This window comes from Pogoniulus pusillus, chromosome 3, assembly GCF_015220805.1.
Source record: "Pogoniulus pusillus isolate bPogPus1 chromosome 3, bPogPus1.pri, whole genome shotgun sequence".
Lineage (NCBI taxonomy): Eukaryota > Metazoa > Chordata > Aves > Piciformes > Lybiidae > Pogoniulus > Pogoniulus pusillus.
In genome coordinates this window covers 19,168,584-19,414,734 of record NC_087266.1, presented here as the reverse complement: position 1 = coordinate 19,414,734, position 246,151 = coordinate 19,168,584, and the positions used below count along the sequence as shown (strand labels likewise).

Here is a 246,151-nt window from a genome sequence, read left to right as displayed (position 1 = left end):
ACATTTTCTCTCATTTTCCTTTTGCCCTCAGTATAGTTAAAGAAACCCTTACTGTTGACTTTGACATCCCTAGCCAGGTTCAGTTCCCATGAGACCTTGACTTTTCTCATCGCTTCATACTCTGATGGCATTCTTGTCCGCTCCCCAGGTGGTCAGTCCCTTCTTCCCTTACTGCAAACTTCTTCCACTTGCCTTGTTGTTTTATTTTCAAGAAGCTCCCTGCTCAGCCATGCAGGTTTCCTGCTTCTCTTGTCTGATTTCTTTCTTCTTTCATGGTGAGATTGGAGCACTGGTCCTCTGAGGAGAGGCTGGGGAACTGGCCTCATCGAGCCTGGAGGAGACATAGCTTCAAGAGGATACCTTCTGGCAACCCCCCACTGCCTGTAGGGAGGTCATCAAGGAGACAGAGACAGACTCTATAAATTGGAGCTGGGTGAGATGGTAGAAGCTCTGGGCATGAATGGAAATGCAGGACCTTAAGCCTGGGTGTAAGAAGAGAGTTTTTCCCACAGGAGGACAGTCAGGCAGAGGCACAGTTTTCCTTCAGCAGAAGGCTGGAGCAGAGATGACGTTTGCACCCTCCCAGCCTGCATTAGCCTTGAGTCCAAATTTTGTTTGATTTTGGTCTACTTTGTTCTAGTGGGAGGTGTCCCAGCCTATGGTGGGGGGGAGTTGGAACTTGATGATCTTTGAGGTCCTTTCCTACCTAAAACATTCTATGAATTGTTGCTAAGGCTTAAGGCAACTCCAGAGAATGACTGGTTCGAATTGTCATGTACGTCAAGAAGGGTTTTTAACATAAGTCATAAATGAAACTTAGGTTAGTGTCAGTGAAAATAAATCAGGAGTAAATCATGCAGTACATAAACCATGTATTTTCCTGGGCACATTAACATAGCATCATTAAATCATCACAACTTTTCACATTTAAAGAATGCCAAAAATCCCACGTTATTGGTACCCAGGGACCGCCTCTCCTGGCGATGGCTAAATGCTGCATTCACCTTGCTGAGCATCTGTTTTGCTTAGGGCTGCTGGCAGAAGCAGGGCTTGCCAGATGGAAAGAGCTCTCTTACCTCTCCCTCTCTCTTCACTTTTTTACTTTACTTCTCCCTCTTGGTTCTTGGCTTCTCATATTAGTCCATCACTAACTTATTCCAGGGTATTTATCTGTCAATTTGGACAGAACTGCTAATAGGTTTGTTAATTGGACAGTGAAGAATCCCTTTTAGGGACCAACTTGTCAAGAACTGAACTGCTTATAAGATACAAATCCCAATTCTATTGGATTAATTGGTTTAATTATTTTCTCCAAATTTGCCTTAGTCCTTTTATCCCGTTACTTTTTTTTTTCTCAAATGCAGTAGCCTTTTTGTGATAGATTGCACCTGGTATCTTTCAGAATTAGCACCACCAGTTGCAGAACTAACACAGAACTACCAGGAGAGCCAATGGCATCCTGGCCTGCATCAGGAACAGTGTGGCCAGTAGGACAAGGGAGGTTATTCTTCCCCTGTACTCAGCACTGGTCAGGCCACACCTTGAGTACTGTGTCCAGTTCTGGGCTCCTCAATTCAAGAGAGATGTTGAGGTGCTGGAATGTGTCCAGAGAAGGGCAACAAGGCTGGTGAAAGGCCTGGAACACAAATCCTATGAGGAGAGGCTGAGGGAGCTGGGGCTGTTTAGCCTGGAGAAGAGGAGGCTCAGAGGGGACCTCGTTGCTGTCTACAACTACCTGAAGGGAGGCTGTAGACAGGTGGGGGTTGGCCTCTTCTCCCAGACAACCAGCAATAGAAAAAGGGGACACAGTCTCAAGTTGTGCTGGGGAAAGTATAGGCTGGATGTTAGGAGGAAGTTCTTCCCAGAGAGAGTGATTGGCATTGGAATGGGCTGCCCAGGGAGGTGGTGGAGTCACCATCCCTGGAGGTGTTCAAGAAAAGCCTGGCTGAGGCACTTAGTGCCATGGTCTAGTTGACTGGATAGGGCTGGGTGCTAGGTTGGCCTGGATGATCTTGGAGGTCTCTTCCAACCTGGTTGATTCTATGATTCCATGATGTGATCTAGTGTTTGTTTTGACTTGACAGAAGCAGCAACAGTTGTTTCAATATTCAAGCAACTTTTTTTTTTTTTTTTTGTAAACTGTGAGATATTTTGAAAGAATTTGTCATGGTTTCTTCTTTATACCATTGCATATCTCAGAATCCTGTGTTATTTTTAATCAAGTTACACATCTAGGATTTTCTCAGTCTCTGTTGTATTGTGCTTTTCTCTGTTTTACCATTTCGGTGTTTATTGTTTTCCTATTATGTGTAATTTACTAGTAGTTCTTTCTATTTATTGGAAGTGGAGTCTGATGCATTCATACCAAAGCCTTTGATTTAGTGCTATTGGAAATCAAACCATCTATTATGTTTAAGATAGGGAAGAAAGGGCAGATGCAGGGAAATTCCTGCTTCACTGACCAAAGTCTAGTATTATAGAGTCATAGAATACTATGTTGTAAGGGACCTCAGGGATCATCTAACCCGATCTTTATTGCTCAAAGATGCTCAAAGCATCTCTATTTTCTAAATCTGAGTGTAATGGAAGTAGCCTGCAGCTTGCAAAGCAGCTGTGAATTTACTTTTCTGCTCCATAGTTACTCTTCTGCTCAGCCATAATAATATTTTGGGAGGTAAAATGTATTTTCTGAATGCCATGTCATCTAGTTGATATTAAGAAATAATGTTATCCTTTCTATAGCCTCTTGTAGGCAAAAGAGGAACTGCACTTCATTAGAGAGGCAGGATAGTGCTTGTGGTGCTTGCTGTAAAAACAAAACAATCCTTTTGAGGCAAAATGAAGTCATTGTCAGTTTCTCAGAAGAAAAGTGAGGTATGCTGTCAGTGCCTGTGTAGTTACATGTTGGGACTTCCTTGCTATGGAGTCACAAAAAGATCTTTGAGAGCATGTGTGATGGTTTGGGTGTTCCCCGCCTCCCCCCCCACTTTAGAAATACCCAGACTAGACTCAGCCAGCTCTGGGAATATGAATGAAGCTATTTATTTACAGCTAGCACAATATACAAGCAGATATTTACAGTATATACAGTTATAGACAGAAATTCACAAGGTAAAAGGTAATATAGAAACACAACTCCCCTGCCAGAAACCTGAGTCCCCAGGAGGGGCTCTCAACCACCCCTGCACCTTCCCCCTGCCCCTCTCAACCATACCCCAGTCCCAAGGAAGAATGGAGGTTCGGCCAAGAGGTTAAGAAGCAAAGGTGGATTAGCCCAAACGGAAGGTGAGGTTAGGGAGATGCAGCTCAGTCAGCAGCCCACGGCAGAGTGAGTGAAAATGGCCAGAGTGTGATCTGATGTTTTCCTTTCTTCTTCCCAAACTCCTTAGCGAGGCTTCTGAGGGAAGCAGACATCACCACTGTTTTCCTTTCACAGCCTGTAAGCTAGTTCTTCTCACCAAAACATTCTACCCTGCTTCAAACTAGCACAGCATGTAACTGTGATAGCCCCACAGAGATGGGGGTATGGAGGATGGGAGTCAGCCATGAGAAGAGGAGCCCAGCAGACGTGAGCCTCCTAATTAAGTGTGTCAGTAGGAAAACCAAACGGTCGTTTGCTTTCAGCAGCCTACCAGGCCCGAAGGGAATGTTCCACGAATTAACTTGGATCTGGTTAAACAAGCGTCAATGCAAAGGTTTGCTGCAGCCGCCTGCCCTTCCGCGGCCGCTGCCCGCGCAGCACTCAGGCTGGCAGCGCAGCCCTCCTCTGGCCCGTGCCTTCGCCTCCGCCTCCGTGAGCGCACAGCCGCGGCTGCCTGCTATTGCAAACCAGTCGCAGGGAGTGGAAAGACAAACGCTGAGCCCAGGGGAAGGGTCACATTTAACTTGGTAAGACTTTGTATCAAGCCAACAGCCAAGGATTTTTTCTGCGTTCAGTTCTGGGCCCCCCAGTTTAGGAAGGACACTGAGATGCTTGAGCGTGTCCAGAGAAGGGCGACGAGGCTGGTGAGAGGCCTTGAGCATAGCCCTACGAGGAGAGGCTTAGGGAGCTGGGGTTGTTTAGCCTGGAGAAGAGGAGGCTCAGGGGTGACCTTATTGCTGTCTACAACTACCTGAAGGGTGGTTGTGGCCAGGAGGAGGTTGCTCTCTTCTCTCAGGTGGCCAGCTCCAGAACGAGAGGACACAGCCTCAGGCTGCGCCAGGGGAAATTTCGGCTCGAGGTGAGGAGAAAGTTCTTCCCTGAGAGAGTCATTGGGCACTGGAATGGGCTGCCTGGGGAGGTGGTGGAGTCGTCGTCCCTGGGGCAGTTCAAGGCAGAGTTGGATGTGGCACTTGGTGCCATGGTCTAGCCTTGGGCACTGTGGTAAAGGGTTGGACTTGATGATCTGTGAGGTCTCTTCCAACCTTGGTGATACTGTGATACTGTGATACTGTGTGAATTCCTCCCTTCAGCGCGTCAGAGTTAAGTGGAGGTGCATCTCAGAGAGAGTTATCCATTGACTGGCATCTCTTCTAGTTCATATTTCAGGTAGAACCACCTCCTCCCTTCTGAGTTTTTCCTTTTATTGTATAACTTTGGTTTGGAAGAGTCATTTGACCATCAGATATAAGCTAATATTTGTATATGAGTAATGATAAATACTGATATTTATAATAAGGAGTAGCAGAGGTGCAGGAGCTTGTGTGGTATGGTCATTTGAATACGTAATATTTACTCATACCAAAGCAATATTCAACTTGAAAGATTTAGCTTCATGTCTTAATACTCATGAAGGCTTAAATCTTACTTAACCAGCAGCAAATCATAGAATCATAGAATCATAGAATCAACCAGGTTGGAAGAGACCTCCAAGATCATCCAGTCCAACCTAGCACCCAGCCCTAACCAATCAACTAGACCATGGCACTAAGTGCCTCATCCAGTCTTTTCTTGAAGACCCCCAGGGACGGTGCCTCCACCACCTCCCTGGGCAGCCCATTCCAATGCCAATCACTCTCTCTGTGAAGAACTTCCTCCTAATATCCAGCCTATACCTACCCTGGCACAACTTCAGACTGTGTCCCCTTGTTCTATTGCTGATTACCTGGGAGAAGAGGTAATAATTGATTCCTCACTGTTGTGTCATAGAATCATAGAATCAACCAGGTTGGAAGAGACCTCCAAGATCATCCAGACCAACCTAGCACCCAGCCCTATCCAGTCAACTAGACCATGGCACCAAGTGCCTCATCCAGGCTTTTCTTGAACACCTCCAGGGACGGTGCCTCCACCACCTCCCTGGGCAGCCCATTCCAATGCCAATCACTCTCTCTGGCAAGAACTTCCTCCTAATATCCAGCCTATACCTACCCTGGCACAACTTCAGACTATGTCCTCTTGTTCTCTTGCTGATTACCTGGGAGAAGAGGCCACCCCCCACCTGGCTACAATGCCCCTTCAAGTAGTTGTAGACAGCAATGAGTTCACCCCTGAGCCTCCTCTTCTCCAGGCTAAACAGGCCCAGCTCCCTCAGCCTCTCCTCATAGGGTTTGTGTTCCAGGCCCCTCACCAGCTGTCCATATGAAACTATCCACTGGGAAGAGTGAGTGCCCACAAGCTCTGCTGCTATGTGTAATGCTGCAAGGTACAGAGCCATGGCTACACAGAACTCTCACTTCTTTTATAAAGGGGAGGTCAGAAAAGAAATTAACACTTTAAATATCAAATGCTGCCATGTCAATAGTTTGATAGGAATTGGGGAAATGAGATGCCAGAGTGGCCTTTTGAGGCAAAAGAGGGCAACTTTTCATGTTTGACACTCAGAATTTGCTATGAAGGTCCATATTGTGCATGCTAGTATGTGGTTGTGAAAAGCTCTGAGGATATTTCCAACTGCATCCAGCTGCAAGTGAAGTCATGAACAAATGCTGTGGACAGACTAGTAGGCTTTTCTGCATAGCTCATCAAAAATTGGTCCAATGGCCGTGAGGAAAAGTCTACACCACTCCTATGGGACCAGGGTAAATTTCAAGGAGAACTGTTGGTACGGGCGCTGCTTTCACAGAGTCAGTGGACTTCCTAAGCACAAAACCCACTTTGTTTTCCTAGTTTGCTACAAAAGAGCATGATTATTTTATTAACATACATTCAAAGAAGTGCTGCACAAGGGTGCACATCCTTGATGATCTGTGAGGTCTCTTCCAACCCTGATGATACTGTGATACTGTGATCCCTCAGCATTTTCATATATCCATAGATTCACAGAATATTAACTTGGAAGTGACCTCAAGGATCATCTAGTCCAAACTTTCTGGGTAAGAATGAAGTTTAAATAAGACAGCCCAGACTCTGCCAGCTGGGCTTTGAAACTGTCTAATGTAAAGGAATCCACTGCCTCCCCTGAGAGTTTATACCAATGTCTAATAGTTCAAATGCTGAAAAAACTGTTCATGGCATCCAGTCTGAATCTCTCCAGTAGCAACTTGCACACATTGCCCCTTGTCTTGACCATGGGACTCTGTAAAAAGGGTGTCTCCCTCCTCTTGATAGCCATCCTTTATATACTAGGTGTTCCCTAAGCTTTCTGTTCTCAAGGCTGAACAAACCCAGTTGTCTCAGCCTTGCTTTGTATGACAGGTCTTCCAGTTCTCTGATCATTCTTGTGGCCCTTCTCTGGACCCTTTCCAGCCTGTCCTCATCCTTCTTGTGTAGCAGGGACCAAAACTGTACACAGTACTCAGGGTGTGGCCTGATGAGTGCTGAGCAGAGGGGAAGAAGGAAGCTTTGATCCCTGCTTGTGATGCCCTTATTAATGTAGCTCAGCTTTCTTTGCCACTGCAGCACACTGGTCACTCATGCTGAGCCTTTTTGTCCACCAAGACCCCACTCTCTCTCAAGCCAGGTGGCTCCCAGTCTGAGTTGCATTCCTGAGTTATATGTTGCCAGGTGCAAACCCCCTATGCTTGGCCTCATTAAACTTCATACAGTTCCTTCTTGTCCACTCCACCAGCCTGTAATAGTCTTCCCTTCTCTCTCTCTGATGACTTTTGTTCCCTACACCAACCACTGAAATGGAGGGACATTTGGAATGAGCATCCATGAGTTTTCTTCTTGAACCTGAGTATGCAGACAGCTTCCAGCCACTTGGATGTCAGGAGATGGAATGTGCAAGATGCAGAATCATCCAGAAACTTGTTTTCCTTTATGTATGAGTAAAATGCAGTCTGACATGGAAAAGACAAGAGCCCATACTTGTGTGGGGATGTAGGAAAGCTTTGTGCAGAAGCTGAATTTACCTTTTAAAAGAATTCTCTAAATTAGAGCTGCAGTATTGCCCTAAATTGGATGTTTGACCTGTTTAGCTGGAGCCTAGATGATGACTATGATTCTATGACTATTGTTACAGTGTTATTGTATTGCTGAAGGCCTCCATAAGGGTCCAGCACCTCTGTGTTGGTAAAACAAATGGAGATGTTTTCCAACAGAAAGCCTCTGTGACCACAAAGATGCTCAGAGGGATGGAGCAGCACTGCTATGAGGGCAGGCTATGAAAGTTGGGGCTTTTCAGCCTACATAAGAGAAGGCTTCGAGGCCACCTTGTAGTGGCCTTCCAGTATCTGGAGGGGGCCTACAGGAAGGCTGCAGAGGGCTATTTAAAAGGTCCTGTAATGACAGGACAAGGAGCAATGGGTTTAAACTGCAAGAGGGGAGATTTAAACTAGATGTTAGGAAGAAGTTATGTGCGGTAAGGCTGGTGAGACACTGGCACAGGTTGCCCAGGGAGGTTGTGGCTGCTCCCTCTCTGGAGGTGTTCAAGGCCAGGTTGGAGGAGGCCTTGAGTGACCTGTTCTAGTGGGAGGTGTCCCTGCCTATGGCAGGGGGTTGGAACTGGCTGAGCTTTGAGGTCACTTCCAACCTAAATCAGTCTATGATTCTGTGATTCTATAAAATCTTCCTTTGCATTTGTGATGTGTTTAAATTTCAGTATCAGGTCTTTCACTGATTTTTCCAGTACTGTCACAGTACCTACTTCCCACGTGAAGCCATGAGTTGCCTGTTCTTGGCCAGCTTTAGCAGATAATCCTGCTTTGGCAGGGGAGTTGGATTCGATGATCGCTGGAGGTCCCTTCCAACCTCTACTGTTCTATGATTCTATGACAATACTCCTATGGAATACAATGGAGGTACTTTTCAGCAGCCCAGGGAGAAAGTGATGACTGTCCCTCTGCGGTTACTGGGAACTTGATGTAACTGGTTCTTCTGAAAGAGGATTTTTTTTTTAGGTACTTTTTTCCCCTTATCTTGCCCAGTAATCATTTATATGTAAATTAAGTCTGGCACTAGTAATGGGAATGGCTTACCACTGCCTTGTGCTTCACTCCAGCAGCTGCCTCAATGAACATGTTGGCAATTTCCATGTAGCACAGATGTGTTCGTAACATGTGCATCACTCCTATTAAACTATTTAACAGCAACTATTTAACACAACAACTCCAAGCAGTGCTATAGGCTGGGGACAGAGTGGCTGGAGAGCAGCCAGGAGGAAAGGGACCTGGGGGTACTGGTAGATAGTAGGCTGAAGATGAGCCAGCAGTGTGCCCAGGTGGCCAAGAGAGCCAATGGCATCGTGGCCTGCATCAGGAAGAGTGTGGCCAGTAGGACAAGGGAGGTTATTCTTCCCCTGTACTCAGCACTGGTCAGGCCACACCTTGAGTACTGTGTCCAGTTATGGGCTCCTCAATTCAAGACAGATGTTGAGGTTCTGGAACGTGTCCAGAGAAGGGCAACGAAGCTGGTGAAGGGCCTGGAACACAAACCCTCTGAGGAGAGGCTGAGGGAGCTGGGGTTGTTTAGCCTGGAGAAGAGGAGGCTCAGAGGGAACCTCATTGCTGTCTACAACTACCTGAAGGGAGATTGAAGCCAGGTGAGGATTGGTCTCTTCTCCCAGGCAACCAGCAACAGAACAAAGGGGACACAGTCTCAAGTTGTGCCAGGGGAGGTATAGGCTGGATGTTAGGAGGAAGTTCTTCCCAGAGAGAGTGATTTGCATTGGAATGGGCTGCCCAGGGAGGTGGTGGAGTCACTGTCCCTGGAGGTGTTCAAGAAAAGCCTGGATGAGGCACTTAGCTCCATGGTCTAGTTGACTGGATAGGGCTGGGGGATAGGTTGGACTGGATGATCTTGGAGGTCTCTTCCAACCTGGTTGATTCTTTGATTCTATGATTCCTGTACGCAGCAGCAGCAGCAGCACTTGTGTAACAAAGCTACTGGTTGGGTTTAGTCCCATCTGTGCAACTCTTGTGCTTGTGTTTTCTTTTTAAACTCTACTTTTAAAAACTTCATGGGGTGCAATCTGCCAACTGAGTACTGAGCAGTAATACAGAAAGTATTTCTGTGCAGTTAAAAACAAGTTAAGGGAATTACTGCCATAACACAAAGGTGGAAGACCAGTAAGTCCACAGCTTCCCACATTCCACAGCACCTTGTAACCGTAAAACCAGATATTCTGATATCAGTCATCAGTGTCATTTCAAACACTTGCAGTAATGGAAAAATGTAACCATGCCATTTCAAACACATGGGGCAGTGGGAATAGCAAATTGCATAACCAAGCAGTTTAACCCAGTAAGCAGTGCCTGTGCCTGATCTATCTCATAGAGAGGCTTATGGAGGAGCATGAAGTCATGTTGTGTACTTCTGTAAATGAGAAACATTTCATGTATTTGCTTGTGCTTTAAAGAAGAAAAATCCACTGCACACATAATCTCCTCCTATCAAAATCTATATTAGTGCATAGATGGCATAGGTTAGGGCTGGGACAGTCACTAAATGAATGACAGAAGCTCTTTATAATCCCTTCTCCCTTCCCAAAGAGGAAAAGAAAGGGAGTAAGAGAGAGACTGATAAACTGAGAAAAACCAAAGCAATACAAACCCACACCAAAAGGAGAAGGAAAAAAAAAAACCCTCCCAACAACAAAACACCAAACCAAACAAAACCCCCCACACCTACTTTAATGACAATAATAGAATACATACAAATATATACAAAGCTAATACCAAACCTCCATGATGTTAACCACATCGGTGATGATGTGGCAGGCATTGGGGAAGTCAGAGAATGGACTCAGCAGCAGACAGGAATCAGAGTCAGGAGCTGGAACAGATCCCAGGTTTAAGTCCTCCTCTGATGCTGGCCATTGAAGAAGAAAGCTTCACCCTCGTGATCCCTAAACCTTAGACCAAACATGTATACAGGGTGGAATAACTGGTAAGTTTGGGGTCATCTGTCCTGTCTGCTCTTTCCTGCAGGTGCAGCCTTTTATACCCCTAATGTAAGACACAAGATTTAGCAGTGACCTTAATCTGCATACCAAGCCTTGGTACTAACTAGAAATATGGACCTGTTTGCAAAAACATGCTGTTCATTTCAGAAAGTGCAGTTACTTAGAAAAGTCTGAGCTGGAAAGTAAAACCACTGCAGACAACTTGTTCTAACTCAAACCACACCACTAGTAAAGGGAGATTACAGAAGTCTGGTGGATTTTTTAAAGTCTAAATATAGTTTCAGTTGCTGAAAGAGACATCATACTTCTCTAGTCTGCTATTTACAAACAATATGAATAAGACAGCAGAGAATGATATATAAATTTTCTAACATGATGCAAGTATTTTTTATATAACTGTAAACAAAAACATACTTCCTCAAGTAATAACCTGAGCTTTCATTTAATCCAATCTTAATATCTGTATGGCTTGTTACAAGGAAAATCATTAGGCAGGGATTAAGGCAATCATGTTTAATCATCAGTAAAACTCGTTAATGTTGCCCTGTTACACTAGGGAAACAGTGCTTACTGTCTCTGAATATAGATTTTGGTTGCAAGGCTCTTCCTATAAGAAGGACAGTCCAGACTCCACTGGAGGGTGATGCCCTGGGAGAATGCTGCCCAATCAACTCATCTCACTTGCTGCCATAACACTTCCCATGACAACTTCCTCACGGGAAAACTTCCCACGAGGCAGTTACTGCCATGTCCACCCCATTAGCAGTCCTGTCCCCATGCATACGCAAAGCAAAAGAAAGTGCAGTTTCCAGCTGCCATCTCTGCTGTAACCTGCTAATGAGTTTCTCAGATGTCCACAGAAGACCTTTTCTTTGACACCCAGCTCCTGGCCATGCTGGTGCAGGTCAGCATGTAGCAATGTGGGTAGCCTTACTCACGATTCTGGGGTTTGTTCCATTTCTTAGGCCAGGTCAGTGTGTGTTGGCAACCTGGCCTGCTGCCCTGATTCTGTAGCAAGGGAGTTTTGGTTATAACACACAGACCAGTTTACCCAGCTTCTAAGAAGCCCAGCCACAGCCTGTTAAATATCTGGGAAAGGATGTTAACAGCTCATCTTCATTCATTTGTCTTCCAGGCTAACAAGCTTGGACTATTCCCCTGTAATATCTTTTCCTTCCAAGACAGTTTACCTGCAAAAGCTAAGTGAGATCCCCCCGCCCTAGTGCTACGCTGTCCCAGGCACTCTGCTCCATGATCCCTGCTGCAGCTTTTCTGATTCTCCCTGATGCAGGTTCCTGCCAGCTGCCAGCCATCTGATGCCATTGCTTCACTGTGAGGAAAGTCTGAGAACTTGCCATGACACAAGTATTTATCAGCACTATGTAGCTTTTTTTTTGCTAAGATACATGTAGTTGTAGGACTTTCTTCAGGTGGTCATATCGAAGGCTCAGAACCTACGTTAAAAAGCAGCAGTGATCACTACTGCATGCTAGAGCCTACAAGAAGGGCTTGAACGTAAGCATGGTCATTATTTATGGGTAATATAGCATGAGCAACAGAGATAATTTGGAAGCTGCCTAATTAAAGCAGTGTTGAGAGACTTCTAGAAAAATATATGATCAACCTTGTTTATAGCAGGAAAGCACAAAGACAAGAATGGAATTAAAGCTCAGCTACCATGGGAAGACTGGTTTGTTTACCATTAAGTCTACAGCTGTCTTACTGCCAGTAGCACTTCCAGTGACAGTATGGGAATTGTGTTACTTTGGTTGCTTCTCACAAGTCTTTTTTTGGGTGCATTTCTTCAGGAAGTTTCTCTGAGGGAAGCAAGAGTTTGTATTTTCCAGCCCCTTTTTAAAAATTATGGGATCCTTTCCATGATTTCCAAGCTCTTGTAGCCATGTGATTATGTATTGTTGTGCTAGTTTGAAGCTAGCTAGAATGTTTTGGTGAGAAGAACTAGATTACAGGCTGTGAAAGAGAAACAAGGGTGATGTCTACTTCACTCATAGGCTTGCTGAGAGGTATAAGAACAAGAATCCAAACATAGATAAGGCACTTCTGCTTGGGAGCTCTGGGCTGCATTTCTCTCTCAAGCCTCTCTGCCATCTCTCTGATTAATCCACTTTGCTTCCTAACCCCCTGGCCGAACCTCCATTCTTCCTTGGGACTGGGGTAAGGTTGAGAGGGGTGGGAGAAGGTGGAAGGGTGGTTGGGAGCCCCTCCTGGGGACTCAGGTTTCTGGGAGGGGAGTTGTGTTTCTGTATTGATTTTTACCTTGTATATTTCTGTATATAACTGTATATACTGTAAATATCTGCTTGCATATTATGCCAGCTGTAATTATAAGCTTCATTCAAATTTCCAGAGCCAGCTGAGTCTAGTCTGGGTGATTTCCAAATTGGGAGGGGGGCAGGGAACACTCAAACCACTACAATTGTCCTGTGTTATATTAATTTTTTTAAAGCCTCCCTTTGAATTGGCCATTCACCATATACCAGTCCACATGAATCTCTTCTGACAATTCTGTCCCTTGTTATTGATGTCTCTCAGCTGCTGAGAGGATCATCTTTAATTTCAGAGCTATAAATGAGGACTACTTGCTTTCCAGTTGTTGTACCAACTTCCCACTACAGCCCATATAGGCAGCAGTAGACGGAATCCAAACACCAGCTTCTGGCCATCTGAACCCTGCTGATATCTCAAGGTTGGTATCTGAAGGGCCTGTGCTGGTTATTCCCAGCAGCACATTGCAGTTGCCCAGGCACAGCAGCTCCTCTGACTCACATTTCTCCCAGGAGAGTGCCAAGTACTGCTGGTGGTGGAGATCCAAATGCAGCCTTTTCCTAATCCTTTCTGTTGACAGTGATGTTTGCCTTCTCCGATTTAATCTCATTATATGTTCCAAGATGAAACTGCTCCCTGGTTTATGTCTGACTCAGTATTTTTCTGTCAGCTTGGTGCCTGCTGAGATCGTTGGTGATCAACTGCTCTGTGAGCCTTATTTTCAGAAGACTTTTTTATATGCCACAGAGTTTTCTTATTTGGATCTGGAAGGTACAAGGCAGTAGAAGCAGGAGCCTGGTGGCAAGCAGGGTCCCTGTAGTGGAGGACATTACATCCTCTTTTTAGGCTCCCGGGGTATCCTTTCCACCACCCTAGCTCCTGTTGATTGCCTTTTCAACTCCTGTCATCCTCCCTGGGCAGCAGAGATCCCACCATGGGCAACACGTGGTAGATGCTGCATGCAGCCCCTGCCTTTGTCATTCTTACTGGTGCAGCTTCTCTGAGTCTCTCCAGCTCTCACTCCATATTCTTGCTTTATATTCACCAGCCAAAAGATACATTTTTGCTGTTTTTTCAGGCCTATTCAACAAATTCCTTCCTTAAAAAAATTAGTTTTCTCAGGGTATCCTTATTCTTTTTGTGACTCAAACTATTATTTTCACTTTTTTTTTTGGTGGTAAATCACTCAGTTTCTCCTGGAGGAAACTATTTTTAGCAAATCCATGGCACCTGTTCATCTTTCTCACTCTGTTTTGTGGAAATCATGACATGCTTAATACATACTTCTACTTTTCATATATTCATGGAATGGTTTAGTTTGGAAGGGACCTGAAGGATCATCTAGTTTCATACCCCCTGCTACATGCAGGGACATCTCTCACTAGATCATGTTGCTCAAGGTTCAGTCCAAGCCTGATCTTGAATCCAGGAATTGGGTATCCACATCCTCCCTGGGCAACCTGTTCCAGTGTCTCTGGATATGGAACCACCTACAGTCACAAACTCTGGCCTTGGTTAAAATCCTCAGCTCACATACCTAGGAAAACAACAGTAGCTGGGTGGGGAAAGTATGATCTCCACAACTAAATTGCAAGCTGGCCTAAGACAGATTTATTAGGGAAAATTTTATGGCAGCACATTTTCAGCTGTGGCAATAATCTAACAGGTGACACAGTGAATAGTGTGGGGCTGAATAACACCCTGAGTGCAGCCTGGGAGAGAGGGAGGCTGCACTGGGTCATTCACAGGCTCCTGGCAGCATCTTCCCTCACTGCCCAGGAATATGGATAAAGGTCTAGCCCTCTCTCATTTTTTTCAGTGTGCCTTCTCCTAGCAGCCTTTTACTTTTTGCCTGCCTTACTACTCCAGCTTTTTCAGTTTCTTTAACCCATGCCTGCCTTAGGAGTCCCCTACCCTGATTTATTAGCCACCCCATCACTGCTGAGCTGTGTCTTTGCATTCCCATTTTTCCCCCTGGTACAGCTCTCGTTGGAGACTGGTGGCCATCTCAGTCATCTGTCCTCCCAGGAAAAGTGAGTTGGAGATGGCAAGGGCTGCACAGGAACTCAACTGAGGGTGAGGGTTCCTTACTCAAGACACAGTCTCTGCCCTGACCATAGCAAGTTAGAAAAGGTCAAACCTCTGTCACTCTAAAAAAAGCAGTAAGTCAGGAAGATTTATCACTTGCTGCTTGTACTGCCACATCTCCTCCTTCTAACGCACATGGTTTTGGCTGATGGATATTTGAACTGTCCACTCGGTCCTGATCTTTGCTCCTTTTTGTGGGCATGGGGACCATGCTTATCTACACTCTTGGGCTCAGTGATTATGGAGTAGATCAAAAGATGTTCTCCAAGTTTTTAGAAGATTGTGCAAAGTTCATCCTAGGTGAAAGAACAATCATCAAAAGATCCACAGCTTAGATATTTTTTTTAAGTCTTCCTAAGTGTAAGTTAAGCAACAGAACAAGCTGCTTAGAGTGGCTGCAAAGGTCTTTGAGTTCTTCTAGGGAAGGTTAGATACAGATCTCTTGGAGATGATGCAGGCACAGTTAGTACAAATCAGAAATTCTTCATCCCTATGAGCATGCAAATTAAAAGCCATTAAAATATACAGCATTGCCTAATGCTTAATGTAAGCATACACCCAGTGCTCACGCAGCCAACAATTAGCATATCTAACAAAGAGACCAAGGGGAAGACCAAGAAAAAGGTGGAGTGACACTTGATCACAATATGTAAAGGCTAGCTTGGAGAAAGTGGTTTCCAAAGAGATGTTTTGGGAGCATTTCAGATGATTGTAAGAAAAAAAATGTTCACTATAAACCACAGGATAAATATTCAAGGAAGCAATCCAAGATAAGATGGTGGTGGGCCTTGCAGAAAGATGTAAGCAAACAAAGTGAAGCTGTGCAAGCAATGCAATAAAATAATCCCTGGAGAGGAATGAATAAGCCAGGGCAGCTGAGGCATCATCATTGCACAAAGTAATGAAGAAATCACCAAGAGAGCACAGTCATAGCTTTTAGAAAGGGGAAGCCATGAAGGAAATGGGAAATAAAGTCAAGACCCAGCCATATGGGCCGATGATATTAGTCATAAGCAATCAAATGCTGTGAAGGTGCAGTGAGTGTGAAAGCAACGCTCAGCTGAAGGACCGAACTGTAAAGCCCATCCTGAAATAAGCACTGGCATGTTGAAACAACCAGGGAGCTTGTCTGGAGGAATTATGTCAACACCGAGGCTGTGACAGATGAGGGAAAAGAACAGGGAAGCTGCTCCAGAGCAGGGCATGGCTGTACAGCTAGTGGGAAAAGGCCACTGAAATCTCCAAACTCAAGCAGAGTGCAAATGTGTCAGCTGGCAGATTTCACTGCACTTTCCTGATTTTGAGGAGGGTTGCCTCAGTGCTTCCTAATGGATATGATGAGAGTCAGGACGGAAAGAAACCTTGATAAAAATAGCTGATTCACATCAATTTAAAGGCAGCAGTGAGCAAGGAAGAGCAGGTTATCCCAAACAGCCAGGAAGGGAGCTGGGGATGCCATGGGCTGCTTGAGCTCATTCCTTGCAGGAACCATGTGCTGCAGGATGCAGCAACTTACAGGGAAAGCAATAAATTATACAGACAGCCAAATGACAAAATTGTCATATATATATATATGCCATATAGGCCATGGCTTGAGGTCAAGTGCTAATGGTAGACAAGGAGTTGTGAAGCTCCTGTGATTGTTCCCATTTTCATGCACTCAGATTTGGCATTTTAGGTCTGGGAGACTTATCCCTGCTTAAGATCTGAATGGTGTTCCTTGGTCAGCACAGTAAGACTGTAAAACCAGTAATCAGATTTAAATTAGTGACAACACTTTCCATCACTCCGCAAACAATATTGTTGGCAGCTTGGATTTACAGCCTCTCATCTCCAGGAGCTTCATCTAAGGCACAGCAAAAACTATGCCATGCAGCAGCAGGAGTTAATAAACAGGTAGGTGCCATGTTTGCAGGAGCTGAGCTCTGCACCTCTAACTCCTCCATGGATTAAGGTAAAAGGAGATATGGCTCAGCTACCCATTTTGAACAAACACTGGTACACAGAATCATAGATCCATGTCTGTTGGAAAAGATGTCTAAGATCATTGAGTCCAGCTGTCAACCTAGCCATTAAACCATGTCCCAGAGTGCCATACCTACATGTTTTTTTAATACCTCTAGGAATGGGTATTCCACCAGTGCAGATTGATTGCACTGAGTTGGAAGTGACCCTTAAAGATCATCTTGTTTAATCCCCCTGCAGTGAGCAGAGACACCTCCAGGTAGAACAGGCTGCACAGGGCCACATCGAGTCTGATCTTGAATGGGTCTAGAGACAGAGCCTCGAATTCCTCCCTGGACAGCCTATTTCAATGCCTCACCACTCTTTCAGGAAAGATTAGTTTCCCAATATCGAATCTAAACACCTCCTGCTGCAATTTGAAGCCATTTCCCCTCATTCTATCAGTTGATGCTAGGGAGAAAAGACAAACACCCACCTCTACAACCTCCTGTCAGGTAGCTGTGGAGAGCAATAATGTCTCCCCTCAGCCTCATCTACTCCAAACTAAAGAAGCCCAGATGCCCAAGCTGCTCCTCATAAGAATTTTTCTCCAGACCCTTCATCAGCTTTGTTGCCCTTCTCTGAACACACTCCAACAACTAAAGGTCCCACTTGCAGTGAGGGTTCCAAAACTGCACAGTATTTGAGGTGCCACTTCGCCGGTGTTGAGTACAGAGGCAAACATGGAACCATTCTCTGAATCTTTTTTTGGTGTCAAAGTGCAGTTTTGTGTGTGATAGGTGGTCCGTAGGTGTGAAGATGGCTGCAGCAGGCAGAAGGCTGAGAAAAGTTAGAGACATAAGTTTTAAAAGTCCCACAGATTAAAAGAATTGGCTGTAAGGCAAATATAGAGAGCATGCTGTGAGATAAGGGTACTTAATTTGCCATTGGAATGGGCTGCCCAGGGAGGTGGTGGAGGCACCGTCCCTGGAGGTGTTGAAGCAAAGCCTGGATGAGGCACTCAGTGCCATGGTCTAGTTGAGTGGCTAGGGCTGGGTGCTAGGTTGGCCTGGATGATCTTGGAGGTCTCTTCCAACCTGCTTGATTCTATGATTCTATGATTAATGGGCTACAGCTGAAAAGATTATGGAGGTGATACGTAAGAATGTCCTGAATTAATTGCTTCCTTTGTGTAAGTATTTATGTTTTGCAAATCATTACCACTTAGCAACCTATGCTGTCCTTTTGATTTTTACAGACAAACTGTTTCCTGGGGGTGTTATCTCTGTCTGGCTCAGCAAAATCCTAGCAGCTTCTCATTTTAAATTGTCTAAAAGTAGATGGAAGTAGTTGGCTCAAGATGTGTTATGCATTGCACTTTGGGAATTAACATGGTTTAGATCACAGAAAGTGGGGCATACTTGGTGTTCAACACTTTCTTATAGAGCAGTGATCCATGTTTAGTTTTATGGATCTTATCAAATGCTCATTCGAGCCAAAATATGACTCTTGCCAAGAATACTTAATGCCACAGCTCGGGTGATGAAATGATAACCAGGAAGGGGCCCAGTGATATTGCTGGGTTCTCTCTCTGTCCTGAGGTACTCCTTGCCTTCCAGGGAGCCCTGCTCGACCCCAATCTGCAAGCACTCTCAGTGCAAGGAAACGTGATGGGGCATTTTGCATAAGGATTCCTGAAAAATCCCTCTGGACAGAGATTCTGAGCCTCTCCCCACACTCCATACTTCATACATCTTGGAAATGTTCCCTACTAGTCAGCCAAAACAGTCTTTGTTGCAGAGGGAAAACTGATTTCTTCATGTCTTTGTCTCTGCAGGTGATATAAAGCTATCATCTCCTCTAAGAGGTTTTAATTGTTCCTAATATTCTTTTCTTGGACTAAATGAGCCAAGTTCTCCAGTTTTTCCTGTTGAATCATTTGGTCTGCATTTGTCCTAACTCTTGTGCTCCTTGAATGCTCCTCACCTTGTCTGAGTCTGCAAGCACAATGTTCAGACAAGAGCCCAGCACGCCAGTGAATTCTTTCAAAGACCTTGGTGCATATTAAATCACACCAAATAGATGCTCTGCGTTAGAGGAGTGGAGACAAAGCTTGTCATCTCTTAGCTTTTCTCAGAATGATTTGTTGCCATACCAGGGCAACCTACATCAAGCTCAGTGGTGATCCCAGACAAACTCTGCTGCACATGGACCTCTCACACAGGTTGCCTGCACCTGTTGCCCTTATTCTTGCACACTTATTTTCAACCCTCTCTAGATGAGTAGAGAGCAAATGGGTGGAGGGCAGGGAGTGGATGATAGGTGGCTTTGTCGTCCTCCTCCTCCCTGAAATCTGCTGACCGACACTTGTGGCCAGCATGGAAGGAAGCCTGGGCTGGGCTGTGAGTCACTCTCCACTCCCAGTCCCTCCCCAAGCTGGGCGCTGTGTGCTCCCCACCAGCTGCAAAGCCTCAACCCCATGTTTGGATGTTAAAAATCTTCCCTCACTGCATGTATCCATTTGGAGCAAAGCTCCCTTGCCCTTTTCCTGGCAGGTGAGCCCTGCAAGTCTCTGTGACGCTGCTGGCAGCAGACACTTGTTGTCACTCTTCCTCAAGGCCCAAGCAGTGGCCTCACCATGAAGAATTTCAGCATTAAAAATGGGTCCAAAAGTCTGAAGAAGAACAAGGCTCATCCATGATGTTGTAATGCCAATGGAGGAGAGGTGAAATAGTATGAGGTTGTGGTGTGAACACACACTTACATGGAGAGAGCTGCAGTTCCTGTCCCAGCTAATAGCAAGGGAAGCCTAAACACACAATGTCATTATACTGACAGATGCTGAAGGTGGAGGTGGACAGAGGAATTAAGCATTAGATAGCTCTAAAGTGTTAAAAGCAACATGTCTATGGCTGTAGCATTTAACTGGGAGTTCTCTTCAGTGTCTGAGCCTCTGAAACCTGCAAGCTATCCACTGAAGGATTCTTCCCACCAGTGCCTCTCCATGCTCCAGCTGTGAGTGGGACAGGATGGACCCAGATTGCATCCAGTTCTGGAGCCCCTACTACAGGAGGGATGCAGACATGCTGAAGTGTGTCCAGAGAAGGGCTGGAGCCCTTATATCTGAGGATAATCAGAGGGCTGGAGCACCTCTCCTATGAGGACAGACTGAAGGAGTTGGGGCTGTTCAGTCTGGAGAAGAGGAGACTCCCAGGTGACCTTATTGTGGCCTTCCAGTATCTGAAGGGGGCCTACAAAAAAGCTGGGGAAGGACTTCTCAGGCTATCAGGTAGTGACAGGACCAAGGGGAATGGAGCAAAGCTGAAGATGGGTAGGTTCAGGCTGGACGTGAGGAGGAAGTTATTGAGCACGAGAGTGGTGAGAGTCTGGAATGGGTTGCCCAGGGGAGGTGGTTGAGGCCCTATCACTGGAGGTGTTTAAGGCCAGGTGTCCCTGCCCTTGGCAGGGAGGTTGGAACTAGATGATCCTTTTGGTCCCTTCCAACTCTGACTAATTCTATGATTCTATGACCCTGCCCAGGGTGCTGGAGGAGCAGTGAGGTCAGAAAGCAGGTGCACACACCTTGGCATCTCTCTGGTACTGCCAGCTGAAGGTCATCAAACAACCAGGATCCTAGTGAAGAAGTTGTACGAGTTATTATAAATGACTTTTGTTGTTGTTGTTTTTTCATGACTCCAGGTGAAGCCAAGCAGCCTTTGCTCTTCGAGGAGAGGATGTATCATCAGCCAGCACTTGCAATACCCCTACAAACATACAAACCATTGCATGGCCTTTGCTTGACAGTTGTAAATAACTTGGGTATGCTTCTGTGTGAAGGTGCTGTGCAGGAAGAAGTAGCAGTTCTCACGCTGCACTGGCACTTTTTAGTTATCTCTTTCCTATGCAAAACCTAATCCCTCTCCATGCATGAAGGGGAGGAGAGACTCTCACTCAGCATCTCTGAGGAAGAGGAGGCTTTTCTCACCCTGCCCTCTGCATCATCAAGAAGTGGCTCTTCTCTCCCGTGCAGTAGCGCTGCAGGGCCCCAGCACGTAGCAAAGGCACCCTGGTGCTAACTGGACCAGTCTGGGGCCATTAGTCATCGCTCTTGCTGTGCCTCCACTGCCTGTGCTCTGAGCAGACATGTTCAGCAGCCTTTACGTAAACCCCCCTGAAGGGCTGGCTGGTACTGGCCAGGCAGTCACTGTGCCCACTGCCTGCCACCACATGCCACCCCAGTGCCCATCAAGAACCTTCTATTTTGATTGACTTTGAAGGCAATGAAAGCAGAGGTGCCCATGAGTTAGATGAAGGAGGACCTGCTGCAGTGGTGTCAGCCCTGAGCTGGCAAAAAGCCAGCCCACAGAAGACTGCATCCTGTCTGCTAGAGCTGACCCTCTCCTCCTGCCCTTTGGGCTATGGCAACACCATCAAAATACGAGGCTGCTGGCAGGTTTTGTATCAGAAGAGGTTGGTGAGGGCTATGCTCCATCTCAACCTACCAGTCCTGATGGCTTTTTAACAACCACAAGGGATTCATTTTGGTCTAATCCCTGTAGAGTGGGCAAGCAAGTTCTTATCTCGACTTAACCTACAGGTAAAACAACTCTGGTCATACTGCTGGCATACTTCAGGGGTTTATGTCCACACCCCTGTGGCATGCGCGCTCCAGTATCCCTCAGGTAGTCTTGCATCACCAGTTATGCTTCAAGCCTCTGCAATCAGATATGGTTATCTAAGCAACAGGAAGAAATATTTATCAAAACTAAATTTAGAGGGGGAAAACTGGGAAGAGAAAGAAAGAGAAAGAAAGAAAGAAAGAAAGAAAGAAAGAAAGAAAGAAAGAAAGAAAGAAAGAAAGAAAGAAAGAAAGAAAGAAAGAAAGAAAGAAAGAAAGAAAGAAAGAAAGAAAGAAAGAAAGAAAGAAAGAAAGAAAGAGAGAAAGAAAGAAAGAGAGAAAGAAGAAGAAAGGAGAGGAGAAGAAAGGAGAGGAGAAGAAAGGAGAGGAGAAGAAAGGAGAGGAGAAGAAAGGAAAGGAGAAGAAAGGAAAGGAGAAGAAAGGAAGAGAAAGGAAGAGAAAGGAAGAGAAAGGAAGAGAAAGGAAGAGAAAGGAAGAGAAAGGAAGAGAAGGGAAGAGAAGGGAAGAGAAGGGAAGAGAAGGGAAGAGAAGGGAAGAGAAGGGAAGAGAAGGGAAGAGAAGGGAAGAGAAGGGAAGAGAAGGGAAGAGAAGGGAAGAGAAGGGAAGAGAAGGGAAGAGAAGGGAAGAGAAGGGAAGAGAAGAGAAGAGAAGAGAAGAGAAGAGAAGAGAAGAGAAGAGAAGAGAAGAGAAGAGAAGAGAAGAGAAGAGAAGAGAAGAGAAGAGAAGAGAAGAGAAGAAAAGAAAAGAAAAGAAAGAAAAGAAAAGAAAAGAAAAGAAAAGAAAAGAAAAGAAAAGAAAAGAAAAGAAAAGAAAAGAAAAGAAAAGAAAAGAAAAGAAAAGAAAAGAAAAGAAAAGAAAAGAAAAGAAAAGAAAAGAGGGAGGGACTGAAAATGGAAATTCAGCACTATTTGAAATTGGTGCTGGTGTTTAGGAGAAAATTAATTGATTTATCTTTTGCCCATTGACAGTTCTATTGTGAAAAATTACCTCATGCAATATATTATTTGCCTTCTGGTTTGCACAATTTTTAAGATACTTGTTTCCTTCCTCTCCCAGATGCTTAGCTTCTTCTAATGCTGAAGGAGGTTGTTGGTGAGGACATCAAAAATGGAACTGGGATTGTGATGAGTTGGGGGTGTTGGATGTCCACTTTCATACAAAATTTCCAGATTTTTACTGTTCTCCAGGAAACATCCACTAATTCTTTCCCAGTTTCCTCTTACAGGATGTTGTTTAGGCTATGATCCACAGGGGATGGCTTGTGAGTGGAAGTGTTACCAGACTACCTGTATGCAGGCGACCAGCCCCAAACACCATTCACTTGCATAAGGAGCCCATCAGGCCAAGGAACACCTCTTCCTCAGTGCCCTTTAGAATCATAGAATCATAGAATCAACCAGGTTGGAAGAGACCTCCAAGATCATCCAGGCCAACCTAGCACCCAGCCCTAGCCAGTCAACCAAACCATGGCACCAAGTGCCTCATCCAGGCTTTTCTTGAACACCTCCAGGGACGGTGACTCCACCACCTCCCTGGGCAGCCCATTCCAATGCCAATCACTCTCTCTGTGAACAACTTCCTCCTAACATCCAGCCTATACCTACCCTGGCACAACTTGAGACTGTGTCCCCTTGTTCTATTGCTGGTTGCCTGGGAGAAGAGGCCAACCCCCACCTGGCTACAATGTCCCTTCAGGTAGTTGTAGACAGCAATGAGGTCCCCCCTGAGCCTCCTCTTCTCCAGGCTAAACACCCCCAGCTCCCTCAGCCTCTCCTCATAGGGTTTGTGTTCCAGGCCCCTCACCAGCCTTGTCGCCCTTTTCTGGACACGCTCCAGCACCTCAACATCTCTCTTTAGTAAGGACTCTTTCGTCCTTGTATGAGAAACCAAGACTGGCTATTCTGGTGGCCACAGCTTTGAGCAGAGCAGCTTAGTGACTATCTACCAGACTTTTTTGGGATGGCTCATGACATCATCTATCCACCTGGTATCCTGGTGAGAGCTAGGGAAGAAGCGATATAAACAACAAGTTTAGTAGACCGTCAACATCTATTGTCGTACCTGCATGTGTGAGCATGCTGCTGTGAGAGGAGCTGCTCCTAGGAGCTGGCTTGCCTCTCCCACTGCCTGGTCTGCATCCTGCAACATTGCTTTTCCATGCCTTATTTTCAGGAGATGTTATGTTGTACCTGTCAGTCAGATGGGATAAAGCCTACTGTGGTCTTCTGCAATCACACGTCTCAGGGTAGGACAGTGGCAGAATTCAGAATCACTTTTTTTTTCTAGTTCAGGAACAAAGGAAAAGAAAGAGTGACAAAATCTGGATGGTCCTGTGGAGAAGATAACCTCAGAAGACAGATTTGAAGGCCACAAGGCAGTCACCCCGTCCTGTACTGAACAGTTTCTTGATGATGGGGCACTCAAGATGCCTTCTCCATGCTCTGGTATTCCTTACCTCTAAAATGGAAACTTCTGCTTCCCAGGTGGCAGATTTGGCTGGTTAATCACCACAGGCTTCTCCAAGATCCAGAAATGGGAAGTTGCACCAAAGCTCAGTGTTGTTGCTGATACTATCCACAGCCCTGTGGGATTCAGATGGGATGTCTGCTGAGCAAAAGTTGCTCATCTGGCTCTTCTGGACGCACCCTGACTTGTGACTGCCATCTCAGCATTTAATGAAGAGGTTAATGGACATCTCCTCCTCCTCCCTGCTCAGCACAGTAGTCATGGCAGTCTGGACCCTTCAGAGAGGGCGAGCATGAGTGGTTCTTATCATACAACACTAAAACAAATTCCTGAAATCATACTGTTGCCTTGTGAATATCTGATGTGACACAGGTTATAGCAGAGACATCTATGTGGACATGGAAAGTGTTAACAAGTACCTCCTTACTGTGCTGCAAAGGCCATGCATTGCAGACTTGGGAAAGTATGTTAGGTAGCACAAATTTTGCCCTTAAGCAATAAGTAATATATGAATTACTTCTTAAAATTAATGTACTGTACTTGTTAGGATTTGTTTCTTCATCAAGTTCCTTTGCTACCTCTTCACTTGTGTACACCTGACATGTGTTACTATTCTTTCAATTACTACACATCTTCTAGCAGACCCACAGGGATGAGGGGCCTCTCTACTAAGGTTTTTTTGCCCTTAGAGATTGTGATCCAAGAGCTGTGGAACAGAAATGTGATTATTTTGCTCTGGAGCAGTTTGAAAGCAAGTAGGTATATAAACAGCTGCACCACCAGCCTCTAGACAGCCCATGTCAAGGCAAAAGCTTTACCCTGACTTTGAAAAGGGGGAAAGGGTTGAATCAAAGTGAGATTTATGTAGCTTTATGTAAAGACTTTCATCTGAAGACTCCTGCCTCATGCCAAAGGGTTCCCCAAGGAAAAGCCCCAGGAACAGTCGTTCTTTGGCACTAGGCAGGGAAGCTGAGCAGGGAAGCCAAGTGGATGTGCAATTTCTCAAAAGGATTTGGAAGATCTTCTACACATTCACAACGGTGAATGTGGGGACAGGTGGGGAGTAATATATATCATGACAAAGCCATGGAGGCATGCAAAACATGAGCTGATCTGATTCCCTCTTCTCCATGAGCTCTTAGCACTATAGGCTGATGAGATGGCATCAGAAGCACAGTGCTTAGAGCAAAAAAGGCCTAAGAGCCCTCCAAGATGGGTGAAATCCTGATGGCTCAGAGTTTGGGTTTTATTTGGATGACGTCTACTTCAGAAGGCTGGTTTCAGGAGAAATATTTATAAGAATTAGAACCAAAGGAAAATACAAGGCTTCCTGAGGGATCAGCAGAAGTAGACAGGCAGGTCTTGGACAACTCCAGTTTGTGAATCAGCAAGATAAGAAAATACTTTCAACCCCTGCTCAGCTTCTGGCATTGTCCAGACGGTGCACAGGCTTTAGGACAGATTTCAGTCCTGTCACTGACCCAAGAATTGCCTGTGTAATCTGTCACTCTGCATTCCTGGAGAAGGGACCCCTCAAGACCCTCAAGTGGTCAGAGCAACCTGGGTCTCAGGCAGCTGAGTAAGACTGGCCCTGGAAGGGTATGAGAAACATCACAGAAGCACCTGGACAAACCAAAACCCTTTAGACATCTGTGCCTCACAGCTCGCCTTTCTGCTGTCATTTGGGACACTGACTTTATGTGTGGAACTCACCTCATAAAGGCAGGGGAAGAGCAGTTATTTACCTCTGCCTTGTTCTCTGCTTTTGCTACTTTACTACATAATTTTGTTTTACAGGGAGGCAGTGACTTTTGTTTTCTTTATGGTGGATTTACCTTACGGATGAAGAAAGAGAAGAGTTGTGTACAGGTAAAGAAGGAGTCCCTGATGATGGAAAACATACTGGAATAGAGAAAACTCTGCTCACATGTAATACAGGAGACTTTAAGAGAAAAGTCTCAGGTTTTCCTTTAAAAAATTCAGACTTGACTAGAATCGTCCCTGGAGGTCTTCAAGAAAGGACTGGATGATGCACTTGGTGCCATGGTCTAGTTGATTGGATAGGGCTGGGGGATAGGTTGGACTGGATGATCTCGGGGTCTCTTCCAACCTGGTTTATTCTATGATTCTATGTTTCTATGATTCAAAACAAAATCTAGCAAACCTAGGAAAATGCTTCCATGGGAAAAAAGTACCAGCAATAACAGGCCTGCTTTCCTATCTAATGGTTAAAGAAAAACAAGCAGTTTTCCCTCAGGAAAGGAAGATACTGGAAGTGAAACAGCAATGTTTATGGTTGTGAAGAGTTAAAAGGTTTCTTAGGCACCCTGGTTTCCCTCTCATATCCTTTGGGGGTCCTGTGATAGTGGGAAACAGCCCACTGAAGAGCTTGCTTTGTGCAGCTCCATCTTCTGCAAGGAGACTGAGGAAACATCAAAGCAGGGAGGTGCATAAACATGGACAGATCCTGCCTTCCAGAATTCCCGGTGGGGATTACTCACATGTTCTTTCTGTGCAGGAGACCACCGATTTCTCAAGAGCTGAAGCCTTCAGCTGCCCTAGTTGAAAACAGCTATTGTTATGGGATTTACTTTGTTAAATTCAAGGCAACTACTGTGAGTCATCCTTTACACACTGATCAACTTCCTCTTCTCATTTCTGCAGGTGAATTATTTTGTTGAACTTGCATTTAAGACCTTTCTGTGTTGTGATTTTTGTCTTGACACCAAACATAGGTAATCTTCTATGAGTACACCTCCTGCAAATGTGCCATGTAATTTATACAAGCATCGATCCTGAATTCAAAGACCTCAAACTCTGAGTCACTTTTACACGTTATTAACTGTCCATTTTGGTTAAGCTGCTGATGGTTGCCAAACCCATTTCATATCTGTCCTTCCCTTTTTTATAGTCTTTCTGTCCAGGCAAAGGACCTCACAGATGACCACAGCACAGGCCAACATGTCTTTGTGCCCGCCTTTCACTTGGCTTTCATATAGATTTTTCATATACTTTATGCTAGGGGCATTCCAGGGGCCCTATTCACAGAATCACAGAACATTATCCAGAGATAATGGAGTCCAACCTCCCTGCCAAGCAGGATGCCCTAGGGTAGTCCACCCAGGAACGCATCCAGACAGGTTTTGAAAGTCTCCAGAGAAGGAAACTCTACAACCCCTCTGGGCAGCCTGTTCCAGGGCTCTGTCACCCTCGCTGTAAAGAAGTTTCTCCTCATGTTGAGGTGAAACCTTTTATTTTCCAGTTCATAGCCATTGCTCTTTGTCTTATCGCTGCACACCACCAAAAAGAGATTTTCCCCATCCACTTGACACCCACTGCTCAGATATTTATAGACATTGATCAGATCTCCTCTCAGTCTTCTCTTCTCCAGACTGAACAGCCCCAGGTCTATTCAGGTGATAGTCTCCACTCTCACCCATCTCTCCAGTCCTAGCTGGTATGAGTGGCTGAAAATCTTGTGTGGAGATGCTGAACTCAGTAAGCCCAAAACAAATTTCCTGGCTCTGTTTTTAGTGGGTGAGAAAAGTCTACAACCAAAGCAAACCTGGTTTCACGGCTGAGAGGCAAATCTTTTCTTCCCTGCAGCCATGGGAGATCCTGAACGTGGTGGAAGGAAACAGGTACAATGGGGAGCAGCGGGTACAAACTAGAACACAGGAGGCTTCACTTGAACTTAAGGAAAACTTCTTTACTTTGATTGTGACAGAGCACTGGGGCAGGCTGACCAGCGAGGCTGTGGACTCTCCTTGGAGACATTCAAAACCTGCCTGTATGCTTTCCTGCGCAACCTGATCTAGGTGAACCTGCATCAGCAGAGAGGTCAGATGAGACCATCTCTGGAGCCTCTACCATTCTGTGGTTCTGTGATTCTGTGAAAACAGTTCTACTGCACATGATGAGAAAAAGAAAACTCTGAGGTGGTTTTCAAAAGGCAACCTTGTTTCAGTGCACAGCAAGGCAGGAAGATCCCATGCTGGGAGGACACACAGGAGGCTAAAGGTTTGGAACCACAAGAAAATATGGCCAGACTCTATTATCTCCAACCAAACAAAGCTAAGTGCCAGAACTGAAGAGATGTTAGCCAGTGCATACTATGAAGGGGATGAATGGCAAGATAAATAAATGGCTGAGCTGAAGGTTGGAATAAATGGTAAGAATATTTCCTTGGAAGGCAAGCCAGTTTGCTGGGTGATGTATCCTAAACACACCTAGTGCTGACTCAGTTGGGACCTTCAAGTGTCATGAGACAAAAAGTCTTCCCAACTCAAGTCAGCTCTGTAGTCCTCACACTGTGGATTACCACACAGGCACATATGCAAATCAGTACAAAAAAATTGGAGAGTGTGTCTCTCAGAAGCCACAGGTTCTCCACAGGTCTTCCTGCTGCTCCTGAGAATAACACCATCATGACAAAACAAGAAAATAAGAGGGTGTGACTGTCCTGCCTTGCTCAACCTCTGCCTACTCAGCTGATGGCTGCTTGGCCATATTGGTGGAGAAGAGAGGAGAGGTCTGGCTGGGCAGTGGGACAGACCTAACATGCTGACATGTTAGTCTGTGGTTAGTTAGGAGCAGCTGCACCTTGGGGTAGCTTTTGATGGGGTGGCCTGTGCCCAGACATCATTTTGGCTGCAGGGTCTGATGTGAGGCACCGGCTAAGGAGAGATCATCCCATTTTACTGAGCAGGTGTTAGATGAGAGGCCACTGAAAATCAATAGTGTTGACTGAGTGAAAAGTTGTAGATAATACTAACGGGCTCAGTGGACAGGCCAGAAATATGCTGGTAATCACCAGCACCTTCCATCTGATGGTAGCCCATGTGCTTTGGGAGATGGAGGAGCTCTGTAATAACCTGCTATGGGGTGAGGGATACATTTCTTACCTCTTCAGGGAGGAACTCATACAGGCCATGAAGTATGAGTTGTACCAGACCAAGTTAAAGAGAGGTTTAACTGCGACTATCTGACAAGACTGGCTTCACAACCATGGCCCATCCATCTGTGGATCCTGACACTAGGGGAGAGATTATCTTGGTGGCTCAGATGGATGGGGGCTGAGGATCATTGCAGAGAGGTGACAACCAGGAAAATCTCTTCCTCCTTTCTCTTCCTGCAGGGCCTGGCAGCCCAACTTAGTCATTCTCTCCTGAGAGGAAGAGGGAAGATCTGTCAAGATCTTCATTAGTCACTCCATCTGTGTACCTTAAGTCTTTCTAAAGCTGGGCAAGTGCTGGAGCTGGGGACAACAGTGTTGAGCTAGAAAATCACAGAATCATAGAACTGTTCCAGTTGGAAAGGACCTCTAAGATAGATCATTGAGTCCAACCATCAACATAACACCACCATGGCTAGTAAACCATGTCCAAAAGTGCCCTGTCTACACATTTTTTTAAACACCTCTGGGAACAGTGACTCCACCACTTCCATGGGCAGCCTATTCCAATGCCTGGCCACTCTTTCAGCAAAGAATTTTTCCTAATATCTAATCTGAACCTCCCCTGGTGCAACTTAAAGCCATTTCCTTTCATTCTATCAGTTGATACTAGGGAGTATACCTCATGGCCTCTCCAGTGCTGAATACAGAGTCATGATCACTTCTCTGCTCCTGCTGGCCTCACTATTCCTAGTACAGGCCAGAATGCTGTTGGCCTTCTTGGCCACATGAATACACTGCAAAAGCCTTTTCTGCTAGGCATCTTTCCAGAAAAATCTGCCCCAAGCCTCTAGTGTGGAGTTGCTGTGACACAAATGCAGGACCTGGCACTTGGCTTTGTTAAACCTCATATAACTGACCTTAGCCATTCAATCCAGCTTGTCTAGATTCCTTTGCAAAGCCTTCTTATCCTCAAGCAGATGAACACTCCTATTCAATTTAATGTCATCTGCAAACTTACTGTGGGTGCACTTAATTCCCTTGTTCAGATCATTGATAAAGATATTAAAGAGAATTGGCTCCAATACTGAGCCCTGGGGAACGAAACTAGTGACCAGCTGCCAACTAGATTCAGCTCCATTCACCACCATTCTTTGGGCCCAGTCATCCAGCCAGTTTTTAACCCTGTGAAGTGTCCACCTATCCAAGCCATGAGCAGACAGTTTCTCCAGGAGGATGCCGTGGGAGACAGTGTCAAAGGCTTTACTAAAGTCCAGGTCAATAACAGCCATGGCCTTTCTCTCATCCACTAAATGGATCACCTTGTTATAGAAGGAGATGAGGTTTGTCAAGCAGGATGTGTCCTTCGTGAACCTGTGCTGACTGGGGGTGATTACTTGGTTGCCCTGCACATGCTGCATAATGGCACTGAAGATGATCTGCTCCATTACCTTCCCTGGCACTGAGGTCAGCTTGACAGGTCTATAGTTCTCTGGATCTTTGCAGCCCGTCTTGTAGATGGGCATAACATTTGCCAGTCTCCAGTCAGCTGGGACCTCCCCAAAATGCAGCTAGCTTTCTGCTCAGCCTATACCTACCTTGCAGAGTTTAATTTACTCAGCTTGTGTGAGGAGTGTTTTCTTACAGCATTTTCCTTTTGAGATGCTCTGTAAGCACATGCTGGGAATGGCTCTTGGTCAAATCCAGTATCTGTCAGAGCAAGACCTTGCACTCAGATCATTAATTCCAAGTCACAATCCATTTGGAGTAACTCATGGAAATCCATTATTACTTTGCCACTGCTTGCTGATCTTCTTGGATAATTGAAATGCTTGTGAGAACAGGCAAAAATGCTTGGCCTGAAACACAAAGAGCAAGAAGCACCAGGATGTGTGGGAGGAGGAAAAAAGGACATGGGGAGGATAAAAGCCATGAGCCTCAGTGGGGCCTCAGTGAAATGGACCTCATCATGGCTAAACCAATGACTTCCTTGAAAGGCTCTTATCTGCTCTCTTATTTTGTTGGTAAGGTGCAAGGGAGGCAAGGGGAGGATATAATATGTTGGGCTTTTTGTTGCCACTGGGGTGGGTTGGTTTGGGTTTTTGTACTACCTAGTAAAGCAAAAACCTTTCCTGTTTTGGAAGCCCAGCAGTTCTTAACACAGAGACAATGTAGAAGGCCAGGCCCAGCTGTCTGAGGACAGCTGGGAAGCTTCAGGAGATCCTGCTTCTTTCTCATCCTGCAAGTATAGGAAGAGGCAACAAATTAAAGGGGAATGTTTTCTTTAAGCCATGAGGAAAAATACTAATTACTGCTGAGGTTTGCATTCTGCACCAGCAGGGAGCCATTTTTATTACTCTGGCCAAAGATGTTAAGGAATATTTGGCATACAAAGAGTGCAGTGACTTAGTGCATTTGTGTCACGTGGGCTCAAACTCGATGCCATTTCCTGATCTGGGGCTTGGTTCTGCAAACATATAAACCTGCTTATCCAAATGTCTCTGAATGATTCTGTGGGCATATGAAAACATCCATATCAGACCCTCACAGCCTCAGAGAAAATGCTCACCTGGACCTCTGAAGACTGAAATTAGCTGTGACACTTATAATAGCAAGCCAAATAATGACATTTCTTAGGTATGATAATTTATAAAGTGAAAATGTCAATGTAATAGGTAATATTTGAAGCTGTTTTCTTGCAATTCATTTGGAAGTGAATGCGTAGCTGCAGTTGCCAACTGATGGGGTAAAGTCAGAGGGCCATAAATACATTCTAACTATAATTATCTTTCTTTTTTGGTAACAGAAGGCATGGTTTTTCATGCCTGAAACGTATATGAAAGTGCAAAGCATAGAATCATAGAATCAACCAGGTTGGAAGAGACCTCCAGGATCATCCAGTCCAACCTAGCACCCAGCCCTATCCAGTCAACTAGACCATGGCACTAAGTGCCTCAACCAGTCTTTTCCTGAACACCTCCAGGGATGTGTGACTCCACCACCTTCCATAGATGGAAGCAGAAACACTACATAATTATGCAGATTCTACATAAAACCATGGAAGAAGAGAGCACAACATCTGAAAGAGCTAAGTCATTTAGGAACTCTGAAGCAAATTCACTGAGACTCTTTGTATTCCATAAGCTTTCACACTCATTGTGCCTCTAAGGTTAAACTCTGCCAGCCTTTATCAGCTCATATTAAAGGTTTAATTTATAGAGCCTCTGTCCTGCAGTTCATTGTTCTCTGCACAGATGCATAAAACACAGTAAACATTTAATAGCAAATAACTCTGGAGTAGCAAAACCCAGCAAATCTTCTGAGGAAGACCATTTATTTGTGGTCTGCCTGGATGCTGTGACAGCGAATCATAGAATCATAGAATCAGCCAGGTTGGAAGAGACCTCCAAGATCATCCAGTCCAACCTAGCACCCTGCCCTATCCAATCAACTAGACCATGGCACTAAGTGTCTCAGCCAGGCTTTTCTTGAAGAGCCCCAGGGACGGTGCCTCCACCACCTCCCTGGGCAGTCCATTCCAATGGGAAATCACTCTCTCTGTGAAGAACTTCTTCCTAATATCCAGCCTATACCTACCCTGAAGTACCTGCTCAGAGGGTTATACATATTTACACTGCCTGAACGGGCCAGTAAAGAAAATTGAAGGATTGTGTATTTATATAGCTCTGTATGTATGTATTATTTCCCAGATCCATTTATCTTACTGGCTGTCAAGACAAGCAGAAGCAAATAGTTGAACTCCTTTGCCCAAACTCCTTTGTTATATGTATCCAGCAGCATTCCCTCAGCTCTTCCAGATTCAGACTGCTCTTGGCTTTTTCTATTGGGTTGTGTGTGTGTAAGGAATATGAGACCAAGCTAATTAAATTTTGTATGACCTACACAGAACTCTCTGAAACGTTGCCCCTAATGTCCCCAGCGAGGCCCTCCATGCTCCATGGAAGCCAGCCTACTTTCAGAAGAATTTAACAATACTTTCCAAATTAGGGGTGTTCAACCACCCCTGCCCAGAGTCAAAGAAGATAACTATCAGCATGATTCGGATGGAAAATTTTCAACTCTTGAACGGTCTGGTGACATTCATAGATGGTATTGGTAATATGCATGGGAGGAATGGGGCTTTTTCTTAGCATGGATATCTAAGGTAAGGTGTGTAGGATCTGGCCTTCTCAGACTGCTGTACTACTGTCAGCAAAAAGTTGGCATGGCAGTAGGTGTCCTGCATTTATAAAAATCTTTTGGCACAGGTATTACCAAGGAAAGGCAGGAGGATGTTGTGGTGGAAAGAAAAGGTGATGGCAAAACCTGCTGTTGCTGCTGCTGCTGCTTGAGGGAAACTCCCACAGCTCTGGAAACATGGGGTTAGGCTACACCTCATCCAGTGATCCTCACTCCCATCAGGGCAGTTCAGGGAAAGATCTTGTCCTGTAATCTGAAAGGAAGACTACAGTATGTAGAGAGAGGAAGGGAGAAAAGCCTTTAGATTCCCATATGTGTGGGGAAAAAAGACCCTAGCTACCTCCCAGCGTATAACAAGTATTGCTTTCCATGACCACACCACGACAAACATCACACAAGGCACTCTGCAGGGAAGAAGCACTCTGTGCTCCAGTCCATGCTCCAGGTTGTGCCTGCACACTGTGGAAGGTGGCTCGACCCTTCCAGATAACAGAGAGACCTCTAGGAGCAGCTATGTAGGTAGTAAACCACCCATGTGAAAGGGAAGAACCATGTCACCACGCAGCAGGCAGCAACCCTTCTTTGTCTGCGAGTGTAGTGAAATGGTTCCATCTGATTGTCAGTTTGTTTCTCATTTTGAGATAAAATCATTTTCATAAAGGATCTTGTAAAACTTTGAGGGGTTTTATCTCTGTCCTTGCCTTTGTTAGATCACACTGACGCCAGGATAATTACACCAATGTGATGATACCAATGAAAACCTCTGATAGCGCTGCAGTGAAGTACTTTGCACAGATTTAGCTTCATTTGCAATTTCTGAAGGAAGTGCAAAGTGCTTGACAGCAATGGTTTCATTAACAGCAGAAGTCTCTGAAGTGCAGGGTGGGAATGAAAAAGGGAGGAACTTTACGTTGCCATTAACATTTTAGAAAAGGAGAAAATACTTCACACCAAATAAAGGTAAAAGACCACAAATACTTTAAAGTTAAACATCTACACAGCTACTGTCCTTGCCACAGGGGGGCTTTGCAAATACAAAGGGAAGGCAGATTATACATAGAAGGGCAATCACCATTTTCTCTCTTTCTTAACTTGAGCTCCACACTACGAAAACCCTCAGGCATCCTTATCTTGCATATATCAGCTCAGTGAATTGAACCACCAGAAAGAAGTCTTACCAGATGAGGAAGATGTCGCGTCTGAAACCTGCCAGCCCTAGAGTTAATTTTAATATTATTTTCATTACCACCACGGAGAATAGAATGAAAAGTCTGTGGCTCAGTCCTGTTCTCATAATATTTTATGAGAGGTTTAGCATTGACTTTCAGGAGAACGGGGCTGAGAGTTATGCCTTCATTTAGTAATAATGTGAAAGGCATTGCCAGTAATTGTGAAGTCAGGTGGCCTTTGTAAATCAGCAAATGAGCTGAAAAGTCAACAATTAGCAGGAACTCGGAGACTGGACTACATGATCTTCAGAGGTCCTTTACAACCCCTACCACTCTGAGATTCGGTGAGACAGGGGAGAGGATGGATGTTTGAGGAGTGGGAATATGACTACTTTTGCATTAACTAGGATACACAGAAGCTGTGTTATCCCATCCTGCCTACCAGGCATCTCTTAGAGAATTGTGCTCAAGTTCAGGAGCATGTAAGAAAAAGAAAGAAAATTGAATTAATTTGTAGTTGAAGGAAACACTATTATTTTTTTTTAATGAAAAGAAATCTCATGTGGATTAAAAGAAAATCAAATACTCAGCTCTCCCAAAGTGTATTCCAAGGTGCTTAGGTATTTTAAATCAATGAAGTCTGGCGTATGAAAACCAGAAAGGTCTGAACAAAAACGCCCTAGGAATACAATGGCTTTTACAGGCATGAAAAGCTACACAGAGACAGGTTAATTCACTGCAAGTGAAACTGAAGACCATCAGCCATGCAGTGCAGGATGAGTAAAGGGCCTTTAAATGCCTGAGAGGAAGAAAGAAGTGTCTTTATAGACAGTGAGACCTACCCTTCAGAAAACATCTTTGTGCCAGTGAATAAAAGAGATCCAGAGGCAGGAAGGGCAGCACACCCTGAATTTGTTCCCAGGAATACAGAAGTCAGCTGTCAGATGGCGACTGGGTGATGGGGATTACACCAGAGAATCAAGCAATCCTTCCTGGACTCTATTCCAAGGCAATTGACAACACAAGAAAAAGGTAAAATGGGTAAACACAGAGAGTGAAGATGTCCAGAAAGGATGTCATGGCCAACATGTTCTAGCATTGACACTGGCTGGATAGTGGAGCAGAGCAGCTGAGAAAAGAGAGCAAGGTATAACTATACTTCATTTTTCTGCTGAACAGAGACAAAGGGACCTGCAGAGGGATAAGCCTGTGAGATCTGGGGAGATTGGGGAATGAAGTTATAGCCAGAGAATGGAAGATTGGTGAGAAATCTGAACCATCACTGGAACATTTTAGGTGAAAACAAAAGGTTAGAGTACGAGATAAGGAACGAACAGAGAAGATATTCTTACAGTGGACACAGAAATCTCAAAGGAAGTGAATGGATCTCAGGCAGGGAAGGAAGAAATAACAGCCAAGAGCCTGGATGATACTAGGTAACGTGTACCAAGGGGACAGGCTTCTGGAGAAGAGGAAACTGGTTACAAGACAGTGGTACAAATGATGGGAAAAGAACTGGACAAGTGCTGCTGCCTGTGCAGGACTGTTAGGCAGAACTCGACACACATCAAGCAAGCAAAAAGCAAAAGCGTTTGGGGGGAGCTCAGGAGCAGCTTTAAAGATGTTGCAGCAGGGAGGGTTACTGTGGGACACAGTGGGGAGAAGTCTAAAGAAAGCTAAAGGCAGGTCCGGAGCTAAAGCCCAGAAAAAGCAAAGGAGAAGGGAGAGGAGGATTAGAGGATGAGTGAGAGAATCTCCTTGAGTTGGGGGTAGAACTACAGGAAAAGAGTAGGTTGGTATAGAGTAAGGGGCTAGGCAGACAGCATAGCTTGTGAGACATGAGCCATTCTGGTAGTCAGTAGCAGGAGTTTGCTTATTCAGCAAGTCAGGCAGTAATTAATTAAATACAGCCAGGCAGCAGTCAGTCTGTTAAATCGGGTAACAACAACTCAATTAACTTGAACCGGGGAACAATGAACTTATTACATCAAACCGGGGAACAATGAACCAATTAAATCAGCTGGAAGCCTCCATGCGTTCCTCTGGAGCCTGGGCTAGGTGCCACCAAAATGAGGGAACTGCAGCAGCTGTAGGCTCCAGGAGAAACATCACAACAGCAACTGTGCATTGCTGCTGACAGCCTTTCTTGTCCCCCTTTGCCCAGAGCAAAGGACACAGCAGACTACAGCTGGTCTGATGAAATATTTGTAATAAACTAAAAGGGTGGGGAGATAGAAACTGTCAGTTTCCAAATTAGCAATAGTGTCACAGAAATTACTGGGCTGCCTAAGGATGGAGAAAGCCCTGCCTTTCAAATCAAGCTGGTGCTGGATATCTGGAGCTGTCAGCTTAAGAAATTAACTGAGAGGCTTTGATGGGTGTCTGACAATGATTTAGTCTACCTAGCATGCAGGAGAGGTACACCTTCCAGTGGTGCTCTGGAAGCACATGACTGTGCACTAAAACATCTGCCTATGTGCATTTTGAGACAAAAAGTGTAAATTACATGGCTGAGTGTGAGTCAGGCTGGCCATGTACTGACAGTGCTAGGAACCATTTTTACCCCTTTTTGGTGGTCCCCCATACCATTTGGGGTTGGAGAGAGTTTTTTTGGTTCTTCCATCTCCACAAAGAGGGAGCATCACTGACACCTCCAAGTTAGTTTAGCAGGAATGAAGCCAGCATAATTCTCCTGGGGTATTTAATGAATATCAGTTAATTGGGAGGAAAAAAAGGAAAAATAAAAACAAAAGAAAAAAAAATGAAGATCCCATTAAGGTAAAATGTTAAGGAAGACAGCCATCTGTCTCATTATTCAAGGAAAATGCAATCCTAATTGTTCTGCAAGAGGACCTGTAAGGCCCTCACAGGTGAGGAAAAAGTACTGCTTGCCACAGTAATACAAATGCTTGAGGAGTTGTAATGATTAATAAACAGTGATATTACATGGGCAACCTTTCTGATACTACACACCATCATTAAAGTAATTATACTTAGAAGGAAATGACTCTCTGGATATCATTTCTGGCTAGCTGAGGTACTGGGATTTGCTAGGAGTGTATAAGTCAGAGCCAACATGATCCCTGCAGGAATCTTGGCCAGTAAATGAAACTGAAATTAAAAGCTAAAGGAGAGCAGCTTCCTGAGCTGCATACAACAAGGACAAGGCTTGATCTGAGACTTAATATGTAATAGAAGCATCATATGTATACCTGTGGTCCCCTAACAAATCTGTCACAGGAGAGTGTAGTTTGAGACACACCTGCACAACAGCTTTACAGTCAGGTACCAGATTTAACTTTATTTTCCCCTCTTTGAACAGCTTAATAGCCAGAAAGGTGCCAAGAGTCTAATTAGAATTATGAAGGTTTGGAAGGGAAATAGAAAATCTCAGGAAGAAAACCTCCTGATTCTAGTCTCCATCACAATGTTTAAGCGGCAGTCTACCATGAAAGAACGGAAAAGAAACTTTATGGTGTTTTTTCCCCCCTTTTTCTTCTTTTTTATCCCTTTTGAATAAGAAGATTGAGAAGTTGTATTTGTTTTGAACAAATCTTCAGTCTAATGAAATGCATGAAAATGAGGTTAAAATTTCAGTCAAAAGTTCCAGTTCTCTCAGACTTTGGTTTGATTAGACTGGTCAAAAGGAAAACTTGATTTACAGAGCATTTTTAAAAGGGTGCTCAAGATTTAAGTGCACTTACAAGATGATAAGTCTTGCCTGTGATTATGATCTTAGAGACGATGATATGCAATACCAAAGAGACTGGCCTTATCCTAGTTAGGCTTCATATCTAAAGCCACTCTTAGTCCTCAGTATTATGCTGTGACAACTATACTTACTTGCAAAAATGCATTTACTGAGATGCTTCTTTTGTACCTGCATTATGTGAGGCACCTAGTGACACAAAATTTCTGAACCCCATAACTTTGATTTTCCTCTTTGTTTCTATGTCATTAATAGATGGTTTCTGTGCTTATCTAATCCTTTCTTCTCCTTTTTAATTTATTTCTTTCCCCAACAACCAGAATATATTCCTGCACATTCTAGTGCACAGTTGCAGCTATTACAGAAGGAGTGGCTGTCATCATTCAAAACTAATCAATTGACATGCATTTATTTCACAGGCTTATCAAAATACTTCTATACACAACACATTCCTCATCTGTAAAGGAATAAATACGATTTAGCTGTGGTTACTATGTAGTCAATCAGTAAGCATAGGGGTTTCTTTTAACCCATCGTTAAAAAGAAAACCTTGTGATTTAAACTAGGAGACTCTTTTTCTATTCCTTAAGTTTCTCATTCTTTCTATCTAGTGTCTCTTGCTTCAGCATTCATAACCAGAGCATGCTGATGCTACCAGGTCATTGCTTGACTAGCTCAGTGCAGCATGATGCACCCTGGGCCTGGTACTACAGCTGCTGCTGTGAACTGAGTCCAGCTACAAGAAGTGCTAGGTCCCCCATGGATGGGGTGCAACTACTGAATGGTCTGAGATAAGAGCTGATCCTGCTTTGACCAGCAGGTTGGGTTAGAGGCCTCCTCAGATCCCTTCCAACATCAGTTTTCCCACGTTCCTAACAGGTAGGTTGCATGAATCCAAATACAATGGTAAGAAGGGGCGGTGGTGAAAGATGTGCACCACAGAGACAGTGGCAAATGTTCAAATCAAGTCTCAATCTTTCGAATACAAGATTGAGTTGTTTATGCTAGAAATTTTTGCCTCTTCTTCCTGAGCATGAGATCAATGAAGCCACTGACTTTTGCAAAAGATTTTGTTCTGTGATTATTTTTTATTCAAAGATCTGGAGCTAAAAGGCAGAAGAACTTGTGTGGCAACCATTTTAACACTTACACTGTAATAAAAGCACAGATTTGTGCATTCTTCACCCAAAACCTGGACTAATGGAGTGCTATTGTAGTTGTGCTGTATGTTTTCTTTGGAAATTTAGTTAAAAGATAATTCGAACCCATTTATTTGATGTGCCTGTGTGCAAGATAGAGAATGCAGCTTTGGGCAGGGATTTTTGAACCCAAAGTAAATTGTTTCCCCAGCAACTGTATTCCTTAGAAACAGAAAACTTTTCCAAAACAGGTCTTTGCACTGACAAATATCTTCAGCTCCGTGAAAGCCTGCGAGTTTGCAGGGCACTGCTTTAGCATTTCAATCGCACTTGAAAACAAACCTCAAAAAGCCAGGAACTACTGGCTCTTCCTTCTGTCTGGCCAGTAATTCTTCAGTGATTTCCAGGAGAAAAGGCCATGTTTGTTTCTTTGTTTGTTTTTTCTTCTGTCCCAAGGCCTTTCTGAAGACCTAGATTTGAGAAGATGAAAACACGACCCTATCATCTTAAAAATAATTTTCTCTGAACACACACACACACACACACACACACACACACAAAGCGAACGTCAAAAAGGAAAAAAAATCCCCAAACACAAAAAGACCCAACAGCGTATTTGCGCTTATCTTTATTTCCTTCCCCTCTTCCTCTCCCCTCATTGCATCTCCAAATCAGCGCCTGAGCGGCGGGAAGCATTCGGGCTGCGGCCACCTCCCGCCGCCCCCGGGAAGAACAGAACCCCTCCTGCCTCCTCTTCTGTGCTTAATTCAGTCGTTTCAGCCGTTATTTGGGCCGTTTCCCCCTACGTTCAAAGCCGCGTTCCCCCCACAACCCCCCTGCCAGGGGCACAGCAGCGCGGATAGGCACCTAACCCCGCCCCGGGCTCCCCACCGCCTCCGCGGGCGGCCGGAGGAGCCGGGAGCGGGCGGAGGCGGGCGAGGGGCGTGTTAAAAGCGGCGGCAGGTGAACGGGGAAGGACCTTAAAGCTCTGGGGTGGTGAAGCTGGGACTGGCTGCTCCTCAGGCATCGCTAGATTCACATTAAGTCCTCGCTGCCCGCCCGGGGTGCCTGAGAGCTCCCGGCGGCGCCAACCTCCTCCAGAGGCTGCGGGCACTACTGAGGCAGGTGAGGGGTGCGATAGGAGGGGGCGAGCCTACGGCGGGGTCGGACGGGGCCGGGCTGGATTGGCGGCAGGGGAGGCCACTCGCGCACGCTTGGCCGTGAGGTGAGGGCCCGGTGGCGGCGGAAGGAGCGGTGTGGGGTTGGTCGGGCCCGCCGTCCCTGCGTGCTAGCGCCGCTACACTTGTTGAACCCTACCGCGGGCCCGGGGCCCTGTGCCGCGGAGCCGGGAGCTGTGGCGGCGTTGCCCGCCGCAGGGAGGGAGTTGGGGCTGCACTCGCAGCGGGCCGGGGCCGGCGGAGGGGTGCTTGTGTGCGCGGCGCCCTGTGCCTGATGGGAGGCACCCCCAGCTCGGCCTGGGGGCTCCTACTTCTGCTTCTTCAGCTGAAGCCTGGCGGAAAGTGCTTGAACCCCGCGGCCAGTTTTGATTGGGAGTACTCTGTCCGGTGTTAATCATGCATTTAACACCTAACGATGTCGCTGTTTTAAATTCGTACTCTCAGCAGCTCTTCGTAAGCACGTTATGTGAAGTACCCATCCGGCTGAAAGCACCCAGCAAAAAGAGGCTTCCACAATTACAGGTAATTTGTGACACGCCTACAGCTGTTAAGAGAACTGCGTGAAGGTAAACAGCTTGCATCAGTAAAACTGACAGGTCGTGTGAGCATCTGATCTGGAAACATTCCGCAGAATTACAGAGGGAATAGGAAATTAGAGGTCTGAGTCAGAAGTAAATTTATTTCAGAGTCTAAGGGCTGGAATAAGACTGAATAGGAATGAGTATGCAAGCCCATAAATAAAACGTTGAGGGACGTATTGGAGTAAGGGCAAGAGTACTTGCTTAGCTGACAACAGTAGCTGGCCGTGGTCTTGTGATGTGCTGGGCATGGCTGGTTTCGCCTTCATTGGGCATTCATGGATGGGCTATTAGTTTTAGAGTCTCTAGTGTTGAAGACTTCCTCCCTTCTCTCTTTTTTCTCTCTCTCTTTTTTTTTTTTCTTTCCCTTTTCTTTCTTGCTTTTCATTTTTCCCCAGTAGAAGAACTATTTTTTGTCTTGAGTGGAATAAAATATATTTTTGTCCTTACTTTTGTTTTAAAAGAAGCTACATCTGTTTTCTAGTATGTCTTGTTCTCCACTGTTCAGTCTGGAAGTGCTGCTTGCGAGATACTTGCCTTGAAGAGTCCCATGAGAAAGGTAGCAGGTAGAAGGATGTGCATGTGGTTGTGTTAGGTTTGGCTTAGAGGACATGGCAATGGTGGGCCTAGCCTCAGCCTCAAAGAAGGAGGCACCTCCATGTGTCAGCTAAATGTTGCAGTGTGTGGCTGGGAGGTCAAGGGAGGTCATTCTCACCTACTGCTCCACTCTGCTGAGACCCTACCTGAAGTACTGTGTCCAGCTCTGGAGTTCTCTGCACAGAAAAGTCATGGATCCTGAGGAAGGCCACAAAAATTAAGAGGGTTGGAACGTCTCTGGTATGAAAGAGTTGGGATTGTGCAGCCTAGAGAAGGCTCTAGGGAAACCTTATTTCAGACTTTTACTACTTGAAGAGGGCTTATAGAAAAGATGGGGACAGTCTTTTAGCAGGGCCTGTTGTGACCGGCCAAGGGGTAATGGCTGCAAATTAGAGAAGAATTATGCTAGAGACAAGGAAGAAATTCTTTACTGTGAGGATGGGTGGTGAAGCACTGGAACAGGTTGCCCAGAGGGGTGGTGGAAGCCCCATCCCTGGAAGCATTCAGGGTCAAATTGGACAGGTCTCTGAGCAACCTTACCTAGTTAAAGAGGACCCTAACCTGTGCAGGGTGTTTTGGACTCTATGATGCTTAGAGGCCTTTTTGAACCCAGAACTTTCTGGGTCTTCAATATGTTTGCAGAGCCATTAGGTTACACCTACGCTGCATGTGTCAGACAGACAGAACTGTCTCAGAACTCGTAGAAAGAGCTTAAAAACTGAACAATTATGATCCATGAATTAAAATAGTCCTGTGGAGGAATTAATTGTGTCCTGACCAGGACAGTTTCTGAAGCCTGGGACGTGGATTGTGTTGCTGATCTGTATCCCTTCAAGTATAATTCAAGTTACTTGGGCAACTTCATTTAACTTGTGCAAATGTAATTGAAAAGTAATTGTATAGTGAAATAGGTATAGCAGGCTACCTCAGCAGCTGGAAAATTTGCATTTTTCATATGTAAGTACAAGTTCTTAATAGCAGTCATTGCATAAGCTGAATTGGTAGCTGTGAGTAATAAGGCTGCTTTAAGTTATTTCTTTCTGGTCGTCTTGTAAACAGTTCTAATGAAATGGGTGTTCGCAGAAACTGCACCAAACAGGAGTGTAGGTGGAATCTTTGTTTTTTCTTTTGACATTTTCCCTCACTGATTTTAATTGTTATTTAATGGTGGCTGATGAATTATGTGATAGGAGAACTGTGCCTGGCTAAACACCAGTTTGTGTAAGGAAAAACTTGAAAGTGGTGATATATGAGAGAGCATGTGCTATCAAAACAGGAGGAATGTGGGAAAAGAGAAACTCATCTCCTGTTACTTGATAAAAGAAAGTTGAAAACTAGTTCTGTTCCTTATCTCATACAAACTTTTCTTCCTGTAAGTGTTATTTTTTTTTTAAAGGGCAAAGTTGCTCATCTATCACTTCATCAAAGAAATAGTAACAAGATACTCAAGGAAAAGCTACAGTGCAGTATAAAATTTTTGTGTTTATTAATTTAATTACCTTTTCCAAAAAGGCACAAGTTCTGCCTGTGTGACTTACCAGTTTTGTAGGAAATATTACATTGGAGTGGGCAGATTCACAGTGGAAATGCAGACTTTCTCATTTCCCTTCCCCAGGCTTATGCAATTAACAGGCTAAAAACCACACAAAATATAAAAGTGTCATGACTAAAAAGTTGCTGTTATCATGACTGAGAGCAGGACGCCGTGTGTGCAACAAAACAAACCCACCCCACCTTTATTCAGACATTTACAGCAGTGAAGACAGAGTCCTCAGGAATTTGACTGGCTTTCAATATGGAATTTAAAACACACTTTGAAGGAAAGGTTTATAGGGGAAAATGGATGGCAGCAGGACTTGTGCTGTCTTGTTATGTCTTCAAGCATGACTAGCACTTCTGATTTCCTGCTTTCTACAAGTGGAGTGAATTTTGTGCAGAGATCTTCTGAAGGATGGTAAACCTTCTTTGTGTATTTCCAAATATGCCTGAAAGAATACTTCAAACTCATGTAGAGGCATGAATATGGAATAGTCATAAGGGGGTCATCGTGGGTAGAAGTTAATGCTTGATGCTGTGTGTGTTCAGCTGGCATACTGTTTTAACATTTAACTGCCTACATACTGGGTCCTGATCTGTTGTGTTAAAGGCCATGTCTGGATTTAACATTGGATTTAGTTAGAGCAAAGAGTGCTTTCTGTTTTCATAAACTGGAGCAGAAGAAAAGGACAATGATTGCAGTGTCTGGACCTGCAACTGTCAGAGGTTTCCTGTTTCTGATCAGTCTTTGCCTGCTCTTGTGTCAAAATCAGATATACTGTAATCATTCTGTCATGGCTCTTCTGTTCTCCAGTTTCCACTCTGATCTGGAGATAGGTGTTCAGAAAAAAAGTTTAAGAGGTACTAGAGAGAATTGCACAGGCTTTTGTGATTGCTAGACTTCTCTTTTGATCTTTATTCAACTTTTTAGGAAAGTAGACTTGTTGATATTTCAGAATGTTCCAGGTGCATGTTCCTTGAAGTTTTTAATACGTGGCTTTAATTTTAAAGTAGCTGGAAGCTCCCTATGATAGTCAAATTAAAGGTTTTTGGTTGCCAAAGTCTGAGTTCAAAGCTTTGCCTTCTTTCAGTTTGAACTTTACATTAAAGCTATAGCAATGTAGGGAGGTGTATTCCTTTTCAGACAACAGAAACATCCTGGATGATTGAATTCAAGCTCTGTACTTCCACCTTTGAACTGTTACTTATCTGTCTTGGTCCACTGATAACAAAGTATGAGTCTGAAGCCTGTAATTGTAGTGAAGCATTTCAGAAGAGCTCTGTGAGATGATGAGGTTTTGTAATCCCCAGTTTAATGTCTGAGAAACTGAGGCATGGGGAAAGCTGACAATTATGTAAGAAGTCTGAGAGAGTTAGCAATTGCTGTAGCCTTTCTTGGTGAAATAAAAGGATGTCATCTTTGGAAGACATTAATTTGTGTCTGTTAGAAGCTTCCTTGGTTTGGCCCTGGCAGTGCTGCTCTTCCTGCAGCAATAGGAATCTCTGCATAAGCAAAACAGCAAGCACTTAATTCCTAAGCCATAAAGTAGACCCCAGGTTAGCTGGGTAAAGATATGCTGGTACAAAACGTCTGAAATCCAGATCTGTGTGTTCTTCAAATTGGGTATGAAACAGCATATGCAGCTGTAAGACACCTCACAATTACAGGATGGAGGCTGGATTAGAACACTTGGACTGGTGCTTTCTTGCTTGGGTGCCTTTAGGCTTGGCAGATAGTTGATCATATCAGTATTTGGAGGCACTGCTGAAAGTGGTGGAGCGCCACACCAAGCTAGTAACTTTTGGTACCTTGTAGATTCTCATAGGAGGTGTTGTAAACACCCTCTAATGTTTCTGTTTAGTAGAATAACTACATTGGTATCCAGTTTATAGCTATGGGAAGAAGAGTGTGATATTTCTTTGAATTTATGCATAAGTTAACATTTTGTGGACCTCTTTTTGAGGTTTTCCTTTCACAGCCTATGATCTAGTTCTTCTTACCAAAACATTTTAGATAGCTTCATTCATATTTCCAGAGACGACTGAGCCTAGTCTGGGTGATTTCTAAAGTGTGGGGGGGCAGGGAACACCCAAACCATCACAAACTCCTAGATATTTTTATAGCAAATATTATAATACTTAGAGCAGCAAATATTATACTTGCTTAGAGCTTAGTGTGTATGTGAAAATAATGTATCTTCTGTTGTTTTGCCTTTACTGTGTTTGCGTTGTGGTTTGCTGAAGCTGTGGATTTTCACCACTGACTAGTGATTTCTCAGTCTGTTAACGAGCTGTAGACAGAAGCTCTGTGATAATTGTCATCGGCGTTGTGAAGTGCAGGGATTTTCACTGTGTGCATGCACTGCCCTGTCATTGCGGTTTAACGTAGGCTTACAGGAGCTGGTTTTAAAGCAGAAGGCAGTCTAGCTGTGGCAACACAGAGCTCAAAACACTACTCAGAAGCTGGAGAACTACAGAAATAGTTAAGTTGTAGTTTTTCTCTTGCTGCTATCTAGCCTACTAGTAAAAAAAAAAAATCCAACACATTAAAACAAACTCCAAAACACCTGCCTAAGTGCCTCTCTGTGTTGTGTGATTGCATAGAACTATTTCCCTGTTTTTCAGTGGAGCGTGGTGATATTTTATGATTGGTTTTAACTCTTACTGTAACAGCAGTATACTTCTGTGGCCCTCTGATTGTTGAAATAGAATGGGAGATTCAGTGGGTAGCAGAACAGATCTGTGCTGAGGCTTGGAAGGGTTTGCTTTCAGGTCCAGGTGCAATATTGCTACCACCCATTAAAGGGAAGTAGCTTTCCTGCTTTCTTTTCTTGTGGTCATCAAGACAGTTAATATTTTACCTGCTAGCAAGAAGGTCTTAAAAGCAAGCATCTTGAAGAAAGGTAACCTGTGATCATAAGTCAACATCCTAGCTTTTGAGTAAATTAGGAGTAAACCAGTACAGACAGCCCAAACAATGTTTAGCTGGACTGATCAGTACTGATGGCTTACTAGTGTGAAGGGCTGTACTGAGTTAATTTAAATTCTGCTTTGGTCACTGTGTCTATTTACTGGAGAGAGGTGGACACTTCAGCAGGCTCTGAATTGCCTTCATTGGATCCTCTAAATTGCATTGAGAGCTTTTTAAAGCCAGATAGTTAGGAAACACTGGAGCCAGTGTATTTGGATTGGAATGTAGGCTGCCTGAGTGTGGCCCTACAATTATAATGGTACTACCCTTCAGGGACAAGATAGTGAGTCTTTGCTGGTATCTGTCAGTCATTGTATCACTCTAGAGTGTCACAGAAGTTTGTATGACTTTCCACCAGCATGAAAACAAGCCTTAGAGCCCAACAGGGACAAAGGTTGGTTACTATCTCAGCTAGTTTCAGTTTTCTAGCTTCGCCTTGAAAACGTGATTCTGTTTAGTAATGCCATGTGCTGTAAAGGCTAAAGAAAGGTGAACTCTGAGACACAAAAGAATTAAACCTGAGAAATAAAATGAGGACTGTCAGAGCAGTGAGATCTGTGAGTGCTTTTGAAGTGTCCTGGGTGGTGAGAGGTCTTTTGAGTTGGGAGTGGCTTGCAAACCAACTTTTTCTGTCAATCCATTTAAAGTGGAGAGGTAGGGGCAAATGGGCTGAAATGCTCCTACGTGCTCTCTGTGGAAGGTTGGTTGTGGAAACTGAGCAAACACAGACAATTGTGCTGTGCTATGTGAGAGACAAAGATGAAATGTTACCATTCATTACAGTCAATAGTACTTTGAAACTCACTGGAAACTATATTCTGCTGTTGAAAAGTCTCTGAACTACTGCTGGCTTGATTGAGCTCTTCAGATGTTGACTTCGGTATCACAGCTTCTGAAATATCTCCGCTGTTCTAGGAGTAATGCAGTCGGTGTTACTGGGGGAAGGGGTGGGATGGGGAGGGAGAAATCACCTCACAGGCACTGACACTGAAGGAGTCTTTGTTTAGTTACTCTAGGCTCTGTTTGCAGTTAGTGGAGAGAAATGCAATTTTGGAATGAATCTTTAAGCACTGATTTTAAACTTCCAACTCAAAATGAGATGGATAATGACTGAGACCTCCCCTTCATTGCCTCAAGCTATTGTGTAATTTGCTTCAACTAATAATAGAGCCTTACAGTCACACTTCTGTTTTTCAATCTATGAATGCAGGTTTTTCAGGCCTGCTCACAGAAGGTGCAGATCATCATCAGCAGTTCCCCAAAGTCTGTCTTTGTTATTGGAATATACTTCTGAAAACATTGATTACATTCTAAAGCTGAGGACAGGCCAGCTTGGCTTAATAGGAATTCTAGCTGTAGATAATGTCTGTCTTCAGTTGGCAAATACACCTAAAAGTTGAATGAATGTGATACCATGTGTGTAGTCAAAGAAATACCACCTGTTGCTATGTGATTGGATTATTATTTATGGCTACTTGTAGGTAATCTCTCTGTAGCAATAAAATGTTGCCAGGGCCAATGGAAAGGCAGCAATTATAGGATATTGCCTTTATTTTGTGCCATGTCTTTGATAGATATTTGTTTGCTGTCTTTATTAATCCTAGTTTTATTTGTCTTTTAGGTTAGACAATTAAAAGGAGACAATGGATTGGGGAGCTCTGCATACCGTTTTAGGAGGTGTAAATAAGCACTCCACCAGCATCGGCAAGATCTGGCTCACAGTCCTGTTCATCTTCCGTATCATGATCCTCGTTGTGGCTGCAGAGAAAGTCTGGGGAGATGAACAAGATGACTTTGTCTGCAACACACTACAACCTGGTTGTAAGAATGTTTGCTATGATCACTTTTTTCCCATCTCTCACATCAGACTCTGGGCCCTGCAGCTGATCTTTGTTTCCACACCTGCGTTGCTGGTGGCCATGCATGTAGCTTACAGGAGGCATGAGAAGAAAAGGCAATTCAGAAAAGGAGACCAGAAATGTGAATACAAGGACATTGAAGAAATCAGAAAACAGAGGTTTCATATTGAGGGCTCCTTGTGGTGGACATACACCAGCAGCATCTTCTTCAGACTGGTCTTTGAGGCAGTCTTCATGTATGCATTTTATTTCATGTATGATGGGTTCCGAATGCCTCGTTTAATGAAGTGTAATGCTTGGCCCTGCCCCAACACAGTAGACTGCTTTGTTTCTCGACCTACTGAAAAGACAGTGTTTACTATTTTCATGATTGCTGTGTCCAGCATTTGCATTCTTTTAAATGTGGCTGAATTGTGTTACTTACTGACAAAATTTTTCCTCAGAAGATCTAAAAAAGCTGCAAATAAAAAACAGCATCCCAACCATGAGAATAAGGAAGAAACAAAACAAAATGAAATGAACGAGTTAATATCTGATAGCTGCCAGAACACAGTAATAGGATTTACAAGTAGTTAAGATGGTGTCACTACTGGAGTTCACTCTTTTTGGAGTGAAGGTTCTTCAAATAAAGGCTGCAAGTGAAATTTGATATATGAAATAATTTAAATCAAGTGACACTTTGATGCATAGTGTCAGATGTCAATTATTCATGTCTGAAAAAACCTAGGGCAGCCTTAACATGTGAAAATTGTGAGGATTACATAGGAAAGTCTATCTTCCTATGAGTACCCTTACAAGCTAACTGTGACAAGTGGGAAACCCACTCATGCCTTCATGCAGACACAGCTCCTGAAAACTACATGCAACAGCAATAAGAACAAATTTCTTTCCAAGCTAGGTATTCTAGTTGTATACCCAGTGTTTTGTAGTAGTGATAGTTTTTACTTGTGAACTGACAATTAAAATATTTTTCTAAAATCTGAGATTCCCTGTTACTTAATGGTGTTATGTAGTACACAGCTGACTGGTTTTGTTTGTGGTTTGTTTGTTTGCTTTTTTTTTCCCTTAACCAGGCATATGCAAATGAATCCTCTCATCCCATATTCATAGAGAGGAAACAGTGATAGGCTGCAGCTTTTACAGCTTTGCAAGCACTGCTTGAGACAGTTGCTTAGATGCTGCTGGCTGTGGGGAAGGCTGTGTGAAAGGCCAGCACATTACATGTGTGGGTAATAGAGGTAGCTAGGTTCTGAGTGCAAAGTCATGCCTAAAACCAGCATGACAATGTAGACACAGCCTAAGTAGACTCGCTTTAAACACCTAGCAGACCTGGTAAGCTTACCTATATTTTAACTGCGTACTGCCAGTTTTATAGCAACATAAATAACTTCATGTAAATGTTCATTTCTCTAATGTATTAGCTGTATTTGTTGCTTTATGCTCTATCACATCATGGCACTTAACCTGATTTTGATCTGTTTGCTTTTTTTATGGTAGTTTATGGATGGTGCTGTTATGAAACTAGGGCCTCTTTGGTTTGAAGGACATGGAAAACTATCACTGGAAACAGAACAAGTCTTCTGAATAAAAGGCAAACACTTTAACCTTTCTCAATGAAGTGAGAGTCTATATGTGAATGGTAGTGAGATCTTAAAACAGGACAAGTGCTTGTGAAAAAAATGTTTTCAAGCAGAAACTTTATTTCTCAGGAGGATACAACCCATACACACTCCTTGTTCCCAGCCAGAGCGCTGATGGTCTGGGTTTTTTTTTTATACTCTAAGGGAGGCACACATGCAACTGTTGAGTGTGGGAGTATGTGCTTGTGGGATGGGTATCCTGAAAGTCAGAGGTAGGTGTAATGCAAGTGATGCCTTGTGTGTTTCCTGGCATCGTGATGAAAATGACATGGACACACCTCAGCAGAATTGCTGCTTGCCTCTTTTATGCCAGTGCAAACGAATTAGCTGCCTTTTTTGCATCATGGAAATGCTCTTGCAAGAAGTGTAACATAGAGCACAGAATTACACTCAGTGTCTTTTTCTTGATGTGCCAGCATATGTTTTAAGTAGGTTTGAGTAGGTTGGTTTGTGTGACTGGTAGAACCCTAACAGTGTAAGCGCAAATAACAGCAGAGTGAAATACCTAGAGTCAGCTCTGTCCTTGCATGAGGGCCTGAGCTGAGCCCTGTCATTTATCTGTTCTCTTCAGCTGGCAAACTCCTGATCTTTCCTGCCTTCACAGCACATTTTCTTTTTAAATAGCTGGTAGTCTTCTGAGTGTGTCTGCTATAGAGCTTGAGGAAAAAAATACACACTAAACTATGTTAGAGTAGTTGAATTTTTTTTCCTCCAGACTGAATATACAAGCAAAAGTGAAAAGTGCTACAAGAGTTTGCCTTTGTGGGTGTTGTTCCTGGTGGTTTCAAGTTCCCTGTGTACCAATGGCAATGGTTGAAACCTTTGCTTAGGGGTTCTGCTCCTTAAAGGTTGAGGAAAATAGATGCTGAGGCACTTGTTTCACCCCTAGTCTTTCACTCCTAGTCTGCCTGAGGGTAAAGTGCAAGGACACAGGCCTTGTTTTATGCTGGTCCCAGAGAGTAGAGACATAGCTACTTCAGTTATAGAACCATTGCATGGAGCAGCTCAAACTATGGACTTTCATCCAGGGCATACTGCAAATCACATACCATATAGGGCATATGAGTGGTGATCAGTTAATGATTATGTCTGAGCATGTGTCACCACTTTCAGTGATCAAGTTGAAATCACAGTATCACCAAGGTTGGAAGAGACCTCACAGATCATCAAGTCTAACCCTTGACCACAGAGCTCAAGGCTAGACCATGGCACCAAGTGCCACGTCCAATCCTGCCCTTTGCTGAGTGTAAATAAACCTGGAAAACAACTTAAGGCAGCTAAGTCTTCCTCAAATGGAGGAGGGATGTTTTTTCTTGGCTTATGGTAATGCACAGGTCTGACAAACCCCAAGAGAGATTATGACAATAGCTCTCTGTATAGTATTTTCATTTCCTGCTTAAGAGTTCAAATATTGGGGTTTATTCTGACAGTTGGATTTTTCTAGAAGATCAGTTCCACCTCTTGTTATTTTAAGCCTGGGTAAGTGAGCAGAGCTTAAATGAAGAGAGTGGGTGTATGTGGGCCTTGTGTGTTCAGCACAGCTAGCTGTGTGGCTGTGCTGTAAATGGCTGTAAATGGCTTTGGGTTAGTTGCATCTTTCCTGGATAGTAGCAGGACCTGGTAAAGTGCAGTCAAGCAATGCTGTCTTGTTGCTGGGCAGCCAGATGGGTCAGGAGCAAATGGGTCAGGAACAGATAAATGTGTCATTGTTTGTCCAACTTCTAACAAGGGCAGCTGTGAATCAAAAAGCCGGAGCTTATCCAAGACTTCACTAGTGCTAAGTGACTCAGCAGGGAAGAGCAGCTGTGACTGAGATGTGTTTGGCTGGGCTGTTCCTTGTCACTCTCTGTGCAACCCTAATTGAGGACACTCTCCTTATCTGGAATATCCCTTGACTTTTGTAACTCTTCTGGATGTCTCTGACGTTTTCAGAGCCCTCTTTAAATGACTCATCTCCTCTAGCGTTGGGCCAAAGTACATGGCATCACAAGAAATGGTCAAGTTTCAGTGGTTTATTTCTCCAAGTCATCTTCCCACCACAGTCTGTCCTGCAGCCTGAGCAGGTGAGGCAGTAGTTAACTCTTTCTGCACGAAAAAGCTGAGCTGCTTTTCTTGGTTTCAGATCTCCTCTGGGTCTCGGTTCTAATTTAAATTCCCAGAGACTTAGATATATTTGATAGAACCAATTTATAGAGGGCACTTCCCTTTCTCCCCTTCTTTCCCAAAAGAAAGGAATTAGATGTAAACACACACAAATAAGTAATCTCACTCTGCTTTGGAAGTTAAAAAGAAATACAGTTTAACAATAAATTAAAAAGGTGTCTGAGGTAAGGAAGTTACTAAGATATAGGGAAGGGGGGGTGGGGAAAACCAGATTTTTTGATGGTCATGGGTTTGTCCAGCTCGTGGGTGATGGCCAGGTGGTAAAACCAAGAGAAACCAGGAACAGGATGATGGTGCTGGCAATCAGGAAGGCAGGGAGCGCAGAGTCAGAACAGGAAGTCCCCTGCTTTTATAGACCTTTAGACAGGAAGGTGGAGTGGGCTAACCATGAATCACCTGATGGTGTTCAGACCCACCCCTGGGGAGGGGTCGAGACCACCTAGGGTCAGGTTCAAGGTCACTCCCCCTGGAAGGTTAAGCCTGTACCCTGTGTCTCTGCAAGCAGGCTGAGACTGCTCTGAACTGTGGAGTCTGCTTGCTCCCAGCCCTTCTCTGTGCCTGCCATTTCTTCCTGCTCTGTAGCCATCCCTTGAGGAGAGGGTCTCCCCGCCCCCTCCCCCCACTAGTCTCTGACCCACTGGTGACAGGCAGTTTGTATAATACTGGCACTATAGTGAACTGCCCTGTGGTCCCTCAGCCAATTTCTCTGATGGCAGCAGGCTTAACTGTCCCTGCTCATCTCTGCTGCATCTCCCCACCCCGTGATTTCCCCTATGTTATGCCTGGGGCAGAGATTAATTTGAGCCTCTGGAGAAGCTCCCTTGTAAATTCCGTGTGTCACCTCCCACCCTACGCTTGCTTTCCAATCAAGCAGACAGGAGTCCTGACCACTCTATAGGCTGAGCAGCTGCCAGACCGTTTCCATGGCACTTGACGCCCCTTGAATCCAGCCCTCTCCTTCTTAGCCCCCTGGGGTTTTATTTTGCCATTGATCTAAGCCCTTCTCGGCCATGCTGCATGCTAAAGTGCTAGAAGGAAATGATACCAGTCATGGCATGGTCTGAACCCTCCTTACTTAAGCTGCCCACCCTCCCTCACGTACTGCAGCCTTGAGTTCTTTGCTGCCAGGTTGGAGCAAGTGCAGCTATTCCAGTCCCTGTGCTGAGCACACTCTGCAGTGCATGTTGTGCCAGCTCAGGGCCTCACCCATCCTCGCCCTGTGATGGCATGCTGGCAAGCACTGCCACAGCCAACACAAGGTAGACCTCTGCTCTCAAATGCTGCGTACATTTATCTATTATCACCATTATTTCTATTCCCCTTGCTGAACCAAGGCTTTAGTATTGTACTCCTGAAATAAATCTATTTCATGGAATAGTTGGGATTGGAAGAGACCTTTAAAGGTCATCTAATCCAAAACCTTTCAATGAGTTCAACTAGATCAGGCTGCTTAGAGAGCTGTCCAACCCGACCTTGAATCTTTCCAGGGTTGGGACTTCTAACACCCCTCTGGGCAACTTGTTTCAGTGCTTCGCCACCCATACTGACTGTAAAAAAAATCTTCCTTGTATTTAGCATAAACCTACCCTCTTTTAGTTTAAAACCGTTACCCCTCGTCTGTAGCAATGGGCCCTGCTAAAGTATGTTCTTATCTTTCCTATAGGTCTCTTTTAAGTAATGAAAGTCTGCAATAAGGTCGCCCTGGAACCTTCCCTTGTACAGGCTGCACAACCCCAATTCTCTCAGCCTATCCTCATAGGAGAGATATTCCACTCCTCTCATGATTGTTGTGTCCTTCCTCTGGACTCATTTGAACAGCTGTCCTGTGCAGAGGACTCCAGAGCTGAATACAGTGCTCCAGATGGCATCTCACCATAGTGGAGTAGTGGGGGAGGATCACCTCTCTCATCCTGCCAGTCATGCTGATTTTGATACAGCCTAGGTTGTTGTGGGCTTTCTGGGCTAGCTCATATTGCTGGCTCATATCCAACTTTTCATCCACCAGTAACCCCGAGTCCTTCTCCAAAGGGCTACTTTCAGTCTCTTAATTCCTCAGCCTATATTGATACTAGGAGTTGCCCTGACTCAGGTGCAGGGCCTTGCACTTGAACCTCATGAGGTTCACATGGACTCACTTCTCAAGCTTGTCCAGGTCCCTCAGGATGACATCATATCTTTCAGGCATCCTTCATCTTGGTGTCATCTGCAAATTTGCTGGGGGTGCACTCAATCCTGTTATGTCATTGATGACAATATTAAACAGTACTAGTGCCCATATGGAACCTTGAAGTAAACCACTTGTCACCAATCTCCATCTAGACATCAAGCCATTGGCCACTAGCCTCTGGATGTGACTATATAACTAATTTCTCACCCACCAAACAGTCCACCCATCAAATCCATATCTCTACAACTTAGAGAGAAAAATGTTGTAGGAATGCGCATCAAAGGCCTTACAGAAGCCCAGACAGATGACAGAGGTTGCTCTTCCCCTGTCCACTGATGTAGCCATTCTATTGCAGAAAGCCATGAGGTTGGGCAGGCAGGACTTGGCCTTGAGCAGAGATCCTGTCCACTTCAGCAGACTTCCTCATAGGGAATTTGCACCACTGACTGCAGCAAGAGCACTCCTGTTCCAGCAGCCTTATGCCTGCCAGAGGCAGTACACATACCTGTCTCCCTGCACAGCCCTGTGCTGTCAGGCTAGTATTTACAAAGCTAGGTCTGTGAAGGTGAATGGCCTCCTCTTCATCTTCCACAGGAGCCACAAAATTAGCCATCTTCACCAAAAGATATGTGGATGGGGTGCAATGACACTTCACCAATTTCCTACCTACTTGGCCCTGAACCCTTGGTGCTAATTGTGGAGTACAACTGCTGCTTCAGCTTGCACATACACCTAGGTGGGTTGCTCTGCACAGAAGCACACAAGAGTTCATCTGACACAAAGCAATGGGCAAGTGGGTCTGTGGGAGGAGGAAACAGGGAGAGGTTCTTGCAGAGCCCTGACTCAGCAAGGGCCCCAGTCAGCACCCTGCTTCATCCCTGCCAAGTGGCATATGGACAGGAGTGCCGCTCCCTGCACTTGTCACCACCCAGCTACCTGTGCTGCTGGGTCACCCATCTGTGCCAGCATTTCTACTTCAGCTTCCCCCTACCTGTCGATGCCGTGAAAATCACATTGGCACTTTCTGCAAGCCTGCAGATGTTTCAAGGCCAGATCCAAAGCTTCTCACTGTTACTCAGAAAATCCATGCTGATTCCAGTGGGCATGAACTGGAAGGGTGTAACTCCCTAGAAACACTGTAATGCCACTCAACCACTTTCTGCACAGCCCTTTTGCAACATCAGATCACATTTCACACAGCAGCTGTTATCCTGGGCTGCATCAGGAGAAGTGTAGCCAGTAGGTTGAGGGAGGTGATTCTTCTCCTCTACTCCACTCTGGTAGAGACCCCACCTGAAGTACTGTGTCCAGTTCTGGAGCCCCTATTACAAGAAGGGTATAGACATGCTGGAGAGTGTTCAGAGAAGGAATACAAGGATGATCAGAGGGCTGGAGCACCTCTCCTATGGAGACCAACTGAGAGAGATTGGGTGTTGAGTCTGGAGAAGAGAAAGCTCCAAGGAGACCTTATTGTGGCCTTGCAGTATCTGAAGGAGCCTACAAGAAAGCTGGTGAGGGACTTTTCAGGGTGTTGGGTAGTGATAGGAGTAGGGAGAATGGAACGAAACTAGAAGTGGGCAGATTCAGATGGGATGTTAGGAAAAAATTCTTCACCATGAGGGTGGTGAGACATTGGGAGGTGCTCAAAGCCCCATCCTTGGAAGTTTTTAAGGCCAGGCTGGATGGGGCAGATTCAGATGGGATGTTAGGAAAAAATTCTTCACCATGAGGGTGGTGAGACATTGGGAGGTGCTCAAAGCCCCATCCTTGGAAGTTTTTAAGGCCAGGCTGGATGGGGCTTTCAGCAATCTAGCCCATGGCAAGGGGGGGCTGGAGCTAGATGGTCCTTGACGTCCCTTCCAGCTCTGACAATTCTATGATTCTCCTTGTAGCAGATCAGCAAACCACGTAAGTAATCCCCTATTCAGGTTGTGCTCACCTATCACAGACAGCAATGCTGCCCCAGTGCCATGCAGACCAAAGTGCCCACACTGTCATGTGCCCATACTCTCACAACTATTTCAGCCATTGCCAGTGATTTGCTGGTGGTTGTAGAAAATAGTGCATTGCTTAAAGAAGGATAGAGAGAGCTCCTTAAAATGGTATGGCTTTTAACAAATCTCAGGTCCTATTTTTGTTTTGCTGCATTGATGTCAGGAAGTCATTTTACTTGCAAACAGGCTCACAAAACAGAGGTGCTTGGGGCAGCAAGATGAGTAAAACAGGAAGGTTTTACACCTTGCCATCTCCCAGTGTGCCAGGACTCCTGATTTATGAGAATGAGTCTTTACTCACTGTTTTACTTCCTTTGGACCCAAAGGCAGAGCTAGCTATGCTCTTAACTATCCAGAGCAGCATGGTGCAGCCTTTACATCTTATCAAAGCCACAGCGGAATCTTGGCTAATCTAATTCCTCCCAGTATCTTACACCATGATCTCATCATTACCTTTTACATGATACACTTCTCAGGCCTGGGAGTCCATCTCTGCCACTGATGTCTTTGGGACATTTGTGAACTTTAGTCAGTTATTAAATAGCAGTGACAACAATGGCAACATCATGTAAAACATGGTGACCTCAAGGAAGAGTCAGATTGTGTCTTTGGCTCCTGCTTACAGTATGTGAAAATCCTGGGAAGAGAAGCAACTGGTGAACCCTGTGGCTCAGGCAAAATTTCCTGTATGTCCCTGTGGTTGAACTTCACACCACTGAAATGCATAGAATCAACCAGGTTGCAAGAGACCTCCAAGATCATCCAGGCCAACCTAGCACCCAGCCCTAGCCAGTCAATGAGACCATGGCACCAAGTGCTTCATCCAGGCTTTTCTTCAACACCTCCAGGGATAGTGCCTCCACCACCTCCCTGGGCAGCCCATTCCAATGCCAATCACTCTCTCTGGGAAGAACTTCCTCCTAACATCCAGCCTATACTTCTCCCGGCACAACTTGAGACTGTGTCCCCTTGTTCTACTGCTGGTTGCCTGGCAGAAGAGGCCACCTCCCACCTGTCTACAGCCTCCCTTCAGGTAGTTGTAGACAGTAATGAGGTCACCCCTGAGCCTCCTCTTCTCCAGGCTAAACAACCCCAGCTCCCTCAGCCTCTCCTCATAGGGTTTGTGCTCCAGGCCCCTCACCAGCTTTGTTGCCCTTCTCTGGACACGTTCCAGCACCTCAACATCTCTCTTGAATTGAGGAGCCCAGAACTGGACACAGCACTCAAGGTGTGGCCTGACCAGTGCTGAGTACAGGGGCAGAATAACCTCCCTTGTCCTACTGGCCACACTGTTCCTGATGCAGGCCAGGATGCCATTGGCTGCCATGGCCACCTGGGCACACTGCTGCCTCATCTTCAGCCTACTGTCCACCAGCACCCCCAGGTCCCTTTCTTCCTGACTGCTCTCCAGCCACTCTGTCCCCAGCCTGTAGCGCTGCTTGGGGTTGTTGTGGCCAAAGTGCAGAATCCTGCACTTGGCCTCGTTAAATCTCATCCCATTGGCCTCTGCCCACCCATCCAGCCTGTCCAGGTCCCTCTGCAGGGCTCTCCTATCCTCCAACAGATGAACACCTGCTCCTAGCTTGGTGTCATCTGCAAACTTACTGATGCTGGACTCAATCCCCTCGTCCAGATCATCAATAAAGATATTGAACAGGACTGGGCTCAGCACTGATCCTTGGGGAACACCACCAGTGACTGGCTGCCAACTGGATGTGGCACCATTCACCACCACTCTCTGGGCTCTGCCATCCAGCCAGTTCTTGACCCAGCACAGAGTGAATCTGTCCAAGCCATGAGCTGCCAACTTGGCTAGGAGCTTGTTGTGGCAGTGTCAAAGGTTTTGCTGAAGTCCAGGTAGACTACATCCACAGCCTGCCCCACATTCACCAGGCGGGTAACCTGATCATAAATGGAGATCAGGTTGGTGAGGCAGGACCTAAACCCCTGCTGGCTGGGCCTGATCCCTTGGCCATCCCGTAGGTGCTTTGTGATGGCACTCAAGATGCCCTGTTCCATCACCTTGCCTGGCACTGCAGAATGACTCTTGCAGCTTTTAGCCAGACTCAGGTGACTCAAGAGGAAGAACTGAATTCTGTTACTAGGGCTGGTATTATGAGTTTAATCAAAACATCTCCCAGGAAGGCACACAGTATGTGCTTATTTGGCAGTATGAAAAAGCAATTTAAAAGCATTCAACAAAGTTTTAATAGGCTGTCAGGAAAAAAAAAGCCACACTCCTGGTCACTCAGTTTCATGTTTCTTATCAAGTCAAATTTTAACTACTTTGCCAGTCCCTGCAAAGTTTCCCAGTGCAGACAAAGCTTGAGCAGCAGACAGGAGTGCTCATGTCTCTGCAGCTGACCAGTTGGGGTTGAAACTGGCTCTGACCTTATAGTTTATCAGCAAAAAGTAACAACAATAATAGCAATAATAGTAGTTTGTGTTAACACAGAATAAGTGCAGCAAAACCTATAATTCCCAGCAAATGCTTTAAACTCTAGGTTGACGATTCAGTTTCAGCTTGGTATCCCTGATAGTTATTTGTATTTAGAAGGATAGTTTCACCAGAAGATGCTGCTAGAGGACAAAACTGGCACACGATGAGAGAGACTGGAGGAGAACTGAGGAACTTTGGAGAAAAATCTTTTTAGTAGTCACACAATGGTAGGTGGAAAATAAAATGCACTTCAAAGGAAATGCTTAACTCCTCATCCAGCTCTTCTGTTTCCAGTGGTCTGAACTACTTCAGAAACAGAAGAGCTGCCTGGGCTGGTACTTTGGTCAGCTCTGCCCTGTATCCAAAAATTATAAAGAGCCCCAAATATTTAGTTGTATAATGAAGGAAATAAATAGTGAAATTGATAATTACTCACTCAGCAATTAACACTGGCACTGGTGGGGCAGGTTCAGCTGTTCATGAGGGTTGACAAGGTGATTGGTCTCAAAGATGTGTGCCCTCTGGCACTCAGCAGAAGGGAGGGGTGACAACTAGAGACGCTTTTCTTTTTCTTGGTCACTGCAAGGCATAAAAGGGACATCAATAAAAGTAACTTTTCACTTGTCACAGACATATGAAAACAATAACCTAGAGCTGTGCTGAGGGTGCTATATTTCACAGGAATGGGGGTGTAGGGAGAGCACTGTGTAATTTAGGTTTCCCTCTACGCAGACAAGGAGGACAGCCTTGATCCCAATATTATTTTGTGTTTATCCGCACACAAGTTCATTCTGGGGCTTCCTCCAGAGGGAGAGCTTGACCTACCAAACTGCTGCATACACTTTCCCCCCCTGGCATTTCCTTCTTCTGCACACACAGGTGGGGTTGATGTGGGGGCAGACCCATTCTTCACCTTTCCTGTCTCTCTTTATTCCACAGAAAAGAGGAGCGGTGAGTTTTTGCAGGTCATAGTGAAAGGCATAGTGAATTTAAGTGCCCGGAGGCCAGTCACTAGTGGTGTCCCTCAGGGATCTGTGCTGGGCCCCATCCTCTTTAACATCTTCATAGATGACCTGGATGAGGGCATGGAGTCAGTCATCAGTAAGTTTGCAGATGACACTATGCCAGGGGCAGATGTGGCTGGGTTGGAGTGGCTGGAGAGCAGCCAGACAGAGAGGGATCTGGGGGTGCTGATTGATACCCACCTGAACATGAGCTAGCAGTGTGCCCAGGTGGCCAAGAGAGCCAGTGGCATCCTGGCCTGCATCAGGAATGGTGTGGTCAGCAGGAGCAGGGAGGTCATTCTGCCCCTGTACTCTGCACTGGTTAGACCACTCCTTGAGTACTGTGTTCAGTTCTGGGCCCCCCAGTTTAGGAGGGACATTGAGATGCTTGAGCATGTTCAGAGAAGGGTGACGAGGCTGGTGAGAGGCCTTGAGCACAGCCCTACGAGGAGAGGCTGAGGGAGCTGGGATTGTTTAGCCTGGAGAAGAGGAGGCTCAGGGGTGACCTTATTGCTGTCTACAACTACCTGAGGGGTGGTTGTGGCCAGGAGGAGGTTGCTCTCTTCTCTCAGGTGGCCAGCACCAGAATGAGAGGACACAGCCTCAAGCTATGCCAGGGGAGATTTATGCTGGAGGTGAGGAGAAAGTTCTTCACTGAGAGAGTCACTGGACACTGGAATGGGCTGCCCGGGGAGGTGGTGGAGTTGCCGTCCCTGGAGCTGTTCAAGGCAGGATTGGACGTGGCACTTGGTGCCATGGTCTAGCCTTGAGCTCTGTGGTAAAGGGTTGGACTCGATGATCTATGAGGTCTCTTCCAACCCTGATGATACTGTGATACTGTGATACTGTGATAGTGAAAGGCATAGTGAATTTAAGTGCCCGGAGGGTTGGGTGGCAGCTGGGTGGGGGGTTTCTTTATTGCAGCTCTGAACGTGGGCGTTTGACATTTATTTAAATCCTATCAGTACACAAATAGACTCTTGGGACTCATCCCATAACCTATCTAACCCTTTTATCACTTCGTTGTAGAACTTTTATCAGCAATTAAATGTTCTGGCAGTCAAAGGCATCGTACCAGCTACTCACAAATCCAAAGGAGCTCTTCAGACCCACCTCGGCCTCTGGAAGCTGACCGAAGGGCTGATACAGCTGCGCTTCTCAGGGCTCGAGTGATCTTGCACCATCACCTGTTCACACATGATTCACCCACTTAACTTACTCCTCAGCGAACTCTCACTCTTGGTTGCTGTTTTTCTTTGTTCGTTTGTTTGGGGTTTTGTTTGGGTTTGGTTTTAGCAGTTCTGTTATTGCACAGCCTCATTCACCAATTCTCTAACTGACCTGTTAAACATGACTGAAAACCAGCAGCAAATCATTTTTTTCGCATAATGGATCTGTTAGGAAGATTTTTTTAACACATACAAACCAAACTAAAAAAAAAAGGCAGCATGGGAAATGAGAGATCACACAGCCCAATCCTTAAATCTGAGGCAGAACCGAGTTCACCTGGGTCATATCTTAGGTACTTGTCTGACACGGCATAATCGAAAGGTGAGGGCTCTGCAGTTTTGCTGGGGCTTTTCCATGGCAGAAAGGCTGTTTGGGTGAATAAATCCACCTTTATCTTGATACATTCATGGGAAAAGTCTGTGGTAGATACGCTTCAATTAATCTAGAGCTTGTGTACATTAGTTTAGCTTAATTTGGTTGGCCCCCAGGGGTGCTAAAACAGTGTGAACGTTTGATGAACTTTTAACACTGTCCAAGCCCAGCAACACTGTCAGCAGATGTGTGTTATTTTCAGGGTAATTATCACTTTTCGAGAAAAAGTCTTAAATTCTCAACTTGTGAAAACAAATCGTTCTCAGGAGGTGGTTCTCCACTTGCGTGGACACAGGTAACACGATTCCTCAGGACACGTTTCAGTGAGGCTCCTCTGAGAGCTTTCCCCCTTAGCCCCCCCACTATGGCTGCCCTGAGGATGCCACATCCCTCCTGCACCACAAACCCACAGTCGTGAAGGAGCCCCTGATGTTCGTGAAGGATTTAATGAATGTGCTGCAGACCTGCTTCTGTGCATTTCTGGAACAAGCTGGCACACACAGATTACCTCCTTTTGCAGTGGAGTTGGCTGAATACTTGTCTCTCCCTCTGGGTATGTCTGTCTCTCAATGGGGAGACACAGATCTGTACTTCCTTTAGGCTACACAGTTCGGTTCCACATCTCTCCTTCAAATTCCACATCTCCATCAGTTCCACACCTCTCCTTTCCAAGGCTGGCAGCCAGGTGTGGAGGTAGAGAGGGAAGAAAGGATACCCTTGACTCCTTTGGGGCACTGCACAGGAAGACAGAAAGCATGCAAGACAGATTCCGACTCACCGGATAGGTTAAGACTGGCAGCTAGGAAGGAGTAATGCTACTCCTGAGTCATATTTGCAGCTTTTCATTCAGTTTCACAAAATGCACAAACAGAACTGAGAGCAGAGGCTCCACACTCTCCTCCCCTTTCCCAGATGAGCCCTCTAGTCCTTAGGGAAAATCCTCAATGAAATTATCTCATTCTCTCCCTGTGTCCTTTTGTCCTGATAACTTTGTTCCACTCTGCCCAGCTGAAAAAATTCTGCAGAAGAAGTGGAAACCAATATCAATTTGGGCTGATGGACACCTTTCTGGTTGTGGCATCTTGTGAAGAGTAGGAGACTGAGGTTTGTGTCCTCTCATCTCAAGAAAAGAAAAACAGGGGGGGGGGAAGAAAATTAAAAAATATCCAAATCTTTGGTGAGTTTGGGAAAATCCTAAGGATGTTTCTACATTAGCATTTTAACCTGTGACAGGAATATGTTGCCTAAGTGAATCCCCCAATTACCTTTTCTCTGGTGTTTTGGTTCAAACTGAGGAATCAGTGGATCTCTTGAATTGGGCATAACTGGAAAACCCTCTCCTAAAAACCAGCTCTTATGATCCAGAGGCCCTGACTGGAAGTCCATGGGGACTGCCCTGAAGCAAACACTCTAGACATGTATCTGGTGTGGCTGCTGGGTACTTGGCACCAGCTGTTGCTACAGACTGCTCTTGCTGGAGTGCAGTGGTTGCCAATCTTTGTAGCTGTAGCCCCACATCTTATTGCACTGGTGTGTGCTGTAGTGTGCCTACTGATTTATAATGCAGTGCAAGGTAGGCACAGCCAGAAGTTATGCTATAAATAAGTGTGAAGAATCCTTGATGTGGGATACTGCATTTTACATTAAATCATCAGCACCATCACCTGCTCAGCTTTTGGTAGGAAAAGCTGTGGGAGAGTCTTCCATGCCAAAGGAGATGATTCTGGGCTTCACATTCAAAAGGGTGGTCTAACCTCAGGAGAGGGAGATGAGACTCCACACCTCACAGTTTGGCACAGCTCACAAGGCCTCTCTAGCTGTTTTTCAGGCTATGGCACAAAAAATGTAATGCTTACCAGAAAGTGCTAGAGTATAGAAATCTGGCCAGTAGCTTCTAGAGGGCTTATAGGAGAGTATTGAGGCAACTTTCCTCATATCTTCCTTTGCTCTCTGAGATGTTAAAGGGAGTGCAAATTGGCTTATTCCCAAAGCCAGAGTGGTCACAAGTCTGTTATAGTACATATCAAATGAGCAAAAGGAAAATGAAAAAAATAATTTAGCTGTTTTTAGTGATCTTGATGTGATTTTCACATCAGCAGGCAATGCCATTACACTAGTGGGTAGTGTTGGAAGTGTACTGAGTGCCATAGAAAATAAATGCAAATTCAACAAAGCAGCTCAGCCAGAGCTGTATATAGTTAAAAAACATTAACAGTCTTAGGTTTTAGGCTAACATTTTGTGTAGCTGAAGTCATAGACATGTGTATGTTGCTGATTTACAGGCAAAATGCCTGTTTCCAGAATGACTAGATGACAGTGCAACAGAGCTTGACACCAACAAGTTTGACGTTACCTGAGACTGTGGGTTGCAGTTTGGATATTAAGTGTTTCGACAGCAATTGCAGCCCCTGGTGTGAAGAGGAAACTGAACGTTCTGGTCTTGCCTGGAATTTCCTTGTAGCTTCACCTAAATGCTGTGGATCAGAGTAATTTCTGGTAGATTCTATCACTTTTCAAACAATACAAACCACTGCAACTGACTTACGAGCACCCTTGCCTGACACTCCACCCGTAACAATAAACTACCTAGCTGTAAAGCAACTTGTGTGGTTTAGGCCTGATTTATTGGAGGTTTTTTTTTTTCCACGAGCTAGATGCACACAGAGTTGCTGTGAGGTTGTGTTAAACCCGTTTTTCTGTTGTCCAAACAACACTGCCTGTATAACTCCAGCCGCCAGACAGCTTGTACAGCGCAAATGTCAGCAGGGCCACTGTGTTCCCCTTGCCAGTCCTGAGAGGTGAGTCTCACTGTGAATGCCTTCGGGCAGTGCCTGGTCTCATCTTGCTTTTTAACCCCACAACCTGTGGGCCACCAAGTCTGAAATAAGGCCCTCTTCCCTTCTTTTTCTCTGCAGGTCCAGTATATCTGTAGAACAGCTTTTCCCTGCTTTTTACTTCTGTGGTAAAGCAGGCATAGCTATGTGCTAACACAGCCAAATACCAAGTTCCCTTGTGCTGCCTTGACCAAGAAAGACATTCCAGTCCTTCACAATACCATACTGGGAAGAGGCTGCACACACAGGTCAGGAGAAGAGAGAAATCAAAGTGTAGGCAACAGAGAGACTGTGAGCCTGAGGCTGACGCTGGGATCAGAGAGGTCAGCATGGGAGAACAATGAGTCTGCTGTAAGTGCTGGGAGTTACTTTGAGTTGCTCCTGGAGGGGATCCCAGACAGGTATGGTCTCCCTCTTGGCAGCTGTGTGGCACACCAAAGTGTATGTGACCATGTTGGGGAGCAAGGATGTGGAAGGGTGAATGACAGAGCTATGAGGTAGTGCAGCTGTAGGCTAAGTCAAGGGTGGGGGGGTCAGTAAAGAAGTCACACCTAACATAACACCACACACGTTCAATGTGTGGGGTTTGGTCATTTCCCCTTGAAGATGCCCCAAATCCCTGCAAGCTTTCTTTCAAAATGTTATCCTTTTATGTAGTTAGATAGAAAAAGGACTAAGCTATTCTTTTTCTGTGGACAATTTATTCTGCGACCCACCATTTACTCACTAATAGGTCAATTCATACCAGAACCACTTAGCAGCAGGAAAATTTTGGTGCTGAGAAAGTATTCCAAATAACAAGGAGCAGCAACCTGTCAGAAGTTTATTTCTTAACAAAAGAAATTACCTGCTGACCAATTAAAATACTCCAGCAAGTGGACATGTACCTGCTTAGCTGGAGCCCTTGACTTTTAGCAGTAAGTTCTGTCTTACATGGGTATTGTAAGCCCTGCAAAAAGCAGTGATTTTCTTGGATATCCACCTTTCCCTACCTGAGTGAATCCCTTCATGGTGTACTTGATTAAAGTGGAGAGCAAGGCAGAAACATTCCTGAACCAAGAGGATTCATTTTCCCTTCTCTTGGGGTGTTGGCTGAAATAGATATTTCTTGTTGCTGCCTGGAATTTTTGTAATCCTGACTGCATACGCGGCTTAGGGACAGTAGGAGTGGCATTTCTGAGATGTGGCTCTGCCATTTCTCACCATGACCCTCTGTTTCTTCGGTGCCTACTACATTCCTTCCCACAGATCTCTGCAATAGGCTCTGCTGACACTTCTGCAATTAGCAGCATGATGATGAGCAAGGTGGAGAGACATTGGTAACTAGAACATTACCTTCCCTGGTGCTCCCTGCTCTTTAGAGCTGGAAATAAAGAACTCCTTTCTTATATTCCTTTAGCAGTAATTACTACTCCACTCCTAATGATCTGATCCCTTTGCATTAGTCCAAGTCCAGTTGGTTCAGTGTAACTGTAGACCCCTGAGCTCCTCTCCCTAGTTCTGTACAGCTGAAATATATGGGCAGCCACACAGAAATGTGGATAAATATTTCAGGGGACATCCTGGAAGTTTGCAGCTTATCTTTTCCTTTCAAATCACCCAGTGATACTTCCTCCCCAGAAAGCTACTCTCAGGGAGTGTTCTGTGCACCAGGGATTTCTTTGTCCTTAACAGAAAGAAACACAGAAGTGAGACAAGTTCTCATTTTCTTTCAGCCTATGGCAGCTGCTGACAAAAAGGAAAAAAAAAGAGAGCGACAGGACTGAAAAGACACTGTCCTTGAGGCAAGCAAAAGGGGCTATTAACACAGTCAGGACTGGAAAGCACAAATGTAAAATTTCTAAGGATGTCAGAGAGAGCCTAAAATAGCTGACAGACAGTTCAGACTACTGGGGAAGAGTTCCAGGGATTTCTTCACCAGCAGCCTTTGTACCCCAGGGACACTGCCACGTTCAAAGCATTCTCCACCTCTTATTGTGCCAAGCCAGGGAAAAACCAACATCCTGATCCTTTTCAAACCTGTTACAGACTAGGATTATGAAACATGAATACAAAATAACAACCATTTCACCTTTCCCTTGGCTGCCCTCAATCAGTTATATTTTCATGGGCTGCTGGTTCAGTTTCTAGCTGTTGTGTCCAATTGTAGACAAAATTTACCAGTAGAGGTCATAAATCATATGCATTGATAATTATCTAACCCTTAAATATTAAAAGTACCTGTTTATACTTAACATTTGTTTATCACCTGTAGAAATGCAGTAAAAGAACCTACCAAACCCAGAACATTTTGGGCACGAAACTGGCCTATAAGCATTTTTTTGAGTTTGGTTTTTTTTTTTTTTAACTTCTGTTAACAAGGTGTCTAATATTTCACCTATTTTTACTTGGTTTAATTTATCAGGTTCTGCATATCAAATACACCATCTGAGACTCACGCTACTAGCCTGAGGTTTGCACATGCCATAGAACTCAGAAGAGTCCTCATTAAGCATCAATATCATTCTGTAGTCCAGTCCTACCTTCCCCCAACCCCAGTGAAGCAGGATCTGCCTTCCTCTGACAAAGGAACTGCCATCAGTTCAATAGTGGTTTTGTGTACTTTGCTGTTTGGTTTTGTGTCTGGTTGTTTCAGGGCAGCAGAATCATTCCAGCAGCTGATTTCACTCCCCATTCTGCTGGTAGCATATCCCTCCTAGGTTTGAGGTAGTATACAAATCATTGCTGGCATCTTTTCAAGTTTATGGAACATCAGTGAGCAGATGATATCTGAATCCTTCCATAGTGCTGTGTGGTATCCAGCATAGGCACCGATGAAACATTAATGAACTCAGAAAATATTAGTCATAGAATCATAGAATCAACCAGGCTGGAAGAGACCTCCAAGATCATCCAGTCCAACCTAGCACCCAGCCCTATCCAGTCAACTAGACCATGACACTAAGTGCCTCATCCAGGCTTTTCCTGAACACCTCCAGGGATGGTGACTCCACCACCTCCCTGGGCAGCCCATTCCAATGGCAAATCACTCTCTCTGTGAAGAACTTCCTCCTAACATCCAGCCTATACTTCTTCTGACACAGCTTGAGACTGTGTCCCCTTATTCTGTTGCTGGTTGTCTGGGAGAAGAGACCTACCCCCACCTGGCTACAACCTCCCTTCTGGTAGTTGTAGACATCAATGAGGTCACCCCTGAGCCTTCTCTTCTCTAGGGGACTAGATCTGGGCAAACACTGTTGCCTCACCTATTTTGTGTTCTTTGAGGTACATGCAGCTTGTAGTTTCCCTGTTACTGGTTAATCTCTGTTACTTCAGGTGTCAGGCTTCTGTTGACCTTTCCAGTACATGTAAAATCTTGGAATATAACTATTTTCAATATATACTCAGTGGCCCTTGTCCAAACAGGTCTTCATGAAGCCTACTTAATCTTCCTTCATTATTTCCTGCACGATGGAGAGCCTCACAGTCTTGCATAATTTCTCTTGACTTTCCAGCTCCAGATTGTTGCCCACTGACTAACAGCAGTCAAGATTGAGCATGCAGCTGCCTGCTTGTTTCTCTGTCATGACAGGATCTCTCTTAGTGTTGTCTCTGCACAGGGACACTAGTACCAGCTTTGCACATAGCTTTGTGTGCTTCAGTTCTGCAGGTGCTGTAGATTTTCTCCAGTCACACAATGCTCTTTTTCAATCTACTCCACTGTGAGTATAGATGGTCACCAAAAGTCAGGAGATTTTGAACATTCTCAAAATTATGAAATTATGTGCTGAACCTTGCAGAGTACTCAATGATGTTCACCTTTTGGTGGTGATGAGAAAGAACTGCTTGGCTTTGACATGTGAAGGAGCCATCTGATGGCGTGTGACAGGTGCTGTTTGACAAGCAGCTGAATTGCCAGTGGGGGGGGAAGAAGAAGTCTAAAAATGGGAAATGCAAACAGGGAATGAAATAGTGGGCATTTGAAAATTTGACTTGTTTTTTTCTTAGGACATTGCCCAGATACATCCTATGTGGCTTCACAAGCATGTTTCCAGGAGATTTCCCCAGGGAGTAGCATTGGACATGAGGATGTCTCCCAAAAGGCCCTGGGATTGCAGCTGACTGAGAGCACCATGCAGACAGTCTCCAGATCTGGCACAGATTTGTTGATGAAACCTGTTGGTGTGGGTTTGGCTTCTGCCTGGAAATCTCTTTGCAATAGCTGCTGCTTTTCTTTCTTGCTTCCTTTCTTCCCTTTTTTTTTTTTTCCCCCAGCAGCATGAAATTTTAACTGCATCCTCTTAGTTCCTCATGTCACATCCTTCCCAAACCTGTTTCAACTCCTTTGTCTGATTAGCTTATCAAGAAGAAAGGTTTCCCATTATACTCTTGCATTCAAGAAATGACTTGGTTAATATGATGCATACATAGGTGCAACCAGGTCATTACTGAATCATCCTGGTTTTGCTTTTAATCTGATTCAGGACTTGCACTTGAGATCTCAGTGCCTCTGCTGGATTAATCACGTAGTCAGCAATTTGGTTACTGACAAAAGGAACAAGAGAACGTATTTTATTCGGATGGAATTGAAACATTGAAAGCCTGTGAATCCAGCCCACTTTCTATAGAGGAGTCACACACGATTCTTGGATTCTCCCTGCTCTACTCCCCATTCCCCTTGAATTCTTGCCACTGAGTCAGACAATTCACAGCAGAAATTTTAATTCTAATGCTCCTCTCCTACATCGTCCCCTTCCCTCTGAGAGGTGTAAAGGATCCCTCCTCCCACTGTCGGCATCTAGACTCTCCTCAGACTTCATTGGCACTGATCTTTCTACTTTGCAGCCTTTTGGCTGTTCCATCAATACCGTTTTTAGCAGGTTTTCTCCCCAGGCTCCGGCCTTTGCCACCTATTTCCCTCACTGGCTTCCTCTCTTTCTTATCTTTAAGTAAACTGATGTGGGTTTCTTCTATGCTCTGTGTGCTCCAAGAGATACTGAAGAAAAAAAAAAAACCACCAAAACCAAACCTTCTCAGATAAGGATCGAGGTTTAAAAGTGTTCTCTGCAAACATGAGAAAGCTTTGCCCGCATTCTAATAGTGCATTTACAGGCAGGCAATATGGAAAACAAAAGGTGAGAACTGGTCAGAAGTAAGGCCTGCCCCATCTCTGATCTGTATCCTGCACCTCCTTTCCTTCCAGAAGAGACTATTTCTGAGGGACAGCAGAAAGCTTCCTAGAATCAGAGAATACCATAACCCTTCTTCATAAACCCTCCTTTATCTGTCGGTGCCTGGCAGTATGGTACATCTCCATAATACAGCTAGGGATGTAATGACCCTTTTGTGAAAAGCATCATGCCTCCTCTCTCACATGAGACTCTGCTACCCTCTCCCAAAAGGTTTCTTTGAGCCATAGATGCGAAATACGGGGGCTGTTAGTCGGTGAGCTACCGTGCACAAGCAGGGCTGCGGAGTTTGGGACAGCGGAGACCCTGTGAGCTGCAAGGCTGGCCGGGGTGAGAGAGCTGGGACAGTCGAGTGCCTTCCGTGACAGAACAAGCAGCAGTCCTGGGAAGCTGCCTCTAAAGCTGCAGGAGGGAAGGTGTCACTGGACCTGGGAAAGTGGAGAAATCATGCTAGTCAGTTCAGATTAGGGAGAAAAGGCAGGCAGTCACTAACAAAGTAACTTCAGGTTGCCATGGGATTGAAACAACAGAGCAGGCAGCTACAGACACGTTTGGGACTGTCGAGTTCTAGGTTTTTTTTACAGCTAGATGAAATGATGAAACCTGTTCAACCTCAGTGCTAATCCTGCACAGCCAAGGTTTCACCAACAGAAAAGACAGAGCCCACATTGCTCTATGGAGTAACCTCATAGAATAATTTTGAGATACTGTGTGGTAGATGCTAGCTCTAATTTGTGCAAGTAAACTAGGCACTGTGGCCCTCTTCAGGAGCCTCCTGAGTTGTTTGCAAGGGGCAGTGAACGTGAAAAAAAGGTTGGTGTCTTCTGCACTGGCTTCTTTTTCAGTGATCTTAAAGTCTATCTGACAGATAAGCTTTTGGAGACTGTAGAAATGATGAGACCAGTGTCTGCAGCCACGGCAGTGAGAGTGACTGGCAGCAACATTGATATAAACCAGAATCTTTGCAGCCCTTATATTAAGTTGGTTTTAAAAAGTGGACTGAGTGCTGCTTTTACACTCAGATCAGCCTCTCGTTCTCTCTCCTACGGCACTTGATCACAGTGATATTTTTATTCAGTTAACAATTTACTGTAAAAAAATACCTTAAAGATAATGAAGTAGCAAACCAAGTATTTATGTCAAACAATAAATGATCGTTCTTTGTAAATAACATGTTCATGGAAAATGACACATTGAACCCATTTCTTCTGTCTGGGCAGGGAGGAAGCAGAGTGTACTGAACCCTGGCAACCGTGTAAGCTTCAGGAATTTAGTGTTGTCCAGTAGACATGGTAGCTATGGCTTTATGGATTTGATTTCCTACAACCTTGCCAACAACACTTTGCATGCTGTTCTGTAATGCAATGAATTATTTCTTTAAGGCAGGGAGGACAGTTAAAGTAAATATGCAAATAATGGCTGGGGTACCTGTTTTAGACACTAATAGGTGTGTAAAGGTATTGAAGAAGATGAAGCGGCTTGCTCCAGCGCTTAACATGTGTGGTATTTTTGATCTCAGCATGACTAAAATGAGCATTTGAAAGGTAATTGCACAGACATACTGGTTACAAACGCTAAGCTGAACTTGGAAGGTGCTTTTCACATAGGGATTAGCAAGAATTGAAATGCTTCTGAATAGCACAATATAAATGTGCTGCTTTGTCATGGTCAAAACTGAACCTGACCATGAGGAATGGCAGTGAGTAACTGGATAATAAAATGGCAAATGAACCTCAGTGTCTGTTGGTGGAAACTAATGCACAACAAGAAAACTAATTCAAAGTACAACTTTTCAAGTGTAGGCACATGTATGTACCTCAGGAGGTACTCCTCTGATTTCTAGAAACACTTGTGGAAGAATGTTGGAATTACTGTGAAAAAGTTAACTAATTGCTTGGAGGTTTCTGAAAAATGAGAGCTAGCAAATAGGCAGTACTAGAAAATGATGGAGAACACAACAGAAAGCATTGTTCTGTCTGTGTATAAACAATGTATGATTGATTATCATAAAAAAAAAGGGTGCAAAAAGTTGTGATGAGGATAATAAAGTTATGTGGCAGCTCCTATATGGCACAGATCCAACAGGTTAGGCATTTCGGCACAGAACAAAAAGGATGAAGGGAGGCTACCACAGAAGCTTATGCATTTGCGAATGAGATAGACAGGGAGAGAAGTAGCCGTTACTCCAAGCGGTGAGGATTCAGGAATGTCTCATGAAATCAGAGAAGGGCAGTAAATGAAACTTCTGTTTGTCTCTTTTTTTTTTCCTTCCATCACACATTAACTATGCTATTGAAGTAATTACTTCAGGATCTGGTGGATTTTGAGATATATATGGGATAAATATTAAATATTTATATACTTCAAATACAGATGGCATCAAAACCTGGTTAAACAAAGTAATGCGAGAGAGTGAAGGAAGGGCTACTAAAAGGAGAGATCCAGACAGAGTCTCTGAAGGTGCCTGAGGGCTGGTGGGTGAAGAAATGCAGAGACAGCCTTTGAAAAGTCATAGGACATTACTAGCAGATGATGCCAAGATTTTTGCTAACTTGAAATGAGCTAAAATCTGTTTCTCTGTTGATAAAGGTGCAGCAGTATTTATTTTCATATTTTTGCAAAGCTTTTATTTTCACATTACTCTATAGTCCACAATAACCATGTTTTGCACATATACCCCCACTGTATAGCATCCATCACCTCCAGTACTACCAGAATAACCCTTCCTTATAGCTAAACCTGTGTAAGTGCTAGAGTTGTTAATATGTGGTTCTCACACCTCCTGACAACTAGCCAGGTGTTAAGCAAAGAGGTGGCAATCAGCTTGCAACTCTGGATTTATGCTTGGTCAGAATTCCTTGCCAGGATATCTCCTCTTTTTCCTAAACAGAGCATTGTATGCTTCCTCATACATACAAGCAAGCAAACAAAAATGGAGGCAAGTAAAGGAAGCATTCTGCCTTACCACAGGCTTTGTTCAGTTGTAGACAAAAATCACTGCAGCAGTACTGAGAACACGAGTTCAGGATTTCTTTCAGGCATTTACATTTTCCACTTTCTAACTTGGGTATTATTTTATAAAACATAGTTGATTCTTCCAGACATTTATTCTTAGATCATTTCAGATCTTTCATATCTGACTTCATTTTGTAAACCTCTGAGAACAAAACCAAATTCACTGGGCCATTTTGCAGGTACATAAGCAATTTCTAGTGTCTTGTAATTTTTATCTATACAAATCGATAGATTAAACTTACATTTTCTTTTAAATCTCTAGTGATGAAATCATTTCTACTTCCAGACATGCCTGATAAATCCAAGCTCAGTACTAAGAGAAAGATACAGGACAGATCTTTGCTTCAATATAGAGAAAGAAACATGTCATTTTCAGTAGTACCTGGTATACCTAGACAAGGTTTTACTAGCCCACAAGTGATATGCAGAGCATTTCACCACCTTCTAAGCTTTCCCACGCACCCTCTTTAACATTCTTTTCTGGTTAGGAACTGTAGTCATGGAGTTTTAAAAAGCAGAGACTCTCTACTGTGGTGTAATCAGGCATCGTTAAATAAAAGTTATTTTTGGTTGGGTGCTCTGGGTGAAATGCAGACGTGTAAGGGAGACCCAAGCCTGCCAGCAATCAAAGCCCAAGGGCTGCAGTGTTGATTAATCGACGTATGGTTAACCATGGTCTTCTCAGAAGCTTTCCTTAAAGATGGTTTAAAGGACAGCGTAACGAGATAAGGCCTTTTTAATTCTTTGTCAACATCAGTGCACAAGCTCCAGCAAAACAACACCTAGTGACTTTTCACAAGGCATCTAACTCTTCTTTGGTTCGCTTGTCATACTTTCTGCTACACTGTTTTCTCTGACGAAATAACTTTAGTCCTCCAACCCCTTTCCCCTTAGCAATCAAACCAACGGTTGTGCACACTAATGAGGACACCTGAAAGATTTCTTACAGCTGCAGAAATGGCCACAAGATTTCCAAGGGAGAACAGCCACAAGTCGTACTGCCCTTAAGTGTATGCTGGCTTCGATACCTCTACATCTGGCTACTAAGATAATTCGATTTATTAGTACAAAATTAGCAGTTTATTTGTCTCTCTCTTCCAAATTCGAGCCAGCTAAGAAGGCATCTGAATTTTCTTCCTCCCGCCCTGCCTCACCCTGGAAAAGTCTCTGGAAGCTGCATTTTGTCTGACTGTTGCCCGAGCAGTGCGCCCGGTGACGATTTCCTCGGGCTGCCGCGGCCGGAGGCAGTTTGAGAGGGTCTCACGGACCGTGTTTGCTGTTAACTCTCGGGAATCACTCTCGCACAGGGCCACGCGTGCAGCGTGCCGAGTCCCCTCCGCCCGGTGCTCGACCCTGGACAGGGCTCTCAGCTGAGGGAGACAAGGCGGCTGCTGGAGCCCCGCTCGTCCCAGCAACTCTCCCCTCGCACGGGTCCTATGCGGCAGCCCCGCTGCCACGACAGAGCCCAGAGCCGCCGGACACGGCTCAACCCCTCAGCCCTGCCCCGCAGCGAGGATGGACACCCGACCCTAGCCCCGCCCCAGGCTCCCCACCGCTGGACGCGGGCGGGGCGAGCTAAAAAGAGGCGGCAGGTGAGCGGAGAAGGGCTCTTAAAGTTCTCGGGTGAAGAGGCTGGGACCGGTCGCTCCCCAGGCATCGACGGTCCCGGGAGCGGAGCAGCGCGGCGTTCCGGTGCATCCTGACTGCCCTGCCAAGTCCTGACAGGTGAGCGTCCGTGATCGGCTCCCGTGTGCTGGAGCGGTGGGAGCGGAGTCAGACTGTGCGTCCTTCAAGCGGCACCTGGTCGGTGGTCTGCTGCTGTGGGGGCTCTGGTCGGGGGAGTACGCGGTTAGGGGTAGCCGCAGGCAGTGGAGAGAGGCGCAGCGAGGCTAAGGATAGGCATCCCTCGCATCCGTCCCCCGGTTGCCCGCGCAGACCCGTCGGGAAAGCAGCCCTGCTCGGGTTGGGGCTGACTGCACTCAGCCTCGGGACTGTCCGACGTGGCGTGGTTGAATCGGGGCATCTCGGCGATGGCGGGCTTGCGGCGGGTGCTCCCCGGCAGGTGCCGTCGGGCCTCAGAGCCCCAGCTGGCATTTGCAGACGGATGTCTGCTGACAGAGGACATGGTAACCGGCCGCGGGAGTCAGCGGGCTCCCCGTCCGCCCCAGCGCTCCTGCCGCAGCCGAATTCAGGAGGAGCAGAATTTTGGTGTGGTATGAGGGACGGGCTGGGAGCTGCCGAGGGGTGTCCAGGTTGTAATTACAAGGTGGGGATTTCGATTGTTTTCAATTGAACGATGTCTTGACTAGCAGGGTGGGTGTTTCGGTAGATTCAGTCCTCGCAGCCTTAATTTGTGTTTCTGTAGTGGCAGACGAAATAGGAACATTGTTGATTTTTTTTTTCCCCCCCAAAATTTGAAGCACTAGTTCAGAACTGCAGTGTAAGACCACACTTGGAGCCCAGGTTGCTCATCCCACTGGGATAGAGATTTCAGATACTTTCAGTTCTAATTAGCCCCTTATGAAGGTTTTGATTGACTTCGACTTTTGTGACAGATGTGACCATAGCCTAGTCTTTAGGTCAACATAAAAAGTTGCATAAAATGCTGCCAGTTTCATCAGAGACTAAGCATGAAAACTAAGGGATTCCAGACATACTCTCATTTTTTTCCCTCTTCCCTCCCCCTTCTTTCTTACCCAATTTCACATTTCCTCCCATGACAGTAAATCTACCTCTCCTTGCCTCAAGGCTTGTATGTACAAGCTAGGCCCTTGTACCAAAGATATGTGTTTGGGCATGTTGGTTGTAACTACACCAGGATAGAGAAATTTTGTTGGTTTGTTTTTTTGTTTTTGGGGTTTTTTTTGTTTGGGTTTTTTTTTTTTCTTCCCCACTCTGTTATGTGAAAATGAAAGACTCTGAAAACCTTGACCAATGTGCTATTTCAAGGCACCATGGTCTCCCCACAGCACATAGTCTGGACCAAAAGAAGGTGGACCTCTTACCCACAGCCAGTGCGGCTCTCCTACACAGCAAAATTGAGCTTGGAATATGATGGACTAACTATGCAAATTCCCGGCTCAGCTTTCAAAGTGTTTTGTCCATTTCAATGATAGTTTCCAAACAGATTCCAAATGGCTTCAGCGAAATCCGAGCCCCCCCGAGACGTAATTCTCATTTCAGCAAAACTTATGTTTAACTTTCAAAGGGACAAAGAGTGCGGATTTTAGTTTTCAAGTGTAGGAGGAAAGCTGAAATGGAGCTTCTCTGAAGTTCGACCTCCTGTTTATTCTTCTGGGCGTGATAACATTTCAGAAATTACCATAATCTCTTTAGCTGAGGGCTTCTTTTCCTTTCAACTCTGACTATCTCCTTTTTGGATGAGATAACAATGAATGTTGAAGGACAAGCTCTGCAGTATCTTTGCCTGTTGGTTTGTGCTATATGTTCGTGCAGCCAGGCTTCCCGGCAGTGTTGACAACATCAAATGTACTTCTGAGATGAAGGGCCATGTCTAAGCTACAGTAGAAGGCTTTGGAGGCCTCCTGGATTTCTCTGGGTGGACTTCTGAAGTTCTCAGATCTATGAAAGCTACTAGAGAATTCTCCGCTTTGTCTAGTTGTCTAATACAAAAGGAGGAAATACGTGTGAAAATGTAACTTAATTCCTGCTCAAAGCCTTGTTGAGAATTGCATGAAGGTATGCTTGTCCCATCATAAAAGCATGAAAGGAGAGTTTCATAAGGTCTTTGAAGATATAAACATACAGGCGACATTAATGAAAGTGACTTTCATTTGCCTATGACTCGTGAGTGCTAGGAAATCCTCTTGATTGTAGAAGGTATTAGAACTGCTTTTCACTCTTTGAAAAGTGACCACTTGGTGTATTATTTGTCGTCCTGCAGGCAAAACGACACAGAGAAGATGGACTGGGGAACGCTGCAGGACGTTTTAGGAGGTGTAAATAAGCACTCCACCAGCATCGGCAAGATCTGGCTCACAGTCCTGTTCATCTTCCGTATCATGATCCTCGTTGTGGCTGCAGAGAAAGTCTGGGGAGATGAACAAGATGACTTTGTCTGCAACACACTACAACCTGGTTGTAAGAATGTTTGCTATGATCACTTTTTTCCCATCTCTCACATCAGACTCTGGGCCCTGCAGCTGATCTTTGTTTCCACACCTGCGTTGCTGGTGGCCATGCATGTAGCTTACAGAAGGCATGAGAAGAAAAGGCGATTCAGAAATGGAGAGAAAATTGATATTGAAGAGCTGAAAAACGAAAAGGTTCACATTCGTGGGCCCCTGTGGTGGACCTACACCAGCAGCATCTTCTTCAGGATTGTCTTTGAAGCAGTCTTCATGTACGTGTTCTATTACATGTATGATGGGTACCAGATGCCTCGCCTGCTGAAGTGCGATGCATGGCCCTGCCCCAACACAGTGGATTGTTTTGTGTCACGGCCCACTGAGAAAACCATGTTTACTGTTTTCATGCTTGCTGTGTCTGGGATCTGCATGATGTTAAATCTGGCCGAGTTGGCTTACCTAGCGATAAAAATTTGCATGAAAGAATCCAGGAAAACAACTGTCTTAAAATAATTTCCCAGCTTTGGGATTTCCTGGCTCCCCATTTCCCTCCAACTTTCTTAGGTGTCAGAAAACAATCAGCAATATTTTCACACTCAAGGAAAATAATAAAATTAATATTAACTCAAGTTCAAAAACTATAGTCTCTCTGGGAAGCTGCCACTGAGGCAGGTTTTAAAGATCATAAGCTAATTCAAGTGTCCTGCATCTACAAATAGAGAGAGCAGCCTTCTGACAAGTATGCCTACTGCTGAGGCACTTCTGTTGAGACAGTCACTTTTCCAGAAGTGGGAGTGGAAAGGCCCAGAGGAAAACTTTAGAGCCCCAAATGAGAGCCAGGAATCACAAATATGTCCATTTCAGAGGCCAGGCAGCAACAACAGTTTTCATTAAAAAGCGGGATGGAGTCTTTTTGGGAAGAACTAGTGTCTTATGAAAAGGAAGAACACAGAAATAATAATGTCTCTAGCAAACGTCCTGTTGTCCCTATATTCTGGAGCAGGGAAAGGGCCTAGCAGCACAGGTATTCCACGGCAATGCATGCTATCAGCTCTGCTAGGCACCAGAAATGTTTTTATCTTTATATCTCCTCACTTGCACTAAGGAGAATCTCCTCCTGGGAGAGGACAGTCTCTACTGCTTGGGAATAGCATTAGGTCACTGCTGCCTCCCTTCACTCACAGGAACTGCTGCAGTGGGATGAATGAAGTTTGTTTTTTCATTCTCTCGATCAAGTGAAAAAAATGTATTGTTACAGTGTAACTGTCTTCCTCCTTGTTCTACCCCAGCATTTTGTGAAGAATTTCAGTACAGCAGGTTTTATTTAAAGAGGCTTTTTATCACTTGACTGTGGCTCCTTCAGCTGTGTACCTTTTAAAAGCCAGAAAAAACCCTCATTGTTTCATTCTGTATTTTATTCAAAAGAAGTGCTTCAGCTTGCAGTATTATATGCAGTAGATTGCACCTATGAATATTCCATTAGTTCCTTTTCCTTATTCAGCCTGCATAGCTTCTCTTCACAAGGCCTTCTCACTATCTGAGGTAAGGTTCAAGTGAGTCCATCAAACCACTCCCAATCTCTCTGACATTCTACACTGTGAGACTGATTCATCCTTCCTTTTCCTCTGGCAGTTCTACTAGGAATTGCAGACAACTTGCAGAGTTTAGATAGCAAAGAGACCGAATCAGAAATGAGGAGGAATTTGATATTTTTCTGAAAGTTCACATTGCTGAGCTGTGAACTGTATATTGCTAACTTTAAGAACTATGTGAGCCAATCTGGTCATGTCTCTCTGCAGTCTCAAAATGTCTTTTATGCCTGTCACAGGCAGCTACACCAGCACATACAGCAACACAGCTGCCGTCCCAAGTGCCTGCCCATTGAGCCCACTTCTAGGAAGCTGGCTATTGCTTATTGACAACTGTCTTTTCTCCAGAGTGAATGAGTGCTATCTCAGCTTCTGTTTGCATGTCTGTTGCTCCACATTCACATCTATCGCTGGTGGAGTAAACAAAGCTACAAGAATGAATACCCATGACCCCTCACTGTGCACTGAAAGTGGAGTGTAAGCAGGCTTGCACTGCTTGTGAACTGCACCCAGTGTTACAACTTGACTGCAGATGGAAATCTGTCATCCAAGAGGAGAGCAAGAAAACCATAAATGCACCATCCTCAGAACCATAAACAAAAAGTTGAAAAGTTGCTAATAACAAGTTGAACTGGAAACTTGAACTGTGAAAACATCCTTAATTCAACACTAGATGACAAAGCTTGGCACATATCAGATGTGTCCTTTGTAAACTTCCTGCATTGTTCTGTGTACAAGTATGAAGAGAACTATCTGCACTCCCCAGTGCTCTAGCATTACATTTCTTTTGTAACAACAGGGCTTTTTCCTGGAATTAAAGCACTCTTGTGGTGTCTCTTTTCTGTATTATTTGTGTGTGCTGTGTATTACCTAATGTATCTGATGAAAATATGTTTACCCTAACGAAAAATGTATACACCAGTACTACATGTAATAGGCAAGGGATACTGTAAGGATTTTAGCCTTCAGATGCAGGTTGTTTTTTCAATGGATTGCATTGCCTGTTATCCTGCAGACTGCCTGAGCTGATAGAGGAAGTTCTCATACATGACCTCTTTTAGAAATCAAATGTGATGTCTAAGTCAGCCTTGTACCAGCAGAACTACGTCTAGCAAAGGCCAGTGATAAATAATTGAACTAGCTCCATAGGAAAGACAGTTGGTTTTCTTGGTCTGCCTTGCAGTTTAGCTGGAGCTTGGAATGAGACATACCAAAACTAGAAATGCTAACACTACAAAATTTTCTTCAACTAGCAATTGGGCAACACACAGGAAAAAAAGATAAATAGGGAATGGTCAAAAGAGGACTTTGATCCAGAACTACAGCATTTAAATTTCTACTAAATAGCTGCTTTCTAGGGAAAAAAAAAGTTCAGATACTTCATAGGAACACAGGGATTACACCTACTTTTACATGTGCTATACTGCACAGTTGACTCTCAAATAGATTTCATACAGATTAAAATATGATGTTATGTTACAGATGTTATTTCCTGAAATACATTAGGAGTATCCACAATTTTGGTTCCTGGACTCTTCTCACAATGAAGGCTACAAGTGCTGAAAAATTAAGAAGATCTGAAGTCATGACTGTAAAAGAGGGTGATTCAGTACTGTTGAGATTCCAATGTAACCAGAATTATAGTGCCAAAAAATGTGCTATCAGAACTGGTAAGTGCAGAAGTGGGACAGGCTAGAATTATATCTTGATTGAGACCATGCGGGGAAATCACCACTGACTTCATCAAGCTAAAATTTCATCCAAACTTTGAAACTAAATCTACAAACAGGGGGGGTAAAGGAGAAGTAAGAGAAGTAAACAACTATTAACCTCATAGACCCAGCTAGAGAAAAAACCCTAAGTCATGGGAGTAATTTCAAAGGAAATTAGAAGTATAAGTCCGTTTTCATGACTCATGCATTTAAAAGTACCTTTATTAAATGTTTTAGACAAAAAAAATATATCCTTCAGTTGTTTTACAGTTACCAGGAGCCAGTGTTATCTTCTGACAGCAAGAAAGTAAAGGACAAACACACAGATTAAGAGCACTCCTGTACCATGAATGTACAATTTGAAATACCGATATTGTTGAAAGTTGCTTCATTTTGTAAAAAAACATACTGCAGCAAATAAGCAACAGCTAAGAGCACTTTACTACAGGCTGAATTTGATGAAATTTAAAGTCTTTTCCCAAAATTCCCTCCTCTGCAAATTAGGCTAACGTGTTTTACAAAGCAACAAAATCACACTCAAAAAATTTGCACTATATTTTGTGGTCACCTGCTCAGCTACTACTGTGGGTGTTAATTTTCACCGTCTTGCTATCTATACAGTCATTTGAACCTGCTTGTAAACAGTGGCAAGAGTAATGGTAATTACTTGATGCTTAGTGAGCTAAGGCTAAAGGTAACAATCTTCAGGACAGTTGAGAAGGTATACACACCTTTTTTACCCTTCTGACCAGCCCAGCTTGTAATTGCCATTTTATTTTACAGAATGTATTTCTCTTCTGCAAAGTTGTCCCAGCTCCGACCTTGGTATTTTCTCTATAAACCTTCTGACCTACTAAAAAAAAGTCTTTATAACTTAGGTTTGGAAATAATACATTAAACTTTAATTGTTTTCCTTCAGCCCAGCTGAAGGAAACAAGTCACATCTCTGAGTTTCCACCTTTGTAAACACAGCCTGCACCTACCTGCTCTGGTTGGTCCTCCAGCACTATCATAGAAAGTTCTTCACTGGGAGAGTCATTGGACACTGGAATGGGCTGCCTGGGGAGGTGGTGGAGTCGCTGTCCCTGGAGCTGTTCAAGGCAAGATTGGACGTGGCACTTGGTGCCATGGTTTAGTCTTGAGCTCTGTGGTAAAGGGTTGGACTTGATGATCTGTGAGGTCTCTTCCAACCCTGATGATACTGTGATACATTATTGTATGTACCTTCTCCCTTTTCCTACCCATTAAACCACTGCCACTAACTTCTTATTTTACATCTGTCCACTCTATGCTGAATCCAATGTATTTGAATAAGACATCTACTAAAAAATATCCACTTCAAGAGTATCATCAGGTAGCCAGATGCTTGCATAAGCCTTTTTGGTAAAGGAGTGATACAGTGTCACACACAGGTTAGGGAAATATGTTTTGGGCAAACTGATATAGAACATATACAGTTGAGCTATGAATCATTGCAGGTTGGTGATGAATGTTTTGAACAGCCCTGTATATTCTGCATGCTAAGAACCTTAATTTTATAGCCCACTACAGTACCCAGGATAATAGATACCATAGTATGTGAAGGCAATCACAATAATGCATTTTTCAGTGGACAAGCCATGCTGAGTAGGCTTTCTCGCTTAGCAAGCTGTATCTTTTCTGATATCCTGGCAACTATGGTAAGATGGATTGTGAGCTGAGAAAGGCAATAGGTCTTCAAATTGTTTAAGTCAAAATAATGAAATTTGAGTGGTTTACAGATCATTTTCTATTGAAGTTCCTCCTGTTGCTTTCTAGTGATCCATGTTATCAGGAAAGCTAGACTTTCTCTTGATGGGGTGGCTGGAGATCTTGCTATCTGTTTGATATCCAACTATCAACACTTCTTTTGTCACAAGATTTCTTTCACTTGATTTGAAAGTGTTACATCAGTCCTAGTACACAGAGTCAACTCTGAATCTCATTGTTTCTGAGTTTGCCCAACTGAAAGACAGAGATGACATATGGGTCATGTACATAGGCAGGAGCACAATTTAATCAGGCATTGTTTAAGATCGTTGCAACAGGTGCCAGAAAAGTATTTAAAACTATTGTGTGGTAAAAGATTTCAAACCCACTGTATATTGCATCATTAGTGTAATGTCTGATTATAGCTAGTCATGTCCCTGCCCTAGGTGTTGCATCCTTTCAAAGGACTGTTTCACAGACAGTTCAAGTATCTCCCACAATCTTTCCAGCACAAACAAAAGCACCTGTACACTTATCCACACATATGTGCACACACAGAGGACCAAACTGACTAAATCATTACCTCACTGTTATCTGATAGAAGACTGAGACATTGCAGCATGTCTGCCTATGCCATGATAAGAGGTTTTGTGTACAGGAGTAAAGTAGTTATTAATGACTCATTGTCAGACCATTAAGGATCTACCAAATAGGATAAGCTGCATGGGAGTAGCTGCAGGTAGATGGGAAGTCAGGCATAGAATTCAATAACATCTTTATCACCTGGAAAAGTGGTTTAACAAAAACAGTTTAAAAAGTTGGGAAGGACTAAATACTACTGTGAAATACTAAGCACTTGCAGAAGTGTAAGATGGAGAGCTGCTCTGAAGCAAATAACAGTTTTGGAGGGAAGAAATGGAGTTTGTAGTAGGTTATCAGTGGAACATCAGTCATTTATGTTGTTGACTTGGAAAAATACCATTCTGGTTCGCATTAAAGGTATGTTAAAAATAGGATGTTTGAAATAATCTTTCCACTCTTGTCCATTCTGAAAGTCTTTACCTAAACCTTACTTTGGGGCCCTATCCTCTCAAAAACCCCATTTATCAGATGGAGAAATTCAGGAGTCGGAAATAATATGCAACCAAATATCTAAACCACAGAACCTATGAGGAAGGCCTGAAAGAAGTGAGTTGGCCTGGAAAAGTCTGAGGAAAGACCCAATATGAAGGTGATGCTGCTGTTTTTTTGCATCTTCTGGCAGCAGGACAAGAAATAATAGCACAGGTGAGCCACCACAAAACCTCTTTGTGAAGAGGAATAAACAGTGAGTTGGATAACAGACTTTTTGTCACTGAAGACTGTTAAATGGCAGCTCATCTAGCATCCTCTGAGGATGGTCTAGGTATAGAACTCTGTTCTAAGACAGAAGGAATTTACAGAATCTGTGAGGATGGGGACCTCAACTGAAAAAGTCAGTTTTACAGCTTCCTTTTGCTGAGCCAGAACTCAACTGCTGAATCAGAACGTTTTTCCATATAAATTCAAGTTTACTTGTCAGTGCAGGGTCTATCCAGCACAACCTCTGTCAGCACTGTTCCTTTGTGCTTTTAGCAATTGCAGTAATGCAGTCTTGCACTGTAACGATTTCCACCTGACAAGGTGTAAGAGGTGGCATTGTAAATAAAACTTAATATAAATTAAGTCAGTGATGAATTTTTTCCCTTGGTTGCTTTTTTGTTTGCTTGTGGGTTTTTTCTTCTCTTCTCAGCACAGTGGGTAAAAATCTCATTTTGCTTCACCTTTGTATCTCTCAAAATAGTTCTTCCTTCCAACAAGAAGGCTGAAACCCAGATCAATTTTCATTTTTGCTGACTATGTATGCAAACACTCATGGAGTTCGCTGAAGCCTGGTCTGCAGGCAGCAATAGCCTGCCATTTTGTGTTACTGATTTCTTTCTTTTCAAAAGCAAACCATCACATTGTGCACCAGTTCGAATTTTGTAGGGAAATCTTCCAATACTTGAGCTTGTTTTTCTATTTCAAAGCAAGATACCTACTGCTGTTCTTTTCTGTGGAAGATATTTGAGGCCTTTAGAAATGTATCAAGCATGTCAGCAAGGTTAATTCCTGGTAAAACAGAGTGTATTTGCCTTTACTCTGAATAGAGTGTAAAAGAACACCTGTGTTTAGGAGCTTTGGTTGTGGTTTGGCACTACACATTGTTCACTGGTACTACTAGGTTAGGGCATTAACACTGATGTCATCACTTCTGGCTGCTTCTTACCCTGCTTGTGTCTCTCTCCCCCATCCCACTCAAAACAGTGCCTCCACTCCAGGATCTCAGGACCTTTACAATGCCAGCACTGTTGTATGCACAGCTGCGTTCAGCACTGGATCGGCTGACCGGTTTAGCTGCTGAAGAAACAAATGTTTTGCCTTGCTTGTTTTTTATCTGGATCAATTGCTTGATCTGGCACACAGGGAGGCCACATGAACTTCTGTGGTAATGTGACTGTGGGGCAGTAGGCCATGATAGTTGGGCAAGAAGAGCTGCAGGGTGTGAGCGGAAGGGCTGGAGAGAATGGCAACAATGCACATGCTGCAATTTCACGCCGCAGCCTCTGGCTGCATTTTCACAAATGATTGCTACTAGAAAGGCAAGTCTGGTAGGGAGAACCCTTACTTGCTGCGGTATGCTTCTCTGCTCTCTACTCCTCTCTGCTGGCCCTACTTTTGACTTGCTGGCTCTCAATCTTTGTATGAGTTGATTTATCTCACTAACCCAGCAGAAAACTATTTGAATGCTACATGTGGACTTGCTTCCAGCTCAGTTAGCTTTCTGCCAGGCTTGTGGCAGAAGTGAATGTATTTCAAATATCAGTATTTTCTATTTCTGTCAGTAGTGTGGAGAAAAAAAGTTACACCGTGACAGAATGACAAAAAGCATCACTCCTCTTAAGATTCTGCATGTCTTCTGTCTCTCTTTTTTGTTTCTTCTTCCTGACAGATACCTAGCTTGCACAGTTGTATCTCTTCCTTTGCTACATCTCACATGAAGCTTTTGCTTCTGTGTAGATGACCTGAAAGCATCTCACTGCTTCATATCCCAGATCGGTCTGACTTTTTTGTTGTATGATGAGACTTCCCACAGTTTCCAAAGGACTTTTCAGAGGAAATCTGTTCTGATGGGTAAAAAGCCAGCCTAGGACCTCAGTGGCATTCTCAGGACTATATAACCTAGGTTGAATTATTAATTCTTCCTGTGCCTCAATTCCTACAAACCAGAAATCACAATAACTTTTTTCTACAAATAATAATTATTCCTGTAACCATTTCATATTTGTTAACATGCTATGTTGTCTGACATGTGTTTAATAGTGTCTAACAGAACACCAATCACTAACTAAACAGTAACAGTCACTATTTCGGTCTCAATATTATAATTTTATTTATTAGTTAATGAATTCTAAAGTCTTTTTAGTCCTCCATGTAGAAAACAACTAGAAAATAAAAGATTTTTTCCCCTCCTTGGTTCAAGTTGTGCCTCCAGAGGCAGCAGTACACTTTCTCGAATTTAAATATCTTTAGTGCCATCTTCTGTAGAACAGTGGCATGCCATGCAGAATTCTTTTGATATTCAAGCCAGTGCCACTGGCAGCTGAAATGAAGGTACTTGTAGCTCTTTTCTTTCAGGCTGTATGGACAGAACTGCTATCAGCACTACTGAGTCACGTGTGGCTTGTTTACAACTAATGACATGGACCTTCATCGGTCCTTCCACTAAACTCTGCTTGAATGCACATTTGCTGTAAGTGAATCTCTTCTATACTCCAAAATAGACGCCTGAATTAGAGATAGCTTGGGGTAAAACACTGCTCTGGACCAATACTGCTCTGAAAAAGGCCCATTTTTCTTGTTGAGTAGCAGCTAAAGTTTGGACTAAGATCAAGATACATTTGTTTAACTTAAAAGATGTTTTTGTCCTTTGAAAAAGCTTGGTGTCTATTTCTGATCTTCCTTCGCACTTTGCCATGCAAACCTGATTTGTTTGATCTTAAAACTTACCTGCCCAACTGCTCTGTCTACACACTTCTTGAACTCCCTTTGTTTCTGCACCAGCCAAAGCATATACTGCTAAAGGTCTGCCTACACACGGAACAGGGCTTGTCACCTGTGCAGAAGCTTGGATGGAAGACAAAAAGAGCTATTAAATGAAACAATTAAAAGCAGGCTGCAAATTGTGTAAATATGTATTTCAGTATAAAAGTTTTAATGTTACCTTAAGCTTTATGTTACTGTTTGGTGTCCACGACAAACATTAGAGTACAGTGGCTTTCATGGGAATCTGTCATTTTCTGAGACCTTCTTTTGCTAAAAATCTCAGCATATATTCTTTCTGAATAAATACTTCAAGGACACAAGACCTTCTTTGTTTGTTTGTTTGTTTGTTTGTTTTCTTGTTATTTGGCTGCAGATCCTCCTATTCTAGTAAACTACTAACAAATATTCCTCCATAACTCCTCAGCACGATTTCATGCTTGGGCTTTCACCAGTACATAATCAGTCCTTTGCTTTTAAAGCTGATCCTTTCACGTTTCTCTCAGTGACTTTGCATTCTTGCCTCTCTAATTTTCTACAAATGTCCCAGAGGGTTACCCAAACCTCTTCTTGTAAGAGGAAATTCTTGGAAAGCAAAGTGTTAGCTGATGAGTGTAGCGCCACGGTAAGCAGCCACTGCATCAGATTATCCCCATTCAAAATGTATTGAATGCTGTCTTAAAAGCCTTCTGCATCAGTACTGAAAGACTGCTCTAGAACCTCACTGCTTTCCTAGGAATAGTTTTCTTTAAAAAAAAGTGTGAAGGCCAGTTTGTATGTATGGTGGGAAATAGTACTTGAAACCTTCCAGAGACTTAAAAAGCCATCATGGAAACATGCAGTGCCTGGAGGTGTTAAAAAAAAGACTGGATGAGGCACTCAGTGCCATGGTCTAGTTGATTGGGTAGGGCTGGGTGCTAGGTTGGACTGGATGAGCTTGGAGGTCTCTTCCAACTTGGTTGATTCTATGACTCTATGATTCATGCTATTAAATCTTTCGGGCAGATGGTTGGAAGTGAGACATTTCACTCTACCTCTCCCTAAATTCACAGTATCACAGTATCACCAAGGTTGGAAGAGACCTCACAGATCATCAAGTCCAACCCTTTACCACAGAGCTCAAGGCTAGACCCTGGCACCAAGTGCCACGTCCAACCTTGCCTTGAAGTGCCCCAGGGACGGCGACTCCACCACCTCCCCGGGCAGCCCATTCCAGTGTCCAATGACTCTCTCAGTGAAGAACTTCAACTGACCTGATGAACCAGAGTATTCACTCAGTGAAGGAAGTTACAAAGTTACTGGGGATGCTGGAATTCCCTTCCACACCTTAACACAGTCCCTCATGCCCCACTACTTCAGGATACCCAGTGCAATACCACGATACTTAGCAATTAGGCAGGATTGTGTTTCAGATATAGCACCCATTTCTGAACAAATTAATTCATCCTTGTGCCACCACTTAGTGCTTAGATCAACACTGAGCTTCCTCCTTGGTGTTTTCACTTGAAAGATTTATAGGGAGCCGCCCAGACTTGCAAGGATACAAGAAAGAGAGGATGGTCTGCTTCAGTTTGTCACCAGTCCACTGCTACACACAACTCCTCAAAACTCCCAGATTTTTTCTTAGATGGCATTTTTATTGAGGAGAGAGCCTCTTTTTATTCTCATCAGAGAACCTTAGGAGTGACCTGCTGTGTTTAAGTTTTCAGCTCTCTGACTGTAGAGAAACTCCTATGTCATAGTTCAAGAGTGGTTGAATTGTCATGCTAGTTGAAGTTGTTCCATCTGATGTTTCCTTCCTCAGGCCAACACACAGGTGTTTAACCAAAATATAGGTGACAGTAATGTTTTTGAGTACTGATGCTGAAAATATCAAAAGTCATCTTTAAATCACAGTTTTGAAAACAGCTGCAGTTGACCTGTTGGTTGTTGGTGTTGTTATACTTTTTGTTTGGTTTATGGTGTGAGGTTTTTGTTCGCTTGTTTGTGGTTTGTTTTGCTTTGTTTTGGTTTTCCCCACATGTACTGTGCATAACAGCTCAACAGCTAATCTCAACCAAGGGGAGACAGTGTGCAAAAAAAAAAAATCAACTTTTCAACACCCATGGAGCCTTCATTTCCTAACTCTCAAACTTTGAAGACTCAGGTTCATAATTTATAAAATCTGGCAACTCTCTTGAAATACTGCAAGGAGTCACAGTATCACAGTATCATCAGGGTTGGAAGAGACCTCACAGATCATCAAGTCCAACCCTTTACCACAGAGCTCAAGGCTAGACCATGGCACCAAGTGCCACATCCAATCCTGCCTTGAACAGCTCCAGGGACGGTGACTCCACCACCTCCCCGGGCAGCCCATTCCAGTGTCCAATGACTCTCTCAGTGAAGAACTTTCTCCTCACCTCCAGCCTAAATCTCCCCTGGTGCAGCCTGAGGCTGTGTCCTCTCGTTCTGGTGCTGGCCACCTGAGAGAAGAGAGCAACCTCCCCCTGGCCACAACCACCCCTCAGGTAGTTGTAGACAGCAATAAGGTCACCCCTGAGCCTCCTCTTCTCCAGGCTAAACAATCCCAGCTCCCTCAGTCTCTCCTCGTAGGGCTGTGCTCAAGGCCTCTCACCAGCCTCGTCACCCTTCTCTGGACACGCTCAAGCATCTCAATGTCCCTCCTAAACTGGGGGGCCCAGAACTGAACACAGTACTCAAGGTGTGGTCTAAGCAGTGCAGAGTACAGGGGCAGAATGACCTCCCTGCTCCTGCTGACCACACCATTCCTGATGCAGGCCAGGATGCCACTGGCTCTCTTGGCCACCTGGGCACACTGCTGGCTCATGTTCAGGTGGGTATCAGTCAGTACCCCCAGATCCCTCTCTGTCTGGCTGCTCTCCAGCCACTTCGACCCCAGCCTGTATCTCTGCATGGGGTTGTTGTGGCCAAGGTGCAGCACCCTGCACTTGGAGCTATTGAATGCCATCCCATTGGACTCTGCCCATCTGTCCAGGCGGTCAAGGTCCCGCTGCAGAGCCCTTCTGCCCTCCAACCCAGTCGATGCAATGCTGCCTTCACTCTGCAAACCGCAGGACCTGCCTCGACGGAAGGGCAGCCAATGCCGCCTGTGAAGCAGCCTCGCCGGAGAGGCTGTCAGCTCTCTGGGGGGGTCCTCACGCCTCGCGTGCGAGCAACAGCAGGAGCAGCAGCAGCAGCAAAGTTTTCTGCCTCTCTGGAAAAAAAATACTCTCCTTTCTGGCCGGAACACTTTGTTATTGGTGCTGGGGGGTTATTATTTTTTTCTTGAAGGGCGCAAGTGGGAAATCTCTCCCGTAAGCTCTACGGGACAAGCGGAACCTCCTCCCAGCCCCACAACGGCCTGCGCTCGAGTGGCCGCAGCGGGGCGCAGCTGCCACTGGGCGGCGCTGCCCCTCCCCATGCGGTGGTGTCGCGGGCGAGAGCGCGGGCCGGCCGCTCGCCGCCTTCCCTCCCGCACCTGGTCTATGGCCGCTCTGCCGCGGCCGTCAGCCGTACGCTGGCTACCAACGCCCCCGGGGCGGCCTCTGCCCTTTCGGAGGTGGGGAGCCGTGCAAGGGAGCGGCTCACCCTCGCCGCCTTTGAGTGGAGCCCCGTGGGGAGGGCGGAAAAGGAGCGGGGAGGGGTTTCTTATGCTTTTATCCGCTCGGAGCAAGCAGCTGTTTATTTCTCAGGAAGTCCACGTGGCCCGCGAAGGAGGATGGATTATCTTGCACAGTGACAGCGTCTTCAAAGGCAGGCGAAGAAGTGCAAGCGTCCTGGCCGCTCTGTTCGGAGCTCTCCGGCTCAGGAGACGGGGCTACCGGCCTGGGCCAGAGACCGTCGGAAAGCGCTGCTTCTGAAGCCGGCGGCTCTGCTTGCTGTGGGAGGCGGTCAAGGGGAGGGGAAAGAGGGAGGGACGGGTGCCCAGTGGCTACAGGATAGACCGTCAGAGGTGTCCTGGCACAGGCTGTGGGCAGCCGGGCGCCCGAGGGGCACGTTGCCAGCCGAGGCAGCAGGTAGGGCGATGGGTACCAGCCCCACAGCGCGTCCCGCCCCGCCCCTCAGTCCCCCTCCACCACTTCTTTTCATAGCCCGGACAGAGTCTGGGGCTTCTTTCCCCTCTAATTAAACGAACTGTTCGTCAGCATTGTCTGGACTCTTCTGAAGGAGTTAAGCTTTTGCTACTTAAAATAGCCTTGGTCCCGCAAAGCGTAAGTAGAGCGAGCCTGGGCTGTGCCGCTCCGCAGATGGCTTCGGGGCACGTCCCGCAGCCCGGGGAGGGGGGTCCGCTGCCGGGGACGTGGGAGCGAGCAGCCTTGGGATCAGCGCTGGGGGCGGGAGCCCTCTCTGGGGGCTCTGCCCGTTCGCCGTGCCCCTCGGCCCTGGGCTGGGCGCCAGGGAAGGGCCGAACTTGGATCACCGTGCAGAAGAGGAATAGCAGAAAGTGCCTTACTGCTTTAAATACCTCTCTGAGGGACTCTGGTGTTGAGTTTCCGCTGTTCCTACCCCACCGAGGAAACCCTCTGCAGGCAGTGGTGCTCGCAGGCTGGTCACATAACTGAGCAGAGTGTAGCCGGGAAAAGTAATAAACCTCGCAAAATACTTCAGAAAGTGCAGTGGAAAGGGAAGCACCAGATACCATTTGTATAGGGGATTGTTGTGGCTGTTGGCCGCCAAAGTGTGTTTGTGTATAGAGGCATATAATCTCTATTTTAAGGGTTACCATTAACATTTAAACATTGATATGCATTTCAAGCCAGGTTTACACTCAAAACTCAGTTAAATTCTAAATATAAAGCAGAACCAAAATCGCTTCCACCCTTGTTAAGTGGTACCACACAGAATGATGGAGTTCATGAATGTAACCTAAGATGATGCTGGGGTTTCTTGTGATCTCTGAGTTACCTGGCCCTTACAAACATTTTGTTCTGATAGTGAGGAAAGTAGTTGGGTGGCTACCCTGAATTGACCAGGCTTTTACCACACTCTGGTCACTTCTTTGGTCTGAAGCTTGCCAAGAGCATACTGGTTACTCACTTGTTCACCTGGGACTCACAAAGGATGCAAAGTGTTTGAGATGAATAATATTATTTGAAAATCTTTGAAGGATATTCATAGCTTAAGCAAAACTTTGCCGATACTGTAATTTGGATGGTTTGATGTTTGGCTGGGTTGGATTTTGTTGCCATTTTTTTTTCCTCCCCAGAAAAGTACTTGAGTTCATCATAGACTTACTGAAGAAATCACATTAGGAATCCTGAGTGTGTGTTAGGTCTCTAAGACACTGGAATAGATATGAAGAAGGAATTGAACAGAGTAGCTAGAACTACTAGAATTTCCCTTTAAGGGAAATTTAAAGCTAAAAGGGAAAAATGTTTCTACTGAAACATTTTAGAATTAATCTAGAAAAAAAATTCCACAGTACAAAAATATACGTATAGAAGTTTGAACAGGATATGTAGCAACCCTTGCAATTACTGTAATTTGCCTGAAGTCTCCTCAGACCGATAGACATCTTTTGGGATACCTGCTTTTCTGCAGCAAAAAAGGGTCTTCAGCCTCTGAATGCCAGCAAGTCTCGTCTTTCCCTTTGTATATCTGGGGCGGGGGGCGGGACACTACTAACTCTGCAGTTTTTAGATCTCTGTGGCTGATCGTATGTGGGTACCTGACAGATTTGTCTCATTCGCGCTTCACTCGCTTGGGATGTAAGGACCGTTGCCCTCATGTCTGATGGCTATTCCATAGTTCCCTGGTAACTCCACACCCTTCACACCTTTCAGAGTTTCATTGGTAAGTCACTGTCTTTTAATTCCAATGTAGAGCTCTAAGATGTCATTTGAGTATTCTGGGGGAGAAGAGGGTTGTTGGTTTTTTTTTTGCCCCTATTTTTCTCCTACATAGCAACCAGAGCAAGGCTCTGTTCCGCCAGGAAACAGAGGAGTTTAAAAGGTGTGGTGTAGTTCTGTGCTCAGCCCAGCACTCCTTGTGCTCGTCCTTCACTCAGGCCAAGCTTTCACTGAGGGGTAAAGTCAAGAAGTTAAGAGAAGTTTTGCCTGGGATTTAAGGAGAAGGCTCCATGGCCATAAATTAAGTTTAAAGTAATAACAAGATCAGCTAAGAAATTAGTTTTTAGTAAGTGTTTAAAATACATTTAAAATGTTAAAAGAATTATCTGAAAGTATATCACTATGAACAAGAAGAAGTGTATTTTTCAAATAATCTTTTAAAGACGTTTATCAAGTGATTCATGAAACCTCCATTGCAAATTATAAACCACCTGCCATTATGTTTCATATCTATACGTACATGAGCCAATGCCATTAGGTATCACTGGACATTATGGAAGCTCATTCTGTCCCTGCAAATCTGACAGTTTGTCTGGAATGACACAGTCTTGCAGACAATGAAAATTTAACTACTTCTATGAGTTTTAAATTAGCAGAATTAAATTCCTGGTGGTAATGGAGGTGCCTGATTGTTCACTGTAAAACTAAGGGAAGTATTGCAGGGAATTTTCTATTTTTACAGCATTTTTTTTCCTCTTAGTGTTTTGTGAAATAGATAAAACTCTAAATCCTGAGGTTTTAGACTGTCGCAAGGAATGAAAGTATGGAGTGAATTTAAGAAATTGTATTCAAACAAGAGATAGGTTTCTAAATAACTGCTAAGGGACATTTTTTAGATATACCAGTATAATAAAATCATAAATACATCAGGTGCCATAACCCACCAATATATGTAACACAGTGATGTAATTATTTATGTGTGTATATGTGTATATTAATGCATCATATTACCCACACTTGGTACATGGTTATGAACCTCTTTGTTGACATCATCAGAAACAGAAATGATAACTGACAGGCTTATAGATGCCACTTGATAATTACTTCTTTTCTGTAGAGGGATATATATGACATCATAGCTTTTAAAAAGTTATTCTCTCTCTTTCTCCTTCTATTTGTCGCACACACACCATCCACAAAGTGTATTTGTGCATGTACTGAACCTGGTAATTAGTAGCAAAACGCTGATTCTTAAACACAATCCCATGCCAGGGATTATGAATTCCCCATTTTTCAATATTGTCCCAGGGAAATGATTTTCTAAGGGATACAAACAATATATTACTCCCAATCCTTATCCCAAGGTTCATGAAGTCCTTGCTTTTCCACACCGTTGAATTAAATTGCTTTTTGAGACAGATTCTCTGTCATCCCCTAGCAGGTATTTCCACATGAATACGTTAATATACAGACAGAGATGTTTCTTAATCTGCAATTTTCCCGAGCACAGAATGAAAACAATTCTCCCTTCACCATCCACATGGGAGGTTAGGGTTTAGCAGTTGCCTCGCTCTGTATTTCAGCAGCACTTGAAGTTGTACTGCACAGTTGAACTTTATGTAATGTTGTTCTTAGGTAAGATATTGATATATGGCTGTTCAGATTTAGGTATTTTATTGCTGATTTTAATGGTGACAGCTCATATATTCTGTGAGCTCTGTGAGCCATCTGGTTTTGTTTGATGTCATATAATCATTTGTATCAAGCATCTCTTTTTGATGCGATTTTTGAACGAGTTACGTTTGCTGTAAGAATTACTAACTGGAGAACGTATTAGCATTGAAGAAAGATACAAGACCTGGATTTCTGAGAACTCTGCAGTGAGTAGAGAGACATTTCTTTGCATTGCTCTTGGAAATTATGTCCTACCTGTATTCACATACTGTGGGTAATACACATTTGTAGTGAAGGAAACGATTGCTGCAATTGATACTAAGATGAACACTGACTTTTTCACCTCTTTAAGATGCAGCGAAATATCTGCTTACTGCTGTCTTGTTTTCTTTAATGAGATGACAGAATGAAACTCTCAAATGAATTGGAGAGAAAACAGAATTATATTTGAAAAGAGAGATACAGAAAGAAATTACAAAGCAGATGGAACATCCATGGCGATGCCCTTGAATTTTCCCCCAACCCAAAACTAAATCTATAATCCCCAGTGTTCCAGTCCACCGCCCCCCACCATGCCTCTGCCATCCATAGGCCTAAACACAAGCCTCTGGAGGTCCCAAAACAGGCCTACTCCTTACATGTTTGTCCCAATAAAAGCAGCTCCCACCCAACACAGGGCTGGAGGAGGAGGAAAGGAGAGACATCTGGCCTCACCATGAGTTTATGAAGAGATAGCAGAATTATGGGATCCAATAACAATTTCCTAGTTCCTAGAGGATTTTTAACCCTGTAGTCCCCAACCTGGGACAACTGCTTAAACATTTTTACTTTGTGCACAGGATGAATTTACATGCTCTGCTACACAGAAATTAATACTTGAATTAATGTAAGCGTTAGAATAGCTTTTTAAGAGTGTATCCTTTGAGGGCGACAAAGCTGGTGAAAGGCCTGGAACACAAACCCTATGAGGAGAGGCTGAGGGAGCTGGGGGTGTTTAGCCTGGAGAAGAGGAGGTTCAGGGGTGATCTCATTGATGTCTACAGCTGCCTGAGGGGACATTGTGGCCAGGTGGGGGGGTGGCCTCTTCTCCCAGGCAACCAGCAATAGAACAAGGGGACACAGTCTCAAGTTGTGCTGGGAGAAGTATAGGCTGGATGTTAGGAGGAAGTTCTTGCCAGAGAGAGTGATTTGCCATTGGAATGGGCTGCTCAGGGAGGTGGTGGAGGCACCGTCCCTGGAGGTGTTCAAGAAAAGCCTGGATGAGGCACTTAGTGCCATGGTCTAGTTGACTGGCTAGGGCTGGGTTGGATTGGATGATCTTGGAGGTCTCTTCCAACCTGGTTGATTCTATGATTCTATGAATACATCATGTCACATCTCTGAATTATCTCAGCCTGGGCATTGCTGACCTGCTGTAAAAAGGAAAAAAACAAGCATCTTCAGTAATATTCATGTACGGAGAGTGATTGATAATGAATTAGATGGTATTATTTGTCATCTTCTTACACATGGTTATTTTTCTTCTTCCACTAATTGCCTGTTGATCTCAGTAAGAGCTGCACTAAAGTGTGCCTACAGGAAAAATAAAAAAGATTACTACATCTGTTCACTTTGCAGTGTGGGAGTTGTGAGTTTTAGTGAACGTAGATCAACTTCATTTTTTGGAACAACAGAAGATAATAGCTATATTTACAGTGTGTGGCCTCTGTGCTATTGAACACAAGGGTGACAGCAGCTATACTGAAAATGGTCCTCAATAAATTAACAACAACTCAGTGTGCCAACTTTTGCTGAATAATGAACTTTTTATTAGAAGTATAAGTAGCAAAAGAACAATCTGTTGCTTTGACTACCTGTTATTATCCAAGCTGCCTGTTTGGATTGCTCTGGATAAAAAATAAAGTCAGGCAGAGTGCTGAACTGAGAGGCACAAGATAATAGAAAGGATAGCAGAGAATTGAAATGCTGAATTTAGGGTCACACTAAACTTCTTTAATCCATGAAATATCACATTATTTATGCTACTGTTCCTACATTTTTCCCTACTCAAAATGAGACCATTCCCAAATAATAGTTTAGTTTGTCCAATGGGGGAACTAAAGCAAGTTATATCTTCAAACCTTTTTTGAATGAAAAACATCCAAAATTAATTGATTATTCTCTGAAAAATTAATGCTTCTTAAGATTAAAAATATTTCACCATCTGAAACACTGTAAATTTTTAAATCATATGAACATACTGCATTTAGATTATAAAAATAAGGTATTATTTAAAAAAAACCCAAACTTTTGCACTATTTTAAGAGGGGAAATAAAATAGTCTTAGGGAAAAAAAAAAGCCAAATACATTAAAAATCCTTTTAGGGCCAGGAACACTACTACACAAATGTGGTATGTTTCATTATTACTATCATCATCTGCAGTATCATGCCATGTTGGGGAAAAAAAGAACTAGTTATACTGCAGGGAATGTCTTCTTGTAGAATAGAAAGAGAATATTTATTTTTTTTAGTGAGAATTTTTTTTTCTTGAATTGACTTTATGGGAATAAAAAATCCATCAGTAGTTCAGGATTACAAAAGTGCAAAATACTAATGGATTTGGTTTTTCTTTCTGTATGACAGTACACTATTCTTCGTACTATTCTCCTGTTAAAAGTGTTTCATTGCATCATAGTAAAGTGAAGTGATCAAAAAAAAGTAACCTAAATAACTTCAATTTCTTTAATTACCTTAACTAAAACTTTGACAGAAATTTTCTATAGACCTTGGAAATGCTTCCTCTGGAAAACTAAGTGGCATCATTGTCAGATATCATAGTGAATATAATACTGAGGATAGTACATTTTTTCTCCTGTGATGGATTTCTACCTGTAGTGGAGAACAACTCTTCTTCTGGGGAATTGTAAGACACACGGATATTTGGTCAAGGATTATAAGTTTTAAACCAAAAAGAGTAAAGTGTAATTCAGTTATGTTTACAAAATAGCCTAAGATTTTTAAACAAGAAGGTAATAAGTAATTTTGGATAGTGGTTATTTGCATGCAAATTGTTAATGCCTGAATTATAATTAAGGTATTTCTGGAGGTACTGAAGTTAGCTGAAAGTATCACAGTATTATTATTATTATTATTATTAGGATTGGGATTGGAAGAGCCCTCACAGATCATCAAGTCCAACCCTTTACCACAGAGCTCAAGGCTAGACCATGGCACCAAGTGCCACGTCCAACCTTGCCTTGAACTGCCCCAGGGACAGTGTTTGTATTTTGTTTTCAGTTGGAAGTTGACCTGTAAAACATAGAAGTGTGTTCCTTAGGAGAGTGAAACATACCTCTTACATATAGTCCAATATTTTCATATGTATTCCACTCAGGAACAGGCCAAAGAGAAGAGAAATGACATCAGCAGGCAATAGGTTATTTCTCAATCGAAGAGAGCTTGTGAGGAATCTGATCTTGTACTTTAAGCTTTTCCAGATCAGAAGCTGTGTTACTGCTTAGAGCTGGACATCAGAAGCCCATCAGGCATGAATTGGTGGAAATTACAACTGAGAATATATATCAGTTGTTTGTCACAGAATAAGGTCATAGGGGAGAATTTTATTTTTCTGGGAAAATCTCTGTACACTGTTGCTGAAGTACCCTGGTTTTTGTCTGTTTGTTTGTTTGGTTGGTTGTTTTTTTGCTTGTTTTGGGGGGGGTTTGTTTGTTTAGTTTCGTTTGTTTGTTTGTTTTAAATGTAACATTGCAGTACATGTGGTTCAGTTATACCAACTGGCAGGACAGTGGAGGAAATGATAGAAGCCTTTCCACCATTTCTCTCAGATATTTTTATTCTTCCCAATATTTCCAGTTATCCTAACAATTCTCTCTTTTTTAGAAATAAACTAGGCTTCAAGAACAGGCTTGTTGGTGGTGAATATATTCCAAAATTAAATTACAAAGGCTTAGAGTAATTATTTTGCTGTGTTTTGTTTTTAACCCTGTAGTCCCCAACCTGGGACAACTGCTTAAACATTTTTTCTTTGTGCACAGGATGAATTCACATGCTCTACTACACAGAAATTAATACTTGAATTAATGTAAGCGTTAGAATAGCTTTTTAAGAGTGTATCCTTTGAGGCTGACAAAGCTGGTGAAAGGCCTGGAACACAAACCCTATGAGGAGAGGCATGGGATGTTACTAACCTCCTGAACGTTGGACTAAGTAAGTCCTGATAGCATCATTAGAGTTAGGGAAACTTTGTGTCACTCCGCAATACAAGTGAAGTAGTAGGAATATTCTGCTTGATTGAACTGTTTTCCATCTCTTAGAATCATAGAATCATAGAATCAACCAGGTTGGAAGAGACCTCCAAGATCATCCAGTCCAACCTATCACCCAGCCCTATCCAGTCAACTAGACCATGGCACTGAGTGTCTCATCCAGTCTCCTCTTGAACACCCCAGGGACGGTGCCTCCACCTCCTCTTCTTCTTTTAAAAGTAGGCAAGAACAGTTAGAGGCATCTCACATGGAGGAAACAGAGAGATAATTAAACAAAACTATTTAAATCTGGTAGAAAATCTAGTTATGAATCTTTCTTGCCTGCTGTGTATAGACATTTAAACCTGTATCAGCTGGGTGAAAGCACTAAACATCCTACTTTGCTCACCATAACTTATGGCTGCGTGGTGATGGAGGTATGTATTTTTTAACTCGAATGTGCAATAGTCTGCAAAAGGAAGAGCACTTAAGAAATGTCATTTGTTGAGGATCAAACTGTTCTTCCTTGGCGTTGTGTAAATGTAAGTTTTGTTAACGTTGCTCTAATGTTCTTATTGTAGGTTAGAAATCTGAAACAATGGGTGACTGGAGCTTTCTGGGGAGACTGTTAGAGAATGCGCAGGAGCACTCCACGGTTATTGGCAAGGTGTGGCTGACCGTGCTGTTTATCTTCAGGATACTGGTGCTGGGGGCTGCTGCTGAGGAGGTCTGGGGAGATGAACAGTCGGACTTTACGTGTAACACTCAGCAACCTGGTTGTGAAAATGTTTGCTATGACAAAGCCTTCCCTATTTCTCACATCCGCTTCTGGGTGCTGCAGATCATTTTTGTGTCCACTCCAACCCTCATCTACCTGGGCCACGTGCTGCACATTGTACGCATGGAGGAGAAGAGGAAGGAGAAGGAAGAGCTGAAAAAGAAGGGAAGTGTCAAAGACAGCAACTACGCAGGAGCAGCAGCGTCTGGTAGTAGTAGTGGAGGAGGCAGCAATAACATCAAAGACCCTCTTGGCAAAAGGGGGAAGGAAAAGCTCCCAATTCGTGATGAACGTGGTAGAATCCGTATGGGAGGTGCCCTGCTCCGTACCTATGTCTTCAACATCATTTGCAAAACGCTGTTTGAGGTGGGCTTCATTGTGGGCCAGTACTTCCTCTATGGCTTCGAGCTAAAGCCAGTCTACCAATGCAGCCGCTCCCCTTGCCCACACACCGTGGACTGCTTCATCTCAAGGCCCACTGAGAAGACCATCTTCATCATCTTCATGTTGGTGGTGGCTTCTGTCTCCTTGCTGTTGAACATGCTTGAGATATATCACTTGGGGTGGAAGAAGCTTAAGCAGGGCATGACAAGCCGATACAGCCTTGAGATGCCTGTTGCAACAATGACACCAGTCATGGTAACCGGGGAGTCCAAACCTGTTGCCCTGCCACCACCAGTACCACCTGTGGTAGTAACAACTGCTGTGCCCACCCCTGTTCTGCCTGACACACGTGCTGTCACACCACTGCTGGCCCCAGTGACCATGGCACCATATTATGCTGCGGCTGCTCCAAGACCACGGCCCCCTTCCAACACAACTTCCATGGCAAGCTACCCTGTTGCTCCACCAATTCCTGAGGAGAGGCACCGTGCTGTGACTCCTACACCCATCTCCACTCCTGTCACCATACCAACCCCCATCCCCACGCCCACGCCAGCTGTTATCAACTACTTCAACAGTAACACCCGTGCCCTGGCAGCCGAACAGAACTGGGTCAATATGTCAGCTGGGCAGCAGGGGAAGGTGCCCTCCAGCTCAGCAGGCTCCTCTACCCCCAGCAGCGTCCGGCATCCCCTTCCTGAGCAGGAAGAGCCTCTGGAGCAGCTACTGCCACCCCCAGCTGAGCCACCCATTGCTGTAGTCAACAGTGGCAGCAGCACAAGCCTGAGTGGGGCAAGCGGCAGCAAGTGGGATGTGGAGGGTGAGGAGGAGGAACGGGCTGTCCCAGCTGCCTGCACTACGGTGGAGATGCATGAGCCGCCGCTGCTCGTTGACACGCGGCGCCTGAGCAGGGCCAGTAAGTCAAGCAGCTGCAGAGCCCGGTCAGATGACCTGGCCGTGTAGTGAGGTCACCTCTGCTCAGAGTAGCAGATGATGGAAGGCTGAGCGGGCAGGGGAGCTGCCTGGGGTGGCCTGGCCAGGCCTGGCGTGGGTGGGAAGACCTGGGCTTCAAACTTTGACGCTTGCTGTTTTTGCACTCTGTGAGTTGTAGTGGGGAAAAATATCAACATTTTCTAATAGGTCAGGGGTGGCCAAAGCGCAGCCCACGGGCCAGGGCTTTCCTTCATGGGCAGTCACACGGGAGGCCTGCACAGATAGCAGGTGGTGATGGTAGCTGCTCACCTGCCCTCAGGCTGCCTTTCACCTGAGAAAAGCGTTAACATTGCTAGTGCCCATGTGCCTGGCTGTCATCTCCCTCTGGCCCTTGCCTTCACTTCCACCCTTTTCCACGTAAGCATGTGAAGCCTTTACGTGAGCAGATGCGATGACTCGTTTTCTTCATCTTAAACCTTGCCTAGTCCTATGGCAAACATCAGGGTGGCATATTGCCTGTTGGCTCCTGTCATCTCTGCGGACCAACTTGCCATATTAAAGGTAACTCAGTCTTTTCCATATGCCATGACTTAATAATGAAGCCTCTGTGCTCATGGCAAATCACCAATGTGGTCCTTGGCCAGGTAAAGTTGAGGTAACCCCTGTAGTGGAGTTTTGAAGTTCATCTTTCTATAATTTTGGGTTTTTTTCACTCTTGACCTGTTAGGAAGTGTTTGGTTTGACCTTCTATCCAGTGTTTGCTGATCATCATCATACCATGTTTTTAAGCCCATGTGTTTGAGCATGTTTGATTATAATTTTAGATGACTTCTGAAATTGCTTAGAGGAGGACAGGAATTCAAACCACACCTCAGAAATTACTACATAGAACAATTTCTCTTCAGAAAGCAAGGATTATGATTTCAACACATCGTGGCCCCATACGTTGCCCGTGGACAAACAGTAAGATAAAGTACAGCTCTGCATTTTAGGGTATTAGATATCAGCTTAAGTTTGTTGAAAAGGATGCTTTTTAGAAGTAAACTTGAGTGTGTATTTTAAAGTATTTGAACATTTTGAGAATCATTTTGATCTGTAGGTTTAAAGTTACTTGACTGTGTATTTAATCATTTTAGTTTGATCTTTGATCTTACAAGAAAACGTAAGAGGAAAGAAGCTTACTAATGATAAAATTCCCAAAGCAACACCATTTCCTGTTGTGCTCTACCCTTTCCTTTAACAACAGTCTGTAGTGTCTTGAAGGTCAGTGAAAACGTATTTAGGCAATGTTGTATTAGAGAAAAGGTGGCTAAAATATCTGAGCATCATGCTAGTGGCTGAAGGATCTATTCTGATCACACTGAAATCACTTTCAGAATTACCACTGAACTTAACAAAGAGTGAGATTTGGGAATGGCTCTTGCAGGCCTTTTTCAAGCAAAGCTAGCATTCACATGGAGGTTTGGAGCCAGAAGGAATGTAGATTTGGGGCCTTAAATAAAGACATTTAAATCCTGCTTTTGAAATTTGTGCTTCCCTTGAAAATGGGTGGAGGAAACTCCTGGGTGTTTTTTTGTAAGGTGCAGCTTTTCTTATAACTGGCTCTGTCCTTGATTCCTTTGTAACAAGTGCTCTCACAGACATTCAAGGTTTGAATGCCTGAGAAGGTGCGAGGGAGTTCATACAAAAGGAATGCAGGATTAGGCCCAACTTCTGTTCTAAGCAAAAACCAAAACAACTGAAGGCTTTAGTCAGTCCTATTGCTGCTAGAAATCAAAAGTACTGTAATTGGAGAAGAGCAGTCAAACACACTGGGATAGCCCTTTACATCTTTAAGGTATTTGGCTTGGCAGCGCAGTCCTTACTCAGGCAAAGCAGGGTCACCCTGTAGCAAGTAGTTAGAATTTCCAGTTATCTCTGCTGTTAAGTGTTTTCCTGAATGTGTTTATTTTGTTCAACAGTTCCCACCACTCTAGATTAAACATTTAGGTTTTGAGCAGACATAAGGAGTTTCTGATCATCAGAACCACTGTTCTGCAACCTTTGGGCATGTTGTCTCATGACTTCCTTGACCTGCTTGTGGTGAACCAAGTGAGGAGAAGTCTTTCTGCTGCCACTGATCTTGGGAGCAGACTCTGCATTAAAAGTCAATGTACAGTAGTACAAGAAAGATGTTTACTATTAGATGTTCAGCTTCAGGCATACCCTTGTGAATTTTCTATGTTACAAGCCATAAAAACTCTTTCTGCAAGAAAACTTAAAGCTAAATTTTGCTTTCTATTGTATCCATGCAGCTATGCTTAACTTAGACTAAAGCTGATAAAGTTATCTAGATGTAAACAAAGGCAGAATTTTCCAAACTTTTTAGACTTACTAGCATCTATAGTAGCAGTTTCCTGAGTTTGCTAAATGCCAAGCAATTATATTGCTGAAATAATGCAGTATACATCTTTGTATTATAGTACATGAGACTCCTTGGGCTATATTTTGCTTTCTTTTATGCTTCTGACAAATGAAGTCCAAGTCTCTCTGGAGTGTATCTATATAAACAGGACCACCTGGAATATGAGCTTTTTTATATCAACACCTGAGAGCAAAACTGACCTATTGTCTGATGGAGCTCTGGATCTTGAAGTCTTTACTTAAGTGCAACCCTCACAGAGTGCAGCCTGAGGGATTGCAACCATATTGTACATAAAAAATAATGAGATAGATTTAACTTAGGATCTACCCTTTTCAAGTTAATGTGTGTGGTTTGGCCTGCAGAGGGTTTAGGTGCTTTTGTGGAATGTATGGTATTTTCAGGCAGAGTAACTACTGGAAAGCTGTAAAAGATCATTTTTCTTGTTAGGTGAAGCTCAGAGGGAGGAATGAATCTTTATTGCAATCCATAAAAGAAATCTGACAGGACAGAATCCACATCCAAACAGTCTGAGAAGACAAAGCTACAACTCACAGGTTGTGCTTTTAAGATCAGCTTAAGTTCCATCACATAACTATATAGTGCCAAGCTGCTTGGTTGCCTACAATTTAATTTGGAGTTCACTTACCATTTTCTTAATTGAAGCCTAGGTACCCATTTTGGCACAGCTCACCCTTAATGCTTACAACTGCTTTTAGCTGCCACAATATATCTGGAGTCAGATTTGTTGGAAAAAAAAACCACCTCCATCTTACTGGTGTGGTTGATTTTGAGTAATTTAATCTTTACTTATGAATAATCACCCAATTTAACATGCTGTGAGTAAATCCTAAGTATGCAGACTTTTCATAGTTCTAGAAAATACATACAAACACTAACTAACTAGCAGAACAGAGTCTGCTGACAAAAATAATCTGCTAATTTCCAAGTTGTTTACTATTTCACATAAAGTATTTCCAGAGGAGGAAGTGGTAGCAAATGATACTGTGATTTAGCCTGGTCATATGGCTGTTAAGTGATGATCTTGAAATATCTTGCACATCTACCTAACATGAAACTGGTAGGTAAGTTATTGCAAAAATAGAAGTCAGAACAGAATTGTGCCTGATACTAAACTGAAAAGACCCCACTCATTTTTGCTCTTTGAGTAGAATGGTGGTGAGAAAATTCATCTTACTTGAAGTAATTGGGGAAAAAAAAAAAAAGCTAAGGTAATCAATGGAAAAGAAAAGGAGAAACTTTGAACTAATTATCAGGTGTATAATTATGTGCTAGTCCTTTTGCACTAAGTCAAATCACTGGTACTGCCTGACGCTGCTTGGAGCATATGGAGGTGGACTAAATGACTTCTAGACGTCCCTTCCAACTGCAAGCATTGTGTGAAATGTGGTTTCCAAATCACTGATTTCATTAGTACATTTAAAATAGTTTTCTACAAAGATAAAGTACATAAATACATAGTTTCTTGGTCAGCAGCACAGCTGGCCTGTCACTGAGCTTTTTCAGTTAGTGCAGCTGTCAGTTAAAAGAAAATTAAGTCTAGGCAATTTAAACCCCCACACTTCTTGCCTTTGTATTTTGACTAAATAAAGACAACCAGCTAGAACCTCCCCTTTATTAAAGTGGAATATTTTATTTATGACAATCAGTCTTTTGTTTTTCATAGGCAAAGAACCACTCCTTCAGTTTCTTAGCCCATGACGGCATAGAAAATCATCTTGCAAATAGGTAGTGTGCGCTGAAAAAGCAGATGAACTGTGTTCTTTCCCGGTGTAATTTGGAAGCCGGTTGTGTGCAAAGCCATACCAGGAATTGATTTGGCTCAGAACATTTGTCATTCATCAAGACACTTAGAGCTAATTAAGTGTATGATATTTTGCAGCTCAAGTTTATTTTCTAGTAGGAGTACGTAAGTGTGGGTTCTGTAAAACAATTCAGGCAAGCTTTAAACATCAGATCAGTAGTTAGGTCCTTTTGTAGTTAGTCGTGGGACCACCTCCTCAGCTGCTACAAACTGTTGTATTCCACTGCGTTTGCGTGGGAGACAGCAGTCTGCAGAAGCAGAGTGTTAAGCCCCCAGGTCTTTTTGTTTAAGACAGGCACTAACCCTATGGTTTTGAACAGGCTGGATATTGTTTGGTTGTTTGTTTTTTTTAATTCCAAATGTTTTTGTTTGATTTACTTTGATTTTTCTTGTGAAAAGCGTGCTCTTGTGCTTTTGGTTTTCTGAGTTTACATTCAGTTTTTGATTTCAGGTTGTACATTTGGATGAAATAAACTGTTTCCTAAGTTTACATTTGTATGAGAAGTAAAAGAATGACTCTGCCAATATGTTACACCTAAGAGTGTAGTGTCTTACTATAACACAGGAACTCTTCAGACCTGAGGCAGTACCATTAAAGACAATTTAATCTGATCACAGTTTTCTCTGTGTATTTAAAACACGGGAGCTGGATATGTAGGGAGCACACTATGGAAAAAAGATACTTTTCATCATTAACTCAATTATTACCAAATAAACTAAGGTTCATTATTATTGATATGTCTTCTTGTGTGTTTAGTGGTTCAGTGTCAAAAGCTATCTGTGACATATGTCATCTAAGAGATAAATTTACAGCCTGGTTAATTAACCCAAACAAAATAGTTGTGGAGAAACACTGCACTGTTGCACTGTAGAAGATTTTACAAAAGAGAAATGTTTTGATTTGTAGCCAAAACCATGGTTCTGAGCTTGTGAATACAAGTTCATGTAAGTTATTCTCAGTCTTGCAAATAAGACCATTAGAGGAAATGAGACTATTTGGATAAGCCAAAAACACTTGATGGAAAAAGAAACTGTAGATTTGCATTTTAAGTTTGTTGTAAGAAGCCAATCAAATTCTGGAAGTTTCAGTTCTTGAAGAGTTATGCAAGCTGTGTGAACGCATTTTAAGGTGGAGAGTATACTCCTATTCCCATTGACCCCGTTTCTCACAGTTAAAGGGTTGTAAAGGATAAGAAAGCTTACTCAGAGCTTTCTTGTTGCTTACTGGATGTTTGTATTTTAATTAACAGAATCTGACAACAACCACTGCAAGTTTTCTGTGCCGTCAGGAACTTGCAAGAACAAAACCAGCAAACAGTTAAAAAGTGCTGTCTTCAAAGAAGTGCCTTGTGTATTAAATTCTGTAAGAATCAAGTTGATGTAAATGGTAATGTACCTCATATGTTTACAAAATCATAACTAAATAAACTTTTTGTACCACAGCATTGTCTCTTTTAGATTAAATTTTCATGGTTGTGTAGATTGTCTTTTAGAGTACTAATGCAACAGAACTGTTAACTGATGTCAGCTCTCTCCCTTTATTTACTTGTGCTGCTGCTTCCCTTCTTCATATGAAGTGCTCACTGAATTTCGTTCCTTGGAAAACTGGATGCATCTCCATGCAGAACTCCTAGTGGCTTCAAAGAAAGTTCATGATCCAGAAGACATGTGTTATGAAGACCCACTCTAGCAGGTGCAAGGGATGAGATACTGCCCCCCTTGAAATCTGGGAGGTCTACCTCTGCCTTTCACTGAATGGAGCTTTCAGCCTTGGCTCTTAGTTTGATATGAGTCACTCTTCATCTCATGCTGTGTTGTGTGGTGTTAATAGCAATTTCCATCTTTTCCCCCAGTGCTGATAATGATTACTAACTCCAACTTACCCCCCAGCTGATGTATCTAATGAGACTGTTACATGTAAATACACTGAGAATTTTAGTGCAGGGAAAATATGCCCTTGCTGGGGAAAATGGGGAGCACTCACTGCATTTGGAATTGGCTGATTTGCCCCTTATGGGCAAAGTTCACAGTTTACCACACAGATGTGCAGCCTAATTTGTGTTGAAAATGTATGATGCGCTAAAGGCCAATTAGTGTAAGGATTGTATAGATTTCTAAGAAGTTTGATTTGTGAAAAGCAGCAAGACTAAAGGACTCTTGCAAAAATGTTGAATATTAGGTTTGTAAAGCCTTGTTTCATATGCAGCACTTTCAGGGACGTGGCAGGACAAGGTACTTTACTGTAGTAGTTTTTGCCTCTTTTAATATGTTTGGGTGTGGTTTTTGATGCTTTCTGTGCTCAAACAGTGCTGTTTCTGCTTTATGTAGTGTATCTGTAAGGTAAACCAGATTATTAATTGTCTTTGAAGACTGAGCAAGGGTAAAGCATACTAAGATTATGCTTAACAATAATAAACTGCAGAAAGTGAGTAGTGTGATATGGTAATACCAGCTGTACTGCTGAAGATAACTTGCCTCTGACCAAGAGCACATTTGATTACAAATCTATGTGGCCAGAATCACAGAGTCATAGTGGTTGCATGCCTGGTTGCATGCCTTCGGTTTAGATGCATGTTTTATGACAAAGTTACACAAACGTTTTCAGATTACATTTTCTTACTTGAAGAGGTACCTCTCTGGGAGCCAAGAGCATCAGCTGTTGCAGATGCAGCTTTGTGCTGGGCTCTCTCATCCTTGAGACTCAGCCACGCTGCTGTCACCTTGCATCCACTGTTTCCTAAAGAATTTTTGACTGGAGTTTGTTGCTACTCTCAATGTCTGAAGGCCCATGTTATGGTATGGCTACATTTTGCTGCCCCATTGAGCATGGCAGCTTGCTGTGAGCTTGAGAACGAAAGGTGAAAAGGGTGCCCCGGTCATCCACAGTGTATCAGGGCACAGTGAAGATCCTGATAGTAGTGGGAAAAGAAGCACTGGGAAGGAAGTCTTTAACCTCCTCCAGTAGATCTCTGTAGAGTTGTGCTGAAACAAGTGAGGAGCATCCCACACAGCCCTGTTCTGCTGCCCTTGTCCCCAGGGTATTGGCACAGCAGCAATCAGATGGGTTTTAGCACGCATATTCACTCTGACTGCACTAAGAATGGCATTTAACTAACCTCAGCGCTGCTTCTCCATTGTGCAGCAGGAGTAGCAATGAAGGCAATACACATTTTCTCCCAAGGAGACAGATGTGAAGTAGTCAGGTCTTAGTAGGGCTGACATTTTGATGAATTTTGACAACTGGATGTGAATCAGGTTTAGCTGTCTTTGTCTGTTTTCAGCTGATGATGGAGTAACCAGATGTTTATGCAAAATCACAAAACTGAAGAGAGAGCCTTCTCATAAAGATGGCCTAGGAAGAATGTGTTATTCCTGGGGAGTTGTAGTCCAGGAAAACAGGGTGTTTGGGGAAAATACACATTGTAGCACTTACAGAGATGTGGTATTATGCCAGAATAACAGGTTAATTAAGTACTGTTACTACATTAGTAAAACAGTTGCATCGCACAAGCTGTTCCTTGTTGTTATTTATTTATTTATTTAGAGAAATAAGTTAGTCATACATAGCAAAAAAATGTCCTTTGTGGGTGCCTTTTTCTCATGGTAGGTGATCTGTGTATCTTTGTCTCACTAGCAGTAGTACAGGATCCATCAGAACTACTTTTAGTATCTAGGGGAGTTTTCATCATACCTTGTTTTTAAGGGTGACTCTCAATACTTAGGATACAGGATCACAGGATCAAAGGATGTTAGAGGTTGGAAGGGACCCAAGGAGATCATCGAGTCCAATTCCTCTACCAGAGCAGGACAACACTATTGAACACAGATCACAGAGGAACACATCCAGATACTGGCTGGAATGGTTAAAATGCCTGGTGCTGCAGAGAGTGGGGATGAACACACTAATACTAAGGTCACAAAGAGGTGCCCAGGCTTAACATGTTTGCTTGCATCAGTAACATAGCCAAATCTAAGCTATGTGTGATGGGTGCCTTTGGGCAGCCAGATCTCTGTCATTTTAGAGTATCTCTCCCGAGATAGAAACCAATCAATGAATACCTGCAGTTTATTATCATTGATTGTTTTTCCCCTGAAAGCATGATACAATATATCAAAATGTCCTGGCCTTTGTGTTTCTGAGGAGTGTGGGACATGGACTGTTAAAGAATTCCTGTGCTAAGTAGAGAATATGTTTGAAAACACAAAGGAGTTAACAAGTTCAAGCTCTCACAAAATATGTTATTCTGTGGGATACATTTTTCCTCATTTTGCACAAGATCCACCAAAGTTGGTGAATAAATGGAGTAAAGTGAAATAAACAATTTCCACATGAGAATATATGTTGCATTTCTGTAGTCCTCAATTAAATGACAGCTAAAATGGAAGTGCAAACAGTTATCTGCCACCACACATCTCACTTCCCAGTTTGATAATACTAAACTTGCTAAAGATTTTGGCTTTAAGGAATGTTGTGGTCTTCTGAGCAGAGACTAAGGGATAATTATGGTTGAACTATCCAGCCCCATGCAGGAACCTACTGTTTTCTTTGCATGGCTTACATAGTGGGGTTTGCTCTCCAAATTCTGCACAAAGTGCAAAGTAAGCAACTGAGGATGATTTGCCTAAGCAAACTCATTCATATTTGATTTACAGATACTCTGAGGGGAAAGTAGCTTTGAATCATAGAATCATAGAATCAAACAGGTTGGAAGAGACCTCCAAGATCATCCAGTCCAACCAAGCACCCAGCCCTAGCCAGTTAACTAGACCATGGCACTAAGTGCCTCATCCAGGCTCTTCTTGAAGACCTCCAGGGACGGTGCCTCCACCACCTCCCTGGGCAGCCCATTCCAATGCCAATCACTCTCTCTGGGAAGAACTTCCTCCTAACATCCAGTATGTACTTCTGACACAACTTGAGACTGTGCCCCCTTGTTCTGTTGCTGGTTGCCTGGGAGAAGAGACCGACCCTCACCTGGCTACAATGTCCCTTCAGGTAGTTGTAGACATCAATGAGGTCACCCCTGAGCCTCCTCTTCTCCAGGCTAAGCAATGAAAGACAAGGAATGACAAAGTCATCCAGTTGAGAGTAGTTATGTTTCTTTACAGTTCTGTCTTGAGGTGTTTAATGCTGAACTGTACCAGGTGTCTAAACCAGTGCTAGCTTTTGTACTCCTGTGCAGCATCTCTCTTTTCTCTCTGCTCTGTAAAACAGATCTAAAATTTCCTTTAAGCCATAAAGTTGCTTCTGTCTTTCAGCCAATACATCCTTTAGAGCCAGGTACATGTCTCTAAAATAGTCCTGTGACTGAAATTTAACTACAGTAAAAGCAGACAACAGAATGAGCACTCAGGAGTGGCAACAGCAGTTAGATTTACTTCTATCAATCACATTTAAGTGTGGATGAAGTTTTGTCATGAATAGCTGTCATGATGCTGGATATGATTTGTCCTAATTTGTTTATGACTATGAATCACAGAGTCATAGAATCAAAGAATCAAAGATTGTTAGGGGCTGGAAGTGGCCTCTAGAGATCAAGTCCATCCCAGCTGCCAAAGCAAGATCACCTAGGGGAGGCTGTGCAGGAACATGTCGAGGCAGATTTTCAAAGTCTCTGGAGAAGGAGACTCCACAGCCTCTCTGGGTAGTCTTTTGCAGTACTCCATCACCCTCAGTGTGTCTCCCTGTGTTGAGTTGGAACCTCCTGTGTTCTAGCTTGTATCTAGTGTTCCTTGTCCTGTTACTGGGCACCACTGAGAAGATGCTGGCACCTTCATCTTGACACCCACCCCTCAGACATTTATAGACGTTGGTAAGATTTACTCTCAACCTTCTCTTCTCAAGCTTCACTCATCACTGTCAAACGTGGCAGAAGTGCTCACACATGGTTTGTTCAAACAAACCACTGTTTTCTTGTAAACCACACCAACTATTGTGATAACAGTTGTCACTGACATGACCTGAACTAAATGAGAAAAAAATAAAACAAAGGCCACCTGGCTGAGGTACCAGAAGCTTCTGCTGATGACTTTCTGTCTTCACAGCATCCTGGAGTCCCTTAAACTTTCTACTCAAAGTAGTAAAGTACAATGCTTTGAGTGAGAAATTCTCAGCCAAGAGTCTACAAGATGATACCTGCATTTACATTCATCTGTGACTGTGGCTGTACTAGTGACTGCAGGGAACTGTGATTTTGCAGCACAGAAAAGGCTGTAATCTGCACCACTCTCTTGCTGTGGCCTGCAATGGGAATTATGGGTTTAGATCTTGGGATGCATTTTTAAAAGCTCTGGTCTTCATTGTTTATGCATCAGTGGATCTCTTTTTCAGCCTGTCTATGGCTGCAGGTAGAGTTGCAAATGCCTGCCTGTTGGCTATCTCCATGCCATTCTCCTCATAGCAAGCAAAATCAGAGCTGCTCAGTGGCACAGTTTGCTTCCAGTGTGTCCAAGCTGTGGTGCTTAATTAATGTTCAAATTTTATTTGAGACTAGAAAGAAATTATTGCCTTCCTGTGTGAGATAAAATCATTCAATGTGCCTCAGTAATTCTGGTGCTGTCCATCTTTTTGTGTCGCTCCCCTGCTATGGAAGTTCGCAGCATGCTGGAATCGTAGCTTCTGGCCACAGTATCCAAGATTTCATCAAAGGAAAAATATCTGATTGGTCCCAACAACACTTGAAATTTCACAGAGTTTTCAGCCTCTAGGACTGAAACATGACAAGCAAGAGTGCTGCATACTCATCATGCTTTTTTATCAAGTAGGATCAAAAAGAATTCCTGTTTGCCCAGCACGAGTTTATAGAACAACTAAGACAGCAACCAAATCTTTTCAAGCTTGTAAAAAAGTCATGTACCAGTAAGTCTCTTCCTGTAGAAATACAGTTTTGCTTGAACAAGTGCATTTTGAACTGGGAAAACTGCACACAACTCAGGGAGCTTTCTTTCATCTGGAGAGTAAATTTCTGGATTAAGTGAAAGGAGTCAAACTCAAGACAAAACCAGTTGTGAGAAGGGAGCTGGAGGTAAGCTCCATTTACAATTTTAGAGTGACAGGACTAGAGGCTGGAGTTGAACCCAGTAAATGGCCAGTTTCAATTTGTCTATATTCTTTTTTGCCTTAGAAGCAAAACCTTGGGTATAAAAAGATCATTAATGTCATAAATAACAGGCACAAACTGGCGTTCATGCAAGTTAAGGCTTTAATAGAGCTTGCAGGAATCAAGCAATCAGGCCTGGGCACGAGGGGAGGCTGATCTACCCCAACTCACACCCTTTGCCTCCAGTTTTCTCTTTTTATACCCTATTCTATTACATATTTACTAAGTTCTAAGAAAAGGTTGGGTTTTCTTTATCAGTTCTTAGGAATGTGAGATGTCTCTTCCACACAGGTGTCCTTTTATCCGGTGGTCCCTCTGGTAATCTTTGATGAAGCAAGGGGTCTTGCTTAAGTGTCTTCCTCATGAACTTCAAAGTCCTGGTTCTTCTATTTGCTCATACAGGAAAGGTGGCACCAGGAGGAATGCATTGCCATTTAAATATGCAAAAGACTCTCTCTTCCACATGCCTCCCTCCTTTGTCAATCTAATTACTCTTATCTTTAAGCTTATTGAGATGGTGGTGCAAGCAGGAATGCAGTTTCATTCAAACCCCCCCCCTTCCTCCTTGTCTGTGACCTCTTGCCATGAATTGATCGGATCAAACACATGATTCTATATATTTCTCACATTAATAATTGATTTTTCACCTCTGTCCTCAACAGGGCTGAATTGTTAGAGGAGTATGGAAGGAGCAGTAGGGGGGCAGCAGTTCCATTGCTGACAATCAGTTTCTCTCACTTGGCTTCATTATGCCACTTGGTCATTTTTAAAAGTATTTCTCTCTTACAGGAAGTCTGTAGGCCTTAAAAGATGCTTTCAGGAAGCATCTTTGCCATGATCTGTGAAAAAGGAGCTCATGCAAAATGATAGTTACAGCTGAGGTTGCCCAACATTCAGAATTTCTATTTCCTAAGGGATCTTTAGAGAGTGATTTGCCATTGGAGTGGGCTGCCCAGGGAGGTGGTGGAGTCTCTGTGTCTGGAGATGTTCGAGAAAAGCCTGGATGAGGCACTTGGTGCTATGGTCTAGTTGATTGGCTAGGGCTGAGTGATAGGTTGGACTGGATGATCTTGGAGGTCTCTTCCAACTTGGCCAATTCTATGATTTTTGAGATTTCAAGTTAAAACTGTAGTATTTATGTTCACATATTATATTCACAGATTTCAAACCAGAATGTAATATTTATATTCACCTATTCTTTATGAAACCATGTCTGAGAAATAATTTCTTCTAAAACATTTGGCAGTACAAAAATATCAGGATGAAAATTTGGAAAGCAATGGAATTCTGGAATTAACCTTGCAAAATGTGAAAAGCATTCATCAAGGGAAGCAAAAGAGAGATGGTGAGGATGAGATGATTTCTGAGCTCTTCTCTCTAGGCACCTAAATTATATGTACAGCTCTGTTTGAGGCACCTAATTGTTATTTTGGGTCTTGTTCTTTCAACTTCGTGTTCAAAGCTCTCATACCCAGAATGGTGAAGTGTCATCTCGCTAGAAGATGTTCCAGATGGGAAAATAACTTAATTGCTGCCCTATAAAATGGAGAGAGTGAGGAGGAAGTTCTTCAGCATAAGAGTGGTGAGAGCCTGGAATGGGTTGCCCAGGGAGGTGGTTGAGGCCCCATCCCTGGAGGTGTTTAAGGCCAGGCTGGAAGAGGCTCTGGCCAGCCTGATCTAGGGTAGGGTGACCCTGCCCATGGCAGGGTGTCTGGGACTAGATGATCCTTGTGGTCCCTCCCAACCCTGACTGATTCTATGATTCTATGATATGGAGATCTGTTACAGCTGAAGCTATGACCTAACTTTCTAACAAAGTTTTGTGTATTGCTCTGAATTCTTTTTCCCTACAACTGCTGTAGCAAGTCATGCATGACACTGAAATGTGCATGGCAAGTTTTTTGGTGTATAGGAAAAGTGCAATGATCTGTATGTAATTTGGGCAGCTGTCTTTATTTTCAGCTGAAAGAATTCTCTCAGTTGCAACAACCTAAATCCAGTATAACTCCACTACACTGTTGTAGCGCAGATAAGAATTTCTTTGTGTTCAAATGACTGCAGTGAACAAGATCAACTGCAGAAAGAATAGTTCTTTTTTAAAAGGAAGATCTACAAGTTTAGTAGATAATGGGTCAAATTAATCTCTGCTGTAAGTACACTCATTTCAGTGGTGTTGCAGCAGGAATGAATTTCGCCTGAAGCAACTTTACAATAAGTCATATATTAGCATGCACAACTAAATGTATTACACTTTAAACAAACTCAGCATTGTCTGGAGCACAGTTGGTCTGCTGAACCTCTGAAGCTAGGAACTAGCTATTGTGTGTTGAGATTGTTTAGACAGTACCATTTTTGTTCAATTGGCTACATCTGCGGTATTTTAGTGACAGCAGAAATGTTCTCTCTAGCTACAAAGTGATATTATAGTTGTCAGACACGATTTTTGTTCTAGTATGTGTTTGTCTTAAGTCCACATTGAAATAAAATTATAACCAAACTCGCCTAAGTAGTTTCACCAGTTTGTTTCACCAGTTTGGAGATGTTTAAGCTTAACTCTGAATTTCAGTTACTCCTTTAATTCAAAAGGAGTTGAAATGCTCCTGCAGAAGAGAACTCCTAAGTAATAGATGGAGTCAAGGAGTACAAAGGCTAAACCAAATCAGATCAAAAAAAGAATTAACTTTGCTTTAAAATCAGTTAATGCACCATTTATTTCCCCCTGCTTTCAGACTTGATTTCTGTGTAGTTTTCAGTTATGACTGATACCAGCTCTTGCTGAGTCACTCAGCCTGCAGTGACTGTGGTTCCTGTAGAGATCTCGGTCTGTTCAGACTCCACCAGAGGAACACAGGCACTGTCCGTTTTAGGCAATCGTTGTCTGCATAAGAGTTGCATAAATGCCTTTTGCTTTTGGTTCTTGTGTAAGGAGAGGAGATAAAAGGTATAACAGAATCACAGAAATGCTGGCTGAGGGAGATCTCTGTAATCCGACCTCTCGCTCAAGGTGGCACTATCCCAAAACCTAGTTTTAGTCAGCCAGATCTATGTCTAGCCAAATGTTGGATGCCTCCAAGAACAGCTATCCCACAAGCATTGTCCTGTATACTTTTCTGAATGTCCACTCTACATATTTCAAACTCAAGCTTGTGAAATATGAAAACAGCCTCTGACTATTGTCATTTTTACATTATCACCTGTCACGAACAAGAAGAGGTTGATTTTTACTGTGTGTGTAACTCACAACTAGTTTTAGACTCATACTACCTCCTCCTTGAGCATTCCTTTCTCTGGGCTAAGACCAGTGAAATCCAGAAACCCCTTTTTTGGTACTTCCAACCCCTGACAGTCTTTCCAGACCATTATTGGACTCTTTCCAGTTTCTCTACTCACTTTTAAACTGAAAGTCACAAAACTGGACACAGTACTCCAGGTGTAGCCTTGCTTGTGCTGGGTAGAGTCAAGCAAGTTGCCTTGGGGTGGGGGCTGCTCCATCACCATCATCTTCATCTCCAGCCCCATCTCTGTCTCTGTCCTGATCTCCATTTCTGCTTCTGTCTCATTCTCCATCCTTATCCTCATCTCTACCCCTGTCTCCATCTCCATCCCCAAGTCCATTCTCATCCCAATCTCCATCCTTATCTCCATCTTTGCCTCTATTTCTGTCTTTATCCTCATCTCCATCTCTATCCTCCTTCCTGTTCTTCTCTCCAAGCCTGTCTTCATCTCTGCCTCCATCTCTATCTTTGTTTCCATCTCTGTCCCCTCCCCTCTCCTCTCCATCTCTGTCTCCCTGTCCATTTCTCCATCTCATCTCCATTGCCATCCTGATCTCAATTTTGATCTTGACTTTCAACCCTATCTCCACCTCTATCTCCATGTCCATCTCCATCTCCATCTTCATATCTATCTTCCATCCCTATCTCCATTCCCATCACCATCCACCTCCATCTCCATCATATCTCCATCTGTATCCTCATCCCCATTGCTGCTTGTGTCCATCTCTGTCTCTCTCTCATCTCTGTTCTGATCTCTGTCTTGATCTTTACCTCCATCTCCACCTCCACCTCCATCTCCATCTCATCTCCATCTTCACCTCCATCTCCACCTTCATCTCCTGAGGTGATTACCAGGACAGCTGCAGTCTAACAGTGAGCATTCAGAGAGGTATGCAGTTAGCATTCTGCTGGGACAGGAGTGAGATTTCTCATTCACAGGTAGATTTGAAATAGCTCTTTTAAAAACTTCAACAACAAGAAGAGATCAAACGTAAGCAGACCCAGAAAAAAGGTAATCTGAAAACATTGCAAAGTATACTTTTGAAGAACTATGCAACAATTACTCCTGTGCAGACCAGCTTAGTTTTGATAGATGTTTGGTATCATGGCTAGGGACAGGTTTGAACCTATTTGGGCTGCTCCTTGCAAGCATGGAGGCATTTAGAAGAGTATTATCTTGTACATTGTACACTGTCTTTTTTCATAGAATCATTAAGGTTGGAAAAGACTTCTAAGATCATCAGTTGAACACAACTGTGCCTGTTAAGCCATGTCCCAGAGTGCCATGTCTACATGGTTTTTGGACACCTGTAGGGATGGAGTCTCCATCACCTCCGTGGGCAGCCTGTTATGATGCCTCACCACTCTCTCAGTAAAGAAGTTTTTCCTTATGTCCAATCTAAACCTTCCAAATTGAGGTCATTTTCTGTCATCTTATCATTAGCTAATTGGGAGAATACACCAATCCTCACCTCACTACAACCTCCTTTGAGGTTGCTATGTTGTCTGTCAAATGTCCTGCATCTCCTTCTGAGTTTATTGACTATGTGTTGTGGTCAGATATTCAGTTGTCACCTCATCAAATACAAAGATTCAGGTTTGGCTGAAGGACTGATTATGATGATGTGGTGTCAAGTCCAGATGTGGGAATTCTGTTTTTGGCTTGATGGATCTGGGACAGAAGAGGTATCTGAAGAGGTTTCAGTAGGCTAAGGATGATTTGATGTCATGAATTTAATGGGTGGATTACTCAGTGCCTAAGGAATTGATTTGATGATTGCACTCAAAGAGTCAGTGGTCAATAACTCAATGTTTATGTGGAGACAAGTAACAAATAGGGATCAGTACAGGGACTGGTGCTGCTTAACATCTTTGTTGGTAACATGGGCAGTGGGATGGAGTGCACCCTGAGTAAGTTTGCCACTGGCACCAAGCTGTGGTATGTGGTTGACATGTTGGAGGGAAGGGATGCCATCCAAGAGGGACCTTGACAGGCTTGTAAAGGGTTAACACTCCTGGGGGAGTGGTCTTAACCCTGACCCCAGGTGGTCCTGACCCCTCCCCAGGGCTGGGTCTGAGCATTACCAGGTGTGGTGGTTAGCCCACTCCCACTTGCTGTCTAGCCCCCCATATAAAACACAGAGGAACTTCCCGTTTCTCTCTCTCTTGCCCTGCCTCCCTGCTCACCATCATCACCATCCTGTTTCCTGCTGCTGTTTGTTTCACCACGTGGCCATAACCCACTAGGAGGACAAAACCCATTGCCATCAAATCTGGTTGTATTTGCATATTTTGTATCTTGTCTTCCCTTCCCTATACCTTTCTAACTTCCCTACCTCATGTACCTTTTATTTATTGTTAAACTTTTCTTCTTTCCACATCCAAATCACAGTGAGATTATTTATTTGGGTGTGCTTATCTTTTCCCTCTCTACATCTAATTTCTTTTCTTTGGGAAAGAAGGGGGAAGAGGGAAAGGGATCCTATAAATTGTTATTGGTTCTATTAACTATATTTGACTCTCTGGGAAATTTAAATTAGAACCAAGACACAGGCTTAAGAGGTAGGCTGTGAAGTTTGACAAAGCTGAATGCAAGGACCTACACCTGGGTTGGGGCAGTGCCAAGCACAGATACAGGCTGGGCAGAAAATGGATAGAGAACAGTCCTGAGCAGAAAGACTTGGGGATGGTGGTTGATGAGAAGATCAACATGAATTGCAATGTGTGCTTGCCCAAAAAGCCAACAGAATTCCTGGCTGCAGCAAAAGAAGCATGGCCAGCAGGTCAAGCAAGGTGATTCTCCCTCTCTATTCTACTCTTGGGGGATTCCACTTGGAGTGATGTGTCCAGCTCTGGAGGTCCCAACACAAGAAGGACATGGAACTGTCAGAGTGGGTGCAAGTGAGGGCCAAGAAGATGAGCAGAGAGCTGGAGTACCTCTCCTGATGACAGGCTGAGGGAGCTGGTGGTGTTAAACCTGGAGAAGAGGCAGCTTCAGAGAGACCTGATAGCAACCTCCCAGAATTTGAAGGGCCTAGAGGATAGTTGGAGTGGGACGTTCTATAAGGTATGTAGTGGCAGGACAATGGGTAATGGCTTCAAACTGGAAGAAGCTAAATTTATACATTAGGAAGAAGTTCTTCACCCTGGAGATGGTGAGGCACTGGGACATGCTGCCTAGAGGAGCTGTGGAGACTGCAGACCTGGAAGTGTTCAAAGTCAGGTTGGAGAGGACTTTAAGCAACCTGATTTAGTAGGAAGTATCCCTGCCTGTGGGACAACTCAAACCATTCTATGTTTTCCAGTTTTATTTAGTTGGCCACTCTGGGAAGAGAAAGTGCATGCTTATCTCTTTGGATATTTATAGTTTTTCCTACAGCAGCATGGTTATAAATAACTAGGCATCTCAGGACAGCTTTCAATAGCAAAGAGAAAGGAAGCTCAGCCTTTCTCAGAGTTTAGATGCTGTTACTTGTGAAGTTTTTTCTATGATTAGAGCTCCAGCCACTGTGTTTGCTCACTCAGTCCTTCAGGCAACTTGCTCACCGAATCATAAAATATCTTTGGTTGGAAGAGACTTTCAAGATCATTTAGTTCAACCTTTGACCCGTCACAGTGAGGTCACCATTACATCATGGACCTAAGCACCAGGCCCACACTCCATTTAAGCTCCTCCAGGGATGGTGACTCCATCACTGCCCAGGGCAAACTATTCCAAAGCCTGAAAATCCTTTCAGTGAAGAAATATTTCCTAATATTCAGCCTAAACCTCCCTTGGTGCAGCTTGGATCCATTTCCTCTAGTCCTGTCACTTGCCAGCAAGAACGTGAGGCTGGACCCCTTCTTGCTCCAACCTCCTTTCGGTTACTTGTAGAGAATGAGAAAGTCTCCTCTCAGCCTCCTTTTCTCCAGCCTGAACCACCCCAGCTACCTCAGCTGCTCCTTGCACAAGCTCTAGGCCTTTCACGAGCCTTGTTGCCCTTCTCTGGACACATTCCAGCACTTCTATGTCACTCTTATAGTGAGAGACACAGAACTGAATGGGATGTTTGAGGTGTGGCCACACCAGTGGTGAGTACTGGGAGACAATCACCTCTTTGGCCATGGTGTTTCTAATACAAGCTAGGATGGCATTGGCCTCCTTGGCCACCTGGACACACTGCTGACACCACCCCTTGGTAAAAAATACAATTAACTTTTAAGTAATTTTCAGCACCTTGAGACAATCTTACCCAAGGGGTAGTCTCATCTTTGCAACTCTGCTTGCAGTGAAATTAACAGCATCAGTGAACTGCTGCGGTAGAACAGAGCTGCATCCAGCCTCTTGGCACATCTCCTGTATAGCTGCCATAACAGCCTGGAGTTGAGGCAGGAATTAATGTGTTGATAGTTCTTGGGAGCTCTTAGCAACGTTCTCCCACACTTTTGGGGCTTGGCTGGCCAGTGGCTGGGGTTGACTAGAGAGGGTCATTTCTCTTGGAATACTATCTTCAATGCAAAGGACCCCACTGGCAAGGACAGAGACAACATGCCACAGAGCCTGGGAGGACTTCTTAGTGACTACAATGTCTAGTCAGGAAGAAATCCATAAAGGAGTCCAGCCAGGAGATCTCTTGCTGTCCAGAGGTTCTTGGAAGCTCTGATATTACTGGCTGTGAGAGTCACAGTTAGTTAGTTGTTCACCTAAGGAAATGTGAGAGCCTTCTGGAGAGTAGGCTTATGGAATTCATAGCCTTGGTGCTGGTTCTGGGTGCTAGTAGTCTAGGCATTGAGGCTGCTGGGCAAGCCTGGTCTCCTTGATCTGTAAGGAAAGCAAGAGATCCTGGGGTGAGTAGCACTGTAACTGGTGTGGCAGAGCATTGCCTTTGCATTGCTATTTCTTTTTCCCTCAGTGTCTTTACTCCTTGGCGTTCTGGACAGAGATGTAAAATGTCCTTCTCTCCTGAACCAGCTGCTGCCAGCACTCTCTCATGCTGGAGGCAGGGCAGTGTGCTGCAGGGACTGTCTCCATGATGGGTCTCAAGTAAATGTCAGCAGAAGTACAAAGTCTCTACTGCAGAGAGTGTATAATCTGGTGGCAGTGATCAGGACACAAGTTTTGAACAGCATGCCCAAAGAGTGATGGCCTTCCACTGAGCCTGTGCTTTGTGTGGATGCTGTGGTGCTGATACTGTGCTTGAAACAGTGCTGCTGGAGATGCCCTGAAGCCCAGGTGCTGGAGGCTGGCATTTTGTTGGCACTGGTGGCTGCGGTGACTTTCTGCTCAATATGAGTCATCTGTGAAAAGCCTGCAACGTTCCCTTTTGATGCTCTTTGTAATTCATTATTCTTCCAGGTGAATGCCTTACCTTTCCATGAGTCTTCTCAGACTATCCCTTCAGCAGAGTTCTTTTTTAACAAAGGAAATATCATCTAACTTCCCCCATTCTCCAGGTCACATTTCTTCTTCCCCTACTCTGTGGTTGCCAGACATGTAGTTCATCTTCTGCCTTCTATTAACTCCATTTGCCCAAATTGTCTCCTACCCTCTCTTCTCCAATTTCTTATTCTTCTTCACACCAGCTCCAATTCAGTCTTGTGATGGTTTGGGTGTTCCCCACCACCCCCACACTTTAGAAATCACCCAGACTAGACTCAGCCAGCTCTGGAAATATGAATGAAGCTTCTATTTGCAGCTGGCACAATATACAAGCAGATATTTACAATATATGCAGTTATAGACAGAAATAGACAAGGTAAAAGGTAATACAGAAACACAACTCCCCTCCCAGAAACCTGAGTCCCCAGGAGGGGCTCCCAACCACCGCTGCACCTTCCCCCTGCCCCTCTCAACCTTACCCCAGTCCCAGGGAAGAATGGAGGTTCAGCCAGGGGGTTAGGAAGCAAAGTGGATGAGTCCAAAATGGAGGGTGAGGTTAGAGAGATGCAGCTCAGCCAGCAGCCCCAGTGAGAGTGGTTATCTATGTTTTCATTTCTTGTTCTTATACATCTCAGCAAGCCTATGAGCAAAGCAGACATCACCAATGTTTTCTTTCCACAGCCTGTAATCCAGTTCTTCTCACCAAAACATTCTAGCCTGCTTCAAACTAGCACAAGCCTGTTCCTTTACCTGCCCACACACAAAAGGCTGTAGTGCCTTCTGCCTGTAAGGAAAGCAAAAGCTTTGTGTCTCCACTTGGATGTTTCTCACCCACCTTCCTCATAGTTCAGGATTTATGTCTGTAATTCCTTTTCTTTTTTTAATATTCCACCTTTGCCTCCCTTTGCTCTCTTCCTTCCCTACTGATAACTCACCACACACACCAAACCACCTTTAATATTTTCTTTCCTGGCCAAAGCTGAGACCTGGTGCTACACACTTATACTGGTCACCCCCTCAGGGCCACGCTCTTGAAATGTTATCCTCCTTTCTTTCTGAAATTCTTTTGTCTTCTCCTTATCCTCTCTTGATCTTCCACATGGCCTTCCAAGGAATGATCTCATTCCTCTTGCAACTTTTTGTAGGAGTTCCATGAGTCCTTTTTCTTAGTGTCCCACCCTTCTCTTTACAGATCATGGGTTTTGGGGAAAGCTCTACAAACTTAATGCTCATCTCCTGGAGGCTATCAGACATTTTCAGAGGAATTACCAAGCTAAAACCTCAGCTTGTAAGATACATAATTTTGAAGATGATCTACATCTCCAGTTTGGCATAGGCAAAAGGTGGGCTATGATCCTCACTTTCAAACATTTGAAATTACTAACCACTACCATCCACTTGGTCACTAGTGGGCATGATCTTGCTATTAATGGAAGCTTCTCTACACATTCTTGCAGCTGGGCCCTGCCTACACTGCAGGTAGTAAGAAGGAGTGCTTAGGGTCTTTCTGGATGCTGTTTCTGCTATATGACCTGCGTGGAGTAGCATTGTGTTAGTGCTCTTATTTTAAGCTTTCTGTGCCATCTTGTAGGACATCATTACTGGTGCCACCTCTGTGCTCAGCGTCTGCTTGAGCTTGGTTTCCTGCAGCTGATGTTGCTGAGCCATGTCATGTCCTGGTATCAGACAGTCCACATCTGGGTACCTCTCCAGATGTTGTCAGACAGTGAATGGAGCAGAATAACCACTTGGGAAAAAGTGAACCAACTCACAGAAGATGGTCTTGCCCTCGAGATCTTGGGGGCAATCAGTGTGACATATCTGTGCTTCAGAAAGGACTCCAGAGGTGTAACGACCTATGTCAGATACTAGTGTTGATGATACATCATAATAATAACAGCTACCATGCAGACAGGACTACTGGTGACAGGTCTCTGGGTCTCACTACGTAGGGTGGGTTGCAGCATCACAGAAGCACAAAATCATATAACAGATCTGTCTGGAAGGGACATCAAAGATATGAGTTATGAAACCCAGAGATTAGTTTCACTTAGGACCAGCTGCTACTCATCTTATTTTCTGCAACTAGCCCTCATGTAAATGTGCCAACATGCTGATTTAGCCCAGCATTACTGTGAATGCCCCCTTTGCCTCATTTTAAGTAGACTTTCATAGGGGATTTCTTGAGTCACTTAGAGTCATAGAATTGTCAGGGATCGAAGTGACCTAAAGGATCACCCAGTTCCAACACCCTCTGCCATGGGCAAGGACACCTCATACTAGATCAGAATGCTCACAGCTCCCCATCCAGCCTGGCCTTAAAGACCTCTAGGGATGGGGCTTCCACCACCTTCCTGGGCAACCTGTTCCAGTGCCTCACCACCCTCGTGGTGAAGAACTTCTTTTTAACGTCCAATCTGAATCTACCCACTTTTATGTTCACATCACTCCCCCTAGTCCTGTCACCACCTGACACCCTAAAAAATCCCTCCACAGCTTTCTTGTAGGCCCCCTTAAGATACTGGAAGGTCACAATAAGGTCTCCTTGGAGCCTTCTCTTCTCCAGACTGAACAATCCCAACTCTCTTAGGCAGTCTCCATGGGAAAGGAGCCTTAGCCCTCTGATCATCCTCATGGCTCTTCTCTGGACACATTCCAGCATGTACAGGTCTTTCTTGTAATAGAGACTCCAGAACTGGACACAGTACTCCAGGTGGGGTCTCACCAAAGTGGAGTAAAGGGGAAGAATCACCTCCCCTTTGCTGCTGGCCACACTTTTTGTGATGCAGCCCAGGATTCAGATGGCTTTCTGGGCTGCAAGTGCACAGTGGTGCCTCTTGGGAAGCTTCTCATCCACCAGGACCCCTCTACCCAACTGTTCTCAAGCCAGCCACTGCCCAGCCTATATCAGTGCTTGGGATTGCCCAGATGCAGGTGCAGAACCTTGCAGTTAAAATATGGCTTAAAAGATAACAGTCTTGAAAGATACAAACTTGAAAGCTGTGTGGGTTGCACCCTGTAAGGTCAGCTCTGGGAAAAAATCAGGACCATGCATATTAAATAGCTCACAGATAAACTCATATCATTAGGAGAGCCAGATATGGAAACCTGCTTGGCTCTGGAACAGCTTCCAAGGACAAATTGGGAGCTTTGCCTGTAAAAATAAAAAGCATTTCCCCTGATAGGTTGGCTAATATCACCTAGACATGGCACACTGAAAATGCATTTTGCCTTCTTCATGGCTCAGAAATACTTATTTTCTGAATGAAATGTTCCATCAAGTTCTGAGTCTTGAGTCGAACTCTTGTTCTGATTTTGGTCCCCAGGTTATTTAACTCAATGCTTTCAGGCATCTCTGCACTCTGCTGCAGTCAACAGTGTTGACACATCCCCACACACTGGAATCTGCTCGCTTCAGGATGCTTATCTGCCTATGGCAGGCATCCAGTCACACTGAGACTCTGTGCAGAAGTGTCTCTGGCCAGAATTTCTGTGAACTGTGTGATGAATCTTTCTCTTTGTCCTAGAAAAATAACAAATTAATATCTATGATAAGTAAAGGCAACTTGCATATGTTCAGCTGTTTCCAGATACTGGTCAAGAATGACAAATTTTGGCTGCAAAGAGTCCTAGCTGGGCTCCTCACCAGCATTGTTGAAGAAAACAATGTACCAATGTGGTCAAGAGGGCCAATGGTCTCCTGGGGTGCACTAAGAAGAGTGTGACCAGCACATTAGGAAGGTTCTCTTCCTACTCTGTTCTGCTCTAGTGAGGCCACATCTGAAGTATTGTGTTCAGTTCTGGGCTCCCCAGTTTGAGAGAGACAGGGAAATACCAGTGACAGTCCAATGGAGGGCAATGAGGGTGATGAAGGGAACAGAATGTCTCTTCTGTGAGGAAAGGCTGAGAGCTCTGGAGCTGTTTAGCTTGGAGAAGAGAAGGCTGAGAGAGGATCTGGTCAATGTTTATAAACACATGAAGGGTGGGTGGCAAGAAGAAGGATCTAGTCTCTTTTCAGTGGTGCCTTGTGACAGTCTGAGGGTAGATAGATACAAACTGGACCACAGGAGGTTTCTCCTCAATGTAAGGAAAAACTGCTTTACTGTGAGGGTGAGAGAGCACTGGACCAGGCTGCCCAGAGACGTTGTGGAGTCTCTTTCCCTGGAGACTTTCAAAACTTTCTTGGATGCACTCCTGTATGGCCTGCTGCAGGTGATCCTGGTTTGGCAGGGAAGCTGGACTAGTTGATCTTACAGTCACTTCCAACCCCTACGACACTGTGGTTCCGTGAATGTTGTCATTGTACACAGAGCTGTTTGTGGCACATCAGCAGCAGCACTCGTCTAGGGGGTCATTTGTCCAGCAGCAGCAGCACTTGTCTAGGTGGTCATTTGTCCATCATCATCAGCACTTGTCTAGGGGGTCATTTGTCCATCAGCAGCAGCACTTGTCTAGGTGGTCATTTGTCCATCAGCAGCAGCACTTGTCTAGGTGGTCATTTGTCCATCAGCAGCAACACTTGCCTAGGTGGTCATTTGTCCATCAGCAGCACTTGTCTAGGTGGTCATTTGTCCATCATCAGCAGCACTTGCCTAGGTGGTCATTTGTCCATCAGCAACACTTGCCTAGGTGGTCATTTGTCCATCAGCAGCAGCACTTGCCTAGGTGGTCATTTGTCCATCATCAGCAGCACTTGTCTAGGTGGTCATTTGTCCATCAGCAGCAGCACTTGCCTAGGTGGTCATCTGTCCATCAGCAGCAGCACTTGCCTAGGTGGTCATCTGTCCAGCAGCAGCAGCACTTGTCTAGGTGGTCATTTGTCCAGCAGCAGCAGCACTTGCCTAGGTGGTCATCTGTCCATCAGCAGCAGCACTTGCCTAGGTGGTCATTTGTCCAGTAGTGGTCAGCTGAATTTTTTAACCTTTGTTTTTCAGGCCAAGATTCCTAATTTTTACACATAAGAAACTAAGATAAATTTCTGCCTTAGTGTCAAAGCTGCAGTTTGCTGACAGTCCTTACACACACACCAAACATGGATAACCAAAGAGACCTAAGTGGTTAAATCCAAAATGTAGAGTAGTCACCAAGCAACTATTTACCCTTCTGTATACCACACTGTGTTATCACTGTGCTGCTTGGAGATAGGCATGAATGACACAGTGAAGTGGGCCTGGGAAGTGTAATCAGCTTCATGTCCCTTACTCCTGCAAGCTCAGCTGATCTGTTTAGAATAATAACTGCAAAACACAGGACACCAAGCTAGAAAAGCACTTTCTGAGTATCAGCAATCCAGCTGATCTCTTGACTTGACTGAACACTTTTTTCATCTCTGAGTTCAGGTCAGAAAGGTGAGGAATTGTGACCTGTCTGTGTTATGCCTGCCTGGCATTTCTGAGGAGGGCCAGCTGGGCAACATAACCTTTTCTGAAAATCACCTCCTCCAAAGACTGCATTCACACAGCAGGCAACTTTTGATGGTCACTGCCCTTCTTGTGAGCTAAGTGTATTAGCTTGTTTTTATACTGCCTCTTCTCCAAAACGATCCCTCAGTTTTTGAGTGCATTCTCTTTATGCTCAGTGTTAATCAAACATCGATGAAATCTCACTTTTCTTAGCAATGCCTTTGTGTTCACCTTGAGAAAGCCACTGCCCAATACCTCCCTTTCCCCAGCTGCAAAAGGGAGCTGTGACATTCACCTTTAAGAAGTCCTTTCACCTCTGTAGCTGAGAAGCTTTGTGTTGTACACAGGTAGTTTCAAGAGCACATTTCTAAGAACAGGCTGTGGTAATTTGTATGAGCTTTTGTTTATACACAAGTACATGACAGTGCTGAAAATTCAGCAAGCATGACTTAGAAAAATGCATACCATTGGCAAAACTGAAGTCTTGCAGAAAGCAACCTATGAAGAAATATTTGTTTCTAAACAGAAGACCCCTGATTCTGTATGTCACTCCATCCCTTACGACAGCTCTACACATCCTTGACATGTTTCTGTAGCCTCCCTGGGCAGATGGGCAGAGTCCAATGGGATGGCATTCAATAGCTCCAAGTGCAGGGTGCTGCACTTTGGCCACAACAACCCCATGCAGAGATACAGGCTGGGGTCGGAGTGGCTGGAGAGCAGCCAGACAGAGAGGGATCTGGGGGTGCTGATTGATACCCACCTGAACATGAGTCAGCAGTGTGCCCAGGTGGCCAAGAGAGCCAGTGGCATCCTGGCCTGCATCAGGAAAGGTGTGGTCAGCAGGAGCAGGGAGGTCATTCTGCCCCTGTACTCTGCACTGGTTAGACCACACCTTGAGTACTGTGTTCAGTTCTGGGCCCCCCACTTTAGGAGGGACATTGAGATGCTTGAGCATGTGCAGAGAAGGGAGACGAGGCTGGTGAGAGGCCTTGAGCACAGCCCTACGAGGAGAGGCTGAGGGAGCTGGGATTGTTTAGCCTGGAGAAGAGGAGGCTCAGGGGTGACCTTATTGCTGTCTACAACTACCTGAGGGGTGGTTGTGGCCAGGAGGAGGTTGCTCTCTTCTCTCAGGTGGCCAGCACCAGAACAAGAGGACACAGCCTCAAGCTGCGCCAGGGGAGATTTAGGCTGGAGGTGAGGAGAAAGTTCTTCACTGAGAGAGTCATTGGACACTGGAATGGGCTGCCCGGGGAGGTGGTGGAGTCGCCGTCCCTGGGGCTGTTCAAGGCAAGGTTGGACGTGGCACTTGGTGCCATGGTCTAGCCTTGAGCTCTGTGGTAAAGGGTTGGACTTGATGATCTATGAGGTCTCTTCCAACCTTGGTGATACTGTGATACACTTCAAACTGCCCCATGTAGTTCCATGACAATTACCATAGTCATCTTTCTTCTGAATTATGTGCCAGTAAGTCCCTAACATTTGAGCCAGAGTAATTTTAGAGGGAAGTCCTAAACTGAAGAATTTGAAGACCTGCCATGAGCAGTGAATTTTGAAAAATTACCTTTGTGAGATCTGTCAAGCAGTGAGATTTTTCTCTTGAGGAAGCCCCAAGTCTGTGGTTAAAACCAAGTGCAATGTCTTGATTAAAATGGGTCAGCTAACAGAGGCAAAAGGAGCTGGTGGCTGTGTCTCAGGAGGCTACTGCTGAAAGCGTGTTGTAGGATGATGAGAATGATTTTTGTAACACCATTTTATTGATTCTGCATTTTTTTTTTCAGTTTCCACTGATTCAAAGTCTTAAAGAGTCTGGATCATTTAGATCCTACAAACTATGCTCCAGCATCTTTCAGTGGAAAATATCTACCTGTGGCTGGTGTCAGAAGACAAGTATAGGTGGCAGCCTGTTTTCTGGAGGGTCTCAGGATGTGGAGAGCAAGGGCTTTGGAGTAGGCTTGGACATGAACTAGACTTTGGACAGGATGGCACTGGGACTCGTGGGACTGAGAGGAGCCTCTGGGCTGGAACATGATTCCATCCAGTCTGCAGCAACAGAAACAGTGCACAGCTGTTTGTCTCCCTGCTCATGTGCAGATGTTGACACACTGGAAGCCACTATCACAAAAGACAACTTGCTGGCAGTGCTAATGACGAGGTCAAGCACCGAGTGTTCACCAGCACTCAGACCTTTACTCTTTCTCCTCCATTATACTGGCACTTGAGATCACATCTGAAAGTGGACCAGTGTGGATGGAAGAGGGTGTCTCAGAACTGTTGAAGAAGAGCCTCAACATCATCAAATTGCTGTTCCCCACAGAGAGTAACTTTAAACTTTGATAGAAACTTGACAACAGAAATGCTTTCATCTTGTTAGGAAATTAATTTGGCATTGGATTGGGATGGTAAAATTCCCAGGTGTAAGACATTGTGCAAAGAAGGGAAGAGGCTGACATGGCTGAATAGAGACCTGTGGGTCAAAATAAAGAACAAGAGGGAACTGCACACACAGTGGAGGCAGGAACAGGTAACCTGGGAGGAGCACAGGAACACCACCCAGTTGTGTAGGGATGATGTCAGGAAGAACAAGGCTAAACCTTGGAGCTAAACCTATTGAGGGATGCAAAGAGTAACAAAAATGGCTTCTACAGATAGCTCAATCAGCAAAGAAAGTTTCCCCCTCTGAGGACTGAGAATGGAGAGCTGATGTCAACAGACAAGAAGAAAGCTGAGGTACTCAATAAGTTTTTTTCCTCAGTTTTCACTGGCAGTCTTCCTCTGCCCCCCTCCCAAGTTGATGGACCATTAGGTGGGAAGCAGGTGGGCAAAGTCCCTCCCACTGTAAGGGAAGACCAAGTTCTGGACTCTTGAGGAACCTGAACATGCATAGAAGTACCCCTAAACACAGATCTATGGGCCCTGATGAGATGTATCTCATAGTTCTGAAGGAACTGGCTGATGTAACTGCAAAGCCACTCTCCATAGTGTTTGAAAAGTCCTGGCAGTCAGGTGAAGTTCCTAGAGACTGGAAGAAAAGAGACATTGTACCCATTTTTCAGAAGGGTGAAAAAGAGGATCCTGTCAGGCTCTCTTCCAAGTCTGAGAAGACTGAAACAGATCCTCCTAGAAGCTGTATTAAAGCACATGAAGAACAGAGGGGCGATTTGAGGCAGCCAGCATGGCTTCACCAAGGGCAAAGCCTGCCTGACCAACCCAGTGGCTTTCTATGATGGTGGACATCAGTGAACAAGGGAAGACCAACAGATGTCATCCATCTGCACTTTTGTAAAGCCTTTGGCATGCTCCCCTGTCCCCCCCCAACATCCTTCTGTCTAAACTGGAGAGGTATGGATCTGATGGGTGGAGTGTTCAGTGGATAAGGAAGTGACTGGAGGATTGCATCCAAAGAGTAGTGGTCTATGGCTTGATGTCCAGATGGCAATGGATGGCACTTCCTTTGTGCCTGGATGAGGCACTTAGTGCCATGGTCTAGTTAATTGGATAGGATTGAGTGCTAGGTTGGACTGGATGATCTTGGAAATCTCTTCCAACCTGGTTGATTCTACAATTCTATGTGCCAAAACTGACAATGGCATTTTCAGACATTTCCTCCTACATTTTGGCATAAAGTAAAATCTATAGCTTAAGAAAATTATTCTTAACCTCTAGAAATCATTTTAGAATGGAACTGGAGCCAAAATGTTTATGTTGACATTTTAAATAACACATCTTGAATTCAATGCAATTTGGTTTTATCATAATAACCAGATTTGGTTTTATCATAATAACCAGATTTAGTTTTCACTTGAGCTCACAGACAGAGGTGGATACTAGTAGCACACCCCTTGGTAGGGGTGGATCCTCATGCCCTGAAAAGAGACTCGTTCTAACTGAAACCAGCTCCAAATCCTTGCACTTATTTTAACTTCATTTTCCCCCTGGCTATCTAAAAAGATCACCCTGTCCTTGCTTAAACAAAACGCTCAAAAAAATGCAGTTGTCATCCATTCTATTCCTCCTGCAGCTGAACACTTTGTTGTTTAATAATCAATGGTGACATTAGTTCATATCATGTGATTAAAAAGGATTCATCAGACATTAGAGCCCATAATCGCAGCCTATAGTCTCATTTTAACGTTTCTCACTGGCATATCCTACTCGACCCTGCTTACTGCAGCACTTCTATTATGCTGTCTAAAAGGACAAGAGGACTGAACAGAAACAAAACTGCAGGGGTGAACATTGCTTTCACGCTCACAGCTATGTGTTGGGTGCTGTTATAGCTCTAGATGAATAGAAGAAATCTGGAGTCTGGCCAGCGCCGCTCGGTAGAGATCTCTGTCTTCTGAAAAAAATGTCCTGATGTGTTGAAAATGAACCAAACAACTAAACCAGCAAGCAAGAACCTTCTTTCACAGAAATGCAGGACACCACTCAAGACAACCTGATTTAATAGAGTATCGGCTTCGTGCTTTATGCACCGCCACTGTTGAGTGGTGTTTATGCTCTTTATTGGCATGCTGGTAATATATGAGAAGGAAGCTTGAAAGCTACTGATTAGTTCTTTCTGTAATACATTATGGCATATTGCTTAGGAGAGAAATCAAGCTATAAGAAAACAAAAGTGCACTTTTATGGTTCAACTTCATTACACACAGCATGCTGAAAATAGTTGTCACGTCTCTATGGAGTGACACAACCAACCAAAACATGTATTTCTTGGTTTAGCTGGGGTTGTTAAGCCTAGAGAAGAGGAGGCTCAGGGGTGACATCATTGCTGTCTATAACTACCTGAAGGGACATTGTAGCCAGGTGGGGGTTGGTCTCTTCTCCCAGGCAACCAGCAACAGAACAAGGGGACACAGTCTCAAGTTGTGCCAGAAGTACAGGCTGGATGTTAGGAGCAAGTTGTTCACAGAGAGAGTGATTGGCATTGGAATGGGCTGCCCAGGGAGGTGGTGGAGGCACCGTCCCTGGAGGTCTTCAAGAAAAGACTGGATGAGGCACTTAGTGCCATGGTCTAGTTGATTGGATAGGATTGGGTGCTAGGTTGGACTGGATGATCTTGGAGGTCTCTTCCAACCTGGTTGATTCTATGATTCCTTTCAAGACATCTATGAGTCAAAATAATGTGAAAATAAAAGGTGCTGTCTGAAGCTGAGCAGAAGAAGTTTTGCTAGAACTGAGTTGCTAGCAGATTTGTGCCAGGGCTCTCAGGCTGGCAGAGGGGCAGGGAGGCTACTGATAATGTTGGAGTTTTAAGGGACAGACGGAGGGCAGACAGTTCTGCTGCTGGTGAGGGAAGGAAGGCTTCAACTCCAGCCAGCAGGACCCTGGCATTCCGCATGCTGGTACCCCAAGAGCTTCCAGATGGGAATAGGGTTAGGAAGCCCAAGCTCAAAAGAGAGCCCAGTGTGAGCCCTGAACATTTCTATTTCTCTGCTACTTGTGTTTAGTTAACATTATTCATCATTGCTCGTTTAACTCCTAACCAGCCTCATCAGCTTTCCTTCCTGTTGCCCTCATTTACTCACTAACAAAAGCCTGTCTAGAAGCCTGCATTGCCCTTTCTTACACTGCTACAGTTTTAGCCTTTTTTTTATGCCTTGTGGCCTGTCTGATAGGGTCACCTCCTGACAGGGGCAGGCAATGAGTGTGAGCACCAGGTGCCTGATGTCCACACTGCCTCATTACAGGTTCTGCCACCCACTTCTCCATGGCAAACCTGGTTGAAACAGAGCTGGCTCAGAGCACTGTGGGCACTGTTTTCCTAGTGCCTCAAGGATGGGAATTTCATCTGGACTGGCAAGTCTGTGTGAAAGCTGTTGGGCAAGTGCATGGTGTGACTTGTCTGAGGGAGTAAATTTCCCTCTATCCTTGTAACCTTGCTCCTGGGCCCCAAGCACGGCCACCTGCACATTTCTGAGCTACCTCTCTGGCTGAGCCAATTTAATTCATCTTCTGAACTGAATCTTCTCCAGCTTTCACAGATTTGCACAGAATCACAGAATTAGCCAGGCTGGAAAAGACCTCTGAGAGCATCAAGTCCAATCTATTACCCAACATCTTCTAATTAACTAAACCATGGCACTAACTCCCTCATCCAGTCTCCTTTTAAACACCTCCAGGGACAGTGACTCCACCACCTCCCTGGGCAGCCCATTGCAATGGCAAATCACTCTTTCTGTGAATAACTTTGTCCTAACATCCAGCCTAAACTTGCCCTGGGCACAGTTTGAGACTGCATCCTTTGCTTTGCTGAAATCCAGCTGCTCAAGGATGGCTGGTGCCCACCCAGTGCCAGGTCTGCTTCCTGAAGAAAAATATCCCAATTGATCTGAACCACACTTCAGTTCCTTCATTTAAAAATCCCAGGCCAGAGTACTCACTGCTCCTCTCTAAACTGCTCAGATTTTCTTTTGAGATGAAGAAACAGTCACTTCCAGTGGCCTCCTTTTTATACTTGGGAAAACCACACTGTACTCAGGCTTCCCCCAGATCTCTCATAGCCTTCCAAAAATGATGGAAAAATCAGGACACATCCCACAGTCTTAAAGTATTTTACATCTCCTCACCCCTGGGGGGGACTTTGCTCAGATTTTCAAAATGAAACTACATCTCCACTGCTCGTTCTGCAGGGGCTGGTTAGTTATCCTGGCTGGGACCTTTTCTCACATAGCTTAACATATTTTTCATTACATTTTCTCAGGTTCAGGTTTCAGGGCTGCCATATACACACATACATATAGAGATATACAGATATATTGATTCTTCTCTGTTCTTCCAATGTGACTGAGGATATCCTGCCTTTCCACAGCTTTCATGCTCCTGCTCTGGTCTATCTCTTCTACCTGGGCTCAGCACTGTGAGCATCATCCAGCCTCTGTCCCTTTCGCTTACACTGCTCAAACACACAAATAGGGCCCAGTGTGAGAATCAATGTGACCGTTCCTGAAGCTGTCAGAGGCTTCCTCCTCACAAGAAGGGCATCTTTTCTCATCTCCTGCCCACCAAAACCAGATCCTTTTGCCAGCTACCAGAAATCTTCCATTTATTCCAGAATCTATCCCCTAGAGGTATTGTTTTATCACTGAACCAGTGTTTATTGAGCAAAAGCAATAGTTAAATGATCATTTCACAGTATCATCATCATCATCAGGGTTGGAAGAGACCTCACAGATCATCAAGTCCAACCCTTTACCACAGAGCTCAAGGCTAGACCATGGCACCAAGTGCCACGTCCAACCTTGCCTTGAACAGCCCCAGGGACGGCGACTCCACCACCTCCCCGGGCAGCCCATTCCAGTGTCCAATGACTCTCTCAGTGAAGAACTTTCTCCTCACCTCAAGCCTAAATCTCCCCTGGTGTAGCCTGAGGCTGCGTCCTCTCGTTCTGGTGCTGGCCACCTGAGAGAAGAGAGCAACCTCCTCCTGGCCACAACCACCCCTCAGGTAGTTGTAGACAGCAATAAGATCACCCCTGAGCCTCCTCTTCTCCAGGCTAACCAATCTCAGCTCCCTCAGCCTCTCCTCGTAGGGCTGTGCTCAAGGCCTCTCACCAGCCTCGTCGCCCTTCTCTGGACACGCTCAAGCATCTCAATGTCTCTTTTAAACTGGGGGGCCCAGAACTGAACACAGTACTCAAGGTGAGGTCTAACCAGTGCAGAGTACAGGGGCAGAATGACCTCCCTGCTTCAATCAGTGTGCAAGCGTTTACGTGGTTATCGCAGTATCCAGCTTCCTCACCCTCTGTAGCAACCCAAGCAAGGAAGGGAAATTCTACCACTTTGATTTTCCAAGTTGGTTTTGTTTGTTTGTTTGTTTGGGTGTTTGGTTTTTGTCTCCAAAATCCACACAGAAAAGCCATAGTGCAGCCAGCTCAGGGCACTCAAGTTCACATGCAGTATGAAAACAACCAGATGTGACACAGCTGTTAACACAGAAATATTCCTCTAACACTCCTCCATGACAGCTTCTTGCTTTTGACAGGTCAGGGCATTACATGTTTACACCTACTCATCTAGAAAAAGAAGTAGATGAGATGAAAGAAATGGAGACTCTGGGACCTGAGTCATTGAAACACGTTTGGGATGGGATTCAACTTGTTCAAGTTTAGAGTAAATCTGAACTCCTTTAGAGTCTATGGTGAGAGATAGGCACTTCTGCACTGTGATTCATCTGATTTGCTTCAAATATCTGCACTGGGATTTATAGAGCAGAGAGATGAGCCCCAGAATTGCCAGGTCTCTTACAGAACTTGGAGGGAATTGAGGGAGTGAGCTGTGATGGAGACCCCAGGAGTATGAGAGGGGACTTCCCTCCTCACAGCCCTTGATCACTGCGCTAACAGAGCAGCTACTGATGTGCTGCTGCTTTAAATCCCTGAGTGACACTCAGTCTCTCTCACTCCAGAAGCCACCACAGTGCTGTGTCCTGGTCTGAAAAGGTGCAATGGTTTTATTTTGTATCAAGTCACTTCAGATATTTGTACACATTGATAAGATCTCCTCTCAGTCTTTCTTCTCCACACTAAACAGCCCCAGGTCTCCCAGTCTCTTACCATAGGGCAGATGCTCGAGTCCCTCAGTCATCCTTGTGGCTATCTGCTGGACTCTATCCAGCAGGTCTCTGTCTCTCTTGAACCAGGGAGCCCAAAACTGGACACAGTATTCCAGGAGTGGTCTCACCAGGGCAGAGAGGAGGGGGAGAAGAACCTGCCTAGATCTGCTGGCCACACTTTTCCTGATGCACCCCAGGATGCCATTGGCTCTCTTGGCCACAAGGGCACGTCCCCACATCACACCTTTCCTTGCTGCCACCACACTAGGCTGCCCAGGACACCTTCAGTTTGGAGTTATTCATCATAACCTCTTCCTGTACCCTTTTGCCTGAACTCCTCAGTTGCCCTGGGTGTTTGCAGTGATCAAGCAGAGGCAATTGAAAGCCATAACCACACAGCTCCAAGTGCCTCCACCTTTATTGTGACAAATCTTCATTTTCCTCATGAAAAGCATTCCCAGACAAGATGTGCTGTCCTTAAAGCACAGGAGGAAACACGGCTAAGTCTTCCTCTGTCCTGCAGACTTTACCTGGTCTGCATCCCAGAGCTGTGGGCATGGCCACTTTAGGCCATTAATTTCTCTTGAGAGTTGCCAATGCCTTGTGTGCAAGGGAGGCTGAGGCAGGGCTATGTATGGGGCACCCCAACTCGACTATGGGCGCTTCCCAAAGCTGCTACAAATGTGACCACCATCCAAACCTGCCCACAACATGGTACCCCCAGATAGGCTTCTGCGTACAGGTTGCTCCCAGAGGTGTGCTCCGTGGTCCTCAGCACAGTGCTCCTGTGTCTCTCTATGCGAGCATCCTCTGTGGATGCTCATGAAGGTGTCGTCAGGAATGCTAGAGAAACTTCCACACAAGGGGGCAGAGCACTCCCGTAGGGTTGTGACCTTTCTTGTCCCAGACCCAGACACCTCTCCCAGGCCACTGAGACTCATTGTTTCTCCTCCCATGCTAAGGGAAGGACCTGCCAAATCATCACTACCTGGGCCAGTCTTTTACCAGCCTAGATGCTCACACACCCCATGGATAAGGGGGTGGCTACTGGTGTCCTGCAGTGCTCTACTGCCATAATTTTCCTCTGCTCTGTCAAATAGGAAAGAAGTGTAAATTTCTCACTCCCACCCCTGATTTTAAATTGCATCATTTTTGTTGCAATTAGTCTGATTAAAATTGGCTCTGTCTCATCCTGCTTTACTGTAGTTTATCTGTACACCAGCAGCACTAAACCAGAAACTCCAGAAAAGAAGAGTTTAAATGAGACTGCTGCTTTCCCCCTCATTCTTAAATAATGTTTAATTGTTTTTTTAAAGCAAATATTTTCTTGTTATCAGTACTACGTAACCAATGGACCTCATTTCACTTTCCTATGAAACTCTGGGACCTGCATTGTTCCCCTCCCTGAGCTTTCAGAGAGTTAACAAAAGTGTGGTTACCAAGCTTTCATTGTGAGCCAGTCAATGATGCTCTGCAGGCACACGTGGCTGCCTCAGGCACCTCACACAATGGCACAGAAAGGCTCTCCTCTGGTCAGCAACACCAAACTTGTCAGGAGAAAAAAAAAAGGAAAGAAAAATGAAAGAAAAATATTTCCAACAATTTGCCTCATGTTGCAACAGAGCACATTTTAGTAGATAGCTCTGATGTGTTCTTTTAACATGCAGTTAATTTAGGTGCTGCAGTAGTTTGTAATTAAGGGCATTATTCTGATTACTTAAATGCTTACTTTAAAATAAATGTTATCACCAATGGCCACAGACTTGTGTCATTCTGAGACCTCCTGATGCTTTTTTTCTCTCACTGAGCAATGTGCAATGGCTGCACTGTCATCTGCTTTGCCTTACACATCACGAGCTCTTTTGCCTGGCAGTGCCAGGGAGATTCCTGTTTAGCCAGAAAATTGTTTACAACACTTGGAACACTGAACAGCAGCAAATTACGTTGAAAACGAGTTAAAATGAGGGAGCAGCATTATAAATAAGGTACTTGGCTGCTGACACATATTGCTGCTTCTGTGAATCACAGAACCTTAGAGGCTGGAAGGGACCTCCAGACATCAAGTCCAACCTCCCTGCCAAGCAGCATCCCTTAGGCTAGTTTGGACAGGAACACATCCAGGAGAGTTCTGAAAGTCTCCAGAGAAGGAGACTCCACAACCTCTCTGGGCAGATTGTTCCAGTGCTCTGTCACCCACACTGTAAAGAGGTTTCTCCTCATACTGAGGTGGAACCTTCTATGTTCCAGTTTGTAGCCATTGCTCCTTGTCTTATTGCTGCTGACCACCAAAAAGAGATTTGCCCCATCCCCTTGACACCCACCCCTCAGATACTTGTACACATTGATGAGACCTCTGCTCAGTCTTCTCCAGACTATAAACCCCAGGTCTCCCAGTCTCTGTTCATAGGGGAGAAGCTCAAGTCCCCCAGTCATCCTCGTGGCTCTCCTCTGGACATCCTGCAGCAGGTTCCTGTCTCTCTTGAACTGGAGAGCCCAAAACTGGACACAGTATTCTAGATGTGGTCTCAGCAGAGCAGAGGGGGAGAGGAATGTGGCCACACTTTTCCTGATGCACCCTGGAGAAGAAAAAAGGGAGGGGGGAGGGGAGGAAGAGAAAAGGGGGTAGGGGAAAGAAAAAGGTGGGGGGGGGGGGAAGAAAAAAGGGGGGTGAAGAAAAAAGGGAGGGGGGAGAAAAAAGGGGAAGGAGAAATGAGAGGAAAAAAAGGCATGAAAAAAAGGAAGAAAGAGGAAAAATCCAAATGCAAACAGTACACTTGTGTTTCCTCGAAGAGCGCATGTTGAAAGCAGAAATCATCTTTGTGACTGGGGGAAGCACACTGATAACTCAGCAAACACATTAAGAAATGAAATAGTATTTCAGATGTTAAACCAGAAAAGCTCTTTTAGTGGCTGGGCAGAAATGGAAAGCCACTAGTTTAAATTTGACAAGGACATTTCTGGTCGTTTTCCAGAAAGGACACAGAGGTTTCAGTCTCATGAGTCAGAATTTTAGCATAAAAATAAAGCAGAGAACTTGAAATTGTCCAGGCACATTGTATGACACAGCCCACTAATGTTTGCAGCATCTCTCGTATGGCTGTGAACCAGGAGCAGTTGAATCATAGAATCATAGAATCAACCAGGTTGGAAGAGACCTCCAAGATCATCCAGGCCAACCTAGCACCCAGCCCTATCCAATCAACTAGACCATGGCACTAAGTGCCTCATCCAGGCTTTTCTTGAACACCTCCAGGGACGGTGCCTCCACCACCTCCCTGGGCAGCCCATTCCAATGGCAAATCACTCTCTCTGTGACGAACTTCTTCCTAACATCCAGCCTATACCTACCCTGGCACAACTTGAGACTGTGTCCCCTTGTTCTATTGCTGGTTACCTGGGAGAAGAGGCCACCCCCCACCTGGCTACAATGCCCTTTCAGGTAGTTATTTAAATGCATATATAAGCAAAGGGCAAGGATACTGATAAACACTAATAAACCCAGCTGGCCTTGCACTGGGCAGAAGACCTATCTTTGAGGAGTTCTTCTGCGGGAACAGCCTGCTTGTGTTTGGGAAGAGCCAGCAACTAAAGTTTTTGTGGTTGTTTTTTAATGTGAACTTAAACTCAGGAACCAGCCACAGCTCAAAGAAGGAGCTGGTTTGATGCTGCCTTTTGTTCTTTCTAGATCTCTCATGTCCAGACTTCTTTCCAAAGCTTTCATCTCCTGCGCAGCTGTAAGCAGCAGGCAGCAGAGGATCCCACATTTTGAGTGTCTGCCCTTCTGTCCAATGCTCACCATTTTGGGTTCAGCCAGGTAAAAGCAGTACACTGGAGATTTAAATTCGGGGAACAATTCTGAGCAGCCTCCAGCACTCACGTCAGTAAGGAAAACAGCCTTGACATTGCACTGTGCATCAAGGCAGGGGGGCAGCCAGAAATGGCCCTCACTAAATGCCACTTCTCTGAGAACCCTTTCATCACAGAGAATGCAAACCTCAGATCCTCTCTTGTTCATACTTGTTCATCCCTGCAGTTTGAAAAGTCACATGAACGAGGCATCCAGTTAGAGCTCGATCTTCTCGTTTCACTTGCTTTTTTGTGAACACCTGCAGAAGTTGTTTTGCTCAGAAGTGCTTCCAGGACTACTACCAGCATTCGTTTGCCTAGGCAAGACCATGCTTCATGAGGGGAGCAACAGTCAGGGCAGCTTTTCACAGCTACAACAAAGAGGGCTGTCCTGTGGCTCCTTGCCACATCCTCCTGCCAGCAACAGAGGAAATGACCCACAGTGTCCTTGAAGGATTCCTTCATGGACTCAGCTATCTTTAGATCTTCTTCTTTCATTTTACCAAACAATCAAACACGAAAACAATCAATGTGGAAAAAGGGTTGATTAAACAATCAGTTGAAGTGCTGTGATGCCTCACACTGTAGTACTTGCAAACAGGCCACGACTACTGCTTTGTTCCACAATGACAACAACTTCTTGGGTGAAGAAATAGAAGTATTTCCTAGAGATTTGTATTTGGAAACACCAACACACTGATATCCTGAAAATACAGCTAGCCAGACTCAGCCCTTTCAAATGTATACCTGACTTCACAACCAGCGGCAGCAAACACGATCCTGCTGTGTGAAATCCTTCAGGGCAGGTGATGCAGGGAATTGAAGCAGGTGACTGGAGCTCAGAAGGGATGATAAAAGCTTAAGAGTTAAACCTGCACTCCTAAACCTGGTTAGTTTTCTCAACCAGCTGCAATCAATCTTTTCTGTCTCTTGCACATTTGCTCATTCCCCTTTGCCAACAACACCAGGTTGTTAAGTTAACCATCACAGTATCACACAGTATCACATCTCTTTCCCCTGGAGCTCTCTTACCACACTGGTGTCTCACTCCTATCCTCTCTGGTATTTTGCCAGTTCTGGGAGATCAGAGGATCACAGCAAGTTAGGGGTTGGAAGGGACATCTGGAGATTGAGTCCAACCCCCCCTACCAGAGCAGGACCATATATTCTAGTGCAGGTCTCACAGGAATGCATTCAGGCAGGTCTTAAAAGTCTCCAGAGAAGGAGACTCCATAACCTCTCTGGGGAGCCTGTTCCAGTGCCCTGTGACCCTTACAGTAAAGAAGTTATTCCTCATGTTGAGGTGGAACTTCCTATGCTGCAGTTTACATCCACTGCCCCTTGTCCTGTCACAGGGTGGGAGTGGGAAGAGGCTGTTCCTCCCTTCTTGACACCCAGCCCTCGTATATTTATAAACATTGACTAGATCCTCTCTGTCATCTCCTCTCCAGACTAAGATCTTGGCTGAGAAGAGGCTTTTATAAAGGTAACATTAAGGTGCAAATTTGCCTTATTAAAGGATAACGTGAAATTATCATTTCAGCTCCTTCACTGTCCCAAGACTCATTGTGCACCTCAGCATGAACTTGGTTCACGTTGCAGTCACACAATTTCCATCACACACCAACAGCAAGAGGCTCTGAAGTGGTTGGGAGCTCCCTAACTGCATGGGGAAGAACATGAGGAATACTCCTATGCATGGCACATGTCCTGCCCTGCTTGCAGGCAGCAGAGGGGGAGTTCTGGCTGCCAGTGCCTGCAGCAAGCTGGGGCTCTGCCAAAGCAGAGTTTGCTTGCCAGAGGCTGCCAGCTCTGGATGGAGTAGCACAACGAGCAGGCACTAATCCCCGCATCATCTTTGCGCGTATGTGAGAAGCCTGTTGTGCTCCCGGGCATCTAAAGAGATGGCTAATTAGTGTTACAGACACTCACATCAGCCTAAGTCTTGAGGCATGTGCCCCATTACACACTGGCTCCAAGCAGCCATACTGCAGCTCCGGTTCTGAGGCTTTCAAGTTTCACCATTCCAAATGCAAAAGCTGCCAGAGGAGAGATTTGAGTAACTGTAAATGGCAACACTTAACCAAGCTCCTGCAAATAGTGCATCCTGTGGGGTGGCAGCCACAGCACTCAGGAGACACACACAAACCCACTCCAACCATTACAAAGGGCAACTCAAACGTCATTGTTTTAATTTAGAAGATTGTTAGCATTTGCTGTTATAATCCAGAGATTCTTGCTTCACATACCATGAGCAAATACTCTCAATAATTTCCTGGCATTAAATGCTTTGAATTTTAGCTTCTTTGAGAGTCCCCACAGTCCTTAGCACAAGAGGAACTCAATAGCTCCCACTCCACTTACTTGGCATCATACTTGGTATCACATAGAATCATATAGAATCATAGAATCAACCAGGTTGGAAGAGACCTCCAAGATCATCCAGTCCAACCTAGCACCCTGCCCTATCCAATCAACTAGACCATGGCACTAAGTGCCTCATCCAGGCTTTTCTTGAACACCCCCAGGGACGGTGCCTCCACCACCTCCCTGGGCAGCCCATTCCAATGCCAATCACTCTCTCTGTGAAGAACTTCTTCCTAATATCCAGCCTATACCTACCCTGGCACAACTTGAGACTGTGTCCCCTTGTTCTATTGCTGGTTACCTGGGAGAAGAGGCCACCCCCCACCTGGCTACAATGCCCCTTCAGGTAGTTGTAGACAGTAATATGAGTTGAAAAGTGAATGTTTATGAAAACTTTAATGTATTTAGTTACCATTCCTAACAGGAGCAGACACAAAAGGGAAAGTGAAATAGAACAACATCTATATAATACAGAAGGTCAATGAAAACGGAAATGGGGTGAGTGCCTACCATGCCTTTTCTCTTTCACTCCACATACCTTCTCTTCCTTTTGGATTGAAATGTTTATGGGTCACCTCTTCTGTTTTTCTCACCTTTCACACAGCTTCACACAGAACAGAGCCACAGATACTAAAAAAACAAATTCTGTCCTATTATAGAATCAGACTGTGAGCACTTTAAAGAGAATTAATAACGTACACATGGAAATTACTCCACAAATAAAACAAAAATTGCCATAATTTATGCTTAGCTCCATAAAAACTGCATTTCCCTCAATGACTGCACACAATTATTTAGAGAAAAAGATGATTAAAGAGGCAAACTTATTTTTTCCCACTGTTTCTCACATCCAACTGTAATTTTCCTACAGATGCTAATTTCCTTAGAATCTTAAGGCTACTCTTTCACCTGTGAATTGTTTCAAACTAGTTGCCAAATTGAAGAGGTGCAGAGCACAAGCTGGCATGGTTTGTGAGAAGTTAAGGAAATCTGCCTAGACGACACTGTGTTGCCAGCACCATCTGCAGGGCTCCATGCAGACAGAGCAGCGTAGTCCCCACGCTGCACTTCTCAGGTGAATTGTGCACAAGCCCATAGGGATGGCCAGAATAGCCAGGCTGGCAGCTCACACCTTCTAAAGAAGGAAAGCGAAGACAGATTCCTGACACACATCATTCACTTGGAAGTTCTGTGCAGAACTGGGTGTCATGTGTTTTCCTGCTGTGCTAGTTAGAAGCAAGCTGGACTGTTTTGGTAGAAGAACTTGATAACAGGCAGTGAAATGAAAAACAATTGTGTCTCCTTCTCTCACAGTTACACTGAGAACTCTGGGAAGAAGAAGTAAACTTTCTCCATTTTGTCTTTTTCTTCTGCCTTTGCCTTCAGACCTGGTCACATCTCATTAACCTTGCTTCTATTAACCCTGCTCCCTAACCTCTTGGCCGCACCTCTCTTCTTCCTGAGAACTGGGGTAAGGTTGAGAGGGCAAGGGGAGGTGTTGGGGTGGTTTGAAAGCCCCTCCTGGGGACTCAGGTTTCTGGGAGGGGAGTTGTGCTTTTGTATTGTTTATCCTTTGTATATTTCTGTATATAATTGTATATAAGTGTATATATTGTAAATAGCTGCTTGTAAATTCTGCTAGCTGTAAATAAATTGCTTCATCTATATTCCCAGGGTCCGTCTGAGTTAGCTGGGGCAAATACAAAGTGTGGGGGGGGCGGGTAAGAGCCCAAACCATCACACCTGCACGTTGATCTGACACCAATCTGATTCTAATCCAGCCTCTGACAGTTCTTTCAAAGACAATCTATTTACCCTGAACTCCTCACTATTATAAAACTGTATGCCCTTATTTCTTTACAACTAAGGCTTTTTATTGCATTTTGCATTATCCTTCAAATTTAGGAGTAGAACATACACATTGCATCATGGTGTACTCTCGGCTGCAGTATCACAGCAGTTTGCAACGCTCCATCTATCACACCAATTACTTGAAAAACATTACTGCTGATGATGGAAGAGCTCCACCTTCTGGAATAAACGGAATGAAATGTTTTCTCGACAGCCACCTTTGCATTTCTAAACCAAACTTGAACCCTTTTTACTGGTGGAAAGTGAATCCTGGGTAGAAAACGGAGCAAATTTAGGACAATGTGGTTTCTGAGAAACTTGAGGAAGAATTACTTATTTTATGATAACATTGGTAACACATGCCCATTGTTTAACACACCATACTATAATCTGACCTTATCAAGAAATAGCTGTGATATCATTTTGAGAAGAAAGATTTAAACTGTTTAAGACAAAACACTCAGTACATACTGACTTAGGATACTTTAAACTTAAGCTTGTAGTTTTACAACATCGTGTTTGTGGTTAAACACTGTCCTAATTGTGGAGTGATTGAAGCCCCTGCTGAAGTCCCAACGATAGAGAAGAGGCTCCAAGTGATCCTTACTGCTATTTATCAAAGCACTTAAATGTGTGTTTAAATCAAATATTTCAAGTTGAGGATATGATGCTCTTGCTTGGAAAAACAAGCATCAATGAACCAAATTCTTACACATTCACTCAAAATGAAAAGAGCACTGAAGCTGTTAGCTGTCTACTCGCTGGTGCTGTGTAGTACTACTTCATTTCACTGGAAGGGTAGAGTCACCAGAACAAAAAAAATCATGGAAAAATAAACATCTCTTTTTGAAACAGCAGTGTATCTGAAGTTAACACATACTCATGGACACACAAGAATAGCAGAAATTTAAACAAATTTGCTTAACAAACCAAAGCAACTGAAGCTTTATTTCTCTATATAGAAAGATGCATCCCTATGTGCATTCTTTTAAGCTAAGGGAAACAAAAAAGCCATGCAGCCCTTGCAAGAAATAAATCCTCGGGTGTAATATATATATACACATAAAAAGTTTCCTCTTCAGTAGATGATTCCTCTCAACAGATGCTAAATGCCATTTAGGAGAGCCAAACTTATGACTGTTTTATAGTAGGATATTCTACTACATGTTTTTTTCCAGTACAATAGCAAAACTGTTGCATGAACCACCATATTGCTTGCATCAGTTAAACAAGAGCAAGTAACAAAACTTCAGTAGCTAAACCTTTATGCGGAAATCAGGCGTTGTGTGCAAAGTTTGCACAAGGAAAGGATCTAGAACAAACTTTCTTCCCAAAAATTATCTTCCAGCTTTCTGTAACTTCACGTCTCATATGGCTTTTGAATGGAGGCATTAGTTAAGAGTTTTCCCACCCATAAGTCAAGTATCGACTGTATTTAAATACAGCAATGTAAGGACAAACAGAGGTTAAAAATTCACCACACCATATTACTTTATGTAATACAGTAGAAAAATCCCTTTCCTAAGGCTACAAAGGACAGATTTACAGTAGTATGAGGTACTGGCATTTACGGTCAGAGAAGTAAAGATGGAAAAGAATTACACAGCACTGTCATCAGACATGACATTTCTCTTTCTCCTCTTTTTTTTTTGTAAGGGTTTTTGGTTTTCTTTTTTACAAAATACATGTCCTGATGACCACATGCTTTAAGCTTATATTCATTTATTTTTTTATATATATATATATTTATTTATTATTTGTAGGGGCAATTGAGAGAGAGTCACAAATAAGGAAAGGACACTAAGGTTTTAATAAGGGCAACAAAAGAAGAAGTTTTCACCAGAATAGATTCACATTACAGTACACCAATATTGACAGCATTCTCTCTTGTCTATTTTTGGTACATAAGATGGAGTCTCTCTACATAACCTCATAAGGCTTCAGTAACTAAAAAGTAAAAAACCTATTAGTTTACAATTTATTTAAAAATTCTGAAAGACACAGCAAGTTCTAAACTTTAGTAGTGCTACCCAAACACAACCATCCGTTTTAAGAACCCATTAGAAGAGCCTCCTTTCAAGGGAGCTTCCAACAGCAGAGTTGTGCAATGTGGATGTCTCTTACTAGAAGGGGAAAAAAAAAACAACAAACAAACAAAAACCCAAACAACTTACACATGGCACATTCTCATTCATATTTTGCAATGTAAAAAGTTGCAAACATACCTAGTCAAATAAATAATCATTAAAAAAAAAATCTGAAATGTGTTTGTTATGTATCCTAAAACCACTATGCAGAATAATGGAAACTTTCACTCGTGGACTATTTACATGGTAATACCCCAGGGGAGGGTACACACTGCTACAAAACTCATAAAACAAAGGGTAAACTTGAAATGTTTTCCATAGTAAAGGTCTAGCAGCATGACTAATACCTAATGCTGTTCGTTTTCTCGACGGCTTTTGGAAGTTTGTTTTAATCTATGTCTTCATCCAGTTCGTAATTGTCTTTATCATAAATATCCTTTACTAAGAGAACCCGTACGAGCATGTTTTCCAAAGTGTTGCGGTCCAGGGAGGTGGCAGTGTACCAGATGGGACTCTCCACGGAGACAGAGCAGTCTGGTTGCAGATAAAACAGGTCCATCCTCTGATTAAGATTCTGGGGGCTACAAGGGGCAAAACATGAAGGGGTTATGGAAACAGCCTCACAGGACAAAACCCTAAGTTAGCAGTTCCAGCATCCTGCACAAACAAAACTCTTATCTCTAACCAGGCAAATTACCAAACAAGGAGTTGTGCCACGTCTGGTCAAGACCAGCCAGTCCTGCATACTTAGAGCAGCCCAAAAGCAGATGTTTGGGACTTTGCAAGCATACAGGAGACCACAGACTCTTCCAGCTTTCCAGAAGCTTGGACTTGCTAAACCAGAAAGCACTTTCTAGCTGTTTAGGAACCCCTATCAACAGACCTGCAAAGAGGACGACACTGACATCAGTCACTGCTTGCACTGCTGCCTGCTGCTGCTCTCTCTGAATGTACAGTGTGAGGTTACCTTGAAAATCAAGGACAGTATTTCTGAGTGGGGCACAGGAATACTACGAGCTAAAAATCCCTCCTCCTCCTTCCCTCTTACTTAAAGGGTTGGTCATTGTAAACCTTAAAATCCCTTCATTCCCAATCCAATGTACTTCAGTATTGAATCCAGGTCAGACACATCCTCCATGCCACTATACAAGACCATTTTAAGGACAGACCTTAAAACTTAGCATTTTGCCCATTCAGGCAAGTCTTGGAAAATAATTTCCAGTTCTGCATGTACAAATGTTCATTCATACTCCCTCCTTCATAAATGCTGCAGATGTCAGGAGTCAACTCTACTTCATGTTTCATTGATAAGTTGTTTTGGTTTTTTTTGGCCAGCTCATCTTCCCAAACTGGCTGGTAAGATTTCAGGTGTTGTTCTTTACCTGCTGGGAGTGAATGCTGATGACTTCTGCTCTTAGATAAATCAGATTAAGAGGCAGATTAGAAGCAAAATATGACTGTTTAAAATAGTCTAATAATTGAAGTATTTTAACCTCCTTCCTGCTTTTGTGACAAGCCACTGCTTTCATAGGAACAAGCAATGACAAAGTGTCCACAGCTGTCAATCAGGAGATCTTGGAATTTCATCTACAACTGCCCAGTGACTGCCAAGTATATTTCAAACAGTGCACATTACCTTAAATTTTGCCCATAGTTTTGCAGAAGTACCTTAAGTTACAACATTACCTTAAATTCCACAATAGCTTTTGAAGTGCTAAATATGTTATTCAAATTATGTAATAAATAATGCAAAGTATATATTATTAGAAGTGGAACTAGAAGCAGCAACGTGCTGCTCGAGTTAAGAATGACGACTAGTATTTGTAAGACAGCAGGACTTGAAACCATGCCATGAGCAGTGCTCCAAGTGGGTTTAAGTGGACTCTTTTCCACAAAACTGAGATGTTTCTAAAGAAGAATAATTATTTTTTTCAGCCTCACGAAGGGAAACCTTATTACCATGGACAGGTACATGAGGGTGGCTACCAAGAAGACAGAAATTCCTTTTTCAGGAGTCACATGGAAAAGATAAGGGGTAAAGCAGCCAGGAGGAAAGGGACCTAGGGGTACTGGTAGATAGTAGGCTGAAGATGAGCCAGCAGTGTGCCCAGGTGGCCAAGAGAGCCAATGGCATCCTGGCCTGCATCAGGAACAGTGTGGCCAGTAGGACAAGGGAGGTTATTCTTCCCCTGTACTCAGCACTGGTCAGGCCACACCTTGAGTCCTGTGTCCAGTTCTGGGCCCCTCAGTTCAAGAGAGATGTTAAGGTGCTGGAAGGTGTCCAGAGAAGGGCAACAAAGCTGGTGAAGGGCCTGGAACACAAATCCTATGAGGAGAGGCTGAGTGAGCTGGGCCTGTTTAGCCTTGAGAAGAAGAGGCTCAGGGGGGACCTCATTGCTGTCTACAACTACCTGAAGGGACATTGTAGCCAGGTGGGGGGTGGCCTCTTCTTCCAGGTAACCAGCAACAGAACAAGGGGACACAGTCTCAAGTTGTGCTGGGGGAAGTCTAGGCTGGATGTTAGGAGGAAGTTCTTCACAGAGAGAGTGATTGGCATTGGAATGGGCTGCCCAGGGAGGTGGTGGAGGCACCGTCCCTGGAGGTCTTCAGGAAAAGACTGGATGAGGCACTTAGTGCCATGGTCTAGTTGACTGGATAGGGCTGGGGGATAGGTTGGCCTGGATGATCTTGGAGGTCTCTTCCAACCTGGTTGACTCTATATGATTCTATGAATGGGTATAAGATACTCCTGGGGAGATTCTGATTGGACTCCAGAAGAAAATTTTCCACCATGAGAAGAGTTAAGACATTGGAATAATCTTACAGGGGGAAGTAGTGGATTCCCCTAGGGTGCTGGGCCATCTCATTTAAACTATATTATTACATAGGAAGGCTGTACCCCACGATCCTTGGGGTCCCATCCAACTTGGCATTCTGTGACTCTGTTCTCTCCCTGCTACTGGCTGTGTAACTCAGTTTAAAATCCAGCTTCAACCTTTTAGCTACGTATGCTCTCCAAACCATGACAGCAGCTAGTGTGAAGGCAAAACAAACCAGACCCTGTTTATGAAAGAGATGTGCATGCTTTAACACACAAGTTACTCTTTACTTGTTTCTTTCTGTAACATCATGTACTTGCACTACTGTCTACACTGTGTGCAAGCTTACTTCACCTTTAAGTGTAAGATGCTGTTTTCTAACACACGTTGGGCCTCACACTTACAACATTTACTATGTTGTAAAGCTTTTCTTTTTAGTGTATTCATTTCTGTGTAGATTAGAAGGGAACATCTAAACGTTGAGTTACTGTTAGTATTATTTCTAATAAATGTATTTTAAGCATGCTTTCAAACTAGGTATTTCAAAAGTATTTATATTTCAGATTCTCAGAATCATAGAATCAACCAGGGTGGAAGAGACCTCCAAGATCAGCCACTTAAAGCAAATCCATTGTCTCCATCCAATTCTTAGTGAAGAGACAGGGAACCGAGTGCTCGACTCCACACTCTGGTGAGAACTCATCTGGAGTACCATGCCCAGTTCTGGAAGCTCTGTTACAAGAAGATATAGACATGCTGGAGTGTGTCCAGAGAAGGGCCCTGAGGATGATCAGAGGGCTGAAGCTCCTCTCCTATGACAACAGACTGAGAGATCTGAGGCTGTTCAGTCTGGAGAGAATGCTCCAAGGAGACCTTATAGTAGCCTTTCAGTAACTAAAGGGGGCCTACAAGAAAGCTGGTGAGGGACTTTTTAGGATGTCAGATAGTGATAGGACTAGGGGACATGGAGCAAAACTAGAAACAGGTAGATTCAGACTGGATGTTAGGAAAAAGTTCTTCACCATGAGGGTGGTGAGACACTGGAATAGGTTGTCCAGGGAGATGGTAGAAACCCCATGCCTGGAAGTTTTTAAGGCCAGGATGGATGGGGCTCTGAGCAACTTGATCTAGTGTGAGGTCTTCCTGCCCATGGCAGAGGGCTTGGAGCTAGATGACCCTTGGAGTCCCTTCCAACCCTGACAATTCTGTGATTCTATGATTCTAAAACCTTCAGCAGAAGAACCTACCAGATCCCTTGCTGGTAATTCTCTGCAGAGACAATTGATGTTTCCAGGTATAAAAAAGATTCAGACTGTTATTCCCAGATGGAGTCCTTGACAACACTGAAGCACTGTGCTGCTCTCGTGCTCTCTGCATCTAGTCCAGACACAGAACTGGAGATTCCAATGCTTTCATTTTCACATTTTTCAGAAGATTGCAATCCACTCCCTTCACTCAAGTACATTTGAGGTTGTATCAAAACATTTCCCTTTTGTACCTGTTCTACTCCAGACCCTGTATCACACTTACCTTCTAGACAGATAGCACTCAAACATTTTCACAGGGCATCTAGCTGGATCAGATGTGTTTTCAATTTGTTCAAATACTGGCTCGTCGTCTTCGTGTTTCCTCTTTCCAGTAGTAATTTTATCTTTAAGAAGAAAAATCAACAACATCTAATCTATAACTTGAAGTTATTTCACATTTTTCAGCAAACTTTCCAGAGTGGGCAGCCCACCAAGTACCACAATGTGGTCACCATGACAATGTATATCTGCACACTGGAAAATGCAACCCACAGCATGGAGACCAGTGGGCTCAAAAGGACCTTTTAACACAGAGACCCTGTGGTCCATACGGACTACACTCTCCAATTAAAGATCGGGGAGCAGAGAGCTGCTGAACTTTATGCAAAGGCAGACTTCTGACTCCTGGCAAGGTGCCCAGATGTCCCTCAAAGAAGAGCAACATGGATGCTCCTGCAATACCTATTTTGGAACTGCTACAGTACCTTCGCTATCAGCTCTGCACAGGGAAGACACTTGATATCGAAGACAAGCTTTGCTTTCCATGGTTAGAGGATTTTTTTTCCACTGTCGAAAAACAGTGCCAAAAGAAAGTCTCAAGTGCTGCTCCACTGTTTTCAGACCAAAATATTTAGTGTTAAAGTAGAATAAAGTGTTCAGAAGAGCAACCGGTGAATGTGATCCTAGCTGTTTAATCCTCCAAAGATAATCTTCTTCGACTCGAGAGAATATTGATCCTTCAAAAAGAGTATTACAGAAAACACAATGCATTAGCCCATAGACTGTCCAGATGCAAGAGAATCAAGCTTCTGTTTACTGGAAAACTTAACAAAATGCTGCCAGAAGCCTCTAGTAAACTTAATTATAAGTTCACACCCCAAAACCACTGCTTAGAGACACATTTTCAAAGACAGTCACTGGGAAACACCAGCCGAGGCAATTTCACACAGAATACATTTCTATTTAATCACAATAGTATTTCTTACCTGCAGCTCACTCGTGTCATTACACACAAAAAACCCACCCAAACAAACAAAAAAAAAATCAAAGTGCTAATCTTAATGTCTTTACAAGGAGCATATTTTTGAGTTCATTTTCTTTTGCTCAGACAAGGCCTCCAGACAGCTATACCTTTTCTCCAGTTACAAATGGACATCTCATTTGGAAAGCACTCCTGGGCCATATTAGGATATGGGGAGGGCCCTATAGAGAAGCTAAACATAGAAAAGCCAATGTCAAGAACAGAGAGTAAAGAGGCTGGTAAGGACGAGCCCTCACTCAGAAAAAGAGTGTGAGAAAGGCAGAAGAACAGTGGACTCTGCAGTCAGCACCAGCATCAATCTTCTAGGGAAAATTGCAGTTTTCTTTGTGAAACTGCTGATCCTCCTGAGTTGAAGTCACAGGGCAGAGAGTCCTCCCCCATCTAGCTGAGAAAGTTTAAAATATAGGCTCATTAGCCCCATCAGAAAGACTAAAATATGGACTCATTAGCCCCAGGCATACAGAGCTTGATGCCTGACTGCCTGGCACACTTCCCATCTGAGAAAAAATGAGCAAAAAAGGAAATTTAGCTCAGGTAAAAGGTGCAGGCTGAAAAGCAGCTGCTTGTTCTAAATGTCTCTCCTCTAAAAAACTGCACAGTCAATTTAACATTGACACGTGGTGGCAAAATCAGCAACATGGATTGCCAAGAAACAAGACAATAAGAATAGGTACAGTCTTAACTGGACGCTTCAGATGACACTTTAATGACTTTAAGTCAATTAATACTGCAATGCATAAAATGTTTGTATGTATCTACATGCTTAAGAAACCAAAACTATTAACAGGAGAAAAAACATACATGACCAAAAAGAAAATTACCATCTGGAAGTATGCTTGGTTGCCAACTTCTAAGGATTTTATTCAGTTCCTGTTCAAACGTCTGGTAGATTGGATCAATAAATATGTTGTCTTTTCGATTGCTTCCATATAAATACTACAGAAAAGAGAGAGACACAACATTTACAAGGCTAGACTAGAACAAATCCTGTGCTATGGGGTTCTTTTTCAGTACAATGCTTGCACTTTTATAACAAACAGTATCTGAACCCAAAGCACTGACACTTTAATAGAATCATAGAATCAACCAGGTTGGAAGAGACCTCCAAGATCATCCAGTCCAACCTAGCACCCAGCCCTAGCCAGTCAACTAGACCATGGCACTAAGTGCCTCATCCAGGCTTTTCTTGAACACCTCCAGGGATGGTGCCTCCACCACCTCCCTGGGCAGCCCATTCCAATGGGAAATCACTCTCTCTGTACTTAGCAGTTAAGAGTTACCTCCAGTAAGATTTATTGCTGCAAATTTATAAATCTGTGACTCATAACCAATTAGAACAATTGTAACATTTTCCTCTGAAATTTCAGCATTATAAAAAAAAGGAATTAATTAGTTTAGCTTTTCATCCACCTAGGTATCCAAAGGGAAAAAAAAACAAACCACTCAAAACACCTTAGCAAGATTCTGCAATTTTTTATGTGAATTCTGGAGCCTGACAAAAGTGCCTACAACACAGAAGTGGGAGCAAGAAAACAAATGCATATGTTTGTGGAAATGATATGCAACAGTGCAAGGCAAATGACAGGATGGTGCAAGAAGTCTGCCTTTTCTGCAGGCTAGTTATCTTAACCTTCTTGACCTTAGAGACAGAAACCCTTTTGAAGCTTTACCAACAATTCATGATAGAGGGTGATATTATTACTGTCTACAACTACCTGAAAGGGCATTGTAGCCAGGTGGGGGGTGGCCTCTTCTCCCAGGCAACCAGCAATAGAACAAGGGGACACAGTCTCCAGTTGTGCCAGGGTAGGTATAGGCTGGATATTAGGAAGAAGTTCTTCACAGAGGGAGTGATTTGCCATTGGAATGGGCTGCCCAGGGAGGTGGTGGAGGCATCGTCCCTGGGGGTCTTCAAGAAAAGCCTGGATGAGGCACTTAGTGCCATGGTCTAGTTGACTGGATAGGGCTGGGTGCTAGGTTGGACTGGATGATCTTGGAGGTCTCTTCCAACCTGGTTGATTCTATGATTCTATGATTAGTATTTGATGTTATCCTCTCTGAAAGCATTTCTAAGAAATGGAGGACTTCAATGTCCCACTTCAGTGTTGCTACTGGATGCAATAAAAATGACAAGGTACAAAAAGTGTACTCACTTCTGGAAATGGCATCTATTTCTGCACACATACTTGAAACAACACTGTTTCTTGTTTAGACTAGAGGCTTCAGAGTATCTTGCTTTATCTTTGCACTTGGTTTTAAAACAAGGAAATCTGAATGAATACACTTCCTAGAAGTTTCCCACACATCTTCATCTAGATAATTATTTTACATAACACATTCAACGAATTCTTCAAAGCAAAACAGTCCTCAAAATGTGCTTGTTTTTACATATATCAGTTTTGAGTTTAGAAAGAAATTCTAAGCAGACAATATAGCTTAATATAAGCTTCAGGTGGTTTGCCCTTCTGTTCCTTGTCATATTTTCCCTCCTTGACTTCTTTTTCTCTGGTTTGCAGTAAACACAGTGGCAGTGAAACTGAAATAATGCTCAAAGATGGTTCAAAACCAATTCCCACACAAGCCTATGACAGTTCAACTGGTTAAGTGTATGCTAAAACTCCGACATATTCTGTGCAGCGCCCTGGACCATTAACACTGAAGAGTCTATGAGTGCAGAGGAGGCCAATAAAGCTGGTGAAGGGCCTGGAGAATAAATCTTATGAGGAACAAACTGAGGGAGCTGTGGCTGTTTAGTATGAAAAAGAGGATGCTGGAGGGAGACCTCATCACTATCTACAGCTACCTGAAAGGACATTGTGGAGAGGGTGGTGCTGGTCTCTCCTCAGAGGTAAACAGTGATAAGAGCAAATGGCCTCAAGCTGCAACTGGGTAGGTCTAGACTGGACATTAGGAAACATTTTTTTCTACAGAAAAAGTGGTCAGGCATTGGAATGGGCTGCCCAGGGAGGTGGCAGAGTCACCGACCCTGGATGTGTTTAAAAGTGCTTAGAGATATGGGTTAGGGGTGAACCTTGTAGACTAGGGAAATTGCTTGGACTTCAGGATCCGGAGGGTCTTTTCCAAGCAGAACATTTGCGTGATTCTGTGTGTTGCAGTTTCCCCTGCTACACAATATCCAATAAGCATCTGCAAACCTTTGTTTCTACATAGTAACACTATGCTCTGCTAATCTACAAACTCCAGCAGGGGCAGGATTAAGCACAAGCAGCTACAACCTGAGTTAAACTCTACCAAAACTGTAGCGAACAGGAAGGAAATAGACATGGCCTCTGAGCCCCACAGTGGAGAACAGGCTGAAATTACTGCCTATAGAACCTCCAGATAGCCATCTACCAAGCTCCATAAACCTGAATTCTTGGCCAAGCATCCCTACATGCTAAAAACAACCACCAAAAAAAACCCAAACCCTACTCCCCAAACCTCTCAGTCTGTACTGGGACAAAGAATGGAGGCCACCATGCAACAGGGAGAGAGCCAGGCTAACACCTGGGCATCGAGTCAGTCATCAGCAAGTTTGCAAATGACACCAAGCTGGGGGCAGATGTGGCTGGGTTGGAGGGCAGAAGGGCTCTGCAGCGGGACCTTGACCACCTGGACAGATGGGCAGAGTCCAATGGGATGGGGTTCAATAGCTCCAAGTGCAGGGTGCTGCACTTTGGCCACAACAACCCCATGCAGAGATACAGGCTGGGGTCGGAGTGGCTGGAGAGCAGCCAGACAGAGAGGGATCTGAGGGTGCTGATTGATACCCGCCTGAACATGAGCCAGCAGTGTGCCCAGGTGGCCAAGAGAGCCAGTGGCATCCTGGCCTGCATCAGGAATGGTGTGGTCAGCAGGAGCAGGGAGGTCATTCTGCCCCTGTACTCTGCACTGGTTAGACCACACCTTGAGTACTGTGTTCAGTTCTGGGCCCCCCAGTTTAGGAGGGACATTGAGATGCTTGAGCGTGTCCAGAGAAGGGCGACGAGGCTGGTGAGAGGCCTCGAGCACAGCCCTATGAGGAGAGGCTGAGGGAGCTGGGATTGTTTAGCCTGGAGAAGAGGAGGCTCAGGGGTGACCTTATTGCTGTCTACAACTACCTGAGGGGTGGTTGTGGCCAGGAGGAGGTTGCTCTCTTCTCTCAGGTGGCCAGCACCAGAACAAGAGGACACAGCCTCAGGCTGCCCCAGGGGAGATTTAGGCTGGAGGTGAGGAGAAAGTTCTTCACTGAGAGAGTCATTGGACACTGGAATGGGCTGCCCGGGGAGGTGGTGGAGTCGCCGTCCCTGGAGCTGTTCAAGGCAAGGTTGGACGTGGCACTTGGTGCCATGGTCTAGCCTTGAGCTCTGTGGTAAAGGGTTGGACTTGATGATCTGTGAGGTCTCTTCCAACCTTGGTGATACTGTGATACCTTCTTCTAGGAGAACTCTCTCCACCAGATGCTTGCCTAACCATGCAGCAACCTTTAATTTAAGTGTGGTATTTTTCAGGACCAGTACTTCCAAGTTATCAAAACCATTACTGAATCATTTCTGGCTGTAAGAAGAACAATTTCACCTGCAAATGAACCTGAACTGAGAAAATGTACCCCATGGCTCAGGGACCAGTTTGCTGGAATAGATTTTCCATGTGCTTCCTTTAAGAAAGTAAGTTACGCCACAAAGTCAAAAGAACAACTTAAAATTTGGAGACTCATAGAATAGAATCATAGAATCATAGAATCAACCAGGTTGGAAGAGACCTCCAAGATCATCCAGGCCAACCTAGCACCCAGTCCTATCCAGTCAACTAGACCATGGCACCGAGTGCCTTATCCAGTCTTTTGTTGAAGACCTCCAGGGATGGTGACTCCACCACCTCCCTGGGCAGCCCATTCCAACGCCTCCTGAGTGCTTTCCCTGTGTTCAAGCCATATCACACACCCACGAGGAAAACCTCCAACCACTGTAGTCAGGCACAGTGAGTGCAGTTAATTCCAGTGGAGGGGTAAAGCACTCATTCTTAACTGTGGCTGCTACGTTCTCTTCCTTTAAAGGGAAACTAAGCAAAATATCGATGATCTCTGGCACAATGAAATAGCATACCTTAATCTCCTCTGAGCCCCTTTTGAGCTAAACAGAGCCAATACCTTTTATGCAACAGTAGCAGACAATTTATTCTCTTTCAGGAGCATCCACGTCAGGTTTGTCAGACAGAAAGAAGGACTAAAAAAGTACTGGAAGGCAATGGAGTTTTGTTGCACACTGAGACAACTATGTTGTACTTAATGTACCACTAAGTTGCTTAAATTTGCCTTCTCAGAAGGGTAACATATATCCATATACAAACTGTGATGGTTTGTGATCTAGTTCTCACCAAAACATTCTAGCTTGCTTCAACCTAGCACAAAACAATTTGCCATTAACACACAGACACTGGATGCAACCCTTGACAGCTCACATGCTTACACATTTCGGTCCCTTACTTGCTGTTCATCTTTATGAAACACAAACTCCTAAGAGCAAGGCACATCGTCCTATCAGTCTGAATAGCAGTGGCACCAATGGGCCAATGAAATGGGGCTTTAAACACCATATAAATACTGGACATGAATTATAAGCAATAACTACAGAAAAATGACAAGTTGTTCCTCCAGTGTTCCAGTATTATATATATATCAGGGCTGATGATAATAGTGTTGTGCTAAAAAAAATCCCCAAACCTAAAGTTATGTGCTAAACTAGCTTTCACAGTAGACAAGGCAACAAAGAGAAAGATGAAGAAAATTAAGAGATTAGTTGAGTTTAATTTTACAAACGCAGACATCACTCTCTGCAGTGCTTATCAGCTTAATATGAGTACTTCCAATTCAAAAGAAAGATACAGAGACCGTATGCAAGTGCAGAAGCAGAAGGCAAATGGGTTTGAAACATGCCTCACAGCAGCATTGACTGAAATGACAAACAATAAGTGCTCACTTCTCATATTTCAACCATGAGGTAAAGATATCAGCTGACTCCTTAATTTTGATTACCTGGCATACAGAAAAATTAGTGGGGGGCCTTCTATTTTTGTAAGATTCTGATTTACAAATCTGCTGTTTGATTCAAATCCTCTACCTTAAGTATAAAACACTTTAAGCAGAACTGCAAAGCCCGTGAATAGTTTGTTCCCCACAGACCATGTATTTGTTATTGCCTTTTCACTTGAGTGAAATTTTCTGTGTTCTCAGTTCTGAACACTCTTTTTTTTCAAATCTATGATTTGCCTTATGTAGCAAAAATTCAAACATTCTCTGCTTGAAAGGTAAGCTGTAGAACAGCTTTGCTGCCCAGGGAGGTGGTGGAGGCACCGTCCCTGGGGGTCTTCAAGAAAAGACTGGATGAGGCACTTAGTGCCATGGTCTGGTTGATTGGATAGGGCTGGGTGATAGGTTGGACTGGATGATCTTGGAGGTCTCTTCCAACCTGGTTGATTCTATGATTCTATGATTCTAGTGGTATGTTATTGCCCTGACATTCAATACATCTGAACTGCCTCCCTTTATCTTTGCAATACAGTATAATTATATTTCAGGAGGTAAGGTGTGTGTGCAAGACAGCACAGCAGAATTTCCTGTGCTCTGTTACCAGTCTGCAATATTAAGTAAATTAGAGTCTCCCAAAAAGACACTTCACACAGCTTATTTCCACTATAGGCTAAGTAACTGAATTAGTAAAACTTACAGATCAAGCCTTGTCTCACTCTGTTTTTACATCAAGTCATCTCTGGCAAACAAAACAAAGAGTGGCATTTGGAAACGCTGTTGGTTTAGACTGCAAATGTCCTGCTTTAACCCAGTAAGAACATTAAATTATTACTCTATATTGGTGTGCATTTGAATTTTCAGGATAGGTCTGCAAACTCATTTTCTATACAGCTAGCTTTCCACAATGTGATTTACACAACAGTCTCTCCGTGTTCAAGGTCACAGCCATTATGTTAAGAATAGCTCCTAGCCAATAAATCCACATCTTCTTCATTCTTGCACTGAAATGGGTTACAGTCAAATCAGTAGCTCTGTTTCTCATCTCTACAGCCTCTACTAACCTCCTGAATCCCAAGACACAGATAATAGATGCTGTCAGGTGCATAGTTCTCTCCATTTGGCCTTCGAATTTCATTGACAAAATGGGTCAACCCATAGTTTAACTCAGCTGAAGTATGTGATAATAGATCTTCCTTTAATTTCACAGACTTTGCTGTAAAATAGAGAAAAAAATGCTGCATTATACAACAGAATTATTACATGGTGATTGAGGTGGGGTATTTTTGGACTGAAAAATGGCAAAGTGGCTTCATGTTCTACCAACCAAAGAGCAAGTCTAAATGTACTAAACAGTTCAAATGTTAGGTCTCTATTAAAATAAACAAGGCTACCAAAATAAACTCTAGTTAAGCAAATGCAGTACCACCCACTGACAAAGGCACTGCCGTGCACAGCTGAGTATGACACAGAAGTGGCCCAAGATGCTAAAGTGAAGACACTACTGTAGAGTGAGACCTCCAGGGGAAATGGCAATTTCCTAGGATCCAACAGCATAACACAAGAGTGATAAGATGCATATGAGAGCTGAAGAGCAGGAGTAATGGCAATTTCTCTTTTCCCTCCCTCACACAGAGCAGCATCGAAGAAATAGCTGCAAGGCTCCATGGCAGCAAAGGTCATCTCATGTCAGAGCACCATAGTCAGGTACTGCCAGCCTCAGATGAAGATTTCTTTTCAGGACAATGAATAGGATGCCCATCCCTTGCAATTTAGAAGTCCAGAAAAGATGTGAAACTCCAAGGTGAGTTAGAATATGAGAAAAATCAGGATGCAGACAAAAGATGAAAATGGTCAGGAAAAGCCAGAAGAGTCAAATGGTGCTGTCTTGGCTTGTATGAGAAGTGCAAGGCCCAGCATTTTGAACCAGGTAGGAGAAACACAGGAAAAAAAGAGCTATGGTAAAATAATCCCAGCCACTGTGGGAACACTAGGGACGTGTGAAAACTTCTACTGGAATTTCCAGCTGAGAATCAGATGAGCACAGCTATCCTCCCTAACAAGTAAGAATCTGGATGCCAGATGTTTTTGCAGTACTTACTTGATTTCAATTCCTCTAATTCTGGAAGCTCTTCATCTAAATGCCGAGACTTTACCCAGTGCTTCCAAGCATTGACACCATAGGCATATTTGAATGGGAAACTGCACTCTGAGTTTTCAGAGCTGTCATCGTGAGACTGGTATCCTGACACCGCTTTCCTCTTCACCCCCTGCCATTGAAACACAGCGGTTACCACTGCTGACAGCCAGCAACAACAGCAGCACAGACGCTGGGCAGAATGAGCAAGCTGCAGACAGAGCTACCAACTGAATGCTCAGTGTAAAGAAACAGGCACGCTTCATTCAGTGGGTAGCTTCTCTGTTGAGCATACTTCTAAGGACAGTATTTACTTAAGTTGACAGATGTTTCTAATTCACCTCTCAGTCTGGAGAGTAATGTTTGATAAAAGAGTTGCTATGTTGGCTATACTGTCATCATCCCATGATGAACCATGTAATTCCATGTATTTACAGGATTTCACTCTGTTAATGCTCAGGAAGTTGAAAACACTACAAATCTGTATCAGACAGTTTAGGCTCAACTGAAGCCACCAGTGGAAAAGCCAGGGCTGGTCCCATATTAAAACACATCCAGCAGTGCGTATGTGGATAATATGCATCAGGCAATACCAACAGTCCAGGCTCCAAATTTTAAACTAAAAAGACATTTTATTCTTAGACAACTTTACTAGAAATCGGCTGGACTTTAAAACCTGTGATACATGCTGCAGTTATCACAATAAAACCATTGCAGTTTTGTGCTAGGCACTAGAAACTCTTGTTTTCTGATAGTCTCCTTCTGTATGAAAGAATAGAGCTAATGTATCTGCAATGCTCAAATTAAGATTTTTAATTGAGAACAAAAATCTGGGAAAATTACAAGCAACTACAAGTGTTGTTTAAAACTATTTTGAATAGGAAACTCTGTTTTCTGATAGTCCCTTCTGTATAACAGAATACAGCTAATGTATTTGCAATGCTTAAACTATGATTTTTAATTGAGAACAACAAACTGGGAAAATTACAAGCAACTACAAGTGTTGTTTAAAACTATTTTGAATAGGAAACTCTGTTTTCTGATAGTCCCTTCTGTATAACAGAATACAGCTAATGTATTTGCAATGCTTAAACTATGATTTTTAATTGAGAACAAAAATCTGGGAAAATTACAAGCAACTACAAGTGTTGTTTAAAACTATTTTTAATAGGAAACTCTGTTTTCTGATAGTCCCTTCTGTATAACAGAATACAGCTAATGTATTTGCAATGCTTAAACTATGATTTTTAATTGAGAACAAAAATCTGGGAAAATTACAAGCAACTACAAGTGTTGTTTAAAACTGTTTTTTAACAGGAGATGCTGTAGTTCCCATTATAAGCCATGGTAATGCAAACATTCTTCCAGTCTACTACCAAACTAAAGACAGCTTTGTTGAAATAGGTGGAAAACATCAATTTACCTCACAGAGTTAAGATAATCTGTAAGAAAAGACAGTTAACTTGTTTTAGAGAAGTATGAAAACTGAAAAAAAAAACCAACCCTGCCTTAATTTTGCCCACTTAAATGTGAATAGCATGGCAAGATTACCTTCTTTTTGGGCCGTGGTCTTGGCTGTTCCTCATATTCCTCCCCAAAAACAGGAGGCAACAAAAACTCGTTTTCTGTATCAAGCTCTTCAGTTGCTGGAAATACATTAACAGAACAGAACACATTTCTAAACAGTTTAAAAAACAATCTGGGTTTGAAAAGAACAATGAACTCTATCAGCCTGCATTAACATAAGGGGCCAACAAAAGCATACATCTAAACATCACCAAAGACTGGATTTCAGTAAGAGGAAATAAATCTGTTATTTTGAAAGTAAGGCAAATGTCCTGCCTGTTTATTTCTACATAAACTGCAAAGGACACAATGCTCTACATTTTCAAGCACCAAATGGGTAGGTGAAGGAAGAGCTGTGTATGTCATATACCTTGACTTCAGCAAGACTTTTGATACCATTTCCCACAGTATCCTCATAGAACAGCTCAGGACACGTGGCATAAACAGTTGGTCTGTGAGGTGGATTGAAAACTGGCTCAACAACAGAATCCAGAGCACTGTCACCAGTGGCACAGAGTCAAGTTGGAGACCTGTAGCCAGTAGTGTTGCCCAGGGGTCAGTACTGGGTCTAGTTTTTTTCAGTATCTTTATCACCAACATGGATGAGGGCATTAAGTGTACCCTCAGCAAGTTTGCTGATGATACAAAACTGGGGAGGAGTGGCCAACAGCCTATCAGGCTGTGCTGCCACCCAATGAGATCTGGACAGACTGGAGAGTTGGACAAAGGCTAAGCATATGAAGTTCAATAAGGATGAGTGCAGGGTCCTGCAGCTAGGGAGAAACAACAACAAGCATCAGTACAGGTTGAGGGCTGCCCTGCTAGAAAGCAGCTCCACAGAGAAAGACATCAGAGTCCTCGTGGACAGCAAGTTCTGCATGGGACAGCAATGTGCCCTTGGGGCCAAGAGAGGCAATGGCATCCTGGGTGCATCAGGAAAAGTGTGGCCAGCAGGTCTAGGCAGGTTCTTCTCTAACTCTGCTCCTCCCTGCTGAGACCACGCCTGGAATACTATGTCCAGTTTTGGACTCCCCAGCTCAAGAGAGACAGGGACCTGTTGCTGGAGAGAGTCCAGCAGAGAGCCACAGGGATGACTGAGGGACTTGAGCATCTCCCCTGTGGAGAGAGACTGGGAGACCTGGGGCTGTTTAGTCTGGAGAAGAGAAGACTGAGAGGAGATCTTATCAATGTGTACAAATATCTGAGGGGTGGGTGTCAAGTGGATGGGGCCAATCTCTTTTTGGTGATCAGCAGACAAGGAGCAATGGCTACAAACTGGAACACAGAAGGTTCCAGCTCAACATGAGGAGAAACTTCTGTGCAGTGAGGGTGACAGAGCACTGGAACAATCTGCCCAGAGAAGTTGTGGAGTCTCCTTCTCTAGAGACTTTCAAAACTCTCCTGGATGCATTTCTGTATGAACTACCCTAGGGAATCCTACTTGGCAGGGAGGTTGGACTCGATCTCTGCAGGTCCCTTCCAACCTCTAAAGTTCTGTGATTCTGTAGAGTGGTAGAAATTGTAACACATAAAAGTAAGACCTTCTCTAAAGAAAGGTCTCAAAGTAGTGATTTTGCTGCTAATTCAAGTAGCTAGCTTTTTCAGATACAACTATGGACATTAGCAAGATACTAAAAGGTAACACAAGTTACATGCAATATACCAGCTTGCAATTTTCTAACAAACTTCAGTGGGAAATTTATCCTTTTAGCATTTCTGATCTAAACTACCATTGCCCACAGAAATACCTGGTGACTGAAGAATACATTTACTAGTGTATTGCATAACATGTGACATCTAAGTCTTTGAGTCTTCAAAACAGCTTTCCTAAATCCATGTCCAAAATCAAGTGGTGAGGCCAAAATTGTCTGTTAAAGGTTAATTCTCCTTTTTCTCTTTGCATTCTGTTACAAATACTACACTCAAAAAGATTTAACTAATTCAGAAGTCCTCAGTCTTGCAAAGACAGGGCAAAGTGTTACTTAACACTCAGTCAAGTGCATCTTGCAACCCAATAAAGCTCCTCTGAAAGGATGATAAGGTGAAACTACAGTGCCTACAATGACTATTTTGCAATATTTATTACAATGACAGAAGAAATACCTCTTGGAAAGTCTATTTCAATATCGAGGTCTGGTTCATACGGAACATCAGGCAAGCTTGTCTGTGTCTCTGTTTCTGAGTTTAGTAGATTTGACTCAACCATTGCATCTGTTTGACAAAAAAAAGAAAAAGGCAGGCAAACCTTCTATTATTTTGACCAACACATGGATTAGAACATTAGAGGCTAAGTGGTTCTAAGGCTGCTTGTTCTGCTCATTACAATCCATCCCAGTTTGGAAAACAGTCTCTTGCGAGTGCAGCATCATGACCCCCCTGCATATCAGGCCCATGTCATAAGTTCATGTCATTTATAAACAACTTTTCAAACGTTTGTTGAACGAACTTGCAAAGAACCTGACTCAAGGAAAAGCCCTAAGATACAGTTTTTTGAAGAGAAGGTAAATTCTCCTAGGAAGATATGTAAGAGACTTGAGAATTTCAGCAGGCAGAGCCAGGAAAGAAGGGCACTGTGGAAAAATCTCATGCAAAATGTTCAGCATTAAGGCTGTCACAGCCAGTTCTCTCCTTCAAGGTGAGGTGGTGTGATGATAAGCCCTATCCACGTCAGAACCTCCAACCACCTATCAGCTGATGCACAATCGTCATCAAAGAGATAATAAATGCAGTTCAGGATCAACTCAGAGCAAAAGCATTAAGTCACCTTGTTGTGCTGCCCAGTTACACCTGTGAAATATTTGTCAGTTACACCTATGAAATGTTTGTAACAGTCCCAGCTTCCCCACACCCAACAAAAAATGTTCCTAGTAAGGTGTACAAGGAGGTCAGATGCCTGTCATATCCTGCTTTCTTCAGATAAACCTCCTGTCTTCACACAGCTGTGAAGATCAGCTTCCCTAAACTTCTGACTTGAGGTTTTCTGGGAGGAAAAATGGATTTGATTTAGCTTGTCTTTTAATTATGCTGCAAAGAAAACCTGTGCCTGCACTCTTGACTGACTTTTGCCATCAGCCATGAAGCTGGCACAAGCCAAGAGAATGGCTCTATTCTTAAAGGGAAATGTGTGGTACAGCATGCTGGAGTCACACACCAGATTTCAGAAAGTTTTCTGTATTTCAAATCTGCTAAAATGACCTTCAAAAACATTTAGATAATTAAGAAACCAAGTCAGTAAAAGAACTCAGTAACAGCACTGCTGTACTCAAAGAATCTTTCCGTATAATAAAAACACCCAACCCTTTTCTTCATTCACAAGCACTAACACATGCACCCTAACAGCCCAAAGAGTAAAGTCTCAGTAAGAAACTCACTTGTCACATCAGAATTTTCATTTTTTCCATCATGGTCAGGTACCATTCCTGACAAGTTCAGTAGCTCAGTTTCCAGAGAATTAGAGGGTACTTTTCCCCTCAGGTCTTCTACTGCTGCAAGGATTTTCTCACTGGTATCCAGAGTAGAGGGCAAGAAAATTGGTACTGGTACCTATGCAGATGTGGGGTGAAGAGACAATCAGAGAAAAAAACCACACTGCAATAAAACTGCAGCAGCAGTCACCACAGAAACAAATTCTATCCATCTTCTGAAAAACAGAGTTAATATAGATTAGAAAAATATCACTTCACTGAGAGCTAAAGGAAAGTTCTAGGCTTAAAAAAAAAAAAAAATCAATGTAAATGATTGAGATCAAAAGGAAAGATAACAAGAAAACCCCAACCCAACAAAATACAGCAATTCAAAGAAAGAACATAAGGCACTTTGGAGCTTCAGATCTGTCTGACCATAATTTCAGTCTAACAGTTTGGACAAACTGGCATCCTGTTTCAGTGGCTTGCTTACAAAACATGGAATTTTAGGAATTCACAGGTTTTTCCCCACCACCTGGATGAGATTTGGTGCATAACAAAATCATTCTATTTATCCCACTCTGCTATTTTTCCCTAACATAATCTTTCAGTTTCTTCCTTAGCAGAATAAATCTTGCTGTTTAAAGCTCATTCAGGAAAGTCTGAAGTGTAATGCAGAATAGTTCCTAAGAAGCTCAGCAGCACAAGGAAAGTAGGCAGTCAATTTCCTGATTTTTATTTAGAAACTGAGTGCCACTGACAAACTTTCAATGCTTTCCAGTACATAACGCCACAGCATCCTGCGATCCTTTAGCCTGTCCAGGCTATGAACAGTCAACAATACAAAGTGGTCCCACACATGCATATGAATGGATGTCAATTTAAACATGAAGCTGAAGTCTCACTTACAGGAACAGGAACCGCTGTAGGAACAGGAACAGTTTGACTATACATGTTCATAGGCACCGGGACATAGACAGGTACAGGAATAGGCACTGGGACATACTCTTTTTTCCAATCATCTTCTATTAAAAGAAAAAATAAAAAGGCAAACACTGCCAGGTACTTAAATATATCTTACTCCTGCAGCTTATGGAAAAAAAAAAAAAGGTAGAACATCTGCAGTATGTTTCAAGACAATAACAGTTTAAAAAGTTTACAGTGAAGAAGGTAGCAGTTCCAGTACAGTTCAAGTTACCTGTCTGACAAGATTTTGTCTGCATATGAGGTTTACAATATGTGGCTTTTGTCATTGTCAAAGGCTTACAGAGAACTGCCTTGTTCTTCATTTCTCTGTTTGGTGTTGGAGAAGGTGGTGGTGCTGAGCCCTAAAGACAAGTAAATCAAAGAGAACGTGCTGTTGTACCACATTGATTTCAACACAAATGTATCTTTTGATAGATGAAATACTGAAGATGAAGATCACAACAGCACCATACAACTGCACCAAGTATTATTCTTTAATTGCAAGTTATTCTGCATTTCAGGGCTAGCACTTCCATCAATAGCTTCTGCAAGAAGAAGTCACTCTAAGTTGTATAACAAACTTCTGGCTCAAGGTCTAACTTTCTTTAACTATGTTATCCAAAAATTGCATTCTTAAAAAAAAAAAGCCTTATTTCTAAATAAAATGTTATCTCTAAACACTTTTTTACTGCCTGAGACATATGAGCTTCGAGCTCCCTCTGCTGGGTCTACTACAGTGACAACAACAACTACTTTTGGGGGACAATACTTAACACTAAAACCTCATCGTTAATGTCAGCCGGTAAAAGCCCTCTTGTTCCAGACATGTTTTTTGTCTCCACGAACCTGTTTTAGAGTCTGATTTAAGAAACAGACTGTCACTTTTATTTGATCACAGATAGGAAGACTACTCTCACTTTTGAATGTGGAAAGTCGAGTGAAAAGAACAACAGTAAGCGGCATTCACCTTCTAAAATACAGAAAATCCCCAACCCAGCTTTATTACAAACAACTTTTATGTGACCTCTAAAAACGTACAGACTGAATTAATGCAATTCGAATTTACCACAGAATCATTAAGGTTGGAAAAGACCTTTAAGATTGAGTCCGACTGCAACCCAACTACTATGACCACTACACTATATCCTGAAGTGCCACATCTACAGCTTCTTCAACACCTCGAGGGCTGGCAACTCCACCACCTCTCTGAGCAACCCGTTCAAATGCCTCACCACTCTCAGAGTAAAGAAGTTTTTCCTAGTGCCCAGTCTAAATCTCCCCTGGCAGAACATTTTAGCTTGTCTGATGTCGACAGTTACCTGAGCAATCTTATTTTCTGTATTTGTCATTACTTTATTTTATAGTACCATCAATATACTTTCACTTAAATCTAAGATTTACCTTACATAAACCTATATATATTAAAAAGGAGAGTATTTTTTTTCATGGAAAATGAAGCATTCCTAAGACTTGCCATGAGACAAGCAAAACAAAGCTAAGTTAGCATAGAAAACATATGAACACCAACCAAAAAAGGTATTAATAATACTTTTGACAAACTGACAAAAAATGAAACTTAAAATGAAGGCTGTTGCATCCATTCACGATCCCCACCCTCCCAGAGAGGATTCCTCCAAAAGGTTATGCTTCCCTGCTCTGCCACCTGCAGCAAAGTCAATCTCCTTAGGCATCAATTATTCTATTCTTATGCATTTTACAGACCTGAAGCTTTATTTTCAGTTTCTCAATGCTTATTCTAACTGATCAGTGAAATTATGTTCCCTTTCTATACTCAATTGTGCTAGTTTGAAGCAGGCTAGAATGTTTTGGTGAGAAGAACTGGGTTACAGGCTGTGAAAGGAAAACAACGGTGATGCCTGCTTCCCTCATAGGCTTGCTGAGATGTATGGGAACAAGAAATAAAAACATAGATAACCACTCTCACTGGGGCTGCTGGCTGAGCTGCATCTCTCTAACCTCACCCTCCATTGTGGACTCATCCACTTTGCTTCCTAACCCCCTGGCTGAACCTCTATTCTTCCTTGGGACTGGGGTAAGGCTGAGAGGGGTAGGGGGAAGGTGCAGGGGTGGTTGAGAGCCTCTCCTGGGGAATCAGGTTTCTGGGAGGGGAATTGTGTTTCTGTACTACCTTCTATCTTGTGTATTTCTGTCTATAACTGTATCTACTGTAAATATCTGCTTGTATATTGTGCCAAGCTGTAAATATAAGCTTCATTCATACTTCCAGAGCCAGTTGAGTCTAGTCTGGGTGATTTCTGAAGTGTGGGGGGTGGGGAACACCCAAACCATCACATCAATAAATACACCTAAACAGTTCTTTACCATGAGGATGCTGGAACACTGGAATAAGTTATCTAGGGAGACAGTTGAGGCCCTGGATATATTCAAGGTGGGGCTCAACAAGGCTCTGAGCAACCTGATCTAGTGGAGGATGTCCCTGCTCACTGCTGAGGGGGCTGGACTAGATGACATTTCAACCCAAACCATTCTACGATCCTGTAATAAATGTGTTTGTGGATCACCTTAAGCTTTCCTGTGCTATAGATGCAAAACACATGGCTGACGACTGCACTTCCCTGAAGACAGTGAAAATACGAACATTAAAAAAATTACTGGGAACTACTGTTGTGAAGACTAAAAAACTCCATAAATTCAGGTTAGAATCATTCAGAGACACTGTATTTTGTTTGTTAACAGCATCCCTTTAAGTCACCAGGATCTCATACTTCAAACAGACCTAGTTATGTTATAGTATATTAAATAGATGTACTTACTGTTGTTTTTGTTCGAGGGGTCTGACAGCCCTGATCTAAAAATGCAAGAAAATGGTTTTAGACATTTCTCCCCCATTTTAGAAGCAAAGCAAGTTTCATTAAGCAACTCAGACAGCATCTATCATGAGTATAACATTAAACTAATAGCGCTGATTAGTACTGTACCACAGGTGAGAACTGCACCCAAGGCTTCTCATTCACAGGCACCTGACCACTCTAGCAAATGCTGGATCAATGCTCCATCCAGAGCTTCTTTCAGAAACCACCAAAATGTTCAAATATGAAAATGGCCCTAGAGAGAAACTGTGTTACTCTAACTACATTAATTAAAAAAGCTGATTTATTTGGATTTTGCCTGACTTGCTGTTTAGATGTAGACAGTGTAAATATGCATTCAGCTCCCATCAACAAATTTACACATTACCTATTGACAACAGAAAAAAAATTAATATATTCCTCTTTCATTCCATTCCATTCTCATTTCCATTTCATTTACTTCCTTTTAATTCCATTTATTTTTTCATTCCTAGTGCATTTATCTGTCCTCTGTGACCAAAACACATTTGGAAGTGTTTCCACAGAGCAAGTAATGACAAAGGGGGGAACAAGGAAATAGGGGGGAAAAGAGGAAATAGACCACTTTCTGTCCCCAAGAAGGCATAACACTGAAACTATTCAAGCCTGTCTGGATGTGTTCCTCTGTGACCTGAGCTAGACTATGGTCCTGCTCTGGCAGGGAGGTTGGACTCGATGGTGTCTTTGGGTTCCTTCCAACCCCTGATACCCTGTGATCCTGTGAACATAAAAAGCCCTGCTTTTTAAAAAGTGATTACAAAACTGTCTGATTACTTGACAATGTTTCAGCTCTTGAAAAAACTTTGAAGTAAGGACCTAAGATTAAAAAATAACAACCAGCTCAAAGATGCCTCTGATGATAAAAGCAAGTAATCTCCAACACAGTTTATTAAAACAAACACGTAATTCAAGCAGCTTTAAATTTTACATCTAAAGGAAGCACCTTGTTTGCCATAAAGCAGCACATACCATAGTGTAAGTTCTCAGGTCCCTTCTGGGTTGCCAGATTTGGCTCATTTTGTTGACAGTAGAAACGGAGCAAACAGTGCTGATCGCAGAAGTGTTTCATTTCGCCGCGCCACTGCACTTTCTCTTTGAGAGTTCCTTGAGACTTACAGCAGTCACATCGTGCAGCCTTAATGCAAAGGAAGATTTTGACATTTTTAAGTAAGCCTTGAAAAAAGAGCATTGCTATATTTAAAAACGTTCAAAAGTACTGCAGAATCATTGCAACCAAACAGTTCGGTCTCATTTGTGTAGGCTCTGATAGCTATGCTACCTTCTAACCTGCATATAAAGGCACATCTGTCACTTATATTTAGTTGTTTGCTGGGGCTTATACCCAGAACAAGTCCATTTTGCTTCACTAACTCCTTAAAAATTGCTCATTTCCAGTCAGCAAAAAAATCAATGTTATGCCTCAACTTTAATTATTTCCATCTAAGTATTCTATGAAACAAGAGCATAAAGGAACAGAGAGCCTTTAATAAGTCACTTGAGCTAAGGGTAAGTATGTCTGTTTCTCACTACTCAAAGTGTTTTAAGTGGCAAGCAGAATCTCAGAGCCCTCTAATGTAGACAACTTGTATATATTCATTTAGTAGTTAGACAACTATTTATACAATGATTATTTAGTTCAAACTTTCCCTATAATTTATAATCAAGAAGCCTCAAACTAAGGCACTTTCCACAAAACCTAGCTAGAAAAACTTTGTTCTTCTATCCCTAGCTAAACATTTGAGTAAGGTACCTTTTATTAGCCTTTATGCTCATTTCATGAGGCACCAAGGCAGACACTGTTTTGCTCCAAACCAGAATAACTTATAGGATGACTGATTTAATTAACTGAATAGCAGTAGCCTTTGTTTCAGATCTTCAGCTAAGCAAGTAATTGTTTGCACTGCTGCTTCCCTTGACACAGCTTGCAAGCTCTACTCTAAAAGCAGTTCTTAAAAACAAACAAACAAAGGCTTTATGGATGCTCAGAAATCCAAAATAAGCCAACCAAATAATACAGCAAGGAGGGGAAGGGGGAAATTATGGTAACGTGGCATAGAACACATTAATACATAAAATCATATGCAACGCTGTAGTTAAAACAGGGTCCAACTGTAGTTCTTGTGACTGCAAAAGAAGTATGAACAGGCCAATTAGTTCAAAATTTTAAATTAATTAAATGTCACCTTTCTTCTCTGCATTTGAATAGTCCAGCATCATCCTCTGGCAATGTAAGAAATTCAGCTTACTTGTGATTTACAAGTATTTACAATGATCTTTAGAGAGACTCCATTCTAGCAGTGTAACCACTTCTAAATCGGGAGCAAATAAAGCTGTGGCTCCAGGATCAACTCACAGCAGGTGCCAGGTGCCCTTGGAAAGGCAGGTGGTAATATACCCCCTCCCCTGTGAAGGTGTCAGCAGTAGTGCTAATGTACCTGCCGTGCAGGCAAGGTCGAGGACCTTAGAGCACTGCATTACCCTCCATCTTCCCTCAATTGTTGTCACATTTGTCACTTTGACTTTCTGATTATGCAAACCCACAGCTCACTTTGAAGCAGAGATGTTCTCAGTGAGACACAAAAGCAAGTTGTATTATTGGAAGGAAGTGGGGAAGATGAAGTGAGGAGTGTTGCCAAAATAGTTTAGATTTATCAGTTCAGGGAAACTGTGAATTCACACCTTAAATGAAAATGCCTTTTCCAGAGAGATCAAAAGGCTGAAACACCACTTGAATTCACTAATTCTAAATCTCAAGTCCAGACAAAACTGTTTGACAGCTGACCATGTTCAGAAAAGCCCACCTATGTTAGTCTGCTGAACACTGCTTGAGCATCAAAGCACCACATTCTGCTCAATTTTCTCTCTCCTTCAGAAAAAGGTGACAAACTTCAACAAATGCAACACCTACAGCTTTCCTACAACTGTTTCCTCCCTCTTCTGGTTCTGCTCTTTCATTTAGGCCTTTGCTTAAGTGTATTATTGTCTCTCCTGGGCTGCTACTGAGGTATTGAGGGGATTTTTTTTTTCCTCTTCATTTGATTCCACAAGGAAACTACAACTCCTTCGCAAGACCAGGGTTCCTTTATAGGGATGCTTCACTTCTCATCTCTACCCTTGCTACACTGTAGTTGTACCATTTCCATAATCATGCTTGCAGCCAGTACTACACACCTTTCCACACAATGGAGTTTCCTACTAGTTGCTTGCTTTCCACATTCTCCTGACAATGAAAGTTAACTGAAGTGTGAAGTCATGATTTGTTTTCGTTTGCTCCTTCCTTCCTTCCTTCCTTCCTTCCTTCCTTCCTTCCTTCCTTCCTTCCTTCCTTCCTTCCTTCCTTCCTTCCTTCCTTCCTTCCTTCCTTCCTTCCTTCCTTCCTTCCTTCCTTTCCCTTTTCTCTGTGCTTTCACTTGGGACAGTGACACTACTTCTTAACTGACTCTCAGAAGTACCTGCCTCCACATTAACTCTCCCTCTGTCTTCCCAAAAGAGTCCATCTACAGTCCCTGTGTTCCAATTTCACGTAACTCCTTTGCCACTTTTAACTGCTTTTTTGTCCAATTCTTTCCCCAGGTGCAACTTCAACATCTTCAAGTGGGCATGCTAATTAGTACAAATTCCTAATGTCTGCCCAAACTTGCTTTAAAACCAGTTTTCACATCTGGGGCTTTTATTTACATTTTGAACCCTCTACTGACCTGGTCTGGACTGGTATTAATTTCACTTAAGCTTAGCTGTCTATTTTGCATTCAATCTGCAATAAACAGGAAACAAAACATGTTTCCACAGTGACTGATGATAAGAGAAAGGAGATCAACTGAGTACCTACTTAAAAATGAGATGCCTAACCGTACAGTGAGTAAATTCAGATGAGAACTTTCACAAGGTTGTCTTGCTGTCTCTGTGATTTAGATTAATGCTGTCTCTACTGTTTCAAACTGTACCACTGTGGACAATCTCTGCTGTCTAAGGTCACCAGACAATTATTTTTCTGTGCCTCAGACTATAGCTCCCCACCTCCTGCTTGGTCTTTGGTTAAAACACATGACCTCCACTGAATATGCAGTCAGCACTGTATGTGCTCAGCCCAATCAATATTCCGACTGTGGCCTTGACTGACCTGTCTGTGCACTTCAGCTGGAGTATTTTCAGTCATGCTTCACCATGTACTGTTAAAAAAGCTTACTTCTCTACTGTTCTCAGAACAGTATCATCTTTTGTCAAGGCATTTTCAGTGTTCTAGTATAAGCAACACTGCATGACTGAAAACTGTCATCAAGCATCAGGCTACATAAACACTTTTATTCGTGCTTCCCAGGCATTTTTCCACATTAATATCCAAACTACTGCATGCCACCGAAGTTTGCAGGAGGAGCTCTAATAGCTTAGGGAGCTAACCTCCAGACACCAAAAAATTTTACCTTGTCTTAGAGGCATATGGACACCATACAGCAGAAATTTCCTCAGCACTTGGTTCTAACTCATAACTGTAGCTGTCACCCAGCAGATGATTAGAACTGAACTATTCTTTTACATTTCAAACCCTCACATTAGGTTTGAAGAACACTCCTAGATGAGTCTGATGTGCTTCTAATACTTCTAGACAGTCTGCTGTGTTACCAGCTTCTGGCTTTTTGAGATTCTGGCATTCAAGGAAGTTCTCCTAAAATACTTAATTATTTTTAAAAGTTAAGATGTTTTCAGATAATACTAAATGAGAAAGATGTGTCCATGAAAAAGAGTAGACAAAGAAGATGGAGACAAACACTTGTTTAATGAACACAACACTGGTGTTAAAACATTTCTAGGTTATTACTACTGTGCTAGTTTGAAGCAGGGTAGAATGTTTTGGTGAGAAGAACTAGATCATAGGCTGTGAAAGGAAAACAATGCTGATGTCTCCTCCCCTCAGAGTCTTGCTGAAGAAGAAAGGAAAACATTAGATAACACTCTCACCTTTTTCTCTCACTCTCAGGCTGGGCTTTGACTGAGCTGCATCTCCCTAACCTCACCTGCCACTCTCCTTTGCTTCTTAACCTCTTGGCTGAACCTCTTTTTTTCCTTGGGACTGAGGTAAGGTTGAGAGAAGCAGGGGGAAGGTGAAGGGGTGGTTGAGAGCCCCTCCTGGGGACTCAGGTTTCTGGGAGGGGAGTTGTGTTTCTGTATTCCCTTTTACCTTGTATATTTCTGTCTATAACTGTATATACTGTAAATATCTGCTTGTATATTGTGCTAGCTGTAAATAAATAGCTTCATTTATATTCCCAGAGCCAGCTGAGTCTAGTTGGTACTTCTAAAGTGTGGGGGGGGGCGGGGAACACCCAAACCACCACAACTACTTATTTCTCTTCATGCATACATTCATTGAAACTTCAAGGTAACACTGAATATTGTATAAATGAGACAAAGCTCATACATAGTAACTATACTTAAGAAGCTAACAGACAGAACAGCAAATGAAGTACAAGCTTGGGGAGGGGTCTGTATCTACTGAATCTTCCTGCATTTTGATCTTGATCTATTTATGGCTAGGTAAGAACATTAGTTAACAACATACTAGCCAATGCAAGGTATCTGGAGTGACTTTTATAAAAGAGAGAAAAGTTATCATTAAGGATGTAAATTAAAAAAAAAAAGACAATTCTAGCAAAACATACAATTTCCCCAATACCTATTACATATCTCCCCCATGTAATAAACCCCTTTTATAACCAGACCTTAGGCAAAGGCTTTAAAATGCATTTTGAGAAAGTAAAAAAAAAAAAATTACAAACAATTCAACATCATGTAACACTAATTCCACTACTAAGTGTAAGATTCAAAAGGTTAAAATATCTAATACTTCAGTACCATCAGAAATGTCAAAAGTCACCAGTTATCAGCAAGTCTGTCTAGATTAAATTGCCTTCTCTCAGCATCGTGTTCAACTCTCCTGTACCACAGTACCAACAATGTCTCTTATGCAGACTTAATGGGCCAGTTAAGTTACTGACTTATCCCACAGGATAACCTGTAATCAGGAATGTTCAAATGCTTCTCAAACCTGAATCAGAGTATATGCTTCCATCAAATTGTATGTACATAAAACTGACTTGGTATGCACACACCCAGGCTATACTCTTTGCTGAATCACCAAGAGATTTCTAAAGCACACCAAAACTTTATTCTCTATCAGAAGGCACTTTTTCCACACTGATAAACTTTACTGAATACCCCAAGATTTTAAGGCATATAGATTAAATATTATTGTATGAAGTTAACATTTAACCAAGTTGAAGAACTTTGCAGCCAAGTTTCACCACTCTTATTTTCACATGAGACAGAATAAAAAATATTCTGGTCTTCAGTAGTTTTCTTTCAGGAATGTCTAATAAGTTTCTACATACATTATTTGAAACAAAGACTACCATGTTGGTGGCTGTAACATTTCTGGAACCAGCCACTGAAGACATAATCTGATATTTTGGAGATTCAGTTCTTTTGTGGTAGGTAGATGATCCTGAACTACAGAATTGTATCTAGCCCTTTTTTTCCACAACTGCATCTGCAAGTGTAGCTCTTGTTCTGACATTATCAGTGTAGCTTTCCAGGATGTTCACATCAGAGGTCAATTTTTTATCCATGGCACTAAACCCAGTACAATTTCACCTTTGTTTCTTTCAAAAAATGGAAAAAGACCCCAAACTTTTAACGTGAAGTATTTGCTGGTTGTGCTTCACAAGGTAAGTTAAGCTTCCAGAGATTTATAAACAGATGCCATCTGTTGTCTGATTTAAACTTTTACTAGAAATCCAATTTGGTCTTGCTTTTCCCTTTGGCATTCTTTCCACTGGGAAACACTGAATGATCAAAGCCTCTGTACTTCAAACCGTGAAAGAGAGGAATGGCAAAAAAGAAGGCAAAACAGGAAGACAAAGATCTCTGCTAACCTACTTTATCACCGGTCAACTCAAGGTACCATCTAGCTTCTATTAACAGCGTTTTCAACATTCTGAACACATTTTGACAAGAAAAAAAATGGTATCAATTGAGAATAAAAAAAGGAATTGTAAAGTAAGAAATACACACAGCAATTTCCTTTTCTGTAACTCAAGACTTCCTTTCCAAATGAATTAATAAAGTCAGATGGTAAAATGCCACCCTAGGGCTTAGGAAAAGTCAAGTGATGGAACTACTGGATTTGCTTATTGTGTAGCGAACGCCCTGCTAAAGTAAGCCATATCTGCTGCATAGTCCTTGAGATATCCTTGCATGTGCATTTTTGGTTTTTTAAACTGTGGAGCTCTCATCAAAAATTCTGAGTTACTTGCCTTGTAGTACCAGTCCTGAAATTTTTTACAGCACTCTTCACTGCAGAAATCTCTCACTACACCATCAAGTTCCTTAGTTGCTCCCTTTTTGCACAGCTGTGAGCAGTAATTACAAGTAACACATCTCAGTCCTAACCGTCTTGCAAAGTCTTGTTTATATAGCAGCTTGCAGCCTGGAAACAGATTTTAAACATTAGGAACAAAGTAATTTTTACAGAGATATCACAGTTAAGAGTTAAATACTGAAAATCAGATTAATACCACAACAGCTACAATTGGTGCTTCAGACAAATTCAGGTTGCATAATAGAATATATGTCAAGACACTTTTACCTGAGTACTTCTCCTGCACAATTCTATGGCATCATGTGGCTGCATCTTTATCAAAACACTACGTTTGACTCTGTTATCAAATCCCTGAATTAGCAGTCAGAAAAAATACATAATGTTCTTTTCATACAGACCCATGCAAAAGCATTGATTTGGAGTTACATTGCTCAGTTATGCACCCTCTGAGTGCTACACATCCAGACAACGATGAGCAGAAGTTTTAAGCTAGATAACATTACCCAGGAGAACAACATCTGTCTTCAACAACAAACAAGGATTATTACTTTTATTAATATTAATACAATACTTCAGAAAACTCACTGATTTTTAAGAACACTAATAGTTACATGATGACCTAAGAACTGAAGAGTTTCTTTCAAAACAGAACCATAAAGTAAGCATCCATCAATACTGTGAAAAATTATACAATTATAGGAATTTACATATAAAACTTACGTGGAGTTTGTATGCAATGAATCTTTTTCTTTTCACATCAGGTGAGTTGGTTGAGTTGTTGGGTTTTGGTTTGTTTGGGTTTTTTTTCCCCTCTTCAGTCATAACACAAAGGTTGCCAAATAACTCAGTAACCTGATCCTCCCTCAAGCAAATTAGAAAAGACATTCTAATATACTAAATGCATTAATCTTAGAATGCATTTAATATGTTATGATGTCTTTTCCAATTTCCTATTCTACTATATAGGCTATTTTAAGCTTATAATGTATTTAAAGTACCTTAAATCCAGGGTCAACTGGGAAAACATCTAAATGATATACCACGAGTCTCTAATTGTGGTTAAATTTTAGAGAAATTCACCCTCTCATGCTGTTAACTGTCTATATGAAACACTAGAGGCATGAGGCAGCATCTACACAGACCTTTAATCCAAAGTATTGCACCAGTTTTTATGATCTCCAAAGTATCACAGTACCACCATGATCAGAACCTAAGTCTTTGATGTGTCCACATTGCTAGGGCACACAGTCTAACACATGCAGGCTCTTGTAATTATAGTAAGCTATACAACTCAACATGTAGCATACTTCCTCTGACATACAGAATATTACAATGTATTCAGTAATTTCAACTAAATGACTTCTGTTCTTCTCCAGTAAGACAGAATTTCTTATGTGTGAAATTGAGATACTATTTTAAAAGAATCATTGAAAGCTCAGCTGGGTGAAAGCAAACATTATGAAGTTCAATAAGGATGAGTGCAGGGTCCTGCAGCTAGGGAGAAACAACAACAAGCATCAGTACAGGTTGAGGGCTGCCCTGCTAGAAAGCAGCTCCACAGAGAAAGACATCAGAGTCCTCGTGGACAGCAAGTTCTGCATGGGACAGCAATGTGCCCTTGGGGCCAAGAGAGGCAATGGCATCCTGGGTGCATCAGGAAAAGTGTGGCCAGCAGGTCTAGGCAGGTTCTTCTCTAACTCTGCTCTTCCCTGCTGAGACCACACCTGGAATACTATGTCCAGTTTTGGACTCCCCAGCTCAAGAGAGACAGGGACTGTTGCTGGAGAGAGTCCAGCAGAGAGCCACATGGATGACTGAGGGACTTGAGCATCTCCCCTGTGGAGAGAGACTGGGAGACCTGAGGCTGTTTAGTGTGGAGAATACTGAGAGGAGATCTGATCAATGTGTACAAATATCTGAGGGGTGGGTGTCAAGTGGATGGGGCCAATCTCTTTTTGGTGATCAGCAGACAAGGAGCAATGGCTACAAACTGGAACATAGAAGGTTCCAGCTCAACATGAGGAGAAACTTCTGTGCAGTGAGGGTGACAGAGTACTGGAACAATCTGCCCAGAGAAGTTGTGGAGTCTCCTCCTCTGGAGACTTTCAAAACTCTCCTGGATGCATTCCTGTGCAAACAAGCCTAAGGGATCCTGCCTTGGCAGAGGGTTGGATTTGATGATCTTTGGAGGTCCCTTCCAACCTCTAAAGTTCTATGATTTTGCAAAGAATGCAAGAGGAAACTTCAGTAGACAGCATCATCCAAAAAACAAAGGATATGGAGAAATTTTATTTTTTAGCAAAGCTTGTAGCATTGCAAGCTGAAATTTTCTATCATCAAAACAAGGCAATTATAGCATAATGTAAAAATAAAACACTGTAGATAATAACCGTGCCTTTTTCTAATGTATTTGATTCATTAACAAGAGGACAAAGAAAATTACTAACATGAAAAATGGGCAGTGCAGATGCAAAAAGCCAAATCAAGTCATTGTCCTTACTGTGCAATTAATTTGGATGCTCTGAAAAAGAATAATCCTGAAAATAGCAGTTTGAGCAAACTAAGAGTTAAAAACACAAAAAACTTCTTGCCAGTATCTCTGGTATGAGGCATTAGATTGTTTCAATTGCTGTCCAATTTCAAAGACAGAAAGCTCAGCACCACAGTGTTTCCTCCTCAGTCATGTCTCAAAAGGGTAATTTAATGCCGCATCAACCTTTCAAGGCTATAGATTAGCAGAAGTACTCTACTACCCATCAGGTAAGCTAGGTGCACCTGGCTAAACACCCTACAAAAAGTCATCATGCAAGAAACTTTATATTCTACAGTTAACATCTCCTACATATCTGTGACTCACGGAAAACAATGAACAGTGAACATTAAGTAAGAGGAATCCAAAAGTCTGAAATTCCAGTTAGTAAGATTAAATGCCAAAACACTGATTTTTTTCTATAGATAACTGACTGTAGGGATTCTTGCTGAGGGAGGTCTCTGCAAAAGATAAACATCCACCTTTATAAAACTCTGCATGTTGACAGAAGACTTTTATCAATCCTGAAGACTTTTCATACTGAAGTACTGGACTTTCTGAAACATAATGAGCAATGTTCTTCAGATTTAGCTGATAGGTTTTTTATGTCTTATAAGTATCTTAATCCACCCAATTGGGAAATACTTGGTTGCTTCAAGATCTTGTCATTTTGAGTGATTTCTTTTTCCATGCTGGCTTTGTAGATGCCATTAACAACCAGGCTTTGACTGACAGCACACTCTGGATATGTAGCTCAAAAAGTAATGGTTGTCTGATCTTTATGATATCAACACCAATACGCTGAGGGCTTGGCCAGCCTAACTCACCTGAGTATGTGAGGTTCTTGAGTATGAACACTAAGACAAACAGCTGACAGCACCAACATTTTGAATAAAAAGACATGAGTAAAATCCTAAGTTCCTCAGTATTTCTGCCTCAGAACCACACACAAGTTTCAATGCAACCAGACAGAACTACTTTGTGCTTTAAAGTTACTCTAAGAGAAAAAAGCTCTTCATTTTGAAGACAAATATAAGTGAAAGTCATTTGGTTGAAGCTACACAGGTAATTAATTACATCTTTTAGCAAAGTGCTAACAGGAGATCACTCTCAAGTCAACTGTCTCAGACACCACTAAGAAGCACTGTCAGATGAAGTATCTCCAACTCAGTCTGAACTGGGCAAAAACAAAGCAGCTGATTTTCCACTAAATCAATGTAGTGTATTTTCAATTGTTCTATTAGAATTCTGGCTTCCAAACAAAACCAAACACAAAACCTATCCCTTCCAATAGCCCTGAATTTTGGTTCTCCTGGAAAGTGGTGGAGTCGCCCTCCCTGAAGGTGTTCAAGAAAAGACTGGATGAGGCACTTAGTGCCATGGTCTAGTTAACTGGACAGGGCTGGGTGATAGGTTGGACTGGATGATCTTGGAGGTTCCTTCCAACCTGGTTGATTCTGTGATTCTATGAATACAGATCTGAACACCTGCAACAGAGGCTTACTGACAGGCAGCCACAGAAGCAGTTGCCTTAAAATGTTCAGGTCACATTTCAGGTGAAGAATGCTTTCACTACCATGGCAGACCTAAAAACTAAGAGCTTCAGCCCTACCCAGAGTACTACCAGAGCTACCCAGAGTAGGAAACATGCTTCACTTGACTGTCTGCAGACTTAGTGCAAGCAAACTACTAAGCAGCTGATGCTATTCTACCAGCAGCATCTGCCTGAATTGAGAAATTCAGCACATTCACATGATAAGCAGCTGTGAAAAAGGAATACTGGTCTAGAAATACTTCCTGAGTCCTCAGCACCAGTCTCTTTTTACCACAGAGAATAATATCTTTTATAGAAAGTAACTGTTCTATTCTAAAAGCAATTAAAGGTTGTATTTACTAGAGGGTACCTCTGAAACTGTACACATCCTCAGTTTATCCTGCTATTGTCTGGTACTAAATAATAGCTCCTCCATTTACCTTCCCTCCTATTACCCATATACTCAGCTTTCACTTGTTCTTAAATCTTTTTAACTCAATTCTTCTTTCAGATTATTAAGAAGCATCTTTATAATCTTTCCTCTTGTTGTGCTCCAACTTCAGCATCTTACACTGTCAACACCACTTAGCTCCAACAGTCAATGCTGTCATTGCTTAAAGAATCATCTCAAACCTCTTCAAAGACAACAGTGGAATATAGCACTAAAGAATATAGCACCAATCTGACAAGGACCACTGTACTTGATCAATGCACAGGATTTCAGTTGATACTGTTAGGAATTAGCTCTCCATGAACAAAAAAAACCCTCCATATCCAGCACAATCTCTACTCGAAATCTAAATGATAAGCACTAGTGTCCTCCCTCTAAAGACACAAGGAAAATAAATGTATAACCTCTACCTCACCACAGCTCTATCTTTCAAGTTTTTCAACTATGAGAATGCTGCTATTAGTATCAAAATCCAGGTTAAAAAGTTAGAATTATTTCATCATTCCAGAAGACATATATCCAACAAGCTTTGATTGGAAATGACACCTACAGACTCTTCCTTAAGTGGAATAGTACAAAATCCAACACTGTAGCTCTTCCACATGCATTAGTCTGGCAAGACACAGAGCTACGCTTTCCTTGAGCACAGCCACTTCATGCTGCTGCAGCAAGCCTGCCTGTTAAAGAAGTGACTTTTCTGATTTGCATATGCTGTCTTCTTAACCTTAACTCATTTTTATCACCAGAAAAGCATTTTTGAGCTTTTACAGTAATAAAACTTGTTTGGAATAGTCATCTGCATCTGAAAAGTTTAATACCAGTCTACTAAAAAAAATCACAGAATCACAGAAGCACTCAGGTTGGAAATGAGCCTCAGGATCACCATATCCAACCTATAACCCTACTCTACAAGCTTCACCCCTAAACCCTATGTCCAGGCACCACAACGAAATGATCATTAAACACACTCAAGAGTTGGCCACTCAACCACCCTCCCTGGACAGCCCACTCCAATGCCTGACCGCTCATTTCATGAACAAATTTCTCCTAATGTCCAGTATAAACCTACCCAGTCGCAGCTTAGTAGTATCATAGTATCATCAGGGTTGGAAGAGACCTCACAGATCATCAAGTCCAACCCTTTACCACAGAGCTCAAGGCTAGACCATGGCACCAAGTGCCACATCCAACCTTGCCTTGAAGTGCCCCAGGGAAGGCGACTCCACCACCTCCCCGGGCAGTCCATTCCAGTGTCCAATGACTCTCTCAGTGAAGAACTTTCTCCTCACCTCAAGCCTAAATCTCCCCTGGCGCAGCCTGAGGCTGTGTCCTCTTGTTCTGGTGCTGGCCACCTGAGAGAAGAGAGCAACCTCCTCCTGGCCACAACCACCCCTCAGGTAGTTGCAGACAACAATAAGGTCACCCCTGAGCCTCCTCTTCTCCAGGCTAAACAATCCCAGCTCCCTCAGCCTCTCCTCGTAGGGCTGTGCTCAACGCCTCTCACCAGCCTCGTCGCCCTTCTCTGGACACGCTCAAGCATCTCAATGTCCCTTTTAAACTGGGGAGCCCAGAACTGAACACAGTACTCAAGGTGTGGTCTAACCAGTGCAGAGTACAGGGGCAGAATGACCTCCCTGCTCCTGCTGACCACACCATTCCTGATGCAGGCCAGGATGCCACTGGCTCTCTTGGCCACATGGGCAGCCTGAGGCTGCTCCTTCTTGTTCTATCACTATTTACCTATGAGAAGAGCCCAGCACCAACCTCTTCACAACATCCTTCCAGGCAGCAGTAGACTGCAATGAGATGTCCCCTCAGGCTCCTCTTTTTCAAACTACACAGCCCCAGCTCACTCAGTCACTCTTTGTATGATTTATTCTCCAGGCTCTACACCAGCTTTGCTGCCCTCCTCTGCACTCACTCCAGCACCTCCACATTCCTCTTGCACTGAGGTGCCCAAAACTGAACACCATACTCGAGGTGTGGCCTCACCAAAGCTGAGCACAAGGGGAAAATCACCTCCCTACTCCTGCTGTACACAGCATTTCTAATACCAGCCAGGATGCTGCTGGCTTTTTTGATATGGCCTGAAAAACTGCACTGCACCAGTTGGAGCTCCCTAACAAAAAGTGCTGTGATTCAAATTGATATCAGCAGAGATGTCCAACTGCAACCCTTATCTATAGCAGTCAAAGAAGATCATATTGCCTCAGAATAACTCAGGTAACTCAAAATCCCTCTAAAGCTGACTGCCACTTGGCAAAGGAATACCCTTCCTCAATGACAACATGGCTCTTGCATTTGTGAAAGGATGTTTTTATGCATTATACATTTCACAGTATTTAAGTCATTTCCTACTTTACAGTTGTCCCTTTTGCCAGGTTATTCCAACTCAACACTAAATGAGTCTTCAAAAAAACAAAACCCACATGGATTCCATCAGACTCTCGGTTAGAATTTATCTTAGAAGGATAGTACCTGTTATGGAAGGCCAATATAGGCCTAATACATGTCCTGGCTTGTCCAGGCATGATCCCACGTTCCCTTTCTCCCTCTGCTGAAGTGGGGAGCAGCACAGGAAAGAAGTCAAAAAGCCTGGAGACACTGAGCCTGCTTTGGTGGAAAAATAAGGTGTATACACCTGTTTATGTGTGCTAGTTTGAAGCAGGCTAGAGTGTTTTGGTGAGAAAAAGTAGATTATAGGCTGAGAAAGGAAACCAATGGTGATGTCAACTTCCCTCAGAGTCTTGCTGAACAAGAAAGGAAAACATCAGATAGCACTCTCGCCATTTTCTCTCACTCTGCCTTGGGCTGCTGACTGAGCTGCATCTCCCCAACCTCACCTGCCACTCACCTTTGCTTCTTAACCTCTTGGCCGAACCTCCATTCCTCCTTGGGACTGGGGTAAGGTTGAGAGGGGCAGGGGGAAGGTGCAGGGGTGGTTGGGAGCCCCTCCTGGGGACTCAGATTTCTGGGAGGGGAGTTGTGTTTCTGTATTACTTTTACCTTGTATATTTCTGTATATAACTGTATATACTGTAAATATCTGCTTGTATATTGTGCCAGCTGTAAATAAATAGCTTCATTCATATTCCCAGAGCCAGCTGAGTCTAGTTGGGTACCTTCTAAAGTGTGAGGGGGTGGGGAACACCCAAACCACCACATTATGCATGGCCTGGCTTCACCTAATATGGTCAGTTTTGGTAAGGTGCCATTCTGACTGGTGAATCTCTGTGGACAAATGAGAGACCTCGCTTAGGCAATTAACAAATATGAGCAAGCCTGTCAAACAGTGTGCTCTGCCTTGCCACGCTCCAGACCAGCTTTGCTGTTTAACAAGCTTTGATGTTACAAGTTTGCCCACCTGGAAACTGCCGTGCCTCAGTTTACCAGGGAGAGGGATGAAGTGCCTCCATGCTGTAGGCAAGAATTAGCCACCAGCAAGACGTCGTGTCTGCCTACACACCGTCTGCCCTGGAAGGAATCAAGACCAGGTCAGAGACAGTGCTAACCCCCAGCACTCTGCTGAAGCCCTGGGAGAAACTCCAAAAGCCTCCATCAGCTACCAAATTACCAACAGCAACCCTTCCAAGTGTGTGGGTACTGCCTGGGACTATAATGCAGCCCCAGAAATCTAGAGGTACTCATTTGTGAGCAAGTATTCCAAAAAGCCTCTTTGTAATCAAAGTTCTGATTTGATTCTGTATTAATTGATTGTGCCTCCTGCTTCAGCAGAAAGGAGCCTCTCGATTCCCTCTAGAGGGCAAGCAGCATATTGACCACAAGAATCTCTCCAACAGCTCAAATTAATGTTTGCATTTGTAGTTTTTAACTGTTCCAAATGGCTTGTTCCCTCTGTGAAAACACCCACAACCGTGCATTCAAACCATTTCTGGTGAGATTTAATATCAATAAATAGGTTTCTATAGTTTATTGATTTTTTGTCTGGTTATTAATATTTATTAATAAATTAACATATCATAACAGTACCAAAATAATTGGTCAGAAGAAAAAAACAAACTATCTCACATATCTGAAAAGCTACCATAGCAAGCAGAAGTTACTCTGACAAGGTAGACCACTGTCTGAGCAGCAGGGTGAGGAAACAGCTCTGTAAAGCACAAAACTGTCAGCTTTTAACAGACAGTTTTTTTAATGCAAACCACCTGTCATATGGAATTTTACATTGTCATGGAGGGCCTGTAGGCCTGAAAATAGGCTTATTTATGCCTTGCCCTGCCCTGCCTGGACATGTCTCTCTGCCTGCACCAGAGGTAAACCTATTAAACGAGCACAAAGAGGCACAACAGACCTGGTGCCATAAAGTCTGGCCTGCCCAGGATGCCTGATTGTGTAAGCCCCCACATGCCCAGCTCCTGCCTGCCTAGTGCTAGGCCCATCTGATTACCATGTTTGGAAAGTCCAGGCAAGTGGCTTTTGCCTAGTATGGTAAGGTTTGGCTGACTGCCAACCTGATTGGTCATTCTAGTGGCCAAAGGGCCATTAATCTCGGCCCACATCTAATAAATAGGGGTACACAGGTAAACAACATGCTCGGACTCTTCCGACTGCTCGGACTCCCCTGCCTGCATACTCACTTGCAGAGCTCACTTAAGCCTGCCTATATACCTACGGAGCCCACAGACTCCCAGCCAGCTGTGCACACTGTGATGGTTTGGGGATTACCCCGCCCCTCCCACACTTTGTATTTGCCCCAGCTAACTCAGACAGACCCTTGCACATCCACTGCCTTATCATTGCCTGGGGAACGTGCCACTGCCGCCGATTAACCAGAAGCAGACCCCAACTGTCTGCATGTGATCGGCCTGCTAGCTAGCGTTCCATCGTGCTGAGACAGCATGACACCCTGCCTCTGCACCTGAGATCCTGCCTACGTACCCCTGGAGAGAGCATCCAGAAGAAACCAGCAGCACAAGGTCAGAGACTATTTCCCCAGAAGCTGGAGGACTCCAGCCTCAAAGTCCACGGGCAAAGACTCCCCTGAAGTTTGGACACTTGTAATAGGCTGTGACAAAGCCCTGGAGGGTGATTGATAAGACCTGTAAGTGAATGCTTTAATGCCTCTGTACTATCTGTTGCCTCTGCCATAGAGCAGAAACAGTTTCCAGCCCACTCTGCTGGGCGAACAGCACATAGATCCTGAGTGGCATTAAGCCGCGGGGAAAAATCCCCTCTCTGTTTATAGTTTGAATGTTTGCTACTTAAGTTACTGTAGATATCAATCCTAGAATGTTTCCACAACTGTGTAGAATCTTTTTAATATTAAACATACAGTGGTTGGGGGTGGCGAGAGTTCAGAATATTGAGGTTAATAAATATCTATTTTTATAGAAGATTATCTCACACCAATTAATTTCTCCCCTCCGCCAAAATCGGCGTAGGCGGCAGAATACCCCTCCGTGGCATACATTCACTAAACAGTGTTTCTGAAGAATGGGAGCAGAGGCATGACAGCACCTTCAGTACTTCAGCTAAGCAGGCACAGGCAGTCACAGTATCACAGTATCACAGTATCATTAGGGTTGGAAGAGACCTCACAGATCATCAAGTCCAACCCTTTACCACAGAGCTCAAGGCTAGACCATGGCACCAAGTGCCACGTCCAACCTTGCCTTGAAGTGCCCCAGAGACGACGACTCCACCACCTCCTCAGGCAACCCATTCCAGTGTCCAATGACTCTCTCAGTGAAGAACTTTCTCCTCACCTCAAGCCTAAATCTCCCCTGGTGCAGCCTGAGGCTGTGTCCTCTTGTTCTGGTGCTGGCCACCTGAGAGAAGAGAGCAACCTCCTCCTGGCCACAACCACCCTTCAGGTAGTTGTAGACAGCAATAAGGTCACCCCTGAGCCTCCTCTTCTCCAGGCTAAACAATCCCAGCTCCCTCAGCCTCTCCTCGTAGGGCTGTGCTCAACGCCTCTCACCAGCCTCGTCGCCCTTCTCTGGACACGCTCAAGCATCTCAGTGTCCCTTTTAAACTGGGGAGCCCAGAACTGAACACAAAACTCAAGGTGTGGTCTAACCAGTGCAGAGTACAGGGGCAGAATGACCTCCCTGCTCCTGCTGACCACACCATTCCTGATGCAGGCCAGGATGCCACTGGCTCTCTTGGCCACCTGGGCACACTGCTGGCTCATGTTCAGGCGGGTATCAATCAGCACCCCCAGATCCCTCTCTGTCTGGCTGCTCTCCAGCCACTCCGACCCCAGCCTGTATCTCTGCATGGGGTTGTTGTAGCCAAAGTGCAGCACCCTGCACTTGGAGCTATTGAACCCCATCCCATTGGACTCTGCCCATCTGCCCAGGCGGTCAAGGTCCTGGGCAAGAGGTACCTGTGGCTGACCTTAGCTTGAAGATGAACAAACAAGCACTCTTGAAGAAACTTCAATACCGGTTTAACTTCTGTTGATTTTTTTTTCTAGGAGCCTTCTTTTATAAACACACACATTAAATTTTGCAGTATTTTCCCTGGGCAGTTCAACTTCTTCCAAAAATGCCACTAATTTCTGTGACTGAGCCCCTCAGGTTATTTCTTCTCAGATCATAACACACTGTCTCCTGGTGACAAATAATGGCATACTCAACAAACTAATCTATGTTGGTGACATTTCTTGAACACTTTGCAATACCAAAACCAGCATGGCCTCCATATCCAACAAATCTGCTTAGTACACCCACTAATTTTTCTACTTCACAGACATCTGGGACATTTCTGGAAAAGTACCATGACATCAAGGGAAAACTTTGTGTTTGGATGCCTCAAAGACAGCAGAAGGAAGTCTATGGCCTGTGATGATGGAAATTCTATTTGTGGACCTCCACTCAGTCCATCTAGAGACCTGGCCTTCTCTTCCCCACAGCATATTCTAAAAACTCTGAACTCTTGGATTCCACTGTTCCTGCAGCAATGACCACTGTTGGTTTTCCTTTAAAATACAGGGCCTAGGTCATTTCTTACAGACCTTCTGTCCAGGTCAGCAGTTATTTTTCACTGAGTAACACAGCTTTTTTACATATGCATGTGCTATGTTATGGGTAAGATCCAAATCTCTGTCTGAGCCCAGGACTCTTACTGGAACTGTTTGACCAGTTTGCCTGGCTTTTTTTACAGTGCTCCAATAAGGACATCCACTGGTACAGGGTTCAGAAACTTAGAATAATCAAAAGGTTGAATTTATTAAGGCAACAGATATAACAGCTTTGGGACTGCCAGTGATAAATGCACAAACTGCAAGATTGAGCTCAAGTGAACAAATCCTCGTAACATCCAACAAAGCTGGAGACATAAATCTGCAGTAGCTCTAATACGGAGTAGGAACACAGCAGAAGTTAAGCCATGTAGTTAATGGGCAGTTCTTACCAGGAAGGCATCCCTGTGGTGGGTGAAGGGAAAGGAGCACAGCACGTAGACTATCCTCATACCTGCTAAATCCAGTCTTTACCCACCCAGAGAGATGTTCCTCTCTCATTTTTTTAATGCCCTAAGCCTGTCTGTCTCTGCCTTCTAGATGACGTTTAGCATGATTTGGGTGGAGCTGAGCAACACAGTCATGTATGTTTAGATGGTCTCTTTGTCTCATTGGAATCCTGAGGGCTAACAACTTTATTGCTAAAATTGCAGTTAATTGAGCTTTTCTCAGGCACTACAGCCTCTGAAATTGGTTTGGAAGTTCCGTAGTTTTGCTGTTTTAGCCTTGCTTCATTCATTTAAGCTGAAACAGGGCCATTTTATCTTTACAAGACTCCTTCTTTCAGCCACCTGAGACAACACAAACATCTGGTTGTAAATACATTTGCTTCTGAAGTGCACTACATTAACTTGCATTCCCGTCCCATGGTAAGCAGTTATCCCACAGCATCACAAAGCGGACCTAAGCTATAGCAAATACATGTGTGCAATATATATTCATGTTACATTCTACTTAAAGGTGGTTTTGCCTACCTTCCTTCTAGTAGTCAGTGGTTCAGATCATCACAGTAAGCCAATAAACTTTATTCTAATGGTAACATTTGGCATAATCCTCATAAAGATCGCCTTTGCTCTTAAGCTGGCAGTCCAACATATACAAACACTGTACCTAGGCAGTGAATTTCCCCCATTTCATAATTGTATTCTTGCAGGAAGGAATGATTTTGTTTCTTTCCTTGCTCTAATTTTCAAATAGTAAATACACATATATCTGTTGAGCTTCCCTGTACAGATATGTCTCTAAGGAAGTAGTAATGTGGCATAGCTCGCATTATGAATTTCACTCATTCTGTTGTGGCAGCCACCAGGCTTTAAACTCAAGGGAGTTTTAAGTATTCATAGTGACACCAGCATACACTGCCATCTCCAGCCCAAGAACCCCTTTGCTCTTATCTTTGAGTATTTCCTGTGGAACTGTTTTATTTACAGAAACAGTTTCTAGGTGGATGTTACTGAGTGCTGCAATGACACACTGTAGAACTGGGCCTTGCTTTATCTCATTTTTTTCTAATCTATATAGCACTGGCTATCAGTTTGCGGTCCAGAACACAAGTAGAAAGTAATGATGGCAAAGAAAGCAAGGCACCACACTGCAGTCATCAAAAACAAGATTGCAGAGTCTACAGCTGTAAGGGAATAGCAGGCAGGGAAAGCTGCCTCCAATCCCGCAACTCCACCCCTCTCCAGCTTAACTCGATCCTGCTACTAGTAAACTGGCACATCTGCAGTTTAATCTGCTTGAAAGCAGAGCTCTTTATCAGGGTTTATCAAATGATTGTGAAAGTATTATTAGTTGAGTTAAATAACAAAAATATTCACTATATTCCCCAGAGACAGGTAATCCAAACTCATAGTTAACTTCTAAGATAAAGGTTAAATACTAGTACTAAAACACAGCTCACCAGAAGTGGAAAGGATAGGTTCTTGTTAAGACTGTACTTTACTTCTTCTCTTAAAACAGTATTATAATTAAACTTAAAAGAATTCTATGCCCATTTACCTCCTTTGTTGTTTGTTTTCTTTTTGAAAATCCAAATCATTAATAGGGAATATTATAATGACAGTATTCAACATACATCAACAGGCATCACTTGAATTATTGTTTGAATAACCATTCTAACCCAACATAGAATTTCCACTATCATACTAATTAAAGAAAACAGGTTGCCTAGGGTCGTGGTTGAGGCCCTGTCCTTGGAAACATTTGAGATCAGACTTGATGTGGCCCTGGGCAGCCTGATCTAGTTAAAGATACCTCTGCTCACTGCAGGGGAGTTGGACAACATGACCTTTTTGAGTCCTTTCTAACCCAGTGCAATCTGTGAATCAGTGTATTCCTCAATACAGTTAGTGTTGGTACAGGTTCTTCAGCAAATAATGTGTCATTTTCTTGGTGAATATACATGTATGTAGGTGCATATGTGTACATATTTATACACACTCTTGCATAAGAATTTCACCTACTCCTCTTGAATCTGGAGTAAAAGGTGAAATACTCAACCAAAGGCTACAAAAGCAGTACAGATAAATTAACAGCTACATGTGCTCAATAATAATAATAATGAAGAAACTTGTGATTTAGCTTCAAGTACAAGAGAATGAGTCGTTACCTTAAAATTTAACATTAAATATTAACACAGCAAGTCAAATGCAGTAGAATTGCAATGACCAATACTTTAGGGGGAAAAAAAAATCATACCTTCGCTACAAAAGGGTCTTTTGATGCCAGAGAAATTCACCGTCTCATGTAGCGTTTTCTCCTCTTGACAGTATTCACAGTACGTCACTATGCAGTGTAGTTTCTTGTAATCATCAGAACACGCTCTGCTGCAGAACTGATACACTTTGTTCTAAATGCAAAGTTGCAGAGCATCATGAATAGGGTTTAGGGATAAAAATCTTACAGTCTGGATAGTGTAAGTTTAATAGTTTGCCATCAGGATAACGACTTTAACGTGCAAAGCAAACAGCAGCGCAAATACACAATTACAGCGTGACTTATAACATTAAAAATTTAAAGCTCTCACTCAAGCTGACAGTGAATGCTACAATTTCATATGAAAATGCTAAAGAGAAAACATGCCAACTGATTTTAGCATAAGCTCTTCAGACACTTCTCTCAGTTCATAAAGATGTGTAACAACAATCTATCGTATCCAGTCATTCAATAATTGAAGACGAAAGTAGGCTTCAGAGTTCCAGAGTTGATCTAAGAAATTACCAATTTCTTTAAAACCCATAGATGCTTTTTAATTTGTTGTTTATGAGCAGACTTCTGTTTTCACCTTGACGTTCTACAGAACCAGGTAGATTTTATTAACTTAATTTTTCAAGCTTCAATAACTTACAAAATAGCTACTTAGAAAAACTGTACTGAAGATACAGGTTTAAAATTAAACAGGTTAACATTCTAAAAGTAACAGAAAAAAAAAAAAACCAAACCCAAGCCCTTACCTCCCATTCCAGTACTTCTGGCTTTGAACAAAAAGAATTTTTGCAATAATTACATTTCAATTGGATATCACTAGGAGAGACGAACTGACCATTTGTTGAAGACTGCACACCGAGAGTCTGAAAAACATAAATTCACATACACATCACTAAAAAAAATAAAGTGAGTAAAATGTGTCATTTCAATTAAGCTTATAGTGTTTAAGAACCAAGAGTTTATAAATCAATTCAGGAGCACTACTGGCAAAAGCATAACAGGTTAGTCTTTTCCATTGATATCGCATGTTTTTCCCATCTCAAATCTTTATCCTTGCTTCCACAGCAATTATTTTTGGTCATTTTTTTTTTTACCTTACCTTTCTAATGCCTGTTATTTCTGAGTAATCATAAACGCCAACAAAGTCTCCCAAAACCCAACACTTGTTAATCACAAAACGCATATTTTGCAATAAACACATTTCACAACTTGCTTTAGTCTCAGAAATTCCTACAACAAGACCTACAAACAAGGCAGATTATCAACACCTTACCTCAGCATGTTACTTGAAAAGACAAATAGTAAAAGGCCTTCACTGATAAACCCTGCATCTACTCAGATTAGAGAAAACTAGATAATAGCCCTGGCCAGCCTCAACCACCACATCAGGAAACACAATCATTCAGCCAGATCCTACAGTTAAGGGTCTTTAGATTGAGAAAAATACTACAAGATTGAGAAAAATACTACAAGATTGAGAAAAATACTATAGACTGCAAGTGTAGGGATGAGAATTTAATTCTGTAATTGCATAATTCGCTTAATGTATCTCTGATGCTATCAGCAGATAGAGAAACCGGGTTTAAAGCATCCATATTCTTTTTATATGCCTCCAGGTCAGTCCTCTGCATGTTCTGTAGATCAAGTGAGAACAATTAGTGTGTTACACATGCGCTGTTCAAGACATTTGGATTAGCAGCACTCCCAGCCAACTGAAGCACTCAGGACAAACATCTTAAATTTGTCTTCTCAACAGACTTACCCGCAGTGTTTGCAACAAGATAAACGCATCTAAAGAGAAGCTCTCTTCACACAGATTTGTTACTAATTTCTACCTTCTAACAGTGAAAAGCTGAAACATTTCTGTTACAGGACACTTTCCTTCAGACTCTCATGTTACTAAAGGTTCATGTACACTAAAAAAAAAATAAATTTCAAGTGATGAGAGGGCTTACCAATATATATAAACCCTCATCCCAGTAGACCAGAACTGCTGAGCGCTAGCTAGCAGTGCAAACAGTATCATTTTATGCAGATGCACTAATTCTTTCTCAGGACTCTGCAGACACAAAGCAGTCATGTGCATTTCCCAGCTGTGTACAGGATCCGAGAACAAAATGCCGTATCTATCAGAAATAACACCGTCATTACCCTAATGGTCCTTTGTCTCATAACAACTTTAATAGTTTGATGCCCACAGAGTATTGTCATATTTTTCCCACTATATCCAGCAAAATTCCTCGTGCTTGAGAGGTATTTATTAGACTTTGCTCTAAACAGGTAGCTGAAGACTTGCACTAACTTCAGAGCTAAGCTGTGTTTTTCTGCACTTGTAGGTCTCTTCATGCTCAGCACTTGCTGCCATGTGGGTTATGAAAACACAATGCAAGTCTAGAGATTCTGGTTGAAGATAAAAAGAAAACAAGAAGCAAGTATACCCACCACTTCCAGCTCAGGAATAAAGGAAATGTTAAAGAACTAGCAGATTATGACAACTTGTACAGAAATGCTAAAGATGAGGAATGAAGATGAAATACAGTAAGTGTTCAGCAAATGAAAAGCAGCTGCAAAACATCCTATGTTGTGAAGGTTGCAAATTAAAAGCAAAACATGTTTTCCAAGTATGCCAGCATTAGCTTTATTTCTTTTCCCAACTGGTTACTGTGGTTGAAATCCAGAGCCTATAGGGAGCTTGTAATTGAACAATAACAAAGGCTAAAGATGTGAGAACAATGGAGTTGGAGATTGTTTAAAATCAAAACTTGTTTTAAAGCATATTTACATCTGACTGTACATTAAAAAAAAAATCTAAACAATCTAGCATTACTGCTCCTAAAACAAAAGCAATGTTTTTTATTGTAAACTGTGATCAACTAAGTATTGTCCCACAGAAATCAGTAAAGAACTGAATTTGTATTACTCAAAGCTCTCTAATAAGCAGAAGATGGTTGTAAAACCAGCCATTAATCACATGCATGCCTCCTTAAAGTTTGTATCAATCTGCTTACCATTCAGGACTGCTTCTGTATAGTGTATTTTAATGAGTGGAGTTGAAGATTATTACACACAAAAAAATAATGCAGCTAAGGGACCACGAATTCATTAAAATCTTTTACAGGTTGTCCTGAAGAGCAAGGTTTAACGATGCTGTGCTTTATCAGAGGTAACTCTGAAATCATATACACACACACTCTTTCAACTATCTCAAATTCAATCAAAACCCAGTTATGGTTAATATGACTTAAGAAATCTTGAGTCTGTTCTGAACAACAAGAGCATAGGAAGCACCAAGCAAAGCCAAGAAATCATTGTCAAGTGGTTTTTAGCCTTTCATGCAACCACATCCAACTGCTCTAAGCTGCCATATAACTAATGAACAGTAGGCAGACACAGGCTAGCAAGTCTTATGAAAAGACCAGTGCAGCACTACAGCTTCTGGCCTGCACTGGCCACCACAGCATTATTGCTAGAGGGGTTATTCCTATCCACAGCAATACAAAACCAAAATGCTGAAACAGTTCTGTACACAAATGTGTACGTAGAAGGACATCCAGACTGTGGTCAGTTTTTTTCTGTTATTAACACTAAAAAAAAAAGAAATTAACAGGTGTAAGGAATCCTTTACAAATGGTAACCTACTAGGACTGTTCCACAAGCAAAATCATGGGCACTTAATTAACTGGGGAGGGAACCAAGCACTCGGGCACACACAGACACCTTCCAACCTCAGTGTGGAAGGCTCAATTAATTTTATTCTAATCAAATCTGGAAAAGTATTTCTATGACAAGCATGCCAAAATACCTCCATGCTTCCTGCTGAAACATACTCCTCTAAAAAAAACATGTATTTAAAATACATGTATTATGGGTGTGAGAAAGAGATGTAAAGTATTTAATGAAGAACACTTACATACACCATAATGATGATGAATAAACAAAACATTAGTGAATAAACACAATAAGTAACCTCCTAAAAATAATACTGTACTTTCAATTCTTATACATATCAGTCCTACAACTCTTCATCTGTGCATTTTAAAAAGACAGTAAAAAAAAAAAGGAAAGAAAAAAGTTTTAGCACAATTTAAAAAACAATTTTGTTTAGATTTATGTTTTACAAGACAGCTTTATCTGGAGACACACACATATAGTCGCTAACTTGGGGAACACACTTGAACTACATCCTCCAAGTTTGCAATATATAAATTAGCAGTTCCTTTTTTCTTAAGAGACAAGTTCAGAGCAAGATCTTCAACTAACTCAGTAAGGATAAAGAAAGCAGAACACTACAACTTTGGAACAGTTCTGTCCTGAACTCTGTGATAACATCCTCCAGAGAATGAAAACACACACGATACAGTCACACTATTCTACCACCAACTGCCAAACCAAAAAGCCACATCAAGAAGTGTATTCTCCCTCTTATATCCTCTTTCTTACAAGGATGAATGGTACTGCAAGCTGTCCACACGAGGGAGACTACAGATATGGACCTAAGTTGCACAACAAGCAACTCAACCAAATCTTTCAAATAATTTAATACAGTAAACCAAGAGGTACCTAGAAGCAAAAAGTTGTTCACACAAATCCAACCAACTCTAAAGTACTGTAAATTAATTGGGAATTTACATATTCTAACTCATTTGTAAACCAAAGGACTACAACTTTTGCAGAAGGGAAACACAGACCCAAAATAGCAATTACTCTGAGAACAATAACCTCTAACAACAACCAATGTCAAGAACAGGTGCAGTAAAAGAGATTGATGTAATACCAGAAAATTGAAGCTAGAGTTATCTCAGTAGTAAACAGGGAAAAAGATGGGGTACCATAGTGTATCAGATGTTTTTTTCAAAATATCATTACAGAAAGCCCTGAAATTGACCAAATGGATTAAACCATTTTCCCAGTTCAGATTCAAACCCTTATCACAGCACCACAGAAACATTCCAGTTGGAAAAGACCTTCAGGATCACCAAGTCCAACCAGTATCGCTACTCTGTAAGGTTCACCCTAAACCATATCCCCAAGCACCACATCCAAACAACCTTTAAACACATTCAGGGTCAGTGACTCAACCACCTCCCTGGGCAGTCCATTCCAACACCTGAAACAAAAGCCTTAAGGAAACATAATCCAATGTGGTATACTGTTCTTTCCAGGTAAGCGCTGCATGACCCGAGTAAGAAGCTGTTCTCATACAACTGACTCTAACCTACTGGTGAACAAAATGTTACATCTTCCCTACAGGGAGTAAATGAAATTTGTCACAAGTTAGAATCCTACAGGTGTTTGAGCAAACTAATCGGAAGCAACTGACTGCCCACCCATTCTTGGGTCTTAACTGAAAATTCAACAGACTGTTTGGCTCCTCTAATTAAACTTCATTAGAATATTAAAGAGAAACATATAAATGGAGCACAAACTGCAAGAGAAGCAACCACAATGTATCAGCAAGAGCTGAAACCCACAAGCATCAATTGATCTGGCAGAGCTAGTCAATGTTACTTAAACGTTGACTTATGTGCAAGTCCAAGAAGGCCCAGGCTGTACTTGTCATTCACTAGCTTTATTTCTCTCACTCAGCAGGAAAGTTTTGTTCTGAGGGCTCTTGGGGCTGCAACCAATTTTAAGACCATGAAAAACAAAACAGATGCCAAACGAGTTTATAGTAAGTACTACAGATTTGTCATTACATACTAACAATCTTCATCTATTTTGTTAATCAGACATCCACTCCATTGGTTAGGACGGAAGCACAGAACAGGGCTACATGATGGAAGTCCTACACAGGGTATGTTAAGGAAACAATTAAGACATTGATTTGCTTCCCAGTTGACAGCAAACAGGAAAATTTAATGACAAATGGAAAAACTCCACATGGGTGTAACTGACGACACATGAGGAGGCAATTACGAATTATACAACACACATCTGGGAAAATAATTTTTACAAGCAAGAACTGAAATATTCTCTTTTTAAAGTGTTCCTTAATCACCTAATTACTAGAATATATTTTATGTCATTTAAGAGCATGACATTTTCCGCAAGCGTAGCAGCCTCTTCTGGTGATCCTACCATTAGACCTTCAGCACTCCGGTTTACGGACATAACTTAGACAGCTAGTTTCATCCACAGGTTTTAATGGGATTAGGAACTAACCTTTCATTTCAAAGGCAGTCACCATTCCTCATGACTCACTTTTGTTAGTGCAATGTTCAATGCCAGGATTCTGCTAATGTGTTTAGTACAAAAGAGATGGTATTTTTTACTTTTCAATGCAAGGTTCATCACCATAGAGAGACTACGGTGGTAAAAGTAAGATGAGCACCGACACTGCTTTGGGTTTTCTTCAAGTATCAAGAAGAAATGGGTTGCTATTATTGGGCTTTTAAAGATAGCAGCTAGTGATATCATTACAGTACTTTGGTCAATGAAATTATTGTGGGCCAGAAGCATCTATGTTAATCACAGCTCGTAAACAAGTATATACAAGTATATGCAATTACTTAACACAAACACAGGCACAAAAAGATTTATGGAGGAAAATTTTAACACAACCGCTAACCTGAAATTTAGCTACACAACTGGAACTGCAAAAGTTGTACAGTTTTCCATCAGGCATTGTGGCTTGATACTGAAGTAAAGAGTTTCGTTTACAAAAGTGGCAAATAATTCCCATACCTAGAAGAAAAAGGCAGTTTACTAACAAAATAAACACAAAATAGCAGCGGAGAAAAACAGTAACTGTACAGGTCAGCTCTTCCCACCACTGCAATGTAAAAAGCTAAGACTTGTCTGTTCTCCAGGCAGATTCTACGAGTCACACAGAACAAAAGGTTATCACGGAGGTTTTGCTGAATTCTTCCATTAGGGATCAGCGTTAAACGTGAAATTGCACCTTCTATAAAATTCACTGTTTTCAACTTCGTGTTCCCTAAACTGGTATCTATGCTGCTCTACACATTGAAGAACACACATTTTGAATTACCTATCAGTTCCCTTCACCCAGAAAAAAAAAAATTACCCATATACAACTACCTCTATCCTTCTCCAACTGTTGCTTGGAGATAAAAATGGGGTGAAGCTGGATCACAGACAAAAGAGCATTAATACACAAGCATGAAAATTGTATAACTGGTCTGTGACACATCAGAGCACATCACAGCTTAACATTTTTTCCCAGAAAGCCTTGAGACATTTGAGAACTATCTCTGACATGAAGTGAAAAGACCAGTGGGGAAAACAATCACTCATGGGTCCATTTACTAATATTGAATGTAAGATTACCCTCTTTTTATTTTTCTTTTTTTAATTTAGTTAGTATCCTAAACCCTAGTCACATCTACATAGATAAACTCAAAAATGAAACCACCAACCCCCGGTGTGAGTGCTGGAAATCTATCACCCTTTTCACTTTGTGATTTTGCATATTCTGATTTGTGTGTGCTCATGCATGCAGGTGAGCAGTATGGCACCATGTACCCATTAGGTCCTATGCACTGAGTCATGTCAAAAAACCTGCACTGGGCTCTGCAGCCAATACAAGATGTTAATTTGGCATATTTCTACAACATAGTGCAAAGCAAAACAAGGCATTAGTTAAAATTACGTTTGAGTTTTGCTTTTAAATTATGGTGTAACAAATACAGAAGAAAACATTTACTTCTGCAATCTGCATCCTCAACAGGACCTTTCTATATTAACTAGATCTCATGATGACCATCCTCTCAAGAGCACTTAGCACTATGGCTGGGTCTTGGTGGGAAAGCCAGCTAAAGCTAAACTTCTGTGTAAAGACAAAAACCTTAACACTATCATGTATGAGTTGGGCACAGCACTTTCCTGGCAACAGCACTGTTGAGAGAAGCCTTAACTTCACAACTCTCCTAATTCCAGTACTCCATGCAGAAGAAACACTGCAGAGTTTCTATGCTCCTTACTGGACCCAGTAAGGAACTCCAATTCCTTGAGTCTGGTAACAGAATGCAATTTTGGTATATTGCAACACAGCAGTCAGACAAGCAACAAACATTCTATGAAGCACAGAAAAATTGCACCAAGTGGAAACACCAACATAAAACACCACAAAATCCACACTTCAGACCTACATGAAATACTTGTGTTAGGAAAGCATCTCAAGTACCATAAAGCAAGCTTTGGAGGGTGGGAGGGTGGAAACCTAGGCAACTTCTCTGCCCATGAAAAGAGCAGTATGGCTGTGACAGTGATAGCAGAATTCTTCATTTAGAACACCAATGAGTCTCCAAGCAGGTATACTCTCAACCTATTGAGTACCAGAAAATATCCTACTGACGCTGAGGAATTAAGATTTCTTCCCCTCTGTTGGGAAATATATTTGGCACTACCTCCATCTTCTCTCTTCAGCATCTGAAGGGAGAAGGAAAGGTAAAGCGTGTTTCAGAGGTATCTCACTTTGCTCAGAGTAACAGAAGTTTCTGTGACCATCTTCACTCTTCTTAACTCCTTACATTTGAGAACTACCTAAATCCAGCCTTAGAGAAAGCCAGGGAAGAAATTAATGGATTTATTAACATGGGTAACAACATCCCTGTATTAAAATCATGTATATAAAAAAGCACATGACTCTGCCACAAACTGTGTGTAGCATCTCTCAGAGAACAACAAAACTTCAAAACACCACACAACTTCACAATTTTCACACACTGCTTTGATGAAGCCTTTGCTGTGGCTTTCCTCCAAAAAGCATCATGTGTCAAGGTGATCTCCTCAAAGTTTTTTCTACACAACTCCAGGATCTTTTCTTCCCAACTCACTTCATTTTTCTGTTTGCCTTTAAAGACATTACCCAGCACTGAGTAACCCTCCTAATTGCCCATATTACTGATGAACTTTACATTAAGTACAAAGATCAAAATGCAGGAGTTGTATTGCTGTGCAAGTTCAGGCTATTCTGCCAATATACATTCACCTCCTCTCACAGGCTCATACACAAAAGGGCCTCAAGAATACTATAAGTAATATTACCTGTAAGAATATTGCAGGTCACTATTTACCAAAGACATAAATACCTTCCTAGCTAGAATAAATAAACAAATAAACAAAAGATTCAATAAAAATAAGAACTACAGTAGTACACAAGAGTCCAAAGAGCATTCTTATGAGGCAAGACAACGTTTGACAAAGAAAAAAGATAACTTATGAGGATAATGACAGACTCAAAGATGACATCATGTTGGGTACACTGGAGCAACTGTTCATTTCTAATACAAAGAGCTCATAAGGGAAATCATGTCACTATCAACAGAGGAAGTTTCAACACAAACAACATGAATCAGCTGTTCTAATAAACAGGTCAGCAGAATTTCTTACCAAAGAGTAAGCTGCTTATGTGTGGTCACAAAGAGACTGGAAAAGTGCAAATTAAAGAGATTGGCTAAAAATAGCGTACAGGAACAGTGCATGAAGTTCAAAAGACCTCCTGACATCTAGAGAGTGAGAAGCTAAGAGAACATTCAGGGAAAAACATCCCAAGTACCTGGCCCTGTTATTCCTCCTTCCTGGATGCCTATTGACATACACTCTAGAGTCTCAATCTCTGCTCTGAAGCAGAATAACTCATTTTCTTACTACAGAACATTGTTCTTTTTAACTGAATATTTTAACCATCCTCAAAAAACTTGCTGTGCAGAACAGAAATTAAGGAAAATGTAAAGCAGCGTTAACGTCCTTGGCATCTCATGGCAAGAGACAAAAAAACTTCACCAGTAAAGAGAAAAGAGAACAAAGAACATAGACGTTTTCATTACGACATAAGGAACAAGAACAAAACAAAAATACTTTCTGACTCTGATTTATAAATCACTGCTTCATCCTTTGTTTCAGAACCACAGGATCGCAGAATTATATAGAGGTCAAGTGCAACCCTAAATGCAGAATGCTCTTTGCTCAGGATTTTGTTCAGGCAAAACTGAGCATCTCCAAGGATATGCAGGCCAAAACATCTCTGGAAGATTTCACAGCCCTCACAGAAAAAAAGCTTTTCCTTTCAGCTTAATGTAAGTTTTCTTTTGTTTCAAGTTGCCTGTTGCCTCTCATTCTTCCACTGTGCATTTTGTAGAATTCTGAGTATAGAAATCACTTCGCTAGACCCCCTGGCTACGCTCCTGTGAATACTGCAATAGGTTGCCCAGAGAAGCTGAAGCTCCCATCCTTGAAGATATTCAATACTGAAATGGATATAATCCTGGATAACCTTCTCCAGGTGACCTTGCTACTTTCTTGGCATTTATCTCCCATTTGAGATGAAGTAGTGGCTTGTGCTCCCCACAATATTTCAGTGGTAGGCAAAAGTGATGAGAGACTAAACCCTGCATGTTCAAACTAGTCTCAATTTCAATTTTCCTCCAAACATAGAATTAACTCTCAACCAATCCACAAGTATCAAGCAATTATCTTCCATGCACCACTTCTGGAAAATTAAAATCTACCGTGTCCTATGAAAATATATCAAGTTTAAGAACTGGAATTTGAGCAAAAAAAGTAATAAAGGCACTATTACATTAATAAGGAAAATTCACAGAATCACAGAATCAACTAGGTTGGAAAAGACCTCCAAGATCACCCAGTCCAACCTATCACCCAGCCCTATCCAATCAACTAGATCATGGCACAGATGCAACCTCCTCTAAGTAATCTTGCAGAACAAGGAGCAATTGCATTGATTATGTTGCTAAGTACAAAAAAAATAAAGCTAATCCAGAAGCAAAGTTTCTAGAGAACAAAGGCCCAGTGGCCTGTGAGGGGAAGCTCAATGTAATGTTGTCTGACTACACCTCTACCTCACTACGCCACCAAGTACACCTCTTCCAAAGCCTCCAGGCTGTTACAATACTTGAATCTAAACTCATTCTTTCATGACTTGTTCGTATGTTTTATTAGAACACTTATCGTAGAAATCAGCTCTCCTTCACAATAGGTATTTCACAATAGATGACTGAGAAAAGCCAGATTATAAAGGACACTTAAAGAGATTTGAAAATTCTTACCAGTTACTAATTCTACAGACACTTCATTCTGTCCACTGGGACAGTACTGAATTCAAACTGCTAACTGCAAAAGTGGTCATCAAGATGCAAGACAAAACAGATGAATTAGACATATTCCATAATCAGAAGTACTGATGAAGCTGCAATTCAGATTCCTGGAAATAGAACATTCACTTGAAGTGTTTCTGAGGATTTTTTGTTCATGCCATTATCAGCAACAATTATTTTATGAGGAATCTTGGTCTTCCTTTATGTTTTACCAGAAGGATCATAAAAGCTAAAAGCCAGAGCTCTTCTTACAGATCTACTAAGAAGAAAGATCAAGCCCCAAAGTATCAGACCAACACTAGATTCAAAGTATTTTAGAAGTCTCACTTCTGTTTACAAATGAAACTAAAGTTTCTGTTCTTGAACTTCCTGGTTCCAGGATTATTAAGTGCCTTGAATTCAAGCATCTCTGGTATGGGGGTTTATTCCTGACTGAAAAAAAAAGCTGTACAAACTGCTGCTTGTGCCTTCAGGTTAGAGAGCAGGGTAAGAAAATGTACACTCTAAGATGCACTCTTGCTACTTCTCCTATGCACTGGCTGGTTGAGTCAGAACACTGGAATAGCACAGCTGATGGCTAAAATGCTATGCAGCAGCCTAAACACTTGTTTACAGTTGAAGTAAGTGTTTTGCAGTTCATATGGCCCATGATAAAACAGACTGGTACAGATTTCTCCATCCAGGCAACAAGCATCACTCTGGTAGCTTTACAGAGTAAGTTTCAGATTAGAAATAAGGTAAACACCAGGAAAGGTTCAAGAAAAGAATATTCTGGGATAAAACACATCAGCTTCTGTTCAAGTAGAAAAGTAAAGAAGACAGACTTTTTTAAAGTAGAAAATATATTCACTATACAGAATTCCATGATAACAGAGATCCATTAAAACAATCAAGAAAACAGTAACCAAACTACTTCAGATTTATTTCAAAAAAGGATGATCCAGATGGAACATGTACATCTAAGAAAAGAACCAGATACCATCAGAATCTGTAACAGCAAAGAAAGAAAAAATTCTATTATTTATTCTGTCTTTCAAAATACTGCACCCAAATAATCTGTCCCTCAAGAATAGTAACTGCAAACCCCTTCCTGCTCCAATGAAGGATATTAAGATTATTAACACTTCTAAAACATTTGTCCAAGTCTTATGAGCAAAAGCTGATGTGTTTTAGTGGTCCTGAAACATCAAGTGATTTGTGTTTACATTCCTTCAGCTAAACTCTGTGAACAGTCAAATCAAAAACACATCCAGTTTTTCTTTGGCATCTCCAGCTGGCAATGTTCCCTTCTTTTAGCCAGTTCTGTTACTATTGTCAAGACACTTGCCTTCATGCCTTCATAACCAGCAAAGGTGAAACCCCTTGTCTTAAAAAGTAAGTTACTGTTACAGTAACTGAATGTTTCAACTGTTCCCGATTTGCTTTTTTCTCCCTCTTTCCCCCTACTCTGTCCAATGATTCCAGGTATAGCAATGCATAGATGTATCCATTCTAACTTTGATACCTAATCACCTCCTTGCTTCTTCTTCCCAAGAATTTTCTGTGTTCCCACACAGATTACAATGTTGATGGTCCTAAGAACTTTCCTTCACAACTGCATTGTTCTTTTAACATACCTGAGGTACCTATCTTACTTGACCGTTCAAAATATCAACAAACCATTCTACTTGCTGTGAACAATAATCCAGTGCCAATAAGGAAGTTCATGATAAAGTTTTTCTTGAAGAGTAATGAATTCTACAGCTGAAGATAGATGTTTGAAGCAGAAATGGAAAAACAAATGGTTCCAGAAATCAGGAGCAAATAAGAGCAAGAACAGGATACTTTCTTGAAGGTCTTGATTTGCATCAGAGATGGAAAAAAATGAAGGCATAAATACTAAGAGGCCCCCACACCATTAAGCAGGAAGGGAAATGACTGTGTCTTGGTTGATGAAAATTTTTGTCATTTAACCACAGCAGATAGCTGGACACTCTTCACTCCATCTCCACCTTAAGTCTACATAACATCACATATCAGTATTAAAGAGCACTAAATGCCAAACTAAGTATTATCTGAAACAACACAGAAGTCATTCATCATATGAGGAAGAGACTCCGCTATTGAACTAATTTGAACTAGTTGAAGCCACTTAGAGTTTCTAAGTGATCAGAAGTTACATTTTAATATTTTAAAAGCTAGTATTTCTAATATATCTACATAAAGCAGCTGTTCTACTCTCACAATTAGTGGTTTTGTCAACCAGTATATTTACTCTTCAAACAGACACTTAGAAACAAGGGTTTACAAAGCAGTAATGGTGGCAGGAAGCAGCAGATCGTGTAGTTAATTTTCCTATCAAAAAGGACAGGTCTGTCTCAATGGGAAAGAAGCACAGAAAAAGAACAAATGTTGCATGGGACAAGATAAAGGAGAAAACCCTAGATGATTCCACCGAAGTACTATGTAACAAGACATTGTATCACAGCATTCAGTGAGATTTAAACTAGTATACAGCAATATGTTTTGTGACACTAAATACAAAGTCTATGTAAGCAATGAATCCCAAGTTGCAGAGCCAATCTGCCTATTGTCATATACAGTGAAGGCTCCTAAATCTATGCACAGTTCAAGCAGATGAAGCAAGCTTTCAAAGTTCCCAAAAGCAGCTGTCTGACAAGCAGCAGCATTCAAAATAAGGAGGCAAAACTGCTACAAAGGTTTTTGGTTATGGTTTGGGTTTTTTTCCCCTACTGCTTGTGAGTAGTTGGCATAAATCAGTTAGCCTTGAAGTATGTTCAGTAGCAAGTCTTCATGAAAACAAGGAAGTCAATCAGATGTACTTTTATTTAGCACTGAAGAAAACTTAACTAGATGAAAAGACATTGGAAGTATCCTCTCCAACTAGAAAAATACTCATTTGACTTGCATTCACTCAGTACTCATTTCATTGCAGAGCTATTAAGAACCCTATGAAGAAATTACTAGAGCTCAAAGAACACTAGAGGTTGGAAGAGACCGCTGGAGATCTAGCCCAACTCCTCTCTACTAAAGCAGGTTTGCCTAGACAAGGTTCTGCAGGTTTTCCTTCACACATCACAAAAAAAATTAAACAACAAATGTATGCTCTTTTGAGCAATGTCTTCATGTCAGGCATATTTAGGGTCCGTTTCAAAGTGCTGCATGGATACTAATTTTTAAATCACTAATTTTTAAAGTGGTTAGGCTCTCATTTTAATCATATGAAATTCCTATCCAAAGAACATATTTCATTTGCACAATTACCTAACACAATTTAGCCACCTTAGGTATGACTGCATTCTTTTTTAGCATTTTCATTTGTTTAGTGTAAAAAGTAAGTCACTCTTGCTCTTCTACATGTGAAGAGTCTGAATCTCAGTACAATAGGTAAAGAATTTTAAGATCTAGGAGTAGTCACCTTCTTCAGGTTTAACAAACCACTTTTTATAGGGGGTTTGCTTTCACGTTTCACCTAAGTTGTCACACTTATTTCATTTTTGGAGGAAGAATTGTATTGTGTCTCATCTTTTTTTTTAAAGTTTGACTAGCACTAAGCTGTCCCCACGAATATCTGTGTGCTGTCAGACAATTATCATGCACATGTACATAACCACAGTGAGCATTAGTTAGGCTATGTTTATTTTTATTAGTTCTTGAATTGTTTTTCACAGCTTTTTTAATACAAAAAACCCTACACTCTTTAATTACTTCAGTTTTAGGTAAGAAAGAAGAGCCATCACCTCTTAGAAGAGAAAAACACTAAATATTCAGTTAGCTTGTGTCTCAGTTCTAAACCACATCCTCAAACGGGTACATAGAAAGCTAAGTGCACTCATCACCTTGAAAGGCAAACTAGACACTTCAGGAAAAAAAACTATTCCCAGGAATAACACTGTTTCTTACTCCCACCAACAGTCTAGTCTAAAGCAGAGGAAAGAAACCCCTTGCAGTGATGGATAGCACTCAGTGGCCATTCTCAAAGCCAGAGTAATTTTAATTATCTACCACTTCAATTTTTTTTATGCCAGGAAGAAAATGAATGTCCATGATAAGTTACTGAAAATTAATTGTTCAAACCAGTGTAATATTTATTTAAAAAAATAGAGATAAAGTATGTAGATAGGTACAAGTAACAAAACTCAGTTTTCATTTATTACTACTACAATGTATAGCATATTGATAGGTGTATGACATTTACAATGCAACTGCTTAATACAAAGCTCAAACCAGTAAGACCTATGTACTTTACAACTGTTTGTGAGAAAACATTTGGTAAAACTGTTATGACACACAATTATCAGTTGAACAACACAATGCTGCAATCAAAAGATACATGAACTTTTCCTGTATTGTTCTAATAATTTTATTCCAGTATGTAACAGCAACTCTCCCACATTCTCTCCTTCATCAGTTCTCCTTTAAAAGCAAGGCCTAACAAAAAAGTTCCAAAAAAACGTTGTTACACCTGAATAAAGCAACCTAAAATTTAGCAGTTGTGGTCCAATGAGTTGACAGAACCAATAAAATGGTTTTAGCTAGGAAGGCACCTTTATATGTCATCTAGTTCAGCTCTCAACAGGTCTTTCTAATAACACTGTCCCCATTCTCCTTCTATGCTCCTTTTCAGTACTGAAAACCACTCTAAGTTCTTCTTGGAGCCCTCTCTCCCTCAAGCTGAAAGAATTCAGTGATACTTTCAAAGTCTAAATTCCTTTTGTAAAACCGTAACTCCTTGAAAATGTACAGTTAAAAAAAAAACAGTGAAACTTCAAACTTAACTAAATCCTGCTAGACAACTAAACATTCTTAAATATTTATTTCCGTCCTGAACCACTTTGACACCTGCAACACACTAAAAGCCTAATTATATAGCTTCAGTTTCTCTTAATATCAAAAATACCTCCAAACCCCACACTGCAGGAACATCTGAAACCTACAAGCTAAAAATTACTCTGAATCACCACTCCAAACCAGATGCACGTGAACACTCAAATTAGACTTCTCAGAGGCTGTAACAGTTCCTCAGTAACAAGTATCATCACAAAAGAATTAAGAACTTGCTTGAAAGTCTATTGGAACTGAATGTACCAAAACAGTGGGTATGCATTTTTAAAGTTCTCTATTAATTTTTAAGGTTCTCTTAAGGATACTTGTAATAACACACAGTACCCAACTCTACTCATGAAGATTCCTGATACTGCAACCTACTCCTTTTCCCCAAGGCAAACAGAACATACAACTTGCTTCCCATATCCTTCTCACTCTCAAATACATATCTAAACAAAAAAAATTAACATTATCTGAACAAATAGAGTACAGTCTGTAATTAAGAGTTCAACACATTTAATCATTCGACCTCTCAAAATTCCACGATCACTTCACAATTCCATGCGCAGTGCATGTTATACTGGTTGTGTGGGAATGTTTCAAGTTCAAAGTTAATCTCATGCCTTTTTGTTTCTTCGAGACAGTATTCAATGTTTCTTCAAGTCTTTCCACGGCTTCTGGGCATGCCTATGCTTTTAGTATCTTGGAAACCTATCCTGTCCCTTTTGGTACAGCTGTGACAAAAGAATAATGCTTATGTTATGTTTTCAGTGATGCTGTTTACATACACAGGTTTCCCAACTTGCTGTTTGCACATAGCATATACACAATCATAGCCATCCCCTAAAGTACCAAAACTGAATGTCCAAGTAGAAAATACAATTACACGTGATGCAACATTACTGAACTTAAAACCATTCAGCACTGCACTCCCTTTTCTCTTGCATAATTTGGTTTCTTAAAAATTGAAAGAGGTGAAGAATACGAAGCAATATGCAGCGCTGAGGCCACTCAAATTCAAGTGTAAACTTCATAATCAGGTGAAGAAGTTCCTTGCTAGCAAAATAGTACTTTCAGAACACTGTCCCTGTAATCCTGCAGCAGAATGTACCAAGCAAAAAAGCCCAAAGAAAAAAATATTACTATAAATCCCCAAATTGCATATCTTCCCCCAAAATATCTACCACTTCAGAGATATCCTATTATACCGTAAATGCTGTGATTAACATTTAAACCTTCCAGACAGCATTAGCAACAGTTCAGAGCTATGCTGGCTCTGTAATACACGACACCAAGACCAAATTTCTTTGTTTGGAATTATTTTCAACCACAACAATTATATCTTATTCTTAAGACCACTAAATAAACAAACTAAATAATTAATATGAAAGCATGAAGTTTAATAGATAGAAGAATGAAAGTAACAGCAAATTCTGTAATCCTGTGCTGCACAGTGGAGATCAGGCATTGTACAGGTACACAGCCTCCCTGTACCAGGCACCATTCTCACAGCAATGTCCAATCTGCAGGCTCTGCACATTTTTGCATGTTTCAACTGCACACAAGCGAGCTTTTACATCTAAAAAAGAGCATCGCTTAAGGACCAGTAAGCCTGTGTGTGTTAGGTTTACTGCTAAAACACTGATGATATACCCATTAGAAAGAAATAAAAATTATTAACAGAGGTTTATTTCAATTATATTTTCATTAATAACAAATAATGCTAATAAGGCAACATCAAAAAAAAACAGAAGTAAAAGGTCCATCATGGACAGTTTGCCCCTGCTGTCATGATTTTAATTCTTATAAGTCTTTGTTACTTAGAACTTCTAAAGAGAAGTAAAATCATGAGTTACAGGACAAACTGAAGGAGAAATAGTATTAATTTAATTTCAATTTATATTTAAAGAAAAAGAAGTAATTACCTGCTTGTATTCACCAACGCAGTTCTGACAGCAGAATCTTTTCTGCTGACCATCAATAGTAAGAATATTGTTTCCAGCTCCTTTACTGGGCAAATACTCCCCACAATGCTCACAGCAATTCATTATTAAACCATTTGCCATCCTGTATCTATTGAAGCAATGATCACTGCACAGCTTATGAGTCATATTTTTAAAGCTAACTTCATGACGAATCTAAAAAATATGAATAAAAAATATATTCTATCAACACACAAGCACAAAGTTGCCTGAAACTACTAGACAAGCCAGAACTTTTTACACTACTGGTGTACAGTAACTAAACACAGATCATATTATCTCACTATTTTAAGAACAGATAAGTTTGAAATGGCCATGGAATACAGAAACAGAAATAGATGTTTGTTTCCTCCAAAGTTCTAGGAAAAAAAAAATCTTGGACCCATTTGCTCTTGTAGCCTAGAAACAAATATTATAGGAAAGAATGTAACAATTGTGTTATTAGAGAAAAAGGTCAATTTATGCAGTTGTACAAAATATTCAGTTTACATGCTAACAACGTGGCATATAAAAACTGGCCAAACATGTATGCTGTGTAAAGCAGTAGCTTGAGTAGGCTTAGTAATGGCATCCAGAGGAAATTTTCATTAGAATTTAAAATTATATATATTCTATATATTTCTCAAAGTAGTTGCATAATCTTTCAAAACATACAGTTAAAAAAGTAAAGAGAGTACACCTTGGCTTCTTTCAATAGTAATTCTTCTATGTGAGAGATACGAGTTATAATTACAAGATTCTACGCCTAGTAAAATTGTTGACAGTAGCAACAGGATACCAGAAAAAAACCTCATTTCTGAAACAAAGCTCAGATATTAACCTTTCTGAATTATTTCTCCAGGAATATTAATCCCATGTACCTTAATATCTCATTGCATATCAAAAACACTGAATCAGATTTTAAATTTCTGTTCTCTTATTTCAGAATGCAAGTTATTCATACTACCACTATTGGGAAAGAGAGAAGGGTGGGGGTGGGGAAAATGTCAACCAGACCTCAGTTAGTTTACCACAGATAGTGCATCTTGATTTATTCACAGCTCCTTTTGAGGGACTCTGTTTTTCTTCATAGAAGGATAAGCATGATGTACTGCAGAACTCCTGGAACGACTCACTTGAATCAACCTGAGCAACAATGGTACCTTTCATTGTTGTTATATCCCTGAAAGAAAAAAAAACAACAAACTGTAGCATGTTTGTGTACAAGTACAGTATGCATTTCAACAAGAACACATTATACCTTGCAACATTCATTTCTTCTTTCAATGCTTACATTTCAAATCTGGTTTGTGTGCATGTAGTTGTTAAGTTACATGCTAAACACCAAGTTTAACAGTATTTTTTGCTACTGTGAGTAATGTAAGTATTATGTCTTTCCTGCATAAAGCCCTTTCTTTTTGTTTGGGTTGCTACATTATTCTAGAACCGAGTGATATTAACACAGCATTAAATTCCAGTTGTGACAAAGTCCATCTCATATAAAAAATTAACAAAGCACATTTGAACTAGCCACTTTACATAAAAGCTGTATCTGAGTTTTAAATGAAATGTTCAGATTTATAGAACCTGGTCTTTATTTGTGTATAAGGTCTCCTTGAAGCCTTCTATTCTCCAGATTGAGAGAATTACTAGCCACATTTCCCAAAGTTTGAATTCCTTTTTTAAAAAAAAGACCTCCTTGAAAGCCTTCCATTAAAAACCCTTAAGACAAATGGAATCTCATACCTAAATAAGTCCTGCTATACAATATCCAGCTTTCATCCACTAGTACCCCCTGATTCCTTTTCCACAGGGCTGCTCTCTCCCATTATACCCTAGATGGTACTGACATCAAGGATTGCCCTGACTCAAATGCAGGACCTTGTACTTGGCCTTCTTGAACCTCATGAGTTTCCATGGACCCATTTCATCTTATCAAGGTCCCTCTAGATGGCATTTCATCATCAGGCATGTCAATCAACCCGAGGTCATCCACAAACACACAGAGGGTGCACTTGATCCCATAGTCAGTTTTACTGACAAAGACATTAAGCAGCACTAGACCCAACAAAGACTCCCAAGTCCTTATGCCACTTGTCACCAGTCTTCATCTGGACATTGAACTCTTGACCACTACCCTCAGGATCCATCCATTACATCTGTAATTTTCCAATTTGGATAGAAAGATGCTGGGGGGAGATAAAGTCAAAGGCTTTACACAAATCCAGACAGATGACATCAGTAAGTCCTCCCTTTTTCACTGATGCAGTCACTTCATCATAAAAGGTCACTAGGTTGATTAGCCAGAACTTGCTTTTGGTGGCTGTCTAGAATCACTGTCCTGGCCTCCATGTGCCTTATCACAGATTCTAGTAGTCTCTACCTCATTATCTTAGCAGGCACTAAAGGTTAAGGTTGCCCACAGTATTTCCCAGGGCCCTCCTTTCTATCCTTAAAAATGAGTGCAGTGTCGGCCCTTTTCCAGTCACTAGGGACTTCAAGTAAATTTTAATCTCAAACAACTATACACTATAAATTAGAAGCAGTAAGGAAATAAGAAAAAAACAGTCTTCTCCTTTGTCTTAAAAAAAAGTTCTGTAAAAAGGAAATGCAGAATAAATAAAAACTGACTGGGAGCATTTGAATCCACTGACATCACAATGGACTGCCAGTTGGAGCAGACATGTCCCAGACACTCATACCTAGAAATCCTAAGACAAGAATAAGCACTAAAAAAAGGCTGTATGTTTCCCTGGACAGACACCTTTCAAAATAAACTTGCAAGTTTGCCTTCTTTTCATCAAAGGAAAACCAGCAGATTTTGGCTTCCCCTTTGGCGAGCTACCAAGGCTTTGTATTGGAGTGTTAGCACTTCCATAACGCAGAACAAAGCCAGAACTTCTGCCCTGAGGAGCTTACACCAGAACTCATAAATACGATTAGCTAATATCAAAGCACATATTAACTCATACCAAAGGAGAGTGAATTCAAAAAGAGTAACACCAGCCAATAAAAACTATAAACACAAAGAATATATTAAATCCTACATTATTTATGTAGTTACAAAGGTTCAGAAGATTGCTAGAAGTGGTGTTATGATAACATAAGAATTCTGAAATTTCAAGTGGGGTTATACAATCTTTTTAAAGAAATTATTATAAGCTTCCCTTCTTCCACTTAATCTACACATTTACATGACAGATCTAAGCACTACCTGTTAAAGTCTGATCTACGCAGTACTACCATCTATCCAACCTACACTAAAGATCTCCAGTGAAAGAGTATGGGAACTTTAGCAAAATCCACAACTGCCACCTAACAACGTTGTCTGCTTTAGTAGGGAAGGAACACAGAAAAAAACTATGGAGCAAAGAGTATGTGGTTTCCTACCATCATGTAACAAAAACATAGCAATAAAGCAAGAAACGGTTAAGACTTGGCTTCACAACAAAGGCAAGCTACAGAGAACAATTTCATGTGTATACTGCCCTCTATTTAACTGTGATTGAGCAAGCAACTGCATACTAGTGGGAGAGCAAAGATAAACATCGCCTCAGGAACTGCCAAAGGTGACTTCACAGAGGTTCTCCATAAATCAGATACACTAAGGAAATTACTCTGAATAACCCTCCAAAAGCCATAAATACTTTCCTCATCATTCAAAAGTGAAGTATTTCCATTTAGTACTGTTTTGTATGTATCCTTTTACAATCTCTGAAGTTGCAAGATAGCAGAAATTTAGCCATGAGTTTAAAATTTTGGTCAGAAGTAAGATTAGTCCTTAAAGTCTTTACCACTTTATGTAATACAGCTAGCTGAATATGGTAGTTAAAAGATTACTTCTAAAAAATTCCCAACGACCTAGTATATAACCACACACAGGCCAATAGAAAGAGCAGAGAGCTCTACAGAAACAAGAAAGAATTTGAGCTTTTACATGTTTTTCTTTTTAAAGCTAAATGTGCCAGATTTTCAGTGTACCAAACAATCCATACACAGGATATCAGTATTTTCTACAGCTTTCACTGAGTTTCAGTAAACTTTTTCATTAGCTTAAATCTGCAACTGAGCAAAGACTGTCCTCTCTAAAACATACATTAAACAAAGACAGTCTTTACCACAAGCCCTCTTTAGTTCAGCAAGAATTATTCATTGTTTAACTAGTGTCACTGCAGGGTGTGCAGTGAAAACATGCAAATATCTGACTGAAAGAAAACAATACAGCACAGCTATATTACACACCTAACACTACCACAGTACAATTGTGGAAATCTTCTATGGAAAATTAAGGAACCTAACCACTTTAGAATAAGCCTTTAAGTGTGCTTGTCACTTGTTCTTTGCTGCCCACTTAGTGTATCTTTACCTTCACGTCATCATATTTGCCCCCAACTATGAGGAAAGTCTAAGACTTCTCTCCCTACACTACCAACAGTGGAAGAGCTCCTAAAATTTCTTCCAGCTTCCTGCAAGTAAAAATTTCTCCTTTTACAGCGTCTTGACTTTTTACCTTCATCTATCAGAGTGAATGGTTTCTATGTAACACAAGTCTGCTTTTCTGATGAAGCACTTGAGATACAAAGCATATCTTGTCACAGCATATACCTTAACCTGGACATCTTTTTTGGGTTTTGTTGTTGGTTTTTTGGTTTTGTTTGTTTGTTTTTTAAAATCAGTAATTTTTAGTGTATTGGCTTGCAGAGAAACAATCTGTCACACTTCAAATGCTGGTAGATTTTTTTTTGCTGTTGTAGCAGACAGTGAATTCAACATTTCCTAACAACATTAAAGGGACACAATACATAGTCAGACTTGGATCATTAATGAAGCAGTTATCATACGTGTATGAGAATCTCAAGTATTACTGGATTTAGCTGCTAATATGAATCAAAATGTTTTAAAAATCCCTTACTTTCTGCACATAACACAAAGTTTCTTTGGAGTGGGTTTGTGTGAGAATGATGAGAGGCAGGTAGTAGAACAAAAAAGGTGAGCAGATCCTTTTCGCTGATAGGCAGTCTGTCCCTTTTGCAATGGCTTTTTGCAGTTTGCACATGTGACTTTAACCTGTTTAGAAGGCTGCTGCTGGGCAGAAGGCTGGAAAATCTGTTTAGGAAGTGATGCTACAGGTGACAAGGAATCCACACCTGGTTGCTTTTGATTCCTAGGGAAGGAAGCTGACTGGGATATCCAAGAATCTTGAAGGGAAAAAACACAACAAACAACAAACATATATAAAAGTGAACACACATGTATATATATAGAGAGAATAACGTTCATGGGTAAAAATCATTTTTCTGTTGGAACTAACAATTAACAGGAGAAAGCTGGCATTTTAGAAATTCACATTTAAAGTAAAGTACTGCTTGATGGTACCACTCTTCATTGTTAGAAAGCCTCAGAACATGAACAAGTTTCAGCCTGGCCCCATCCTGCATCTACTGACAGGTTTTGCAGACCTCATCTGGCAATTTTATCTTGAAACAAAACTGCAATTAAAGAGACCAAAAGAGAACAGTTTCTAAACTAAAGTTGGAGATATGAACTTTGCAAATTTAAAAGAATAAAAACCCTTAGAATTTTATTAGTACTATAGCTTTAATAATAATAATCTATCTGGCCTCAGTTACAATGCCTAGAACCAAAGTTCTCCATAGTCATTTCCCTAGTCCAGCCTGCAGAGAACAGCACTGCAGTTACAGCAAAGTTCCTCATCTGGAATCTGCACCTACGCCACTGACTCCTCTAAGAGTTTCTGTTCTTCTCAACAACCTTTTCAATGCAATGAATACTAAACATGCACTCTGGCAAAGTCATGAAGAGTTCCAAGGCTAACCCAGTAGAAATCAATGAACATAGAAAATCACAGCTCATTAACTTCTGGTAGTACATAAATCCATGTCCCTGCATTCCAGACTTGCTAGTCTCCTGTTTGTATTTTTTGACTACTATGGAATGAAGTCATCTTTTGTAGTGTAACATCGCACAGAGTAACTTGCACAACAAGTAATCTGTACAACTTACTCCAAGAGAAACACATCTACCATGCATCTGTTAAATTATATGCTGAGTATCTCAATTTGGAGCAGAACATACAGTCCATGGGGGGAGTCCCCCAGTAAAATGTAATTTCTAGACTTTTCTCTGGAATTTAAGCTTTCACTTTAAATAATTATCACCAGAATTTAGGAATATTGAGCTTCTGAAAAATGCCAAGAATGATGTATTACTTTTAAATGAATTAAAACACATATAGGAACTTTTTCCATTATAAAAAAAAGATTCAAGCGTGTTTTCAATAGCATGCATCAGCTATCCCAAGTACTGCCACAGCACTTCAGACTTACCTTTTCATTCCCAGCATCTCAAACAGTACTTTACTCTTATTTACTGAGAAGTCAACACTTGTATAAGTACTAGTGTATTTGGGTAGTATTTGTGGTACTACTTCCAAGGAAAGATTAAATGCAGCATTTAATGTAAACTAAATAAAAATATTAAAGCTTTGAATGTCTCAATGCAGTAACTCTGGATTGTTATTACTAGTACTAACAATCAAATATAAGAAAGATTATTTTAAATTCTGTAATTTCAGATAACAACAATCTTAACCTGTACACTTCAGCAACTGTCCATACCTTATGTTTAAGGGACATTATCTTGGTCACAATCATTCATTGAGTAGAAGGCATCCTTTCTTCGTACCACTTTATAATTAAGTGATCTCATCCCCCAAGAGGGTTTTATTAACAACGTATTCTGACGCATAGTTTTAAAATTAATTTTAGGGACCAAGTTCCAAGAACCCACATTATACCACCAAAAACCCGGACATTCCTTAGAAAGGAGGAAATCACTTTCTAGTGTCAGAGATGTCCTATTTCCCAGACATGCAAAACAAGCTGGACATTCATCTTCTCTAACGCTTGAGGGTACAAAGAAGAGGTGAAATTAGAAGGGAGGGGGGAAATGGGCAGAGGAGGCAGAACAGAACACATGATTTGAGTGCCCCCTTCCAACTTTTCTATACAACTATGTCTACTACCTCAGATATATTCACATCATGGTAGCAGCTCAAAATACTTAGATATTCTCCTAAATTTTTAACTGTGTTTCCACCTCCACTTACATTATCTGCAAAGAATCTGTAAAATCTGGTTTCCTTGTTTATGAACTGAGAAGGTGTATCTCATTTCCTTAGTTGATTCCTGAAGAGTTTCCATGTCTCACTGTCCTTAGGTCTTGATTCTTCAGGTTCCTACCCGCAATTCTTTCACAGCCAAGCTTGTGAGATTGTGGTTTCATGTTCATTTTTTTCTTACTGCAATGGCTGTTCAGGGCGTTCTCATTCTGCCCCACTTATTTCTGCTCTAATGTGCTATAAAATTATTTCTTACTCTCATTTACATAAATACATTTGTGGAGTCATCTTGCAAAAAAATAGAAGTTTCACTCAAAGGATGTCTTTAAAAAAGGCTGAAAAACTGTATCAGCCAAATTGGAGCAGAGGTGGCAAAGAAAACAGTACTGTTTTACAGAGGTATGCAGCTCTTAAAAAATACTCAGCTCCGTCTGCATTTATCACACCTGGCCAGATATGGGAAATTCTCAACTGCATATACAATTTAGTTCATTTTGGTTCTGGTATTTCAACAGCACTGATGCACACAACTAGAATTCATTCAGAAAAACAGAACTTAAGTTCCAGTCCAAAAACACTTCAAACTCACCTATATAGTCTTCTGTTCATCTGCCTGGACTTTCGCAAGACCCTTGACAGGGGCCCCTAAAACATTCCTGCTGTGAAATCTGAGGCATGGCTTTGACAGAAAAGAACTGGCTAGATGGCTACATTCAAAGAATTACAGTTAATAGCCCAATGCCCAAACAGAAACCAGTAACAAGCTGTGACTCTCAAGTGTTTCTACTGGCACTTAACACTATTTAATACCTTCATCAATGATATAGTGGGATTACGTGCACCCTCAGCAAGTTTACACTTACATTAAACTGAGTGGTACACCTCATAAGCAAGAGAGAAGGGGTGCCATCCAGAGACACCTTAACAGGCTTGAAAAATGGGCCCATATGAACCTAACATTGCCAAATGCAAGGCCTTTCACCTTGGTCAGGGCAGTATTCAATGTCAACTTGTGCTAGTTTGAAGGATGAATGGATGACAGCAGCCTTGCAGAATACCCTTGGGGGATACTGGTGAGTGAAAAACTGGACATGAGCCACCAATGTGTGCTTGCAGCCCATAAAGCCTATTGGGCTGCATTAAAAGTAGTCTGGCCAGTAGGTCAAGCAAGGTGATTCTCCATGCTCGGCTCTGATAAGACTTCACCTCGAGTAGTGTATTCAGCTTTGGAGTTCCCAGTACAAGACAGACATGGGCTTGCTAGAGTAGGTCCAGAGACGGGGCACAAAAAAATGGCAGAAGACCGGAACACCTCTCCTGTGAATTTATGGTTGTTGAGCCTGAAGAAAGTGCCTCTGAGGAGATGCTACTGTGACCTTTTAATATATAAAGGGAGCTTATAAGAAAGATTCCAAGCTACTTTTACCTCTAGCAACAGGACGAAGGCAGCATTTTTAAAGTGAAAAAGTGGATTTAGATTTGACATGAGGCAATGTTGGTTTGGCTTGTTTGGGTTCTTTTGTTTCTTTTGGTGGCAATCTGTGACTTTTTTTTTTTTGTAGGTTTCTTTTTGTTGTTTAGATTTTAAAGATGAATGTGGCAGGACACTGGAACAGGCTGCCCAAAGAAGCTGCAGGTGCCCCATCACAAGGGCTGTTCAGGGTCAGGCTGGACAGGGCCTTGAGCAACCTCATCCAGTGAAAGATCATAAGAATCGCCTGGTCAGAAAAGATCTTAAGATCATTGAGTCCAAGCAGAACGTAACCTGTTCTGTACACAACTGTTAGACCATGTTATCCCTAAGCTCCTCCTGGGCAACCTGTTCCACTTCCTGATGACCTTTCAGTAAGGAAATTTTTCATAATATCCAATTTAAATCTCCCCTGGTGCAACTTAGAATCACAGAATCAGTCAGGTTGTAAGAGACCTCCAAGATCATCCAGTCGAGTCTTTCACCCAGCCCTATCTGATCAACCACACCATGGGATTAAGTGCCTCATCCAGTCCTTTCTTGAACACCTCCAAGGACTTGTGGCCATTTCCTCTTGTTCTATTACTTGTTACCTCAGAGAACAGGCTGACACCTTACTACAACCTTCTTTCAGGTTGCTGGAGGAAGCAATGAGATCTCCCCTTGGCCTCCTTCTCCAGGCTAAACAACTCCACTTCCCTCAAACACTACTCATAAGAGTAGTGTTATCCAAGCCCCTCACCAGCTTTTTTGCCCTTCTTTGGACACACTACAACACCAATGTCCTTCTTGTATTGAGGGGTCCAAAACTGAGCAGTGTTTGAGATGCGGCCTCACCAGTGCCAAGTACAAGGGGACATCACCTCCCTACTCTTGCTGGCCACACCATTTCTGATACAAACAGATCATGTATTCGCCAGAGCCTCACTACTGATAGTTTTGGCCTATTACTTTTTTTAACAGTAGGTCCAAATACTCTTGTTATGGGGGGGGGGATAACATCATGAAAAGAATATACACTTGACATCTTCAAGGAATCAAATCCTCTACGCAGGAAGCAAGGATGACTGAAAGGTCTTGTGCAAGATGCAAATTAAAATATCTTTAGGTAATAGAATAATTCAGATATTTTAAACTGCTCTGTAAATTAATGTACTAACTCCTTCCACAGATTTTGGACATTCGATATATGCCAACTAGCAGTTCTCTAAATGAAGCTGTCATATCTGAAAAAGTGTGCTAGCCAACTTCTTACATCCTATTTCTGAGCTACAAAAGCAGTGCTGTTTAATCCATGATCTTCAAATTATATAAATCAAAGCATTTTTACTACCATTAGGCTTAAACTAAGCAGGAGTCTCCACATCTATTGGAATTATTTTTGAAATCAGAACAGATGTAACAACACTGATCCAGAAAAAGACATTATCTATCCTTATCATTTCCGACTGGAATTGTGTAGAAACTATTAAACATAATCAAGATCAAATGCTTCCTGTTATATTATCAAAGTTACAATGAAGATGATTAACTTCTACTGACAAGATCTAGGAGAAAAGGAAGCAATTTCCAGGGAAAAAGAACAAAATTGAAACTTAAACCTTAAAAATCTTTCCTTTACATCTTTGTGAGGACCAAAACCTGCACATAATCTGCAGCTACTGGATTTCTGGCTTTTTCTCATGTGAAAGTGATTTCCACTACAGCCATCTTCGCTCTCCCTGTTTCTTCTTCTCATGTCCTTTTTCATTTTTCTAATTCCTCTTGTGTGGTATTTTTCTCCTTCCCTTTTACCTGTGCAGCCCTCCCTGCTTCCTTTTGAACCCAATGCTCTTTACTTTTTACATACAAAGACCACAGACATAAAAAAAAAAATATCCTACGTATGTACACTATAAAAGGTATCTTGTATCCACTTGGAAATTCTTTTTTCCCCTCCTTTCTGAGTGACTCTTTTTCATCAAGTACTTAAAAAGACTTCCAGGCACTATTCCTGTCGCTCTGAGGGCTCGATCTATTTCAATACTGCTATGGTCCCAGCCTACTTCTGATAAGGAAAATTCTGGTATGTCTCTGTTAACTGCAACAAAAAATAAAAGTTCAGCAGTTTAAGGGTGCCTTGGAAGGCCAATAGGCCTATTAGATGTCCTGGCTTGCCCCACCCTTCTGCTGATTGGGGGAAGCAAGGGAAAACAGAGGCTTGGGCCATTACATCCCCTCTCAAAGTGATAAACAGGTACCCAGAGGTGTTTAGGTACTTGTTGGTGTCTTGCCCAAATAAGGGTCAGCAAGCACTGGTTTCCCCTAACACGGTCAGTTTTGCAAAAGCCGTTTTGATTGGTGAATTTCTGTGGCCAAAGGAGCCATTACACTCAGGCAAATAATAATCAATTGAGCTAAGCTGCAAGCAGTAGAGCTGCTTCTGCCTCATGGAGCTGTCTCTGCCTCACTGCTCTTGAACAATGCATCCTGCTCTGTCTCATGTTTAAAATCAGCTTAGGCCTGATATTTTGTGCTCGAATTACCTGGAAACTTAAGTGCCTCAAGTTTCCCAGGAGAAGGCATTTAAACGCCTCACAACATGGCAAGAAGTGCCACCAACACTGTGCTCTCTGCACATCTGTAAGAGATCCTATCTGCAACTCTGCAAATCTCTGTGCTAAGAGGAACCAGGATCAGGTCAGAGATTGTCTGCCTCTTTCCCAGCACCCTGGGAAGATCTAGAAGCCTCTCAATGGCTGAGCAGTTCAAACACTGCCACAGAGGAACCAGGGAATATCCTGGAATTTCTACTCCACCGCAGTGATTAGAACAGACTTTCCCTACGGCTCCAGGATGACTTTCATTTATAATTGGGGCAAAGCCATTCTGTGGCCAAACCTTTTTCAATTTTTCTGATTCTCCTGCCTATAAGCATCCTTGTGAAGATTTTCCCAATTGAATTCGAACCCAAATTTAACTAATTTTTATATAGTTGTGGGTAGGGCTTTCCAGAAATAAAATTAACTACGTATTTTACAATTGCTGCCTCGTTAATTGCCCCAACTAAATCGATTGGAAAGCACTTCATGATTTTAAGATGCACTTTTCCCAAAAAAAAACCAAAGGGTATTTCTTTTAGGTAACAAATGCTTTAGGTTCTCATCCACAACTACTTGACCATCTACAATAACGTAACAATCATACCACATGTCTAAGATTAACTAGGAGCAGGGAGACTGTCAGTTTTAAAAGACTGGGAACTGAATTTTCAGATTATTCACTGAGAAACACAGATGAGGAAAAAAAATTTAGCTTTCAACTTCAGAAATCAAATTCTTAAATCAATTTCAAGATTAATACAAAACCCCAGAACCTAACACCAAACAAAGTTTAGCCTCATATTGCCATTTCCATGATGCAGTATGAAAGATGCACGCTGCAAGAATGCATGTTATTATGTATGAGCAAACTACAGAACTCTGCTATTGAAATATTAATTGAAAAACAGGTTAAAAAATATTCCATGTTTTAATAATAATTTAAGAAACTGCATTAGCAAGGGTCTATTTCACCTAGGTGACCCTAATCAGTCAATGAGTTTGACTTATCAGCAAAAGTGACAATTTGGTTTTCCAGTGCCTCCTCTAGCCTAACAGGGCACCAGAATACCAGTTCACATCAGAACTTTGAAATCCTACAATTTAGTGGAATAGCAATTTCTGAAGACTATTAATGGCTGCTTTATTTGGCTTTTAGCAATACCTATTTACTTGCTGTATCAGTAGACAATATATTGATGTTTATACTGAGATACAGAACAAATCCTGTTAATTCAAACTCATTAAGATTGCATTATACAAATACGTATCACCTCAAACAACTAAAGAGCAATTATTAAACATGTATAAATTACTGTCAGAATATGCAAGCCCACAAGTAACTTGGACTCTGTTTTAAGTATTAGTAATAATGAGAATTGCTCAATACACAATGAATTTTGAGAACCAGCTACTTACAACTAATGATATTGAAATTCTTTTTTTGCATGTTAAATTTTACTTGGATGCAAGACAACAGATCAATAAAGTAATATTTAAACAAATTTGATGCATTATACTAGTCACAGAATGCCACAAAAAGATACAAAGGTTACACAGATACACTGAACTTTTTTGTGTTGGTTAAAGACTAAAGTCATAAAGAAGCTTTACTTTAGAAACCAACAACTCTTTTTCAAAATATCTGAAGGAATAACTAACTACTTAACCGGGATAGGTTACCTACCTAACACATTATATCATTGAGCAAATTTTATTCTAGAGTCAAAGATAAGGTTGTGACGAGGATGAAGGGAACCAAGCAAGATCTTCCACACAAACTAAACAACATAAGCAGTGCCACTGCCAAAAATATTTTAATCAACTATCCTATTTATTTTCCATTTAAAAATAAATATTCAGAGCTGTAGCTTACCAGGATTATGATGAGTCACAGATTCTCCATTTTGAAATACATCTCCAGCCACGTTCATTCTACCAGGATTGAAAGGTCCTACACCAGGCTTGGTCTGTGAAGTCAAAGATGGGGTGTATGTTTGCATGTTAACACCAAAATTACTTGACTGCAGTCCGTTAGATACATCTCCCAAGTTGGCATTCTGCAGTGATGTTACATGTGTAATCATTAAGTTCATGTCACGCCCTTCAGCATTTTCTAAATGACCATCACTCACAGAGCTCACAGCACCTCTTTCTAATGTAGTAACATTAGCAATCTGAATTTCAGAGTCTGGTTCTGTGGTTATACCACTATTACCTATTCCTGAATTTACCTTACTTCTCGAAAAACTGGAAGCTGAGAATTCCATATCGTTGGTTCTATTTTTACACTCTGGAAGCCTTCGTTCGTTAAAACCGGAAGCATTCTTCTCTTGTCCTTGATTTGTTTCAATGTCTTCTTCATCATCGATAATAATAGTTTCACTTATACTTCCCTTCTGAGAATTTAAGTCTTTTGGAGGAGGAAGCACTTTGCAGTCATTCCCTTGAAGTTCTTCAGTTTTGGATGATGTAAATGCAGTATTCCTTTGATCTGCTATCAGTGATGTAGAATTTTGTGGGGGTTGTACAGGTTCAATAAAAACTACATCATCATCATCTTCTATAGGTGTGCTCTGGAATTTACTAGGTCTAGAAACTAAAGAACTTGGAGGACCACCAAATGTATTTCCTACGTTTGCAAGACCTGCTGCCATGGTGGTATTCCCTAGAAGATCAGAAGTATGTTCAGACAGTTCTAATCCTCCCAGAGGACTTGTGTCCATTCCAAATCTGCTGTTTAAAGAAAAACATAAAGCAAGAAAAAAAACACACCCAACTTCAGAGTAAGATATAACTTCACAGTAATTGCTCTTAAAAATAACTACAGAATCAATAGTTTCAGCTTTTACTGCATTTATTCTTGACATCATGTAAAGTAAAAAGAAATTTTCTCAATTCTCTTTGAATGTTTTAACATCCATTCACTTACTAAGCCTATACTAGCAAGAAAAAATAAACCTGCCATCACCGACACTTTCTGAACAACAGCTGCATATTGTAGTTTAGCAAAAGATACATACACAGGAAACAGATTTTTTTGGTGGCATTTTTTAAATGATCCTGATTTCTCAGTCTCTTTCCCACCCATATCTCTATACAATCATCCTGTAACACTGCTTTTGTCATACTGCAAAGCAAGATCGAAAGTTAAGACACGTAGAAACAAAATTTGAACTTCTAGTGAATTTCACTCCCATTAGAAACGTTAAGAACTTAAGTATCAATATATTTACACAATGAAAGTTTGAAAAGCATAGTCATAGCAAAGAAAAGGAAAAAAAAAGACAGCATAATTTTCCATATTAATTATTACAAACTTTGACTGATTTTCCCCTAACCCCACACTGACAAAGCCCCCTTGGTAGCTCCAGTACTACTGGAACACAGAAGTAAGCAAAAGGCATACAGAACCACTGCACATTACAAGAACAGATCCATTACTGAGCAGTGGAAGGTGCACAGCAAACTATGATTTCAAGCCACCACCACAAGCAGCAAATTTGAGGTCCAACTTTATGTTACACTGCAGAATTCAACAATTATCTCTTATTTTTAACAGTAAGCAATGCTTCCTTCAGGGTACTTCCCAATAGTTATATTCCCTGGGGGGTTTCTGTTTGCTTTTAGTAATTGTTCAGTTTGGGGAGTTGTTTGAACTCATGGTAGAATTTAGAATTATAAGCAATATATTATAAAAGGCCACCTGAATATACTATTTCTATACCTGTAATTCTAAATTGATATGTAACTGGTGCTAAAGGATCTAGGACCTCTCTAAAAAACATCTGTACTACAAATCAGTAAGTTAAACTGATCTTGATAGACACAAAAAAACAGACAGAGCTACAAGGTAATTTGGGTATGTCTTGGGAGTATGCACCAATGAGTGACATCACAGAACTGCCAGAAGCAGCCTTTTGTGCCTTTTTTTTCAATAAATCCTTTAGAAAGAGGTAAATGGAAAAAGTAGAAATATCCTGATGATAAATACTTACCCATCCAGAAATCCACTGCAATCTGTTTACCTTAATAAGCTGCTCCAAGAACTTTTAGTTTCTTTTCTGTGGGGAACCTGCTCTTCTTGTATCAACTTGCTACCCTCGACAAAAGCAGTCTGTTCTGAAACAGGGTTAAAACAAACATTAGATGTCCAAAGCAGTTTCTTCACCTGAAATCTCTTGTACGTTAAAGTAATTCCAGATTTTCAAACCACAATTTTAGCATTATCATACCACAAAATGAGAGAATGTCAGTCTATAGAACCATTGCCATGAGTAAAGCATCAATAGTACTGCTTGCTTCAATTTTCCACTCTGTGACCACATTTCCAAAATCCTTTGTTTGATGCTTTATAGATAGATGGAAAAAATATAATCTTCAGTAGAGACAGACAGACATAACTGCAAACACTAGAATTAAGTAGATTTCCTTAATATTCTACAATTAAATGGTTCAAATTACAGAAAAGAAACCCCCAGCAGTTATATTTCTTAGCTTCATGTCAACCTCCCTGATGCTCCTACACTATGCTAACATTGGGATAAAGCAAAGGCAAAATTACAGAACATACATTATAAATCAAGCTTACAATGCAATATAAACCTTACACTGTTATTAATTCCCAAATTTTATATGTGCACTTCAGTGACACCTCACACAGGTTGAGGCATCCATAGCTTGGATTAACACATATGATCATTCACAAGAGACTGAAAACATTCGAATTTCAAGACTGCATTGATTCTTCAAGCTTTATTAACAGTCATTAGTTTTCCCACACTTGGCAGCATTTTTCAAAAAACAGAGTATCAACTGATCTACTGTTTGAGGACAGTCCTTAAATTCCCTAGACAGTAATGAGGCCCAAATTTTTTTTCTGCACAACATTATTCAAGCCCTCTTGCCCATTAACTGAGTAGGAGTGGGGGTGGGGTGACATGGGACAATCAAACAGCAAAGCTGTGAACCAGATTAATCCTAGAAGAGAGGCGACCACCTTTTAATTCCTTCATATGTTAGCCTGACAGCCAAATGCCCTTATGTAATGGCATTTGAAGTGCAATAAGGTAACATTCAATTGGAATGAAAAAGGTTTTCCTACAGGGAAGAAAAAAAATTGTTATCAATGCACCTGGTTTGTACCTCCCTGGAAATCAGTCAGATACACTGATGATTAATTTAATCCAATATTCTCTTTTACCTATCTTATTTTTCCTCTAGGGCTGAGTAATTCTAAGTTAGATTTCATCTTGCTGAAAAGAATTAACCCAGTTCACTGAGTCTTAGAGTTTTCCAGGTTTATTCAACATATTTTCTTTCTTGACTAGGACAAGAGCATCAGAAGCATATAAAGCTTTTAATCAAGTTTTCAATACACCTGAACAGATGGGAGAAAGGAAGAAATCCCAAGACTATAATTCAGGCCTGACTCAAACTTTTGCTATTCCTGTTTTTACAGATCCTTAGTAGAAAGACAGACTTGAGCTGTATTATGGCACATGCACATATGTGGCAATGGCAAGACTCAAACTGTCTTTTTGCCTAGATTATTTTTTCCATGAAAGCTCTTTAAAAAAGTTTTTTCATTACTTGTATTATTAGGTATGAATAATTAAATATTATGTGCTTAACTGTTAGTGCTTAGTCATAAATGAAATGTGTGTATTTCCTCACAAATGTCAGTTCCCACTTCTGCAACTCAGCAACAAAACTACCAAAGAAAAGGCTTTATCCAAAAATTTGCAAAATGTGGTAGCCTGTTTTCTAAAAACACCAGTACCAAGCAGAAACAAAAACAACATAGGCAGTGTCACCATCAGTTTTTCTAAATTAAAACCTAACAAAAAAAGGATGACCTACAGAGTGAAAAGAACAGGAAACTAGGAAAAACTTCACAACTGGCAACAGTAAAAGATGCTTAACATAAACAAAATTTCTAGAAATCTCTAAGATTGGACTGATTACTGGATGAACTGTTGAGACTTGAAAAAAACAATAAAACACAAACTTGTGAGACCTAGTCTGCAATAAATACATATTTGATAGTGCTGCAGAATGAGCTCAAGGTTTTGTGCTAGCACACAAGCGCTGCAAGTACTGCTGGATGGAAAACAGAGGCACTACCAATATACAACCGACCTTCCTGAACCAGGCTTTGTGTTCCCTCCTTTTAAAATAGGCTACATCAGTCTATGAAAGTCTTCATGCTGAAATAATTACAATCCCATAGCTTCTTTCAAAGCTTAATTGCTGGAAGAAATAAAAAAGTAAAATGCAAGCCCTTCTCTAGAAGTATAGCAAATACTTCAGCTTTTAAGACAGACAGCTAGGTAGATCCAGCCTTTAATTTATCATTCAACAATAAAGTTTTATATTTATTATGAATTGCAGAAATTGAGGTAGAGTATGTTTAACAAAAAGGAAAAAAAATCAATTCCGTTTGAGCAAAAGCAGAAAACAGAATTCAAAACCCTTTACTTAAGTACCATTAGTAACACTACCGATGAAGGTGATAGAAGAGTACAGTCGTGGTAAAGTACATTTGAAGCAAAGTCACAAAAATCGGAAGGAGTCACTGAAATCCAGCCAAAACTAACTTCCACTGACACAGTGCACTGGAAACACATCCAAAGTAAGAAGAGCACATTCAAGTGCTTCCACATAAAGGCTAAAAGCTTAAAAAGATAAAAACTCGAGACTAGTTTTGAGAGAATACATGACTGAGGCATCTTCAAAAATTAATAGATGAACCAGGTTCAGAAGACAGTATTATACTGTCTCAATAAGGAACAACAGATTGATTTATCCTACTGGATGAATACTATTTTGTGATAAGAAAACACAGTATCCTAACTATTTACCTCAACAAATAACATGCTGCATGAGAATTCCATACCCAAACTAAAAGAAACAAGTCTATTAATGGTATAACATAAATCACTTCCACAAGATCTGTGAGATAGGGGAAAAAAGAAAGAAAGACTGATAAGTCATAAGTGAAGACATCAACTACTTTTGTGCAGACTAGGGGAAGAGGGAAAACAAAACTCTCACCCAAACCAAAACAAAATGACAACAACAAAAAATGCCAAGCAAACCACAAAACCGAAACTCAATCTCTCGATTTAATGTCAAGCCACACATCGCTGAAGATACAGTTATCCAGACATCACATTATTGAAGTCCCAGGGGAATAAAAAGATATTTAAAAAAAATAACAACCCCCAAATAATTCAATACTTCAACTCCAAAAAGGAGAACAATGGAAGTGTGAGGAACTCAAACAAAAAGAAATTTAATGGAACAGCTAAAACAGAAAAGCTTCTTCCAAGCGTTAAATCGTTTCAAAATTCACCATAATAAATACAAAAACCTATCTAAAAGGCCTCCACAACTATTGTCAGCAAGTCTCCAGGCTACAAAGACACTGGAATTGTATGACAAGTAAGAAATCGAGCAAATGTATATCAAATTTCCCTTCTGCTGGGCATTGTTCAGGACTGGCTACAAAGCTATGTTAGAGCAAAAGTTTGCCCAACATGTCAATTCTTCCTAGTTTTACATACACTAACATTTTCCTAATGAGAACACAAGAAGCCTGAAGGAGTAGAAAACATAGATGATGTTCTTAGCATTAACGCTCAGTAAGGAAAAAAAAAACACCACAGTGAAAAGCACATCTAAGCTCTCTTCCTAGGAGTCAAGCCAGAGAAGAAAAAAACTATCAAGTGCTAACAGAAGAAGATTTTAGGTCACGACATTCTCAAGAATTTACAGGCTACTCCTATCTCCATCACTAAACAGACTGATATAAACTACAGCTGAATAAACAGACAAAAGAAAAAATAATATAAATGGAGAAATAATTAACATGGACTGTGGAAAAAAAAAGTAATGCCTCAGAGGACTACTGGAGAGCTCTTCTGAAAGTTTTACATACTTGTGACCAACCCTGATTAAACTGGTATACAGTACTTAAGACGTCCAAAAGACAGTCTAACGTGGTTCTCCCTGAAGACTGCAGCAGAAGTTATCTATGGTGAAGATTTGAGAAACCCAAAGGACTTGTAATTGGAAACTAAAACATGTGATTTCTGTTGTTACAACAAAGAGAAGTTACCAGAGGGGTTCCGAAATAAAATTATATAGTTCAACATACATAAATCAAACACAGTGATTTACAAAGTGACAGTTTCCTCATCACACAAAATTACGCACTGCAGCAGTTGGAAACAGAAACTGGTTATAGAGAGCTACAGAAGAATATCACAATGCTGAACGGTCATACAGTATGGTAGGCAAAATCACTAGTGACAAACCACAAAGTAATAAGCAGGCAGAAAACAGTTAACTGCACACAGCAATTATCCTAAAGTGGAAGTTTAAGATCCAGGTTGCAATTCTTTCACTCAATTCAAAGCTATTCATCCATCAGTGAACAAACAGTGTAAAAAGAAGAAGAATCATGAACAATGAAGAACACATTTGTCACCACACAAGAAAAAAAACATGGTTCATCAGCATCTTATCATAAGATTTTCAGGTCATTTCCTTGTCAAAGAAAGGGAAAGAGATGAGTTACATGACAGGAAAAGTCCTGCTGGAAAAGAAAGGCAACTCAAGAAAGATGATAAACTGGGAGGGGAAGGAAAAAAAAAGAGCTATGACCAGTGTCTCACAAAACACAAACAAAAAGGCATCTAGTGACATCATTTAGTAGCTTTAATAACCAATTGTGCAGGAAAACATTTTCTTCTCTGTAATTCTGAGCCATGGCTGTAAAGTATAAATGCACTGATGACTGTTAAAACACAGTCGTTCGAAGCCAACTCTACCTAAGTTCTTAGCCAGCCATCTGTTGAAAACTAAAATCCAGATGCAGAATTATTCATAATTGCCAAGTTTCTATTCCTTGACATGACTCTTGCAAATAGGTTATTGAACTGTCTACTGACCTAGTATAGCAGTGTCATGGAAGGGAGCAAAGCTCTGGCAAAGGTCTCATTTGTACACCCGATTGTGGCTCACACGGGTACCTTCTATCGAAAGAGTCAAAACAGTATTTTCTATCTGCTTGCAATGACGTGGCTGCTGTACCAGCAGACGTACAGGCCTTGGTAGAATCTCGCCCTCGGAGAAACAAAAGACATAAACATGGCTATGTTTTGGAAAAAAGGTTTGAATTCTCAGACATGGTGACCACTCGACAAACATCTGCTGGGGGCTGTCCCCTGGGTGGTTCCATAAGTTGTTTTTGGTGAGAATTAGCCAATTGTATAAGTTGATTATAACTTTGTACCAATCTGTAAAGCTAACGTAAGTCTGCCTGAGTTGGCTGAACACACCGCTTCTGAAATAATATAAAAATGCCGCATTAGCCCTAGCCCTTCTAGCCCCTCACTCTCTACCCTGCTCTACTTGCACCTCTTTTGCTCGATACCCTGATCGCTGATCACACACGCACACACGCGCGGCATTCGCATCGCAACCAACCAGCTCAAGACGGCACCGTTCCAGACAAGGGCCCGATCCTTATGAACCCCGGGAGTCAGCATTCAGCTCGACCGGACCCGCGGAGCCTCGGACAATGCGCCTTAAAATTCATAAAGACTTTGAAACTTTTCTGAACTGCATTTGGGACAGTGAGTAATTGATAAACTTCTATTTGAAACTGAATAATCTCTCAAGACTTCAATGAACTCTCTCATATCATAGACTCTCTTCATTTTAGTCATTCTGTATATTAAATCACAACTACGAATCAAGAATCTACGTGGGATAATTACAAATAAGTTTGGGGAAGGGGATTTCTAGTGCTTATAGTAATAAATCATTTGAACTTTTTATAAAAATCGGCCTCGAATATCATTCCCCCAAACCCCCCCCCCCAAACAAACTTTTTCGTCCGTGACAAGCAGTTAATCTACTCTAGTAGAGAAATAGTAGTATTCTTGCATGCAGATGAAACATCACTAGCTTCACAGAAGCTTTATCCGCTTACCCAAAATCTGAATTTTGGTCTATGACTGCCAAGATGACTTTAGCTAATCTGAACACATCTTGGTGTTCTGTCAGACTATATAGATCATTTCTTGACCCCATTTCTTTGACCACAACATCATTTAATTCCTTACTTGGCTGTTTTCAGAAGTTCTTATAGTTTCTTATTACAGAAATTCAATTTTTATCACACAACTTTTTCTAAGCTCGATGATCAAAAACTTAAGTCTACTATGAAGACTGTATGCAGCTATTAAGAAATTCTCTAGCTTAACAGAACACTGTAACAACTCGGTACAATGCAGAAACATTCACTCTCTACACAACCAGATACAAACTACATACCATGGCTGTCTTGAGGTATGAACCATCAACTGAATTCCACTGGGTGACTGTTACAGCTCACCCCAAAAGTAAACCACTCCAACTAAAGGTGATTTAAGTAGCTACTTTAAATTGCAACTGAGGTGGTCTAGTAACACAACTATAGCCACTCTAGGGCTTAAAAGTGCTAGAAAAGCAAAAGTAATAAAACATCTTTAAAGGGCTGCAATTTAATCCAGTTCTAAGCTAAAACTGAATGCCACTATTGCAGTTCAGTCTCACTTTGGACACTGAAAACATATACAGCATACAGACTCCTTTTTAAGTAGAACTTCATGTTAGAAAAAAAGAGTTGGTAGGGCCCTTCTAGGCCATCAGATATAAAATCTTAGCTACCCACACAATAAAAACATTTTTGTAAAACACTGTTACTACAGACATTCAGCATTTTTCATTGGGTGGGGTGATAGGTTTTGTAGTGTTTGGGGGTTTTCTTTGCTTCGAGTTTTCCTACTCCCTGTATTCTTCCTGAGGGGTATCTAGTCATCAACCCTAGTATTTTGTACTTAGGTATGTGGTAGCTCTCATTTACTAGCAACTTCTTTTAACAACTTCTAAAGGTCCACAAACTCAATGTGGTATCACATGGCACAGTTGCATCTGCAAACACACATCATAATCAAACAAGTTTATCCAGTTGACTCGGACTTTCCTGATGAAGTCCTCTCCTGATGGATCAAGTCCCAAAGACAAAAATCTGTGCAAGACTAACAGCTGCGCCTGAACAAAATATGAGTCGTACCACAGCTTTGCTGTAGAGACTGTTTTAGTAGACCAGACAGTAGTGATAAGCCAATAGCCACAGACTAAACTACATTACCCTAATTGTGTAAAACACTCCAAAATGCACGTGCTAACTGACAACATAACAGTGACAGGCTGAATATTTTAATACATGTATACCCATAGGTCACAATCAGTAGCTTACCTGAAACTAAGACTTGAAGAAAACAAATAACCACTATGTTAAGTAACAGGACTATTTCATCAGTCTCTGCAGACAAACCATGATACTAAGTTCAACATAAATACTTGCAAGCACTTGACTCTAGGTAAGTAGTCACAACACCAAAATAAAACAAATGTCTTATAAAAAATACAAGTGAATTATAAATATTAACCAATATTGAAGCTGCTTCAAGTTTTATTATCTTCCAGATTTTCAAAGGAATTGTATAGATTGAAGAAACTAGCTTACTAAAAGTCATTATATAACACCCAAAATGTGTCTTGTCACACATTTCAGGAAATTTAAGAGAACAGCATACATATACAAAGACCTGTAATCCAGCAAAGACAGCAACTAAGAACACTAAAGATGCAAGATCTATACAGTGAAAGAAATACTTTGAAGCACCTGAGTGGGTAAGTTTGGGTTTTATTCAAATGACAAACTACACACAAACTAAAACTTACTGAAAACAGGCAATCTTTGGTATCTCCTGAGCATTTCAACTGTACTACATCCACCAGTGTTTCATGTCAGTTCTAACATATGGTTTCCAATTGATACTTCCAGGAGCATCTGAATATCTTCACTCAAGACACCATCTTTTGCTTGGGTCAACCTGCTCAACATTGCTAAGAATTGCTCCCCTTTATGCATGAAAACAATAAAAATTCAGGGTCAATCTCAAATTTTATTCTATTCAGAATAAATCTTGAATGCAAGGGTATCCACATCTAATAACCTATTGCTTTCAAGACTACTCATAGATGAATAAGCAGCACTTTGCATAGCAATTGAAAGCAAATTAAAATCACGTTGATTAATAAGTATAGGTTTTAGCGCAGCCATACCAACATGCCCGTACCCCTTATATACACACTTTCAACGTATCTCGTGGCTGTTTAATCATGAAAAGGTACTGAAGCCATTATGTGTGATGTGTAAATTTTATCTCTCTACTACTCAAGCAGCAACATGCTGCTTCAGGATATCCTTCACTATAAATGGACTAAGAAGGTGAAACAAGACTGCTGGTTTGAGGCTAACTGGAATATTCTAATTAGAGAAATTAGATCTTTGGTTGTAAAAGAGTAATGGTCCATATTGTTCATTGATTTGCTAAAAGGGATAAAAAGCCAAAATGTAAATTAATTATCTCTCTTTTGCCTTCTTTGCTCCTTAGCACTGGATCTATTCACTACTTTCTAATCCTTCCACTAACTCCAGCTAACTTTTCCAGCTAACAAAGCTTTGCTGATTGTTTGTGAAAGAGGAAAGGGGGGGGGGGAGGGGCGAGTGGGTACGGGTGGCTTTAAGCCCCTTCTGGGCAGTTTCTTTGTCCGGAAGGGAATTTAGATTTTCTGCATTATTTCTAATTTGTACACAATTGTAAACACTTGTAAATACATTGTGTATACGCTTGCAAAATTAGCTTTGCTGTAAATATAGCTTTATCTTACTTCCAAGCCATCTGAGCTGGTCTGGTAAACTTCCTTAACCCATCACAAAGACAAAGACCCAAGTAACCCACAGAACAACTTACATCTAAATGCTTATCTCTTATATCCAAATGCATATCTATTTCCAGGAAAGTAGGTAACACTAGACCACAGCAACAGACTTGAAAGATGACCTAAGTGGAACGAGAGCAGCACAGCAACAGCAGAGAAACAGTATGCTCAAGATACTAAAATAGGATAAGGGTAAGTAAAATCCTGAAAAATTTAAAGAAATGGTAGAAAGTGGCTTTAATATATCCAAACTGTCATTTTATGTATCTTAACTGAAAAAACTACACACTTTGAAAAAAATACATACTAAATGATTAGATCAGAAGCAGACCTGAGAACAGTGGGCAATTGCTGACAGCCCACTGGTGTCAGTGGGTTGCAGCACGTATTTCTAAATCATAGAATTCAAGACTATGAAGTCAATAGTTTTTGCTAGCATTTGAGATATGAAACTGACATAGCAATACACAAAACATCTAATCTTTTTTAAACGGTATTTAATTATTAATGGTTCTATAATGGTTCAAAGTAATCTATCACAGATTTATTAAAGTAAATTATATAAATTTAGTATAGACATTAATTATGATAAAAGGCTCTGTAAAGTAAGGAAACATTCTATCTTTCTGTCTTGAATAAGAGAAGCATAGTTATAATGGCTACACCTGTATCATCATTATAGTGACTAAACTGATTTGTAAGCACCTAATATAGACTAGTACGCAACCTTCTTAATTTGTAAAGCTACCAAAAATTGAAGGTAGAGCAAATCATGCATAAACCACACAAATCTGAAAAAAAAAGTCAGAGACAGGAACAAGGAAGAGACCACAGGTGCAAGAGGAAGAGACCTACTTGATCTCTTGACTTACACATCATGTAGAACTACATCTTCAGAAAGAGACTTCTTTAACTACAGTAATGCTTATTCTGTTAAGAAGTTAACTAGTCCTGCAAAATACACATTTTAATCACATGTCAGTATATTTAATGTCAAGAAGTAGTTTTTCAACTATGTTTCATGCATTTGCATTTTATTAACAGTTTTACCCCAATAACACAAATTCTTTTTTTTTTTTTAATGGTGGAGGGATGGTAAAGAAATAGCTCAAATCAGCTATGTAAAGCACTGTACACCAATAGAGAGCACTTTCTTGGTCACTAAATGATACCAGACTTAGCTGAAACTCTGCAAGTTTAATGTAACAGCTGACATTCAAAGAGATCTCTGGATAATACCTTATCAAATCCACCTCAGCTCCAAGCAGTGATGAATTAGAAAGGAGATCCATCTTTGAAGTTAAGTCAGGTGCTAGGGTCATATCCAATAGAATTTTGAGTACCTATAAGAATACATATTTCCCGGCCTCTCTGGACACCCTTTCCCAGTATATGCTTATCTCAACTATACAATATATCCCTTGTTGCAACTTATGCCCATTTGCTGCCACCCTATCAATGTGCATCTCTGAGAAGAGCTTAATTGTGAATAAGGACATTAAATTCACTAATTGTGAATAAGGACATTAAATTTTACTCCTATTATCTGGTTGCTTTGTTTGGTTTGTTTTGATTTTAAACTGGCATGCAGTCTAATTTGTGAAAGTACAGGCCATGGAACAAGTAACTGCATGGATAACTGGTAACTGCCAAGTCTGATAGCACACCCAGTTTGTTAGGGCTTCATTGCAGTTTGTTGTTTGGAGTTTTTTAAGTAATTGCATAATTGCCTAGATTGAAAAAAAAACTTTAAGATAAAGTCCTATCATTAGCCTAACACTAACAAGTCCCTGACTAAACCATATCCCTAAGCACTACATTCACACAACTCATACCTCCAGGAATGGGGACTCCAGCACCTCCACGGGCAAGCCATTTCAATGCCTGAAAACCCTTTCAGTGAAGAAAATCTTCCTAATATCCAAACAAGTCCCTCTGGCACAACTTGAGGCCATTTTGCCTTATTCCATCACTTACTAGTTGGCTGAACAGACCAAGCCCTACATCTATACAACCTCCTTTCAGATGACTGTAAAGAGCAATAAGGTCACCCCTTGACCGCCTTTTCTCCAAACAAAACAAACCCTGCTCTCTCAAGCACTCCTCTTAAGACTTGTTCTTGAGGCCCTCCACCAGCTTTGCTGCCCTTCTTTGGGCACACTCCAGCACCTCAAGGTCCTTCTTGTCACACAGGGCCCAAAACTGAATACAGTATTCAAGATGCAGCCTCACCAACGCCACATATAGGAGTAAGATCACATCCCTAGTCGTGCTGGTTTAATACTTCTAAAATCCTTTCCTTTTACTTTTGCATGTAATTAAAGCAAAAGCTGTCATGCTATAGTTCACAAGTGTCTGTAGACAGAACATCTTCCTTTTATTTAACAATAATATACATCAACTAGTAGTCTCTGACAGATTATGCAAAGTTAATAATCTGTATTAATTTTGATATCCAGGTGAAGCTTGTTAATAACTTCGAAAACTGTTTATTAACATTAAAACTCACCAGAAAACTTAATTCACGTGTTTAAAAAAACCACACGGTTTGGAAATTTAAACACGCAGGCAACAGGCAAAGCTAGAACACTTATTTCTTAAAGTGGCAAATGCAAACATTATACGGGAAGAGAAGATTCTTGTGGTTATAATTACACCATTTATCCACTAGATAGACACAGGAAGCTCCTTTCTGCTTACAGCAGAAAGCAATCAATAAATTAGAAGAGGCTGTAATTACTTACTCACAAAATAGTATCAGACAGTACCCAAACTGTTAGAAGCTTTGGAGTTTCCCAGGCTCTTTTCTCAGGAACCTGGGAGTCTATAGCATAGTCACTGACCTGGTTCCTCTTGATTCCCAATTCAGCAGAAGCCTTGCAGAAGAGGCAGGCAGGATGCAATAGGCGCAGCAGCACCAGGCACAAATAGAACGAGAAAGCACAGCAGAGCACCCTGTGTTTACCTGCGTATTTATCAATGTGAGCTGAGACTAATGGGCCTTTGGACACAGCATAGCCAATCAGAATGGCAGTTAGCCAAGCCTGACCACATCAGGTTAAACCATAGGCTTGCTTTACCCAAATCTGGGAAAAAGCATACGCCTTGCACAAGGCAGGCACAAGCTAAGTGTGTGTATCTTGTTTATCATAGGCTGTAAAACAAGTCAGGGCAGGCCACAGTTCTTAGACTCAGTGGCTCCAGGTTCCTTTGTCTTGTTTCCCATGGTTGCTTCTCCCCAAAACAGAAGGAGGGACAGCAGAAAAACATGCCTGGGCAAGCCAGAACATGTATAAGGCTATTTTGGGCCTATCAGGCCTACCACGACATAGTCTCAACCACATTTTCATCCCTGGTAAGTACTCAAATGTTAGTTAACAATATTGTATTTTTGGCCCAGGAAGGACAAATTTCTTCAACACAATTGATTGCCATTCAAAACATCTAGTAATTCAGAAGAATGAAAAAAATCAAATTTAAGTATGTATGTGAATACCATGCTACATATAGGATGGAAACCCACACAGACTATGACCAAGTAAACAGCCAATGAAGCTACCAGTATAACAAAGGAAAAAAAATCTTAGCATTATAAACATAATTAGGTGAAAAATGAAGGTAAAGAAATAAAGCAATTACAAAAAAAATCCAGTTCCGTGCTGAGGTAAGGCTATGAGGAAATGGGATCCAAGGCAAGAATGGATATGGTCAGCAAGGAAAGTATGATAGGCTTTCACAGCTGCACTCACTGGCTGGCTGCAAGTTACATTATGCAACCAAGACTCCAGTTTATCAAACCATCTTTTAAAAGTAAAAGGTAGTTTTAAACAGTAAGCTTCATACGGTATTTGTGAAGGCTGCAGTTCCACAACAATAAACTACATCCAGTCTAGGGCAGGACTACTGTGGTTCTGAATTCCTACTACTCTCTCCCACTCCCTCCCGCACAACTTTCTTCCTTTTTCTCTAGCTGCTTACAGCTCCTAACAGTCAGTCCACCACAAGAGCTAACACGCTAGGAAGCTGAACTACAAAAACAGAGCAAATACCCCACATCTACACAGCTACTCTGCAAATTTCACTGAGTTGATTTGTAACTGTCAAAAAAGAACCAGAAAAGGCCAATGCTGGTACAAAGGAGACAACTCTAACTTAGGCTGGTTTAAACAGCCGTACAGCTGTTCCTGGTTGAATTTAACCCCACAAAACAGTATTTGTTCTAAGTCAATATTTTGTCTTTTAAGTTTAAATCTGCAAATGAAATAATGACCTGAAGAATATAAAGTGTACTCCAAGTCCTAAGTAAGGCCCCAAAAGAAAAAAACAAAACAATCAAAACAACCACAACTAAAACTATTTCACTTCTCTAGTGGGGAGCTTTTCAAAATCTCCTTTTATTTTTGCCTGAGAAGAAAAGTGATGCTTTGGAGAACTGCTCCAACACTTAGTTAACCAAACCAAATCCTATCTGTTTACAGGCTGCTCAGTAGTCCCTATCTGAATTTGTATTGTTTAGGCAATACTCAGCACTTGGAAACTAAGCCTTTAATACTGGGAGGTGGGGGGAGCAGTAGGGTGGGAAAAGCATCCTGTTATCTAATATGTTATTTGGCATACTGAGTTTTTCTCAAGTCTGTTAATAGAAAGCATGTTTTCCACTCCTGAAGTCATTCTTGTTGGTTTTCACCAAACTCCCCAATTCTTTTTAATTATTAAAAAAATACTGAACTCAGTTCAGATCATAACTGCTGTGCTACAAACAATATTAGCCTGTTCAGCATTTCTGTTTGTTAATTCTTCAGATAGAAATATACAACGATAGCCAAGCAGTTGCAATGGCAACAATTCCAACATACTGCCAGCATTTGTGTCTGGTAAAAACCAATCAACCTTTGTTGCACCCTCCATTTTCTGTCATTTGTAAATTGCAATTCAGTAAACAGGGCAGGACCTGCACAATCAGATTTGGTCCAAACAGTAGACAGTGATAAAGTTCCTGTCGTACGTGAAAAGACACTGTTAGGGAAAACTGCCTGGGTATTTTCTCCTCTGGACGAAGGGAAAACTGTCCAAGGGGTGGTGTCTGCTGAAGGTCCTGGTCATACCTACTGGGTAATGCAGGAGAATGGTGAAATCCAGTGTATTCCAAAGAGAACTCTAACTTTAGCTGAGAGAGTCTAAATTGAGAGTGTATAACACAAGCTGCTAGGAGTTTTCTGTTCTAGGCACCATCAGCATCCAATGAAAGAATCTACAGTACATGAGCACGAACCCAACGTAACCTGGGAGTGCCTGCTCTCATCTCATCTGTAAGGAGACAAACTGCTGTTTTCCGAGTTTTTGAATCACCTACATCTGAAATAGCTGGAATGAAGTGTGAACTGAACTTGTAATATTCATTAGTGTAAATATTGTCTTAGATTAGATCAGACAGTTCTCAGCAATACTCTGAGTGAAACAGACGGGGGTGGATTGTGCTAGTTTGAAGCTAGCTAGAATGTTTTGGTGAGAAGGACTAGATTACAGGCTGTGAAAGCACCACTTTTTGCAGCAACCATAGAAAAAAATGTTACCCTGAGATAGAGATGAGAGGCAAGGTATGAGATTTAGTCTTGTCATTTATTTACAACTTGTCCCAGGTTGAGGCTATAGGGTTAAAAACTGGAGACTAGAAGATTATTATTCAATCCCATAATTCTGCTATCTCTTTATAGACTCACAACAAGGTCAGTTCGTTCTCCTTTCCTCCTCCTTCTGCCCTGTGTGTGTGGCGGGAGCCACTTTATCGGGAACATGTAAGTGGTAGGCCTCCAGACGCTTGTTTAGGCCTATTTGGATGGTAGAGGCATTGGTGGGGGAAGGACTGGAGCACTGGGGAGTATTAGATTTTGTTTTTTTGGGATGGGGGAAAAATTCAAGGGGGTTTGCCATGGATGGGGTAATTGCTTTATAATGTCTAGCTCTGTATTTTCTCTCCAATTTGATTTAAGAGTTTAATTTCTGTCATTTCTCTTTAAAAATCACAACAGAATTTTTGGTGGCCCATACGGGAATCGAGATGGTTGGTTTTGCATGGACTGAATTGGAGAAAAATATAGAATTAAGGCTTAGGAAAAAAAAATGGGAGAAAGAAGCAGCAACAAGCGAGTCAAAAGGTCTGAGATGGCAGAGGATGCTATGGGACCCCCGCCCCTGAAGCGGCCACGGCTCAAGCTGACCCACAGCAGGGTACCAAGCGGCCCTGCATGGGGCGAGCTGGAGGGGTGGGGTAGAGCGGAGCATGCAAACCCCTGCGTATTTTCCCCTCCTGATAGGAATCCACGGGCGGTGGAAATGCAGGCGGCTCCGGCAATGCCGGTAGCCTCCCCTGGACCCGTAGACCCAGGCAGCGTTTCGAAGACGGTGCCTCGTGGGAGCAGCGCCACCCTGCTTGGCGGGCGGATGGCCGTGGTGGCCACCCTCTTGCTGGGCGCAAGGGGATGAGCTGGTGATTCCAGAGAAACGACCGCGCTTAGGTACCCTTCTTGTCCCAGCACAGGCAGCGTGTACAGTCAGGCTGCAGCTGTAAACAACGAGTCTGCATTTGGAGTGTGTCCTACTGGGGAATATGCGGAGAGCGGCGATGGGGATCCCCTTCCCCTGCTGCAAATCAGCCTTAACTTCACTGTGAGAGAACTAGCGGCACCGAGCATGGGAGGGGTTTGCCCCACTTCCCATGCACTCCAGCCGGTTCTGCACATAGTAGCTAGCCAGGAGTAGCAGTGTGTCCCCGCGTATCCCCGCTGAGTTTCCAGCGGAGGCAGAAGCAGCAGCACTGCAGCTGAGTTCACACGGCAGGGCGAGCCGCAAGGGTGCCCTGATGGTAGTGCCTCCACTGGCCGGTAAGGCAGTGGTGAGGATGGACACTCCTGGTCAGGCAGTGGTTGCAGTGAATGGCACTGATCCCGTTTTCTTCCCTCTTCTGCCACCTGCTCCTCATCCACTACCAGAACCTCCTCCTCGGATGTCTGTTGAGAAGGTGGAGGGAGAGGTGCTGTGAAAGGTTAAATAAAATTTGAAACGATTTTGCTCAGACTGGGGAAGGAAGACAAGGGCACAGACTGGTGGTGTGGTGGGTTCACTTCTGGTTGTGCACCCTCGGGTGGTGGATGGCCTGGTATAAGAGACAAGTAGAAGCATGGGACTCTTGTAGATACTGGAACTCATCTGTGACAGAGAGATGGAATTCATCTGTGACAAAGGGATCTTCACTCCTGCATGCATGAGAAGCAAACTGGAGCAACAGCTTGAAGAATGGAAATGAACTGGACTTAGTTACCCCACTTGACTGCCCCAGGTGTGGAGACACACCATTTGAGACGACTGTGGACTGAGCCAGATTGTGCTGAGAAGGACTCTAAGAGAATCTGCAATGAGTAATTGAGACTTTGCAGTGGGCAGTTGCTTGGATGCACGGACTGCAAAGAGCTGAGTGAGAATGGACTAGGACTGTCCATTACTTGATCTTGAGTGCTGCTGAACACAATGCAGATGGAAACAGAGTTCCTTTGTTTGTGAAAAGGGTTAGTTGGGAAAATTGTATGGGTGTTTTCTGCCTTTGGGTGGGAATACAACCTGTCCAAGGGGTGGTTACTTCCTGGTGGGGGAAGTCCAGGACATATATGTTGGTCAATGCAGAAAGGTGGTAAGACCAAGTGTGTTCTGCAAAGAAATTTTGACTTGAACTGAGACAATGTGAGTTTAAAGTATGTACAAGTTGTTATTGAGTCTCTTTCAGATAGCTGATGTCATCTGAGAAGTCCCACTGGATGAGAAGAGTTGTGTCCAGGATCTCAGCGACAGATGGTTTTGAAGAAGCACCAGGAAGATGCAGGATTTAGATGGCACTGTTGACTATATAAAGTCTGTTTCTAGTTAGATGAGTAGTGCAATGAGCAGGAATTATGGGATTGAATATAGGAGTGGAATGTCCCAAGTTGAGGCTATAGGGTTAGAAAACTTTCTGGGGACTAGATTATTATTCAATCCCATAATTCTGCTATCTCTTTATAGACTCACAACAAGGTCAGTTCGTTCTCCTTTCCTCCTCCTTCTGCCCTGTGTGTGTGGCGGGAGCCACTTTATCGGGAACATGTAAGTGGTAGGCCTCCAGACGCTTGTTTAGGCCTATTTGGATGGTAGAGGCATTGGTGGGGGAAGGACTGGAGCACTGGGGAGTATTAGATTTTGTTTTTTTGGGATGGGGGAAAAATTCAAGGGGGTTTGCCATGGATGGGGTAATTGCTTTATAATGTCTAGCTCTGTATTTTCTCTCCAACTTGATTTAAGAGTTTAATTTTAGTTGTTTCTCTTTTAAAAACACAACACAACTAAACAGGCAACACTTAAATGTCTACCAAGAGTCATCTTACTACATGGAAGAAATCTGCAGTCTGTTAGAAGAATAGCTTGCGCTGTCTCTAGAGCAAGGGCTAGATTATGGACTCTAACCAAGTATCATGACAATACTGTCCACAAATGACCACAAGGAGTTTCCCTTTAGGGGAGGAAGAATTGCTTTTGCAGTAAGAGTCTGAGCTAAAGGTCAGGCATTTGCAAAGAAAGTCAGAAGAAGCTTACACACTGAGATTTAGCTAGCACAGAAGGCAACAAGTCCAGAAGAAAGAGACTTGAAGGTACCCATACAGAGATGATAGCTGAGATTAACTAAATGGTTTTAAAATAAATTTGATGTGGTACTAGGGACAAATGCCAAACTGGAGAAGTCTTACATGGATCTAAAGAAATAGAACCCCAGAATGAACTAGTTTTCACTAAGGTTAAACTTTGAAGGAGCAGAAGTTTAAAAAAATTACTACAGTTGAATGGGCTTTTGTTTAAAGTTCAGTGCAGTTACATTGCACAGAAGAGCCTCAAGGAACACAAAATGCCAATATGCTTCCAACAAAAGTCTACAGGAGGAATACAAACTGGTCCGTGTTTCCAAGATTGACTATTTGTCATGCAGACCTAAATTTCAAAAGCATGCACAGTTATCCTATGGATTATGCCAAATTTTACTATCTTCTTCTAATGCCATCTTTTGCGACAAAATACTAAGGAAGCTGCACACAGAAACTAATACAAACTCTTCTTTAACACCATTGTCCCCTCCTAATTGATCTACTTTCTTTGATGGCCTTGTAAGAGTCAGGTGCATGAACTATGGTGCAAGCATTTAAACATTTAACCTCCTATCAACTAACAGAGTGTGTGGCAAGTGTGCACCACCGCTTGGCACAATTTATTAAACAAAAGGTAGAATTAAGGTGATATCCAGTTAGCATGTGTCAGTAAATACTGAAATAATGAGTAGGGACTATGCCTTTATAGATTTAGTACAGCACTAGGAACACAAACTTAAGTATGAAGTCTTCAGGAAGTTACAATGATATAAACTGAAGAATTCTCATAATCTTGCAAGGGTTAAAGAAAAAAGTTTATGAACCTTAATGTATAGTTTTGTACTGAATGCCTAACTCATTTATTTTAGGTAAGGCGGCAACATATGAAGTGTTTGAGAGACCTGACACTACCCTTTCTGTAGAACAAGAGTGCATGATTAGCAGTCTCAACTCAAATTTAAAGCAAACAACAAAAAAAGTACAACAATTCTCCTGGGCTTCTGACACTCAGTGTGGCTGGAAAGAGCACTGGTAACACCCAACCAAGTACATTTCAAACCATTACTGCAGCTACTCTATTTGGAGTACTGAACAATTACTTCTGCACTCCTGCCTCAGGGATGAATCCTTATCATCCCCATCAGATTCATTTTCCAGTGCCTGAAGGTGAAAAGGGCAGACAAGGAAGTTACTATTAAGACAGCTTTGAAAAGCCTGAGACACACAAGAGTGGGGTGCTTAAGCATTAGGACAAACCTACAAAATACAAATATCCTCCAAACACAGAGCAGTTTGAAAAACACATAGTTGGTGGCAATCATGTCAGTGGAGACTCCCAGTTGATCACAAAACCGAATCAACCTCTGTCAATCTTTGTTGGACAAGCAAAATCTTAATTTTACACCTGTACTGTAACCAGACACAATTGTTCTGAGAGCAAAGTGGTATTAAAAAATACAAAAAAAAAAAAAACAATTTCATTACTGACATGTCAAGTTCATGATACTTCAGGTGAAAGCATGAGAATTCCTCAATGGACAGCTATGATCTAACCTGTCTTATATTTGCTGATCTCACCTACTCTAAGTGTAGATGTTGTAATCCATACAGACATGTAATTTGATTGTGTGAATCATACTGAACTACGATGACAGTTTCACAGAATATTTATTATCTTAAAATTAGTAATTTCTCAAAGCTCACAAAAGAAATAAGGCTTAAATTGCCAAAACTATTTAAGCATAATTAAGTGGCACTGAAATCCTAGAATCATTTAGATTAAAAAACACCTTTTAGATCTGAGTCCAACTACTAATCCAACACTGCCAAGTCCACCACTAAATCCTGTCCATAAGTACCACATCTACAAGTCTTTTAATTACCTCCAGAGGCACAACTCAACCACTTCCCTGGACAGCCTGTTCAAACACTTAACAACTCTTTAAATGAAAAAAAAACTTTCCCAACACCAAATCTAAACCTCCTATTTGAAGACATTTCCTCCTATCTTATGCACTTGTTACTAGGGAGAAGCGATTTGACATCCTGCCACAACCTCCCCTCAGGTAGCTGTGGAGAACAATAAGGTCTCCCCTGTCATCCCCTTTTCTCCAGACTAAACATTCACAGCTTCCTCAACTGCTCCTCATCAGACTTACTCTCTAGACGCCGCACCAGCTTCACTGCTATTCTCTGTACGTGCTTTATTAAGTGGCTCAAAACCGAACACAATATTTGAGCTGTGGTCTCATAAGTGCTGAGTTCAGCAGCACAACCACTTTCCTAGTCTTGCTGCTCACACTGTTTCTGTTAGAAGCCAGGATGCTATTTGCCTTCTTGGCCACTTGGACAGACCGCCGCCTCCTATTCAGCCAAGTTAACCACAGCAGTAATGAATGCTCCTTAGCCATCTCAGCGGAGATCCACACAGCAGCAAAGAAGCAAGACTTCTAATTTGTATGGAACTGCTCTCAGGTTCTAATACATTAAGTGTTCTCCTAGAGAAGTGGCAGGATCAATAGTGCAACTGTAGTGCATCCATACAAATGCACGCAGCACGGGCAACAAACAGGAGTTAGGATCCACTGTGCAACTACAAAGCTATGATATAAATTCAATGCAGTCACAAGCATTAACTGAAGAGCACATACCATACAACTGCACTTCAGAAGCCTCATACTGGTCCCTTCCACCTAAAATTTCTCTTAGAAGTACAAAACAAACTTAAAAATCTTGATCCAAAATTAAGATTTTAATACTAGAGTCTAAATTGAGCAGATCATTCATATACCAAGTTAGCATCTACTGCAAATCATACTGGACAGCAGCACATAGAGCAGCCTAAAAGAAAGGAAGATGAGCTAAGTTTCCTCAGAACTCTAATCTCTCAGAAAGCCAGTTGACCTCCTAAAGCATCCACCTTCTAAGGTTAAATCACTGAAATGAAGTTCAAGTCAAATAGAAAGTGGACTTTCAATTGTTAAGTTGAACTGAACCACTGCAGTGGACAGTGAAACTCTTGTATCATACAGGGCTTTACGAACCTCATGAGCCAAGTATCACCTCAAATTTCCCACAACAGACATCTAACTAGTCTTTTGAGCCATTCTAAACTTTGAATTTCAATCCCTCACCAACGGGGCTAGGCTGAGTTTGTTGTAATTAATGATGCACATCTGGAAAAAAAAGAATAGTTCTCCATGAACGGCGGATTTTCCATTAGTAATACTTCTTGAGATACAAATTTTTCACAGAACTTGGCTTTTGTTGAGGAATGTGTATCAACTGGTTGCAAACTCTGACACAAGAAAACAACTTCAATAATACTGCATTTAGTCATCAAGACAAAAATGAAGGCTACTGTAACCATGCAAGATTGTTCATGATGCTACTGGGAAAAAAAAAAAAAAAAAAGTTAGAGAGACAGCAAAATCTGAAAGGGGTTGCACCAGTTTTGGTCCTATTTCCCTTTTTATTACTGAACAAGCTCTGCAAAAGACAAAGAAACTTGCTTTCACTTTTTCACTGGTGTTTGTACATTCTTGCTTATGCAAATCCCTCTTAGGATATTATCCCAGGTTAAGCAACACTAGAATGCAATCACATTAATCCTCTTCCACCCCAAATATACCTAATATAAAGCAAACTTATTAGACATTCTAATTAAGACAATATTTTATTGAAACTAGTTAGCTTACCTAATAATGTCCCACCATCACCTTTAGTTCAAAATTTGAGTTGAGGAGTTGCTCCTAGAGCTGACTTTGCAGCAGTAAACAGAACATATATTCCTGCATGCAACAGCATGGCCTATCAGATCACACTTTTTTCCTACAGGCACGTGCTAGAGAAAAGGTTGTACCACCACCATCACAGTTGGAGAAGGACAATGTGGCATCTTACTAGGATACTTTTGTGCAAGATGTTAGTGTAATTCACAAACCAGCTGGCAACTACACATTGGGGTTTACTGAATCTTAGCTGTACTGCTGTTCTTGGCAGTATTCTCATCTTTTCATAGGCAGTCACAAAACCCCATAATATTCTTTTTCAAACCAGCTCCAGTATACATCATCCTTTTACACTCTCAACACAACAGCCTCCCTCTTTACAAGGCAGTATCTGCCTTGATCGCTCTTTGAAGAAACTTTAATGTGAAGCATCACAGTATCTGTCACACTGGAATGTGTGATGAACCAGAAGTGAAATTAGATGGTAGCCTTACATCCAAGACACTGTAGGAGTTAAAAACCCTTACCAATTAAAAATCTGAAATGACAGTAGTTAAATCAAGGTTTAGAACAGACCACTTTGCTAATAACAGGCCATACTCCACACCTTCCATGAGGTTGGCAAATCTAGCATCTCAGAATAAATCCAAATATGATGGCTTCCCCCAAAGCAGTGGGGTTTTGCAAAAAACTACTTTATTCTTTGTATATGAGAGCCACCAAAAGTCAAAAAGTTGCAAGCTACAAATGTGGGAAGTATACTGCCTAGAATGGAAAGGGGGAGGGGCGGGGTGGGTGAAGAAGGAAAACAGCATGTCAGGATACAAGTGTCGGGGAAAACTACAACATACAAGTCTCTCCTGTGACAAGCGAAGAACCCAGAGCGCAAGCCAGGCGCTGCCTTTTTGTTTTGTTCTCCGGCTGCACGTTACCCACCAGACCGGCGGGGCCGCTGCACTCCCTGCGGCGGCCTCTAGCGGCCATGACCCGCGCCCGCATCCTGGCTCCAGAGCTCCCCATGCCCGCACCGCCTTGCTTCTCTCCCCGGCTGCACTACCTTGCCGTTCCTGAAGCCCTCCTGCAGCCAAAAAACTTATTACTACAAGGGGCACAAGCCAGAGTCAAATTACATCCCAAATCCTATTGACAGGGATTGATAATCAGCTTCTCCTTAACCAACCCAATAGAGATGATAATCTGTTCTGAAAAAAATCTCACACAAGATGAAACGTCAAAAATTACCAATATTAACAAGATGTGGGTTTCCCCAGTGACTTCCAGCTTTTTTTGTGGAAGGGGAAAAGTAAACGGCCCAGAAGACCCACCAAGGTACATAAATTGCAAAGGGCACTCAACAAAATCTCACAAGCAAATATGCAGGCATAAAGAACCAGTCTGGCATAAAGAACCAGTCTGAACGCACAAAGGAGAGACGCTCGAGTATGCTCCATGAATTGCTGGGTTATTTTACACCTTTTGCTCCTCTTCTTAGCTACAAGACATACAGGCCATGAATTGAAGAAATAAGGGGGGGAAACTGAAGACGGCTAGAGGTGTCTCGTCAGATTTTAATACACGCTCTAGAACTCTAGAGGGCACCCGAAATATGCCCTCCCCCTCCCTCCTGGGCCGGGTAACGTGAGCAGCGGCAGCAGTCCGTACTCTGCTTGCCGGAGTTGGTATTGCAGGAGCGACGTCTGCAGCAGCAGCAGCACCCACCCCAAGGAGAAGCCGCCTCACAGCCATTACTGGGGCTTCGCCCCAGGGCGGCAGCAGCTGGACCCAAGAATTTCCCCACCCAACCCATAAGGCCCCTCCTTCTACCTCTGCCCTCCGAGAATATAGGGGGATGGGTCAAGCCTTCCCAAAGCAGGTCTAGCAGAGGCAGAAATAAAAACATAAACAGCACTCACAATGGAGCTCCCTCTCCTTGTTGGTCTCTGCCAAGGCTGCACCAAACTGGGCTGGAGCCTAAAGGAAAGACACGGGGTTAACGTGGGGCAGCAAGAAGCAGGCAGCGCCCCTAGGCAGCATTTCCTTTGCTTGCCAGGGCAGGTATCGCCTGCATCACCCATCACTTCCCTTAATCCTAGCCCAATTAATAAATAAATACAAACTGCCCTCGGAGGCAGTGGGGCACTCCTCACGCACACCCACACCGCGTGCCGCCACTGAATAAGTGGAGGACAGGAAGCTGCCCCGGGGGTAGCGACGCCGAAGGCTTCTCTGCTCGAGCGCGGGGGCAAAGGAAGCAGCGGCACCCACGGCGGGGCGCAAACATTACCTGCTAACTTGCCTTAAGCAGTCCCGAAACAGCGCCCCGGGGGGTCGCAAGGCCCTCAGCGGCGGCCACTCAGAACCGGGCGAGTGCCTCGGCCCTTCGCACGCTCTCACAGCAGTTGCCCCCGGTCTCGGGTTTGCCCCCCTGCAGTCGGCCAGCAGCACTGCCGCCTCCTGTCCGCCATTAGAGAGACCCAGCCAAACAATACGGGAGGGGAGAAGCGACGGCTGCAGGATCCACGGAGCGCCGCGCCGGGCAGGAGAGGGAGGCACCCGCGGGGGAGGGGGCAGAGGGGGGGGCGGCGAGGGTGGGGGGTGTGAGGGGGGCAGGCCATGGGGCAGAACAACAGTCGAGGGCCCAGCGGAGAAGGAAAGGAGAGAGTTAAAATAGGAGGTGCTAAACCAGACCCAGCCCTTCCCCCAAATGCCCCTGCCTTCCCCCCCCGGGTTGTCCCCGGGCGCCCCCATTTACCCCAGCCGCCCACCTTCGCCCCACAATGGTTAATCGTGTGGCTGCCCCCAGCGCTGCCCGCGTCCCCTTTGCCGCCGGAGGTGGCAGTGCGGCAACGACACCGTGGGGTACTAAGCCCCTGCAGCCCGGAGGCACGGCGGATACTCTTCCATCCCCACCCTCGGGGCAGTTCCGCGCCGCCAGCCCACCCCGAGGTACAACACTCCGACCTTACCCGGATCCCCACCGGTCGTAGGCACGGATACCACCCCACCCCCCGCCGCTGGGGACGCACGCACTCCGCGTTACTCCTCCGGCGTCTCAACTCTAACTCGGTCTAGTCCCGGGCAAAGCGCAGCTGCTGGCGAAGGGAGGAGGAACCGGGCCAAGTGAGCTCTGGGGAGATCCGCCTCCCTGCCCTGCCATTGGCTCTCCCAGAGGGCGGGCCCTCGCGTTGGGATAGCGGAGTGGGTGGGCCGCCCATCCATCAGAGCCGCCCGCAGCCGGTTGACCCTATAAACTGCCAATCTTCCTCCTAGCCATGCCTGGGGTTCTTCCCACTGTAGATCCATAAGGTCTGAGGAACCCGGATCGTTGCTCACCGGTTCGTTACCCGTGTCCGAGGGTTGCGCTCTCTGCGCAGCATGTTGACAGCAACAACTTGGAGAAGTTTGTGCTGCCGCTGGCCGAGTGGTGCTGGCGGCTGGCCACCGGTCTGAAGGTTGCGCTGCCCATCTCAGCCTTGCCCACAGTCCCTGTGGGCGCCACAGACCCAGCCGTGGGGCGCGTGCTCCTCTGCGCCCCGCGCCGCCCAGCGATAGAGCTGGCAGGTCATCGAGAGGTGCCCGCTTGCTCCTGCTCCCCAGCGGGGCTTTGAACCTAGGGCTGTTTCCATGAGACAGAGTGGGTAATGGGAGCCTTCCCACAGGGAAATGGGAGAGAACGCACATAGCCCAATGAGGGTGCCTCCTCCGCAGCCTGCCCTACCAAGCTGCGCCTGCTTGCCGCCTTCACCTTAAGACGCCCTACTGCCCCCACTCGCTGCGGAGGAGGGCGCCATGTCAGATGCCGACATAGCTTCTGGAGGAGCTGGTGGTGGTGGTAATAGTGACAGCGTCCTCCATTTTGTCAGAAGCTGCTGCGAGGACCAATTCGAACCAATATGAGGCGCAGCGGGGCGTCCATTTGAAGCGCCTCTGTCTGGCTCCCCTCGGGAAGAGCAACTTCTTTGCCCTCCGGCAATGCCAAGGAGTGGGGAGGAGCGCCCCATCCAGAGACGGCGGCCAGGCGCCAAGAGCCAAGCTCTCTGCCCGCCCTCCGCCAAAATGGAGGATGCGCACTTCGCTTGCGCGGCTCCTTCCCTGCGCGCCGTCCATGGCATTCACGCCCGCTCCTTCGAAGACCTCGGGAACCCAGCCTCCCGTGTTGCGCGCTGGTCCTGCGCTGCCTCATTTAGTCATCCTCCTCTGCCCAGTGGAGGGAGAGTGAGACAGTAAATACCCGCCCTGTGTATTCTAGCCAGTATCAATTCGTCTCGGCCAAGCGGAGCAGCATCCCCCGGAGAGAGCTTCCTGCATGCACAAGGAGCCGCTAGCGCCATTTCCAGCCGGGAGGCTCCCGCGGGCTCGGACGCTGTTGAAATTCCAACCCTAAATCTCGTGTGCTCCATCATATCAGCTGGGTCAAGACCATTTTCTTTCTGCCTTGAATGTCTTCTTGGTTGGTAAAGTCATGTTAGGTCATCGTCCACATACTTTACAGCTTTTCAAGTTCCGTGTCTCAAGAAGACATCTTTTCCACGACAGGACTTATCCGTGAGTATTTACATTCTGGTGACGCTCAGAAATTCAAGAGGACCTAAGCACCTGCGTTTGAAAACTTTGATGCATCCAGAGACGGATAACAGAAAATAAGCGGTTTTTTTTCTAATTCAGAACACATTAAGTGAATCTTAATACTCTTATTAGTCGTTAAAAAAGTAGCCAGAGCACCTTCCTCTTAGCACTGCCCAAGCAATAGGCATTAACTGAGCGTTACGAGGACTTTGATGTAGCAATGTAGTAACAGACAATTTTCATTAATGTTTTCGTTTTTTACCACTTGAACAAATTTTAATTGTTTTGCTTCCAATTTTGGAACTGTATTGAAGTGCGCTTATAGATAGAAGTCTGTAGGTCCAGAGAACTCTTGTGCCCCTACAGACATGTAGCTCTGTTTTTTAATTCTTATGTTCAAATTTAGATAAAAATAATGAAATCTACCATGTATTCTCCATTATTTTTTCACCTGACATCAGGGGAAAGAAAGAAGATTTTCAGACACCTATGTAAATTCCTTTTCATCTGTAAAACCATTTCTAACTCACTATGCTAAAGAACAATCCAGATTGAGTATTTCTTTTCTGTGGTTTGAAAGAGTAAGCATTAGCTCAAACACTAAGCTGTAAAATGTCTTCATGAACATCAGAGTTCTGAAACAGATGTATTTATAGGCTGCACACATCTCCTTTCATGGACAGGCCTGATGTCAGCAACTTTACTTAAAAATGTCAGATTTACTGACTGGC

At 42.6% G+C, this 246,151-nt stretch overlaps 4 protein-coding genes across 14 annotated transcripts; 3 read left to right on the top strand and 1 right to left on the bottom strand.

Moving 5' to 3' along the window:
- Positions 1-39,687: 39,687 nt before the first annotated feature.
- On the top strand, positions 39,688-49,127 carry LOC135190309 (gap junction beta-6 protein). 4 transcript variants are annotated; one of them, XM_064171574.1, is made up of 3 exons: positions 39,688-39,920; positions 40,425-40,499; positions 47,281-49,127. In XM_064171574.1, the coding sequence occupies exon 3, from the start codon at positions 47,303-47,305 to the stop codon at positions 48,092-48,094; it is 792 nt and encodes a 263-aa protein (XP_064027644.1). In that variant the 5' UTR covers positions 39,688-39,920; positions 40,425-40,499; positions 47,281-47,302; the 3' UTR covers positions 48,095-49,127. The 4 variants fall into 4 exon arrangements, with proteins under 4 accessions (XP_064027644.1, XP_064027636.1, XP_064027627.1 ...); XM_064171566.1 differs by having other exon boundaries at positions 40,422-40,499; XM_064171557.1 differs by having other exon boundaries at positions 39,688-39,924.
- Positions 49,128-73,182: 24,055 nt separating this feature from the next.
- On the top strand, positions 73,183-78,071 carry GJB2 (gap junction protein beta 2). The gene is made up of 2 exons (XM_064171533.1): positions 73,183-73,270; positions 75,450-78,071. Exon 2 carries the CDS (start codon positions 75,469-75,471, stop codon positions 76,144-76,146), a length of 678 nt encoding a protein of 225 aa, XP_064027603.1. The 5' UTR covers positions 73,183-73,270; positions 75,450-75,468; the 3' UTR covers positions 76,147-78,071.
- A 19,002-nt stretch (positions 78,072-97,073) lies between these two features.
- On the top strand, positions 97,074-99,017 carry GJA3 (gap junction protein alpha 3). Its single transcript, XM_064140820.1, has one exon. The coding sequence runs from the start codon at positions 97,074-97,076 to the stop codon at positions 98,598-98,600; it is 1,527 nt and encodes a 508-aa protein (XP_063996890.1). The 3' UTR covers positions 98,601-99,017.
- Positions 99,018-141,393: 42,376 nt separating this feature from the next.
- Positions 141,394-244,978, bottom strand: ZMYM2 (zinc finger MYM-type containing 2). Of its 8 annotated transcripts, XM_064171450.1 has the most exons (24): positions 243,821-244,975; positions 242,768-242,825; positions 219,613-219,736; positions 217,849-218,350; positions 217,491-217,584; positions 209,336-209,621; positions 205,441-205,606; positions 204,388-204,600; positions 187,304-187,420; positions 186,549-186,699; positions 172,284-172,456; positions 165,943-166,108; positions 164,899-164,933; positions 162,336-162,465; positions 162,047-162,162; positions 161,105-161,276; positions 159,837-159,944; positions 157,719-157,813; positions 156,132-156,300; positions 155,095-155,246; positions 148,848-148,962; positions 147,470-147,721; positions 146,989-147,109; positions 142,019-143,220 (listed from the first exon to the last, which is right to left on the bottom strand). In XM_064171450.1, exons 4-24 carry the CDS (start codon positions 218,338-218,340, stop codon positions 143,028-143,030), a joined length of 3,516 nt encoding a protein of 1,171 aa, XP_064027520.1. In that variant the 5' UTR covers positions 218,341-218,350; positions 219,613-219,736; positions 242,768-242,825; positions 243,821-244,975; the 3' UTR covers positions 142,019-143,027. The 8 variants fall into 8 exon arrangements, with proteins under 8 accessions (XP_064027468.1, XP_064027509.1, XP_064027477.1 ...); XM_064171398.1 differs by having other exon boundaries at positions 141,394-143,220; positions 217,491-218,350; positions 243,821-244,978; XM_064171439.1 differs by having other exon boundaries at positions 141,394-143,220; positions 162,047-162,159; positions 217,491-218,350; positions 243,821-244,978.
- Between the last annotated feature and the right edge of the window lie 1,173 nt (positions 244,979-246,151).

Bases quoted from the DNA above. Each gene is read 5' to 3' on its own strand.
- LOC135190309 (XM_064171574.1), top strand. From the start codon at position 47,303: ATGGATTGGGGAGCTCTGCATACCGTTTTAGGAGGTGTAAATAAGCAC.
- GJB2 (XM_064171533.1), top strand. From the start codon at position 75,469: ATGGACTGGGGAACGCTGCAGGACGTTTTAGGAGGTGTAAATAAGCAC.
- GJA3 (XM_064140820.1), top strand. From the start codon at position 97,074: ATGGGTGACTGGAGCTTTCTGGGGAGACTGTTAGAGAATGCGCAGGAG.
- ZMYM2 (XM_064171398.1), bottom strand. From the start codon at position 218,340: ATGGACACAAGTCCTCTGGGAGGATTAGAACTGTCTGAACATACTTCT. The intron at 209,622-217,490 runs GTAAGCTACAGC...TTTCCCTTCAAG, and splicing joins TGTGACTCATCATAATCCTG to ATTCTTGGATATCCCAGTCA. The intron at 187,421-204,387 runs GTAATTACTTCT...TATGTTTTTCAG, and splicing joins GCGTTGGTGAATACAAGCAG to ACTCTCGGTGTGCAGTCTTC.